The sequence below is a fragment of the Monodelphis domestica genome, chromosome 6 (genome assembly GCF_027887165.1).
Source record: "Monodelphis domestica isolate mMonDom1 chromosome 6, mMonDom1.pri, whole genome shotgun sequence".
Lineage (NCBI taxonomy): Eukaryota > Metazoa > Chordata > Mammalia > Didelphimorphia > Didelphidae > Monodelphis > Monodelphis domestica.
Window position 1 is genome coordinate 142,297,429 of NC_077232.1, and position 276,812 is coordinate 142,574,240.

A 276,812-nucleotide genomic window follows, 5' to 3' on the forward strand; every position below is an offset into this window, starting at 1 on the left:
TTGCAGTAACGGTGCAGGCTCTCAGAATAAGTACTGTATCATAAATACAACTGAAACTGTTTTTAAAAGAACTTTCACTATTGATTCAGTCTTTGATAGAACACTGACACCTCTTAACCTTTAGGGACCCTAGCAAATATTGCTATGAGATTCCAGATGCCTGAGGACACACACACACACACACACACACACACACACACACACACACACTGCTTCCTGTTTGTTTGGCACACTGGGGAAAAACACAAAAACAAGCATATGAGGGAAATTTCTCCTCACAAACACAAACAATGTAAAGGCATCTTTCTTAAGAAAGAGACTGACTCACTCACATTCAAACGAAATCTCAATTAGACCTCCAAGGACCAGATCTTCTTGTACTTCCCTGGGTGATACATTTTCTCATGTAAAAGTTAATGGAAGTTCAGAACCAAATCATTCACATATATTATCTGATAGGAATTTCTTCCAATTGCTCATCAAATATTAGAATTACTTCACTGGAGCACTAGAACCAGAGTTACATACAGCTTCAGTTATCAAAGCACTACATGCCAGCATCTATTTCCACACAGTACCCACTTTCCCCATATTTCAAGAAGTCAAGGCTCCTCCTAGAGGGAAATCCAATTCTCTGGGAATGCACACACACTCACACACACTGTTTTATAAACTATAGGGATCCACACTCTAATACATGCACAAACGTCCAGGGAATCAACACTTAAGCATTCCTAGAAATTCTTATAGTGACTAACATCCTCTCAGTATCCACACAGTCAGATTTCACTATCTAATCATAGGCTCTTTGTCACTACAGATTCATCCTATTATTCAGTTTCTCCACTAATATTCAATTCTTGTTCTCTGCACCATGTCATTAACTAGTCCATCCTCTGATGATTAACTCAGGAATCAGTTTTTCATCCATTATTTTCCCATTGATTACTAGATTCAGTAGGACATCTTGATCATTCCTTTTATAGCCCAGGATGTAGTGGACATTTATCAGCAGCTGTAAGTAGTTCGAGCCTTCTATTCCAGCACAGCTATTTCCCCTTTAGAATCTATCAAACTGAGTTTTCCTCTAGCTTTGCAGATGATTCAGGCCAACAAAAGTGTGGCACTTAAAACTACTTGTTCCAATAACAATACTTTCCTATATCTCTTCACCATCACCTCACAAAGTAAACTAAAATGCCATTCATGCAGAGTTGATGCTATCTGTTATCCCAGTGCTGAATTTTCCAGCTTTTTGTCAGGCCATAACCACTGGCCATGGTTCTAGATGCAGTGTTTGAAGGGGGGGGGAGTTCCATGTTCATTTCTCATCCATAAGATAAAATTCTTTACCAAATATATTCATTCAAAAGACATTTTTGAGTGCCTACTATATAAAAGGCTACAGTCAAGAGGGTAAATGTATACAAGAGATGAATCCTTTTTTTCCAAGATCATATAAGTGAATGGAAGAGAAAAGACAAGCAAATATGAAAAGATAAAATGTATGGCAAGACAATGGAGTCACCAATTCTGTCTGAGATTGCTGGAATTCTTTATGGGATATATTGGGTTTGAGCTGCATGGTGAAGGAAGAGCAAAATGTCAATGAACAGAAGTGTGGGTGTACATAGATTATTAGAGTTGGGTGGGAGCTAAAAGAGCTAGTCCAATTCCTACCAATTTTGGAAACAGGTTCAAGGAGATGAAGGCATATGTCTTTGCATAGAAAACCATAAACACAAAGGCATAGAACCATGAAAAAATAGCATATAAGGAGAAAGTAAGTAGACCATTTGACTGGATCAGAGAGTTTGTGTAGGATATTATTGAAGCCTGAAAGAATATGTTGGAATCATATTATAGAAAATGAAATCCAAGCTAATATGTTTGGATGTGTAGACATTAGGAACTATTTAAAAAGTTTTATCAGTCTACTGACATGATAAAAATGGTAGTACAGGGTAGAAATTTGCCTTTGGATTTCAGAGGGAAGTACTAGAAGCAGGGATAAGTTAGTCTAGCCATGGTATTATTATGATTTGAACTGGTGAAGTAGCAGTGGGAATTGAAAAAGAACATTGACACAGAAGGCAGAAGATGATTCAGTGGAAATTCAACTAAAGCTGGTTATAAGACCAAACCCTCTGTCAATTGCCTGTGTGACTTGTCACATAACCTCTCTGGGTCTCATTCTTTTAATCTGTAAAATAATAGTTTGGATTAGATGACTTCTTAAATCTTCACCAGTTTTTGTTCTATTCCAAGATAGGAAAAACTTTGGAGATTTCTTTGTACCCAATGGTAGAAAAAGATTAGTCTTGGCAGAACATTTCAACTCTGCCTAAGATTAGTACCTGGCACCACTAAATGAGAAGTAAATGAAATTGCAGGTTGGAAAACCAACTAGAAATTGTTGAAAATCAAAACCTGTAAAGTCATTTAATTGAATCTCCTTATTGTAAAAGTGAGAAAACCGAGGCTTTGACATGCTGGGGAATTTTTCTAAGGTTTATTGTTATTTTTAAACCCTTGCCTTCTGTCTTAGTATCAATTCTAAGACATAAAAGTGCAAAGGGCTAAGCAATTGAGATTAAATAACTTGCCCAGGGTCACACAGATAGATGTGTCTGAAACAAGATTTGAACACAGGTCATCCTGACTCCAGATCTAGTACCCTATACACTATGCTGCCTAGCCGCCATTCTAGAGTCTGTTGTTGTTGTGTCATTTTTCATTTCTGTTCACATCTTCCATTCTGTATTGAGAATGATTGTTAGGAAGCTCTAAGAGCTGGAATTAATTCTGAGGGAGTCAGGAACATGTTGCTGCTTGTTAACTTCATAATAAAAAGATACCTTTAACAATAAAACAAATAGAACTTAAAACATAAAAATTATATACATACCCGTGTCACACAGGAAGACTAATATAATAGTATTGTCCTAGTGTGAATACTTCATTTTTGTGGAATCTTATCTTTTCATCTTTAGCCCTTCCAGAGCTTTTTTTTTTTACTCATGAAGTCTCCCCCACCCAGTAAACTAATATCTGTAAAATAGCTAAAATCTCCCAAATATAGCATTTTAGTGGTATATTAAAGTCTAAATGGTATAATAGTAAAAAATTAAATAATGAATTATCTTTTGTGCCAGTGACATTTTCTCTTGATTGGTGTTATCTCAAGTCGTTAAAGAATCAATCTATCATGTAATCTACAATACTACATTTGTCATTTATAGATACTTGCCACTAATGGAATTGTGTCTAATGTGAGAAATGTCTGAAAAGGAGACTGTGAAATGAAGAGCTAAAATAATAACATTTTTCAATGAAATTAATAAGCAAAACAAAAACAAAACCCTAGAACTCTCCTTAAAGTTCCATTACAGTATTAATACAATAATGGACATCTTGCTGGATTTTTGTTTAAAAACTCATGAAACATACCTTGTAGATAAAATTGGCATGGACACAGATGAGTTTTACAAAAAAAAAATTAGGGGCTAAAATTTTTAAAAAACAGTTATAAACTATTTGATATTTTTTAAATAAGAAGAAACGCAAGGGAAGAGAATAAAATACATTTTTTATTTTTTTCTGCACAGTAAATAGCATAATTTCTGCTGTTAGAATAGTTTTTATAAAATTTTGGAAAGGAGATCTAAAGGAAAGAGGTAACCATGAAAGAGAAAAATCTCCGAAGAAAATTGAAAAAATGATATTTTTTTCATGTTTGGCTGGAGCCCTTAATAGCTACTGTTAAAATGTTTTTTAAAATTATCTTTGGCTAAAGGTCTTTTCAAGCCTTAAACAGAAAAGAGTAGGTAAAAGGATCTCTCAATTAGGTCATAAAGATCAAAATAGAAAAGCACAAGGAGGTGAAAAATGGGTAATACTTCAGAGATAGTTCTGTAATCAGACTAGAAGTATATCACAGTGGTTTTATCTGTGATATATAAAATAACTAGGTTTAATTTTACAACAGTTAATAGAGAAAATCTAAAAATTGCACAATGTCAATGAAACTTAAAAAAATAGACATTTATTCCTATTGTGTCAAATTTGATGCACACTTTAAAAAACCCAGCTATGCACAATAGAAGTTCCTAATTTCATGCATAATTCTCTGTTTTTCTATCCTTCTTTGCATATTGAAATGTTCCTATCTGGAGCCTGGAGTTAGGAATCAGGAAGATTCCTTTTCTAGACTTCAAATCCAGTTTGAGACACTTACTTGCTGGATAACCTTGAATAAGTCATTTAACCCTATTTGCCTCCGTTTTCTTATTTATAAAATGAGCTGGAGAAAGAAATGATAAGCCACTCTTGAATCCTTGCCAAGAAAACCCTAAATGGGATCACAAAGAGTTATATACAACAGAAAAACAACTGAATAACAACAAAAAATAAAAGGTATACAAATACCCATTTTATACAAGAAGATTGATGTACCACTGTAGTACTGACCCAGTTATATATATATAGTTATAATATCCCCCATAAACATTTCATGTATGAATCCAGATTCATAGGGAAGAATGTTGAATTTATGGGGAAGAATGTACTTGTTGAATAACTCCAAGTTATACTTGTAAGCTTAGTACATCCCCTTTCTCAACAAAGCAGCTGAGAGTTCTTTGTGGAGCGGGGGTTGGAATGGAATGATACCAATTCTAGAATTACTCTCAGTCTTACCTAATTTAACCTTGATTCAAGGTTCCTAAATAGCTGTTATGCATTCAGCATGGCATAGTAGAAAGAATACTGGAATTCTGGGATAGGATCTGGATTCTAATCCCAAGTCTCCTACTTACTTTCCATATAAGAACTTCACATCCCTGAGCATCTATAAGGTGAGGGGTAAAGACTAGATGTTCTCTGAGGCCCCATCAGATTCTTGATCTATTGTTCTATCCAGACACACAAAAAATGAAGACAAGTCTTTGATTTGAAACTCAGTAGAGAGTGACCACAAAGAACAATTCTTAAATAGTTAAAGTATTCTGGAAAAATATAATGAAATCATATTTTAATCAAATGCCTGGCCTTCACAAATATAATTATTTTATTTATAAATAAAACAAATTGCCTCAATAACTGCTAATCAATTTAATATATTTGAACTTCCCTTACACAAATCAATCTAGAAAAACTAAATTTTATTAATTAAAAAGTCATGTCTCTTCTTTCCCCTAGAGCACCCCAGTCTTGTCTTTCATTTCCTTCCTATGAGTGTTTCCTCCCTGGATGGTATTTGTAAGCATGTGCAATTCTACTTCCAATAGTAATACTCTATAGAGCCAGAGAAGAATCAGAAGCACACAAAAGTTCAGGATGGGAAGGATAATTCTCTTTAATTACAACTCGAAATAATTCCATTTTAATTTCCACTCTGTAGGGGCTGTAAAGATCATGGAATTTTTTTAAAGCACATCTATGTTGTTTTTTCACTCCTCTTTCTCCTAAAGAATACTTGGCTGTTTTGTAAGTCTAAAAATTCCTAATAACATAAAAAGCCCTGATAAAATAATATACTGGATGTCCTCAAGACCCAAGTACAGTTATAGTCATTGAAAGAGGGCCTGGTTTACTAAACAATTTATGTTGACATGTGGCTTGAGCAGCATCATGGATCAGGAATGGACTTTGAGTCAGCCCGATCTGGGCTCAGACACTTTTTGGTGGTGGGTCCGTAGGGTAGTTCCGACTTAGTCTCAGTTTCCTAATCTTTAAAACAGGGAAACAAGGGCTGTCCTCCACAAGTAGAATGGGGGTGATGCATCAGTTGAAGGGAGTAGACATCTCTGGAATCCTGCCTCCCTACCTGTTTCCAAGGGAGACTTCAGTTCCTGTCAAGAGAGGGAGCAGGAATTTGGATCCAGAAGCTTGGCCACTCTGCTCCTCTTGGAGAGAGAGGGTGCTGGGTTAAAGTTATATCTATTTGCTCCTTTACATGTTATTTAAGGAGGAGAGGTGGTTGCAGGTTCAAACTTAACTTCTACATGCTGTTTCATTGTTGAGGGAAATAAGACTCCAAACTTTATAATCAAGTCTTACTCTTCTTACCAAATACCAACTCTACAATGAATACACATAGCAAGTGTCAGAGGAATCCATTTATCCAAGTCAAGAGCAAAAATGGAAATTGGAGAAAGCATACACAAGAGAATATATTCTAGACAATTCAGTGAAGGAACTCTTCCATTGGGAAAGAGGTACATTATCCAAGCGAGAGTATCCCAGATCTCATCCAAGGGGAAGTTCTCCACAATCTCACTTATAGCAAACTGGGAAGAGGGACATGATGGAAATTGCCAGTTACTCTCATATCAGCTTCATCCCAGAGTCTCTTCCTTTGACAATCCTAAATGGCATTGGCATCATAAATCTCTTTCAAAGCTGGAAGCCAGAAATTCCCCCAAATGACTATAGCACCCAAAGTCCCTGAAATCTCAAAGAATGTCTGAAGAGCTATAGAACTCAGAGTTCTCCTTTTTTGCCACACCCGAGCTTTTCCTCACTCTTTCTGCATGTAACAGACACAGATCTCTACCAAAAGAAGAGTCATATGCCAGTAGACTTTGGGACTCATGTATCAATGGAAATAATGATACCTGTAACTCCTACCTGAGAGGGTTGTTGTGGGGAACAGATGGGATAATGTGTTTAAAGTACTTAGCAAAATTTAACGAGAAACATAAAATCAGTTAATTTTATTACTCCTTTATTGAGAGGTCTTTGTCACAGATGGCAGCCTTACAATTGATCATTAACATATAAAAACTGTTAAAATATAGCGACCTGAAGAATGGCAAATCTGGACTGAATCCGATTATGTAGTGGGGATGGGTTTGTGGTGTCAGGAGAAATCAAGTAGATCTCCAGCTTGTCCGGTGGACCTACTCTTGGATAGGAGTCATGCATAAGAGTAAAGGATGGGGTGACCCAGTGGACTGAAGGGCAGGCCTAGTGATGGGAGATCCTAGGTTCAAATCTGAGGTCCAGCACTTCTAATCTATGTAACTCTGAGCAAGTTAAACTTCCATTACCTAGCCCTTATAGCGATTCTGCCTTGGAACCAATACATAGTGTTGATTCTAAGATGGAAGTTAAGAGTTTATAAACAAAAAAAAAAGAGTAAAGGATGGGCAGACAAAGGTGGGCTATGGTTTTGTATTACTGGAGAGGATTCCCAAATGAATAAGATTAAAGATACATTTGGGTTTCCAAAGAGTAGGACACAACTGAAAAAATGATTGAATTAAATTGATCTACATATGTATAAGTACACATATACATGAGCCAAAGAGATTTTGTGTGTGTACCTATAGGCATATATGTTTATGTTTGTCTGTCTGTCTGTCCGTCTCAAAGATTATAAACTACTGAGAGCTTCAATTACCCTTGAATATTATTTGGAATCTATTTACTGTGAGACTCATAAAGAAGACCATCATTTTATATTTGTGATATCCCATGGGGATGGTGTTATCTTTGATTAAATTTTACCCCATTTTCTACTCTGGAAAGCAGATTTTCACTGATAAAGCCAGTGAATTTTAAGTTTTAAGAAGTGTAATGGCATGCAAAAACAAAAAACAAAAAAAAACTTAGAAATGTCATGACCTTTTCCAAAACAGAAAAAACAACTTCATGTAATAAAACTACAAACCTCAGGGTTTCTATCACTTAACAAAACCTCTTCTTGTTCGGCGCAACATAACATTTACATGGAAATTAATGAGGCTATAAAGAAAGCAATGCCTAAAGCATAGTATGAAAAATATTCTGGAAAAGCCCAGGTAGAAAGCAACTTAGTCTACAGTTAGTGGAGAACAAAACACATGCCAAGACATAATTTAATTTTGAAAGACACTCTCTGTTAAGAACTTGAAAAGGCCAAGGGGAAAGCTTTTGTAGTCTCTCTGTTATCTGACTGACAGCAAGCACTTGAAAGATAAAGTTTGAAAAGAGAAAGTTATATAAGGATGGTTTTTTTCTATCCTTTAACAAACATAAAGACCTTTACCATTCTCAGGAAAGTTAAAACAGATTTTTGTGGAAATTAAATGAATCATCCCCTTATGAAGATAATTGAATTATACAACCACAAATGCTCTATATCCTTTATGGACTTTTCCTAATTATGGCCTAATGTTCCCATATTGGATACAGTGTGGTTTGGAGCTACCATAGTCAACTTCTTGGCTTTGTTAAAGTTCTTTTATTTGGAAATCTGATCTTTATTACTGTACATGGAAATTTCTTAGGACTAATATAAGAATCTAAACATTTGAGATGTTTAGTCTGATTTCCCCATTGTTTAAACTATTTGCTGTGAATAACACTTATGCTATATGTAAGGATATACATACACTAATGTGTATAAAATTTATGTATTTTATTTTTCTATAATAAATATTTACAGATTACTGCTACTTCATGAGAGTTCTATTGCAATAAAATAAATAGGTCAGTACAATTAATAATACAATGATTTTATCTGAATGTCATCTGAGTGTGCCTGAAACCTTTTCCATCGGTAGCATCCCTCATCTCTTAAAAAAAATACCAGAAATCTATTTTCTCTTTTCTTACCTCTTCTACCTCCTATTTTCTTGTAACAAATATCCTGCATTGCGTTCCCCTCTACAAACACCTTCAAATAGGTCTAGGAAATGCACTAGACCAAAGCATAATGGGAAAATTCAGAAGAAGTCAGAGTAAATAATTTGTCTAGCCCAATTTAGTATAGGGAGATAGACAGGGAGGTCTGAGCACATAGGATTGGTGGGTCCAAGAGCACACTGAACAGAGTATGTAAGAGCACAAGAGGAGGACCCCAAAGAGAACCATGTTCCACAGACTCATAATGGGGCACAAAAATGGGGACAAATGCCAATTGGCAACTTCATTGTCTATTTCTTAGTTTTAGGTCACAGATTCATGGAGGCATACAGGGAGGTCCTGAGCACTGTGCTGAAAAACTGCAAAGTTCAGAAGCAGGCTGCAGCAGGGTGTCTCAGAACCCAAAATTCAGAGCACAGTCTCACTCCCAGCATTTAGCTTGCAGAGGAATGACTAAGGCAGACATTCCAAACCAAAGTGAAACCTAAAATTCTTCAAGTCTGAGCTTCCTAGCTGGTAGAAAAGGATGGAGTCTAAAAGAAGTTTACTCTTACACAGGCCCAAACCCAGGTCAGGAACTTACAGAACTTAGTCTAGGGAGACTTTCCCTTGGATTATACTTTGGGAGTAATGAAAGCTTGCAGGTGTCCAATCTGTCTAGGAGATACTAGAATAATATAACATTCAATATTCTAGAACCAGTTCAGACCTTCTTTCCCTCCAAAAGTATGACAGAGCTCAGCCCTAAATGAGTGAGAAAGTAGTATGGAAGAATGAACAAGCAAACAAAAGAACTTCTCAATAATCAGCTATTTTTGTGGCAGGGATGCTCAAAACACAAATGCTAAAGAAGAATTACTTCAAAACCTCTACAAGAAATCTCTCAGAAAAAAAACATAGCTTGGGCACAAACTCAGAATTCTTAGAAGTGACGAAACAATATTTGTTAATAGAGTAAAAATATTTTTATAACTGGAATGAGAATGTTTGAAAGAAAAATTGGAGAAGAAATGAAAGTTATTAAAGAAAGAATTAAGAAACAAAATAATAGTTTGACATAAGAGGTTGGGGAAGAGAGAGAAATTGGGAAAACATGCAAAAAGATAGGAATAGCTGGGACTGATGACCTGTCATTCAAACGAGAGTATACTGATTTGGAATGTGACCGGGAGAAGCAGTTGGAGGCAGACCAACTGAAGTCTGAACCTTTTGTCTTGAAATAGGGAAGAAGTCTGTTCTCTCTTGATTTTGGAGTCTGAAGCCTGAAGGTGGTCTTTGGCTTTGAATACAGAAGAAAGAAGGACAAAGTCCAGTTCTTTCTGATTTGCTCTGTTGTGATAGTGACTGAACTTCCAGACATATCATTCCATTTCTCCAAATTGAAATATTCCATCATCCTCCAATCTAAGACTCATTGTAGTATCAGGGAAATCCTCAACCCTCTTACCTTCATTTCTTATCCTTCCCTGTCTTCCCCCCCAAAATCCCTTATTTAAGATAGAGAAGAGAAAGAGTATTTCATTTGAGGCATCATAAACTCACCCCTGAGTTTATTTAGAGAAACCAGAAGGAGAATCAACAGGAAGGGGGGAGGCAAGAAAGGAGGTGAAAGGAGGAAGAGGGAAGAATGGAGAAAGGAAGATTAACAGCCTGATCTCTAATTATCAATTACCATTCAAAATAGTCCCTTATTACAAGGTACAATACCTTCCTCAAGCAACAAACTCCTTGAAAATAGCATGGATCAAATAGAAGCCAATGACTTTCCTGAGGCATCAAAAATATTAAAACAAAGCCAAATGGCTAAAAAATAGAAGAAATAATAATAATAAATAAGATAATAATAATAAGAAGAAAAAATAAGAACAAAAATAACTGACTTGGAAAACAGATCAAGGAGAAAGTAATTGAACTATAGGAATGCCACTGCAAAAAAAAAGAGCCTATACATCATATTTCAAGAAATCATAAAAGAAAAAATTGCCCAGATCTCTTAGAAGTAGTGGGCAAAGTACAAGAGAAAGAATCCACCCAATACCTCCTAAAGGAAATCCCAAAATGAAAATTCTCAGGAGAAAGAACCCACTTATACAAAAATATTTATAACAGTTCTTTTAGTGGTGACAAAGGAATGGAAATTGAGAGGATGTCCATCAATTGGAAATGGCTCAACAAACTGTGGTACTGTAGCAAGGGAAGGTAAAAGTAGCAAGAGTATTATTGACAGGCCTGGATTCCAGGAGCTACTGGGTCAGGATTCTAAGCTGTTGAAAAGAGCAGGTTTCCAACTGTCAGTTTGGAGCTGAAAGTGAAGCCTAAAGGGTGAAGATATGATCTCTACTGGACTCTCCTGGACAGCTTGCAAGCAGCCTCTTTGAATACCATCAAACAAGGGTGAGAGGAAATTCTCCATACCCTCTGGTGGACAGAGTAGAAACACGGTGGAACCTCTCTTTCCTGGGACATCTGAGGACTGGATCTGAGGACTATACCTGTCCCACCAAAGACTCTCTATGTGTGAGAAACCTGGTTCCCTGTTGTACTTACCCTTAGGAAACTTGGGTTATGTTTAGGATAGTTAGATAGTGGGTTTGATACCAGGAATAAGTCAGATGCAACACCTTCCCCTTATCCTCCCTTACTTTTCCCTTCTTTGTTAATAAATTCATTTTTATATGTGATTCTTCCCTTGTGTATAACCTTCCTTTCCCCTTTCCTTAAAATTCACAATAATAGTTGGCTGAACTCAGGTAGGTTTAGGACTTAGAAATAAAGATTTTATATAGAAAAAATAATAAGAGAGGCAAGAGTCAGTTACAGACTGGAAGATTCCATCTAACACTTAGCAAGTAGAACATTCCACAGGGCGTGCCAGCAGAACTCTTGAGACTCTAACTGAGCTGGGAGAGACATTTAAAGTTTAAATAACTTTCTGTCACATGGTCTAAGTGGCCATATTGGATTTTTTGTATATAAATATATAAATATTGTATATAAATAAGGTTATCACAGTGGAGTATAACAACACACATTCAATTGTACTGTTAGCAATGAATGAAAGTATGTCTGGGGACATGTTAATGGATGTTTTGGTTGTATTGTGGGAGTGTGTTCTGCATATACCATATATTATATTCATTCTTTTCCCCAATGTATATTATATGGTTCTGGACTATAAGTGGATGAAACCGTGTATGTCAATTACTGTGCAGACTGTCTTGTCCTATATACCCCATACTATGATTTGTCTGTATGTTGTGTATAAGTATAGAGTGGTATTATTTGTTATGGGAAACTGGTTTAAAGCTACAATGGTTTGGTTAACTAGGGATTCTGAGCTTAAACAAATGGTTACACTCATGAAGCAACAACTGGACCAGATGGAATTGTATATGAAAGACAAAAGATATATAAATACTGAATATGGTTGTGGGGCAAAAGAATACAATGGTACAACTGGAAATCTAAATAGATTACAGAAGGAAGAGGCTGAAGGGATGGTTACTTTATTCCCATTAAGAGATCTCCCAGTAGTTTCAAGGGATGAGATATTCCATGTAAAAACCCATAAGAGGTTTATACCTGAGGACTTAGAATCTATAAAAAAGAAAACATCTGTCTTTGTAGATGAACCTAATAGGGTAATTAAAGAAATGAGGAGAGCTATCAATCTATTTGACCCTGATTATAATGATTTGCTCTGTTAATGAAAAAGCTTTTAACAAAAAGGTAAAGAAATAAGTTTATAGAGGAAACTAGGCAGGATCCTTTATTAACACCATGGCTGGAAAATTATAATGACACTGACATAAACAGCAAAGTCCAGTATGACAGGAAGCTAGGAAGGCAATTCTAGAGGTTATGAGTAGACATACTAAGAAACCAAATGCATGATCCAAATTTGAAGGGATAAAAAACAAAGAGCCATTGAAACACCAACATCATTCCTTGACGAAATCACTGAAGCTGCTGAGACATACCTGAATATCAATGTTCTTGAAGAGGGGACAATAGCACACAAAAAAGGATTTTTGTGAAAAATGCTATACCTAAGATAAAATTATTCTTCAAAAACAACTATCCTGATTGGAAGGAGATGGAACTGGAAGATATTAGAGGAAAGGCTACATACTTAAGCACAGATAATGAGGGTAAATATGAGGAAAGAGACACAATTATAGAAGATCTTAAAATTAAAGGAAGCACAAGGAAAAGCTAGAGAAAGTGAGATTAAAGAGGTTAAGGCAGTTAAAGCATTAAGATCTATGAAACCTACTAACAATTATTATAAGCCTAGGAATAGGAGGAGATCAGGTCCCCAATGTTGTTTCCTCTGCAATAAAACTGATCATTTTGTAAAGGGATGTTGATACAGAGGTCAGATTATAGCATATAAGTGCTGAATTGTTATCCATGTAATAACCAGGATGCCAGAAAACTTATGATTAATCATGCTACCCATCTCCTGTGAGAGAGAGGTGAAGGTTTAGAGTGAAATAATTTTCCATGGTCAACATGGAAATTTGTTTTCAATGACTAGATATATTTGCAATGGGTTTTGTTTTTCTAGTTTTCTCAATTGGGGAGGTGTAAGAGTGGGGCAGTGAGAAAGCAGATCTTGACTAATCAAAACAAATTATTTTTTAAAGAAATACAAAATTTTTTAAAATGTATGTTTTATTGTGCATCCAAAATCCATCACCTCTCTGTAAGGGCAGGCTACCTAAAGCCACATTGAAAAAAACTTCAAATCACAATTAATTAGATAAAAACAAACTAAATCAATTCTTTAAGATTCCATCTCACACTTATAAGAGTAGCAAAGATGATAAAAAAAGGAAAGTGATAAAAGTGGAAGGGACTATATGAAGGTACATTGATGTCCTTTTGGTGGATCTGTGAATGAGTAAAACATTTTGGAAAGTCATTCAGAATTATATATGACAATTTAGCATGTGCCCTTTGACCTAGATCTCCCATTGTTAGGTTTATACTCCCCTCAAAGATCAAAGAAATAGGGCCTTTATATAGAAAAATATTTATAACAGCACATTTAGTGGTTGCAAAAAAACCCTCAAAACTTGGAAACATAGATTATCCATCAGTTGAACATTTTCTTTTTTTTAATAATATTTTATTTGATCATTTCCAAGCATTATTCATTAAAGACAAAGATCATTTTCTTTTCCTCCTCCCCACCCCCCATAGCTAACGTGTGATTCCACTGGGTGTCACATGTGTTCTTGATTCGAACCCATTGTCATGTTGTTAGTATTTGCATTAGAGTGTTCATTTAGAGTCTCTCCTCTGTCATGTCCCCTCAACCGCTGTGGTCAGGCCATTGCTTTTCCTCGGTGTTTCTGCTCCCACAGTTTGTCCTTTGATTATGAATAGTGTTTTTTCTCCTAGATCCCTGCAGATTGTTCAGGGACATTACACCGCTACTAATGGAGAAGTCCATTACGAGTTGAACATTTTCTGATGAAGTCATGGAAAAAGAGGAAATAGTTGATGATTTCTGATCAGGCAGTTTGTGAGGGGAGACATTAAAGAGATGAACTTGGATTCTGAAAGACCTGATTTGGGATCCTTCCTCAGACCTTAATGAGTTGTGTGATCTAAGGCAAATCAATCTATAAAATGGAAATAACAATACCTCTATCTCAGGGTTGTTGTGAGGATCAAATGAGATATTTGTAAAGTGCTCTAGTGTTTTCATAAATAGTAGCTATTTCAAAGGACATACGAAGACATAAAAACTGATGCAAAGAGAAGTAAACGGGACCAGGACAATAAATTTGTAGTATAACATTAACATTCTAAAAATGAACAGTTTTGAAGACTTTTATAAACTGATGAACAATGAAATGAGCAAAAACAAGAGCATAAATTATACAATAACAAGACTGTAAAAACAAATGACTTTGAAGGAAGGAAATAGACATTTATTAAGTGAAGTGCCTAATCTATACTCTAGCCACTGTGCTAAGTGCTTTATATTAATTATTAAATTGATATTATTTAGAATTGTGATCAATAAAATGACCATTCAAGATTTTGGATCACTTTTCTACCTTGTTATGAGGTTTTTGTTTTGGGGTTTAGTTTTTTTGTATACATAGAAAGGACTTCTCACTTTGAATATTGGTCAGGAGAGTATCAGCAACTACCTTGAAAGAGAAGAGGATGCTCCCATCTCCTTTCTTATTGATTTTACCACAATTCCTCTGTTCCTACATTACATGCAAATAAGACTTACTTAAAACCTACAAGAACATGGAGTGGATAATGCTACTCTGCTTCTTAGAGACTGATTGAGAGTTTCAATTTGTGATGATTTCTCATTTTGTGAGGATATGATTTCGTAAGTGTCGATTTAATTCTCTAAGCCTGAGCTGTGGCTAGAGTGCTATTTTTTTAGTTGTTAATTTTGAGATTTTGAGCATCATTTGACTCACTTTTAGTTTTAGACACTAAAAAGAACACACTCTCATCATTCTGAATTGCTGAACATTACTATGAACATCTAGATTCAGGAACTGTCCCAATTGCAAGATGGTTGGATTGGAAGCACTTGTGATAAATGTAAATGGCTTTGGACAGTTCTCTCCACCCAACTGTCTCTTCTTAAGTGAAGGACCCTTGAACATCATGAAAATGCCAGTAATCTATATGCTTATGGATGACATTAAGGACAGTAATATCGATGGAATGTACTTGTCGGTAGATTTTAAAATCATTCTAGGACATATGTAATTTATGAGTGAATCATGAAGTACCAAAGTTCCTAATAGTACATTTTCTCAAGAAACTTTTGATTTATTTTAATATTTAAAGTTTTCTTAGTTTTAACAGATCTGCTTCAATTTTTTGACAAAGGATGAGCATATTGAGCTACTAGTTATAATTGATTACACTTTTTATAACTTTACCCATAGAAAATAAGAATTTCATTAGAAGTTTTCTCACACAATCTGAGACTATGCCCAAACTTCATTTTATGTTTTCCGAGGTTTCTCCTGGGCATAGACTATGCAAAATAGATTTACAAAGCAAGCAAAGGTAGAGCCAACAGTCTGTCATAAATGAATCAACAGTTGGGGTTGCTTATTTCCAGGTTACCTTGTATTTAGCTCATTTATCCATAGTTGTTGTCATGCTGTTTCTCCCATTAGACTGTAAATTTCTTGAGGTCAGGGACTGGGTTTTGCCCTTCTTTGTACCCCTATAGCTTTGCAGAGTGCATACAATATGTGCTTAATAAATATTTATTTACTTACAAGAAGAAAGATAATAAGGAAGTTCAACAACTAAATACAATTTTAGAAAAGCTAGACCTTTGATAAATACTGAATGGAGATAGAAAACAATATACACATTTATGAGCTAAGCATTACACCTGTACAAAAATTGATCATGTATTAAGTCATAAAAATCTCACAAAAATGAAGAAAAGCTAAAATATTAAACATTTTGCTGAACAATGTAAAATATATTCAATAAAGTCAACAGGAGAAAGGATTAAAAGTTATTTGGGGAATAAATCATTGAACTCTAAAGAATTAGTGAATGATAAAAAAAGTCAGAAAAACTGCATAACTTAGTGTTGCCAATAAAATAGGCTTTAAGGGAAAATTGATAACTTTAAAAATTTTCATCAACAAAAGATAGATCAATGAATTTGGCATCTGACTTTAAAATACAAATGCGTGCGTGCACACACACACACACACACACACACACACACACACACACACACAATGCCTAATACCAAATATAAATTCTAAAAGCTGAAGAAGAGATAAACAAAACTGAAATTAAAGAAAAACAGTTTGATAAGTAAAATGAGTAGTTGCTTTAAAAAACTAACAAAATATATAAATGGTTTAACTTATTTAAAAATTAAAATGAAAGCCAAACATTCAAAAATGAAAAAGCAGAATTTGTAACAAAGATAAAACAAAAAATTATAAGAACTCATTTTAATCAATTAAATTTCAACAAAACAGATACTTTAGATAAAATAAAGGAATACTTACAAAAATACAAAATGGTCAAATGAACAAAATAATAAGAATAAATAGAGAATTAAAACAATATAATCTCAGAAAAAAATAAGTTTCCCAAAGGAAAAATGATTGAATGAGATGAATTTACAAATGATTTCTAATATTCAAAAAACAATGAATTCTATTACATAAACTTTTTGCAAAAATAAGAAAAAAATAGATCCTACTGAACTCATTCTATGATACAAATTTAATGCCTTAACCAGGGAGAGAAAAATCAGAGAAACAGAAATATATACAATTTTAAACCTTTTTCTGTCATGACCCATATGGCAGTCTGAAAAATCCAATGGACCCCATCTCAAAATAATATTTTTAAGTGCATAAAATAAAATACATAGGATTCCAAAGAAAACCAAATACATTGAAATAAAGACAATATTTTTTTCTCCATTCAGGTTCAAGGACCCCCTGAAATCTCTCCATAGACATCAGAATAAAAACTCTTATTCTAGGCCAATATTCTTTATGAAGAGTAAACACAAAGAAATTAAGTGAAATGTTCTCATAGAGACTACTATAACATATTTAAAAGATTATACAATATGATGATGTCAGATATATAGTAAGAATCCAGGGTTTGTTCAATATTAGAATAATTTTAAACAAAATAGATCATATTAATAATAAATTAGAATCACACTCATCAATTTATCTTGAAAAACTATTTAATGAAGTACTGTACCCATTTTTGTTTTAAAACTTTTTTTTTTAATGTAGGAATAAATGGACTGGGAGCAATAGAGAATTGGTTGAGAGTCAGGTCCAGAAATGGGAGATCCTGGGTTCAAACCTGGCCTCAGACACTTCCTAGCTATGTGACCTTGGGTAAGTCACCCAATGCCCATTGCCCTGCCCTTACCACTGTTCTACCTTGAAACCAATATCCAGTATTGATTCTAAGATGGAAGGTAAGGGCTTTTTTTTTTTTTAATATATTTTATTTGATAATTTCCAAGCATTATTCGTTAAAGACATAGATCATTTTCTTTTCCTCCCCCCCACCCCCCATAGCCGACGTGTAAATCCACTGGGCATTAGATGTTTTCTTGATTTGAACCCATTGCTTTGTTGATAATATTTGCATTAGAGTGTTCATTTAGAGTCTCTCCTCTGTCATGTCCCCTCAACTGCTGTATTCAGGCAGTTGCTTTTCCTCGGTGTTTCCACTCCCATAGTTTATCCTTTGCTTATGAATAGTGTTTTTTTTCTCCTAGATCCCTGCAAGTTGTTCAGGGACATTACACCGCCACTAATGGAGAAGTCCATTACGTTCGATTATACCACAGTGTATTAGTCTCTGTGTACAATGTTCTCCTGGTTCTGCTCCTCTCGCTCAGCATCACTTCCTGGAGGTTGTTCCAGTCTCCATGGAACTCCTCCACTTTATTATTCCTTTTAGCACAATAGTATTCCATCACCAACATATACCACAATTTGCTCAGCCATTCCCCAATTGATGGGCATCCCCTCGTTTTCCAGTTTTTGGCCACCACAAAGAGCGCAGCTATGAATATTTTTGTACAAGTCTTTTTGTCCATTATCTCTTTGGGGTACAGACCCAGCAGTGCTATGGCTGGGTCAAAGGGTAGATATTCTTTTGTCGCCCTTTCGGCACAGTTCCAAATTGCCCGCCAGAATGGTTGGATCAGTTCACAACTCCACCAGCAATGAATTAATGTCTCTACTTTGCCACATCCCCTCCAGCATTCATTACTTTCCTTTGATGTTATGTTAGCCAGTCTGCTAGGTGTGAGGTGATACCTCAGAGTTGTTTTGATTTGCATCTCTCTGATTATAAGAGATGTAGAGCACTTCTTCATGTGCTTGTTAATAGTTTTGATTTCTTTATCTGAGAACTGCCTATCCATGTCCCTTGCCCATTTATCAATTGGAGAATGGCTTGATTTTTTGTACAATTGATTTAGCTCTTTATAAATATGAGTAATTAAACCTTTGTCAGAGGTTTCTATGAAGATTTTTTCCCAATTTGTTGTTTCCCTTCTGATTTTAGTTACATTGGTTTTGTTTGTACAGAAGCTTTTTAGTTTGATGTAGTCAAAATTATTTATTTTACATTTTGTGATTCTTTCTATGTCTTGCTTGGTTTTAAAGCCTTTCCCCTCCCAAAGGTCTGACATGTATACCATTCTGTGTTTACCCAATTTACTTATGGTTTCCTTCCTTATGTTTAAGTCACTCACCCATTTTGAATTTATCTTGGTGTAGGGTGTGAGGTGTTGATCTATTCCTAGTCTCTCCCACACTGTCTTCCAATTTTCCCAGCAGTTTTTGTCGAATAGTGGATTTTTGTCCCAAAAGCTGGGATCTTTGGGTTTATCGTATACTGTCTTGCTGAGGTCGCTTTCCCCCAGTCTATTCCACTGATCTTCCTTTCTGTTTCTTAGCCAGTACTAAATTGTTTTGATGACTGCTGCTTTGTAATATAGTTTAAGGTCAGGGACTGCAAGGCCTCCATCATATGTGTTTTTTTTTTTCATTATTTCCCTGGATATTCTTGATCTTTTGTTCTTCCAAATGAACTTTGTTATGGTTTTTTCTAAATCAGTGAAGAAGTATTTTGGTAGTTCAATGGGTATGGCACTAAATAGATAAATAAGTTTGGGTAGGATGGTCATTTTTATTATATTGGCTCGTCCTATCCATGAGCAGTTAATGTTTTTCCATTTGCTCAAGTCTAGTTTTAGTTGTGTGGCGAGTGTTTTGTAGTTGTGTTCATATAGTTCCTGTGTTTGTCTTGGGAGGTAGATTCCTAGGTATTTTATTTTGTCTAAGGTGATTTTGAATGGGATTTCTCTTTCTAGTTCTTGCTGCTGAGCTGTGTTGGAGATATATAGAAAAGCTGATGATTTATGTGGGTTTATTTTGTATCCTGCAACTTTGCTAAAGTTGTTGATTATTTCAATTAGCTTTTTGGTTGAATCTCTAGGATTCTTTAAGTAGACCATCATGTCATCTGCAAAGAGTGATAACTTGGTCTCCTCCTTGCCTATTTTGATGCCTTCAATTCCTTTATCTTCTCTAATTGCTACTGCTAGTGTTTCTAGTACAATGTCAAATAGTAGAGGTGATAATGGGCATCCTTGTTTCACTCCTGATCTTATTGGGAATGCATCTAGTTTATCCCCATTGCAGATGATATTAGCTGATGGTTTTAGATATATACTGTTTATTATTTTTAGGAATGACCCTTCTATTCCTATGCTTTCTAGTGTTTTTAATAGGAATAGGTGTTGTATTTTATCAAATGCTTTTTCTGCATCTATTGAGATAATCATGTGGTTCTTGCTAGTTTGCTTGTTGATGTGGTCAATTATGTGGATGGTTTTCCTAATGTTGAACCAGCCCTGCATCCCTGGTATGAATCCTACTTGATCATGGTGAATGATCCTTCTGATCACTTGCTGGAGTCTTTTTGCTAGTATCCTATTTAAGATTTTTGCATCTATATTCATTAGGGAGATTGGCCTATAGTTTTCTTTCTCTGTTTTTGACCTGCCTGGTTTTGGAATCAGTACCATGTTTGTGTCGTAAAAGGAGTTTGATAGAACTCCCTCTTTGCTTATTATGTCAAATAGTTTGTATAGTATTGGGATTAACTGTTCTCTGAATGTTTGATAGAATTCACTGGTGAATCCATCAGGCCCTGGGGATTTTTTCTTAGGAAGTTCTTTGATGGCTTGTTGGATTTCAATTTCTGATATGGGATTATTTAAGAATTCTATTTCCTCTTCTGTTAGTCTAGGCAGTTTGTATTTTTGTATATATTCATCCATTTCTCCTAAATTGGTGTATTTATTGCCATATAATTGGGCAAAGTAATTTCTAATGATTGCCTTAATTTCATCTTCATCGGAGGTGCTGTCCTCCTTTTCATCTTTAATGCTGTTAATTTGCTTTTCTTCCTTCCTTTTTTAAATTAGATTGACCAGTACTTTGTCTATTTTGTTTGTTTTTTCAAAGTACCAGCTTCTTGTCTTATTTATTAAATCAATAGTTCTATCACTTTCGATTTTATTAATTTCTTCCTTAATTTTTAGGATTTCTAGTTTGGTTTTCTGCTGGGGGGTTTTAATTTGATCGCTTTTGAGTTTTTTCATTTGCATTTCCAATTGATTGATCTCTGCTCTCCCTTGTTTGTTAATATAAGCATTCAGGGATATGAATTTACCTCTGATTACCGCTTTGGCTGCATCCCAAAAGGTTTGAAAGGATATTTCGCCATTGTCATTTTCCTCGATGAAATTATTAATTGTTTCTATGATTTCTTCTTTAACTAAACGGTTTTGGAATATCATATTGTTTAATTTCCAATTGGTTTTAGATTTGGTTTTCCATGTACCATTACTAATCATTATTTTTATTGCCTTGTGATCTGAGAAGGCTGCATTCATTATTTCTGCTTTTCTGCATTTGTGTGCTATGTTTCTGTGACCTAATGTATGGTCAATTTTTGTGAATGTGCCATGTGGTGCTGAGAAGAAGGTGTATTCCTTTTTGTCCCTATTTATTTTTCTCCATATGTCTATTAATTCTAATTTTTCTAAGATTTCATTCACTTCTTTTACCTCTTTATTATTTATTTTTTGATTTGATTTATCTAAATTTGATAATGGTTGGTTTAAGTCTCCCACTAGTATGGTTTTATTGTCTATTTCTTCCTTCAATTCTCCTAGTTTCTCCATTAGAAATTTGGGTGCTATATTATTTGGTGCATACATGTTGATTAATGATATTTCCTCATTGTCTAGAGTCCCTTTTAACAAAATATAATTACCTTCCCTATCCCTTTTGATCAGGTCTATTTTTGCATTGGCTTTATCAGATATCATGATTACCACTCCTGCCTTCTTTCTATCAGTTGAGGCCCAGAAGGTCTTACTCCATCCTTTAATTCTGACCTTGTGGGTGTCAACCCGCCTCATGTGTGTTTCTTGAAGACAACATATGGTAGGGTTTTGGATTCTAATCCATTCTGCTATTCGTCTATGTTTTATGGGTGAGTTCATCCCATTCACCTTCAAAGTTATGATTGGCATTTGTGGACTCCCTGGCATTTTGATAGCCTTCCCTAATTCTAACCTTTTCTTCTTCAGCTCTACCTTTTAGTCCAGTGATTTACTTTGAATCAGTCCCCCTTGTCCCCTCCCTTGATGTTTCCCTTTTTAGTCCCTCCCTTTTTATTCCCTCCCCCTCCCCCCTCTCTTTCCCTCCCTTTTGTTCTCCCTCCCCCCCTCCCCCCCTTGGTTTTCTCTTCTCCCTACCCTTGTTGGGTAAGATAGAATTCAAGATCCCAATGGATCTGGATGTTTTCCCCTCTCAGAGTTGATTTCCCTGAGATTGAGGTTTAAGTAACCCCCCCCCCCGTCTCTTCCTCTCCTTCTTATAGGAGTTTTCTTCCCCTCCCCTTCCCATGTGAATCTTTGTGTGATTATTCTATTTGGTCTTTCTTTACCCCCTATTTATACATTACATTTTCCCCACATATTAGTATACATAGATTGATATAAATGTAGTCCTTATAGAAGAGAGTTTGAGTAAAAGAAGAAGATAACATTTTTCCCCTTTCCTTAATATTTACCTTTTCAGGTATTCCTTGCTCTTTGATTTTCGGTATCAAACTTTCCACAGAGCTCTGGTCTTTTCTTTGCAAAAAGTTGGAAGTCTTCTATTTTGTTGAATGCCCATACTTTCCCTTGGAAGTATATAGTCAGTTTTGCTGGGTAGCTGATTCTTGGTTGGAGACCCAGCTCTCTTGCCTTTCTGAAGATCATATTCCATGCCTTATGATCATTCAGAGTAGAACTTGCAAGCTCTTGTGTGACCCTGATTGGCATTCCTTTATATCTAAATTGTCTTTTTCTGGCTTCCTGTAGGATTTTTTCTTTTGTTTGATAGCTTTGGAATTTGGCAATTACATTCCTGGGAGTTGTCTTTTGGGGGTTTAGTGTAGAAGGTGTTCTGTGAGCTCTGTCAGTGGCTGTATTGCCCCCTTGTTCTAGAATCTCTGGGCAATTTTCTTTGATTATATCTTGTATCACCATGTCCAGTTTGGTGTTTATTTCTGGCTTTTCTGGGAGTCCAATTATTCTTAAATTTTCTCTTCTCCCTCTATTTTCCAGATCTATCACCTTGTCGGTGAGATATTTTATGTTCTCTTCTAATTTCTTGGTGTTTTGGCTTTGCTTTATTAGTTCTTGCTCTTTTACACGATCGTTGTCTTCCAGCTGCCTGATTCTGGCCTTTAAAGCCTGGTTTTCCTTTTCAGTTTCATCACACCAGTTTTGTAGATGCGTGAATTTCTTTTGCATTATTTCCAACTTTTCCTCCCAGAAGGCTTCCATCTTTTTGGTCATTTCTGATTCAAATTCTTCATGGGTTTGTGGTGAGTTTCCATTTCCTTTGGAAGATTTTGGAGCATTTTCTTGTATATCTTCTATCTCCTCTGTATTTTGTATTTTGACTCCATAGAATGTGTCCAAAGTCGCCCCTTTCTTCTTATTTTTCTTGGTATTTTGGGGCTTCTGTGCTTCTGTGGAGTTTGCCATCTCTGAATGTGGAGGATTAGCTTTTCTTATCTCTGTCTGGTGTTCAGAGGCTTTAGTCCTGGGCAGATTGTCGGTTCTATGAGGTTTCCCTAGGTTAAATTGAGTATGCCTCACTGGAACTGGAGTGGAAGGGTCGGACCAGGAGCCCACACTCTCCCCCAGCTCTCTGGGTCGGGTTGCTTTCCGGAAGTTGCCTTCAGAATAGCTGGCCGTGAGGCTGTTTCGTCAGCCTGCAGGGGGATGGGCTGCAGCTTCCCCAAGCTCCGAGGGCAGGGACTTTCACTGAGACTTGGATAGCAGGATCCAGCCCGTGAGGCTGTCTTGCCCTCCCTGAGGGTTGCTGTTGTTTCAGACAAGCCTGCTCTCTGCGGGGGAGCTCCGAGGGCAGTGACTTTCACTGGGACTCCGATAGAAGGCCCTGAGGGTTGTTGTTGTTTCAGATGACCCTGCTCTCTGAGCGGGGTGGGGCTGCGGCTTCCCGGAGCCTTGGACTCTGCGCTCCTACCCCTTAGGTCCGAGTGATCTCGGGTTCTGGCTTTTGAAGGGGGCCGTACCTTCTGATCCAGGTCCAGGTCCAGGAGGAGGGTTCCCAGGGTCTGTGCTGTTGATCGATTTGAATTTCGGCGCCTTAGGAGCTTATAGTTTGAGATCGGTTGGGAAGGGTTTTCCGGAGATCTGAACTTTAGCTTTCTCTAAGCCGCCATCTTGACTGGAAGTCTATCAGGACTTTTTATACAACAAGATGGAAAATAAGAAGATGCCTACCAACTGGAGAATAGCTCAAAAAGATATAGTGTATGAATGTAATGGAATATTATTATTGTACCATAAGCAATTATAAAAAAATTAATTCAGATCTCCACAGGGAGCAATGTGTGACTTAATGTAAGGTGAAGTGAGCCAAATGAATAAAATGATTTTTAAACTGTCGACATGGTAAAGTAAAATAACCTTGAGAGATTTAAGAACCCTCATCAATGTAATTTTCAATGATGACTCCAGAGGATTGAAGATGAAGCAAGCTATTCACCTCTTGAAAGAGAAATGGCATAGCTAAATAGTTCAGTGGCTAGAGAGCCAGTCCTAGAGATAGGAGGTACTAGGTTCAAATTTGATCTCAGACACTTCCTAGCTGTGTCTCTTGTCAAATCATTTAACTCCCATTGCCTAGCCCTCACCACTCCTGCCTTGAAACCAATACACAGTATTGATTCTAAGATGGAAGGCAAAAAATTATTTAAACTAAAAAACAAATTATAGATCTGAGATGAAGGAAATATACATTTTAGATTTGGCTTGTGGCTTACAGGTGCCATTGATTGAACTGTGAAAGTGATCCAACAATTCTGGACATCCATTTGTCATCACATAAGAAAAGTGACTAAACTGCCCATATTTTTATCTCAGTGATCCCACTGATGGAGACATACTCCAAAAAAGTCAAAAGATAAACAAAAATCCAATATTTACCATTCTTTATGGTAGCAAGAACTAGAAAAAATTGGGTCCCATATAGTGGGCACTAGATAAAAAAATAAACCATGGTAGAAGAATGCAATGGAATGATTATTCTATAGAATGGGATGACAAATAAGAGGGGTTTAAGAGAAATGTAGATTTATGTGAACTGATGCATAACAGAAACAAAAGCAAGAAGCCAAAATATACAATAACTACAACAATGTAAATGGAAAGATCACAAAAGTAAATTGAAATATGAGCATAATGGAAAAACCAGTAAAGATCCCAAGAGGACATCATGAAACCCATGTCCTTTTTTACAGCAGATAGTTAGACCATCTTGGACATACTATGGTGCCACAAGTGTGCTTTATATCAGATGCTTCTTTGTTTTTCTTTATTATAAGGGAGACTTTAATCATGAAGAGGGCTGATTAGAAAATGAACAAGATATACTCAAAACACAGAAATAAAATACAATTTCAAAAGATTTGGGTATTTAGTGGCTTGCAAGTTCAATAGAGGTCAATGATGAAACATAGCCTAAAATATCTACGTTAATAGAAACATAATTTAATGAGATCTAGAAAGAGGGAGAGGAAAGTCACAATGTACTCTGCTATGATCATACCACACCTGGAGTATTAGATGAAGCTTTAGGTACCATATTTTAGTAAAGATTGGAAAAATTGTATAGGGTCAAAACCTATTCTAACTGCATGGGGAAGGGACTCACAATCATGACATAATAGTTTAAAGAACTGGGGCTATTTGTCCTGGAGGAGATAAGATAACCAGGGACATGATAATCATCCTTATCTAAAGTGCTATAGCATTTGGAAGCAAGACCAGACTTACTTATCTTGGATCCAGAGGACAGAACTAACAGTACTGGGTAAAAACTATAGAGTAAATTGTGGTTCTATATAAAGAAAACTTCCTGACAATTAGAGCTGGCCAGATGCAGAGGTATTACAAATAGATAATTGTTCTGGATCATATCTTAGAAAAGACTTTGATCATAGGAATGGAAGCCCAGAGAGCTGGGGAATTGCTTCTACATGGCTATCTCAAGATTTAGAAATTCCACAGGACAAAATATGACCTAAAATTATTTCTAATATTGCATGGGTAGAGGTTGAATGCTTTCTTTCTTGTGATACTGTGAAGGTTCATGCATTTTAGGCATATTTAATTCGTGTATTAAATGTAGAATTATGCTAAGGGATCTATCAAGCCTTTGGCTGGGGCTACAGCTGCAAATTTTATGTTTTCCTTAGATGATACTTAACCTTCTTAGTGCTGTTGCTTAAAATAAACAGCCAAGATATTGGCCAGTTGGGGAATGGGAAATATAATTATAGAAATTTAATTTTCATATTGTACTAATATTTGGATTACTTTATAAAGTCTTCTGTTTAGAGGGCCTGAATACAACAATATATTCTACATGTTTTCTGAAAGAGAGCTGTAGTTTTGTTAAAAATTAGGGTAGAAGTATGGCATGGAACTTAGACTGGAACTACACATTATTTTACATGGCTATTTTGAAAAATCTGTTTTTCTGTCAATATAGACATTTCTGCTAACAAGAGTAGAACTTAAGCTTCTTGAAGGCAGACCTCATGCCCAGGAAGTAGTACTCTGCCTTGCACTCAGTAAGTGGTTAATAAATGCTTATTGAATCCAATTAAATGGAGTCCTTTATTTTTATTTTTTAAATTTAATTTTATTAAGAAAAATTTTCCATGGTTACATGATTCATGTTCTTTTCCTCCCCTCCTCTACCCCACTGCACATAGCTAATGTGCAATTCCACTGGGTTTTACATGTGTCATTGATCAAGACCTATTTCCATATTATTGATATTTGCACTAGGGTGAGTGTTTAGAGTCTACATCCCCAACCATATCCCCATTGACCCATGTAATCAAGCAATTGTTTTTCTTCTGTGTTTTCTCTGGATCTGGAAAGCATTCTTTCTCATAAGTCTCTCAGAAATGTTTTGGATCAATGTATTGCTGCTAGTAGAGAAGTCCATTACATTCGATTGTGCCACAGTGTATCCATTTCTGTGTACAATGTTCTCCTGGTTCTGCTCCTTTCACTCTGCATCAATTCCTGGAGATCATCCCAGTTCATGCGGAAGTCCTCCAGTTCATTCTTCCTTTGAGTACAATAGTATTCCATCACCAACAGATACCACAATTTGTTCAGCCATTCCCCAATCAAAGGGCATCCCCTTACTTTCCAATTCTTTGTCACCACAAAGAGCACAGCTATAAATATTTTTGAACAAGTCTTTTTCCCTATGATCTCTTTGGGGTATTAACCCAGCAGTGGTATGACTGGATCAAAGGACAGCCAGTCTTTTAAAGCCCTTTGGGCACAGTTCCAAATTGCCTTCCAGAATGGTTGGATCAATTCAGAACTCCACCAGCAATGTATTAATATCCCTATTTTGCCTTATCCCCTCCAACATTTATTACTTTCCTTTGCTGACATGTTAGCCAATCTGCTGGTGTGGGATTGTACCTCAGAGTTGTTTTGATTTGCATTTCTATCATTATAAGAGATTTAGAATACTTTTTCATGTGCTTATTGACAGTTTTGATTTCTGCATCTGAAAATTGCCTATTCATGTCCTTTGCCCACTTATCAACTGGGGAATGGCTTGCTTTTTTGTACAATTGATTTAGTTCCTTACATATTTGAGTAATTAGACCTTTGTCAGAGGTTTTTGTTATCAAGATTTTTTCCCAATTTGTTGCTTCCCTGTTAATTTTGGTTGCATTGGTTTTGTTTGTGCAAAACCTTTTTAATTTAATGCAATCAAAATTATTTATTTTACATTTTGTAATGTTTTTCTAGCTCTTTCTTGGTCTTAAAAACTTTCCTTTCCCAAAGATCTGACAGGAAAACTATTCTGTGTTCACCTAATTTACTTATAGTTTCCTTCTTTATATTCAAATCATTCACCCATTCTGAGTTTATCTTGGTGTAGAGTGTGAGATATTGATCTAAACCTAATCTCCCCCATTTTGTTTTCCAATTTTCCCAGAAGTTTTTGTCAAATAGTGGATTTTTGTCCCCAAAACTGGGATCTTTGGGTTTATCATACATTGTCTTGCTAAGGTCATTTATCCCACTGATCCTCCCTTCTGTCTCTTAGCCAGAACCATATTGCTTTGATGACCACAGCTTTATAGTACAGTTTAAGATCTGGTGATGCTAGGCCCCCCTCCTTCAATTCATTATTTCCCTTAATGTTCTTGATCTTTTGTTCTTCCAAGTGAACTTTGTTATAGTTTTTTTTTTCTAATTCAGTAAAAATATTTCTTGGTAGTTTGATAGGTATAGCACTGAAGAAGTAAATTAGTTTGGGTAGAATTATCATTTTTATTATGTTAGCTCATCCTACCCATGAGCAATTAAAGTTTTTCCAATTGTTTATATCTAGTTTTATTTGTGTGAAAAGTGTTTTGAAGTTGTGTTCATATAATTCCTGTGTTTGTCTTGGCAAATAGATTCCTAAGTACAATGTTGGAAATATGTAAAAATGATGAGGATTTATGTGCATTTATTTTGTATCCTGCAACTTTGCTAAAGTTATTGAGACCATCATATCATCTGCAAAGAGTGATAACATGGTCTCTAAATGGATTCCTTTAGACTACCCTCAAAATACCAACACCTGTGGACCAGCTTTCTGTTGATGAAGTCTTCTTAGCACTTGTCCTCAGATTCAGACACACTGTATAGTTGGCAAATGCAACTTGAACTGCTTAGTAAATCCTAACTGAATTTGCATTCCTGTTGGCACTGCCTATGAGAATCTATATCAGGTTCCACTAAGTTAGAAGCATTGAGAATGATGGGTAATACTTTTTTAAAAATTATTTTCAGTTAACAATCATTTATTTCCTCCTACACACTTTTTCTCCACCCCACTGAAAAAGAAAAACAAAACTCTTGTGATAAATGATAACAGTTGAGAAAAATACATTTCTGCATTTATCCATATCTAACATCCCCTCTTTCTCTTACCATGCAAAACATAATTGGGTGGAAACTGGTAAGTAGCTATCAGCTAGAACTATTTGACACAATTTAAGTTCAATTAGTACGAGTATTATACTTGAATTATATCGGAAGCTATATCTCCAGGCCATGTTGGGAACAGACTATCTGTCTAGAAATTTCAGAAGAGCAAACTTCACACAAACCCAAAGAATACAAATGGTAAATGGAGAGTATGGTCTTTTGTCTTAGGTCTCAGACTACTGAATATACAAAGGCTCAAAAGACTATGTTATTACATGACCTAGATTATAATGCTGTAAATGAAAAGGACAACTATCCCAAAACAATCAAAAGAAGAGTATGAGAAGACATCTTCCTCTCTCCCCTACACTCCTCTACTCTGGGGAGATAGGGAGTATAAAGGTATGTACAGGTGGAACATTACATATATTGTCAGATTTTTTTTTCAATGTATTGACTGGTTTTGCTGATTTTTCCCCCTTCTCTCTCTTTTTTGCTTTAAGAATATTATTACAAAGCATGGAGTTTTGTGAGTGGGAGGTGCAGGGATATGGGGAAAATTTAGGTAATCTGAAAACAAAAGATATCAATAAAAATTGATTAAAAATAGAGCCTAGAAGTTATGATTCTGGTGCATATGTCCAAAAGGAAAAAGAGGCATTAAAAGGCTGAATAGAAATCCTGAGGCAACTGTGTTCATTGTCTAATGATCTCTTGTGTGGTTTCATAAGTGAATTTTCCAGACTGAAAAACAAACAAGAAAATAGAATGGAGATGGCTAGAGTCCATGTTGCGGGCTCCTGGGGTTCAAGCAACACCTGAGGCAAAGGCCAAGTGCTCTTCTTAATCAATCATTTTTCAGTTTTATGCAGCAGCCCCTTAAAAAAGAGAGTGAGAAAAAAGTAACCAGGCAGTAAGCCAAATGTACATTTTACAAATTTTCTCTGAGCTGCTGAGGGGCCAGCACTTATTTGGATGTATTAGACTTGTTACATTTATTACAAAATAAGTCTTGATAGATGCATACAGAAGAATACTCAGGAAGAAGTGATCAGAGTTGAGGAAGGCATCTTATACCATCTAAGCCTTGAGCAAAGTCTTAGATTAAAGAGAAACTTGGCAGCACTGTGAAACAGGAATTGTCTCTTTTGTTAAAACAAAAAAATTTAAGGGAGACAAGGGTAGCTTTTAGCTCAGTCTTTACATTGAGGATCACTGGTTTTAAGCTAGGTTATATCTTCTTGAACCAGAAAGTGATCAGTGCACAACAGATGAAGGGATTGTTTTGTTTTAGGAACAGGGTAGGTGAATTCTTACAATCTAATTGTCGTAATGAAGGTAGGTCCCAGGACTAGTATTAACCACTGATATTACATATTACTTTCTAGCACAAAGGAGTCTTCATACACCAATTGCTGTGTTCTCCAATCTCTTGGCCCCTAGTGATTTTTTAAAGCTTTTTAAAGTTCTCTCTTAAATATTCGAATTTCTATTTAAGAAGACATTGCACAAAGTGATCAGAAATATACATTGAAAAGAATCAAGACTTGTAGAGCCTAGAGAAGACATAGGTATAAAACATATAATAAATTTGTAATTAGAACTGTAACAGAACTGGGGTCACTGAGGCTTTGCTTCAGATCACCAAAATTTTGAGAGTTCCGATACCACTTACATTCCTTATGAAGCATTAAAACAAGTGAGCTTAGTTTAGCAACTAGCTAGCAAGAATAATTAGACAGTTCACTTCTTCCCCAGGTAAGTTCCTTCATGAAACTCACCGATTTATACCCTCCCCAAAACCCAACCCAACTCGGCTGTAAACTGATGGTTTATAATAAAACATAGAGGAGAATCCTCCCTGAAGAGAAACTTCAGAAGGCTCTTAATCTATATTGAAAAAAGAAGTAGCCCAGAAAGGTCATCATAAATATACTAGGACAGATGAAAGGTTAAAATTTTGCCCCATCTACTTTTTAAAAGGAAGAAAGGTTGATTATAAATTCAATCTAAAAACAGTATTGACATTGACAAACTGAAACCTTCCTAGAAGAGGATAACCAGACTCATGAAGTAACTGGAAGACAATACTGTGGATTCGTGAAATGAAAGAGTGTTTAGCCTACAGAATTAGCGTAAACATGGCAGCTTCCTTCAAGTTTCAAAAGAAAAGTACTGATAATCTGTGTTTCCAGAGGATATATGACAAAGCATACTTCCTACCTCTTCTCAGAGAAATGATGGACACAAAGTATATTTTTGGACACGGCCATCATAATGTTCATTTTGCTTGTCTATGCTTATTTATTCAAGGTTTACTTTTTGCCCCTTTTTTACTCTTGGCTCTTTGGGGAGGAGAGGAACAAATTATGCCAAAGAAGACAGTAATTGGAATATTTTTAATGCACAGCAGAGGAGTGAATATAAGGAAGTTCAGAAGAGAGAACAGACAAATGGGACAGTTTTTGAAAGTAATATGTAGAATTTATTTTATACTTAAAAAAAAGCAAAGGATGTGAAATGGTGATTCTCACTTTCATATCATATTTTCTTGTGGTCTGCTGTGTATATAGGTAAACTACCCAAATATCTTAGCTTCACAAGGTAAAATAGAAATTGAATGAATCCACTGATAGCCTCCTGAAAGAGATCCAAAACTAAAACTCCCAGGAATATTATAGCCAAATTTTAGAGCTCCCAGGCCAAAAAGAAAATATTGCAAGCAAGTCAGAAAGAAATGATTCAAATGTTGTGGAGTCACAGTCAGGATCACACAAAATTTAGCATTATCCACATTAAAAGATCAGAGCGCTTGTCATTTGACATTCCAGGGAGCAAAGGAGTTAACATTGGAACTAAGAACAATCTACCCAACAACATTGAGCATAATCCTTTGGGGGACAAATGGATACTTAATGAAATAGATGACTTTCAAGAATTCCTGTTGAAAAAAACCAGAGCTGAATAGAAAGTTCGATATGCAAACAGAAGGCTCAAGAAAACCATAAAAAGAAAACAATGAAAGAGTAATCATAAAGGACTCAATAAAGTCACACTTTCTTCATTCCTATATAGGAAGATGAAATATATAAGTTTGGCAGTAATCATGTTCCATTTCATGAACTTTTCATTATTAGGGCAGTTAGTAGGAGTTTGCATAGACAGAGGTTGTGAGCTGATATTGGAATGATCTTCAAAAAAAGAATGAAGGGATAAGGAAGAAGTATGTACTGGGAGGAGGGAGAAGGGAGAGATAGAATGGGATAAATTTTCTCATATAAAGGAGGTATGTAAGGAAGAACTTTTATAGTGGAGGGGAAAATGGTGGGGAGTTGAACTGCAATCTCACTGGAATTGATTCAAAGAAGTAAGACCATAAATGCACACTCAGTTGGGATAGAGAAATCTTTTTTAACCCATCAGGAAGCAGGAGGGGAAGGAAATAACTTATTTTCCAATATCATCCTTATAATGAAAAAAGATTATTGATTAGAGAAAGACAAATTTAAACAACTCTGAGGTGCAATGTCACACCTATCAGAAATGACAAATGCTGGAGGAGATCAGGGAAAATAGGTACATCAATGAATTGTTGGTGAAGAGTGAATTGGTCCACCCATTCTAGGTAGCAATCTGGAACTATACCCAAAGGACTATAAAACCCATAAAAATACTTTTTGGTCCATCAATTTCACTATTAGGTCTATACCCCAAAGAGATCAAAGAAAAAGGAAAAGGATCTATAAGTACAAAAATATTCTAGCAGCTGTTTTGTGGTGTCAAAGAATTGGAAATTGAAAGGATATTCATCAATTGGGGAATGGCTGAACAGGTTGTGTTATTACTTGTGAAAAATGATGGGAAGACCTATATCGATTAATGGAAAGGGAAGTGAGAAGAACTGAGAGGTCATTGTGCACAATAACAGTAATGCAGTAATGGTGATCAATTGTAAAAGACATGGCTATTCAGATCAGTACAATACTCTGATCAATTCAATTCCAAAGGATTCATGATGAAAAAATGCTATTCATCATCAGAGAGGGAAGTGATAAACTCTAAGTGCAAATTGAGGCTAAGTACAGATTGAGGTTTAATTTTCTCACTTTATTTTGTTGTTTTTGATGATATATGATTAATGTGGAAATAAATTTTGTATGATTTCACATGTATAATTGATATATTGTTTTTCTTTTCATTGGTTGGGAGGGAGAGAGAATTTAGAACTCAAAATTTAAAAATAAAGTAAATAAAGAATACATTAAAAAAATAAAAGCTAGAAGACCACTTGTGATAAAAGTTGTAGAGAACATTCTAATTCCACTATAGGTTAGACTGGATGGTCACTGAGGTCCCTTCTATTTCTGAAATTCTCTTATTGTTTTCTTAGATGGGCAAAAAAAGACTCTGAGAAGTTCTAGGTTTTTTTCAATCATTAATGAGTCTTGGATTAGTAATTGTATAAGCCTGAATCATAACCCTTTAATCATCTGCTAATGAGAAACATGAGATTCCAAAATTGAATCACAAATTGAATTACAACTATCTTACTTGTAATTAAATACAAATATTTGTATTAATATATTTTCCACTAATGCCATCCTCCAGGACCTCATCATGGTATAGAGATATTTCTGGCTTCTTGAAGGGCAGGGCAGTTCAAGGTACAAGGATTTCATATAAGGGACCATTAAGTAAAAGCCTGTGTGTTATCTGAGGACCAACCTAGTGAATTTAGTCCAGGGTGGCCACAACAGGAGGAATTTTTCTAGGTGATTTTTTAAAAGACAGAGAGAGGGCTTGGGATTGGCTAGATTGGAGAAGGGAATGTGTGCTTTGAGGAAATAATATATCTTTGAGATATTGAATGAATTAGAAACATCTGATATCATGATGCCATACTATAATGTGAGTGTGTGAAAGCTTTAGTACTTCTATTAGAAAATGGGCTAATTGTACATTTATATGACTCACATGAACTTCCATTCCCTTCTTAGGAGTTAGTATTTCCTAGTCATCTTCTTTGGGATATTCAAAATCGGCCAAGTCACACCTTTAGAAGGAAGAGGACACTTATTTTGGAGCATCTCTTGGAACTTCCAAGAATCCCATAGTGGGAGACAGCATACTTCCTATAGTGAAGGTGCCATATTTTATATTGTATCATATATTTTGACTCAAACTTGTGATTTCATTGGTATAGGAATGCTAGGTGAGAAAAAAAAATCTATTTGATGCAGATCAGGACTTACAATACAACCTATAGCCATAAAGAGTTGCTAGCAGCACAGAAAGTTAGAGTCACAGAGCTTGGATATGATAGAACCAGGCACTTGAATACAGGTTTGATTCTGCATCCAGCTCTCTATCAGCTATGCTACATTACCTCCCAGGAAAGCAGTAACCTAATTATAATCAAATAGGTAAGCATAAATGTGGGAAAAAACATATAAATCAAAGACAACAGTGAAGGGTATGCATGACTTTCATATTAATCATTAAAATTGAAAAATATTTGAGTTCTCAGATGCTTTCTTTTTGTTGATTTCACTCACTCTCTATATTACCTCCTCTAATCTCTGATAAATTTGTTTCATTGATCATTCCTTTTTTTCATACTTCTTTGTCCTCTTCCTCTGTTTGTTCTTTCCTTGAGCCTATAAACATGCTTGAGTTTCCTTTAATCCTCCAATCCCCGAAGCTTCTTTGTCTTATTGCTCTCTTCCCTTTCACTTCCAAATAATGGATACTATTATTAACAGATGAGAAAACTGAGGCTAAGAAAGGTTATGTGACTTCCCCAGTGTCACATAGATGATGAGTGAGGTAGGATTTGAACTCAGCCCTTCATGACTCCAAGTTCAAGGATCTATTCATTTTGTCACCTTACTGCCTCTGAAGGGGCAAGCTTTTTCTGGAGTGGTTATTGCAGCAATATAGAACATGGCCTGCCTATCTGTCCTTTGTCATTTTTTACTATACTTAAACAGTAATTTCCCACCTTGGGGTTGAGGGTCATTGATGGTCCTGGGTGTCTACCCCAGGCATGGGAAGCCTTCTTGTAGAATGGTCCAGTGAGAACCATTTGTTCCAATGCCATGAAGGTGGCTAAAGCAGGCACTATAGAGAGCTTAGAACTTGGTCAGATATCAATGATGCCAAGTTCATACATTGCATCGCAGGCCACCACCAGCCATCTTGATTTTTGTCTTGCAATTAGATTTCAATAACTCTGGGACAGTGAGGCTGATGACTTTGCACAACTCTGCCTCACTTAAATCCAACTCATGTGCAACTCAAGGCATCATATCATTGGTCCTCTTCAGAAATGAAGAACAAACTACAACTATGTACTAAGCAGTATTCTAAGCACTGGGGGAACGAGTGACAATATATTAATGTATCATTTGTTTCAGTGAAGTTTCCAGGTTTTCTAGGTGGATTCCATGATATAGAGGTGTGTAATATCCCCCTAATTCCAATGTACAGGGGCTCTTTGTGGAATGTGAGAGTCTGACATGGGGTTTATGTTCACTAATAGAATTTTCTCAGGGAAATGGTCTAAGCACCAAAATTAGACACTGTCCAACTTTCAAATAGAACCAACTGGTTATTTGCATTTAGTTCTTCTTATCAAAAGAGGTGTGTTTTTTTTTTTTTAAATCTGCTCAGGAAATATGAAGCTTCTCAATTCCTAGGACCAATCCATTACTAATAGAAACTGAAATTCCACTGGCTTCTTATCAAAATTTCTTTAAATAATGCTTTCACTAACCAGATTCTTATCATGACTGGCATTCTAAGAACTGTATCCCAGAGAAAGAATGTTGTTATAATTGAAAAACTTGGAGGGCAATTTGGAATTTTGTGCAAAGCGCTTTGAAAGAATGCTTGCCCTTTGATCCAGCCACACCACTGCTAGGTTTGTACTCCAAAGAGATAATAAGGGAAAAGACCTGTACAAGAATATTCATAGCTGCGCTCTTTGTAGTGGCCAAAAATTGGAAAATGAGGGGATGCCCTTCAATTGGGGAATGGCTGAACAAACTGTGGTATCTGTTGGTGATGGAATACTATTGTGCTCAAAGGAATAATAAAGTGGAGGAATTCCATGGGAACTGGAACAACCTCCAGGAATTGATGCAGAGTGAAAGGAGCAGAACCAGGAGAACATTGTACACAGAGACTGACACACTGTAGTACAATCGAATGTAATGGACTTCTCTACTAGCAGCAATGCAATGATCCTGGATACTATCCACATCTAGAGAAAGAACCATGGGAATAGACATGCAGAAGAAAAACATGATTGATTACATGGTTCGATGGGGATGTGATTGGGGTTTTGATGTTAAATGATCACTCTATTGCAAATATGAATAATATGGAAATAGGTTTTGAACAATGATACATGTATAACCCAGTGGAATTTCTTGTCAGCTCTGGAAGAGAGGAGGAAAAGAACATGCAACCATGTAAAATATTCTAAATTGAAAAAGAAAAACATATTCTTCAGGCACAATTAAATGAATAAACACCTCTAAAATGTTTTGTGTCAAGGATTAATATTCTAAAAACTTGGGAAGGCAGCTGTCACATAAATCAAGAAGATACAAGAAGCCAACTTCTGTATCTGTCATAACTTCAACATTTATCATCTTGTAGTATTATTTTCCAAACCAATTAAATGGGCCAACTCTAGGAAGACATGACAATTACTAGGCATCCTAGAATGGCTAATGCTTTAAAAAAAAACCAAAAACATTAGCAGAGTCATTACCTTTAGGCTTATTTGTTATTCATCATGGAAATAAATGAAAACCTACTAAGAATGAGTAAGCCTGAGGGATGAAGCATCCTGTATGCTTGGCATTTGTGCCCTTTAATTCTCATGGCTCAGTTTGTCAGTCCATGTAAAACCACAAGAGTTAATCCTTCTTAAATAGCAATGGTGTCATTTCTGGGGAAAATTAGACACAGGCTAACCTATAGTTTGTGTGACTTGTTTTTTGCTTCTGTTGAGGCCTAAAATTGTAATTAAATTTTAGTCACCTAAATTCACAAAAAGCTAATCTAGGCTTTTTATAAATTCAGCTTAATAAGACTTAAGAAAAGAAAATGTGTTTCATTGTTGAAGTGCCAACTTCAACAAAAGTCATCTATACACTAAGACTTTCTCCTTTGATTGGGAGAAAGATTCTAGTACTTAGAAAACAAAAAGTATGTGTTTCTGGCCCAAAAACATAATGTCAAGGAGGGGGAGTTATGGCTGTTAGTAATAAGATTTCTTTCTCCCCAAAACTTTTTTTTTGACAAATCCCATAACCAAAGATATTTGGCAACATGGAATTGCTGTTTAGAAAATATCCTAAGTGGGTGGAGTTCTACTTTTATGTGTATTTCTTCCAAGATAAGGTCTGTGGATTTTTGCCCATGCTATAAAATTTAGGAGGTTGGCATTTATTTAAGCAATCTGCCACCATTATTCTTTTTTCATTTTTAGATGTGGCACTGTGATTGCACTGCTCTAGCACTGGTGACCCCTTGCTGTGGTTTTCAATCCTTTGAGAATATCCATTTTTAGTTTGGGTCTCCAAGATACAAATTGGTGACTCATGAGGGCAGCTACCCTCCGTATTTCTGTACGAGTTTTGTCTTGGCTCTATTTATCACTTAAAAAAAAAACCTTACCTTCCATCTTAGATTCAATACTAAGTATTGACTTATTTCAAGGCATGTGGAGTCAAGGTGTTTGCCAAGGGTAACATAGGGAGAAAATATCTAAGGTCACATTTGAACCCAGGACCTCCTATCTCTACACCTGGATCTCAATCCACTGAGCCACTTGGTTGCCCCATCTTTATTGCTTTCAAATGCTATTCTCTGACTTCTAAGGAATTAGATCCTGGCTGGATCTCTTCCTGTGGATCTGTGTCAGGCAACTTCTAAGCTCCCTTCATCAGCAACATGATACTTGCCCCTGGCTCTTGGATGTTCCTACTATCCCAGTAGCCACCTGTAGTATTTAACTACAGATGGCTTTTTGTGGAGGAGAGTTTTGTCTTGAACTAATAGCAAGAGCTTCATGACTTATAGTAAAATATTATCAGAGACTTTATCGGTTCTAGAAACACATAATCTCTCCTTAGCTAATAGCTATAAACTTCCAGTAGGTACTCATTTGTTGAAGAGCAACTCAGCTTGCTGGAGGTCAATTATTTGTGAGACCCTGTTCTGCCAGGGGAAAGTACAAAAGAGGAAATGAAAAGCAAGTAAGAGTTTGAATAAGGGACATAACTTCTGCCAGCAGCATCCTTTTCCACTCATCCTAGGTATAAAAACCACCCAGAGGTAAAATCCAGCCCCAGACACTGCCTAGCTGTGTGACCCTGGGTAAATCATTAACCCTCTATTCACCTTAGTTCCTCAACTGTAAAATAGGAATAATAATGGCACCTACATCTCAGGATTGTTGTGAAAATCAAATGAGATGACATCTGTAAAAGGCACTTAGCACAATTCTTGGCATATAGTAGGTGCTTATTTCCTTCCTTTAATGAGAGGTCAAAGAATTTATTCTTCAATTAACAAAGGACAAGAATAACTCTATCTCATATGTATGTGTATGTGTGTATATATACATGCCTGAGAATTCTCACTATGAATGACTTTTAAATTTTTATCAATTTTTTTATAAAATCAAGAAACTCATCATAGGTACACTCACTTAGAAATATTTATTTTAAGAATGATAGCCATCAACAAAGCAACCAAAGAAATGTATAATACAAAGATAAAATTCTTAACCAAGCTGTAGTCTTTATCAAGGCAAAACCAAAAGAAAAAACAATCTAAAAAGTTAATTTGATGCTTCTGAATTCTGCATACAATGCTCTCTTGGCTGTTTTTTCCCCCTTCTTTATCATCTGAGGCTGCCACAAGGTTTTAAAGTATGTGACACAAACTACAGCATTAATATTAGACCATACTCTAGCAATATTTTTTTGAATAAATATATGAACCAAGTGTTTGCATCTATTTATAGGAAGACTTTGAACTTAGCCTGACTTCATCATTGAAATTGATTGCATTTTCACATATGTGCATGAATTTTATTTTTTTCAATGGAGAGAGAAGATGTCTGTGATAGTTTTAGGTCAGCACAGAAATGGCATCATTTTTTTCCCTGATGCACTAAACAGGTATGAATTGCTCTCTTGCATGCAATCATTTAGGAGTGTGTTCTGTCTCCTCAAGAATCAATGGCATTTTCTCTCTCCCCTTATTAAAATCTAGTCTTCTCACCATCTCTGCCAATGTTCTTTAAAAACAAATTTAGAGTGAGGTTCTCCTGGTAATTCTCTTTAGCTGCTGATTAACAACCCTGGCTTTGTAGTTATCCCAAGCTTGCTTTTTGATGAGATGTTCCATAATTGCATCCTGGGTGGGATAAATGTTCACCAGTCCTAGTGCCATTTGTTGGGACCTGATAGGTGCTTCCATTAGAAAGATTTTTGTGGGAATGAAAATGCATTCAGCTCCTTCACTAACCTAGAGAGAAAAAGCATAGAGAAATGTTGTTACCTTGGTGCAGAGCAAGGCGGCAAAGTGCTACAAGGACCCAGGCTGGTCTGAAAGGGTTGTGCTAGGGTACGAGAGAACTTCCCAGAAGAACTGGCTGGTCTAAATTTGCCAGGGTGACAATGTTTTATTTTAGGCCTAAGAACACTTTCTTTCTTAGTTAAAAAAATTCTATGTCCTCTACCCCAAAATTCTCAAAGGCGTTGTCTTTACATTTAGGAGAGGAAGAGCCATGATGCTTCAGGGAATACATAGCACAGAACATTCTACACATCCTCTACATGGAAAATGACTGATGAAAGAAAGGGGTGTTTGGTAACAGAAATAATTTAATGCCAGAAGTAATGCCAAAGCAAACTAAAAAGTAAAAAGAAAACATTTTCAATGTCTCCTTTCTGAACAGGCAATATTGGGGGAGGGATTCCCATTGCAATATCCAGTTGGGTCCAGGGCTCTCAAACATATCCTAGGGTTCATACAAGAGCTGCATCAGAGATGTAGTCTAAGCTATATTTGCAAATACCACAGATTGGTTGACTTCTAACCAAAACAATAAAAGATCCTTAAAAAGAGGGAATGTACATACATCCTGATTCCTGACTGTTTTCCCAAGAGTTCTCATACCCAGAGGGACACACAGAAATGCCCATCAGTGAAGTTTCCCAGGAATCCTGACAATTCTCAACCACAGGGGCTCACTCAGCTGGGTGTGATTCACACACTACATGCAACCAGAACAGCCATAACAACACACAACAGGGGCCGGTCTATTGCTACTCACCATCAACTGTTTTTCTTCTTCCTTAAATCCTTTAGTCCATACCAGTCCCTAAACACTCATAAGAAAGGGCTTAGGGACTGCCATGCCTGTAATTTCATGGAAGAAGGAACTCCCAGGGTGAGGAAACTTTCTGCACCAATGCAGGTCAGTACCTTCTTTGCAACTCTGTAGTTTTAAAAAAGACTAGGGCATTGAGAAGGTAAGTGACTTGCCTAGGGTCACACAACTAATATGTGTCAGAATTTGGGGTTGAGCACCAATTTCTGGTTTCCTTACCACTACAAAATGCTAACCTCTCTAGGATGATAAAATTAAGGCAGAGCTAGCTTGGCACTGTCCTATCATGCGGTGTTGACTCACCATGTTGCCTTGAACTTGGTCATTATCCCAGTCATATAGTCCTAACACATAGATGAATTTAGCATAATTGGGGTTTTAAATGTAAGGTTCTTTTGAAGGATATTATATAAATGTTTATAAATATATGAACACATACCCACACATGAATTCATATGGAGAGAGAGAGAGAGAGAGAGAGAGAGAGAGAGAGAGAGAGAGAGAGAGAGAGAGAGAGAGAGAGAGAGAGTAAAACATTTAAAAGATTATTTCAGAAGAAAAGTTTTTCTTACCAGGCTGAAATTTATGTCACTTGGTGTGTCCATTTTTTCTACCACACCCTAAAATTATAAATACTTTTTAAAGGAACCAGAGTCATCAAAAAAGTAATCTATCTCTTCTATCAATTCAGTTTAGTAATACTTTAAAAATTTAAGAAAATTCAGACCAGATAAATATGTTTCATTCTTAAGGTTCTAATCCCGCAAAGGTTAAATGTGCTCTCTTTAAAAAAAAAATTCTCTTCTCCTTTGGTTTCCATGGCACTAAATGTTCCTGGTTTCCCTTTCCTATTTTAATAGTCTATGCATATAATTAAACGTTGTTGAATGATTTAATGTTTTCCCTTGCTCTAGCACCTATGGTAAATCCCTATCGGCCACTAACTGGTGTCTAAAAATTCTCTGATTTTTACCTTCCTTTTCTGATGGTTCCTCTTCCTGACTCTTTAACAATGGTCTTGCTCTTTTTTGCTCTAACATTGTAGAAGTCCACAACCCAAATCTCTTACAGCTAGATAAACTGATCACCTGAAACCATATTACTAGTATAACCCTTGAGAATTTAAAAAGCCATAGGAATGAATAATTGAAGTTAAAATGGCACATTAGAATGGTACCACATCCAAGACTGATAATTATCCAGGCTATTACAATATCATTAATTCAATAAATATTATGGAAAACCCATTAAAAGCTCTTTGAAACTGCTATAGAAATTTGATTTGTTCATATAATGACATGTATGGTATTGTTAAAATGCCATGTTTTCATAGAGGTGAGACACGAGTTAAACTTTAATACCCTGACAGCAGTCAAGGACTACACACAATTGTAATCCCTACAAATAGAGGAGACTGGTGGATCCCTTCAGTTCAGAGGTTCAATCTCAGTAGGTCTAAAATGAATTGGATGTCTCTACTAAATGCAACACCAACCTATATTGGTGTTGCACCTCCCCCCATGGCTAGGATTTAAATGAGGTACGTATGGCAAGGATTGGCATTTCTACACGGGGAGATATGGTATTAAACAAGACATGTTTGAGGCCACTATACAGAGTTAATTTTTTTCCAAAATTTTTATCAATAAATTCAATGGCAATCCAACTTAATAAGCATTTGGTAGGTACATACTATATGCAATTACATATACAGTCTACTAATTAGAGTCCCCTTTTTTGTTTTTCAGCCTAAAGTCACTTTGAAACGTCCTGGCAAGGCATACAAGCAACTATCATAGAAGAAACGTTGGGGACATGGTCATCAGACAAATGACCCATTCTACAGGGTCATATCTTGCCTCCTAATTTTGTACCTAATTCCTGGGCTAAATAACCAATCCAGCTGGCAGTATTCCCACTCATGGCTGATTCTGGGCTCTCAAAAAATATCTTAGGTTCTCTTTCATTTGATGTTTTTTTTTAAGACATTAAATGAAAGTTTCCCAGGGATATTTTAGAGGTGATTAATTCATTTTGCAGTCATGAATTAGATTAGATTATCTCAGAGTCCCCTTCCAATTCTGAAAGTGAATGATTTTTTAATAATAATGGAGTCAGATTGAGGACTAGTAAGATAATAATTATGACTCTGATAACACATCACCACATAACTATTTTTCCCAATGCTCATCACCACATGAACATTCTTCCCCATGTCCATCTCCTAACATATTTCATGAGGGTGTAATGCAATGGCCTCTTCCAATTGTCATAATCTCTAATCTTAGTCTTCTGGTAATAAACCACAATTCAAGAAAGAACTAAGTTTTCTAGCTTCTTCATTTGGAATTTATTATGTGAAATATTTGATAAAAGTTATTGAAACATATTTTCCAACATAGACCCTTGTTTAAAAGAATACATTGGTAAATTCTTTCAAATTCTTATCAATAAATATATTTACTGGAACCTATTATGCAAAAATTATTGTGTTAGACTGAGATTTTGAGGCCATTTTATCCAATCCTCACATTTTACAAATTAGAAAACTGAAGTTCAGGGAGATTGAGACTTATCCAAGGCTATACAGTCTTTGTTCTTGAGAAATTACAATCTAGTTGGGAGACAAGATTCTGTGTGTATGTGTGTGTGTGTGTGTGTGTGTGTGTGTGTGTGTATCTGTGTGAAGTGAGACAACATCCAGATCAGTGTATAAGGAGAAAGAACATTTGAGACTGGTGTAGTTAGGGTAAGTATTATAGAGGAAGGGGATCATACCTCTCTAATGAAAGAGACCTCAAAGGTAATCAAGTCCAACCCCTTTATTTTACATATGAGGAAACTGAGGTCAGAAGAGCTTATGGGTCATAAAACCCTATCAATGTTGGGATTTTAATCCAAGTCTAGAATCTAGAATCTAGAACCACTGCTCTTTTTCTCATTGAAGTCTGGTTAGGATTTATATAGGACAGCAGTGTTTCCGGTCAGGAAAAGGGGTACAATAAAATGTACAGAGCCATTAAAAAACAAGGTGTGCTTGGGTGAAAATAAGTCAACCATTTTACATAAATGGAGGATTAATATGGGGAAGCAGAGGGAAATAAAGCTAAGAAGCATCCTTTGGGGAATAGGGGAATGGGGAGGATTGAAAGCCAGGAGAAGCAATTTGGACTTTTTTTTTCCTGATGGGATCCCTCATCAATAACAGGATACAGACAGTGTAATAGCAATATTTGTTATTCAGGCAGCATTTCAGTGATGGATAAGATGAGGCAAGGAGGGTGGGAAAGATTGAAAGTTAGGAAACAGTTGCAGTAGTCTGGGTATAAAATGTTGAAGTGAGTGATCAGTGCAATTAAAAAGAAACAGAGTAGAAATATCTAACTATCTCAAATCCTGTCAATCAACTTAAAATTATTGCTTTCTTTAAAAATATCACTGTTTAAATATTTAACCTTATTTATTTTGATACAGACTCTGGTTTGATTTAAGGTAGGCTGTGTTTGACAATCCCACCTAACAATAAATATTTCATAATAACCTGGTTTCAAATGATGAAGCTCCAGGTGTCAATTTTCTTTAAATAAAATACAAATGAACACTTCCACAGTATAATTATGAAACAAATAAACTTACAAAAATTCTTCCTTGTTCCAAAGAACTTAACTCAATACCATAATGTGCTGATGTTGCCTACCAAGAAGAAATAGAAATGTTAATGATTTTTAGAGGATTCAAACCTGAATTAAAGAGGTATGCTGTCTTCAAAGACACCTTTTAACAAAAGAAAAAGCATGAGGAAGTAAAAATAAACTTATTAAACTAACATATATCACAGTCTAGCACCCCTTTGAGCTATACTCAACCAACTCATATTTTGATCCTGGGGTTGACTATCCCAGGTCCAAGGTATTTGATGGTTCTACATTCCTGAAAGCGTGTCATGAGCCTTCTCCAATTTGTTTACCTTTAATAGTCAGACAATTAACACAATTAGTTTAAAGCAAAAACATCTATTGAAATGACATAACATGACTAACTGTAAAAACAACAACAACAACGTGCTCATTGATCTGGGATATATCCTTCCATGCATATGCAGAGTACCAATACCAGTCTCAAACTGGTAACTTGGTAAGATTCTTCTGGCCAGCCTAAGTCTTTGCCTAGAAATTTCTGTTCTACCTATCTGCCAATAAAGGTCTTGACTTTGTCTCTCTGGCTCCTAGAAAGCAAGTAGGGAACAAAGCAAGTAAGTATACTTAGAACCTAACCTACATGGCAAATGGAAGGTTCTAGGTAAGGCAAAACTCAGCCTTCAAGAAACTTATCCCAGAGATAGCTTGTGATGGCACTTTATCATTTCATTTGACACATGTTTCCTGACATCTTTGGTTCAGTCCTCCATACATCAGGCTAGTGGCATGCATGAACATTTCTTTAAAGTTTATGGAAATAGGGGGCAGCTGGGTAGATCAGTGGATTGAGAGCCAGGCCTAGAGACGGGAGGTCCTAGGTTCAAATCTGGCTTCAGACACTTCCCAGCTGTGTGACCCTGGGCAAGTCACTTGACCCCCATTGCCTAGCCCTTACCACTCTTCTGCCTTGGAGCCAATACACAGTATTGACTCCAAGAAAGAAGGTAAGGGTTTAAAAAAAAAGTTTATGGAAATAAAGCAGGTAGGTAGGTTAAAAAAAACTAAGGAATTTCTTCATGGGAGGAATTCTGTTCATTCTGTGATGCTAAATCTCACAATTTGATTGTGTTCTTTGCTTTTCAGTGGCTTTAAAGAAGTGTTCATGAACATGCACACATACAAACACTCACTCAATTTGCAAAATAACTAAAAAAAATTTTTTTTATATATACTTATTCAATAGATAGTAGCAAGAAATTGGAGCGTTAGGTGGCACAATGGATAAGGCTCAGAGCCTAAAGTCAAGATGACATGAGTTCAAATCCAGACTCAGACACTCACTAGTTCTATGACCCTGGGTAAGTCACTTCACCTTGTTTGCTTTAGTTTCTCATCTGCAAAATGAGCTGGAGAAGGAAATAGCAAACCACTCTAATATCTTTGCCAAGAAAACCCCAAAAGTGATCAAAAAGTGTCAGAATGACTGCAGCAACTGAACAACAACATTTGGGGAGCAAGTAGCAATTAGTTAATAATTGCAAGCTATTAGATGAAATTCACAGGGCTGCTTCCAAAATAACCAGCTGTTTGACTGAATTCAACCACTCAACATGTTTCACACCAAACCAGTCAGGAGACATTCTTTGTGAAATGCTGTTATTAGATGTGATTATTATCAGCATTTGTCATGGACATTGTCATGGAAAACTTTCATTTATTTCTGTGGGGAAAACTGTATTTATAGTCTTCTAAATTGCACTTGATTTAATATGTACTTATCATGGCAACAGCGGGAAGGCGTTTTATAAGAGAGTGTTGTATCTCCAGGCCACCAGCTGCCTGTCAAGCCAAGTCAATAAGCAAATAAAACCATTCCAGGTACCATGTGAAGGAGATACTCAGCTTTAAAAGGACTAGGGCTTGTTAATTCAGTGCTCATTATTTGGAAAAATTCTCTTAACCTGAATGCATAATGGGGGAGGGGGAAGAACAGGAGTGTATATACCCAGGTAAATCTTTTTTCCTCCAGTGGCAGGTAGTTGGGTTTTTTTTTTTGTTTTTTTTTTGCTAAAGGTCCCTCTATTGTATCAAAGCATAAGCTGATCAAAGAAGAAAGGAATAGCTAAACTGCTTTGAGCTTTAGCTTTTGCATCTGTAAAATAGAAAACATCAAATTGATTTCCCTTTTTAGTTTACAGTGGATTCTGGAAGAGAAAAAATATGTGAAAGCTTCTCCTTTACTAGGTTAGACCAATTTGATTTAAATGGCATGTATCAATTTTTATAAAAAAATTTTTCTAATGAGTGATTGTTCAGATAAACCTGCATTCTGAAAGCAAGAAAATGTAAACATAATGAGAAGGTTTTCCCCTTGCAAAAAGTCCATGTGTACTATCTAAGGAACCACTTGGTTAAGTATGGAGGGAATCATCTCTGCTAAATTGGATACTAAGTAATAAATTCTTTCTTTGGCTATCTATGAAATAAAGAAAAATAAATGAAATAAAGTGTCCATTAGACCTCTGTAGTCCCCTCAGTGACAGTGGTGCAAGGTAGGCAAAGGCGGCAGGAATTCCCAAGTTTTTCCTTATTGAAAAATGTCTATTTTCATATGTTGGCAAATATTAGACCCCCAAATTGTGACAAAATTAGAGCAATCTCCATGGTGTTTCTCTGAAAAGGTGTTGTAATTTCAGAAAGATTTTTGTTCTGAAGTTATCCCTTTTCCTTAACTTAATGTAGACTTGGCTATGACTGTTGTTTTTTTTTTGTTTTGTTTTTTTTAATATAACTTTGGTGTCTACATTATCATAATCCGGTGGAAGGAGGGATTTACAATTGTAGCATCAAGCAAGAAAGCATATTCCATGTGGTCTCTGTGGCGCAATCGGTTAACAGCTGTTAACCAAAAGACTGGTGGTTCAAGCCCACCCACGGATTAAAATCAGGTGGCAGCTGGGTGGGTCCTAGGTTCAAATCTGGCCTGAGACACTTCCCAGCTGTGTGACCCTGGGCAAGTCACTTAACCCTCATTGCCTAGCCCTTACCACTCTTCCTCCTTAGAGCCAATATACAGTATTGACTCCAAGACGGAAGGTAAGGGTTTAAAAAAAAGAAAGAAAGAAAGCATATTCCATTCAAATTCTTTTTCCATAGTCAGCATCTAATCTGTTTTTAATTATAATTAAGCCTCTACTGCTAATTGACAAAGTATATTACAGCAATGGGCCTGCAATATTGCCTGGTAGTAAATGGCTCCTTTATCCTACTAAGAAGTTCAATATGATGTTTGTTTTCTTCTATTGGAGCTGGCAGGAGGTTGTTAGGCCATAGAGCGGGGAAGCCAATGACTTTTAAGGATGGTCCGTCCTGTTGTTGAGAAGGATTCTGAGAACTATGACTTTGGAAATCAGATAAAAGGGAAAAAAATAATGTTTCCTACTTCAGAGACATGCCAGTTCAGCTATTAAAAGGAAAGTGTCACAAAGACCTGGTTTTGGACAAGATAAAACAAAAGATAATCTATCAGAACTCTGGATGGTTCCACGGGGGCAGAATCCAAGGTTCTGGTGGAATCTGAATGAGTAAGATGAGAATTCTGGAGAAGAGATGGCATAATTGAGAAATGATTTCCAGTAGCACAAAGGAGATCATTGAGAAAATGAAAAATTAAACAAAAGGAGATGTGCCAGCCATTTGGAAAAATAAGGAACATTAAGTAGAAGAGACTGAGTTAAGAATTCTTAAACCTGGGAAATATTCAAAGTAGGGTGGAAAGCTGGACCCAGTCTATAATCCCTACCTACTTACATGAGGAGATGGGAGAAAGGGGGGTGGCAAAGCAGGGGGATGACTGTTCCAAGTAGTTCAGACCAATGGAGAACCAAAGAGATGGAAGATTAGAAGGTCATCATAGGGGGAAAAAAATACCCTCCCATATATCAGTACCATAAGGCCCAACCCCAGTTATGCTGTCCTAGTTAAAACTCTGATAGACATATAACATAGACATACACATAGACATGTACAGGGACCCACAAAATATCTGGAAGAAAGCCTTCAGTATCTCAGATGGATTCTTTTTGGAGAATCTATGGGAGATTATTTATATATATAGAATTACACAAGATGAGATGGCACTTCTGGGTTGAAATCAGCACCTATAAAGGAAATATTTCTTTCCATAAGTTCACAAATCTATCAAAAATTTTTTTAAATACCATAATTCATTGAATGAAAAACACAGGATGGATTCTTAGCTTTAGATCCAAAATGACAATAGTTCATTAAGCGAAAGAGGCAGAGAAAAGAATGTCCTATAAGGAGATACTCTAAAAAATCTGACCTATAACAACTGATATTTTAAGTTAACAAATGATATATATAACTATGAAAAATATTTGTAATGCCATTTATTGATATAGTTCCAAGTTATTTGGTTTGTTAAAAATGAATTTGATTAAGCTAAGGGAATACAGATATACATCTTTTTTAAATTCTCTTTTAAGTCATATCCAAAAGTACAAGAACTATTCACCAAGAACTACCAAATATGGATGCATATATGTAATGTGGTGTCTAATTCCAAATATTAGGCTTGGAATCAGAGGTCCTGAATAGGAGGTCTCCTGGTTTTACCACTGTGTGAAAGGCAAGTCACAACCTCTTTGGATCTCAGTTTCTTCAACTTTAAGTTGATAGATTTGGCTTAGACTAAATGATTTCTTTTTTTTTTTAATTTGAACATTTTTATTTATTTAATTAATTTAGAATATTCTTCCATAGTTACATGATTCATGTTCTTTCCCTCCCCTCCTCCCACCCCCTCCTGTAGCCAACATGCAATTCCACTGGGTTTTACATGTGTCATTGATCAAGACCTATTTCCATATTATTGATATTTGCACTTGGGTGATCATTTAGAGTCTATATCCCCAATCATATCCCCATTGACCCATGTGATCAAGCAGTTGTTTTTCTTCTGTGTTTCTATTTCCACAGTTCTTTCTCTGGATGTGGATAGCATTCTTTCTCATAAGTCCCTCAGCAGGACCAAATGATTTCTAAAGGCCCCTTTGAGGTCAAAATCTATGTGCTATGATCCCATGATCCAGACACAGTTTCATGAATACCATCTGATGATAAAATACAATAGGTGTAGCTACACATTCATTTATAGTACAGCTGAAAATATAAATAAAGTGTTGAAGATATGTCATATGTGGTAGCAGATATGGAATGGGAGAAAGGAGGGTTTCAGAGGGATAGCTAGTATCTTCTAGAAATAATTTTCTTTTGGAAATAATGCAAATTTTTAAAATAATTCAAAAGAATTTAAATTTTAAAGTAATTTTGAAACCATAAATATGAATATCACTATAATTCTTAAATGGGTGAATAACTACTTAGAGAATAGGCTAGCTCCTTGGCAGAACTCCTTGATATAAATCAGAAATTAATGAACTATTAATATCACTTTAAACTTGGAAAAAATACTTTATGGTTTTCAAAATGCTTCAATGTGTTAGCTCATTATCACATTTTATAGATTAAACAAATCCTAAAGCTCAAAAATTTAAGTGACTTGTCTATTGGCACATGAATGAGTTTTAAGTAATAAACTAATAAAATAGATTCAGGTTTTTTGATACCCAAGTTAAATGATGGAGAAACTAAGTAATATTCAATACATGTTGACTGAAAATAAATTGAAGGTATTAAAATAGGCAAGGAGGAGACCAAGCTATCATTCCTTGCAGATGATATGATAGTCTACTTAAAGAATCCCAGAGAATCAACTAAAAAGCTAGTCAAAATAATCAACAACTTTAGCAAAGTTGCAGGATACAAAATAAACCCACATAAGTCATCAGCATTTCTATATATCTCCAACACATCTCAGCAGCAAGAATTAGTAAGAGAAATTCCACTTGAAATCACCCTAGACAATATAAAATACTTAGGAATCTATCTGCCTAGACAAACACAGGAACTATATGAACACAACTACAAAACACTCTCCACACAATTAAAACTAGATCTAAAAAATTGGAAAAACATTGATTGCTCATGGGTAGGATGAACTAACATAATAAAAAGGACAATCCTACCCAAATTAATTTACATATTTAGTGCTAGACCCATTCAACTAACAAAAAACGTTTTTACTGAATTAGAAAAAATCATTACAAAGTTCATTTGGAAGAACAAAAGATCAAGGATATCAAGGGAAAGAATGAAAAAAAAATGCCAAGGAAGATGGCCTTGCAGTCCCAGATATGAAACTATACTATAAAGCAGTAGTCATCAAAATAATATGCTACTGGCTAAGAAACAGAAAGGAGGATCAGTGAAATAGATTTGTGGTAAGTGACCTCAGCAATACAGTCTATGATAAGCCCAAAGATCCCAGCTTTGGGGACCAAAATCCACTATTTGATAAAAATTGCTGGGAAAATTGGAAGACAGTATGGGAGAGATTAGGTTTGGATCAACATCTCAAACTCTACACCAAGATAAACTCAGAATGGGTGAATGACTTAAATATAAAGAAGGAAACTATAAGTAAATTAAGTGAACACAGAATAGTATACATGTCAGATCTTTGGGAAAGGAAAGATTTTAAATCCAAGTAAGAGTTCGAAAAAAATCGCAAAATGTAAAATAAATAATTTTGATTACATCAAATTAAAAAGTTTTTATATAAACAAAACTAATGCAACCAAAATTAGAAGGGAGGAAACAAATTAGGAAACAATCTTCATAACAAAAACCTCTGACAAAGGTCTAATTACTCAAATTTATAAAGAGCTAAATCAATTGTACAAAAAATCAAACCATTCTCCAATTGATAAATGGGTAAGGGACATGAATAGCCAGTTGTCAGCCAAAGAAATCAAAACTATTAATAAGCACATGAAAAAGTGTTCTAAATCTCTTATAATCAGAGAGATGCAAATCAAAACAAATCTGAGATATCACATCACACCCAGCAGATTGACTAACATGACAGCAACAGAAAGTAATGAATGTTGGAGGGGATGTGGCAAAGTGGGGATATTAATGCATTGCTGGTGGAGTTGTGAATTGATCTAACCATTTTGGAGGGCAATTTGGAACTATGTCCAAAGGGTGATAAAAGCCTGTCTGCCCTTTGATCAAGCTATAGCACTGCTGGGTTTGTACCCTAAAGAGATAATAAGGAAGAAGACACGTACAAGAATATTTATAGCTGTGATCTTTGTGGTGGCAAAAGATTGGAAAATGAAGGGATACCCTTTAATTGGGGAATGACTGAACAAATTGTGGTATATGTTGGTGATGGAATACTATTGTGCTCAAAGGAATAACAGACTGGAAGAATTCCATGTGAACGGAATTGATGAAGAGTGAGAGGAGCAGAATCAGGAGAACATTGTACACACTGTGGTACAATCAAATGTAACGGACTTCTCCTTTTGTGGCAATGCAGTGATCCTGAACAACCCAGAGGGATCCATGAAAAAGAACACTATCCACATTCAGAGGAAAAACTGTGGGAGTAGAAACACAGAAAAACAACTGCTCGATTACATGGGTTGAGGGGCATATGATTGGGGATGTAGACTCTAAATGAACATCCTAGTGCAAACATCAACAACATGGAAATGGGTCCTGATCAAGGACACGTGTAATACCCAGTGGAATAGCATGTTGGCTACGAGAAGGGTGGGGAGAGGGAAGGGAGGGAAAGAATATTATTCTTGCAAACAAGGAATAATGTTCTAAATTGATCATATAAAATTTTTAAATTATTTATTTATTTATTTTAAAATATTTTCCATGGTTACATGATTCTTGTTTTCTCCCTCCCCTAATTTTGACTTCTATAAAATTTTATCTAGAACTGAAAACAAATCTCTTTGCCTTAGTTTCCTTAACTGCAATATAAGGGGATTGGACTGGCTGTTCTTAAATGTGATTTGATTTTATTAGGAACTTAACAAGCATGAAATAAAATAAGCATTTTCATATAAAAAGAACATATAAAGAAGATTATACATAAAATGGCATTGAATTTTGTGAACTATATGCTTTCAAGGGGAACTGGTGATGTACAGTTTATATTTAAGTGCATAATAAATTTGACATGTAGCTTTTAAAATAAAATAAAATAAAATAAAATAAAATAAAACATTACCTTCCAATATATGAATCAAAATTGTGTGTTTTTCCCAAGGCAGAAGATCAGTAAGATCTAAGCAAAGGGGGTTAAGCCATATAGCTAGGAAGTCATAGAGGCCAAATTTAAACCTAGGACCTCCCATCTCTAGACCTGGTACTCAATCCAACATGTCACCCAGTTGCTCGTACACATTCTTGATGATTGAATTATGATTTAGAAATACCCTTAAAACTTTGCCCTCAAGTTGCTATATTTTTCTCAACACATTTTAACCTTTGTTTTGTAGGTCCTCCCTTGATATGAAGGGTCCATTGATATTTTCTGTTTCATTCTCCTCTCCTAGATTATCTGAGAAGTTCTTATTTATACCACCTATGTCATCACCAGTTCCCCTTGAAAGCACATAGTTCACAAAATTCAATGAAGGAATAGATACATTTGGAGGTCAAACATCTATGATTGATATCAAAACTCTTCAAAATAAATAAATAAAACTAGCAATATCTATCATTGTGCAACTCTTTCCAAAAGTCTCTACCATCTCTGTTACCTCCAGTATTTCTTCAGGTAAGCTTTTTAGTTCCTCAGCTAAGTTTCTTCACTTTGGCTCCACTCTTTCTAGTATATATGAACAAATATTACTCTTCCTGTCCATACCCTTTACTATATTTCTCTATCTATAGTTCATTCCTCCTTTAATTCCCCAAAGCCTAAAGCAGATATTACCAGTTGTTGCTTCCCATTGCAGTTCTCTTTGCTGCCCTAAATGGTGCAGACCTGTACTTGCAGCCCCTGCTTTTACTATATGTAATTGGTTCCTGCTCTCCATTCTCATTCCCAACATGGTCCTCTCTCCATATTGTGAATGGCATTTTGATCTCCTTTTATCTGTCTATTGCTCCTAGAAGATAGTGCCAGTCAGATGTCCTCTGCTGATGCTCTACATGCAGTTCTAGACTATGTGCGACCAACCCTACACTTCTTAACTTTCAGATCTTTTCCTAGAGAACCAGTCCATCATAGTCTATAGAGAAAGAGCATCCATTGCAGAATCCCTGTTTTGAGAGAAATTTGCAGTTCAAGACAGAGCTTCAAGCCTTCTGAGACCTTCCCTTGTACTGCTTTCCTTCTACCTTGGTTCCATAGATGTGCCTACTCAAGCTCACTTGCCCTGCAGTCTAGAGGAAGTTGGGTGGTACAATGCTTAGAGTCCTGAGTCTGGAGTCAGGAAGACCTGAATTCAAATGTGGCCTTTGATGCTTGTACAAACTGTGTGATACTGGGCAAATCAATTCTATCTTCTTCAGTTTCTTCAGCAGTAAAATGAAGATAATATTAGCATTCTACTTCATAGGTTAGAGTGCTTAGCACAGTGCTTGGCACATCATGGGCATTTAATTAATGCTTGTTTTCTTCCTTCCTCTCTTTGTTTTCCTTCCTCCTTTTTCTTTCAGTTCTTCTTTCTTTCCTTCCCCTTTCTTCTCCTTCCTTCTTTCATCCCTTCCTTCCTTCTTTCATTTCTCCCTCTCTCCTTCCCTCCCTCCCTCCCTCCCTCCCTTCCTTCCTTCCTTCACTTTTTCTTTCCATTTAAGATTTCTTCCAAAAAAAATGACTAATATGGGAAAATGTTTTACATGATTGCACAAGTAAAATCATTATCAGATTGCTTACCATCTTAGGGAGAGGGGTGGAGTGGGAGAGAGTAAGGAGGAAAAGTGGAAAGGAGGGGGAGAATTTGAAACCCAATTTTTTTCAAAATGAATGATTTTATATTTAGTAAAGAATTCCTGTTTGATCCTGAGTAACCTGCTTGACCCAACATATATTGAAGGCAGCCAAGAGGGAGCCAGAAAAATTTTTCCATCGTCTATGTCAAATTCAGACAATTGATAGGACGAATGCTACATAGAAAGTGCTTTAAGATTGAGCCTACTCTCTCCAAGGATCAAGGTGGTAGAGGGGAAAGTACATTCCTAGGTAGGGGGGAGATGTTTATACTTCTGCTTTTTCTATGTTTTCTCAGTAAATGTAAAAACTAATTGATGTTAATTGGTTAAATAAAACTGGCAACTGATATTGGGCAGAACACATTGGAATTGGGGTTCAATTAATAGCCTTATCAGGGTTCCCCAAGTGGGAGATGGAGCCTATTTCTGGGGGATTTGATTCATCAGTAGGCATATGAATTGGGATGAGATGCCCAGAGCTTAGTATGGGCTACACATAACATAATATTATTAAATATTGTCTTTTATTTTGTCATTTCTTGTGTCTTTAAATTTTTTATTGTAAGTCTATATAGACTTTTCCTAATAAAGCTGCAAGTGCTTCAAGTTCAAAACCCTTGCCTTCTATTATCATTACTTTTATGTTTTCTTACTGTGCACAGTAATGATCATGATAATACTACTAATAATAGCAAACTTATTGGCTTTAAGGTTCACAAAGCTTTATGAATATTATCTCATTTTATTCTCACAATTTCCCTGAGAGGTAAATGCTATTATTATTCCCATTTTACAGATGAGAAATTGAAGAAAAGACACTTAAGTGACTTACCCAAAGTTACACAACTAGTAAGAGATTAGATTTGAACTCAGGTCCTTTTGATTCCAAGAATCTATCTACTGCTCTACCTAGTTGCCTTGTAAAAATGTGGTCTGCACATTTTTAATTGTCACTATGAGTTAATCTTGACACAAAATACAGACCACTATGACTGCTGGGAGTGTTTTCAAGAATTAATTTTAAAAAACTTGGGCCATACTTAGCTAAAACTTTATTTTAAATTAACAGAATGTTAGAGAAGGAAGTGAATGTTGAGATCTTCTGGAACAACTGCCTAGAGGTAAAAGGACTTGTCCAAAATTACAGTGCTAATGAGAAGCACAGGTGGGTCTTAAAACCATGTCCCTTGACTCCAAGGCTAATGCTCCTTCTCATGCATCATAGGTAAGTCACTAAAATGTTTCTATTACAACCACTCCAATACAAAGCACCTAAATCATATTTTGAAATGACAGTCCTCCTTTAGTTTTGTTTGCTACAGTTTGTGTTATCACAAGTTATCATGGGGAGAGACAGATATACCAAGTATTCAGGCAGAGATTAATGTGGTATGCTTAAATACTTTGACCATATAATGGAAAGACACGAGTCTTTGGAAAAGACCCTGACACGGGAAGATTGAAAGCAAAAGAAGAAGAGAATGGTAGAGGATAAGATGGATAGAGTATCATGGAAACAACAAACATGAGCTTGGACAGACTTAGAGAGAGAGTGGAAGATAGACGGGTCTGGCATGCTATGGTCCATGGGGCCACAAAGAATCAGACATGACTGAATGACTGAACAACAAATGTTTTCAGGAATTACTGAAGCAAAAGTTTCAATTAAGTCACTGAGAAAAATAACACAGAGGAGTGGATAGACCAGTCCAGGTCATGAAAGTCATGGTTTGCTGGGCCAACTTCAAATGGCATTTGGTGAAAATCTAACCATTTCCTAGAAAACCATTCTCATAGTTTTTCTTTCCTAAAAAACGACCAATATCATCATGTAGAAAACTTTGTTCTCTTTTGTATCAGGCTCCTGAAACTACTTCTAACCCTGAGTAATTTATAAGATGTTGCAAATGGCTTTTAAGTAAATTAAAGAGAGATATGGGAAAAACAAACTATTAAAACCACAAGTTCATCTCTTTTATGAAAGCATCTATTTCCTTGATTTACTTTACCACTTTAATTTAATTAATAAGTATTTAATGGCAGTTGATTAAGTGACATATTAATGAGTTTAGGAAATTATTTCTATTTTGATTCATATTAAGATGATCCATAAATAGAATGTGCTTGTAGAACATATTGGTGGAATTGTATGGCATATCTAATCTAATGAAAGGGAAATTGCCTCATTTCTCTGGTAGACTAAATCTAAGGAAAAGGTCAGGACCTCATAAAGAAGATGGATTGGGATGATTTTTTTATAACTATAGCATTATGTCAATAGAAAGGGCTAGGCAAAAGGACATTTAATTCATAACCCTATTTTAATATACAGTTTTTTCATATAGGCATATTTTCATATACTTCAAACTGGTATTAAGTCCCTCATTAGAGCAATTCTCTACAGATAGGTATCTTTTTTTTTTAAGCTCTCCACTGAGGGGTTCTTCCATTTCCCTTGATAATCTGGTTCCTTGTCCAATAATCCTTCCAGTCAGAAAGTCCTTTGTATTTGAAAGTAAGTGTTAATAAGTACCAAAGAATAAAACCAATTAAAGGCTCTGTTGTGGTCAGTAGATATGGACAAGAACCAGCTTAGATACAAGCAGCATCTCCTTAGAGAATCCACTGGTCCCTCTATTGTCATTGAAACTTAGATAGTAATCTCTAGTTCAGTTGTTTTTCAGTTTTATCTGACTTCATGACACCATTTGGAGTTTCTTGACAGATACACTGTAGTGGTTTGACATTTCCTTCTGCAGCTCATTTTACAGATGAGAAAACTGAAACAAACAGAGCTAAGCATCTTACCCAGCATCACGTAGCTACTAGGTCTCTGAAGCCAGATTTGAACTCAGGAAGAGTCTTCTTGCCCCCTGGCCCAGCATTTTATCACTGAGCTACTTAGCTGCCCCATCACTGTACATGTTCTTTGTCAAGTCAAGAGAAGTGTCCTTTATACTGTAGATGTTTCTGAAACAATGGCTAAACTTCTAAACATAAAGGCAGTTTTTTAAAACGATCTAAGCTTTCCAGTACTCTGAAGTGGTTACAGATAGGATCTCAGGATTAAAAAGCTAGATTTTAGAGATTATCTAGACTAACCTCTTCTTTTTATAGATTAGGGAACTGAGGTCCAAAGACATGCTCAAGGTCATACGGCTATGTGGGATTTGGATTTGCATCCCTTTTCTCTATTATATATCACATTTTGTCGGTATAGAGACAAGTTTTTGAATAGCCCGTTACAACTACATACAAAAAATATATTCAGGAATATCTGTTAAAGCCTTGTTTATCTCACTCAGGTTGTTATTCCAGTTCATACCATAGGAAATAGCATCTTCATTATCCCAGCAGGTTTCTATAGCAGAAAATTCAGTAAAATACTGATCCTTAAAGTTGAGAAGAATATTCTATTTTAAGAAAGAGAGAATCTTGGGTTTTCTTCACTGTTGCTAAGAAAGGAAACCCCTCCCAACAATTAAGACATGATTTAAAATAATTTTAACCCTCACCCAGATTTAAGTTCTGATCTTACACAGGCTTGTGATCTTACCAGGGCTGCCAGAGAGGTTGATGATGATGATGATGTCGGAGTAGCCAAAAGATGTTTCTTGGAAGAACTTCTAGATGCTTAAAAGAGGGAAGACATTTTGTTGTTTAGGGTGCCATTTTAGAGATACTGGATCATTTTTCTTAATGCCAACATCCCCAATAAACAAAAGCTTTAAAAGTACTTGGGAAAGTCACTTGGGAGAAGGTAAGGTTGCCATCTGAGAAATTCTAGAAAGAGAAGAGACCTTTGGATAGAGCCAAGGAAGTGCAAAATGACTGAGGATCCAACAACTGTCAGTCTGACTCAGAGGGGATCCAACCTGAGGCTAATAAGGTGAGAGTGAAATAATACAGCAAGGCTTTATCTAAAGGAATAGAGGGGTGATGGGAGGCCCATGGCAATAGAAGTAGGAGTAGAATGAGTCGGGGGGAGGAAGGGAGGAGCCCCAAACCAATGGATGGCTATGGGTCTCCACCAGAGTGGAAAAGGGAGTGACCTCTTATGGTGGTTGTCTGGGATGAGGTAACCTGGATAGCCTCTATTGGTCAAAGTGGCTATTTGGGTGAAGTTCATTGGATAGTCCTGAGGGTGCTAGCTGTGCCCAGTGATGTTGTACAGACTGAGGGACAGGATTTTGGTATTCAGTCAGGTATTGCTGAGGCAGTTCCTGTGCCAGACTTGGGCAGGTGTTGGGGAAAGGGAAGCTTTGGTCCCATGATCTATCATTTCCATCTTTAGATTTATATAAAAAGAAAAATGAGATGGAGAGGACTTTGGGGGATATTTTGGGGAGGGGGAAACAAGTCCAAGGGGGAATATGCTTGGAATGTCTGAGACTTTTAATTGCTAGAATCTCAATGGTTCTCTAAGTTTAGGGCAGTTAAGGATTAAGTAAGATTTTGGTGTTCTGCCAGGCAATCTTGAAGCAATTTCTGTCCCAGGCTTAAGCAGGTGCTGGAGGAACAGGGGCTTTGGACCCATGATCTATCAACAATGGATACATTGGAGATGTGGCAATTAGGTAAGAGGAGAACCAGCAGTGAGCAATATAACAGAAGAATGGAGTATCCAGGATAGAGGGGTGATCAGCAGTAGTAGAGAAGTTGAAGAAAATGACAACTGAGAAAAAGATATCAGGTTTGGCAATTCACTGATCATTGGTAACATTGAGAAAGCTGTTTCAATTAATTGCATAGAGGCATCAGAAGCCAAATTTGAAAGGGTTAGGGAAGTGGGCAGGGAAGTAGAAGCAACAATTTTGTTTTAAGAGTTTGGCAGGGAATGGAGAAGAGATGTGGGATGATTATTTGAGAGGAGGGTAAATTCAAGGGAATTTTTAAAAAAAAACTGGATGAACCTAGATATATTTGCAGATAAAAAGAGTCAATAGATAGACACTGATTATAGGAAAGAAAGAGTAGGTGGGAAAACTGAGTAGAAATGGTTGGTGACACAACCTCCTAAAGGAGCTTAGAGATCATTCCAATTAAGTCTAGATTTCTGTTTTGGAAAGAGTATAGTGGAGATACCTGGGGTCATTCTGTCCAAAGTCCTTTGTTCAAAAAAATCATCTTCTATCTGGGCAAGTACCAAGCACCGACCCTGAAAAAGGATTCAGAATTACATGGATGGGTACCCAGTGACATTCAGTGTCTATAGGGTTTGAATTATACCCATTTAGGTATTGACTTGTCTGGTTCAATTGATTCAAAATGTTAAAAAAAAAAGCCTTAAAATTATTCTTAATCTAGTAATCTTAATCTACTACTAAACTACTAGTGGACCATAAAGTTCACCTTGATTCAGTTATTTTGGGGGTTTTGTAGCTCACCACAGAAATAGGATTAAGATCGAAACTGTTGTTAGTGGTTGCTTTTTACCTGAATTTTAATTGGAAAGTATCACTCTAATTCTTTGCTTACCGATCTGATGACAATGAGCTCATCGGAGTATAAATTTTCACAGACAAGAGTCCCAGCCCTTAAACAGAATGGAAAAATAGTATTAAAAATACCCATTTAAGGTAGTTTTCACATGAAGAAATCAAAACTATCAATAAACACATGAAAAAGTGTTCTAAATACCTCCTGTTTAAAGAAATGTAAATCTAAACAATTCTGAGGTACCACCTCACACCTAGCAGACTAGCAAAGGAAAGTGATAAATGTTGTGGGTTGTGGGTTGTGGCCAAATTGGGATATTAATACACTGCAGGTGGAGTTGTGAATTGGTCCAACCATTCTGGAGGGCAACTTGTAACTATTCCCCAAAGGGCTTTAAAAGAATACCTGACCTTTGATCCAACAATACCACTGCTGGGTTTGTACCCAAAGAGATAATAAGGAAAAAGACTTGTACAAGAATATTCATAGTTGCACTCTTTGTGGTGGCAAAAATTGGAAAATGAGGGGATGCCTTTCAATTGGGGAATGGCTGAACAAATCATGGTATCTGATGGTGATGTTATACTACTGTGATGAAAGGAATAATGAACTGGAGGATTTCTATGTGAACTAGAAAGACCTCTAGGAATTGATACAGAGTGAAAGGGGCAGAACCAGGAGAACAATGTACACAGAGACTGATACATTATGGCACAATCAAATGTAATGGACTTTTCAAGTAGCAGCTATGCCATGATCCAGGACAATCCAGCAGAACTTATGAGAAAGAACATTATCCATATCCACAGAAAAAACTGTGGGAGTAGAAAAGCAGAAGAAAAACAACTGCTTGATCATGTGGTTTGATGGAGATGTGATTGGAGTTTTTATATTAAAATTTCACTTTATTGCAAATATGAATCACATGGAAATAGGTTTTGAATAATGATTCATTTATAACCCAGTGAACTTGATTGTCAACTCTGGGAAGGAGGAGGAAAGAGGGGAGGGAAAGAACATGAATCATATAACCATGGGAAAATATTCTAAATATATTTTTTAAAGTCACATAAAGTAGAAAAAAATTTTAATACCCATTCACTCATTTCTTCTGTTCATTCAACAAACATGGGGCATGTCTAGTTTTGAACTAGGCATTATGGGGGAATACAAAATTAGAAAGAAAGCAATATCTGTATTCAAGAAGTTTATCAGAAGTGCAGCATAGCCATCAAACAACTAACTAGGTAAAAGTAGGATAAGATATTTGAAATGCATCATAGTGTAAAGGGAAGTTTTTAAAGAACTGGATGGACCTAGATATGCTTGCAGACAAAAAGAGTCAATAGATAGAGACTGATGATAGGAAAGAAAGAAGGGGTGGCAGTATAATGAAAACAAGATGATAGTGGGTAAAACTGATGGCATTGGATGTCTAAATATGGGCAGAATCACAGTTGAGCACTGCTGAACAACTGAAATTCCCTAGGCAGGCCCAGCTAGCATGGACATATGGTTCTGAAATGTCACCTTTCGCCTAAATAGGCCCTTTTTATTAAGAGTGATTCCCAATGGAACAGTGGACAAAAAAATTCTTCCTTAAGATGAAATAATAGCCATAAGAAAAGGTGTAAAAGCGCCTAGTCATTAGGAAAATGCAATCAGTTAATCAACAAATGTTTATTAAATTCCTACAATGTGTCAGGCACTGTCCAAGGCACTTGGGATACAAATACAAAAAAAATATCCTATTTGCAAGGAGTATAAATTGTAATTGGGAAGATTAAACATAAATAAATGCATACAGAATAAAAAAGAAAGAGAAATATAACTAGAAACACATATGTTAAATATGAAGTAATTTAGAAAGAGAGAACACTAGCAGCAGTGGGGATTGTGAAAAGAGATGATACTTAAGAAGAGAGGGATTCTATGATGGAGAAGCATTTCAGGCATAAAGGAAGGGATGTGCAAAGGAGATAGATAAGAACTTTACCATCATGTCTAAGGACAAGTCAAAGAGTTGAGATAATGTTCTTAAAGACTTTAAAAGCTATAAACAGAGAAGTTAATATTTTATTCTAGAGAAAAATAGAGAAACATTAAAGTCAATTAAGTGGGAGAGTTCCATGATCAGATCTGTGCTTCAGAAAAACATTTTGGCAGTAGTATGGAGATTGAACCGGAGCAGTGAGACACTTGAGGAAGACCAGTGAGAAGTCTGAACTAAGGTGGTGGCTGTGTGAACAGAGAGAAAAGACTGGATGTGAATGAAGTTGTAGAAATAGAAATGGCAATTTTTGGCTATAAGAATGAGAAGCTAAGTATAATATCTGAGGATATGAACTTGGCAGATTGGAAGAATGATAGTGCTTTTGACAGAAACCAGGAACTTTGGAAGAGGGATTTGCAAGGTGAATTTGAGAGAGAAAATTATGAATTTGGGTTCAGACAGAGTTTCCTGTGTCTCTGGAACATCTAACTTTTAATAGCCAATAGTCAATTGCTGTTGCATGATTGCAGTTCAAGGGAAAGGATGAGATATATCAATTTATGAGTTATCTGCAAAACAATGATAATTAAACTCATGGGAGCTCGTGAGGTTAACAAGAAAAAGATTGCAGAAGGAGAACAGAAGAGAGCCCAGGACAGAGCCTTGGGAACATCCATATTTAGGGGGTATGGTGTGGATATTGTGTCAACAAAGGAGACCAAGAAGAACTTGTGATACAGGTAGGAGGGGAGCCAGGAGAAAGTAGAGTCATTAAAAAACTACAGAGATTATTTAGGAGAAGATGATAGTCAAAAATGTCAAATGCAACAGATAGATCAAGAAAAATTAGAACTGGAAAAAAAATACCAGATTTTGTAAGTAAGAGATTAAGAGATTGTTGTGAACTCTGAAGAGAGAAGTTTCAGTTAGGTGATGAGGCCAGAAGCCGGATGAAAGGAGCTGAGGAGTAATGGAAAGTGAAAGCAGCAAATGTAAATAGCTTTTTCTAGAAGATTGATAGAGAAAGGGAGAAAAATATAGGAAAATAACTTGAAGGGAGGGTCTAGTGATGATTTTTGGAGAATGGTGAGATGAGTATGTTTGAAAGCAGAAAGGAAAACTTGAAGTTTGAGAGAGGCTACAATGTTCTCACAATATGAGAAATGGAAAAATGGTTCATGTCAAGAAAAGTCTAATTTACGTTCACTAGAATGGAAAAAAATCAAAAGATAAAATCATTATGGAGTTATAGGGAAACAGATATCAATGGAAGTGCAGACTACTAGAAATACATGATGGCAATAAAGCAATGTGTCATCAGTCACAAAACATCACCATTTATTGGACCAAGGGATTCCATTGCTGGAATGATATTATCAAACATCATAAAAATAAACCAGAGTTCTAGCTGCATAAAAACATTCACAGGTCTTCTATTTGAAAAGAAAAAAATGAAAAATTTTTAAATATTCACATTAAGAGAATGGATAAAAATAAATATAAATGGAATATTATGGTATCACACCACAAAGACCACAAGGATATTTGTAACAGTGTTGGATTTGAGGAGAAAATATTCTGTTTGAATCACTTGTGGAACATCTACCTAGACATATCCAACAGGTTAAATGAGTAACTGAAATTCACAGAATTAAATAATAAATACATTAGGCACAATATAAAGTTCTCTATCCTGTAAAAGTTTCCTATTTTTATAATTAGATTGTAACCTTGTTGCAAGAAGGTGGGTCTCATGTTTCCTATTTCTTTTTTATTATAGACTCCACAACACAAATTACAGTAATTTGCCCCAATACGATGCTCAGGAAACGCTGAGAAATGACAAAACTTCTACAACTAATTCTATCAGGAAATATATAAACACCAATGTTCATTTGATTTCCTTTACACATTAAGAAAAACTTTTCAGCACCCACTAACTGAAATTGTTCTAAAATGAGAAAAAGAAAAAGACTCAGGAAATTCATTTCTCAGAGCTTCTTAAGAACAAAAAACTAACTCATGCCTGGGTACTTGTTTCTTCGACTCTAAATTAATGACTGGATGAATTCTGAAAACACAACAACAAAAAGCCAGTCGATTTAAATAATATATGTCACAAGAAAATAAAACAATTCAGAAATGATACGTCAGAGGCCATCTGATCCACTGGACCTCAGGTACTGTCACCATCCAGGAACCCACTACCTGCTGAGGTTTCCTTTTCCCCAACTCTATTAGGGAGTTTTTCCTTATCTTGAACCTAAATCTGTTTTTTGCCACTTTTACCCTCTGCTTCTACTTCTGCCTTCAGGGGGAAGTAGAACTTGTCTATTCTATTTCCCATATGCCAGCACTTCAAATATTTTTGGATAGCTATTGGGACCCTCTAAGTCAAATGAAGATGACAGTATAATTTGAAGAGATTTCCATAAAGAACTATAAACTATACTAGTTTGGTCAAAACATTAGGACTCCTCCTCCATGATTGTTTTAAGCGATATACACAAATGAGATGACTGGACAGTTTTTGAACTTCTAAGGTGCCACAGTAATAATCACACATTTATAGGGTGTGATGTTATGTTGATATTTTGTCATGGGGCCATAATGACTGTGTTGTTCCCACTAATTGCCCTTACAACATTTGGGAAATGGTTATAATTTCCTTTCCTCTTTTGCTACTGTTCTATATACAACAGGAAAGAACACACACATTATAAAAAGAGCAAGTAAAACCTTAAGAAAAGCTGTCACTGCTCATTTTTACCACAAAGTAGAAGAAATGGTTTATCATTTAGTGTGGGAGTGTGAGTGTGAGTGTGAGCTCTATGAGGTCCTCCAGGGTAGATTTTGTCTTTGTATCCCTAATGATAAATACATGGCATGTCCTTAATAAATTCTTGTTGGCTTGACTTGCTTTGACCCTGGAGGGGAAACCTTGGATGTTGTGGTTTTCTTTTCTTGTCTTAGCTTAAAAACAATCTAAACTTAAAAGCTCATAGCAGAGCCACAAAGATGACACCCCAAGTGTAAAGGAACTTCACAGGGGGAAAAAATGACAACTGAGGAATATTGGAAATAAAGTTTCCCCCTCCCTCCAGGCCACTAAAATTACTAGGGCAAGGGAGCACTTGCGGAGGGGGCAGGTAGGAGTGGAGTGGTTGAATTATCCATTCTTTGCACCATGGAGATGGTTTGGAGCCAGATCTTTAATCCCTAGGAGCCAGAGAAGGAGCATTTCTTTCTATGGGGCTGAGATAAATTATAGTTTATTTATAGGACTATATTGATAGGCTCTGCAAAAGTGGTTGGAATTAAAGTTTTACTGATCTATCTACAATTCCCTTAGGGGAAGGAAATGTTTCATTCTTCATACTTGTATCCCTACTGCTTAGAACAGTGTCTAGAACACAGTTGGCATCTAATAAATTATTATTGGTTGATTGATTGATTGATATGCTAGACCACATATCACATCAAACCCATCTTAACCATAATAACTTACACTTCTCCCAACAGGGGGAGATTTAATCACCACTAACTTCTCTTACCACCCCAAACTGTTTTTCTATAAGGGAGAAAAGTTCTTAGTGGTAGATAGCAAATTCCAGAATGAACAGGTAGGACATTTAAAATTGGTCTCAATTCTGGGATAAAGTAACTTGGGTTGCCCTATTTTATTTTGAAGTAAAGAAAAATGAGTGACTTGTACCAGTCTTAGTATATGAAGAGCTTCTGGAAATAGTTTTTACCTATAGTTGACTTTCAAATGCATTGAAGAAAGGAAAATGAATGAGAGAAATCACAAAATAGTAGATTTAGTATTAGAAAAGGCTTAAAAGCCATCTACTCTACCTCCTTCCAAATGATTTTGAAATGAGAAAACTGAGGCACAGAGAAGTTAAGCCACTTGTCCAATGTTACACAACTAGTGTCTGAAGTGAGATGGAACCCAAGTTCTTTTGACTCAAAGATTTAAATAGCCAGTAGTGAGAGCTGGACAGAATCTATCTATGGATTTTTTTTAATGAGTTTGATTTGCCTCTTTCTGAGATGATTTGGGCATCTAATTTAGGGGTTAAATAACAAAGACATGGTAACTTGATAAGATTGTGCTCAAACTCATTCTTATCTTTACAGCTAAGAGGGATCATTAACAGAATCCAATAAGAAATCTTATAAACTGCAGAACTTTACAACTAACAACCTGTAGTATCTGAGCAAGGAATAATGGACAAGAAAATCAATCTTCTCTTCTGTCCAGGAAGAAAATATTGGCAGCTGCCTATTGAGAAAAGAGAATACAAATGTTAGAGTTTAGGAAGATGAACCAGTTTACCAGTGGATAGCTTAAAGCTATATATACCACTTACCATTTTATGATTTAAAAAATCCAACTTGATGACTTTTCAACCTGATAGACTTTGATAAATATCTCATGAATTCTGCTTTAATGATGCATTGCTATATAGTAAAATATGGCTGATAATGATCCCTTGAACTTTATTTGAGAAATGAGCTCATAGTCTTTATTTCAACACAGGCCAGTATCATGTAAGTAAGAACTTTGGAGTCTTAATCAATAAGTTCTTTGTCAATCAATTGTTTGTGATTGTTATTAAAACATAGAGGATCTAATTCCCAACATTACTCTAGGACTTATTTCCAGTTGATGATAACTATGTTTTTCTTTCCTTTCCATTAACTTCTTGGCCATTCTACACAATACATTTTTTAAAGATTACATTAAAAATTAACAGTACTTGTTTTAAGATTTTGTGAAATTTTGGTATCATATGATTAGAGTTGAAAATTGTCTAGTTCAACTTTTCATTAACCAGATGAAAAAATCAAGGCCTAGAGAAGACTGGACCTTCTCAAGGTTCCATGTGTTCCATTGAAACCCAAGTCATAATAAAGTCATAGATTTACAACTTGAAAGAATCTTAGACAGCATCTAGTATGAGCTCCAAAGAGGTTAAATATTTGCCCAGCATCATATAGTTAGTAAACGGCAGAGCTGAAATTGAAAATCAGATCCTCTGACTCCAAATCCAATGCTCTTTCCATGATACCATCTGTCTTAGGGACAGAAAATTCTATTCATTGATTCATTTAATGAATATTTACTGAACACTTATCATGTGCATGGCACTGTGCTACATACTGTAAGGTACTCAATTATCCCAAGAGGCTTTTCCTCTTTCCTCAGGGAATTTGTAATCTAGCGTAAAGGGAGAAGGAATAAAAGAATTACACAAGAAAGTACATCAAAATGAAGAACATAGGTGAATTGATCCAACCATTCTGGATGGTAATTTGGAACTATGTCCAAAGGGCTTTAAAAGACTGCCTGACATTTGATCCAGTCATACCATTGCTGGGTTTATACCCCAAAGAGATCATAAGGAAAAAGACTCATGCAAAAATGTTTAGAGCTGTGCTCTTTGTGGTGGCAAAAATTTGGAAAATGAGGGGATGCCCGTCAATTGGGGAATGGCTGAACAAATTTTCTTTTGGTGATAGAATACTATTGTGCTAAAAGGAATAATGAACTGGAGGAATTCCACGTGAACTGGAATGACCTCCAGGACTTGATGCAGAGTGAAAGGAGCAGAACCAGGAGAACATTATACACAGAGACTGATACACTGTGGCACAATTGATTGTAATGGACTTCTCTATTAGCAGCAATGCAATGATCCAAAACATTTCTGAGGGACTTATGAGAAAGAACACTATCTACATTTAGAGGAAGAACTGTGGAAGTAGAAACACAGAAGAAAAACAACTGCTTAATCACATGGGTTGATGGGGACATGATTGGGGATGTAGACTCTAAATGATCACTCTAGTGCAAATATCAATAATATGGAAATAGGTCTTGATCAATGACACATGTAAAACTCAGTGGAATTGTGCATCAGCTATTGGGGGGGGCAGGGGGAGAAGAAAAAGTATGTAAAAAATGAAGAACATAACTGTTTTTAATATTCTCTTAGTCAGATAGTCAGATTTGGAGTCTTCTCTTCAGTTCTGGACACAAAATTTTTGGAATGGCATTGACAAACTTCAATCTCTTCTGATAAACTGACCAGAATAGTGAGGGGGACTTGAAGCCATGCTATATGAATAGTTACTGAAAATAGAGAGGTTTAACTTGGAGTAGAGGAGACAAGTGAAAGGGTGGCTACTTTGTGTCCAAGATGTTTGAATGGAGGTCATATGGAAAATGGATTAGATATATTTATTCTGCTTGGACCCAACATGGAAAACTAATTGGTGAAAGTTACAGGGTTGTGGATGTTAAGGCAGTGAAAGGAAGAATTTTTTAACAGAGAGAGATATCCAAAAATTGCCAAAGAATTGCTAGTGTCATAGGATTTGGGGCCATTCAGAGAGCCAGTGGAGAACTGTTCTGAAGAAATGTTTTAAATTAACACATATTCTTCCCAAACTGACTTCTACGCAGCCCAGAATTCAATCAAGGGAACATAACCATACAGCTTCACTGTGCCTGTAATTAGGAAAAACCTCATCAACAAAAAGTAATCTCACAATATTTCCACTACCCATTCCGGTCTATGCACTAGGGTGTACACTTTAATAATACAGCACATTTGTTAATACTTTACCTAAAAAAACTTTCACTATTGCTGTAATAAGCTTCAGATTTTCAGAGCTTAAGCAAAACCTGCTCTAGGCTAAAGCCTTGCAAACTGAATTCAGAATCAATTCTTCAGAGTAGGGAAAAAACCCACCATGCATTGGAATGAATTAATAATTCAAAAAGTGGTTTTTACTAAAAGGCTGTTTTCAGTACAATGGTAATTTAGGGAGCCAAATACAGTGATACATGGTAGTGGTTTGACAAACTGGTTTTTAGGTAGAAATAAATAGGAATGTCTTTCCAAATCAGTGCAATGGGTAATTGTGTCCTTATGGCCTCTTTGACAAATAATATGATGAATGATAATAATTTGAAAGGTTAGGCATAGATGGATCGCCATCTGCATTGCTAGATGAATCTCCACATTATTGAGATGACAGATCCATTGGCATATGGAAATACATTTGTGAACATTAGTTGCCATTCATACTATATATATATATATGTCTTGTATATACGTGGTTGTTTGAAGATTATCTTCCAAATGAAAATGTGACCTTTCTGAGGGCAAGGACTATAGTTTTGGGGGACAGAGGGAGGCTGTTTTTTTTTTCATTTGTTTTGTCAGCCTTTCCCTGGATCCCTAAGCTTGGCATGCTGTGTGGAATATATTTGGCACTTAATAAATATTTATCAATAATGATGCTTGATGAACCCTTCACAAAATATTTTCGCATGGATTTGCTCCTTAAAACTGGTTTAATGAGGTTTTAGTAACTAACTCAAGGTCACAAAGTAAGTGACAGAATTAGTTCCAGGCTTTCTGTCTCCTTCTCCAATAGTTTAACTATATTGGAGTTTAAAAAGGAGCATAGTTCTGCCAAGGCAACAAATCTGAATGAATTCGTGCAAAGTCCTAAATTATGCCATGCTATTAAAAATGTTGATGTATTTAGAGGAACTTAAACTGTAATTTACTTAATGTTTGTGCCTGATCTCAATGATGAAAAGCAAATGGGCTCATAGCACTGGGGTAAATTATATACAGCAAAGCTTCAGATTGCATGTGGTAAGAGAGCACAGACTGTCAGGAAGACCAGGCTATTAATAGTGAAAAAGAGACAATATTTTTACTATAATACATTGGCTTTTGATCTGAAAATTATTTTGAATTTTATTAACATTTTGTTATAAAATTTATTTTATAATAAAATGAATTAATAATAAAATAAAATTATTATAAAATTTGTGTTTTATTATAAAAATAACTGAGGAAAATAGATATCCTGGAAAAAGGCCTAGTGTTAACTTTGAAAAATTCATTCATGTTCTAGTGCAAAGCACTATTTTCTTATAACTGTTTTAAAATTTTACTTTTCCCCCTCAATTACATAAAAAAAAACAACTCACAATTTTTGTTTCTTTTTTTTTAAGTTTGAGACATATTCTTTCCCTACCTCTCTTTCCTTCTCCCTCCCCAAGATGGCAAGCAATCTTACATATTTTTTTAAGTTTGTTAGCTGCAGGTAATCCTTCAAATGTTTGTTACAGTGTATTTAAGAGAGTGCATCATTCAATATGGAAGGAAACAAATTCCTTAAATTCTATTTAAAAACTCTATATTATGACCAAAGTTTAATAAGGTATTTTTGGAGCACCACCTTGTGGACATTTTTTATAGTAACTGTTTAGAACCAGATTAAATTGTGAGACATTTGACCCCATCATTCTTCCTAAAATGCCCTTTCCCCCCCCCCCCATATGCCCTCTATTCCCTCTCTCCTTTACTTTTAAGCTTCTCTTTCCATTTCCCTTTCCAGTTTTCCAAGTGTCTCTCCGTTCTTCCAGCTTCTATACCAAGCCCTGCCAGAATCATTACCAACCCCTCTGCCACTACCATCATTTTATTTATTTTTTTATTTTTTAAACCCTTACCTTCCATCTTGGAGTCAATACTGTGTAAAGGCTTCAAGGCAGAAGAGTGGTAAGGGCTAGGCAATGGGGGTCAAGTGACTTACCCAGGGTCACACAGCTGGGAAGTGTCCAAAGTCAGATTTGAACCTAGGAACTCCCGTCTCTAGGCCTGGCTCTCAATCCACTGAGCTACCCAGCTCCCCCCCCCCATTACCATCATTTTAACATCAAGTAAGTCACATAGCCTCTCTGAGCCTTAGTTGCCTCTTCTGTAAAAAGAATGTGATTGGCAGCTAGTAAGCTAGGAAGTCAGAAAAGCAAGCATAGTAAGTGCAATGAGGAAGAGGCTGAGCTGAGATTCAAACCTGTGTCCCCTGACTCCAGAGTGGATGTTCTTTCTACTCTGCCCTTTTATCTTAAGGACAGAATTCCATTTCTTGATTCCTTCAATAATTATTTACTGACCTGCTTGTGCTCTAAAGTCTTCTTCTTTAGCTCTGGATCAATGCCCTGAGGATAATCCCCAAAGCATTAAAATACTCAGGAAAGGATATGAGAGGTCTATGTTTGTTAGCTCACAATTTTAAATCAAAGGGAGGAACCAAGTGAATGTTACAGAAGTGAGGAAATAAGAAGGGGATAGCCTTTGAATTGCAGTGAAACACCCTCACTTCAGAACCTATCCATAGCCTGGCAGCAGAATCATTCCGTGCTGTCCAAGGCTATTTACTCCATATAAATATGGAGAGAAAATGTCATTTTCCTGTCATGTTCTCATTTGCCAAATTATATTCGTTCTTTGGAGGCATGAGCACAAACTGTGAATGGAATATTCTGGACACTCACTTGCCTCAGTTTTCTCATTTGTAAAATGGGGATTCCAAAAGCACCTACTTCCCAGGTTGTTGTAAAGATCAAATGAGACTATAACTGTAAAGCATTAAGTAGTGTCTGGTATCTAGTAAGTGCTACATAAATGTTAGCAATTACTATTATTCATCATAAAGCACCCAACTCATAATAAGCACTTTATAAATGTTCACTCTTATTATCATTATTACCTGGAAAAGATTAATCACAGTGATTGGCTCATAGTAAGCATTATATAAATGTTAGCTATGGTGGCAATAGTAATAGTAGTAGTAATACTAATGTTCTGATGCTGAATTCATGGCATTGACAGATTGAAAGCAGTTTTTTTTGTTTGTTTATGTTCATTTTTCTTTAAAAAAAACCTTACCTTTTGTTTTATTTTTTTTCTTACCTTTTGTTTTAGAACCAACACCAAGTATCAGTTCCAAGGCAAAAGAGCTAAGCAATGGATGTTAAGTGACTTGCCCAGAGTCACAAAACTAGGAAGTATCTAAGGCCAAATTTGAACCCAAGACTTCCTGTCTCTAGCTGTGGCTCTCTATCCAGTGAGCCACCTATGTGCTCCCCAATTTGTTTTTCACAGACCTAATCCTAATAAGAGCACATGGTGTTCCTTCAGCCTAAGGGAATCTGTGAAAAATACATTTTTCTCTCTTTTCCACAAAAATAAAATTAAGTCATCAAAAGAACTAAAATTCACCATTGATTCTGATGTGAGATTATTAATCTTAATCCAACTGTTTCAAATCCAGGACATACCCTTCTGAAACTAAACTAGATTGGATACCATCCTAGTCCTTCTGTGTTCTGATAATAAATACATGGAAGGTTCTTTTCACAGAATTGTACAATCTTAGATTTGAAAGGGATCTCCAAAACAATCTAGTCCAATCCACTTCTGGACTGAAATCATCTCCAAAGGATTCTTAAACAAGTAGTCATTCAGTCATTATGTAGAAACCTCTAGTGCCAGGAAACTCAACAGCTATGAAAATAGTCCATTCCATGGGTGTTCAGCACTAATTGTCAAAGTTTTTTTCTTACAGCCAGCTGAAATCTTCCTCTCTGAAGCTTGTCCTCATATATCTTGGCTCTGGAGCCAAGTAAAATTACTTTAAGACATCTTTCCTATGACATCCTTTCAAAATGCTTAAAGAGAGCTATGGCATACTCCTTAGTAGTCATTTTATATTGTTTTAGCATGGTCTCATAGATAGCTCTTCCTATATCTTTAAAAATCTTTTCCTCCTCAAAAATTTTGGAACACTTTTTCTAGAGCTCTCCTTTGTCCTCTCACAACACCATGGATTTATGTCCATATTATGCATTAGTTATAAGCTTCCTAAGGGAAGGCTAGCACATGGCAAACAGTAGATGCTTAACAAATGTTTGCTACATTTTCATTTCAAATTTTCTTTTTGTAAGAAAAGTTAAATTGCCAATGGTATATTTAAACATTTTGTATTTTACCACCAGAGGACACTGCTGACCAAATGCTTGGACTTAGCAGAGAGAATCAAGTACCATCAGTTACATCTTCATCCCCACTGGTCATGGGCTCTGTCCTATCTCTGAGCTCTCTGTGATTCTCAGAGAGCTGGGTACCTCTCTCTTTTGGTCCTGACCCTTTTATGGGTAGCTATACTATTGTCATTATTCTGTCAGGGGTTTGGGGTATGGATTTATCTAATCAGATTTGGGGGTTTTCCTCTTAATTAGAGGGAGGGAGCCAAGAGGCTGTTAACAAAAGTGATGACAAAAAAGAAAAGGGAAGAACACTGAGACTTTTTTAATGAACAGAGAAGAAGGAAGTTCAGAAGGAGTACATATAAGCAGGATAGTTTTGAAAGTAATGTGGAGACCATATACTTTTTAAAAGAATCTTTACCTCCTGTTTTAGAATCAGTATTAAGGATTGGTTTTGTTATTTATTGTAAAGCATTTATCACAATGCCTGGCTGTAGTAAGCATTATATAAATGTTAGTTATTACATAGTAGTAGTGGTGGTTATGGTAGTATTAAACAGTAGTAGTAGTAGTAGTGCCATGATGCTGAATTCATGACAATGATAGATTTTAAAGGAGGCAATTAAGGTTAAATGACTGGAAGTATCTGAGGTCAGATTTTAATCCAGGTCTTCCTGATGCTAGCTCTGACTATTCATGGACCCACCTAGTTGCCCCTATTAAAATTTTTTTAAAGTGAGAAGTATGAAATAGAGATTCACATTTTCACAAAGAATCTCCTTTTTGGGTTCTGCTATGTGTGTAGAAATTCTCCTTTTTGATATTTAAGTACAGAAACTTTAAACATATTTTAATATATTATATTATATTTATATATAATGTATTATATAAATACTATTGCTTATGTTGTTTATATAATATCTAATAATTTAAGTTTAAATTTAAAACATTTTTAAATAAGGGGAATTTTTCCCAGTCCTTGATTATCCCTAGTAGTTGTTTCTTTCACTTCAGTATCTTTAGCAGCTTTGCCCCATTTTGTATATTTGGGTGGGGAGGAGACCAAGGATGAATTCTGTTGCCTATCTATTTTTCCATCATACAAAATTACTATTCATTCTCAATTAAGTATGTTTCTATTTGGTTTGGGCTCCTACTTAACCTTGAAGGAGTATCTAAATCATATTTACAGAATTATGATAACTGAAAACACTCAGTGACCCCAAGGCAGCTAACAGCCTGAGAGCTAAGAGGAATACCAGCTTGTCTATATAAAACAAGTTGGAACTTTTAGAAACTGATTTTGGAATCTTGAAATAGTCGATTTATAGCCATAGGCAATGATATGGCTCACCAGCAGGTGCAAGCTGACAGTTTTCTTTAGCATTTTGTCTAGCTATTGGATTTTGTTCATAATGCTATGTTTCGATTTAGAACAAATTATAATGTGTGGAGTTTTAAGACTCTAAGATATTTATAAATGGGATGCTATTTTAATGGCCCTAGGAGTTCCATTATGGAAAATCATTCTGCATTTTCATAACTCTTCAGTATTTTATCATAGGTTCCTATTACTAGACCTTGATCCTCTTATTTCTGCCCTTAGACAATACTTTCATCCTCTCATTTTTGACTTTCAGCAGGATTTTTTTCCAAACCCGAATATCCTCTAGGTGTCACACTTTCAATTTGTGAAAGCTTAGCACCTTTTGTTTGAGTATTTACAGGATTTACTAAAGGACAGAGCCCTGAATCTGAAGTCCAGAAAGCTTGAGTTCAAATCTGGACTCAGAAACTAGCAAGGTGACCCTGGGCAAGTCATTTAAACTCTGCTTCAGTTCCTTCATCTATAAAATGTGATAAAAATTCCTACTTTCCAACATTGCTGTGAAGATAAAATGAGGTCATTTTTATAAAGCTCTTTGCAAGCCTAATAATGCTACACAAACCTATTTTTATTAGTATAGCTTATTGATATATTATTAGCACATATTAGAACTTTCAAATCTGAGTGGAAAGAGTGATGGATTTGGAATCTGAGGATCAGAGTTTGAATACTAGTTCTGATGCTTACTGCCTGTTTGACTTGAGATATTTGCTAAAACACTTAGTACAAAAAGTGAATAATATGGAAATAGATATGTGATAACATTTGTATAACCCAGTGGAAGGGCTTATTGGCTCTGGAAGTGGGGGAAGAAGGGAGGGAAAGAAAATGAATCATGTAAACATGGAAAAATATTTTTAAAAATAAAAACACAGCACATACTAAGAGCAATACAATGAACCAGGACAATTCTGTGGGGCTTTGGAGAAAAAATGTTATCCACATCCAGAGAAAGAGCTGTGGGAGTAGAAATGCAGAAGAAAATATTTGATTTATCACTTGGTTATTTGGGTGTAGGATGTGGAGTTTTGGTTTTACAAGATTATTCTATTAAAAAATGAATAATGTGGAAATGGGATTTTAGTGAAAATACATGTAAAACCTAGTAGAATTGCTTAACTCCAGAAGCAGGAAGGGGAAGAGGGGAAGGAGATAACAAGAATCATGTAACCTTGGGAAACTTATGTATACATTTGTTACTAGAATAAAATAAAGAAAATTAAAAAAAAAACACTAAGCATAGAACCTGACACATAATAGGGGCTTTATAAATGCTTATTTCCTTGACCTCCACCAATAAGTTTAAGTCTCTATAAAATGAACTTTTAAGACATGCCAATTTATTTTTTTAAACCATTATGTTCTGTCTCAGCATCAATTTTTTTAACCCTATCAATCTGTTTTAGAATCAATACTAAGTATTGGGAGAAAGTGGATAGAGGTAGGCAATGGGAGTAGGATCACATAGCCAGACTTGAACCCAGGATCTCCTTTGTCTAGATCTGGCTCCCTATCCACTGAGCCACTGAGCCACTGAGCACCCCCCTCTCCCAATTTTAATTCTAAGACAGAAGAGCAGCAAAGGCTAGGCAATGGGGTTAAGTGACATGCCAGTTTCTTAAGGTAGGCTATCAAAATGGTATAAGTATATAAAACCCATCTACATTTCAGCTCTGTGTCCCAAATGTTGATTTTAACCATTTCCCCTTTAATCAACTTCTCTGCTCCAGTCTTTGTCCAGGGCTTCATTCCAACATGGCTTCTCAAAAGCTAAGCTGGCATTCTACCAGTTCTGACAGGTTCTACCCATCTTGAAGGGTTTTCCATTAAGCATAGGTCACAGGATAATAGACTTTGATTTGGAAAGTCTTTGAGGTCATCTGTGCCCAGGTCCTCTGACTCCAAATCCATTAATCTTTCCACTGTATGATGCTGCCTAGGATCAATCTGAGTTTGAGATACTCGTCACAAGAACAATGAACACTGAGTGGTGAGTTTCTTCCACTTCTGAAGTTTATGAAGATAATCTGCAATGGCAGAGAGGGGTTGCAATCTGCAATGGGAAAGGGATGTTCATGCCATCAAAATAACACATATCCTTGAAGTTTTGAAGTACTACCCTTAGACAGTACCTTAAAAAGCTGACTATTTCTTGAAATTGTTCTTGGACTATATCTGAGAGAATATAGTCAAAATCCTGAAAGACAGAACAGAAAACAACAAAGTCAATATTATAAACATAAATGGTCTGGAAAGCAATCATTCACCAAATTTATGTAGTACAAGTAGGAAAAAATAATGATGTCTCTTGAGGAGAGACAGTCTAGTAAAATACTTCAGTGGGTTAACAAATGTTCTACATTTATTTAAGAAGAAGAATAACTCGCTTAGAGTCTTATCCTGATGCCTTAAGAAAGTGACCCTGAGTTTGCCAGGAGAGTTCAAGCTTTGCCAGACCCTACTCCCCAACAGGGATTCAAGTAAAGCCTTCATGATGGTCAGTGTGTCTGTCTTCCAAAGAAAAGTCCAGCTAAGTTTAGATAAACTCATCATCAGGCTAGACTCATGATAGTGAAGATCTTGGCCACAAAAAGTCTCTAAAACCATCCAGTGAGTTCCAGGGGAGGTTTGGGCTGCTTTACTGTATCCAAGAACCCATAGGTCTTTGTAGAAAGAATCATCAGATCATAGAATTTAGAACTAAAAGGGGCCTTAAATCTCATGCAGTTTAGTGGTTTGCAGCCCTCTTGTTGGTGCATGACACTGGTCCAAAGGATTATTGGTTCCAAGACAGAAGAGTTTTAAGAGTTAAGCAATGGTGCTAACTTGTCCAGGGTCAATCAATTAGGAAATGTCTGATTTGAACCCAGGACTTCCCATCTCCAAGCCTGGTTCACAGTCCACTGAGCCACCTAACTGCCCCCATGATAAAATTATTTAATGGCTCCTTACGTAGTAAATAATATTATGAGTAACATATTAATGGTTTTCACAAAACTTTTTTGTTGCCACTGAAATTAGTTCACCGACCAAAAACAAAAAACAAACAAAAAAAAAACCCTCCAAACCACTCCTCTAGTCCAAGTGCCTCGTTTCACAGATGAAGAAATTGATCTTTATAGTGGCTAAGTGACTTTTCCAAGGTGACACAAGTAGTAACTGACTGACCCAGGATTCAAACCCAGGCTTTCTGTGCTCCTTCCACTCTGCCAAGTGACATTTATATGCCATTTTATAGTTTATAAGACACTTTTTCTGCATTATCTTATCTCAATAGGATTTAATAAAAATCTGAGGTGAGGAGCAAAGGTCCAAGCACATTTGATTTATTAGTAAAGTATGAATTTACCAATAAATAGAATCTCAGCTTCCCCAGCAAAGCCAAGACCCAGAATGAGTGGTACAGCTCTCTAATAGTTGGGGGGAAGACGGAAAATAGGAAGGCTAGCATCATAGAAAACATCATGGAAGCATAATGGAAGAAAATATGACTGGATAGAAATTAGGAATGAGGGCTAACAGCAAACTGGATTACATTGGCCAGAAACCTATCAGATTCAGCTCATGATGAAAAATGCTGTCTACCTCATGAGAAAGTACTGATGAACTCCAAATTGAACAATGAAGTGTAGTTTTCTTCCTTTCTTTACTTTTCTTGCTTTGGAGGTGGGTACTATAAGGCTTAGGAAATTGATATCATATTGCTTATGTTCTCAGTGGGTGGCAGAGCAACAGGAAAGAGGGACAGAATTTGGAGATAAAGATTTTAAATGTTAAAAATAAATAAATCACATGTATTTTTAAAAACAACTCAAAATCCTTGGAGGGATGGGGAAGAAAACTATTAAATTCAAGGGTCATTAAAGTGTGCATATTCTAACTCAGTGATACCATTATTAGGCTTATACCTCAAAGAGATCAAATAGAGAGAACAAGTTTATTTCTCTCCTCTCATCCCCCCCACACTGTATACATATTTATCACACATATGTATATACTTGTTAAATGTGTTTTATATAACATATATATATAATATTTATAGCAGCTCTTTTGTAGTGATAAAGACCTGGCAACTAAGGACGTGGCCATCACTTGGGGAATGGCTGAAAAATTGTAACATGTGAATGTAATGCTATATTATTGTGCCTTAAGAATAATGGAGACAGTTTCAGAGAAACTTGGAAAGGGGTGCATAAACTGATGTAACTATGATGAAGAATGCTACTCACCTCACAACAGAGAGAGGATCACCAGTGTGGAAGTTTGTTTTGTTTTACTAGGCAACCCTTTGTTACAAGAGTTTTTCTTTTCTTTCTTTTCCACAGGTTAACAGGGGCCAAAGAAGGATGGCAGATAAAAGAAATAAATGATAGGCAAATTTTTTAAAGAGGAAATAATTAAAAAAAATTAAAATGTTCAAGGAACCAAAATCATCTTAATATCTATTTTAAGTTTTCATTCAATTTATTTTTCATTATAATATTCATCTGTTGTGGGTTCAATCCCTATTGAACAAAATATAGAACAAATTAATTTGTTTTTTTCATCTTTCATCAAGTTTCAAAGCACTAAGGAAGATAAAAAGTGTTTTATTGATTATATTGTGAGTCTGAAAAGCTTTTAGATGCATCCTCAAGTCAATGAAAGTTCTATGAGTACAGATTGTCAAAAGAAATAAAATGAAAGAGATGAAAAAATGACCCAATGAGAAAAGCCGCTGTTTCCTCTCTGCAAGAAAATTAAATAAATGCATGCTGCTAGAGCTCTGGAAAATAAACTTTTGCATTCAAACCATTATTAAATTAACACATTTAAAATTTTTATTTTAATCTAAATTATTTCAAAATTGTTATCGGTTCATTTTAAATTCACACTATTTATGTAAAAATAAGATAAATCTTAATTGATCTTAAGATGGCACTAGATTTGGAGTAGTTAAAAAATCAGTAATATGTCACAAACTTTTTTCTTCCTTAATCCTCTTAGAATCTATCTCTCCTTATACTTTAGCCATTTTGAGTCATAATCATATAAGGATAATGGGCAAATTAAGAAAAATGTATTTTATGTGCTTGTTCACAACTGAATTTTTGTAAAGGGAATTTGAGAGGGTATCTTAAAGAAGCCTCACTTATGAGTCTTTGCTCAGTTTCTCATTCTTAGACTAATACCTAATACACATAGAGCTTTAAACCTTCAAAACTTGGGCCTCCCAACAATATACGAAATGCTGTAAGTGTTATTAGAAAATTTTGCTTGCCTATACTTTGGCCAATAGTACAAGTTCCCTCTTTCAAGTTAGAACATTTTTTTAAAATTTGCTTTAAGGGATGAAAAATTCTCCAGAAAATTTTTCTCCAGAGTTCTATTTCAATGTCTAGGTATACCCCCACAAAATAGGACTCTAACTCACAGCCTTTTTACCAAGAAGAAGTCATAAACAAATCTCACCATAGCATCCCTAACCTCTCTGCAAGGCCTGAAAGCCAGCCCAATTCCATCTGGGCTGGCTTCGGCTACTCCTCCACACCCTCTCATAAACCCTCCTGGGTTCCTCTTGCTCTGGAGTGCTAGAAGGCTCAAATGAGGTACTGCAGGTAAAGCACCTTGAAAACCTTAAAAGCTTATATAAATGCCCGCTTTTGTTGCTGCAGCTGCTGCTAGCCCAAATCACTAGTCCTGCAATCTGGTGATGATTTCTGTCCCTCAGCTTTCCCCCTACACTCCTGCTGAGCTCAAGCAATGCTTATAAAGCAATGAGGAGGAAGAGAATGTTAGCAAATGTTTAACAACCAGCAATGGGGGGAATGCCTGCACACACGTTTTAAAATTTAATCTGCTTTCTTAAGTCGAGATAGTCAACAACAATGCAATAAAGACCTAATTTTCTAGATTTCTGAAGTCTAAGTGTTCATAAAACATCATAAATGGAAAGAATAAACACAAAACAATTGAAAGTGAATATTACGTAATTACAAAGGCCAGGCATAGCTCCAAAGAAAAGACTGAGAAGAGACCCTCTTGGTCTCTTGGAATGGTACATCTCATATATTTTCAGATGTTTTCAATGTATTGATCAGTTTGGCTGATTTTTTCTTTGAAAACTATTATTCCTTATATGGGATGGCTATCTGGAAAGGGAGAGAGAATACTGGGAGAAATTTTATTGACATAAAAACAAAAATATCAATAGAAATTATTTTTAGCATTCGTTTTTATTTTATTCTTCCCCAATTACACGTAAAAAGCTTTCAACATGTTTCAAAGAATATTGAGTCTCAAATTCTCTCCCTTTCCCTCTCCACCTCAGCTCCCTACTTGCTTTGAGATGGTAAGCAATCTCATGTAAAATTTACATGTGTAATCATGTAAAACAAAAAAGTTTTAAGTGTATTGTTATTCGTTGTAATTTGATTTCTTTTGAGGAAATTAGAACAGCAAGTGGTAGTAGGGATTTCGTGAACCACGCTGACACCATCTTGTGATTCAATTCTAGAGCTAGCTTAGTTCCCTTTCTATTCAATTATGGGTCTAATCCAATTTCTGTCCTGTGAGAACATTTTATTCAATTGTGGAAATTGGGAAGCACTTTATTGCATTGTCTAAACCTAGCCCAGCTTGGCTAAGAAACTAGACTACCTCTACCTGCTGCTTAGACCTTTATCTAAGGAACTGTGTCATGCTGATCCGATCCAAAGAATGATACAAGGAGTTTTTCACAATTATACATCTCAAGCAACCCAACTAGTTATGGTTTTCATGTGCTTCTGATTGAATAGAACTTAGGGGGAGTGGGGTATCTTTTTATTCTGATTTCAAGGAACTGCACCTGTTTGCTCTCCCCCTCCCAATTTGGAAAATCCCTAATCTTCCCTCCAATCTGAAATCAGATTACTTAATTTTGTATACTGGTTAATTGCTTTGTTTTAATTAATTATTTTTATTTGATTGTTTTTACTGCATAAAAATCTGTCTTCTCCTATAGTTGGGGTCCAGCCCCAGGCTGAGGAGATCTGGTCCCAATTTCTTATACAATTGGCATGAATTGCTTAATAAATACATATGCTTTCATCTTTCACCTGCCATGTCTTGCATTAGACTACAACTTTGTTTACACCTCACTAATAGCATATCCTCAATTTTTCCCAGCAGAGAGCTGTGCAAAAAAGAAAACCCATAGAGATATAATTGTGTGAAACACGGAAGAATTTTCAAAATCATTTAAAAGTTTGTTTTTAGCAGATACACATTAGGGGCAGCCCTTCAATTCAACAAATGTTAAGTACCTACTATATGCAAGGCTAAAGGCAATGTGGTATAATTAATACAAAGCTGATTTTGGAATCAGGAAGACCTGTGTTTAAGTCCTGCCTCTCTAACAAATAGTAACTTTGTGGGCAGCTAGGTGGCTGAGGGGATACAGATCTTGGTTTCAAATCTGGCCTCAAATACTTACTAGCTAAATGACTCTGGGCGAGTCACTTAACCCCTTTGTCTAGCCTTTGCCCTTATGACAGTTATTACTAAGACAGAAAGTAAGGGTTTTTAAAAAAAGAAAATAGAAAAACAAATAGTAACTTAACTTCTTGGGGTGCCAGGTAATTCTCAAAGACTACATGTTAGAGACAAGTTGCTGATCTGCATTTCTGAAAGAGTTCCCATGCCAGGAATTCCCTATATAGATGAAATCATAGGCTCATATAAAAAACAAAACAAAATAAACCAAAACTCACCCTCCTTAAAATCATGATGGTGTTGGTAGGCACGTATGATGGAATTAAAAGTGCTAAATAAATATGTTAACTGACCAACTGACAAGGATAGATGTAGTCCAGGAGCAGTTCTTAAGGAGTTTACAATTTGTTATAGTAGCTATGATACAAGAGAGGGAGATAAGTGAAGAAATGTTTGGGGATATTGGAGTGGTAGGGGATCACTTTCAATTGCAGAAGTAGGGAGTGTTCTTAGGGAAGGATTCATGGAAGAAATCCTCGAAGAATGGGAGTGATTTCCAAAAATTATTAGTGCTGAGATTGAGAATAGGGTCCATTTGGGGCACAAGAGAGGGGATGACACATGGACACAGAAGGAGGCAGAATGTGAACAGAGGACAAAGAGTGATCCAGCTTAGTTGGAGCAGAGTATATGGATGTAGTATGTGTTATGACCAGGAACAAAGTCAACAAAAAGTAAATTAGGACAAAACGCAGGATACTTTTCCAGTAATAAACATTTGTTAAACAGGCATTTATTTGCCAGGCACTATGCTAAGCCCCCCCAAAGAGGCAAAAGACAGTGCCTACCTTCAAGGAATTTAAAATCTAATGGGGAAGACAAGATGCAAACAAATATTTGCAAAGTAAGGATAAATAGGAAAAGTTATACCTAAAACTTAATATTGGGCCATTGAGGTAGAGGGAAGAAAGTGAAAGAAACAAGGATCTTGTGACATCCTAGTGAGAAAATTGTTCTTCTAATGCAGATCAACTCTTCTGCAATTTATTGTCTAAGAGTTGGTCCTGAGGCACTAAGGCTAAGTAACTTATCTAGGGTCACACAGTCACTGGATCACAGAACCACAGATAATAGATTTAGTACTTGAGGGAACCTTATAAGCCACCTAGTCAAAACACCTTTTAAAAAAAAAACCAAAACTCTTATCTTCTGTCTTAGAACTAGGCAATCAGGGTTAAGTGACTTGCTCAGGTCTTGCAACTAGGAAGTACATGAGGTCAGCTTTCAAATCAAGTCCTCTGCTGTCTCTAGACCTGATGCACTATTCACTGTGCTACCTAACTGCTCCTGCCAACCACCTATTTTTGCAAATGAGGAAACTGAGGTTTAGAAAAGCTAAATGACTTGCCCAATATCAGATGGATAGTAAGTAGAGAAAGAAAGGAGTAGAACTTGAACAAAGATCTCTTATAATATACATAATCCTTTTTCTGTAATTTCTTATTGTCTTTTTAATCTAAGGTAGCTCTTATTCCTCCTTAGATATAAGATGAGCCCAGTTTTAGTCATTGAAGCATTTTGAAATGCTAAGTAAAAACAATTCGGGGGTGGGGGAAGAATATCTAGCTCACATTGCAAAATTTGACTTGGGAACAAGACTTTAAGCATATTACTGTATTAGAACATTGGGCAAGATGCTACAGAGGCTGAAGGATGAAGTCAAAAGCTAACTCAGATCTGAGGACATAGTCTGATAATATACCTAACATCTGAGGGGAAGCTCTTCTTTCATTTCTCCCTAACCTTTGCTTAGTAGGAAATATAGCAATCTTTTAAGGGTTTGGCTACATGTGATTTAACTCTATAGAAGAGTAGCTTGTACAATGGTTGGTCTGTGAGGGACTAAACTATTTTCAGCAAAATAAGGTTCTAAGATAACCCCAAGGAACTCCTGATTAAAAAAAAAAAGCCAAAGAAGAAACTGTTGAAGTCTGATTGCAGATCAAAGCACATTGACCCTCCTGAGTTTTATTCTTGGTTTTATCTTTATTTTATTTTAATAACAAATTTCCACATAAGTTTTCTAAAGCTATAGGATTCATATTGTCTCCCAATATTTTTCCCTCCCCACTCCTGGAATTGACAAGCATGTCAATCTAATTTATATATGTGTTATCACACAAAACAAATTTCCATATTATTCATTTTTCAGTGAATAATCTTGTAACACCAAAACCCCAAATCTATACCCAAATAAACAAGTGATAAATCCTATGCTTTCATTTGCATTCTGACTCCAACAGTTCTTTCTCTAAAGGTGGAGAGCATTCTGTTTCAGAAATTCCTCGAATTGCCCTGGATCACTGTGTTGCTGTTAGTAGCAAAGTCTATCACATTTGGTCATTCCACAGTATTGCTATTACTGTCTGCTTCTGCTTATTTCACTCTGAATCAGTTCACATAGGCCTTTCTAAAACCCTCCTATTCATCCTTCCTTATGGCACCATCATATACCACAATTTGTTTAGCCATTCCCCAATCGAGGGACAATTCCTAATTTTCTAATTCTTTGCCACCACAAAAAGAGCAGCGTACAAACAGGTCCTTTCCCATTTTAAAAAAGTCTCTTTGAGGGCATGCATTCTTCTATAGCCCTTTGGGCATAATTACAAGTTGCCCTCCAGAAAAGTTGCTTTCATGAGTTTTTAATGGCATGTGATATGTGTCTTCAGTCGCAACATAGGGAATAGGCCTGAAAACACTGGTATAACTATTTACCACTTTAGGAAGGGAGGGGGAAAATTTGAATCTCCAAATGTCAGAAAACAATTGTCAAATTTTGTCAGTAAAAAAAACAAAATTTAATTTTTAAAAAGTGATCAGTGGTAAAGAGGTGAACTGAGTAATGTTAGAAGACTTCAAGGGAAAGAAGTCTTGGAAAAAAATGAAAATCAATTAATAAATATTTCTTAATTATTAAGTGCCTACTGTGTGCCAGGCACTATGCTAGTAGGCAGTAGGAGCAGAACAAAGCAAAAATGTAAGTCTCTGCCATAATGGGGCTTACATTTATTAGTAATTACTACTAAGAAGGAAAAGGAAACTGGGCTGACATATATCCTCCAAGTCAACCCACAGTCTGCCCTTCATCCAAAAGGAATTGTTTTTGGGGCGAGGTTCTAAGAGCTGGAGTAGCTGTTAAGCGATAGCCCAAGCATTGTAGGAGAAAGCAAGATGGAGAGACAATTGGAAGAATGGGCACATTATAAGAGTGTGACTCTGGGAAGAAATGGGCACTTGTAGAAAGATACTCCTAGGGGCACCTAGGTTGCACATTGGATAGAGCACCAGGTCTGGAGTCAGGAAGACCTGGGTTCACATCTGACCTCACACACTTCCTAACTGTGTGATCCTCAACCCCAATTGCCTAACCCTTGCCACTCTTCTGCCTTAGAATTGATACTAAAACAGAAGGTAAGGGTTAATTTAAAAGGGGGGGGGTGCTACTTCTATGTTAAGGGAATGCTTTATGATATAAATCATTTGCCTAAAGTGTTATGAGTGCTTTGCCTAGAGAATGACCCTATCTGAATAGATAACTTTAAGTACTAACTGTCTGTAATTGGCTTAGTTATTTTCAAGGCTCTCTAAGGCTTCAAATGTAGACAGTGATTATCAGCTACACTTTTAAGCTCTTTAGGGTCAAAGACCAGTCAAGATGGCAGAGTAAAAGCTCTCTCCCCTAACTGTTCTACAAACACCCAGAAAATTCATTAAGCCAAGTTCCAATTTTTTTTTTAAATCCATGAAAAAAATCACAGTGAATCATTTTATTTTCCAGTTTAGGTTAGCATAATGAGACAAAAAGAGAGGTTGGAAGACCACTGGAGATGACTGTTAGCCAGCAGTAACTCATGGCACTTTGTAGCTTGGGGACTTGACCTGGACAATGTACAAGACAAGAAGTTCTGACACAAAAGGACTTGATTTGCTCAAGGGAACCGGAATGGATGCAGCTAAGATTAGAGGGGAAATAATTAACTGAGGAAAATCTTTTCAGGAAATTTCTCTGACAAATTTCTGATCTGTATAAAGAAGTGATTCAAATTTATAAGACTAACAGCCATGCCTAAATGATAAGTAGTCAAAGGAAGGGAACAGGCAATTTTCAAAGCAAAAAGTTCAAGCTATCAATAGCTATGTGAAAAATGCTATGATTCACTAATATTAGAGAGAGAAATGAAAATGAAAACAATTCTGAGGTTCCACCTCTTATCTCTCAAACTGGCAAAGTTAACAAAAAAAATGAAAATGGCAGATGTTAAGGGGATGCTAGAAAACAGGCACATGGCTGCATCATTGGAAGAACTGTGAATTAGTTTAAATATTTTAGAAAGCGTTTTGGAACTATGCTTTAAAAATCTACTAAATTGTGCATGTCCTTTGACCCAGCAAAACCACTATTAAATGGTCTATACTCCAAAGAGTTCAAGGAAAGAAGAAAAGGACCCATGTGTGCAAAAATATTAATTGGAGCTCTTTTTGAAATGACAAGAAACTGGAAGCTAAGAAGGTGCCCTTCAGTTGAAGAATGACTAAACAAATTATTCTCATATGAATGTAATGGAATATCCTTGTGCCATAAGAAATAATGAGAAGTGGGGCAACTAGGTGGCTCAGTGAGCAGATAGAGAGCCAGGACATGAGATCCTGGGTTCATATCTAACCCCAGACATTTCCTAGCAGTGTGACCCTGGGCAAGTCACTTAACCCCTGTTGAAAGGAGTTGTCAACTTTGAATCCCTTGCTCTCAGAATAGGGCCCTGCATGTAAATATCGGATGAAATCAAAGTTCAGACATGTGTGTTCTGTTAGTATTTAATCAGATTCTGCTTCTATTAAGGGATTATTTGTCCAAGAATGACTGTGCAAAGAACCATTGAGGAACTTGCTTCTAAAACAAGTCCATGCACACTCTGTTATAAGGGTTGGGGTTGGAAGGGGGAAGATAACTAAAGATTTGGTAATATCCACAGTATGACTTCTAGCAGCCCTGAAACATACTTTTAGCAAGACTAAGTCTTTAATTGAAAGAATGTGCCACAGTAGCTATTACAGAGAGCATAAATAATGAAAGCCAGTGCCTGGAAAATAGCAAGCTGACTCGGCCTCTTGTAACATCATTCATTAAATTCATCTGCAAAAGCTAGAAGTTATTAAAAATGTATGGAAAATTCCTTTTTAAGTATTAACACACTGCTACTTTAAATGTTCATTCTGCCTGAGGTGATGGTGGGCTGAGATTCTTCCCTGTAGGTACCTTTTGCCCTCATGCCCTCAGCATGCTGCCTGGGCCTCGGGAGACTAAACAAATTGCTATCTTAAAAATTCATTATACAAGTTGTTCCTTTTCCAAGATATAAAATGCACTCACCATAATATGTGCTTTTCTGAATCCCCAAAGACTTTCATCTTAAAGACCCAGTGTACTTAAATGTCGTCATCTCTTGTTCATTATTGATAGGGTAGATACAGTTTAAAAAAAAAAAAACAACTTGTAACACCCAAAAGCTCAAAAATGGAGGGTGGAAGTAGGAGCAAGTATGTTGATTTCTCTAAAATAGGTATGTGTAGTATAGAGTCCATATATGTCAATGTTCTTGGTTATCTTCTTCAAAATTAATGACATTCAAGATTTTTTCCCCATGCCGTTGGTATCTTCCACTTCTTCAGATAACTTGCATCAGTCCCCTGAAGCCCTCACTATGTGACTGACAGAATACCAGGACTTCTATGCTTCAATTGGTAAAGAAAAAATATTTATGAGAATCATCAAGTCAAGACCATCTTTAATGAAGGTACTGGTAGGAATAAGCAGGCTTTTATAAGGGATATTTGACAATGGACCATACCTTCACAATTTTACAGTTTGCTGAATGATGTGGAGAATATGGGATTCCATTGTGCTTGATTTTTTTTGATAGGGTAGTTTTATTATAAGAACCGTGCATTTTATTTCTATCTTATAGAGTAATGATTGAAGCCTGATTTGTCAGTGGACAGTAGGGATAGTTGATCTGCAAAGGAACAGTGGTATCAGAAAGGGCATCTGAAAAAGTCTTGTGTCTCCTACACAGTAGCTAGAAAATATTCTTCTGTCCGATCACCAAAAGTGATAAAATCTGAACATAATAGTCTTGTTTGGGAAATGGTCTTTTTAAAAAGGGTTTGGAGGTGCAAATTGTCCAAGTCATAAAAGAGCATTCCAGTTAACAGAGTTAAACAAATATATCAAATGATTTCATAAAAGCTGCTAATCAGGCTCAATGACACATTGTTCAACAATTTTGGTAAGTTGGGGTTCTCCATTGCCTTGTCATTTATTTGTTTATTTATATCTTGTTCTGTGGAATGGGTTCTTTCAGAAATGTAGATTTCCAGCCTCCGTGAATGTTTCTGTATCTCTTTAACTTCCCCACAACTTTCAGTTACCACTTCCAGGTCTTCTAAAATATTGGGTTTCTTTGAGTCCTGGATAGTTCGAATGAGATTGTAAAACACTAGCTCGGTCTCTTCCATGATCTGAGACTGCCCGTGAGCCACATGACTGCTCAGTGCCCAGTAAAGCAGTCCTGACACTTGCTCCCTGCTCCAGCTCTGCCATCCCTGGCATCGGTCCCACCCAAGCCACCGTCTTCCCACCACCCCCAATGAGGGATTTCAATTGTGCTTGTTTGATGATTAAATAGAACAGAATGCTGCCATATCAAAGTGTAAAATCATTCAAGGTTCCTTGGAAGAACTAACAATGGAAATAATATTCTCTTCAATGACCCTGTGACAATAAACATAAAACACCTTTAGAGAGATTTTCCCTCTTGGGATGGAGAAAATCTAGTTGAGAGCCTAGGTTTGAGAAGGATTCTCCATGGCTGGCATAGCCCTAAAATGCTCTACTTTGATGTTAATGTTCTGGGTGGGATGCAATTTTACATGTGAAGCATGGAACAATGGATCTTTTTGATCAACCTTTATAGATGTTGGAGTTGTCATTATTACTGTTGTTGGACCAATCCATCTTGGTTCTATAGGAGATTCTCTATTGAAAATCTTGACATATACTTTGTCTCCTGGTTTTATCTTATGCAGTGAAAAATCTAATGGTATTCTTTGCACAAATAATACCAGTCTTCTCAGTTTTTCCAATCTATCTTGTATTTGTTTTAAATGTTCATGAAGTACACATTCCCCTTTTGACAGAAATCATGGCTTTACTGTCCTAACATGCCAAAGTGGTTGAACATATAGCATTTCAAATGGTGACATATGCAAGTCAGTTCTCAGTCTAGTTCTTTTGTTAAACAAAGCAAGAGGCATAACATCTGTCCATTTTAAATGTGTTTCTGAACAGAGTTTACCTATCTGTGTCTTCAATTCTTTGTTCACACATTCTACTCGGCCTGAACTTTGAGGTTGATAAACTGAGTGATAATTATATTTGACCCCCCAAGTTCTTGTAGATTTCTTGAAGAACTTGAGAAGTGAAATGAGACCCCCTGTCCGAGTCTATGGTATTGGGAATGCCATGTCTAGGTGTTATCTCCTTTAATAGACATCTCACTACTGTTGCGATGTCATTTTTCTTGGCTGGACATGCTTCAACCCATCTTGTCAGTCTATCCACAATCACCAACGCATATTTGTATCCCTTGTCTTTGAGCATGTTAATATAATTCATTTGAATACATTGAAAAGGCATGTAGCTCAGTGGTCTGCCTCCCAATGCTAAGTTCTTAAAATGTCCTTGATTATACTTTCTACATATTTCACATGCCTGACAAGTTCTAATGGCATTTGTTGTTATTCCTGGTGCCATCCAAAACCTCTGTATAGTATCAAGAATCCCTTGTACCCCATAATATTCTTTTGCATAAATTATGGTGCATAAATGTTGATATAGTTTTTTAGGGAGAATCGGTTTGCAGCCTTGAGCAATACAGATGCCTTTGATTAATTTAGCACCTAGCTGCTCCTTCCATGACTGTAGCTCTTCTCTGTTGTAAGCTTTGGTGAGATTGTGCTTTTCAATCAGAGAGAAATTCAGCACATGGTGGGGTCCAAACCTTGCAGCATATTTTGAGGTTACTTCTGCTCTGTCATTCCCTACGGACATTCTGTCCTTTCCATGAGTATGTGCCTTGCAGTGGGTTATGGCCACCTCTTTTGGAAGGTCTACAGGTTTTATAAAATGGTATATTGATTTGCCAAATGCAATTGGTTTCCTAGCTGAAGTTTTATACCCTCTGTTTTTCCATATGTATGCAGACAAATGCAAAGTGAAGAAAGCATAATGCGAGTCCATGTAAATGTTAACCCTTTTTCCTTTAGCTAACTCCAGGGTGATGAGCAAAGCCTTCAGTTTGGCTCCTTGGGCACTAACATGACTTGGCAATGATGCATGCCAAAGCATTCTGTCATTGTCAATTACTACTGCCCCTGTGACTCTCCATCCTCCATGAATATATGAGGAACCATCTGTGTATAACTCTATTTCTGAATTGATAAGAGGTGTGTCTTTAAGTTGTTCATTGGGTTTGTGCATCATTTCTACTACTTGGTTGCAATCATGCAATTGTTGTCCACCTAGTGGCAAATCTGGAATCAGAGTCACTGGGTTCAATGGAGCACATCTATGAATAGTGATGTTGCCATTGCTTAACAAAATGATTTCATGTTGGAATATTCTTGCATCAATGAATGAATGCATATTCTGAGACCATAGCAGTTTTTCTATTTTGTGTGCAGAATACACATGCAACTTACATCCCAGTACTATATCATATGATTTCTTGACCATAAGAGCTTTTACCACCATGCTCCTAAGGCAATGCACCATTCCCTATGTGACAGAGTTGAGGATAGAACTATAAAATGCCATGGCCCTTAAATTCAGCACAAAATATTGTGCTAGCATTCCAAAAGCAATGCCTTTAGTTTCATGGACATATAAGTGGAACTCCTACTTATAACCTGGTATTCCCAAAGCTGGAGCTGATAGGATGGCTCCTTTCAATTGTGAAAAAGCATTCAGGTGTTCTTTGTTCAATTGCAATGGTTCTTTCGTTTCTTTCTTTGTCAAATCAGTTAAACATTTGGAAATATGGGGATATCCTAATATGTATTGTCTTGAGAAACCAGCAACCTCTAGAAATGCCCTAAGTTCTTTATTGATCCTAGGGATGCCTAGCTTCTGTATGTCTGCTATCCTTTCATCAGAGATTTTCCTGATGCCCCCCTCCAGGACAAATCCAAGATATTCAACTGTCAGGAGAACCCATTGGATTTCCTTTTTTTGAAACTTTATGTCCTCTCTAATGAAGTTCTATTAACAACTTCTTTGAAACTTCCAAACATGATTTTGGGTCAGGTGATGCTAGCAGCAAGTCATCCACATAATGTATTAATCTTCTATGTTTGAAAGTTATGCTGGTTAAATCTCTTTGTAGAAGTTGACAAAATATTAAAGTTGACTCACAACATCCTTGCACTAATCTAGTATAGCACAGCTGATTTTGTCCCCATTGGAAAGCAAAAATATTTTGAGAGTTAGGGTGCAATGGTATGGTAAAGTATGCATTGCTCAAGTTCAACACTGTGTGTGTGCCTCGGAAGGTATTTGTGTTATTATATCATTTGGAGAAGGTATGACAGGTGGGTTTTTCTTATGAAGTTATTTACTGCCCTAAGATCCATCACAAATCTCCAACATGGTTTTTCATCTTCATTAAGCTTGTTCTTTTTAATAGCTAGAATTGGGCTACTGAATTCAGATACTGTAGGTATTAATATGCCTTGTTCTAGCAAGTTGTTTATGATTAGTGTTATTTCTTCTTTTGCTTCTTTACATAATTTATACTATGGTATCTTAGGCAGTATTGCATCCCTGACTTCAATTCTGACTCGTGTCACAGACTTAATCCTACCCACGTCATTTTGATGTTTTGCAAACACCCCTTCTGGAATATCTTTAGGTATTTCATACATGGATGTTAAAGTTTGGATTTTCTCAGGTTCTTCTTCTAATTGTTCCAAGTATAACAATGGGTAGTGTTTTAATGAATATTTGGGAAAATGCAAGTATATTTTCCCAAATCTTTCACATTGCAAAGTTACTCAGATCTTACACAAAAAATCTTGTCCTAAAAGGTTATCTGGACATGAGGGAATCAATAGGAAAGTATGATCTATGATAAGAGGACCCAAATTGACCATTGTGCTTTTGAGCTCAGGGACCTGTTGTATTTATCCCATAGCTCCAGCTACAGAGACCATACCCCCTATGTTGGTATCCCCTGGACATGTCTTTAGGACAGATTTTGAATCACCAGTATCTATAAGAGCTTTGTAGTTTTTCTTTCCCACTTTAATCCATACATATGGTTCTGGCTTTTGTGTAGATATGGAATCTATTGTTAGTGAATCACTCTGCACTGTTCTGCTATCTTCTGCCAGTTGTATGGTTGAACTAGTGAAATCTTCTTGACTTAAATTATTTCCTATGTGATATTCATCTAAATTTGATTGTATTATATCTTTTACTTCATTGGAAAATGAATTTAAATCATAGCTATGGTTAATATGATATATTCCTTCATGATCAGACTGTCCCCAACCATTTAGAATTTTAGTTTCATGGCTGTCATTTGAATCCTTGGCTGTTCTATCAGTTACTAAGTTTTGCATTCTATTCATCTTTTCAAATTTAACTGCTACTCTACTTATATTACTTTGAATATGATTATTATTTTCAAATGTAACTTCATTTTCATTAAAATTTGTAATTTCTAAATTAGTCACGGTAGGATAAAAACTTACAGCTTCTGGATTCCAACTAGATGTTTTTTTTTCCCTAAGGAAATCTGTGCCATATAGCTACTTGAAGAGTTAACATTACAGTGCATAGGAATTATACATTTGGGCAGGCATAGATGAGCTGTAATCTTTTCTTGAGAGAATTCTAGGATTAATGTAATCTTAGATCCATCTAAATATGTGAATGGAGAAGCACAATGATGTGATGGATAGATAGTAGCCTTGGAGTCAGGAGTACCATTTTTCAGTCTTGCCTAAGGCACTACCTGTAAGACTCTCATCAAGTATGCCTCAGTTTTCTCAAATGTAAAATGAGAAGATTGTCACTGACCTCTGAAGGCCCTTCCCTCAGAGGTCAGTGATAAATAAATTATCTTAGGATCTGCTATACTATGACAATGGTTAGAATAATGAAAATTGGAACAAAATCAGTGCCAAGGCTCTGAACTTCTAGAAAGGAAATGGTTTGTGTGCTTCTTTGCAAAGGATTAATGAACCCTCTAACTCAGGGGGTGATGATATATTGATGAGTCCCTGATAGAGCCCTCCTCAAGAATTCTATATTAGTTAATGAAAAAAATAAATGAAATTCTAGGCATAGGCTATTGATTGACCCAAAATTCCAAAGTATGGGAAATATTTGTGACTAGGATTAATGTGAGGTGAAGGAAGAACAGCTGTCTGAACTCTATGGATGGGTATCAAGGACTCCTCTTCCTCCCAAAAAAAAAAACTCATCCCAAATGACTGGAGCTATCTGAAATCCCTTTGACAGGAAACAAAGTGGTTTATACTACAGTTAAAAATAAACTTAAGAGGCAGTTAGGGGATTCAGTGGATAAAGAGCCAAGCTTGGAGGTAGAAGGTTCTGGGTTCAAATTTGACTTCAGATACATCCTAGCTGTGTGACCTTGGGAAAGTAACAACTCAAATTACCTAACCTTTACCACTTTTCTGCCTTGGAAGCAATACTTAGTATTGGTTCTAAGATGGAAGATGAGGGTTTTTGTTTGTTTGTTTTTAATTTAAATGGGGGCAGCTAGGTGGCTCAGTGGATTGAAAGCCAGGCCTAGAAATGGGAGGTCCTAGGTTAAAATTTGGCTTCATACATTTGCTGTGACTAACCCTGAGCAAGTCACTTAATCCCATTGCCTAACCCTTACCACTCTTCTGCCTTAGAACCAAACACAATATTGATTCTAAGATAGAAGATAAAGATTTTTAAAAAATTAATGCAAATATCCCCAGGGAAAGATAAGAGTATTGACTGAAATTTACTCTAAGGTATAAATGTCCAATATTATATCTGGTCTTAATAGCAAGTTTTTATTGGTGGAGGGGGAAAATGAGAGAACAGTATGACACCAGTGGGTGACAAGAACCAAATGGCTTACAAAGGGGGGCTTGAATACAATGCTTTTCTACTTCAAATGTTGCCCAGGTCATGATGGTGCTTCACTTTACTCTTCAGGGTGGATTATTGGGGTGGGGGAGTGGCAACATGTAGTACTGGCACAGAAAGCAAAGGGGGGTGGTGATGGTGCTGGGAGTTTCAAGGTGCAACAAGGGCCTGATCAGTAGTCTTGATAAATGGAATCCATCCTTCTCCCACACTACCATTACAAATCCAGAATGAAAGGAGAATTACAGGGCATAAGAGGAAGGAACAAAGGCAATGAGATATAAAGGTTCACAGAATTCAGAATCTGGTCCATTTGTAACTTGTAAAAAGTGTGCCCTCTTCAAACTTGGGTTGGTCAGTTCACATACAAAAGGTCCAAGAAGTTTGGCTGAGGATTGGCAGAGGCAATGGATTTTTCCTTGAATGAGAACAGTTTCTGTAGGAGTTTACATGCAAAGGAATCAAGCTGTAGGGTCAAAATGATAGAATAAAATAAAGAGGGTCGGAAAGAGAAACATCATCCCTTCCTAACTCATCAGCAATAGTATCTTAAAGCAGAAGCCCAGGGTCAACATCCAGGGGGGCAGAATCCAATTGCAAAGTCAATCAAGAAGAGTAGAAATGGTAAGTCAGAAAATGGTACCTATAAATTAGACACTTAACTGACTTCCTGATTTTCTCCAGAATGGGGGGAAAAGATAAGTTAAAGGAAGATATAGAACTAATAATTAAAATAGAAATGACTGGCAAACTTTCATATCTATGCTAAATTTGCATGAGAACTAGAAAATAACCACTTTCTTGAATGTAGTGGATAGGCAAAGAAAGAACAGGCTGATTTTAAAGTGAAGGAGACATGTACTGCACTTTAATATTGTGATCATCGTACTTTGAGGGTTCAGCATTGGTAGACTCAATAATTAATCTTTACATTTGGGCTATAAGTCTTGAAGATCATGTTGCCAAAAGAGTGTGGTGCCTTTTTCCGCATGTCTGTTGTGCCTAGAAGTCTCTGACCCTCCTGGAAGCTCTATCACTAACTGGTTATATGGTCATGGGCAAGTCCTTTAATCTTTGTAGGCTTTGTTGTTTTTTTTTGTCCTTCAGATGAAAGTATTAGAATAATTTCTATTTACAAACAAAAGGGGCCATAGGACTCATCTAGTATAACTGCCTTAGTTTATATATGAGGAATCTGAGGACCAAAGAAAAGAAGTAGTTTGACCAAAATCACATGAACAATAAGTAGCACAACTGGAAATAGAACCCAGGATTTCTGATTCCTGTGTTCAAGTATCCTTTTCACTGTACCACAGTTGGGCTAGATCAAAATTCTTAATCTGATTTTTGTGACATGAATCCCTTTTGTAGGCTGGTGATGTCTATGAACTTCTTCTAAGAATAATGTTTTTGAATGCATAAAATAAAGTACATAGGATTACCAAGGAAACTAATTTTATTGAAATCCAATTATAAAAATGTTTTTAAAAAAAATAAGATCCCAGACTCCAGATTAAGAATCCCTACACTAGATAATCTCTAAGACCCTTCCTAGCTCTAACATTGCATGGATGTATAAATTCCATTACACTGATAATTCTCAATTTTGTTTACCCCATTCTGGTTCTATATGAGTATTCTCTTATAACAGTGAACAATATGGAAATATGTTTCACATGATAATACATGTATAACCCAGATCAAATTGCTTACCATCTCTGGAGGGGAAAGAAGGAGGGAATCAATTTGGATCTCATAATTTCAAAAAAACATGTGGAAAATTTTTACTATGTGTGATTGGGAGAATAAAATATCTTTTAAAAATCAATTTTGCGGCGGACTTCCGGGTAATCATGGCTGCAATCTAGACGCCACACGCTTCCTCTCCCCAGCACCGAACGAAATAGACTACATCAAAGGAGCATAAAATCACCTTTGGAGGAACAAAAGGACTCCCCAGTACCCCACAGAGGCAAAGGTATGTGGGGCTTGAACATTTCCACACTAAAATAAGAAGGAAAAGCTTGCACAGAAAAGTGAACTGAGCGGCCCTTCCCCCACCCCACCTCCCCCACCAAACCAGAGTGAGCTACCTGAGCGCTCACCGGGACAGCGAGTGAGTGGGGAGCGTCTCTGTCTGGGGGGGGGGGCACTCCAGGGTCCTTGGGATCTGGGGACTGCCAGGAAAAAACGTCTCAGGGCGCTTTCACTGGAGAATCCAGCGGAGCTGTACTTGGGGCGGACTGCGCTGAACACTGGGGCGGGCTGCGCTGAACACTGGGGCGGGCTGCGCTGAACACCAGGGCGGACTACGCACTGATTATCTGGGCGGAGCTGAACACCTGGGCAGTGTGGCTGTGATCAGGGACCCAGCGCTCTAACAAACCTTGGAGGCTGGGAAGAACTAGTCTGAAGCAACCTAAATTCACAGAAAAACCACCCATATAACCCAGATCCCAGACCAAAAAGGAAAGGGGAATAAAACCACGAAAGGGATGGCTCACATGGCCCAAAATCAAGCCTCCAGGAAGAAAGGGAAAAAAGTGACTATTGAAAACTTTTATGGTGGAAGTACCCAAGGAAAAGAGGAGAATGAGGAAGAAATCCAAAAAAATTCAGAACACGCCTCCCAAAATGGAAACTATCAACAAGCTCTGGAAGATCTCAAACTGGAACTTATCCAAAAGATGGAAACCTGGAAAGAAAAATGGGAGAAAGAGATCAGCTGTCTGACAGATAAGAATGCTCAATTGGAAAAAGAACTCGAAGCATCCAATAGAAGGGCAGACAAGGCTGAAAAGCAAAACCAGTCCCTAATGACCAGAATTAAGCACCTCGAAGAAAGTGAGATGATAAAACAGCAAGAATCAATAAAGCAAACCCAAAAAATTAATGAATTAGAAGAAAACATAAAATATCTCACTGAGAAGGTCACAGACCTGGAAAACAGGGGGAGACGAGAAAATCTCCGAATTATCGGTCTCCCAGAAAAACCAGAGGTAAACAACAAATTGGATATTATTCTACAGGAGATTATAAAAGAAAATTGCCCTCACGTTCTGGAGCAAGGGGGCAAAATAGAAATAGAAAGGATTCATAGAACACCTTCTATACTAAATCCCCAAAAGACAACGCCTAGGAATGTAATTGCCAAATTCAAGAGCTTCCAAGTAAAGGAGAAAATCCTACAAGAAGCCAAGAAGAAGAGCTTCAGATATAAGGGGGCTCCCATAAGGATCACACACGACTTAGCGGCTAACACACTAAGAGACCGCAAAGCATGGAACATGACATTTAGAAAGGCAAGAGAGCTGGGTCTCCAACCAAGAATCAACTACCCAGCAAAACTGACTATATACTTCCAGGGGAAAGTATGGGCATTCAACAAAATAGAAGATTTCCAAGCATTTGCTAAGAAAAGACCAGAGCTCTGTGGAAAGTTCGATATCCAAGCACAGAAAGCAAGAGAAACATGAAAAGGTAAATATGAAAGAAAGGGAAAAGGAGATAAATCTTATCTTTTTCTTTAAGTCAAACTCTCTTCTATAAGGACTACATTTACATCAAATTATATATATTAATATGTGGGGGAAATGTTTTGTGTAACTCTCATAAATTGTATCATCATAAGAGTAGTTAGAAGAAACATGCATAGGGAAAGATTGGGGCATTAAGAAGATTTGGGGAAAGTTGGGGCAAAGAAAGGAAAAGGGAGGGGGGAATCGCGATAATACTAAGATTAACTTCAAGAAATAGGGGGGGAATAAATTAAATAAACTTTCCCATATAAAGATACACATGGGAAGGGGAGGGGAAGAACTCTCATATGAGAAGGAGAGGAAGAGAGCGTGAAGTGGAATTACTTAAACCTTACTCTCAGTGAAATCAAATCTGAGAGGGAAGAACTTCTAGATCCAGTGGGATCCTGAATTCTATCTTATCCATTAGGGCAAGAAAGAAAGGAAACCCAAGGAGGGGGTGGGGGGAGGGAGTACAAAAAGGGAGGGAAGGAGAGGGGGGAGGGGAAGGGAGCATAAAAAGGGAGGGGTTAGAAAGGGAAGCATCTCAAGGGAGGGGACTAGGGGGACTGACCTAAAGTAAATCACTGGTTCAAAAGGAGAAAGCTAAAGAAGAAAGGTCAGAACTAGGGGAAGATATCAAAATGCCAGCGAATCCACAAATAACAATCATAACTTTGAATGTGAATGGGATGAACTCACCCATAAAACATAGACAAATAGCAGATTGGATTAGAACCCAAAACCCTACCATATGTTGTCTTCAAGAAACACATATGAGACAGGTTGACACTCACAAGGTTAGAATTAAAGGTTGGAGTAAGACCTTTTGGGCCTCAACCGATAGAAAGAAGGCAGGAGTTGCAATCATGATATCTGACAAAGCCAAAGTACAAATAGACCTGATCAAAAGGGACAGGGAAGGTAAATATATTCTGCTAAAAGGAAGTATAGACAATGAGGAAATATCACTAATCAACATGTATGCACCAAATGGTATAGCATCCAAATTTTTAATAGAGAAACTAGGAGAATTGAAGGAGGAAATAGACAGTAAAACCATATTAGTGGGAGACTTGAACCAACCACTATCAAATTTAGATAAATCAAACCAAAAAATAAACAAGAAAGAGGTAAAAGAGGTGAATGAAATCTTAGAAAAATTAGAGTTAATAGACATATGGAGAAAAATAAATAGGGACAAAAAAGAATATACCTTCTTTTCAGCACCACATGGCACATTCACAAAAATAGATCATACACTAGGTCATAGAAACATGGCACTCAAATGCAGAAAAGCAGAAATATTAACTGCAGCCTTTTCAGACCACAAGGCAATTAAAATATTGATCGGCAAGGGTACATGGAGACCCAAATCAAAAATTAATTGGAAATTAAATAACATGATACTCCAAAATCGGATAGTTAGAGAAGAAATCATAGAAACAATTAACAATTTTGTTGAAGAAAATGACAACGGCGAAACATCCTTTCAAACCTTATGGGATGCAGCCAAGGCAGTACTTAGAGGAAAATTCATATCCCTGAGTGCATATATTAACAAATTAGGGAGGACAGAGACCAAGGAATTGGAAATGCAAATCAAAAAACTTGAGAATGAACAAATTAAAAACCCCCAGAAGAAACCATACTAGAGATCCTAAAAATTAAGGGAGAAATTAATAAAATAGAAAGTGACAGAACTATTGAGCTAATAAACAAGACTAGAAGTTGGTACTTTGAAAAAACAGACAAAATAGACAAAGTACTGGTTAATTTAATTAAAAAAAGGAAAGAAGAAAGGCAAATTAACAGCATCAAGGATGAGAAGGGGGATCTCACCTCCAATGAAGAGGAAATTAAGGCAATCATTAAAAACTACTTTGCCCAACTATATGGCAATAAATATACCAACCTAGGTGATATGGATGAATATTTACAAAAATATAAATTGCCTAGACTAACAGAAGAAGAAATAGTTTTCTTAAATAATCCCATATCAGAAAAAGAAATCCAACAGGCCATCAAAGAACTTCCTAAGAAAAAATCCCCAGGGCCTGATGGATTCACCAGCGAATTCTATCAAACATTCAGAGAACAGTTAATCCCAATACTATACAAACTATTTGACATAATAAGCAAAGAGGGAGTTCTACCAAACTCCTTTTATGACACAAGCATGGTACTGATTCCAAAACCAGGCAGGCCAAAAACAGAGAAAGAAAATTATAGACCAATCTCCCTAATGAATATAGATGCAAAAATCTTAAATAGGATACTAGCAAAAAGACTCCAGCAAGTGATTAGAAGGGTCATCCACCATGATCAAGTAGGATTTATACCAGGGATGCAGGGCTGGTTCAACATTAGGAAAACTATCCACATAATTGACCACATCAACAAGCAAACCAACAAGAACCACATGATTATCTCAATAGATGCAGAAAAAGCCTTTGATAAAATACAACACCCATTCCTACTAAAAACACTAGAAAGCATAGGAATAGAAGGGTCATTCCTAAAAATAATAAACAGTATATATCTAAAACCATCAGCTAATATCATCTGCAATGGGGATAAACTAAATCCATTCCCATTAAGATCAGGAGTGAAACAAGGATGCCCATTATCACCTCTATTATTTGACATTGTATTAGAAACACTAGCAGTAGCAATTAGAGAAGAAAAAGAAATTGAAGGCATCAAAATAGGCAAGGAGGAGACCAAATTATCGCTCTTTGCAGATGACATGATGATCTACTTAAAGAATCCTAGAGATTCAACCAAAAAGCTAATCGAAATAATCAATAACTTTAGTAAAGTTGCAGGATACAAAATAAACCCACATAAGTCATCAGCCTTTCTATATAATTTCAACACAGCTCAGCAGCAAGAACTAGAAAGAGAAATCCCATTCAAAATTACCCTAGACAAAATAAAATACTTAGGAATCTATCTCCCGAGACAAACACAGGATCTATATGAACACAACTACAAAACACTTTCCACACAACTAAAACTAGACTTGAACAATTGGAAGAACATTAACTGCTCATGGGTAGGACGAGCCAATATAATAAAAATGACCATCCTACCCAAACTCATCTATTTATTGCCATACCCATGGAACTTCCAAAATTTTTTTTTACTGATTTAGAAAAAACCATAACAAAGTTCATTTGGAAGAACAAAAGATCAAGGATATCCAGGGAAATAATGAAAAAAAATACAAAGGAAGGGGGTCTTGCAGTCCCAGATCTCAGACTATATTACAAAGCAGCGGTCATCAAAACAATTTGGTACTGGCTAAGAGACAGAAAGGAGGATCAGTGGAATAGACTGGGGGCAAGCAACCTCAGCAAGACAGTATATGACAAACCCAAAGATCCCAGCTTTTGGGACAAAAATCCACTATTTCATAAAAACTGCTGGGAAAATTGGAGGACAGTGTGGGAAAGATTAGGCTTAGATCAACACCTCACACCCAACACCAAGATAAATTCAAAATGGGTGAATGACTTGAACATAAAGAAGGAAACTATAAGAAAATTAGGCGAACACAGAATAGTATACATGTCAGACCTTTGGGAAGGGAAAGACTTCAAAACCAAGCAAGAATTAGAAAGAGTTACAAAATGCAAAATAAATAATCTGGATTACATCAAATTGAAAAGTTTTTGTACAAACAAAACCAATGTAACTAAAATCAGAAGAGTAGCAACAAATTGGGAAACAATCTTCATAAAAACCTCTGACAAAGGTTTAATTACTCAAATTTATAAAGAACTAAATCAATTGTACAAAAAATCAAGCCATTCTCCAATTGACAAATGGGCAAGGGACATGAACAGGCAGTTCTCAGCCAAAGAAATCAAAACTATTAATAAGCACATGAAAAAGTGCTCTACATCTCTTATAATCAGAGAGATGCAAATCAAAACAACTCTGAGGTATCAGCTCACACCTAGCAGATTGGCTAACATGACAGCTATGCAAAGTAATGAATGCTGGAGGGGATGTGGCAAAGTGGGGACATTAATTCATTGCTGGTGGAGTTGTGAATTGATCCAACCATTCTGGAGGGCAATTTGGAACTATGTCCAAAGGGCGATAAAAGACTGTCTGCCCTTTGATCCAGCCATAGCACTGCTGGGCTTGTACCCCAAAGAGATAATGGACAAAAAGACTTGTACAAGAATATTCATAGCTGCGCTCTTTGTGGTGTCCAAAAATTGGAAAATGAGGGGATGCCCATCAATTGGGGAATGGCTGAACAAATTGTGGTATATGTTGGTGATGGAATACTATTGTGCTCAAAGGAATAATAAAGTGGAGGAATTCCATGGAGACTGGAACAACCTCCACAAAGTGATGCAGAGCGAAAGGAGCAGAACCAGGAAAACATTATACACAGAGACTGATACATTGTGGTACAATCGAAGGTGATGGACTTCTCCATTAGTATCAATGCAATTTCCCTGAACAATCTGCAGGGATCTAAAAAAAAAATACTACCCACAAGCAGAGGATAAACTGTGGGAGTAAAAACACAGACGAAAAACAACTGCTTGACTACAGGGTTGGAGGAGATAAGACTGAGGAGAGACTCTAAATGAACATTATAATGCAAATTCCAACAACAGGGAAATGGGTTCAAGTCAAGAACACATGTGATAACCAGTGGAATCATGCGTCAGCTATGGGAGAGGGAAAGGCGGGGGGGGGGGGGGGAGGGGAGGAAAAGAAAACGATCTTTGTTTCCAATGAACAATGTATGAAAACGACCAAATAAAATAATGTTTAAATAAAAAAATAATAATAAAAAATAATAAAAATAAAAATCAATTTTGCTTACCTTATAATTTCCCTAAGGGATCCCTTGAATCAAAGCCAACCATGTACAAATCTGTATAAATCTGGCAATCCCTTGTGCTAAAGTCTCCCAGAATTCCCATGCCTTTGAGACACATTTCTTCTGTTTCAACCAGAAGGAAAAAAATAGCAGATTACAATGGAAGGGTGGATAGCTATGGTAAAGGAGAAGGCAGAAAGAGGAAGGAGGCACAGAGAGAAGATGTTAATGTACATGCCACAGTGAGCTATACACTCATCTCTTCAGCCATACTTGTAAATCCATATGATTATTATGGTTTGACAGCAATTTACCTGAGTGTCAAAGAAAATTAAGCCACATGCCAAATTGTACTTCAGATGTTTAATGGAGAATTCAACTATGCCCTTGTCATTGTCACTGTACCTACTTTTCTTTTTATCCCTTATCTTATATCTTAGAGTCAATGCTAGGTCTTGGTTCCAAAGCAGAAGAGCAATAAGGGCTAGGCAATTGGGGTTAAGTGACTAGGCAGTGTCTGAGGCTATATTTGAACCCAGGACCTTCCATATCTAGACCTGGCTTTCTATCAGCTGAGCCTTCTAGCTGACACTGTACCTACTTTCAATTAACCAACCAACAAGCATTGATTAAATGCCAGTGCTGTACCAGACACCATGCTAGGTGATAGTGATACAAGAATAAAGAATCAAAAACAGCCCCATGAAAGCACTTAAATCAAGTCTCTAGATTGACCTAAGTTTGAAGATGCAGGTGGGAGTAAGAAAAAGATTCTTGACAGAGCAGTGCTAAATGACAGTAATATTTGTTCTGCATTAGAAGAGGTAATGGCTAAAATCAAGATAGATAAAGTATCAGGCATAGGGCATGGCACAATCACGGGAATGTTACAGATTTTGTTCCTTAACACACTGGGTTCAGATTTGCCTCAGACACTTCCTAACTCCACAATTGCCTACCCCTTACCACTCTTTTGCCTGGAGATGATACTCTACATTCATTCTAAGACAGAAGATAAGGGTTTAAAGAAACAACAACAAAGTGCTAGAATGGCACTGGTCAGGAGACGTTTCAAAAGAGGAATCCTAGGAAAGCACAAAGAACAAGATACTAGTATCAAAACCTGCAAGCTTGAGGGGAAACTTGGCAGACTGAAACTAGTAAACAACTTGTTGCATGTGGAAAACAGAGTCTATCTTAAAAGCTCATTGACACCTCTTGAGGTCTGCCTAGGTGTCAAGGCTTGTCAAGGTGGTCTACAATAACAATAAATCCAAGAGGATGAAATAGGCAAACTGACCACATGCATGTAGGCTTCAGGAGTCTGGGTCAAAGGAGGGGTGGGAAATGATTAGCATGATTAGCATGACCAAGGAGGGAAAGATAAAGAGAGTTAAGTGAGGGGCATACACAGAGCAAACTGTTTCTTTGGGGATGTTGATGCTGTCTCTTGCTCATCCTATGTTTATGCAATTAAGCAAAAAGTGAAGAGATGTGTTCCCCATCAAACAAATATTCATTAAGCATCTGTCGTGCTAGGAATCGCAGGGGAGAGATACTGGAAGATGAGAAGATTTGAGTTTGATTCCTTCAATAGCTCAGCCTGTTCTTTATACTCCTATGAACCTCAGTTTCTCATCTGGCAAAACACAGATGATAAAAATTTAATTAACTCTGAGAGGTTTTGTGAGGATCAAATGAAGTGGTGTATAAAAAGTGCTATATATATAATCAAATTTTCACCATCTTTATTAATTATAACAATAAGTCTACATTAAGCATTTGTCATAATATTTATATTATATGTATTTATAATTGATTTATTTATAATTTATATACTTGTTTCATATTTATTTATAATTATGTGAGGTAGTCTGATCTCATAGAACTTATAATGTAGTTGAAAAAGTAAGATACAAAAGTCCAATAGTAAAGGAAAACTATATATTTGATGCCATAATGCAGTCTCTGATTGATTGGCAAACAGTGGTATTGATCACTTCAGAAGAAGGTATGTATCATAGAAGAGCACCTATTTATGTAGGCTGAGCTAACCCTTTTGGAGGGCAGGGAGGGCATTTTGCTTCCTTGCTGCCTTAAGTATAAAAGGCCAAGCCCAGGGTCTATTGATTGACTCTTCTGCCCTCCTAGGAGTTTTCCTGACTTGGCTGCATTAGAGTGATACAGAAGGAGCTGAGAATTGTTGTTATAATAACACTAATATAATAGCTAACAATTATATAGCACTTACCATGTGTCAGGTTATATGCTAAGCACTTTACAATTGCTATTTCATTTGATCTTCACAATAATCTTAAGAGGTAGATGTTATTATTATCCTCATTTTACATTTGAGCAAACTAAGGCAAATAGGCTTAAATGATGTCTCCAGGGTCACACAGCGAGTGAGCAGCTGAGTCTAGATTTGAACTCAAGTCTCCCTGAGTCCAAGAACAGCACTATCCACTGTGCCATCGAGCAATTTAAATTTTCTATCCTTATAAAATGTTCTTTTCATTCCCAATTAGCAAAGTGGTTTTTAAAAATTCAATTATATTCCACACACATTTTTGCCATTTAAAATCTTGAAAGTTAGTGGTTGGATTAATTCTAATGGTGGATTGACTCAAAGCAGTGAAATACCTATAGAATTAATGGACTTAGCTGGGCTATGAAGGATGCATATGATTTATCCTCACAGAAAGGAGGATTATGCTATGACATTCTCTAATTTGCCTCATTTTGCTTCACTGTGACAGCAAAGTTTTCAAAGCACCCTCTACCAGAACTGAGAAGCTAGACTGGACCTCAGTTACAAAGCTGGCTCTATGTCTAGATGATGGTATGATCTCATTGGAAAAGAAAGGCTCTAGTGTATGAAGAGAGGCAGGTAGCTTGACTCAAATCAATTTGGAGTGACATATAGCACTATTTGGTATTTTTCAGGCAAAAGGCTAAAAATACCTTACATACTTATCATATTATTATAATTAATGAGATAGTCTATGGAAGAAATAACAATGCCATTTGCTATAATGCTCCAATTTCATTCATAAATGTAATAAAATATTTGAGTAAAAGAAACTGACATTTATAAACAGAATGAAATATTATTAACATTAAGAATACCATAAAGAATTTCCAGATGCAAAAATATGGGCCAATTTATCTTCTGTTTTGTTTGGGAAATATATCGAATGTGCCTGTAAATTGCTGCTAAAACCCACTAGAGTGTTTCAATGACAGAAGCAAGTCGTCACATTCTTTAGAGAGCTATATTTACAATACCTATAATTTATATACTTCCATTAGAATGCAATTATCTTGCTTGGGGAAAAATAAAGGTCACAAGGTTAATGGAGCTCACCTTCCCTTTTTTATACCATAAATAATAAATCAAATATAATATTTAAAAAGAAAACCACATCCTGCATATGATTGTATTCATAAGACTTTTTTTCATAGGGTATATGATTGTATGGTGCTTACAATGCCCATGATTATTTCAGTCAATCAGAGAGCTGTTTCAGTTTTTTTTTAAGTGGCAACATTAGTCTATTAAAGCTGACATACATTAATGCTAAAACATTCAAGAAATTTCCCATGACATTTTTCAAGCCAAATTATCCAATAATCTTTTTCTGAAGAGGGGAAGAAAACCAAAGAATGATTTATCTTAGGAAGTAAACATAATTCTCATGAACTTTATCTGATAAGTACTGACAAAGATATCCCCCCCCCCAAACTGCTTAATGATCTATACATATATAGTATACATTAGATAGATGATAGAAGAAAAGGAAGGGAGGAAGGAAAGAGGGTCAGAGGGAGGATGAAGAGGAGGGAAGGAAGGAAGGAAGGAAGGAAGGAAGGAAGGAAGGAAGGAAGGAAGGAAGGAAGAAGGAAGGAAGGAAGGAAGGAAGGAAGGAAGGAAGGAAGGAAGGAAGGAAGGAAGGAAGGAAGGAAGGAAGGAAGGAAGGAAGGAAGGAAGGAAGGAAGGAAGGAAGGAGAGAGGGAGGGAGGAAGGGAAGGGAGGGAGGGAGGGAAGGAAGGAAGGAGGGAGGGAAGGAAGGAAGGAAGGAGGGAGGGAAGGAAGGAAGGAAGGAGGGAAGGAAGGAAGGAGGGAAGGAAGGAAGGAAGGAAGGAAGGAAGGAAGGAAGGAAGGAAGGAAGGAAGGAAGGAAGGAAGGAAGGAAGGAAGGAAGGAAGGAAGGAAGAAGGAAGGAAAGACAATGGATAAATGGATAATTACAACTCCATTCCTTTACTTACAGTCTGAACAAAATGTCTTTTTTTCCTCCCTGGCCACTTTCTAACCTACAGTTGTGACCACATTGACAATAATAAGTACCTCTAGATAAGGTTCCATTGCCATTAATATCTCTCCCCCCCCCAAATATATATATATATATATACACATACAGTCTTCCTGCCAGCTCAAGCACTGGATAGGACTGCCAGCTCAAAAGAGACTAAGTGATGTTTTCACTTCAGTTGTCCCAAGGGATCAACTAAGCAATAGCTCTAGTACCTGGCACATCACGATTTATAAATCTCAAGTAGGAATACATGGCCTAAATAGCTTGAGAAAGCCATTTATCTTGAGTTAATGAAAAAAGCCAACTTAGATCAGTTACTGGTCTATCAACCTTAATCTAAGGCTCATTGCCTCATGAGATTTAGCTGTAAAATATTTTTAAAATAAAAAAGGAAATTATAGTATCCTCTTTGAAACTGCTACAAGAATTCCTGTGCATTTATAATCTTGTCCTTTAATGGTTCAGAAAATAAATGGTTTCATCAGTATGAGTACTTCCACCCCCAATGCTGATTTTAATCCCTCCACACTTTAGATGGGGGTTCTTAACCAGGGGTCTACTAACTAGTTTTTTATAAAATATAGTGTGATTATGGTAGTTTAATATCATTGGCTTCTTTTGTAATCCTATTTATTTTAGTTTATGCATTTAAAAGTATTCTTCTAAGAAGGGTTCCATAAACTCCTCCAGAGTACCAAAGGAGTCCATGATAAAACAAAGTTAAGGACTCCTTTCTAAATAGATACCTTTATAAGAAACTATAACCAAAAGTAGTCATTTCAGGGATAGCAAAGTGGCTCAGTGGATTGAGATCAAGGCCCAAAGATGGAATGTCCTGGGTTCAAATCTAGCCTCCAACACTTCCATAGCTGTGTGACCTTGTCACTTATCCCCCATTACCTAGCGCGCCTCCTACTTTTATACCTTAGAACCAATACATAGTACTGATACTAAGATAGGAGATAAAGGGTTTAAAAAAAAAGAAAAAGAAGTCATTTCCTAATAGCCAGCCTCATGATGATGAGTCCCTCAGAATTTTGTTGCAAAGATTACAAACACAGACCATAAAAAAGATGGCAAATATGTTGTGGGCCAGTTCTCTGAGGCATTCCAATCTGACAAGATGTGCCAGAGCTCATCCTCCACTGACACAGTCATCAGGATTGCATAGTGATGTTCAGACCGCAACAAGGCAACAGATTAGGACTTTGGTGGAGGCATTTGAAATCACATCTTAAAAATAACAAAAAAACTTTCCCTCAAGCTAAGTGTGCCAATGAGGTAAGATGCTTTGTGATTGCCAAATGGAACAGAATCAGATTTTCTTCCTTAACATGAACACTTACAATATAATGAGAGTAGTGTAAAGAAAGGGGAATTTTTTTTATCAGCTTATATACATATATATACATACATATATGTATATCTATTTCTTTATTTATTAAACATTTTATTATATTATAGCCCTGTGACTTCACAATTTCTATTCTTGAACCTCAATTGCCTCAGGGATAAATAAGGAAGTTCTTTTACATCTTCAAAATCTGATCTAGCTTTAAATTCTGTGATTCTATCTACATGCATGTCTTAACTTAAACTTATAGGGTAACAAAAATCTACTAAACCTCTATAAGTATCAAATATAGGTAGCATAATATAAATCATCATAATATATAATATAGAAATACATATATAATATATAATTATAATATAGAATGTCGTATAGTAGTATATGTTATATAATATATAAATATTTGTAGTTTTGTGCCAGTTTAATTTTTTGAAATTACAATAACAAAATGTTTATTTACAAAAGTCCTATTCCAATGCCTCATCCCACTGCGGACTTGACTCTGAGTTTTTGAAGGACATTAGAGTATAAAATATAACAATTTCCATCAAACTTTAAATGTGACAAATTCTGCCTCTTATCCAAGAGTCAACTTTGATTGATGTGAAAAATGATCCTCAATAGAAGCCGGGCCATTATTTGAACTATTGTGACCTAAGAAATGGACAAAACCACAAAATGATTCTAAGTCCTATGTAGACCCTTTTCTATTAACCCAATGACCATGGTGGAAAGGCTGATAAAGGGGCAGAGAGTGCCAGATGTGCACTCCTCCAATTGTCCATGATCATTAACTTGAATTTTAATGATCTTTTAATATGTTACCTTCATCCAACCTCAGTGGTGACATACTATTAAAGGAACTGAAGAACATAAATATGACATTCTTGCTATAAATGAAACCAAACCCAAAGACAGAATTTACACTTAAGTCAGGGGCAAAACAGCAGGACACAGGTTCCCCTTGAAAAAGGGAATAAAAGAATTGAATTTAGTTTCTTCATATACTTAATGGTGGTAAGAAACATTTGGGGTACACTTTTTCTTTGAGACTTGCAATATTCATGGTGAGCATAATCAAACCACAAAAACATGCAGCTTTGATGCCAAAATCCTTTAAGGGGATGAAGAATAGAGAACTTCTATGAAGAATGACAAGAACACTCAAATGAAGTACATATATATGTCAATAATTTGGTCCCTTCACTGTGAAAGTGGGCACAAGGGAAACTGGTGAAAGCTACATTAGAAAATGTGGTTTAGAATCAAGAAAGGAAAGAATCCAATTAGAAAACTCAAATATGAACAGCACACTTCAAGAAAAGAATCAGAAAACATCAGAAATATTCACAGTGAACAGTGAAGTATACTAGAAAAGAGAAAAAACATTATAGTTTATCTCTTCTAACAGACGAAAAACAACTGTAAGCATAAAAGTCTTTTCAGAATCAGTTTTCTGTGCAAAGAATTTCCTAAATAGAGTCAAGGTTAAATATCAAATTAGAAAAAGCTAATCAATAACTGACATATGCTATGTTACTTTAAATTTTCCAAAGTTTTTACCTATATTATTTCATTTAAGCCTCATGAAATCTTATGAACTAAGTACAGCAGGCATTAAATTATTATTCATATTTTATATATGAAGAAACTGAGGCAAAGAGAGGTCATGTGACTTGCCTCCAACTTCATAGCCATAAAATATCAAAGAAAGGGTTGGAACCCATATTTTCTTGACTGGTCAGGAATTTTTAATAGGCAAATAGACAAAAGTGAAACTCTAAGAACTCAGAATTCTATTTTCTGAATCAGCTTAGATTTAAAAAGAGACATAGCAATGAAAGTATATTTTAAACAAAGGTTTAGAATACTATCCCAGTTTCAAAATATCATGGAGAATGACAGAAAATTGCAAGTAGTATTTTCTTTCCAAATAGTAAAAAAAGTTTGAGAAGATGAATCTAGGGAATGACAGAGAGAGAGAGAGAGAGAGAGAGAGAGAGAGAGAGAGAGAGAGAGAGAGAGAGAGAGAGAGAGAGAGAGAGAGAGAGATGAAGAAAGAGAAGGAAAGATAATCAATGCAATAATCTATGTAAAGTACTTGGAAAATCTTAAAGCACTGGATAAATGTCTGCTATTATCTTTATAGAATCATAATTGATTCTATATCATAATTGATTCATAATTGATCTTATAAAGATAATACCTAGAAAATAAGGAAGGCCAGTTATGTGCCGGGAATAAGGGAAGTACTTGAATAACTTTAGGATACTGGTGTCCTTGAGATATGAAAAGAAGCAGAAAAGGGCATCCAGAGCTTTGGAGAAATACTCAAAGATAGATTTGTAGAAAGATAAAGATCAAAATTATGCAGGATTGGAAGAAAAAGGAAAATTATGATCTGATCTAGGGACATAAGTGAGATTATACATTCATCTAAATAGCTAATAAAAGGTTGGTGAGCAAACTAAGGAGACAAATTATTGATGATGTTGGATACTTGATAAAAAGAAGTAATTGGTGAGTTGCAAAATGTGTGGGTGAAGAGTATGAAGATTCTTTGATAGAATAAGGCTAAATATGATCTGAATTTTGATATTATGCTTATTTTCCTGGTGTAAACAAAGATTGGAATATGTCACTCAATTACAAAATAAGTAGAAGTTTCTTTTTTCTCTTCCCCCTTTTTAAAAACTTTTTTTAAAACCCTTACCTTCTGTCTTGGAATCAATACTATGTATTGGTTCCAAGGCAGAAGAGTGGTAAGGGCTAGACAATGGGGGTTAAGTGACTTACCCAGGGTCACACAGCTGGGAAATGTCTGAGAACAGATTTGAACCTAGGAGCTCCCGTCTCTAGGCCTGGCTCTCAATCCACTGAGCTACCCAGCTGCCCCCCTTTTTTAAAAATTTTAAATAATTCATTTCCCACTAATTTCATATAAAAAATAATTTTTAACATTCATTTTAAAAATTTTGAGTTCCAAATTCTCTCCCTCCGTCCCATCCTTCCACTCTTCTCCCATCCTTGAGATGGTAGGCAATCTGATATATATTTTACATGTGCAATCATGTAAAACAGTTTCCCATATTAACCATTTTTGTAGAAAAGATCTCAAACCAAAAAAAAAGAACAAAGAATGTGAAATATAGTATATTTTGGGCTGCATTCAGACTCTATCAGTTCTTTACTGCAGGACAGATGGCATTGTTCATCATGATTCTTTGGGATTGTCTTGGATTACTGAATTGTTGAGAATTACTAGGTCTCTCACAGTTGTAATTCCATAACAATCACATACCACCACTTGTTCAGCCATTCCCCAATTGATAGAAAACTCCTAAATTTCCAATTATTTGGTAATACAAGAACTGCAATAAATATGTTTGTACAAATAGGTCCTTCTCCCCTTTATCTCATTGAGATATAGACCTAGTAGTATTGTTGGTTCAAAGGATACACAATTTTAGAACCCTTTGGGTATAAGTTCCATATTGTTCTCCAGAATGGTTGGGTTAGATCACAATTCTACCAATAGTGATTTAGTTTTTCAATTTGCCTGCATCTCCTCCAACATTTATCATTTTCCTTTTCTGCATTTTAGGTGGTACCTCACATCTGTTTGAATTTTTATTTGTCTAATCAAGAGTGATTTGAAACATTTTTTCTATCACTACAGATGGCTTTGATTTCTTCATCTGAAAACTGCCTGTTCATATCCTTTGACCATTTAACAATTGGAGATGGCATATTTTTATACGTTTTACTTAGTCCTTTATATTTGAAAAATGAGACCTTTATCAGAGACATTTTTATAAAAAAAAATTCCCCTCAGATTTATGCTTCCCTTCTAATCTTGGTTGCATTAGTTTCATTTGTACAAAACTTTTAAAATTTAATATGATCTAAATTATCCATTTTACATCCTACACTGCCCTCTATCCTTTGTTCGGTCCTAAATTCTTCCTTTATAACCTTTTATGTTTAAATCCTATACCTATATTGACCTCATCTTGATATTTTATATTAGTCTATCCCCAGTCTCTGTCCTATGATTTTCTAATTTTCCCACAGTTTTTGTCAAAGAGTGAGCTCTTGCCCCCAAAGCTTGGATCTTTTGATTTATCGAACACTAAATTACTATGATCTTCTAGAATATCATATTCTTCTGGAATATCATATTCCATGCCCTCTCATCCTTTAATGTAGAATCTGCTAAGTCCTGTGTAATCATTACCATGACATCCTGGAATTTGGCTATAATATTCCTGGGAGTTTTCATTTGATGATCTATTTTGGAAGGCAGGTCCTGTCAATTTATATTTTATCCTCTTGTTCAAGAATATCAGGGCAGTTTTCTTTGATAATTTCTTGTAATATGATATCTAGACTTTTTAAAAATCATGGCTCTCAGGTAGTCCAATAGTTCTTAAGTCATGTCTCTTGGATCTATTTTCAGGTCAGCTGTTTTCCCAATAAGACACTTCATATTTTCTTCTATTTTTTCATTCTTTTTATTTTTATTGTTTCTTGATCTCATGAAGTTATTAGTGCCCATTTGCCCAAATCTAATTTTTTAAGAGTTTTCTTCATTGGATTTTTGTTCCTCTTTTACTCTTTGGCCACTTCTACTTTTTAAGATTTTTTTCACTATGTTTTGTGCCTCCTTTTCTAAGTCGTTGACTTTTTTGCATTGCTTTCATTTCTTTTCCTCATTGTTCTGTTCCTCTTTTATTTAATTTTTGAAGTTCTTTATGAACTCTTCAAGCATCTGAGGCAAATTTCTATTTTTCTTCAAACTTTTGTGTGTAGCTACTTTGATTTCGTTGCCCCCTCTGAGCTTGTGTCTTGTTCTTCCTTATCTCAATAATAGTTTTCTATGATTAGGTGGGGAGATTTTAATGCTTGCTCATTTCCCCAGTCTTTTTCTTGACTTTTAATTTGCTCTTATATAAGTGGGCTCTCTTCTCAGGGTAGAAACTTCAGTTTTTTCTTTGCTGCTCTAGTTCTGTGTGTCTTCAGGTTTCAGTTCTTCCAAGGTGGTATATTGCCTATAGGTTAAGAGTTCTGGAAGTCAACTCTCTCTGCTGATTGTCTCCTCCAGGGCCTGCTTATGGCTTTCATGGCCCAGGACACTATGAGCTGTTTTGTGCTGGTATTAGGGCCTCATCATAAGCTTGTGCAGTGGTTCCAGGGCTCCCCTTTGACTTCCACCTGCCTGGCACACTGCAGACTGTCTTGTGCTGATACCCAGACATTTAAGGGGTGGGCATGGGGATCCTCTGTTGTTGACTTAGGCAGGGCTCAGGGTCTTGTTGTTGACTTGGGCCTAAGTTCAGAACCTTAAGAAGTTGGGGTTTGGGGGGTGGGGGTTTCTATCAGCTTGCACTGGTGATCTTTTGTAGCAAGATTACAGCTTCTCTGTGGACTGTGTTCCCCTCTCATCTCAGTAAAATAGACCCTTTCTGCTTACTTTCCAAGTTGTCTTCTGCAGGAAAATTGTCTTACTCTGTCCCCTTGCTGTTTCTGCCATTACAATATTTGTTTTGATGCTTATGTTAAGGTTGGTAGGAGACGATTCTAAAAGAAGTTCAAACTTTCCATGCCTCTATTCTGCCACTTGGCTGCACTTCCCCCTCACATTTTTTATATTAATCCCCTTTATAAAATTAACCTTTTGTTCTTCCAGAAAAAAATTTGTTATTTTTTCTAATTCTATAAAATTATTTGGGGCATTTTGATGGGTATGGCACTGAATAAGTAGATAAGTTCAGGTAAAATTGTCATTTTTATTATTTTTCATGGACTAACAATGAGGAAGTAATATTTTTCCTACTGTTTAGATCTGACTTCATTTTTGTGAAAAGGGTTTTACAATTGAGTTCTTATAGTTCCTGGATTTGTCTTTTGAAGTAGACTCCCAAGTATTTTATGTTATCTACCATTAATTTAAAAGAAATTTCTTTTTGTCTCTTGCGGCTGGGCTTTGTTGGTAATATATAGAAATGGTAATGATTTAAGAGGAGGTTTATTTTATATCCTGCAGTTTTGCTGAAGTTACTTATTTCAACTAAATTTTTAGGTGATTCTCTGGGATTCTCTAAGGAAATTGATATGCTGGCACACAGTTTGCTATATATAGCCTAAGACACATCAATTCTAATGCTGCTGGAATGGAGAGTTTGAAGTATGTCTTGGCAGGCATAGAAGGTGGCATTGTAGTAAACAGATTGATGTCCTGGTGCATTCCAGCTGACGATTTATGGGAACTCACGGGCACATCTTGCCATAATGATGGCCTGGAGGGACCAAACTGACTATTATTCTGAGATAGGTAATTAGAATGAGCATAAAGGACTGAACTCTCCTGAATTTGGGGACAAGACTTTTCTGAGACCATACTAATCTCTGCTCTTAAAGGGAAAAGGGCTTTCATCTGATTGACCACAGGCTTGGCTATTAAGTCTATTGGGTTACCCCAGAGTATCCTCAGTACTTGTTATGAGTCCTGGCAATTTCTTCTCAAGGACCTACCTATCAGAGCCTCTGCCTCCTCAGTAGCCACAACTCCTGAAGACTTTGGGAAAGAGTCTGAGGTATCAAATGACTGAACAACAGAAACTAATATGGTTTTATTAATGAAAACAACATTAAAACAATGACCTGCTCTCTGGTTTATGCTTCACCCTGAAGACCACATTACCAATTAAAAGTTGGTGCCAAAGGAGGATCACTGTGGTATCCAGTTTTATTTTTCTAGCCTCTCTCTATATATATATGTATTTTTCTAGTCAATATATTTTTTCCTAGTAGGAAAAAAAAATATATATATATACCAGAAAAGAACTTACCTGAAAACTTGTCAAAATTTGCACCAGCACAGCAGCATAACTGTAGAGCTAGCAACCAGTTTGAAATGAGAGAAAGGGTGGGCCTCGAGTTCCAATGATGATTTTCCTTCTGATTTAGTTTAAAATATTTTATTCTTTTACAACTCATCCACAATTGTTTTTAGCTAGGAGTAGATAAAAACTAGTAGCTGGCTCATTAAAAGGCTCTGACCATGAACTATGTATTGTATATTTAAATTTTGGTTTAGTTCAAATGAATTTGATTCAACAAACTAATTATTTATTCTATGCAATATGCTGTGCTAACACTGAGAATGTAAAATGAAAACAGTTCCTGGCCTCTCAGGTAGCTTACACTCTATTGGGGAGAGATAAGAGGGTAAAATTTACACAGATTCAATTTAACTCAACATTTATTAATAGGCATTTTCTATAGATGCAAGGTCCTACAATAGAAGTTTGAGAAAGCCAAAAATTGAACTGTAGCAGCCTCAAGGAGTTTACATCAGCTAGAGGATACAATCTGTATCATTTGACAGGTCATTTATTCCTGAAAGACAGTAGTGCTGTGTCTGAGAACAATTTAAAAGTATGACAAGGATTTTGAAATAGATGATGAGGGAACTGCTCAGGCTTACCATGAGTGAAGGGATTAAGGAGATGTGATGCCAAGTTTGAGAAATTTATAATGTGAATATACCAATATAGCACATAGATCCTTTTGTCTCATATTCTTTAGTTCCTCAGGCAACTAAAACTATTTCAAAATAATTTTCACAAAACTTTATTTTGTTTTTCATATTAGAATTTGAACAGATGTTTTGTTTTTAAATGACTATTTCTATCCAATTAGTAGTGCATGGTAAATATGAGGACAAGCTATGGTTTTAGAGTTTGAGGAGAAGGGTTATCCTTAAGGTCACGAGGTTCCTTCCACTCCACAGGATCCAAGTAATAATAGTGATCTAAAGCAACGAAGAACCTCATCTACTATCTCTACATTCCCAGAGAATCTCTGGGTCCCACAAATTGGCAAGAACTCATCAAAATTGGTCATTCAAAGCAGCCAGAATAAATGGCTTGTTTTTCACTCTTGGTTGACTCCTTATTAATATTTTAAGAATGGCAAGGGGACCTGAATAGAATCCTGCATGTTTGATAGACAAGCAGCTTGATAGCAGTTGAGAGACATCAAAGGATTGTAGGTAGAGAACTGTGAGCTGAGGAGAATTCTGGCCAGCCCCAGGACTTCCAGCTCTAGAAGGGAAGCTGAGAGGACTTGTCCTGAGTGGCTGAGGGGATCTGGAAGTCACAAGAGGGAGAAGAGCCAGATTTTCCTGCCTATCTTTGAACCTGTTTCCATCAAGGAATTTTCTACTACCTTTCCTCCATATGCCTACAAGAACCCTTGACGCAGAAGGAGTTTGGTTTGGACTCTCTCATCTGAGCCAATCTTCCTATTTTTTTCTGGGTCTCCCTTAGCCTTCTTTGGATTTGGCTTGTATTTAGAGATTAGAGATATTGGATTATAAATAAAGAAGACTGACAGCTGGAAAGGAGGCAGAGTCCTTTGGGACTCATACTCTAACCTCTGAATCCGGCTGTTGGGGGATTTAGCTTGTCAGGGCATCCTTTCCCCTTTTCTGTCAATACCTTCCTTTCCCTTTTCCAAAATAAATCTTAGTTTAAGTCAGATCTGGGTTTGGCCAATCTTCATTATAGAAAGGGGTTGAGGGATAAGGGACAGAATCCAAAGGGTAAATCCTGTCCCATCTGTGACAAACTAGACCTGGTCTGCCATCACCCTCCATAGAAGAGGGCTTGACTACAAACCCTTTGCTCTGAAACTGCTGTCTGGGATACAAGATCTTTCCCCGCAGTTGTGCTCACATTAGGACTCCAGGGATATAGTTTGTAAAAACATCCTGTGGAAAGAGAGAGAGAAAGTTTCTTTCTGTCTCTCCAAGGTTACCTCAAGCTCTGATGTCAGCTACCCCAAGGGAGGGAGAGATCTTTCCATCTTTCCCTCCATCCTTCAATTTACACCTCAGCATCCATTTTCCCTTACCACATTTCCCCTCAATAGTTTCACTGGAGCTTACATCTTTCTAATGAGACAAACCTTTCAACCCCCTCTCCATTTAAAGAGAAGGAAAAACCCCTTCCTTCTTTTGTTCAATATATTATCTGACCCCATCCTCAAGATCCCAGATTAGTGAGTATTGACCCTCTTGGGTTTTCTCCCTAAATTCCACTATGATAATCAAGAAATTCTGTTCTTTAATCCCAAAGCACCTCCCCTGCCCTAATAATCTGAAACACATAGCTTGACATTAATTATTTGGCATTTTAGTTAGGGTTCATTCTCCATTTTCTTATAAATCTCTAATTTGAAGAGTAAACGGATAAGTATTCTTTTTAACATATTTATGAATATCATCACATTTTCCCAGTGTCCTTACCTTTTTACTTATTACCAGAAGTTCCGCATTTGATTTGCATACAATTGTTGCAAATCGTCTGGTATAAGGCAAGAGACAAGTTTCCTAAAAATAAAAAGGAAATATATCTCTTTTAGATCCAAATTTTCATGCTCTTTACTTTAATAATGGAAGCTTTAGAACTTGATTTTTTCATCTACAAAATAAGAGGATGAGAATAGGTGATCTCTAGGGTCTAGAGCTAAAAAATTCTATGGTTCTATTGAACTAGAATTTCACTTTCAATTACTTACATCTGTGAAACTAATTTAAATTAATTTTAAGGAATTTTGAATTTAAGAAATTGATAAAGCAAGAGATAAATGTCACTGATCAAGTTCCCTTTACAAAATAACCAAATGTCCCAATAATTATTAATTTGTCTTCTAAAAAAAAAAAAAGAGGTCTTAGCTTTTAGGAAGCTTTAGATTAGACTTTCAGAATTTTATCTCAGTGATGAGAGTACAATCCCTAACAGTACAAATTACAACCTGCCATGTTTTTTCAGCTTGCTTCTTGTTCATGATTTCCTATAAATCTTCTAGGTATTTAAATATCCTGTGGATTTAAAATCAGTGAAGCTAGAGACATAACTATCAATTCTGGAGCCCAGGGAAAGCAACATAAAATAGCCTAGGGCAAACATCACATATCACTCCATGGAGGAAGCAATTTTTAGAGGCAAATTGACCTGGGACCTCACAACACAAGGTCTAATGTAAAGAAAAACAGCAGGGCATTGACTGCATAGGGAGGATGGAGAGGTCCCGCGACACTGCACCCATGGGTGTGGGTAAGGATACCAATAAGACACTACAAGGTAGTCTACCACTGGAGAAGGAAAGAAAAGTAGGAGTGAGGCACAGTCTGAGGAAGAGTTTAGCTGGAGTGTAGTAGTGAGGGCGAGGAAATATGTTGTCTGTTAACTAATTATTTTTTCTGATTAGGTGTTCAGTTTAATTATTTCTGTCTGTTGAAGGACTCCCTGTGGTGTCAGTACCCTCTAAATTTTAGTTCTCTAGAGCAAGCTCCATTTACCTTATTCTTTTGACAGCATGTATTCTCACCCCTTTTCCAATTATATATTTCCTGAATGACATATATGATTTCTTACATGCTCAACAGCTAAATATCTGTCACAATGGATAGAGAGCTGGACTTGGAGTCAGGGAGATCAGAGTTCAAATATTACCTCAGACATTTACTAGCTGTATGACCCTGGAATGTTATTTAATAGCTGTGTGACTCATTTTCCTCTTTTTTTTAATTCAGAGGTTAGAATAGATAGCCTCTCAGAACCCTTTTAGAGTTGTTTTTCAACAGAGAGAGAAAAAGGAAGGAATGAAAGAAGGAAGGAAGAAGGAGGGAAGGAAGATGGAAGGAAGGAAAGAACGAAGGAAGAAAGGACTAAAAAAAGACAGACACATTGATGTAATGTTGGTGAAACTAGAAATTAATTCAACCATTGTGGAATTTTAAATTTTGCACAAAATGTTTCTAAAGAGGGCATTCCTTTGATACAGCTATATTGCTAGGTATATGCCATAAAAAAGGAGAAAAAGGAGGAAAAAGTCCTATACATACAAAAATTATTTAGGCCAAACCTTTTTATAGTGGTGAATAAAACTAAACTGGATACTAAGGGGATACCTATTAATTGGGGTATGATTGAAAAAAGCTGTGATATAAGAATGTTAAGAAATGTTATTATGCTATAAGAATTGAGGGGGAAAAGAATTTCAAAGACACAAAGATTTGTGTGGTGCAAGTAGAACCAGAACAATTTCTACTATAACATCAGCATATTAAAGTGAATAGTCTTGAAGAACATAAGAATTCTAACCAATTAAATGATCAAAAAAGAGTCCAGAGGACTGATAGACAATAATAAATAAATAAACAAACAAATAAGTAAGAATAAATGAAAATTTACCCATCTCATATCAAATAATAGACTAACATGTAGGCTAAGAAATTCATTTGTAGACATGACCAATATAATATGACCAAATGTTTGGCTGTATTTATAAAACAGGATTATATATATATATATATATGCATATGTATATATATATATACATATATATATATTTTCCCCCAGGGAGTGGGGGAGGTAGGAGAGAAAAAAGGAACAACTGATCATTAAAAATAAATAAATCAAAGAAATCATGAAAAAAGATCATGCATTTTGTTCTGATATCCCCACCCCTTAAAATTAACTATAGTTATAGAGTACTAGAACCTTAGAACAATTTTCATTGTCAGCTACTCCAAATTACTCATTTTTACAGATAAGGAAACAAAGGTCCAGTGAGATCATTTGGCTTTCCCAAGGTCCTTCAGCTAATTAGTGGCAGAATCAGAATTAGAATATACACATTTGTGCAATTCCAATTCAGTTTTTCCACTATATTGTGCTATCTCTTATCATGTCAGGGAAATAGCTATGTGCAAGCAATAGGGGCAGCTATGTGGCTCAGTGAATTGAGAACCAGGCCTGGAGAGTGCAGGTCCTGGGTCCAAATCTAACCTCAGATACTTTTAGCTGTGTATCCTTGGGCAAATCACTCGATCCCATTTGCCTAATTCTTACCTTGGAACAAATACTTGATATTGACTCTAAGACAGAAGGTAAGAGTTTAAGAAAAAGAATATTAAAAATAAACAAATGATAAATTTGAAAAAATTTTTAAAGAAAAAGCATCTCAACTTCTGAAAATTTCCAGTATTTTAGAAGACTATGCCACAAGTTTCCCTAGTAATCATTTCAGTATAAGCACAAAAGCATTCTTAAAGTTAATTAAGTTAAAATTTTCTTAGTAATTATTTACCCCTACAAAATCTCCTTCTTCAAATTCATTTAAAATTTCTGAGTCAGGATTTTCAACATTTAAAGTTGATACAGCTGCTAATTTTCCAGAAAGTACCAAGTAACATTCCATTGGCCAGTGTCCTTTCTTTATAATTACACATCCAGCTTCATACCTGTCCCCCAGAAAAGAAGAAAAACATCAAAGAGAATCCCATAATAAAATAACAAATTTCAAGGCACAGTGAAAAAAGCTATTGTTATTCATTTCAAATAGCATTTATTAAACCCCTTCTATGTTTGCAGCATTTTGCTAGGTGTTGGGGATACAGAGACAAAAAGAAAACTATTCCCTTACCTTGCAGAGCTTACATGGAGAACAGTAGTTATCACCATCTTACCCAAGAGAATATTTTGGGGGGGACATATCTATTGGGAAGGGACTCTGCAGGATCATCAAACAGTACCGGAGGTGACAGGTATGCCTTTCACAAGCGTAGAGCTTATAAATCACATATAACATCATCTCAGAACAGACACAGGAATAGAAAAATATTGAAACTAAGCCACAAGCACACTATTGACCACACATGGCAGATGGCGTTAGAAACTATTTGTAAGCCATAGGCTTATAGGCTTATGGATCTAGTACCAAACAGTACCATGGACATCAAGTCCATCTTATCTATAAAATGAGGAACTCAGGCCCAAAGCGATTTGCTCAGAGTCAATCAGGTAGCAGATGGCAGAATTGTTCCCACAGAAGATAATGAAAATACAACTGTCAAATCAAAATTTTTCTTATTTTATTTTGGCAAAGAGAATGACTCTACCTTGATGAGTTCCTTGAGGGGTTTTGTTGTCAGTTGTGAGTTGTGATTAATGAGAATTCTCTTGGGTCACCACTCTTAGTGATTATCTTGCCTATCACATTTAGGGAAATAATGCTGCAGATAACTCCCCTGGCATGCCTTGATAGAGTGCTTGATTGGTCATGTGGGTCCTAGCAAAAGATGCCTCTTTGGCTACCATTATAACATGGTTGGTGATGGGGAACCTGAAAGAGACATTTTAAATGGAAACTGTAGCTGCTGAGTAGTTCCTTTGCCTTCCATTACAAGTAGGAGTTGGGAGAATGACTCCAGAGCCTGCACTATACAAATACAAATACTAGTCAGTCCAGGAATGCCTTATCCTAAGTAATATAACTACAAATTAATTAGCATTTATCAAGAGCCTACTATGTGCTAGACACCAGCAATAAAATGTCAAAATATTAAATGGCTCCTGCCCTCAAGAAGTTTACCCAGATACTGTGATTCTCTTTGTCAGTGAAAGATAAGAGAAACCTTTACAATGTTCCTTTCATAATCTTCTGTGGGAATGGACCACAAAGACCACAAGATCAAAATGTGATGATTCTAGATTTTTCATCATCTATATTAATAGGCAGCAATTTCTAAGATAACCACAGGAACACTTAGGCTTAAATATCATTTAACTCATTTTTAGGGAAACAAATTGATTAATTATTTCTTCTAATTCAGAATAATTCTTCAAGATATGGCTGATTCTCAACCTGTCTGCCTTGTAATAGGAAAATGGTAAATGCTGACCCTAAATATAAGAATAAAGCATAGGCCTATGTGGCAAAATGAAGAGATGCTATGGAAGGAGGGGAGTGAGAATGGTTGTGTTGTTGATTGATAAGAGCAACAGAAAAGAATGATCAGAACTTCAATGACAGAATTTTATTACTGCAAACTACTTTATTTCAATAATCACTGTAATATCAAGTAATGAGATTCAAAAGATACAAAAATACTAAGGAACACAAAGGAAACAACAGCATTATGTTGTAAACCTTCCCCACCTCAAGATATAAATATACAGCATTAGCTAATAATCTTTTAACCAACAAGAATGTGCCTTTTGGGGAATAGGTGTTTCCATTTCAGCAGTTTCCATGAGTAGAGAAGAATTATGTTGTTTCCTTCACTCTGCTTTGGTCACTTTACTATCTATGTGATCTTGGACAAGTTACTGCCTCTTTCTGGTTTTCAGTTTCCTCATCTGTATGGCAATAGGACTTAACTATAAGGCCCTATTTCTTCTGGCTCAAAATCTTATGAGCCTATAAACCATTTTGTGGCTTTAATGAATCATTAGGAAGGTTAGCCAAAGATCAACATCAGATAGTTCTAGAGGGTACATCTAATGGTTTTGTTGTCATCAAGTAAAGCCGAGATGAATGCTTGTAGAATTGATCAATATGGCAATCATATGGGTCATCTGCATTAAGGACCTTATTTAGACCCCATTCCATGACTTAATCATAATGTCAAGACCACAGCTTTTGGCTTCCTAGCACCTCACCCAGAATGATTCATGATAAAAAAAAAAAGGAGCCAAGACTAGGTGTAGGCAAAACAGCATGTACAACACTTTCTAGATTTCCTTATAAATCTTCCAAAATTTTTGGATAAAGAGATTTGAGACAAGTCTTGAGAAATGTCTTCTTAACTCATTCTGCAAAATAGATTCCTATTGTTGACGATAGAGAGTGGCAGAGTAGAGAAAGCACTGAGCTTGGAGGCAGGAAGACCTGAGTTTTAAATCTGGCCTCTGATGCTTGCTAGCTGTGTGACCCTGGACAAGTAACTTAACCTCTGTTTGCCTCAATTTCCTCAACTATAAAATGAGGATAATAACAGCACCTACCTCCCAAGGTGGTTGTTAGGATCAAATGAGGCAATATTTGTAAAGTACTTGGCAGAGTGCCCCACAACTGGGGCCCCTTTCTTTTCTCTTCCCTTCCCCAATCCCTTAATTATTGTCCCACAGCTACACAATCAACAGATGATGCCTTCCTAGAACAGTACCTGCATGCTATTCTTTTCTCACACCTTCATAACCCCAAAGCCTCCAGCTCTTCTCCATTGCTGATAACTACTTGTAAGCTTATAGTTTCTTGGAGAACCCACAGAGAAATCTACTGGCAAGCCTCTGTAGCTGAGCTCTGCAAATTATATAAGTGCCTTGGATGTGTTTTCCTAGTAATATAAAGCAGTTCCTTCCTGAGAAGTTTGTCTGTTGCTTTGTAGTAATGTGCTGCAAAAGATTTCCTATCATTCAAAGCTTAGCTATTCTAGAAATATCAGCTAGATAACCACTACAGTCTTTATGACAACAAATATGGTGATGGCCCTTGTGGGAAAATATCTTAGCTGACTGTATTGAATACTGATCCTTCCCAGAGGAACAGAACAATTTCCAACTTGCACCTGCAACTATTTATTGGGATTGTTACAGTTATTCTGGCATCCCAAAGCTTCTTGTGATTTATTTCTCTGAATATATTAAAGCTCTGGGTCTTTATGTCATGTAAGTAATCAAGATCATCTAATACTAGACAGCATGGAGTGCTCTGACAATTTATGGGCTTCATTTTGATGGCTACAGAATGACACATTCTCTCAAGATGGCCCTTTTTGTATAATCTGCTCTTTGACAATCTCCTACCAGCAACTAGAGCAGTGATGTGCCTGTAAGCTTGTATGTGTGGTTTAATATGCATGTGTTATAAACTGTGCACTTTCAGAGACCTCTTGACCCTATTGGCAAGAACTCTTGGTATTATGGAAAATCCTGCCAGCCTATGGGTCATTACCAGCCTTTTTTAGCAGATCGGACTTACAAGAGTCTGTGCTCCAGTGCTATGGGCTTTCAAGAACTCAGAATCACTTGCACACTGTTGTAGACCCACTCTACTGAAGGCATTGGAAAGCAACTGGAATGAAGGCCTATAGGATAAGCCAGAAGTCTTCATTGTATTCTGACCCAAAGACTAAAAGACATTCTCCTTCTATTCTCTTTCTAAAGGAAGCAGAGAGCTGAAATCCTCTTTGAAGTAAGCAAATATGCAGAGATGAAAATAAAAGAATTGAGAATGAATGGCATGGCTAGATGAAGAATGAGAGATGAGATGTACTTAGCTTTGCCCCTAACTAGGGATGAAATTCTGTGAAAAGATCATAGTTGAACAATGTGGCAGCACCTAATCCAATGTACAATAGTGATGGCCATCACTAATGCCAACAATGAAGCTGGGGAAACTCCTGTTTCATCATCTCTTACCTTACTTTGACTTTTGCACTGAAAAATACTGTATTCCTAATTTCTTTGAGTGTGTTTGCCTTCTATATTTGTTGTTCTTTTTTCTCTTTCTTTTTTTAAGGTTTATAATTATTTTTAATTTTATTTTTATTGTCATGCAAAAAACACTTCCCTATTGATCATTGTTGTAAGAGCAAAATCATACATAATCCAAACCCTTAAATAAAATCATAAATGTACTGATGTGAAAGATGCCTCCAACCATTCTTTCTCTGGAGGTGGAGAGCATTCTCTGCCATGTGTCTTTCAGAATTGTCCCAGATCATTGCATTGCTGAGAGTAGCCAAATTATCACAGATAATAATCATCCAATATTGCTATTGTTGTGTACAGTGTTCTCCCAGGTTCTGCTTATTTCACTCTGCATCAGTTCCTGCAGATCTTTCCAGCCTTTTCTGAAATCATCTTATTTATCATTTCTTATAGCACAAAAGCATTCCATCAAAGCCACAGAAAATGAAAAAGATTATTTTTCTCCTCACTTAAAATGAAGGTGTTGAAGGGAAAGACATGGCCAGAGGCAAAAGCTGGAAAACTAGTGGCTCTGCCACATGAAGGTGGGGGTCAGAGAGAGGTTCTTCAGCCTAAAATCTTATTTCTAACAACTGTTTCATCATGGTAAATCACTGGAGAAAAATCTGATGGAAGTAACACTGAGTAGTGTTAGATTATGCCAACAGAACACAAGCTCTAGCAGACTCTCTGAAGGTAGATTATTATAAATGTAAAGTTGTTTCAGTCCAGAGGCAATACATGTCATCTATGAAGTCCCTGAAACTGCAAAACTGAGACAGAATGAAGCTTTGTAATATACACAGCAGTGCCCTCAGCTGGGTATTGATTTCACTGCATTTAAAATTGCTACAACAATGAATAGTGAAAAGTAAACTTTAATTTGGGGGTGCTTTCCCCACCATTTTTGCCAGATGGATGATGCTGACTTTGGGGAAGATTGCTCTTTATTCTTTTCTATTATCTTTCATGTGACTGGCCCTGAAATCTTAGCTTGATGGAAGTTTTTTTTTAATTATTTCTTGTTTTTAATTTAAGAATAGATGTTCTGATCTTGAAATTCTAGTTAGTTTATTCATCCATGTTATTGTTTGGACATTTCTTTGGTGTTAGTAGGATTATGTGTATGTGCTTCATTTTTTAAAAAAACATATTCATGATGATGTTATTGCTTACTCTTTTTTTTAGTCATATCTGACTCTTCATGACCTTTTGGGGGTTTCTTTGACAATGACAGTAAAGTGGTTTATTGTTTCTTTCTCTAGTACAATTTTATAGGTGAGGGAACAAAGGCAAGCAGGACTAAGTGATTTGCCCAGGGTCACACAACTACTAAGTATCTGAGGCTGGGTTTGAACTCAGTTCTTCCTGACTCTAGGTCCAGTGCTTTGTCCTAACCACTGCAATATCTAGCTGTCCTTTTGATGGTAAAGATATTCCTAGAAAGCCAGACAGTTACCACTCAGCACTTCTCTGTTTGGTGGATGAACAAGGATTTTTAGTTAATACTTTGGCTCCCTCTTTGCCATTTTCCCATTCCTTCTAAGCAACCACAGCAGGAAAGTTTGGGCTATTGCTCCCAACTTGGTTCTCCAATTGCTGAGAAAGAATGTGATCAAAGAGGTCTTCTTTGATATTCTGGGCAATATTCGGGATACCAGTGAACTGATACTTGAATTTATGATCTTTCTGAGACTTTATCCTTCTTTTCTCCACCCACCCCCAAATCTCAGCAATATATGCTATTAGCATGAGGGAAACTACATTGGAAAATAGGATTTGGAATCAGGAAGGGGAAGAAGTCAATTAGAAAACTCAAATCTGAACAGTATATCAGGAAAAGAATCAGAAAATCCTGGGCACAGTGAACCCTGAAGGACACTAGAAAAGAGAACAGCATTATGTGTGCGAGCCATGGCCAAATGTCTATTTCACGCAATAAGACAGGAAATTCCACAGCCTACTCTGAGCCTCAGCAAACTGCCCATCAGCAAGAGTGAGACAGAATCCTTTACTGCTGCCATTCCCTTCTCTCTCCTCTTTTTCATCCCCCCCCCTGCCCCATGGGGGAAAGGGAATCACAAGAAGGTTCAGTCCTTACTTATAATGGATGTGTTGGTAATAATGCCCAATCTACAACATAATCACTTTCTTCCAGTGGAGCTCTACCTGGCCTGGTCACTTTGATTCCTATAAAAATAGCCTACTCTCATTCAACCACATCAAACCCTATGATTTCTCCTTACTTACAATGAGTAGAAATTTTCATGCATTATCTTTCTTGATGGCTCTGACATGCAAATACATCATTCTTTACTGTCATTCTGATTGATGAAATGATATACAGAACCACTGCAGTACCAAGGACTTTGGTGGTGAGAGCTTTCATTTTTTCCTGAGTTTGCTTCCTTGTATGGTAGAGGTGTTACAGTATTTCCTTGGGCTATCCAAGGTCCTGGTTCAGCTCCTAATGTTTGGCTGATGGTTGGTGGCAGTGCTGCCAGGTCTGGGGGGCGGGGGGGGGGGGTGGGGACAAAACAATTTATCAAATTCCTTAGTCTTCAGAAAGGTAGGGATAGTGAGAGATCTTCTCATGAGATACCTTTTAGGTCCCACAAACAACCAGTAGCCTAATAGCTAGAGACCACTCTATTGTTTGCTTCAAGATAGAAGCAGATTCTGTGTAAGAATTTAACAAATATTAAGTGCTTGCTATGTTTGAAGCACTATATTAGTACTTCTCAGTGTAAAAGAGAAAAACAGAATAGTTCTTGGTCTGAAAGAATTTACATTTTCCTGGGGCAATACAACATATATAAAATAAAGAAAAGTAACTTAAAAGGGGGAAAGCACTAATAACTAATAACAGATTAATAAGGGGGAGGATTGAGAAGGCACAGAGAAGGAAGTGTCTGACTGGCAGAAAACTTTCTGCTAGGCTAAAAATCTACCATTCGAAGCTCTAGTCTATCCAGAGCCTGGTGAAGGCTATCTTCACCAGCTTGTTGGTGTCTTGAGGGGGGAGTTAAGCCATCCATGCTAGGGGTATGTTAGAGCTGGTGCATACAGTTCTCAAGATCTGATTGTTAGACTTTCAGTGTTGTGTATTTATAGGTTGGAAATTAGTAAATACTTATAAACTAAGTTTCATTTATTGACCAGTTTTTAAGAGCATCCTAACCAGCAAGATTTAATTTTCTTATTGCATAAAATTATCCTGGAATTCATCTCAAACATCAGCTCACTGAAAAATCCAAAGCATGTAATAGATCCCTGAATGGCATCCACTAGCACACATATACATAGCAGAGAAGATAGATGGTAAGTGCTCTGATAGAAAAGTCTAATGTTCAAGTCACAAAGATTTATATCATCACAGAAAGGTCAGGAGTAATCTGTTATACTATGTTCTCTCTTCTGCAGTGCTAATCATGAATCAGGGCCAGTCTTTCTCAGCCAGCTCATCATGTTGACTGCCAGATGGCCATTATGCTCTCCACACATCCCTAAGTTCATCACTTACTCCATAGCCTACTTCTCCTGCTGGCACAATATCTCCAAGGCAACCCATTTCTTGGGAAGCATTAAAATTTGAAAATACTATCTATGAACTGAATGCTTGAAATATTTATGTACAATAATTATATATTATTCTGGAGTTACAACTTCAGAATGATTTTTCAATAGCCTAGTGAGTAACTGAAGAAACACACATATTAAATATTCTATTTCCTATGCCTAGATTTTGAATTTTAGAATTCTGGAATTTTTCAAGTACATTTTGTGGGGAATAATGTTGGGATCCAGACCCATGATATCATTGATGTAGAAAACTCCCAGTATGGAAACTCCTTCCATTATCTTGTAATATTTGATTTGATTGGGATTTGCCTTTATCCATGAACCTATTAGGGGTCCTAGGCTGAATCTAAATAAAGATTTTACTGACTTCAGGGGAGGCCCTCTATCTACCCTGCTACATTACTTCTCTTTTAATACACATGAAAACTTTATTCAGTTTGATGGGAACTTCCTTATACTTGAAAATTTTATTCTTGCCTTGACTATTGATTCTACTATTCTGGCATGAAAACAAGAGAACTTATTGTCTCTTTTTGAAAGAACAAAAAAGCTACAATTTGTTTATAGTTAGGGATGAAAATGTATAAAAGTGTACATGTATGATATGTTTGTAATTTATATTTATTAATCTTATATATGTATGAATGTATATTCTACATAATGATCTCTAAAAAACATGGACTATGAGGCCACTATAGGATAACAGAAAGATCCAGGACTACCCAAGTTTGGGTACCATTCTTGATTCATATGGGAACTTCTGATATCATTGAAATCATAGATCTAATTTTAAAAACAAGGAGGAATGTAGTAGGTTGAAAGAATACTGGATCAAATCAAGAACTTGGTTTAACTAGGAGCTCTGACAGTTAATAATACCGGTGTAGCTGTGAGGCTTTCTGGTTGGTGGACATATTTTCAATTTATATTGTTTTCCCAGGAGGGGGTCAATTTTATAACAAATACTTATATTGATCTTTATTAAATTAAATCAAATTTTCATAAAGTTTTAATTTCTAAAGATTGATGTTTTCTCATTGTGATAATTTGCTGAGTTTTAGGAAATCCCTTGCAAACCTCAAAGAGTCATAGAAATGTGAATTATTTATTACAACACATCCCATGTTCAAGCAGTAAAGTTATTTGACCTTTTAAAAGTGGAAATTCATCTTTATATTATGAATTTTTATAATAAAGGGTTTGTGGCCAAAATTTAACATAAAATGACAAACAAATAAAGCATTTCTGTATTTTGACAATGTCATACTTCTACTGGTTCTATATTTTGTCTAAAAGGATCTCTAAGATGATTTCAGCTCTCATTACTTTTTGAGCTGAGGTGAAATAAAGTCCATTCCAGTGGTCTAGAGCGAGTTCAGAGCATATACTTAGACAAACAAAAGTCCAATTCTTCTACCCAATATTCTATTCTATTTGTAATATGCCTTTTATCTTTGCCACATGCAAAATTATCTACTTTTACTAAACCATATCCAACATCTGCCACTATCTTTCATAGAGAACAAACTGCCAAAGCTCAAATGGAAAAACCTTGTGTGTTACTTACTCTTGATAGATTATAATTTGACAAAGTTGGAGCTGAGCTTCATTTGGCAAATGCCGAAATGATCCATTCTTCTTTAAAAATATTTGAATCTTTTAAAAAAAAAGGAAAAAAGATAATTTAAACATAGACTATTAACAATCAGTTTTAACCTCTGCCCTACAACTTTAGCATAGATACCTAGAAAATCTAAATTCAGCATTTGTTGAGCCCTCTTGTCTTTTGGTGGATATTTTAAAAGTATAGCCTGATATTTGGGTTGATATTATAACTTACATTATTACGTAGTGTTTCCCAATTAATACATGCAATAATGCACATCCTTATTGAATATTAGCAACACTCTTATGAGAACTTAATATAAGTATTCATAATCCCATTTTAACAGATAAGAAAAAATGAGAATCTTGCTTCTTCTTTCACTGAAAAACATTGAGGCTAGTATTTAAGAGCTCTCTCTTCCCTTCCTCATCATTTCACATCACACAGATGCTTTCTGCCACTTTCTCTTCTTCCACATGAAAAGATGGGTGCTTCTCCTTGCCAAGACTAATCCCTTCAGGCACATTATCCCATTTTATCCTGTCTGCTCCAGCAGACTTCCCCCTCTATCTCTGTCACATATTTAATATTTTACTATCTGTTGGTTGATACCCTACTGCCTACATGTCTCCCGCATCTTCAAAAGTCTTAATTCATCTCTCCCTATTAGCTGTCAACTTCTATCATCCCCTTGTTTATTCTTTTTTTTTTAAACCCTTACCTTCCATCTTGGAGTCAATACTGTGTATTGGCTCCAAGGCAGAAGAGTGGTAAGGGCTAGGCAATGGGGGTCAAGTGACTTGCCCAGGGTCACACAGCTGGGAAGTGTCTGAGGCCAGATTTGAACCTAGGACCTCCCACCCCTTGTTTATTCTAATGCTTTTTTCTAAATTCTGTCTGTCTGTCTGTCTGTCTCTCTCTCTCTCTCTCTCTCTCTCTCTCTCTCTCTCTCTCTCTCTCTCTCTCCTAGCTCTCGATTCCTTCTCAGCATCTTTGGCTGGATCTTCATCCAGTTCATGCTCATTAACTGTGGTTGTCATCTAAGGTTCTGTCCTGGGCTCTCTATTCTTCTTTTATACTACTTCATTTGGTGAACTCATCAGCTGTCATGGATTCAAATATCATTTCTATGCAGATATTTTATCAGTATATTTAAAAAAATTTTTTTTACTTTAAAATGCCCCCAAATCAATAGTCTTTTTTACTTTATAGCTCATTACAAAATAACATAAATTGATGCTTTTTATAGGACTAAAACACATAAGATGTATAAAGCCACTTTATCTAAGTATATTGAAGTTTTAAAAAGGGCAGAAAAGATATACTTAGACTCTTTGAGAGAAAAAAATTCCATACCCTAAAATAGAGTTTTGATATTGTTTCAGTGATAAGCGACTTAATTTTTTTGAAAATATTTATACTTAAATAAATTGATTTTCACTTAAGCATCTTTAAAAAAACTCAAACAAAATAAACATATTAGGTTGTGTTTTATCATAGATACAATGTAGAGTTGGTTTATATTTATTTTTAAAAAGCAAAAGTATGGCATGGTAATATTGGAATAATCTTTTAAAATTTTTTTCTTACCTGTCTGAGACATTCCTCATTTCTTTGATAGGGGCAAACAGACAATAAATTCTTAAGTAATTCAGACTCGTTGGTCTGAAACACAAAGAAAATATAAGTTATTTGTTTGCATGGGCTTGTCTAATTCATCCTTATGAATACTAGCTTGCTCTGAAACTGAAACAAATTACAATCAGGAGTAAAGCAGATGTTCTGATAACATGTTGCTTTACAAAGCAACTTAAGATAACTTTTTCCTTAAATGAAATGTTGTCTTGATAGATACTGGGATAGATTTGCTACATTATAATGAATTAAATAAATCATCATCTGAACTGGTTTAAAGTGGTTTGATGTTCTAATTCAGACAGTTTCCAGATGAGCTAAAAACTTCACTACTGTCCAATTCAGCTCTATGGTCTACATCAGAGATGTGAAACACACAAGCCAGGAGGCAGAACAGTGAAAGACAAATATATTCTTCTTTCAAATATTAGAGAAGAAAGATTGAAATTTATATTAGTGGCCCCATTTGTAGAAGAGGAATGCTGTCCATGACACTCCTAAATGTGAGCCAGATAAGAATATAATTGAGAAGTTGTTAACAATATAAATAAATATATAATTACATGTAGATAATATTAGTATATATTGTAAGTCAATACGTGGCCCAAATGAATCTTTGCATATAATTTAGTGTCCTAGTTTGTAGAGTTAAACAATGGTCTGCCTAATGGCCTAGTAAGGCCCACAAACAAATTATGGTAACGAGTATAAAATGAAAATGAAGTGATACCACATCAAAAAAAATAGCAATGGAAAGGGTTACATCTGATGTTAACACATTCACTAAAAATACAAAAAACAAAAGCTAATATTAAGCCATTATTATCTAAGTTGTTTTACTCTATTATATATTTGATATAATTATGTTTAAGTGATCCACAATAAATTGACTATACTAAATCAACCTGATTCAGATTTTTAAAAAATCCCTCCACCCAAGATAAGCACTAATTATGATGTAAGCATAAAAAAAATACAAACCAGGTTCTTTTTAGAATCACCAAAGAAGCTATGTAACATTTCATTTTTAATTCTACAATGCATCTTCAAATGGAAGACCACCCACTCCATTGCTGGGCTTTTCTCAATGTATCTAAAGAAGAAAAGTAAAATAAGTAAATATAGGGGCAACAGAAAATACTAAAATGGCACCATTTTTAGACCATCTACAAATATTGGTTATGCTTTAAAATTCTTTATTGACACTTTTGCTTTTACATCATTTAATTTTCTCAATATATACCTCCTTGCACCATGCAAGATTTTTATATAACTGACTTGATATAGTATTTAAGGAATTGATCTATATCAATTATTGTAAATGAAGCCAGAAGTCAGAAAGAAGATGTAGCTAATTAGAAGATTGGTTCACATTTTCTCCTCAGGGAGATGAATAAAGGAATTCATTTCATTGTGCAATAAAAATCATTTTTTCATGGGAAATTGCTCAGCTCACCTTCTAGTACTTATAATAAATATAGACAAGGGGACCATCATGAAGATAGAAGCAATTTATGTACCAATATCCATTGCAAATGATGAAGTGGGAAAATTATATTAAGAATTTGACAAGATTTACAGTTGAGGAACCTGAGGCTCAGAGAACTTAAATGAGCTGTAAAGATTATGTAGTTAGTAAGCAGCAGGATTTGAACCAAAGTCTACTAACTCCTAATCTTTTTTAAAAGATTTCTTTTTTTAGTGTTATTGATGCTTCTCTCCCCACCCCACCCCCCACACCAGTTACTTTCCATTATGCTTCCCCTGCCCCACAGAATCTGGTGACAAAGGAAATCATTTTTACAAAATAAGCTCATAAAATGATCATATATGAAAATATACAAGTGCTGTATTCAGAGTTTATCACCTCTCTTTGAAGGAAGTGGCTCATCATCAATCCTCAACTCAGTGCCATTTTGACTAAGTCACCCTTTACCACTGATGCTATTTTCCAGTACAATTAATATCACAGAAACCATGTTAACATAACCAAGTTGATCATGGCAAAGCAAAGCAATTAGTTTGACCCTCCTAGCAATCAATTTGGATTGCTACACCATGAATTGGCAATTCAATGAGTCTAATTCATCAGCTCTGCCACACAGATTTGGCCATGGCCAGAAATTCAGTGTTTCTTGCAAATACACTCCAACCTGCTCATGGATTGCATTTATAAGATTATGTGTAGAAGATTAATAGACAAGAAACTCAAAATATCCATAGAAAAAGAAACTTAGTAAGGTGTGATGCACCCATGACTAAAAATTCATAAAATACTCTCACATAAAACTGCAACCCTATATAGTCTAGAAGCTGTCACACCAAACAACAAAAGTAATAAATGAATATAATTGTGCATCGTACTTTAACCAAATAAAGGTGATTGACTAATCTTATGGCATCAAAACTTATAATAGGTTGCACATATTATATATATACAAAATATTTTTCTCATATTCTTGGAAATCAGACCAAGTAATAAAAAGATGATAATTCTTCTATTAGTAATAGTTACATAATTCTTTATTTGGGTACAACCTCCAAAAAAGAAGCCTGGTTTATCTCAATGGAATGAAGATTATATGTGAACACTTCAAGCAGAACTTTAATAGATGAATAACCCATCTTTTCTCCTTTTCTCTCTCTCTGTCTCTATCTCTCCTTCCCTTCTTCTCTCTCTTTTCTCCCCCCTCTCAGACTCACACACACACACACACACACACACACATACACACACAGAGTCAAAGGGATAGTGTTTAATTAATTATACAGTGTAGCACCCAACTAAAAGCTTCCATCACAAGTTTGATAGTATTTGCTTAATGATAGCAGAAGGATTTATTGATTCATTGTGCAATATTTAATAGCATATAAAAGAAAGGCAGTAATATCTTATCTGCAAATTTATATAAGTAGCATGAAAAGGAAGTCTTCCTCTCAAGAAAGTAATAATTATTTATATTTTCTTCATTTGTGGGATATTAAAAACTAGCCATCTTAATCACTTTCTCTTCAGAAGTCTAAATTCCTAAGAGAGTCTGTTCTTAAAGGAGACAAGAGGATAATATAGCTTATGCTTTCTTTAGTAACTTATGCTTTCTGAAATCAAGAGTATAATTATCTACAAAAGAACAAAAATATCTGCCTACATTCAAACTTGGTATCACCCACTAGCATTATGTCAATTCTAAAGAGCAATATTAAAATAAGAGCTATATAACTGCTCAAACCCTTCTACACAATGAACTCACTACGACTAGAACATTAATGATATTAATGGGGGGAGGGGAGTCCCAACCACAAGAAAACATTTCTAGAAGCATTATTCATAATGAAATAAAATTTTTATTTATTGGATATGAAATATCCAATGGATCCATCAATTGGGAAAAGGCCAAATAATTTGTGGCATAGAAACACAATGTGAGAGAATTGTGCCATGAAAAATTACAAACACAAAGAACACTAAGGATTATGGAAAATTTAATGAAGTGATGCAAAGTGAAGAAATCCAAATCAGAACAATATACATACAATATGACTACAACTGCTGAAATAATAACAATGTTCGTGATAACAGGACCCAGAAAGATACAAAGAAGTTCAGACAGATATGAAAGTAAACAGGACATTTGTTATTCTCTTGTTAAAGTTAATATACATATCTCTTTAAACTGTAAATAATGAAAAGTTTGCCATTTTATGTCTCTTTTATTTTTATTTCTTTTAATAATATTGTGGATTCTAGGCCAAATAAATGTAATGTTAAAAGTCCTCACCTTTTTTATTTTCAAATCAGTCATAACAATTAAAAAATATTTGCTGAAAACCTACTATGTGTAAAGGTGGCCACTTCAGATTGATTGGAATAATAATAGAATTAATAACAGCCCCTATTTATGTAATGTCTTAAAATTTAGAAAGAGCTTTCCTCACAACATGCCTTTGAGGTAGGTAGTAGATTATTAGCCTCATTTTACAGAATCAAGATAGATTAATGGCTCAACTGTCTCGGAGTCTTTCAATAATATCTATCAGAATTTTCTCTTTATTCCAATTCTGCACAGGTATTATTTGAAATCTTTCTAAACTCCATATTCAACTTGTTTACATAATCATAGCCTTATTCAAACATATAACAACAAACTAATTTTATTCTCCCTGAGGAAGCCTTATACAGATACAGTTACCCAAGAAATTTAAATAAAAGGTAAAAAAGGTTTGTCTAAATTTTCCATCCGAGATTCCTGAGTGATGATATAGTTTCTGCTTTCCTTTGACTGTTTAGTCCCAAGCTATTCTGTTTAGCACTAATGCTTCATTTTCCCTCACAGGTCATTCTCTTTTATAAACACAATTTGGTTGTGTTCTGGTGACTTTTGATGACTATATACTGAAGTTTTTCTTTCAAGTTTTACTCTAAGTCTTCCTTGTGGTGTGTTGAAGTGACCCTGGCTTCTCCCCAGGCTATCAAAGCATGGCACAAATTTGATAGGTTCTATCAAGCTAGATAAGTTGTAAGCATTGTGTTGGAAACAATCTATAATTGTTCCTGTCTTATCTACTGAAAGACTCATCACCAGAAAGTTAAGGGTATATGATGAATTCTTCCTTTTTGGAGAGGCATGTGTTAAAGTGCTCCTAAGTATATTTAAACTTTCTAAACACCAAAGATAGGAAGCCAGAGGGTTGGAGAGAGAACAATAGCTTTGGAGTGGAGAAGACATGGGTTCAAGTTGGTTGGCTGCCTCTTCTTTCCCTTTCGTTTTCTTTCTGTTCACTTCTGTGATGTTATGAAAAAAAAGTACTGGACTTGAAGTCAAATGAAATCTAGGAATGAAGTCTTCATTTGGCTCTTAGGAACTATGTAGCATGGGACAAGTCACTTTATCTTCTTAGTCTCATTTTCTCATCTGTAAAATAAGATTAATGAAGTGCCTATCTCAAGGGGTTGTAAAAGATGTTATAAAATATATGCCAAATCCTTTGTAAAACTTTAAAGTGCCATAGAAATTTTGGTTTACATTATTATTCTTATGAGGCAGCTAAATGGTACAATGATCTTCCTGAGTTCAAATTTGGTTTCATACTTTTCTAGTTATATGACCCTGGGCAAGTCACTTTACCAATCTCTGGGCCAATTTTCTCAACTATAAAATGGTTATCAGTTTTTTTTTTTTAAGTACTTTGCAAACCTTAAAGTGCTACACAAATGCTAGCTATTGTGATCCTTTATAAATCATATAAATTTTGCTCAGTAAGCAGGAAAACTAAATTCAGTTTAAAAAGCAGTTGTGGCCTAGTCTGGAAAAAGAGGTAGCCTTAGAGAGAAAAATACCTAGGGACAAGTCCTTTTTCTAATACCATATATTCTGTGTGAAAAGGGCTAATTACTGAACCTCTGAGACAACCCTTCCTGTGGTGCAGGTGCTCCAAGGGAGCTTTCTTACTGATAAAATTCCAAGTCTGGACAAAATAATGATAATTTTGATTTCTCTGTGGTCTTCACTTGGTTTTTCTTTCCCCTGTGAATCAGTGACCTTGGATATTTTTCTCCCTTGTCCCCTGCTCTGTGACCACTATGGAGTAAGAGTTTCCAAAGTACAAAAAAAAGTCAGCCCAGTTGTGAGCAGTTTTGTTTTGTTTTGTTTTGTTTTGTTTTGTTTTAAAGGGAAGTGAAAAGAGAGAGGGCTTTTTCTCCAGGTATTTGATTGCCCAGTTTAAATGTCCTGCTTGACATTTGGTAAGAGTGTGAAGCATCAGTGGCCAATGGCAGCGATGAGTTGGCTAGAGGTTCTGCTTCCTTTCTGAAGGGCGCTACTACTTTGGGGCTGGGGGCGTGGGCGGGGTGGGGATGGTGGTTTCTGGAACCCAGCTGGTTATCTGCAAGCCAATCACTAGCTTTTCCTACCCAAGGGTCCCTGTAGCTTTCCTAGCCCGATCTGTAGACAAATGAATTGTGGAAGAACAGTTCTGGGAACAGTGGCACGCAAGGCGCAACATAGGCATACGCCTATGCCCACCCCTATAGCTCAGTCCAAAAGAGTGGAGAGGCTGAGAGGCGCATTATTGTCTCCTGTCCCTCCGTAGCTCCTGGGCGCTGAAGTTGGGTAGTACAGGAGTGTGGAGCTGTTGTTACCTTTTCATGATCAGGGTCAGACCGCAGATGTGCGCGAGGATCCTGGCCTTCTTACGGAAGCGGCCCCCAGTCCCTTGGGCCTGGACTAGAGTCCCAGGGGAGGAGGACCAGGGAAAGAGAGCACCAAGCTCTTGATCTGAAGAAAGCAGTCTGAGGAGCCAGAGGTCAGACGCCCTCTGGGACCACGAAGGCGCCAGAGCTGGGAAGAGAGACATTGTCAAGCTCCCGCCAGGGACCCAGAGAGCATCAGAGCCCTGGCAACGACGGCCCTTGAGAACGTCAGGAGCTGACCGAGCGTGCGTTCTGGGCTAACCGCTGCTCCTCACTCGGGTCGGACGGGCTCAAGAAGGCTTGACCCTAAGTAGTCACGCTAGGAAACCCCAGGTCGGAGGAGAACAATAAAGCGGAGTTCAGCACCATAAGCCAAAGGCTGATGAAAGAGTGCGCAGGGGGCTCTGCATTGTCCCCTAGAGAGCTCTGAGCGATTTAGACACCTGCTTTGTGCCCAGAAGAAGCCGGGTGGTATGTTGAGGTAAAGCTCGTCAAACAGATGCCACTAGTTTGGCTGGGAAGTCTGGAGGTGAGGCTTATAGATTACCTAATCGTCAACAAATAATATCTGGAAAAGTGAGAATGCACTGAAGCAAACGGAGGAGAAACTTGATCAAGAGAGCATGTTAGGAACTAAAGCTGTGGAAGGCTTTGAACAGAACTTGGAATCCTAGGCATGAGAAGTCTCTTGTTTCTCAAACTCGGTTTCCTTGGTTGAATCGCCTTTCATATCCAGCCTTTACCTGTCTTTCGTAGGGCTCCATCCTGGACCCTATTCTCTAATACACTTTCATTTGGTGACCTTGAAAGTCCCCACTGGTTCAGTTACCATCTCTATTCGAAAGACTAGAAGATCTGCTATATTAATCTCCTACTCTAGTCTTTCTCCTGAGCTCCTGTCACTTGGACACAGACATCTCAAACTTAGCAAGAATGTTGAGAGCAACTTATCTTCCCTCTTGCTTCCCCCCCCCAAATCCACCGATCCCCTGAATGAGAAGACATATGTAGACTAGAAGACCTACCAGTTACCTCAGCTCACCTTCTTAGAATCAATCTGCATTTCTTGTTCACCTTCACTTCCTCTATGTGTACATGTGTGTATACAATCACTTGTAAAGTAATTTCTTTTCTACCCCCATATTTGTCCCATTCTCTCAATTCACATGGTCACTACTGTAGTAGAAACTTCTCACCTCTCTACTGAACTTAGAAGAGCCTCCTAAAATGTCTCTGTCTCTGATGGCCTCTCCAAACACATGCCAAAAGGATTTTCCTTTAAAGTATGGTAGCGATATGAGAGAGAGAAGTTTTTGCAGGACCTGTGGACCAAGATGCAGGACTGGAGATCTAGCTCTAAAATGCAAAACCCAGGATTCCTCAGTTTATTTCTTTATTACAAAGGCAAGGGTCTAACCATTTCACTCACCTCCTCAATAAATTCCAAGGCTTCCCTATTACTTCTAGAATCAAATACAAACTCCTCTGGCCAGCATCTAAAACCTTTCATAACCTCACTCCAACTTTTCTTTCCTGCCTTATGTAAATTTAGTCCCCTTTAATGTAATCTACAGTTTAGTCAAACTGTTTTGTTTTCTGTTCTTTACAGGGGTTACTCCATATCACTACCCTCTATACCCATTCTGAGTCTTCCACACAACTTGTCTCCCTACTTCCTTAACTGTACCCCCTCCACACTTTTGCTTCTTGGAACCTTAAGTTTCCTTCCAAACTTACTAAGTGCCACTATCTACATAGAGCCCAACTTCTTCAAGCTGATAGTGCCCTTTCCCTGAAAATCACTTCTAGGTATTCTTTTTAGATAAACCCATGTATGTAGGGAGTGGGGGCAGCAATTAGCCAATGTTACAACGGTTCATTGTGGAGGTCAATAATCACTCTGCCTGTGTATATACAGAACAGGTATAAGCCTTAAAGCCAATAGCAAAAGCCTTCCTTTTGACTGACTAAAATAATAAACAGTGGGAAATGAAGAAATGTAATGACTTTTGGAAACTTCTATCTGATACATGAATGGGTACAGTCTCCTCTAAACTCACATCGCAGTTGGGAAAGGGATCAAATCCCCAGAAAACTCTCACTTCAGGTTAAAAAAAAGAGTGAGGAAACTATTTTCTTTTTAAAGAGCTAGAACATTTTTACTCAATCTCCCAGATCTTCATAAGTAAAGCTTTTTTTGGTTACTTGACACCACTAAGACATGCAGGGAAAGAGACGGCTCTGAAGAGAGTAACTGCCCCCTGCTGAAGCTCCATCCTCTGCATCTTTCCTGACACTACTCTTCTCCATTTAGAAAGTGGTTTTTTTTTTAATCTTTTAGCTTAAGATGGAGTACTTGGGTGGGAGTAGCTGGGCGGCTAAATGGATAGAGAGTCAGGCCTAGAGATGGGAGGCTCTAGGTTCAAATCTGGCCTCAGATACTTCCTAGTTGTGTGACCCTGGGCAAGTCACTTAATCCCCATTGCCTAGCTCTTCTGCCTTGGAACTAATACATAGAATTGATTCTAAGATGGAAGGTAAGGATTTTAATAAAATTTAAGAAAAAATATGGAGTGCTGCAGATCAGTAATCACATCTTTAGTTGTTGTTTTTTTTTATTAGGCCCACAGACAGCCCCTCATGCCCAAGATTTGCTTAGAGAGTTGTAAAGAAAGACATTGCTGACCTACTTTCTTGGTTTGAAAATGCTAACCATAATTCCAGTCTGGGTCAGGATGATGGAATTGAATGTACCTCCTCCCTGTCCCAGATTACAGGATGTAAAGGGACACACCCCACTCCCATGACCAGTCAGTTCAGATCTGCTGCTGTGTCTTTTTGAGGTTATACACAACCGAATTTTCATTTATCTTTTCAGTTCCCCTCAGCTAATCCTCAGGTCATGAAAATTGCTTTGAATTTTGCTAAGCCTCAAAAAGGCATTATAAACACTGGAGGGTGGAGGACAATTTGGAACTATACCCAAAGGACTATAAAGCTGGGCATTCCCTTTGATCCTATAATACTACTGGGCTCAGTATCCCAAAAAGAAAATAAAAAAGGGAAAAAGACATACTTGTACAAAAATATTTATAGTTGCTCTTTTTGTATTGGCATAGAATTGGAAATTGAGGGAATCAATTAGAGAATGGATGAACAAATTGTGTACATGTTGGTGATGGAATACTATTGTGTTATAAGAAATGATCATCAAGATGAGTTCAGAGAAAGTTAGAAATATCTGCAGGAACTGATACAGAGCAAAATAATCGGAACCAGGAGAACATTGTGCATGTGCAATGATCAACTGTGAAATTTGGTTACTTTCAGCATTGTAATGATCTAGGACAATCCTGAAAGATTTATTACAGGGAATGCTCTATTCATGTCCAGAGAGGAACTGTTGGAGTTATCTTTCACATCAGTATATTTATGGTTTTATTTGGGAGTTTTGGTTACGTATGAATTTGCTCTTACAACAGTAACCAATATGGAAGTGTATTTCGCATGATCATAAAAATAAAAATTTTAAAATAAAATAAATAAACACTGGAGGGGGAGTGATAAGGACACCAGGAAGGAACTAACATAATAATATAACTAATATTATAGATATATTATAGATATCATAATAACTAATATCTTATAGTACCAAGCACTCTACAAATATTATTTTATACTCATAACAACTCTGGGTAGGGAGGTGCCATAACTATTATACCCATTTAACAGCTAATAAATATATGAGATGGAATCTGAACTGAGATTTTCTTGATTACAGTTCTAGAACTCTAACCAATGGGCAACAGATCTGCCTAAAAACTGCTTTTATAGATTAGTCTCACAGCATTGTCCTCAATGCATTTTAAGTAAGATTAGTTTATTTCAATTTTTTCTTTTGAAAAAGCAGACATGTTCTTGCTATTCTGCTAAGACATTACTATATTATATAGAAAATGTGTAGTACACACACACACACACACACATATTTTATGTTCTCGAAGTGCTTTACATTTTATAATTTGTTGACACAAGAATAAATTACCACCACCACTCAAGTACACAGATGATTTCTTTCTGAGAAGAATTAACCTGGATAGGTTACTGAACCTAGAGTAAAGATCCCTAGGTTCAGATCTTGATGCTGACACTCACTTGTTGTTTGACAATGGGTAAGTCACTTAAGCTCTATAAGGCTCAGTTTCCTCATCTGTAAAATGGACATAATGTACCTATATTATCTACATCACAGGATTGTTGTGAAGCTCAAATGAAATTTATATGTAAAATGCTTTGTATTTTTTTTAAATATATTTTATTTGATCATTTCCAAGCATTATTCGTTAAAGACATAGATCATTTTCTTTTCCTCCCTCCCCCACCCCCCATAGCCGACGCGTAAGTCCACTGGGCATTAGATGTTTTCTTGATTTGAACCCATTGCTTTGTTGATAGTATTTGCATTAGAGTGTTCATTTAGAGTCTATCCTCTGTCATGTCCCCTCAACCTCTGTATTCAGGCAGTTGCTTTTTCTCGGTGTTTCCACTCCCATAGTTTGTCCTTTGCTTATGAATGGTGTTTTTTTCTCCTGGATCCCTGCAAGTTGTTCAGGGACATTACACCGCCACTAATGGAGAAGTCCATTACGTTCGATTATACCACAGTGTATTAGTCTCTGTGTACAATGTTCTCCTGGTTCTGCTCCTCTCGCTCTGCATCACTTCCTGGAGGTTGTTCCAGTCTCCATGGAACTTCTCCACTTTATTATTCCTTTTAGCACAATAGTACTCCATCACCAACATATACCACAGTTTGTTCAGCCATTCCCCAATTGATGGGCATCCCCTCATTTTCCAGTTTTGGGCCACCACAAAGAGCGCAGCTATGAATATTTTTGTACAAGTCTTTGTGTCCATTATCTCTTTGGGGTACAGACCCAGCAGTACTATGGCTGGGTCAAAGGGTAGATATTCTTTTAGCACCCTTTGGGCATAGTTCCAAATTGCCCTCCAGAATGGTTGGATCAGTTCACAGCTCCACCAGCAATGAATTAATGTCCCTATTTTGCCACACCCCCTCCAGCATTCATTACTTTCCTTTGCTGTTATGTTAGCCAATCTGCTAGGTGTGAGGTGATACCTCAGAGTTGTTTTGATTTGCATCTCTCTGATTATAAGAGATGTAGAACACTTCTTCATGTGCTTGTTAATAGTTTTGATTTCTTTATCTGAGAACTGCCTATCCATTTCCCTTGCCCATTTATCAATTGGAGAATGGCTTGATTTTTTGTACAATTGATTTAGCTCATTATAAATATGAGTAATTAAACCTTTGTCAGAGGTTTCTATGAAGATTTTTTCCCAATTTGTTGTTTCCCTTCTGATTTTAGTTATATTGGTTTTGTTTGTACAAAAGCTTTTTAGTTTGATGTAGTCAAAATTATTTATTTTACATTTTGTGATTCTTTCTATATCTTGCTTGGTTTTAAAGCCTTTCCCCTCCCAAAGGTCTGACATGTATACTATTCTGTGTTTACCCAATTTACTTATGGTTTCCTTCTTTATGTTTAAGTCACTCACCCATTTTGAATTTATCTTGGTGTAGGGTGTGAGGTGTTGATCTATTCCTAGTCTCTCCCACACTGTCTTCCAATTTTCCCAGCAGTTTTTATCGAATAGTGGATTTTTGTCCCAAAAGCTGGGATCTTTGGGTTTATCGTATACTGTCTTGCTGAGGTCGCTTTCCCCCAGTCTATTCCACTGATCTTCCTTTCTGTTTCTTAGCCAGTACCAAATTGTTTTGATGACTGCTGCTTTGTAATATAGTTTTAGGTCAGGGACTGCAAGGCCCCCATCATATGTGTTTTTTTTCATTATTTCCCTGGATATCCTTGATCTTTTGTTCTTCCAAATGAACTTTGTTATGGTTTTTTCTAAATCAGTGAAGAAGTATTTTGGTAGTTCAATGGGTATGGCACTAAATAGATAAATAAGTTTGGGTAGGATGGTCATTTTTATTATATTGGCTCGTCCTATCCATGAGCAGTTAATGTTTTTCCATTTGTTCAAGTCTAGTTTTAGTTGTGTGGCGAGTGTTTTGTAGTTGTGTTCATATAGTTCCTGTGTTTGTCTTGGGAGGTAGATTCCTAGGTATTTTATTTTGTCTAAGGTGATTTTGAATGGGATTTCTCTTTCTAGTTCTTGCTGCTGAGCTGTGTTGGAGATATATAGAAAAGCTGATGATTTATGTGGGTTTATTTTGTATCCTGCAACTTTGCTAAAGTTGTTGATTATTTCAATTAGCTTTTTGGTTGAATCTCTAGGATTCTTTAAGTAGACCATCATGTCATCCGCAAAGAGTGATAACTTGGTCTCCTCCTTGCCTATTTTGATGCCTTCAATTCCTTTATCTTCTCTAATTGCTACTGCTAGTGTTTCTAGTACAATGTCAAATAGTAGAGGTGATAATGGGCATCCTTGTTTCACTCCTGATCTTATTGGGAATGCATCTAGTTTATCCCCATTGCAGATGATATTAGCTGTTGGTTTTAGATATATACTGTTTATCATTTTTAGGAATGACCCTTCTATTCCTATGCTTTCTAGTGTTTTTAATAGGAATGGGTGTTGTATTTTATCAAAGGCTTTTTCTGCATCTATTGAAATAATCATGTGATTCTTGCTAGTTTGCTTGTTGATGTGGTCAATTATGTGGATGGTTTTCCTAATGTTGAACCAGCCCTGCATCCCTGGTATGAATCCTACTTGATCATGGTGAATGATCCTTCTGATCACTTGCTGGAGTCTTTTTGCTAGTATCCTATTTAAGATTTTTGCATCTATATTCATTAGGGAAATTGGCCTATAGTTTTCTTTCTCTGTTTTTGACCTGCCTGGTTTTGGAATCAGTACCATGTTTGTGTCGTAAAAGGAGTTTGGTAGAACTCCCTCTTTGCTTATTATGTCAAATAGTTTGTATAGTATTGGGATTAACTGTTCTCTGAATGTTTGATAGAATTCACAGGTGAATCCATCAGGCCCTGGGGACTTTTTCTTAGGAAGTTCTTTGATGGCTTGTTGGATTTCAATTTCTGATATGGGATTATTTAGGAATTCTATTTCCTCTTCTGTTAGTCTAGGCAGTTTGTATTTTTGTATATATTCATCCATTTCTCCTAAATTGGTGTATTTATTGCCATATAATTGGGCAAAGTAATTTCTAATGATTGCCTTAATTTCCTCCTCATTGGAGGTGCTGTCCCCCTTTTCATCTTTAATGCTGTGAATTTGCTTTTCTTCCTTCCTTTTCTTAACTAGATTGACCAGTACCTTGTCTATTTTGTTTGTTTTTTCAAAGTACCAGCTTCTTGTCTCATTTATTAAATCAATAGTTCTATCACTTTCGATTTTATTAATTTCTCCCTTAATTTTTAGGATTTCTAATTTGGTTTTCTGCTGGGGGTTTTTAATTTGATCGCTTTCCAGTTTTTTCATTTGCATTTCCAATTGATTGATCTCTGCTCTCCCTTGTTTGTTAATATAAGCATTCAGGGATATGAATTTACCTCTGATTACCGCTTTGGCTGCATCCCAAAAGGTTTGAAAGGATGTTTCGCCATTGTCATTTTCCTCGATGAAATTATTAATTGTTTCTATGATTTCTTCTTTAACTAAACGGTTTTGGAGTATCATATTGTTTAATTTCCAATTGGTTTTAGATTTGGTTTTCCATGTACCATTACTAATCATTATTTTTATTGCCTTGTGATCTGAGAAGGCTGCATTCATTATTTCTGCTTTTCTGCATTTGTGTGCTATGTTTCTGTGACCTAATGTATGGTCAATTTTTGTGAATGTGCCATGTGGTGCTGAGAAGAAGGTGTATTCCTTTTTATCCCTATTTATTTTTCTCCATATGTCTATTAATTCTAATTTTTCTAAGATTTCATTCACTTCTTTTACCTCTTTCTTATTTATTTTTTGATTTGATTTATCTAAATTTGATAATGGTTGGTTTAAGTCTCCCACTAGTATGGTTTTATTGTCTATTTCTTCCTTCAATTCTCCTAGTTTCTCCATTAGAAATTTGGGTGCTATATTATTTGGTGCATACATATTGATTAATGATATTTCCTCATTGTCTATAGTCCCTTTTAACAAAATATAATTACCTTCCCTATCCCTTTTGATCAGGTCTATTTTTGCATTGGCTTTATCAGATATCATGATTACCACTCCTGCCTTCTTTCTATCAGTTGAAGCCCAGAAGGTCTTACTCCATCCTTTAATTCTGACCTTGTGGGTGTCAACCCGCCTCATGTGTGTTTCTTGAAGACAACATATGGTAGGGTTTTGGATTCTAATCCATTCTGCTATTCGTCTACGTTTTATGGGTGAGTTCATCCCATTCACGTTCAAAGTTATGATTGTCATTTGTGGACTCCCTGGCATTTTGATTGCCTTCCCTAATTCTAACCTTTTCTTCTTCGGCTCTACCTTTTAGTCCAGTGATTTACTTTGAATCAGTCCCCCTTGTCCCCTCCCTTGATGTTTCCCTTTTTAGTCCCTCCCTTTTGTTCCCTCCCCCTCCCCCCCTCTCTTTCCCTCCCTTTTTGTTCTCCCTCTCCCCCTCCCCCCCTTGGTTTTCCCTTCTCCTTACCCTTGTTGGGTAAGATAGAATTCAAGATCCCAATGGATCTGGATGTTTTTCCCTCTCAGAGTTGATTTCCCTGAGATTGAGGTTTAAGTAAACCCCCCCCCCTCTCTTCCTCTCCTTCTTATAGGAGTTTTCTTCCCCTCCCCTTCCCCTGTGAATCTTTGTGTGAGAACCATTATTCTATTTGGTCTTTCTTTACCCCCTATTTATACATTACATTTTCCCCACATATTAGTATACATAGGTTGATATAAATGTAGTCCTTATAGAAGAGAGTTTGAGTAAAAGAAGATAACATTTTTCCCCTTTCCTTAATATTTACCTTTTCAGGTATTCCTTGCTCTTTGATTTTCGGTATCAAACTTTCCACAGAGCTCTGGTCTTTTCTTTGCAAAAAGTTGGAAGTCTTCTATTTTGTTGAATGCCCATACTTTCCCTTGGAAGTATATAGTCAGTTTTGCTAGGTAGCTGATTCTTGGTTGGAGACCCAGCTCTCTTGCCTTTCTGAAGATCATGTTCCATGCCTTACGATCATTCAGAGTAGAACTTGCAAGGTCTTGGGTGACCCTGATTGGCATTCCTTTATATCTAAATTGTCTTTTTCTGGCTTCCTGTAGGATTTTTTCTTTTGTTTGATAGCTTTGGAATTTGGCAATTACATTCCTGGGAGTTGGCTTTTGGGGGTTTAGTGTAGAAGGTGTTCTGTGAGCTCTGTCAGTGGCTGTATTGCCCCCTTGTTCTAGAATCTCTGGGCAATTTTCTTTGATTATATCTTGTATCACCATGTCCAGTTTGGTGTTTATTTCTGGCTTTTCTGGGAGTCCAATTATTCTTAAATTATCCCTTCTCCCCCTATTTTCCAGATCTATCACCTTGTCGGTGAGATATTTTATGTTCTCTTCTAATTTCTTGGTATTTTGGCTTTGCTTTATTAATTCTTGCTCTTTTACACGATCGTTGTCTTCCAGCTGCCTGATTCTGGCCTTTAAAGCCTGGTTTTCTTTTACAGTTTGGTCAAGCTGGTTTTGTAGATGCGTGAATTTCTTTTGCATTATTTCCAACTTTTCCTCCCAGAAGGCTTCCATCTTTTTGGTCATTTCTGATTCAAATTCTTCATAGGTTTGTGGAGAGTTTCCATTTCCTTTGGAAGGTTTTGGAGCATTTTCTTTTATATTATCTTCTGTCTGCTCTGTATTTTGTATTTTGGCTCCATAGAATGTGTCCAAAGTCGCCCCTTTCTTCTTATTTTTCTTGGTATTTTGGGGCTTCTGTGCTTCTGTGGAGTTTGCTGCCATCTCTGAATGTGGAGGATTAGCTTTTCTTATCTCTGTCTGGTGATCAGAGGCTTTAGTCCGGGGCAGATTGTCCCTTCTATGAGCTTTCCCTGGGTTAAACTGAATATGCCTCACTGGAACTGGAATGGAAGGGTCGGACCACGAGGCCACACTCTCCCCCCGGCTCGCTTTCCGGAAGTTGCCTTCAGAATCGCTGGCCGTGAGGCTGTTTCGTCGGCCTGCGGGGGGATGGGCTGCAGCTAGCCCAAGCTCCGAGGGCAAGGACTTTCACTGAGACTTGGATAGCAGGATCCAGCCCGTGAGGCTGTCTTGCCCGCCCTGAGGGTTGCTGTTGTTTAGACCAGCTCTCTGCAGCGGAAGCCCCAGGCAGTAACTTTCACCGGGACTGTAGAAGGCCCTGAGGGTTCTGCTCTCTGAGCCCGGCCGGGCTGCGGCTTCCGGGAGCCTTGGACTCTGCGCTCCTACCCCTGAGGTCCGAGGGATCTCGGGTTCTGGCTTTTAAGGGGAGCCGTACCTTTTGAACCGGGTCCAGGTCCAGGAGGAGGGTTCCCAGGGTCTGTGCTGTTGATCGTTTTGAATTTCGGCGCCTTAGGAGCTTATCGTTTGAGATGGTCGGGAAGGGTTTTCAGGAGATCTGAGCTTTAGCTTTCTCTAAGCCGCCATCTTAACCAGAAGTCCTTGTAAAATGCTTTGTAAACTAAATAGCTATACAAATGTCAGTTATTATAAACATTTTTAAAATATACAGTATTTTTAAATGCTTAAAATTGCATGTGGTTTTTATGAATAATTTCTAGCATTCTAAAAAATGAATTTAGGTGCGTTCTTTTGTAGTTTGTTTTTCTTTTGGAACTCAAGGTAAGTAAAATATATCTCTAGATTCACAGATTCAGGGCATATTAGAACTGGACAGGACCTTAAAGCCCAACATCCTCATTTTACATCTGAGGAAATTTACTCTACTGTCATTTCCCAAAAGCATTTGCTAAGAAATAATTTCATTTGGTGTAATATTAAATTTTAAGACACTCAAAATGCTTTCAAATGCTTTCAGGCAAGATATGAAAGCTTTCAAAATTGTAACTGCCTTTAGCTTTATGGCTGCTTTCAAAGAAGGTAATGATGAAAACAACTTTTCTTTGAAATGCAAGGATGCAAAGTTACCTCAATATTTAGGTGAAAATTCACCTTTTTTATAAATGGTAGGAATATTCAATAACATTTTCTTAATAAATATTGAAATGTGACCAAATATCCTGAAATAAACTTTTTTGCCATGCTGTAATATTATAATACTTAATATTGTATGTATATGTATATACACAAAGATAGATAGATAGATAGATAGATAGATAGATAGATAGATAGATAGATAGATAGATAGATAGATAGATGGATAGATGGATGGATGGATGGATGGATAGATGGATGGATGGATGGATGGATGGATGGATGGATGGATGGGTAGGTAAGTAGGTAGGTAGGTAGATTTCTATTGTCCTGCTGTTTTGTGGATAGTTTCAAAATAGTTACTAAATAGTACTAGTCTACAAAGGGAAAGTTATTCATGATTTTAGGGATAGAAAATTAAAAAATAAGAGAGGACACAAGTATCTTTTCTAGGAAGGAGGAAAAACAAAAAGGTCAGTTAGAGAAAGAAAAGGGATGTGGTAATGGACTCTCTCCTGTGTCTTCAACTTTCTCTCTCTAGATGATCTCATCAGCTTTCATGATTTTAATTATCATCCCTAAGCATATGCCTTATAGATCTATATAGTTAGTTCCTTATCGTCAGTTTAGCTACCTATTGGATATTTTAGATTAGGTTATCTCATATTTCAAACGACATGCACAGTATAGAACTCAATCCACCACCACCACCCCAAAAAACCCTTACCCCTCTTTTAAACTTCTTACTTTTATCAAAGTTGCCACTATTCTTCCAATCTGACAATATGCTCTATAATGAACTTAGTGAGAAATAAAGTAAACTTTAGAGAAAGGACATTGATTCCCTGGTTTTGAGGTACCTTGGGCACATATATCCACTACACATGTGCCTCACTAACATTGCACCTTAAATTCATTTCCACTCATAAAGGGAAAGTATGCTTCAGTTTTAGGAAGAAAATGCTTTATAAATACTCTCAAGATTTGAGCAAGATGTCTTTGCTAAAGAACTGAGTCTGCTGGCCAATTGGTAAGTCCCCTCAATGGGGACTCATAAGCAACTGTTTCAGAGGATAGCCACCCATCAGATTACTCCTAGAACCCTGAAATTAATAGCAGTCACCCAATTTACCAGTACAAGAACAAGAACAAGCAATCCCAGTGGTAACATTACATTTATTATGAAAGAGAGTTCTGTAGAGGAAGGCATGGTATTGGGAAGTGAATGTTTACAAAGACAATAGGCATCAATAAAACTTTCAAAAATCAAAGCATACTTTGGTGACTAGAAAATTAAAACCTTTAGAATTTAAGTTATGTGTCTGATGTCTAACTGGAATGTGGTAGAGAGATAATAGATCATTAAAACCATGATTCTTAAGTTCACTGTTAGTTAAACAAAGTCACAGCATTCTCCTTCATCAAGAATTTTGACAGGGGACATCAAAATTTATCAACCACTCCTCTTTGCTCCAATTTTTAATGAAAAAAAAAAACAACTACACCTAGGTGCCAGGCAGCTGAAAGGTACAATAGATACAGAGTACCAGGCCTGGATCCAGGAAGACATAGGTTTAGATGTGACCATGGAAGATATCTAGGTGGCTTAGTGGATTGAGAGCCAGGTCTGAAGATGTCCTGGAGGTCCTGGGTTCAGATATGATCTCTGATACTTCCTAACCCTTTTTGCCTACCCCTTACTACTCTTCTGTCTTAGAATGGAACTTAGTATCCTTTCTAAGATGGAAAGTAAAGATTTAAAACCCATAAATCTGAACTAGGACACTTACTAACTGTGTGGCCCTGGACAAGTCTCAAGGGATAACAGTAGCAATGATCACACAGGGTTGTTATGAGGATTAAATAAGATAATATTTTAAAAGAGAATGCAACATAGTAGGCACTATATAAATATTTGCTATTATTATAAGCTACAGGGAGAAGGAAGAGGACCAGGGAGTCAAGGGGGAAAATTAAATTATATAGAAGTACTTAGTCTTTTTTTACTTACCTTTCCTACAACACATGATAAAATGTTGAATTGAGAACTTGCCTCATATGTCCTCAAGTTTTGCTGTATATTTATCCATTCGTGTCTGGATTTTGAATCAGAGAACCTGCATTCAAATCTCTTCTCTTCCATGAACTATTTGTGGGACCTTTGGCTTTTTAATGATTTGGACGAAATAGGTTATAAGTCTACTCCAGTTCCTATTAGGAATCTTACATTCTCTGGATGAATCATTTGCTCTGACAAGTATCTGCTGCCCTTTTGAATTAGGTGATCATGGTGGGTTCATGGGCTATCTGGATGCCAATCCAATGGTGATATGAAGACATTTCTGCTGGTTTGGCACTTGTTCTTCAAAAAATAAAAATTGTTATATTGTCCTAAGATGATGAATGACCTGTCTGGGTTACAGTCTTTATCTATAGGGTGATGGAATGGGACTAGACAATCTCTGAGGTTCCTTTCAGCTGTCTGTCTATGATACAATGATGCCAAATCACACACAAACACACACAAACACAAATACACAACACATCCACAAAACATACACACACACAGCCCTCTTTGCTGAGTTAATAAAATTGCTGCAGATGTTATTTTTGTTTCTGTTTTTTTTTTTTTTAGGAAGAAACACTGGGCTGGCAAAAGAAAAAGAGTTTGGAGCTCACTCTGATGCTTACTAGCTATGTGATCCTGGGTAAGCATAGTCTCCAGAACTTATTAAGCACTGAATGCTTAATGACTTGACTTAATCTTTCTGAGTCTCAGTTTCTGATCTATGAAATGGAGATAATTTACATTACCTACTTTAGAGAGTACATGGGAAAGAGTTTATAACCTGCAGAGTGCTATGTAAATGTACACTCTGATCATTATTTTTAAATCTTTGTCTTCTGTCCTAGAATCAATACTGTGTATTGGTTCTAAGGCAGAAGAGTGGTAAGGGCTAGGCAATGGGAGTTAAGTGACTTATCCAGGACCACACAGCTAGGAAGTATCTGAGTTCACATTTGAACCCAGGACTTTCTGTCTCTAGGCCTGGCTCTCAAACCACTGAGCTACCTAGCTGCCTCATCATTACTTCTAATAATAATTTCTGTTTCAGACAAAATCATGGGATACATACTTTTGTTATTTTTGCTTCTTGTTTTTCTAATTTAAGAATTTCCAGTTTAAAGGATTTTTGAGTCACTCCCATAGCATTGCTCCCCAAATTAATCTGTGAAACTGCTATTGGAAATTATTTTTAAAAATCTTTCCCTTTTTGCCTTTCTGAATAAATCAAATCTACTGAATTTATTATAGATTTTGTTGTCTAAAAAAATTTTAGCATGTCCATTTTCCATGGAAATGTAAGCATTTACCTCCAGTTCACATACTCTAACACAATATTCTTTTTCATTTTATTGCCTATGGTTCAGAATACATGAGGAGCTGTTCTAGTCAGTACAAAATAATCGGCAGTGCTCCAGAACACAGAATAAGACATTTGTTGATAAAATCAATTTAATGATACTCCATTAGTTATCAGTTAAACATAAATACTAATGGTATCTCTTTTTTTAAAAGTGGGGAGGGATTGTCCTAAGTGTCCTCTTAACATTGATGAATTGCCTTTTCCAGAATGTGACCACTATTTGTAAAACTTAGGATTCTAAACAAAATAAATCCTACAACTAAGATGACATTCATTTTGCACTTATATACTCTCTTATATTATTATTTAACATCTTATGTACTCACATTTATATTTATTGCAATCTATTTAGCTAGCTATATCTCTAGCTGGCTAGCTATATCTATGATGAGAAAACTGAGGCAAAGTTAAGTGACTTGCCCAGATTCAAACTCAAGAAGAAAAATCTTCTTAACTCTAGGCCTGGTACTCTAAGAAAAGTGGTATAAGACTCATAGATTTAGAACTAGCAATGGCCCTAGATTAAAACTGGTGTGGAGGATAGTAGAACTGATTAAGTGACCAAAAGATCCAACAATTGTCATCTCTTATGTGGCTTCCCAGGATTTCAGGAATGATATTATTTTTCTCAGTTCTAACTCTAATTCCTTAAAAGCAGTGTAACAGTGGATAAGTGATAGTTTTGGTGTCAGGTGGACCTATTTTGTCTCCTCTTTCTCAAAATTACTAGCTGTATGACCAAAGTAAAAAGCTTAAATTCTCTGGGTCTCAATTTCTTTATCTGTGAAATGGAGATCATAGATTTAGGCCTAGAAGGGCATGAGAAATCACCTGTTTTCAACATCTTCATTAAATAAATGAGGAAACTTAAAACTAAAGATGTAAATGTTAGAGTTGGAACCTAAGGCTAGGTCTCCTGACTCTAAAGCCTATATAGCCTTTTGACAGCACCACACCTGCCTATAATAATATCTGAGGTATCCACCTGAAAATGCCTCTCAGGCTCAAATAAACTATGCGGTGTACTGCAAATCTTAAATTACTAAATAAATAGCAACTCTGATTATTTTTCTCTCAAGTTCCTACATAGAACTTTGGCTCAATTAAAGCCAACTCCTTAAATTATATTTTTTAATTGCTTTAAAATGTGTTGACAATATTCCCTTCCTCTGAAAAAAGTGTCATGCTACATATTCATTTTCAAATTCAGTAATAGCTTATTTTGTTTGATCATTTATAGTCAGAATTCAACAAATGACTGCTGGTAGAATAAGTAAATGCATACATGAATGAATCTCATTATAACCCTTGGATAATTAGAAGTTCTGACCTAAACCCAGTTTGGAATTTAAGGGGTGGTTTCCCCAAGTTATATTTTCATCATGACAAAAACCACTTGAATTTTTAAAAACATGATTGTCTCCGAGGTGGGACCATCAGCATCAAAAGGTAGAAAGTTAGGGAATTCCTTGAACCTTGTACAAAATTATTTAGTTATTAGAATGCCTTTGCTATTTGGTTGTTTCAGTTTCACAATCCCATTTGAGATTTTTCTTGGCAGAGATACTGGAGTCATTTGTCATGTCCTTTTCCAGCTAATTTTATAGACAATGAGACTGAAGCAAACACAGTGAAGTGACTTGTCCAGGATCACACAACTATGTATGAAATGACTAAACAACAACAAAAACTTTAAAAGTACATCAAGTACCATAACATTCCAGATCCGTTATGTCCCCTCTCCATCAAAAGGAGGAATTTTATTTCTTGTTTTCTGGGAACAAGAATGGTCATTATAATTTCTTGTTCCAAATCTGTAACATCATCTTAGAGAGGTGTGTAGAACACTAAGAATTCACTTGGCCAAGATCATACAATTAGTATGTGTCAGAAACGGGATTTGAACCCAAGTCCAGTTCTTTATCTTCCATTGCTTCTCAAATTTTGACTCTTTTTAACATAAAAGAAGCCTCTTTAGGAAGTTAAATTATGTACTCTAGGAAACCAGATAATTAATTGCTAATATATTTTTTCAATAAAATTATAAAGTTGACTGCTCCAACTTTTTTCTTGTTACCAAAAAAGGAAAGATATTATAGATAAGAAGTATGTAATGTTGTGGAGGAGAGTTGGGAAAAAAGTCTGCAGCAAATGCTGGAGAAGCAAGGACTATAGAACTGTCAATCACGATGGACATTCTATTTGGAATGAAGACTGGGGAAGGACAGTTGAAGAAGAAGAGTCAAATTGAAAAACTGGGTCTCTTGCCCTTGGGACAGAAAGGAGGAAGGACAGAAAAATCCTGCTCTCTGGTTTCTCCCTATAATACTCCAGTGACTGAATCTTCAAACCTGTTGACCATTTTCCCAAATCTGAACTCTATTCCACCATCCTCCAACTTAGGAATTGTTTTAGTATTAGGGAAATCCCAAACCCTCTCTCCCTTCAACTTCTTTACCTTTCCCCTTCCCCTAAATAAACCCCTAACCTAAACTTAGAAAAGAGAGAGAGTGATTTGTCTGATATACCAAGATACTCACTCTGAGCCGATTTCAGTGATACCAACAGAAGATTCAACTAAAGGGGGGGAAGGGAGGAGAAGGACAGGGAGGGGGAAAGGGGAAGAAAGAGGGAGGAGGGAGGAGATTGGCAGATTTGATCTTGAAATCATCATCTTCCTTTTAAAATAATCCCCTAATATAAGCATCATTCTAGCTTCTTTCTTGATGTAGTTTTTTAGTGTCTCCTTTACCCATTTCTCAGTGTGCAAGTTTTACTTTTCTTCAAAAAGGTCTTTAAGCATGTATTTATTTATTTATTTTTAATCAATTCTGTCTCTATAAATCCATTGTTTTAAAAATGACATTAGAATATTCCGGGCAGGAGATGTAATATTCCCCATATGGCTGAGTCAGAGAAAGAGTTTCTTAATGAGGGCTCTGGCACTGGATATGAACCACTGAAACCTCCTCATCATGACACTATCTGCAGTATTGGTGATAGCCCAAAGGCTGAGACAGCAGGCCTCTTAGCAAGTTCTCAACAGGGACTCTCTGGTTGGCAGTGAAAAGGCGGGGCCCATAATGAAGAAGTCACACTTCATTTCCTTTTGGCATCTGCATATTCTAACACCTCTGAACCCTGGGACAGAAGCCCAAAAGGTACAAGCAGAAGAGGAATAAGCAAACCTGTGCCAGATGAAAACAATATAAGGAAAGACCCACAAGTAAATTCACTTGGCACTTGGAATGAGTACAGAAAATAAAAATAACACCACTAAAGTCGAATCACCAAAGAAACAAGTATGGTACTAAATGGGAACAGATACTGCCTGAGATAAGTAAATAAGGAGTTATGGAAGCCAATCAGAGAACTTTGTGTAACAAATGATTAAGTGAGTTTTGCTAACAAAACCAGCCCTGCTCTTCACAATAAAGTTAAGGATTATGACATCACACTAGAACTGTCCAACCTGGCACATAATCAAGAAAAAAAAAGTGTCAAGTTTGGCAGAACACAGTACTGTATTACCACTATTAACAGGGTGGATTCACTCTAGTAACACATTTCATCACAGGAGGCAGAAATAAAGATAGAGGCTACAGAGGAATACATTCTAAGTACACTTTCCTTTCTGCTTGCTCAGCTCAGAATGGACTGCACACCAAGAAGGTATAGGAGCATTCTTTCCTTAGGTATTTTTATGGAATAGAGCTTCCCTCCAGAAAAGAAAGCTGTGCCTTTCAGCTTTGCCAGACCAAAGTAGATTGAAGTTCTCTTGCATCATGTAAGATATTCTTGGTCTTATTTCTTTGAGGATATATTTCCCTGCACCCCTCCCTGCTGTGTGGTGGAGGGCCCACACAGCTACAATTTAAGAAAGGGTACACAGGCAGCAGGATTGCATAGCTCTAGATTTCATGGAGTCTATAAACTTGGATGGGGGGAGCAGGGGAAGACATCTTTATTTTCCCTAACCTCTCAGTGAAACTGAGCATTGTTATGGAATACTATTGTGATGTAAGGAATGATGAACTGGAGGATTTCTATATGAACTGGAAAAACATGCATGAACTGATGTGAGGCAAAATGAGCAGAACCAGGAGAAAATGTACACAGAAAGTGAAACACTGTCAAATGATCAAATGTAATCGACTTTCCTACTAATAGAATGCAATGATCCAGGACAACCCAGAGAGACTTATGAGAAAGATTGTTATCCACATCCAGAAAAAGAACTGTGGGAGTAGAAAGGCAGAAGAAAAACATATGATTTATCACTTGTTTATACGGATATAGGACATGGGGTTTTGGTTTTTAAAAGATTATTACAAAAATGAATAATATGAAAATAGTTACTGAATGATAATACATGTATAACCCAGTGGAATTGCTTGTTGGCTCTAGGAGCTGGGAGTAGAAAGGGGAGGGAAAGAACATGAATCATGTAACTATGGAAAAATACTTTGAAATAAATTTTTTAAAAAGAAAAAAAAAGAAACTAAGCATTCTCTTCAATTATTTAAAAGCATTACTTCTACTCCATAGGCTTCACCATGCATCCCATTTAAGGATATATTTCTTGGGTAATCATTTTTATGTCACTTCTTGTCCCCAAATCATTGGTACTATGTTTCAATCCACTCATACTCACCATGTTTCTCTCCATTTTACTTTAGGTGATGCTCAGTTTTGAGTCTTTAGAGATTGTGAGTACTATGAGTATGACAACTAGAAGCTCCCATTTAATGGTTTATGAATTCCTTAATGTAAGGGGTTTGAGTTTAAAATTGCCTTAAGTTGAAAATACTCACCCAATTATTTTACAAATATGCGTTTTCCCTAAAAATAAAAACACTGTGATTTAGTTTATATGTGATTATTGTGTGTTAAACACCTTCTAAGTTATAACTTATTTCATTAAAATGACATTTATATTCAACAAAATTTGTAAAATAAGATGAAACCTTGTGGATAATAAGCATATAAGAGGTTATTGAGTTATTTCCTTTAATTCTTACAGAATGTCCCATGTAAGTGGCTAGCAACTATTTTCAATTAGAGTTTTATAATTTTATATTTAGAGTTTTCATAATTATATATTTTTATATAATTTAAAATAGAATAAAATTATATATTTTATAATTATGTAATGCTAATGTTAATTTGGTGCTTTAGGGAGGCAAAAGTAATCGTAATTATTGAAAGCATTTGATGAATAAATCTCAAAGAATATTATGAATAGTATTTAAATTGCCCAGGGAATTCAAAACATATTTTGTTATTGCCACAAGGGGTTCTTGGAACAAAAAACAGGAAGAACCACTGTTTCAGTGCTTATAGAAACTGGATTCAGAGTCAGGTAGACTTGAGTTTGAATCCCATATCAAACACTTAGTAGCTATATGACTCTGAATAAGTTATCTAATGCCCCTAGACCTCAGTCATCTAGTCTGTAAAATGAGAGGGTGGTCTCAATGACCTCTCAAGTTCCTTCCAGATTTAAATTTATGATGCTATGCTTAATCCATCTGCTTATAAACTGAAGAAAGATCTTGACTACTACGTAATATTGTTTTTTTTTGTCTGGCAAATTTTAGCTATTTGGCCATGGACAAATTATTTAATCTCTTGTTGACTCAGACAACTCTGTAATAATATGAGTTATAGACAAGTTTGTAATTGGCAACAGAGGCAGCGGTTTCTGTCTAGGCCAAAATAAAACAAATCTGCTATGGTGTTCATTTTCCTCATCAAATCAGATCCTTTTTCATATTTATCCACTATGATTTATTTTTCAAAAATCTCCCCTGAGGCCAATTTATTCACCACAGCTCCTCTATCCTTCTATTTTTTAAAACCCTTTCCTTTTGTCTTCGAATCAATACTGTGTATTGGCTCCAAGGCAGAAGAGTGGTAAGGGCTAGTCAATGGGGGTTAAGTGACTGGCCCAGGGTCACACAGCTAGGAAATGTCTGAGGCCAGATTTGAACCTAGGATCTCCCATCTTTAGGCCTGACTCTCAATCCACTGAGCTACCCAGCTGCCCCCTATCCTTCTTTAATTTTAAATAAGAAAAAAACTCATATTTCAAAATTTTTGAAATACTTAATTTTTTATTGTAAAACAAAACAAATAAACTTGTGAAGAAAGTGGTCAAAAGGGGGTAGTCTGGACTTTTACCCTCATATAAAATTGAAAATAGATATAAAGCCTTCCTTTTTGTACAATTTTTGTTATTCATGTTAATGTAATATATGATGGATCTGCCTCATAATGCTATTCTCAGATTCTTATCCATTGTGATCACCTATAATATTAGGATCTCCAGTGTTTGAATAATGAAATGCTCTTGCTGCCCCTTTCTACCTAACAGTTAATTTTTCTACAGTGAACATTAGAATAAATGGGGAAGAGGAGGAATGAACAACATGATCCCCAATGTGTAACAAGTTCATTAAGTGAGTCTGATTAGGATGGTTAAAAAGAAAGAAATATCTAGGAAAATATTCCAAGAGACAGATTGATAAAGTGGTAAGGATATTTGATTTGGAGTCAACAATATGATAGTTTAAATCTTGGCTCTATTACTTTAAGATATCTATGTTATTGCTATTTGGAATTTGCAGTCATGTCCCACTCTTTATGACTCCATTTGGTTTTCCTTGGCAAAGATACTAGAATAGTTTGCCATTTCCTTCTCTGGCTCATTTTGCAGTTGAGGAAAATGAGCCAAATAGGGTAAAGTGACTTGCCCAGGGTCACACAGCTAGTAAGTATCTACAGTCAGATTTGAACTCATGAAGATGAGTCTTCCTGATTTCAAGCTTTGTGCTCTATCTACTATGCCATCTAGCTACTCTAAGACCTCTATTGCTTTAAATAATTCAGCGTTAGTTTCCTCATTTGAAAAACAAAAGTGTTAAGTCTATGATTCTATGATTTGGTGATATGTAAAGTCCTTTTTGATTCTAAATTATGACCTGAAAAGTTTTGCTTTTTTAATAAGATAAATACTATGAAATTTTTGTTAGATATACCAAGACTAAATATTTTCATTAACACAAAATATCTTCACTATATCTTTCTTGATATCCTATAATTATTACTGGATATATTACTTCAAAAGATGAATCATCCTATAGTGTCATTTTCTAGATCTTTATCATAGAATCTCATATTTCACTTCTAAGATGTATTTCTATACCAACAATAAAAGCCTCATTTAAATATAATTGTAAAACTGGTTGATTTTACTTAACTGAATTTATTTTTCTTTGATACAAGGGAAAACTCATAGGTTAGGGAAAGAGGAGCAAGATGTATCCAGAAATTAGCATGTTAAAAAAAAGCCATCAACAAAATTTAATTGGCAAGGCTAATTCTAAAACATCCATAGTGTGAGATCTTAATTCAGAAATAAGAATCTTAGGAAATGAAACTGGGAAAATTCTTGATTTAGGGGGAAATAGTTCTGTGAAGAATCTTCAATGTCTATGCAAAGTAAAATATTAGTTTTTAAAATCTCTTCAAATGAAGTCACTAGTCTAGCAAACATTTTACTTGATTAGACAAAAATTGTTTTCTACACACTTTAAATGCATTCAATATTTGTTATCTATTGAGGTCTTATATAAGGCACTGGGGAAGAGAGGAAGAAAAATTAGTCACAAGAAGTTTAGAACTGAGTGGGGGAAGATCGTAGCTAGCTAGTATAAATAGCAAAATACAGATAGATGGTTAATATAAACAGCCATAATATAGAATAGAACCAGATGGATGCATCACTGGAGTATGAACAAAATAGTATGGGAATCAGAAAGAAAAAAGATTGGAGAAGAGATAGCATTTCTGTTTGATTTTGAAGAATGTTGAGGTCACATGAACATAATCTATGTCAAGTAAAAACTTTTGCTTTGCTTAACTAGAGTCTATTATATTCTTAAAGATGGCAATCCTTTTAGGAAAGACTACTCTTCGATAATATTCTCATTTTAAAGTAAAGTAGACTTATAACAAAATCAGTAGCTCAAAAAAAGATATTTGCTAGCATTTTAGTGTAGCATATTCCCTAAGGGTAGACCTCTATTCTGATATAAGGGTTTGCCCAGCTTGGAAATCCTGACAACGGCAAAGACCTGATCACAATTGAAGTTATTCTGGAGAATCAGGACTAAAGAGTTAAACTGCTCCCCATCAGGATGTCCCAGTGGGCATAAAACATTATGTACAAATTCTTTGCTCATCTTCAAACCAAAACATGGTACCTAATTTCTTGGCTATCCATCCTTAACTTCCAACAGCATTTTCTTATTTGCCTCTTGGGTTCTGCTGACCATGAATTGACAAGCTACTCGTTGACATGGTCCTGTCCCTAAACAAAGCCTTCTGCCTCTTATCTGCCATCACCATTGCCATTTGCATGAAGATTTGATGCTATATGACTTTTTAATTGATTCTTATGTTCTATACAACCCACTTTTGCCTCTTAATACTTGACAAAGCTAGACTTCACCATTACAAACTTTCCTTTCCTGGTTAGATTGAAATATTGGCAGAAGGCTCCAAGTTGCAACCCTCCCCCCCCCCCATTCTTACCTAACCCTCATGAAGAACAACAAAGATATTAAGAAGGAACTGAAAATGGGTAACAAAGCAGTGGGGGGTTTTCTTACATTCCTAATTGCAAATGAAAGCATGAAAAAAATATAATCAGGAGGTTAGAATTCTAAGAGGTCATTGGCTCAATATTTTTGCCTCTAGGCTTGACTATAATCATATTGGTTAGGGCCTCTCTATTCTTTCCTCAGTATCTTTTTAAGATTTTGGAATGGAGCACTGGGGTGATACACTGTATGAAGTTCTGCACCTGGATTTAGCAGTCTGAGTTCAAAACCTTACTCATTTAATAACTGTATGACTCTGGGCAAGTCACTTATCCCTCATCTGCCCAAGTTTTTCTATTTGTAAAATGAGAATAATAATAATAATAATGCCTACTTCCCAGGGTCATTGTGAGGATCAAATGAGATATTTATAAAGTGCTTAGCTTAGTGCCCAATATATAGTAGACACTTAATACTTGTTTCCTTCTATCTCACTGCCATGTCTATAGAGTCCAAAATGGGCCTAGAAGAACTGATTGCTAAATTAGCTATCATTAGTCCACTTTATCTTGATGTGCCATAGCTATTAAATGACTATATTGACTATCATCAGCTAATGATGAACATGTGTGCCTAGCATGACTTTAGGAATTCATAGACAGTTACTGTGTATTGGTTCCAAGACAGAAGATCGGTAAGGACTAGGCAATAGGGGTTAAGTGACTTGCCCAGGATCACACAGCTAGGAAGTGTCTGAGACCAGATTTGAACCTGACACCTCCTGTCTCTAGGCCTGGTTCTCAAGCCACTGAGCCACTTAGCTGCCCCATCCAACTCCATTTTACAGATGAGGGAATTCAAGTTGGGAGAAAGAAAGTAGCTTGCACATAGTCACACAGACAGCAGCAGAGGAAGAATTTGAACTGAGTCCTCTGACTCCATATCCAGGGCTCTTTTTTATAATATCTCTACTTTTGCTAAGAGATCATCCTTTGTTTTCTGGTAGTGGCATAGATAGGAAGACTGAACACTGAAGTTAGGAAATACTTTCTGGTATCTAGCCTAGGATTTTTCTGCTAAATCATAGATGTGTTGTGAACCAGATTGAAGGAGGGAGACTTTCATACAGATGAAATCAGACACCTGTCATGTGCTCATTTATTTAACCAAAATCCTTCTTAATACATTTTAAGCACTGAGAATACCCATTCTGTCCTCTGTGGAAATAAGTAATCATTGCTCGCAACCACCACCTGTCCAGTATCCTTTCACCCACTTAAGAACTGCATTGGATTTTCAAACAGTGCCATGAGGACTGATATTGAAGTCCCTTTTTAATTTCAGAAGTGATTCTGAACCAGGAATTGGCTGGACCTCTTCTCTGAGGCAATCTATGCATGGACCTGTGGGGAAAAGAAAGTGTTTGACAGCACTCCAGGAGAGGGAAAGGAACGAGAAAGGCATCCTTGTGGGGAGTGTTGGGAGCAAGCAATGCTGCTTTTTCTCTTGCCAGTGATAGCAAAGTTCTTAATGGAAGATGATTCCAATCAATACAGTCAGACAGCTGATTTGTGTAATGGAATCAAACTGAAGCAGTGGTCTTCCTCTGAATATTGATATGAAAAAGGAGGGGGAGCCTCAGGACTGGAATAACCAAGGAGCGCCACACGCATACCTGCAGATGCTTACCAATATATTCCCCCTTCAACAAACCGCAGATGAGCAGCCAAGAGAAGCCTGCTGGATGCTGAAGTGCGATGGTAGGGCCACCACCTTTGCGGCTGATGCTGCAGTGAGGGGCCCAAGAATCTGGAAATTGCTCTGAATCCTAGACCCTGGCTCTGGCTGAAACACTAGGACAAGCTAGGATCCGTGGACATTTGAGGGGCAAAAGGTAGGCGATACTGTCCAACCAGCTGCAGTCCAGAACAAGGGATCCAGCAAGGCAGAAAGAGAGAAAATAGCTTGAGCCAAGACATCAATCTTAGTGGAACTGAAGGAAATGTCATCTTTGGTCAAAGAGGACTTGGAGAAGAAACTATTTAAACCACTCTCACAACATCTCTATGAATTTATTGAAATTGAGTTCCCAGCCCAGGACAGGTATTACCTCTGTGTATCAGGTAACTTGCTGATTGTTTTCTTTGTGTTAATGAAACCCCATCCCAACAACCTTCAATGAGGTAGTGGGTGTCAGAGGGAAATGTATTAGTGCTTGACAGAGTTAACTATGCTTGTGTTTGCTGATGTACAAAGTTCAACCGTGCTAATGCTGATAACTAAGGCTCTACTGAAAGGCAGAATCCAAAAAAACTCAGTGTAACCTTGTGCCGTGGGGGGAAAAATCCTTAATTGTTCAAAAATGGATCTGAAAATGGCCAGGTCTACTGAGTGTCCAAGAGGCTCTCTTGTGCAATCTGTTTGCTGGTCATTGTATTGGCAAAAGATTTTTCTTTCTCTTTAATAAGCAAAGAATTCCCCTAAAGGGTGAAATAATGGGAGGGCCTGAGATATTCTGTTCATTTCACTACCTGTTTGGGCAAATGAGTGTTCCTTTTCCATGAGGAACAAGAAATAGGGCCTGAATTTTCAGGTGTGAGCTGATTTTGTAATATTTTTTTCAAGGGATGGGGACTGAAGAATTCCCAGGAGTGGAAACTTTCTGCCAGTGTAACACTTTAACTTCTATACAACTTAGAGCATTAGAGAGTTGCCTTGAAGAGCTAGAAGATAGGTAATTTGCCCAGGGTCACAGAGTCAGTATGAGTCAGAAAGAGAATTTGACCCCAGATCTGCATGACCTCAAATCCGCCTCTTTCTTTATCCACTATGACATGGTACCTTTCATTTTTTTAAAACAGCACTATTTTTTAAAACTACTCTCAGGGTAGCAAGGTGGCACAATGGAGAGAGCTCCAGGTCTGGAACTGGGAGTTCAAATCTGGCCTCAAATACTTCCTAGTTGGGTGACCCCTGGGCAAGTCACTTAACCCCTTTGCCAAGTCCTTGTCCTGTCTTAGAGTTGTTACTAAAACAGAAAATAAGGTTTAAAAAATCTTATTTCTAAAGATGGTACTAAGGACTCTTTATTATTTTTATATCAAACAATAAAAAAGTAATTACCAGCCAGTTTTTGAGATTTGAGTGCAAATTGTGTGCACCTAATAAATTAATCAGTTGCACTGGACCTTAGTTCAACTGTCATATACAAACCACTACATTCAAAATCTTAGGATAGATACTTAGCCCTCCATTATTGAAACTGAGTCATAATAGCAATAGTATCCATTTCTATGGAGCTTTATACAAAGTGTTTTAAATGGTTCATTGTATCCAGGGCCTGTGAGATAGGAAGTGCAAGTATTATTAATCCCCATTTTATGGATGATTAAAAAGAAAGAGGTAAACAGAGGTGATTATATACAACAGTAATGACCCACCATTGTATAGCACTGCACACTAATATGCTCTCATAATGTAAGGGAAGAATCATAAGAACTTATATAACCAATTAACCAAACATAGAATTAATGTTCTTTTATTTCCTAGAATGAGATTTCCTTCTCTTAGGTCATATGACAGGCAATGCGGGATAGTGGAGAGAGAATTGTCCTAGAGTCCAGGAAAAAGATGAGTTCAGATCCAACCTCTGACACTAGCTAGGGGACCCAGGACAAGTCACTTAATTGCTATTCAGTGCTCTGTCAATTGCTGAGGAGGTACTGACCTATGTTGTTAGGGGGCATTTTCCCATCTGGGAATTCTCTATACTGACCAAATTGCAGGTCTAGTCCTTGTTCCCTTCTTGGATAATAGAACATTTAAAGATGATTCTCAAATTCTTTTTTCATCCTAGGACTCCCTTATTGTATCCAGTAATTCAAAAGGACTCCTTGTCTTCCTTCTTACACCCTAACCTCATTTAAAATAGAAGAAAAGGTTTTGTTTTCCTTGTTTCTAAGTCATCAAGGTATTGAATTCAATTCAACAAACCCTTAGAATTAATACCATGTACTGGCTGATTAGTCGGGGTTAAGTGACTTGTTCAGGGCCACATAGCTAGGAAATATCTGAGGCCATATTTGAACCCTCTGGTCTCCAGGTCTGGCTCTGAATCTCACTAAGCCCTGTCCCCACCCTTTTTTAATCAATATTTAATTGAATTGGTTTTCTAGAGCTCCCATAGTATGTTCACAACTATACTAGGTACTATGGGAAGAGATTAAAAAGGAGCAGAACATAGGCTCTGCACTCAAGGAATTCACAAACCAGTTAGAGAGACAAAACTAATACACATGGATCAATTCTATAAAAACTCACAACAGCATATAAATCCATGGAAGCCTTTCTAGATCTTCCTTGATGCTACTAGTATCTTTCCTTTATTGATTATCTTCTGTTTATCTTGTATATAGCTTGTTTATACTGTCTTTTACATGTTATCTCTCCCATTAGACCGTGAGCCCAGGAACTATTTTTGCATCTTTTAAAATATATCTATAGTGCTTGTTACCTATTAGATGCTTAATAAATTCACATTGATGTGACTTGATCCTTACCCTCACTCTTAGGTAGTGCATATAATATTTTTCCCATTTTACAGATGAGGGTATGAAAATAACTTGTCAAAGGCACAAAGTTAATAAATACTACATTGGTTGCCATGAAATAATATCATATTCCACCCCACCATCAAACAAATTGTAGTGAAGGGGGAGAAGACACTAGGAAATATTTGCTAAGTGATATGGTACAGGCTATTGTAGGAGAGAAATCAGAATGAGCTGGTGTTGGGCTCTCTTCAGAAACAGTCTAGCTCTCACCTTGGTACATCTCTCTAAGAAATGAGTTGAAGACATAGAGGAACAGAAAACCAAATGATAATACATAGGGATGGAATAGAGAGATGAAGATGATTTCCAATGGGAAAGAGGTATCTAGAAGAAGAGAAAAGTTATCCTAATTTTAGATAAAGAATGGATGCAAGCCAATAGCTAGTATATTTCTAAGGAAGGATTTGAACTCCCATCTTCCTGACTCCAGGTGCAGGACTGCACCACCACCAACTGACTATCAGCTTGTTAAACTTGTTGAAACTCTTTTGGCCTCTGTTTTCCTCATCTAGAAAATGAAATTGTTTCTTTCCAATTTTAATAGTCTATAACATAGCATCACTTCAACTAAAGTTCAATAGTCCAGTTATTAGAATTAAAGTAAATATGTTGGTATGATTGAAGTAAGTATATTCAGTGTGATTCATATTATGGATGAAGTCTGTGATTTCTTTGGCATAGGGAACTCCTAGTGAAGAAACCCTCTATCAGAGCAGTTAGGTATCTGATCTGCCTCTGAAAGGCCTGGTGACCAGGAAAAGACACTAAGTTATCCACAGTCAAACAGCCAATGTATGTCTGAGCAATGACCTGACATCCATCTTCCTAACTCTGAAGGCACCTTTGTACCAAGCCAGTTGGCATTTAGCATACTATACCGAGGACATTTCCTTCACTATTCATAAGAAGTGAAAGACAGTCTTTTGCATTTTGAGGGTGGTTAACTTCAAATAGAATGTCATTATGTTTCTGTGGAAACAATAAACCACACGATACTCCCTCTATCGTCCAAACAGCTCCCAATCTCAGCACCTCTAAAACTCTTATGACTTTCAAAATCCACAAGAATAAATTGATTCATTAGTTTGTTTCAGTTTCAGGGATCTCAAAAGGAATGTAGATTTTCCCCTTAGTAAACTGCTATCTCTTCCTTCTCTGAAATCTGCTTACTTTTTGTAACTTGTACGTTCTTAAAAACAATTGATTCTAGAAGAACTTTAGTCAATTGTTTCTGTGACGCATTGAAAAGCACATATATTTGAAATATATGTATATTCATATATGTAGACTTACTTATATATATGATGTTAGTCAACAATACATGGTATGTCCCCAGCCAGTAGGTCAGAATCTAATTTAATTACAGACAGTGAAACTTTATCTGATATATGTCTAAATCACATATCCCCTGACATTGCCCACACTTCCTGTACTTCTTCCACTTATGTCTCATCCTTCCCCTCTACAATTTATTGGCATTCCCAGAAGAAAAGAAATACAAGCAGCAACTTCTTTCTAACCACAAGAAGGCTATACACTGTCAGCTTGTGGTTCCTTCTCAGAATTCGCTCTCAGCATCCCTGAGTTTTGTTGTTCAGTTGTGTCCAACTCTTCGTGACTCCATTTTGGCATATTCTTGGCAAAGATACTGGAATGGTTTGCCACTTCCAACTCTAGCTCATTTTATATATGAGGAAACTGAGGTAAACAAAGTTAAGTGATTTGCCCAGGATCACACAGCTAGTCTGAGGTCAAATCCTTCCTTAGAAATTTACTAGCTATTGGCTTGCATCCATTCTTTATCTAAACTTAGGATAACTTTCCTCTTCTTCTAGACACCTCTTTCCCATTGGAAATCATCTTCATCTCTCTATCCCATCCCTATGAACTCAAGAAGACGTCTTCCTGACTCCAGGCCCAGCATTCTGTCTTCTGTACTACCAAGTTGTTACATTCCTAATAATATCTTTCACTAAGTCTTTTGCTATCATTAACAATGAAAAGTTTCCTCCTTATGGAAAGGCCAGGTACCTCAAATCTTGTGAGTGCAGAGCACTATACTAAAGATAATGGCCAAGGCAGTGATCTGAAGCACCCAAAAGTTAAATATAATCTCCAAAGACATGAAATGGAGTCACATTTGTTTCAATTCAGCATTCAAAATAGAGCATGGCCTAATAATCTTGAAACTAGAAAAGAGACTTGGGTTCAAGTCCCACTGATTTTTATGACTTTCAGCAAGGCATTTAAATATCTCAGTACTCTAGGTAACCCTCTAAGAATATATAAATGGCAGAGAAGGTATCAATCTGCACTGAAAAAAAAACAACTCTGGTATGAGTTCCCTATGCCAATGAAATCACAGGTCTATTCTCTATCCCAGCTATGTGTAAGATGCCATAATAGATGCTATGTTGCAGATACAAAGACAAAAAATGAAAATAATTCTGGTCTTCATGGAGTTTATTTTTTTCCTGTTAAATTTTTTTAACACACACACAAAAATAATGTTTTATAAAATATGGTCCAAATGGAGATAGGAAATAAAGACTAAGGATTATAATAGTAACATATAGCATAGTATAGCATAACATAGAATAGCTCGGCACAGTACATTATAGCATAGTCTAGAATAATAGCTTATTAGACTGGATGGGACTTTAGAGACTTTATTATAATCTAACACCCTTCCCCCCTTTTTTTATAGACAAGGAAGCCAAGGTCTGGAAAAGTAAGGGATTTTTTTGGAAATTTTTTTGTACAATATGTTGGAGCAACTTTTAAAATAATTTTAAATAAGTTACTTTATTTCAAAGATAACATTTTAAAAATATTTCCAAAGATCCTAAATTGAATATTAGTGACACGAGGGTACTAAGATTCTGAAGACAAGACAGGCCAGTTCTGAGCATATTTACTATTCTTTCCTTTCCGTGTGACAACTAAAGAACACAGATAACAAACAAAATTGCCATGAACTAGAATGACAAGTGATTTTGTAAAATCATTTCCAATAGTGTGGTCTCTGTACATCCAGAAATAATGAATAAAAGGAAACCACTAAATGCATTTGAAAAGAGTCTAGGGGGCAGCTAGGTGGCTCAGTGAATTGAGAGTCAGGCCTGGAGATAGGAGGTGCTAGGTTCAAATCCATTCTCAGACACTTCCTAGTTGTGTAACCCTGGGCAAGTTACTTGACCCCCATCGCCTAGCCCCTTACCCACTCATCTGCCTTGGATGGTGAGAGTTTTTAAAAAAGAGTCTATTTAAATTTGGAAAAACTGTTGTCAAGATTGTGAATTTAGTTTATTGTTGGTTAAAAAGGAGCAGCCCAAGGCCAATTTTTAAGTCAGGATTAGTTTTTTTTAACCCTTACTTTCTGTTTAGTAATCATTCTGTGCCAGAAAAGCAAGGGTAGGCAAACAGGGTTCAATGACTTGCCTAAGATCACAAAGCTAGGAAGCATCTGAGGCTAGATTTGAATCCCAAACCTCCTACCTCCAGGTCTGGCAATCAGGATTAGTCTTGAAAACCCATAGAAGTCCAATAGTCCAAAAGAAAGTACATAAGAACAGTGTGTCTTGAGACAAAAGTATTCATTCTCCTTTTATTAAGATTAAAGTTATCAGAAGATTAAAGATGAAATTAATAAAATGCCATTAACTACAGAAGGCAGATATCTTGAGCTATGGTATAATACTTTCTGCTCATCAAGAGCTTTAATTTTCATAAAATATTTTAAAAATTAAAAATATAAAACATTTAATATTTAACAAGATTTTGCACATCACAAGGCATTCTCCTTCAAAAGATATTTACTTGGACTCACTCACTCACACATGTACATTCACTAGACCAAATTGTATTTGTTGGATATTGTTAAAAGTCTCTGTGGGAGTGTTCAAATAAAATGTTTTCTACTTCTAGATCCGGGTCAAAACAGGGTCTCAGTTTGAAATGGTGGGTAGCCCATACTAGAGTTTCTCCACAGCATAGTGGATAGTCTGAAAACAAAAAAGATGAGCTTAGCTCCTATGTCTGACCTATCCTGGCCACATGATCCTACACAAGCTGTTTCATCTCTCAATGCTCTAGCTAACACTCTAATAATATAAGTTTCAAAAAAAAGTGATTGGCTGCATTAGTAGGAGTTCCCTCTACCAATCAAATCACAGATTCAATCCATAGCCTTAAAAAACACACTTGCTTTTGACATATAAATTATAGGCATTGTTAACATTGCTTTTGGCTAAGGATCCATTTTAATACACTGTTTTCTCCTAATTTTTATAATTTAAGAATTGTTGAATTCCTTGTCATGATTATCAACAAATTAATTAGAAATGAGCTAGCTTCTCCCAGAGACAGGACACTTACTCCCTTGAATATATGTGATATATCTGATGAACTGCTAGTGATGATAAACTACCAATCCTAAATTAAACTAACATTGTTAGTTGTCCAAATACTAAAGAATCTCTTCAATTCTAAGCAAGGTTCATATGAAAGATTCTTGTCCAATATCACATTAACTGTTAAATGTTAAGATTCAGACATCCATTTTGATAGGGGCATTTCCATATAGCTTGCCACAAATTGACATAGCTTCCCATCCAAATAGTTAACCCCCATTTGTTCAATTGGCTTAACTCCTTTCAATTCCATATGCTGAATGATAGGCATTTCAAGAGGCATTTCTAAAACAGAAATTGTATTGCACTTAAAAATTGAGATTAATGATAAGCATAAAGTGAAGCCTATAAAGCAAAAAAAAAATACCCACGTAAAACATTGCATCTAGATTAGCTTCTTTTTAATTAAGAATACTTTCTAACTGATAACAAGATTTTAGATTGTTTTCATTATGGATCAGTTACTGCTATATTTACAAAAATTGTATCATGGGGCAGCTGGGTGACTCAATGGACAGAGAACCAGGTCTGGACATGAGAGATTCAGGGTTCAAATGTGGCATCAGACACTTCCTAGTTGTGTGACCCTGGGCAAGTCACTTAACCCCAATTGCCTAGCCCTTGCTGTACTTTTGCATTGGAACTGTTACTTAATATCAATTTTAAGACAAAAGGTAAGGATTAAAAAAAAAAAATCACATGTAAGGCTAAATCTCATAAATACTTTCCCATTAGTCACAATGAGGATAAAGTTGCTCAAAAGCATTTTAAAATGTACATAATTCAAAGCAAAAGCGCAACTTAACTGGGTAATACTGTATGTGCAAAGAATAAGATGTTATAACTATCTAGAAACTTCTTTTTCTATTCAGATTTGTATAGTGGTTTAAGGTTTGCAAAGTGTTATTTGTTGTCTTAGCAATTTCACTGTTTTAGCAATTTCACTGTAAAGAACAAAACCAAAATGAGGTTTAAAGTAGATTTTTTTAAATAAAAAAGTAGAAAACTTTAAAAAAATCTTAACCTTTCTATTCGTCAGTTTAATCAATATATGACACAGTAAGTTGGAGTATACATCCTGTTATCTCCAAGTCTGCATAGATGTGGAAGCTGTTCAAGTAGCAAGATTGCAATGTGATAAGTTTTAACAATATAGCATAAGACATTTAAGACAATGTTTTATTCCTCCTAATGTCTACTTAAAATTTTTTTAAATGAAGCTGGTATTTGAAAGCTAGTGAGAGTGATGGCCCTATAATGCTTGCTTCTAAGGAAATAGATCTAGATAAAAGAAATATTTTCCCATTGCTGCTTAAAAACAATAACAACAATATAGAGATGTCAGATTTGGTCATTGTACTGACTTATTTGGGACATTTAGAAACACCCTCATTGGTTCTAATAACACACCCATCAAATTGGCAAAGATGATGAAAGAAGAAATTGACAAATTTTGAAGGGATTATGGAAAAAAACAAGGACTTATGGTGAACCTGTGAGATGGTCTTGCCATTGTGGAAAGCTATTTGGAACTATTCCTCAAAAAGTGATGAAACCACCCACATCTTTTGGTTCTTCAATAAAATTACTGAGCTTATGCCTTAAGAAGATCAAAGGATGAGGAAAAGGACCCAACTTTTTCTTAGTAGCAAAAATCTAAAAACTAAGGGCATACCAACCAATTAGAGAAAGTCTAAACACATATGATAGATACATAAATGAAATGTAATATTATTGTACCAGAAAAATTATAAAACTAACATATAAGCTAGAACAAACTATACAAAATAAAATGAAGTGAAATGAGCAGAATTAGAAAAATTTGTGGAAGAGTAACATAAAGAAAAAACAACAGCTTTGAGAGTCTTGAGAAATCTGATAAATGGAAATAATGAAACATAATTCCAGAGGACTATAGATGATGCTCATTATCTACCTTTTGACAAATTATGGGTTCAAATTGCAAAATGAGACATATGTATTTGGACATTGACAATGAAAGAATTTGCTTTGCTTGACTGTGAATATTTTTTATGAGTGTTTTTTTTAGTTCTTCTCTTCCTTTTACCCTCCCTCCCTTCCTTTCTTCCTTCCTTAATGTTATTCTTCCTTAATTCTTATTAATTTTTTTAATTCTAATTTTAAAAAATAAATATACTCTTCAAGATTTTGATATACATAAAGGATATAACAATTTAAACACCTGGCATTTAAAAATAGAAAATGGCATGTTTATGTGGTCAAATAAAATTTGGTATTTCTTTAATAAAAGAAATCTTAAGTATTCTAAGGCAGTTCTTTCATTTTCCATTTTATTCTTCAGACCTCTTAGAAAACATCATGCTCAGAAAACTAGACTGCTAGTAACTAAAGCAGGGTTCTTAAATGAAATAATTACAGCTGACATTTATCTACTGTTTTGAGGTTTACAAAGCGTTCCATATATACATTACCTAATTTGGTACTGTAGATATTATTATCCACATTTTATAGATGAGGAAACTAAGGCTTCATGATTAAATGACACTCATAGTCAACTAGCACCTAGTAAATATTGGAGGCAGAGTTTAAACCTGGGTCTCTTCTGACTCCATCCACTGCACTGTGCAGCATCTGTAGGTACTTAATAAATGTTTGTTTATTTAAATTTGGTCTTATGTTAGTGCTTAACAGTACTACTGATGTCAAAATAACAAGAAACTAAGTGTTAAGAGTTAAACACTTTGGGACAATTCTGAGGCACAGGGAGAGCTTTAATTTGGCAAAATAGCCTCTTCAGAGCCTATGAGACTCCAAGAATTCTCATAAGCCAAGAACCAAAGAGTCCACTTTGGCTGGAGTTGACTCAGTCTGTAATCTCCATGCATGAATTCTGCTGCCAACAAAATTAAATTGCAATATGTGTATTAATGCAAGAGCAATATGGAAATTTATCACATTGTCTTAAAACAGAAATGTGTTTCTAAAACACATCACATCATAGATTTGGTTTTAGTAGCATCATAAGTGGAATTGCATAATAACTAGCAGTGAGTAAAAGGATATTCTCCCAGGGAATTATAGGATCAAGCTAATCTAGATGTAATGTTTCACTTGGCTATTTTTTGGGGGGGATTATAGCCTTCACTTTATGTTTATCATTTATCTTAATTTTTAGGTGTAATACAATTTCTACTTTAGAAATGTCTCTTGAAATGCCTATCACTTAGCATATGCAATTGAAAGGAGTTAGGCCAACTGAACAAATAGGGATTAGCCAGTGAAGAATCCAAAGCCCTATAGCTGACCCTGTTATCTCTCTCACTTTTTGGAGTTCCTTCTGGAACATTAATTCCATACTATTACCTTCACTTCCTCTCCATTTCTCTTATAATCTCATTTTTGCCCTTAACACTGCACCAAAATGGCTTTCAAAAAAGTAACCAGTGATTTCCTCCTGGGAAAATCCAAAGTCTTTTTCTTCACTTTCACCCCCCTCGAGTAACATAAGTCATTTCATACAGCTTATTTATTGAAACTCTCTCCTCTCTTAATTTCCATGGCATTGAGTTCTCCTAATGCTTTGGTTATTCCTTTTTGTGCTTTTTACTTTTATGTCATCCTCTGCCTTGCATCTAACTATGAGCACATTCCAACTCTGTCCTTTAGTCTATGTTCTCCTTTTAACCAATAGGAGTCTTGGACTAAGGGAGATCAAAGGCCTTTCCATAGAGCCTGGGAGTATAACCTTAGTAACCTTAAGCTAGTCACAACTGTAGTGGACCCCCAATACAGCAGGATTTGAGTAGCAGTGTGAATCATGCTAAAGTGGAAAGTGAGTTGAGTTAATAAAGCCAATATAAGAGAGAAAACTGGAATTATTGACCGTTTAACACAGATTAGAAAGACATAGCAAATCAAAATGTAGTTGAACAAAAATAATTAGCATTTGATGACTCTAAACAAAAGACTTTTTGAACATCTACTACACATTCCATGCATCTCTAATAACCCTCTCACTCTCTGATCCTTCAAGGATGTTTCATGACATATAGCCAGGATATTAGAAGCCTAAGAATATTAAAAATTCAGCTCATTGCCTTTCTCCTCAAACCATCTCTCATTTTCAAGTTGCCCAGACTAGAAAACTTAAAATCAGACTTACTACCTTACCTTACTCTTTTAATATTTAATTGTCACTAATTCCTTTTCAATTAAAAAGTTTTTCCTATTTTCCTTTGAATTTCCACTGCCCTTACAGGTATTCACCATTTCCTGCCTAGATCACTCCCCAAAGTCTCCTAATTGGAGACTCCTTTTTCCTTTCCAATTTATCCTGTATACCATTTTCAAACTATTTACTCTAAAACAAGCCTTTCATTCCACTATTCAATAAATCATAAAGTTTCCCATTGCTTACCACTTCTCCAAGATTGAAATGACAGCATTTTGTATACTTTTGAGATTTTAATGCTCTACAATGGCTGAAGAACTCATGATCCAAGGGTTAGCCTGCTGATTAATCTCTAAGAATTCAAGTAATCTGACAACAGACATAATCCATTACTTGACTCATTCTCAATGTTTTTCTAGTTTGGTAGAATTTCTTAGACTTTACACTTCATTAATAAGATCTTTGAAATCTCAGGATCACTTCAGCAGAATGAGTCAGATTAGAACCTTGGAGCAGATTGAAATGAAGAATTTCATCATGTCATTCAAGAACCCAAACTTTTACTGCTTATCTCATTAAATCTAAAATACAGTTTCCAAGTTCCTCCATATTCTTTCTTCTCACCCTACCCTAAGTAAACTGTTTACTCTAGGCAAGTTAGTTTTTTCAGTGTAAAATATATATGGTATGTGGCTCAGTTCCCCCAACACAGAATGTCTAACTTCATCTTTACTTATTAAACAAAAAAATCATTCTCCTCTTCTCAGAGATTTTCCCCAGCTACCTTAAAGTCCAATGATGTCTCTCCTCTCTGAACTCTGCTGCACTTAACCTATAAAATTCCATTTACTTCCTTGATTTAAATCCTATCTTGTACTGTTTTCTCTTTGTTTCCCCTAATAGCACTCAAATATGTTAGAAGGCATATAATGGGTGACCAATAAATATATATTGATTTATTAATAATACTAATATTCAGGGATTCTGGGCTCTGACCTTAGCACTATTTAAAACTAATATATGATGCTAAGTGGTTTCTTTTTTAATTTCTGGGAATATCATCTTACATTTTATTTCGAGGACATGCTCAAATGTTTCAGCTGGAACTAAATAATATCCATTTTGTAATACTTAACGGATTTTTTTAAAGTGTTTATATAACTGAACCCATTATGCCCCAGTCATTTGAAGGTTATGTGTATAACTCAGCTTTGGTGTATAATCAGATCACTAAAGAATAGAGACACTCATGTGGAAGATAACAGGCATCTGCTTCTGGGAAATGTTCATTCATTTAACTTCTTAGTGCCATGAGACAAATCTCTGAAACTGTTAAATTGCATGTATTGGTAGAAAACATAAAACTTTTCTTACCAGTTCCTCAATATCCCAATGAAACCATAGATTTGACTTTAAAAACATTGTAAGTTTGATGCAATTAAGTATGTTACAAAGTTCATTGAAATAAGAGTCCAATTAAAATGCTGGTACTCAAAATTGTTGTTATTATACTTGGACAAGTCACTCCCCCTCTTTGGGTCTGAGTTTCCTTCTCTGAAAATGAAGACTGTGTACTAGATGATTTCTAAGGTCCTCTCTAGGTTGATTATTTTTTAGTTTCCCCACTTTTAATGAATAAAATACTTTGAGGTCATAAGATGAAAAGGAAATCCATAAGTACTATATATTGAATTATTTCATTGTCACGTGACAGCCTATGAAAACTATAAGTAGTTTTTGTCTTGCAGTGACTAAAAGAGAAGAAGTAAAAATAATTATCGTGAAACACTACAGAATAGGTCTAGATGAAAAATATGAAGTAACCAAAAAGTGGTCTTTGAATGATCTGGAGATGATTGATGGAAAAGAAGCTGATACTGTAAGTGCTATTTTATAATACAAATATTGAAATAGTCTGCTAAGCCTTCTGTATTCTCACATATTTTTGATACCCAATAGTTGTTAAGATATTTTATTTTGTGAGTGACCTTTTGGTAAAAAGAATTTATCAATATTTTTGTTCCATTTCATGAATATATTAAGCCTTTTCTATTAAGCATAATATTTAGTCTAGGATGTCCCAGTTAATCCCCCTATCAATCTCAAAATCTTATCCAGATGACCTTTAAATTAGCTGGATTTACTACTCCCTTCTCTGATCTCTTAGGGCTTCCTGCTCCCATTCCCATCCTAATATGAATTCTCATTACTTCAATTCCCCCTCCAGCAGAGATCACAACTAAATTAATTGAATCATAGAATCTTAGATTTGGAAGGAATCTTAGAGGCCAAATAATTTAACTTCCCATTCAATACAGGGATCCTATCTGTTCCTTTTTTTTTTTTTTTTGGATCTGAAACAGACTTTATTTCATTCCCTGGAAAATGTTTTTTTTTTTTCCATTTGAATAAGTTATTATTTAGTCAATTTAGAACATTATTCCTTGGTTACAATAACCACATTATTTCCCTCCCTCCCCTCCACCCACTCTTCCTGCAGCCAATGTGCAATTTCATTGGGTATTACTTATGTCCTTGATCAGAACCTATTTCCATGTTTTTGTTTCCACTAGGATGTTCATTTAGAGTCTACAACCCCAACCATATCCCTTCGACCCATGTATTCAAGCAGTTGTTTTTCTTCGATGTTTTTACTCCCACAGTGTTTCCTCTAGATGTGGATAGTGGTTTTTCTCCTAGGTTCCTCCGAGTTGTTCAGGGTCATTTCATTGCCATTAATGGAGAAGTCCATTACATTCGATTGTACCACATTGTATCAGTCTCTATGTACAGTGTTTTCCTGGTTCTGCTCCTCTCACTCTGCATCAGTTCCTGGAGGTTGTTCCAGTTCCCATGGAATTCCTCCAGTTCATTATTCCTTTGAGCACAATAGTATTCCATCACCAACATATACCACAATTTGTTCGGCCATTTCCCAATCGAAGGGCATCCCCTCATTTTCCAATTTTTTGCCAGCACAAAGAATGCAGCTATGAATATTTTTGTACATGTCTTTTTCCTTATTATATCTTTGGGGTACATATCTGTTCCATTTTTAGATTATCATATAACCTGTTTGAATATTTCCAATCACTTTTTTAGAAAGAAAAAAAAACACAACTGGTTGTCATTAAGTTCTTCCTCATTCTGAATTTAAAGATGCTCCCTTATACCTTCCAGATATCAGTACTTCCCTTTTGAACTACACAGAATAGATCTAACATCTCTTGGAAATGATAAACTTTCATATATTAGTAGATAACTATCATGTTTCCTTTAAGTCACTTCTTTTACAAGACATCTGTCTCCAGTTTCTTCAATAAGTATCATAAGATATGGTTTGATTTGTTTAAACACGTAAGTGGCCCTTCTCAAACTTGCCTGCTCATCAGTATAGATTGTAGTGCCAAATATATAATGCTTGTATCAGAGGCACCTTCCCAACAAAAAGGGCCTGGGTCTAAACTTTGAAGATTTCTCTCTTCTCTAGCTTGGCTGCTCTAATAAAAAGGGAATCTTAGAATGTTATTATCCAACAATTTCCAGAAGTTGTCCGTCAGCTTATTCATTATACCTGGCTATCTATCTGTTTCAACATAAGGCTGCCAGGGATCATCAGTCAATGGTACTCCTCCAAAGGGAATCTATTAACTCTCTATTTAAGGACCTGGGTTCAGGCATCAGAAAAAATAAATTTTATTTACACTATTAAGAACACAGAATGGCCCCAGAATCAGTTGAGAATTTCTTTTCTCTTTCCAATAAGGACCAATACAGAACTTTATGTTTTGATCCCAAAGATATCATGAAATAAGTGATCATATGCTTTACCAAAATTAAGATATATTTATAGCATTCTTTTACTCTACCAATCTAATAATTCTATTTTTAAAGGAAGAAGAAATTTAAATAATTTGGCATTACCAGACCTGCAATGAATCCATTCTTACTAAGCAACAATATTTTTTCTAAATGCTCAGAAATCATATATTTAGTAATCTATTGTCTAGTTTGCAAGAGATTTATGCCAAGGCTACTGTTCTATAGTTTTCAGGATCTACTCTTCTCTTTTAAAAATTGAGACAAATTTCTCCAACAATAATGTACTATTACATTACCCTTTCTCCAGAATTTCTGAGAGATTATTGACAATTGTTGTATAATCATTTCCTCATCTTTCAATATTCCAAGATACAAACAAATGGTTTTGGGCTACATATTTGAAATCATTGAAAGCAGCAACTTCTTCATTTATCAAGAGTTTTAGCTCTCTTTATCAGATTAAAGATCATTATCCTTATTAAAAATATATAGAAGCAAAAAGTTCAAAATTTCTCCTCTTTCAATTATCTGTTAACATCATTGCTACTAATCTATCAGATAATCCCATCCTTCTTCATCTTTTTTTTCCCAAATGTATGGTTTTTGAAAAATTCTCTTTAATGTTCTTGGGATGATTCACAAACCTCAAACCATTCTGGGTCTTAGATATCCTGACACTACTCTTAGAGGTTTGTGCTATTCTTTACATTTAATCTATATTGAATATCCATCTTTCTGACTCTTAAATATCACATGTCACAATCATGAAATATCTTCATATAGTATGTCAAATGTAAAAATATGAGATCATCAATGAGCTCCCTATTCAACCATAATATTTTCTTTAGGAAGGTCACTTTTATTCTATTTTCAAATTTTCATTTTTATAATCTCTCTTTTTTCCACAAACTACACCCCACTTTAGAGTTTCCAGTCAAAAGTTTATATCAATATTTTCTCTGAAAAATTTTTAGATATATTTTTCTTAAGTATAGAATTGGGAGGCTGTGCCTAGCATTGCCATTCTCAATATATGACCTTTACTTATGATGTAAAATCTAAAGCTCTAGGAATTGTGTCTTCTCACAGCTCTTGTAACTGAATTCTCAGAAATCAGCATATTTATTGTTTTAAACAAGTCATGTAGTTCTAAATGCAAGAGTTTAGAACCAGAAAGAAGACAACTTTGAAATGGAAAAGAATTGAAACTATATTTATGGAAAGGCAACCACAGTGTCTGGGATTTAGAAGGCTACTTGTCACAATCATGAAATATTTTTGTATATTAGAAAGAGCATTGGTCTGAAAGTTAGGAGATCATAGTTCTATTCCTGAAATAGTCACGAACTAGCTGTATTGCATTAATCTGTCTATTTTGCTTCCCTGGGTGTCTGCTAGCTCTTCTCTTTTATGAGAAAATCTGACTAAATAATCTCTATATTCCTTTTTGCCATTAAACCTCTATGAAATTAAAATGTTTAAGATTCAACAAATGGATAAAAAGACCATATGATGTATTATTTAAAAACATCACAGAACTATGAGTAATATTTTCTTTATGTTATTAGGGGATATCCATATAAACAGGAAAAATATCGATGGCTTGGTAAAAGGAAGCATTTCTTTGTAATTAAATTCACTGTGCCTTTTAAACTGAAATTATAACTGCCTAAGAAAAGGAAATATTTTAGCTTTCCTCTACATATCTGTTGTTTTAAGCATTATGGTAGTAAAAGATAGAACAAAGCATTAAGTGATAAAAACAATACTAGCAAAGATACAGCAATCTTCACTTATTTGTCTCCTGATCCAATCATTAGATAGAAAAGATTTCTTTTTTCTATGTGATAAGAAAAAGAAGTTACAAATGTACATCTTCACTTATCCTTTGCTCAACTAACTATATTATGCCTAAATTTAAAACTGGATAAATTGCTAAGATCATATTGGTGCTCTTGTATTCCCATGGATCCATGAACTTGCTGATATCCCCTTCAATAATGCAAAGTAAAACTAATCTATCCTTGCCCAACACTTGTCCATGCCCTCCCCTAAAATTATAACAAGGGGCCCACCAGCAGCCCTTCTCACATTTTCTTGTCTTTGTGTGGACACCAAAGGATGATACAATTTGTCCATTGGTTGTCCTTTGCTCATACTTCATGACTGCTACATATATATTCCTCATCATATATTTCTCTGATTCTATCATTTACAATACACTTGAGCTCGAGATTTGTTCCTTCCACTGATTGAATTTAAACTTTGGGGATTTTTTTGGAAGAGGTTGTGGTAAGGACATTATTATACTTTCTCTTAGGATTATTATAATATAAAATAATAGACCATGGGGTCTGGGCCAGCCCTTACTTTTTTAGCCCTTACTTTCTCGTCTTAGAATCAATATTAAGTATCAGTTCCAAGATAGAAGAGCCGTAAGATTTAGGCAATTAAGGTTAAATGATATGCCAAGGGTCACAGAGGTAGGAAGTATCTGAGGTAAGATTAACCTGGAATGTCCTGGCTCTATTCACTAAACCAACTAGCTGCCCACAAGCATATATTTCTTTTTTTTATTTTATTTAATTAGTCAATTTAGAACATTATTCCTTGGTTATAAAAATCATATTCTTTCCCTCCTTACCTCCCCCTACCCTTCCCGTAGCCAATGCACAATTCCACTAGGTATTATATGTGTCCTTGATCAAAGCCTATTTCCATGTTGTTGATGTTTGCACTAGGATGATCATTTGGAGTCTACATCCCCAATCATATCCCCCTCGACCCATGTAATCAAGTAGTTGTTTTTCTTCTGTGTTTTGGCTCCCACAGTTTTTCCTCTGAATGTGGATAGTGTTCTTTCTCGTAAATCCCCTGGAATTGTTCAGGATTACTGTATTGCCACTAATGGAGAAGTCCATTACATTCGATTGTACCACATTGTATCAGTCTCTATACAATGTTCTCCTGGTTCTGCTCCTCTCACTCTGCATCACTTCCTGGAGGTCATTCCAGTTCACATGGAATTCCTCCAGTTCATTATTCCTTTGAGCACAATAGTATTCCATCACCAACATATACCACAATTTGTTCAGTCATTCCCCAATTGAAGGGCATCCCCTCATTTTCCAATTTTTTTTGCCAGCACAAAGAATGCAGCTATGAATATTGTTGTACAAGTCTTTTTTTTTTATTATTATATCTTTGGGATACAAGCCAAGCAGTGCTGTGGCTGGATCAAAGGGCAGACAGTTTTTTAGTGCCCTTTGGGCATTATTCCAAATTGCCATCCAGAATGGTTGGATCGATTCACAACTCCACCAGTAATGTATTAATATCCCAACTTTGCCACATCCCCTCCAACATTCATTACTTTCCTTTATTGTCATGTTAGCCAATCTTCTAGGTGTGAGGTAATACCTCAGAGTTGGTTTGATTTGCATCTCTCTGATTATAAGAGATTTAGAACACTTCTCATGTGTTTATTAATAGTTTTTACTTCTTTTTCTGAAAATTGCCTATTCATGTCCCTTGCTCATTTATCAATTGGGGAATGGCTTGAATTTCTGTACAATTGATTTAGCTCTTTATAAATTTGAGTAATTAGACCTTTGTCAGAGGTTTTTGTTCAGAAGATTTCCCCCAATTTGTTGCTTCCCTTCTAATTTTGGTTGCATTTGGTTTTGTTTGTACAAAACTTTTTAATTTAATGTAATAAAAATTATTTCTTTTACATTTTGTGATTTTTTTCTAACTCTTGCTTGTTTTGAAATCTTTCCTTTCCCAAAGATCTGACATGTATACTATTCTGTGTTCACCTAATTTACTTATAGTTTCCTTCTTTAATTCAAGTCATTCACCCATTCTGAGTTTATCTTGGTGTAGGGTGTGAGATGTTGATCCAAACCCAATCTCTCCCATACTCTCTTCCAATTTTCCTAGCAGTTTTTTTAATCAAATAGTGGATTTTTGTCTCAAAATCTGGGATCTTTGGGCTTATCATAGACTTTCTTGCTGAGGTCTAGTCTATTACCCCAAGTCTATTCCACTGATCCTCCTTTCTGTCTCTTAGCCAGTACCAAATTGTTTTGATGACCACTGCTTTATAGTATAGTTTGAGATCTTGTACTGGAAGGCTACCTTCCTTCGCATTTTTTTTTTCATTATTTCCCTGGATATCCTTGATCTTTTATTCTTCCAAATGAACTTTGTTATGTTTTTTTTCTAATTCAGTAAAAAAGTTTTTTGGTAGTTCGATGGGTATGGCACTAAATAAGTAAATCAGTTTGGGTTAGGATAGTCATTTTTATTATGTTAGCTCATCCTACCTATGAGCAATCGATGTTTTTCCAATTGTTTAGATCTAGTTTTATTTGCATGAAGAGTGTTTTGTACCTGTGTTCATATAGTTCCTGTATTTGTCTTGGGAGATAGATTCCCAAGTATTTTATATTGTCTAGGGTGATTTTAAATGGAATTTCTCCTTCTAATTCTTGCTGCTGAGATGTGTTGGAAATATCTAGAAATGCTGATGGCTTATGTGGGTTTATTTTGTATCCTGCAACTTTGCTAAAGTTGATTATTTTGACTAGTTTTTTAGTTGATTCCTTTGGATTCTTTAAGTAGACCATCATATCATCTGCAAAGAGTGATAGCTTGGTCTCTTCATTGCCTGTTTTAATACCTTCAATTTCTTTTTCTTCTCTAATTGCTGCTGCTAGTGTTTCTAGTACAATGTTAATAATAGAGGTGTTAATGGGCCTCCTTGTTTCACTCCTGAACTTATTGGGAAGACTTCTAGTTTAACCCGATTTCAGATGATGTTTGCTGATGGTTTTAGATATATACTGTTTATTATTTTTGGGAAAGGCCCTCTTATTGCTGTGCATTCTAGTGTTTTCAATAGGAATGGGTGTTGTATTTTGTCAAAGGCTTTTTCTGCATCTATTGAGGTAATTGTGTGATTTTTGTTGGTTTGCTTGTTAATATAGTCAATTATGTGGATGATTTTCCCAATATTGAACCATCCTTGCATTCCTGGTATAAATCCCACCTGGTCATAATGAATAACCCTCGTAATCACTTGCTGGAGTCTTTTTGCTAGTATTCTATTTAAGATTTTTGCATCTATGTTCATTAAGGAGACTGGTCTATAGTTTCCTTTCTCTGTTTTTGACCTGCCTGGCTTTGGAATCAGTGCCATATTCATGTCATAAAAGGAATTTGGTAGAACTCCTTCTTTACTTATTCTGTCAAATAGTTTGTATGATTTTGGGACTAGTTGTTCTTTGTTTGGAAAATTCATTTGTGAATCCATCTGGTCCTGTGGATTTTTTCTTAGGGAGTTCTTTGATGACTTGTTCAATTTCTTTTTTTGATATGGGGTTATTTAGTTATTCTATTTCTTCTTCTATTAATCTAGAAAATTTATATTTTTGTAAATATTCATCCATATCACCTAGACTGCCATATTTATTGCCATATAATTGGACATAATCATTTTTAATTTAATTTCCTCTTCATTAGAGGTAAGGTCTCCCTTTTCATCTTTGATACTGTTAATTTTGTTGTCTTCTTTCCTTTTTTAAATTAGATTGACCAGTACTTTGTCTATTTTATTTGTTTTTTCAAAGTACCAGCTTCTAGTCTTATTTATTAAATAAATAATTCTTTGACTTTCAATTTTATTAATCTCTCCTTTAATTTTTAGAATCTCTCATTTAGTTTTCATTTGAGGATTTTTAATTTATTCACTTTCTAGTTTTTTAATTTGCATGCCCAATTCATAGACCTCTGCCCTCCCTAATTTGTTAATATATGAACTCAAGAATATAAATTTCCCCCTAAGTACTGCTTTAGCTACATCCCATAGATTTTGCAAGAATGTCTCATCATTGCCATTTTCTTCAATGAAATTATTAATTGTTTCTATTATTTGTTCTTTACCACAAGCATATATTTCTTAATCAAATATATTTTATATGTTTCTTAAAATAATTCAGAATATTCCTAAAAGAACAAAGAAAAGAGATCTTTAAGAAGTACATTGGATTCAGTCAAAGAAGCTTTATGTTAACTTGGAAAAAAGCATTGTATTATAACCACAAATCCAATTAGAGATAATGTAATTCATTCATTACTATTTGGATAATTAAGAATTAAATTTATAAAATGAAACATAATTTAGGAATAAGTAGATGGACTGTTATATCTGAATAAAGTGTTCATAAGTTGAATTCACAACTATCTGGCTGTTTAGATATAGCTGAGACATGAAAAAGTGGTGCTGCCAAATTCAGAAGGGAACTTAGTTATGGAAACACAAATTCATTGGAGAATAAATTATTTTTAACAAGCATAAAAGAGACTTGTCTTCTCAACCAAGCATTTATACATAAGATTGTCAATATCAAATTAATAGTATTATTGATTAGATCAAACAATAATGTCAAAAGATGAATTAACTGGCTTTCCTTTTATGCCAGGATTAGTCTTGTATCTTTCCAAAATCTGTATAATGGTAGCATGTTGTATGGAAAGGGTAGAAAGTTTAATGTTCCATTTCTGAGCTTAGGATGGGGCAAGTATTGTACCATTCAGCAGAAAAAGAAAATACCCTCCTTTTGACCTTCCTTGGATTCTATAAGGAGGTTTATATTACTATATACTCCTTTCTATTTTCAAATAAATCCACATACACTGAGAAGGAAGGACAACTGAGTTTAGTAATTCCTTTGTCCCAGGTGATGTTTTTATTAGTACTGATAGGGGGAAAACATTTGCACTACCAGAATGATTTACTTTACAGTCAATTGGAGAGGGGGAGGGGGAATGTTGTATTCATGTAGGAATGTCGATTTTGAACTGAATGTGTTTAGAAGGCTTTTAAAAATATATCCTTAATGTTGATATTTTAAATCAATATAATAATAAATAATTATTTATTTATAATAAATAATAATAATAAGCATGGGAGACCAGCAATGGGGATTAGTGAAACAGTGGTATCTGTCTCTGAGATTATGACAAAAATAATAATTCCTCCTCCCTTTTTTCTTTTAGGATAACCCATTTTTTGATCTGCATTTCAAGAAAGTTTACAGATTGGAAGCTTATAGTTGTGCTTCTAAATATGCCTTTGCCCGAACTGTAAACAAGCTGAATCATGCTTATCTTAAAAAGGAATTACAAATTGTGAACTTTGATCCTACCTACATAAATGATGATTCAATTTGGTCTTCCAACAACAAGGACTGTTTAGTACTTATGAGAATATGCTTCTATGCTTTCAATCTCTTGTGTCTCTCTCTGTGTCCTCTGCCACTTTGACACCAAATGTTGCTTTCATTCACCAGCTTCCTATTTTTAAAAATCACCATGTTAAACATTGATACTCAAATTTGCTCACCCCCTTTATTAGTAACTGTATTTCTATGGGAAAATAGCAAATCAATTAAATGAAGTAAAATCTGTTTACTTTTTGCTACTCAGTAGTCTATGTTTCTCTGTCTGCCTATTTGCTCCTTAGTAACTTTTAAAGGAGTCAACTAATAATGATGAATAAGATTATTTACTAAATCTAGAATGAATCCTCTAATTACTAAACAGTATTGAGGATATTGAGATATGACCTCATTTCAGTCTGTAGTTTGGTGTGCTGATAAAAGGAACCTGTTAGATGTTTTTAAATGAGTAGATATTATGTAATCTTAAAACTATTTCGATGAAATTTACATAGAGGTTGCAAATATATACAATCAATAGGGGGTGCTATGAAACAAAGCTTGGCTATATGAGAGCTTTCACTTTCACTATAGTAATGTAGAAGTGAAGAGACTTTCCAGAACATGTTTTCTCCTCCCATTAGAGACATAACTTTCCCTTGGTCTACATCTCTACCCTAGTCCCTCATGTTAGAGTCTGAGGCTTCTCCAGTGTACCTCATTCTATGCCATACTCGAATCTGATTCAGGAAGGGCATATGTAGCCCAAGGGAATGATCCTGATTCATTGGATCATGCCTCTCTACTTAAGAGTTTATTAAAATTTATTAATCAAAATCAGAATCACAAATTTCTATGACAGCCCATCAATTCTAGCTAGCTCAACCAGCATTTTAACTCTCAGAAATGATATGGATCCCAGGGCAAGGCTGCCATTCCACTCCTATACAGCAATATTCCATGAAAGTAACACATTATCTAACCTCCCTTTGCAGTTTGCAAGTAACTGAGTTCTCAGAAACTATACCAATGGAGCTTATGCCCTGAAAAGTTCTACTAAATTTTAAAACAAGTTTCAAGTTTGATCTTAATTGATAGGGTGTGCCTGCTGCCTAAGGACCAGCTTAGCTAAGGAAGGTACTAAGAAGTTCATCAATAGTACACTGATGACTAGATAATAAGGCATCCTTTGATGGCTATGACAATTTATAGCACATCATTCCTGAGACAAGGTCCCAGGGACATATATGATCTATTGAGTACTATGAATACAGTAAATATAACTGGAGAAAACAGAGGGAAGAGGAATAGACACATTCATCAGGTGAGAGAATAATCAGAAGGGCATTATATATCTTCTAGTATCTCCATTGCATTGTTTCTATAAGTTTATGCAATTTATCAATGGCAACTTTTGATTATGAATATTATTAATTAGAATATTGGCTTAATGAAGGCAATAACTGCTTTTCACTTTGTTGTGTCCCAGAGTTTGCCCATGATAGTTTTTTTAATCAAGGCCTATTTTCAATAAGAAGAAAATCCCCACATACACCAAAATATTTAAAGCAGCACTTTTTGTGACAAACAAACAATTGGAAACTAGCAGATGGGTTATATATTGCACCTGGTTTTTTAAAAAAAATTTTCAATGTATCTACTAATTGTGCTGATTTTTTTCCTCTTAAAAAATACTATTAGTTATATAGGATAGCTTTGTGGGAGGAGGAAGAAGGACACTGGGAATAAATATGATATAAGAAATAAAAGAAATCAATAAAAGCTTGCTGTATTATAAAATTTTTCATAATAATATCTTATAAATAAAATATTGTCAAAAACAAAACTATTGACAATTGTCATAGTTTAAAGATTGATACTTAAGCAGCCAATCATCAGACCCTTGTAAGAGCATTAGTTTGAGAACCATTATTGCAGATGGGTCTTGGTTCAGAACCATGAACTGTCTAGTCTACTCAGAAATAATCGGTGATTTTTAAAAATCATGTTACTATTATGATATTGCTATCTTCCATATCCTTTTACTACTCCCAGACAGGCCTATAAAGATAAATCATTACATATAAGGCTCATGAAATCACAGCATTTCACAGTGGGTACCTTAAGGATAATCTAGGTTAAATTGTATCTAAGCAGGAATCCTTTCTACAAGTACAGTCCACCAATGCTCATCTAGCCTCTACTGGAATACTCCTAGTGATGGGAAAGCTAATCTAGCTTCTGGATTCCTCTAATAAATAAGTCTGATTTTTTGTAAATTATTTTTACCTTGCTGTTTAAAATGCTTTATAGATGTCATCTAAAAAAAGTATTCACAAAATCACTTAGATGGCAGTATTTGTTGTCTACATTTTATGGATAGACAAGCTGACCCTCAATGGGAATAAGTTCTTATATGATAATTACAGTACAGCAAAGATGATTATGTAGTGATAGAGAGGCAGGCTGGTAAAGTGGATAGAAAACCTGTCTCAGAGTCAAGAAACACTGTTCAAATCCCTGACTGTGACACATAAAGGTAAACCAACCCTAAGCAAGGCATTTTAAGTTGTTAGTGACCTAGGCAACTCTCTAATGTTCAACATTGAAGAAAAGGTGTTGATTTGCATTGAGAAAAGGTATTTACTCAATTGGAATTTCCAACTTTGTTTTTGCTTTTCTTTGTATTCCCAGCTTTCTTTATAGTCCCTAGATACATAGTAAATTTTTAATAAATGTTTGTTTACTGAATGAATAAAATCAGAGGTCTGGCTTATTCCATGTAGTAATATTCACATTTGTAATAAATTACTATAAGATGCCTAAGAAAAGTTTTGCCCCCCCCCACCTTCTAATATTTACAAATAAAAAATTCTGGCAATAGTCCTGATTGTCTTACTGTTTCAAGGAAGTTATGTGCTGTTGCTGGTGTTCTCAGTTCTCTGACATCTGTGAAAATCTTCCTTCTTCAAACAGATACATAGATAAATTTAAAATAAGAGGAAATTCAAAAATTTTAGTGTAGTTTTTAAGTTTTCATTTTAAAAATGCTAACAATGTGAAGTGTAAAGAAGAAATGATGAAGGCAACTAATGTAGGGTTCCATACATAAACAAATCATGAAAATATTAAAGATGTATTCAAAAGCTGACTCTAATGAGCAAAGTGTTCATGGACCAGACTTATGGAAATATTTCTAATATTGCACATGATTGATTTCTGAATCCTTAAATTGAATTGGGGCTCAAATTTTGTCTCAGTCTGGAAGGTTTGCAGACAAGTTCTAAGGTGCTTTGTAATGTCAAAGACTTACATTTGCATTCCTAAAATAAGCCTGGGGCCAGCATCAGATACCTGGCAATCTGTAATGTTTTCAGTTCTTTTGGCTTTGTCATTAACATGTTAAAACTTCTGATGTACTGACTGTTTGATTGATACCCCACAACGCCCATTCCTACTTTCCTCAATAAAAACAGCTCAGCTCAGTCACTCTCAAGATCCTCTGTCCACCTGAGAGGCTGACATACTGACCTTATTTCACCACACTATGTCTTGTCTCTGTATTTCTTATTTCTCTGATTCTTATATATCTCATCTATTCTAGATAAGCTTAACCCTTTGCTTTCCAACATCCAACCTCACTTCACAAGTGATTCAAACCCAAACAAGAATTTTATGTATGAGCTGGACCCTACAACTAAGATTTCAAAGATTAAAGTTGGATGAAACAATACCCAGGAAAAAGGATAAATATGTATTATTTCTTTACATGACTTAAGGGCCCTCAGATACCTTTTCCAACCAACAATCAAAAGAAGCTTAAATAAGGGCTCCAAGGAGAGAGAGCATGAATGAATTTGTAGAGTTGGACTTCTATCTCTGTAGAGAAAGAAATCAAATAAACTCCTTTTCTTTATTCGGAATGGCTATTCCATAAGCCCATAGGGCTTGGCATAATATCTGTATCTACTCATACAAATATATTTGTTAGTCCTGAGGCCACTAAGCAAGTCAAGCAAACCTCCATGCTGGCAGCATGCTCTTAGAAGAAGCAGGTCACCAGAAAGGTGAAAAAATGCTGATATAACTATGGATTATATACCTGTATTCTAAATAATAGGACCTACTCCCTCAGCAGTTTGCCAGGACCCTCACACCTTTGTCCAGTTGTGTGAATTTGTGTATAATGATTATGGGTGGTTTGGAGAGGAATAACTTGCTTTCAAGAAATAGTGGAAAAGGACATTGTTGATATCAAGAATACTGTATTTAAACCTCGAGGCATTTCAGAGAGGGGCTTTCTACTCTAGTGAATATTATTAAAAGCAAAATTAATTCATCCTAAGTACAAAAATACAATTGAGGGGACTGGAGCAGATGTTTAATAGCCACTCTAGCTCTGTGGCATAATTTACACACATTTGTCTTCTTATTTTCCAGAGGGATTGAGGAAATCTTTCCACAATATTTCTGCCTATTCTTGCTTCTCTTAAACCTCCCGTCCTCCTTCATCATTAACAAACAAAATATTGAGCAACTAGCTTACTATATAATAAAGAATAAGGGATCTGGAGTAAGATTATAATTTCACATTTTTAACTAGATAACAAAGATGTCTTGTCAAGGAGGTGACAAACACCTACAGAGATGGCTTCCAGCTGCGCTGGGTTTCCATTCTCTTGTCCGGGAAGTGCCAGAATTCCACGAAAAACAGATCAAGCCTGGGTACTCCAGTCGACCCTCTCCCCTTCCTCCTTCCTCCGCCTCCCGCCTCTTTGTTCCAATTGAGTTTCTCTGTCTCTCAAGTTCTGTGTCCGGATCTGTGTCTGTTTCCCCCTCTTCCCTCTTTTTGACATGCGCAAGCACACACACACACACACACACACACACACTCTCTCTCTCTCTCTCTCTCTCTCTCTCTCTCTATGGTACCTCTTTCCGGTTCGGCTCCCGGTCACGTGACCGGATGTAGGAAATGGGCGGGGTCGGGGCTTTGCCAGAGGTGCATTGAGACTGAAAGAGTGAGAGCTTGCTGCCTGTAACCGACGCGGCCTCCGCCCCAGTCGGGTCCCCTCACGAAGGAGTCTGGCCGGCCCGCGCGCCTCGGGTAAGGGAGAGGCTGCGGCTGCAGCGTGTGCACGGTGGCTCCGGGGAAGGCTGCGGTCGCCCCTCGAGGGCGCTCCTCTCCCTTGGAGACGCGGCCGTCAGCACCCCTGCGTCGCCCCTGCCCTGTCACCCGTGTCAACGCCGAGGGGAGCTCTCGGGCGGCGCCTTACCTTCTCCTGTCCACACCCCCTCTTCCCCCTACCTACTCCCCCCTTCCCCCCAGCAGCTCCTGCGCTGGTTGGGCCTGGCACCAGGGCTTTGCATTCTCCTGCTCCTCAGACCAAGGAGAATAATAATTTTTGTTGTTCTGTCACCTCTGAATCTTCAGGACCCCATTTAGAGTTTTCTTGGCAAAAGGTACTAGAGTGCTTTGCCATTTCTTTCTCCAACTCATTTTTGTAGATGAGGAAGCTGAGGCCAACAGGGTTAAGTGACTTGTTCTGGGTCACATAGCTCATAAGTGTGTGAGTTCAGATTCGATCTCGGGAAGAAGAGTCTTTCTGACTCCAGGCCCGGCACTCTATGCACTGCATCACCTAGCTGCCCTAATAATAATAATTAACATTTGTGTAGGGCTTACTTTGGGGCAGGCACCATGTTAAGTATTTTACAGTTTCCTAATTTGATACAGCAGTCAGAAGGTAGGAGCTATTATCCCCATTTTCCAGATGAGAAAACTGAGGCAGAAAGGTGCAGTAATTTGCACAGTTAGTATCTGGGTTTGGATTTGAACTCAGGTCTTCCTGTTCCAGAACTGTATCCACTGTCACACACCCCTTTTTCATACCTCCTGAGTCTTCTTTTTTCATTGAACCAGAGAATTCTTTATCTGGGAACAGTGGGTACCCTTCAGTGGAATCTGTGAATCAATTTCATAGAGACTTTATTCTTGCATTGGGTGTGGAGATGAAGGTGGGAAGGAAACCTGCTGTATTTTCACTAACAATAAAAAAATAGCACTTCCCTCAATTATGAATTTTTAAAATAAATTTCTGGGATGGGATACGTGAGATTCACCAGATTGCCAAAAATATCCTTAACCAAAAAGGGGTTAAGAATATCCTTATGGGGGACAGCTGGGTGGCTCAGTGGATTGAGAGCCAGACCTAGAGATGGGAAGTCCTAGGTTCAAGTCTGGCCTCAGACACTTCCCAGCTGTGTGACCCTGGGAAAGTCACTTGACCCCCATTGCCTAGCCCTTACCACTCTTCTGCCTTGGAGCCAATACACAGTATTGACTCCAAGACAGAAGGTAAGGGTTTAAAAAGAAAAAAAAAGAATATCCTAATGAATGCACCTTGCACATTATGTCCTGTCAGGATTCATTTCTCTCCTCTCCAAGTAGTACTTTCAGCAAATAAGGAATAGTACAGGCTTCCCCCAAACTTTCCCTGGTATGGTGGCATATTGGCCAGGACACTGGCTAAGAGTCAAGAACCTTATTCTAACCCTGGTACTGCTATAGCACAGCAGGTAAAATTGATCTTGGATAGGTCAGTTTGCCTCTCAGAGACCCCAGTTTCCTTATGTATGAGATGAAGAAGTTAGACTCTCTGTGGCATTAGCTAGAAACTTCTGTAATATTGCCAGGGTTGAAGTATTCCCAAGACCACCTGGGTATTTTACCTATGGGGTAATTTTTACTTTTACTTTTTTTTTTATAGCTGGATAAAGGGGAATAGGGAAAATTTTTGTTTCTTGTTTCATTTGCACATCCTCTATTACATTTTCTCATTTGTTCCATTACTGATTAGAACCACTAATTATTAGAGGTTGAAGGCGCCTTAGAGTTCATCTAGTACAAAACATTTATTTTACAAAAACGAAAACTAAAGCCCAGAGAGTTTATAACTTGCCTGAAATTTTACAGTGAAGTAGTGGGCAGTTAAAGATAGAGATTGCCTGATATTATTTCTACTAATATACTGAATAATGTCTTCTATATGACTAACATTGTATTGGGCTAGTTGTAGGTATCTTTATGACTATGGGCAAGTCACTTCATTTTTCTGAGCCTATTTCCTCATCTATAAAGGAAAAAGTCAACCTGAACTATCTCTAAAATTCCTCACTTAAAGTCTAAGGACCTAAATACTAGACGGTTTCTACATTCAAGATTCATAGGATGTAGTTGAGGAGTTAAGACAAATAACAAAATAAATAGAGAAAAAGACAGGATTTTTAGTTTCATTACTGGCAGACATTATTTCTTCTAGTACAAAGTACAACTTCAGAGTGGATGGTGTTTGAGGTACTATAGATGTAAACTGTGTGTGGTGGCCAACCTGAATCTCCCTACATAGTTAAGCCAGTCTTCAAATGAAAGACATAGAAGCGTAAGTATAGCCAGGCCTACACTTGATGCCTTTCCAGATCAGTAGGATCTGCCATTGTTTTGCATTCCACCAGCATAGCTTTGGAGTGCCTAGACGAGTCACCTCGATGCCATGATAAAATAGCAAATTAAGATTTTAGTGAGAAGAGCAATATGATTAATAGTAAATTGTATAGTACATTAAATACTAGAGGGCCCTAAGGGAAAAATCTACCTGGATTCAGTAGAATTAGCTGTGTGATGTTAGACAGGTCAGAAAGCATCTCTAGACCTCAGTTTCCTTATCTGTAAAATGCGTCAGATAGGACGACCTCTAAGGTCATCTAATTTTAAAGGTCATCTGGCTCAAAATCTTTGATTTATGATGCATTTGGACTTGATTCCAAGGAAGAGGTATGACTAATTGTATTTTGAAGAATGATTCGAATTTGAATAAATGATGAGAATAGGGAATGAATAAATAAGTACTATGTGAAAAGCACCATGCTATTTTTTTTAAGTATTAGGGCAGTAGAATCTTTTAGAGATGGAGTGCCTGGCCCCACCCTCCAGACCAAGTGCTGTACCTGGCCCCACCCAGAGACCCTGTGACATGCTCTTTCTGCCAAGTGTTAGGGTTACACTGCTTGTCCCTTTATCCCCACAGGGGAGGGAGAAAGTGCTCCCATTGGACTGCTGAGTGAAGGAGTGGTTGAAATGAGGAATTTCCTCAGTGAGTGGAGAGATGGGGAGGGGAGGGGCCTGAGTGTTCTGTTCCCCTCCAGCTCTGCTGCCTGTGAACCACCCACCTTACCCCCTATGTACTCCCATTGGGCTGCTGGGCGGAGGGGTGGAAGATGTGAAAAAATGTCATCATGCGTGATGGAGAGGGGGAAGGGAGTAACTCTACCCAAGTATCTCTACCTTTCTAGAAACGAATTCTGGGCATTTGGGGGTGGGGAGGCAGCTACATGCCCACAGAGAACACTGCAAGCCATCTTTGGTACCTGTGCCATAGGTTCACCATCACTGTACTAGGGGATACAAATAGAAAAGTAAAATAGGTGCCCCTTTCAGATCACATTCTAATGGTAGAGACTTGTCAAAGATTTAACTGTCAGATGAATAGATCCAATGGACCTTAGGATGAAATTGTCAACACATATAATAATGCCTGTTCTTTAATGTTATTTCCATTGATAAAATCATATCAGTTTCTGATGTTGAGCCATTTGACAATGCCAAGGACTTTGATGGCAAGATCTTTTTTTTCTGGGTCTTTAAAAATATATGGCTCTAGTAACTTCAGGAGCAGTTATCAAACTATATTCACAAGGGTTGCTTCCCAGGGTGATGGTTGTAGTCACTAGGCTGGTATCATTGCTGTTCCCAAAGTTTTTTTGTTCTTGGTCCTGGGCTGTTTCCATCAAGGAATGAAAGGAGATGAGGTCAATTGTGATCAAGTTGGGAATGACTGCTTAACTTGCTTGAGGTATGCCTCTTATCTCTCCTTCAGGATGTCTACTATTGTGTGGCATTCTTGCTGTGTGAGTGACAATTGGTGGGAATGACCCTTCTCTACAAGGGTAACTTCGCTTGGGTAATGCAATCATCATCAGCTCTGAGAGTTGGGCTAGAAACAAAACTGGTGACCTGGAGAACTGTTTCTACCCTCAGGACTCCTGTGCTCATCTTTGGTCAGCTGTAGGGGCTGGTGGTTATAAAGAATGTGGTTCCCTTCTCCACAATGTTTTGCTGTGAACAAATATGCAGAAGTGGGAATAAAGATGAGGTTGTTGAAGTTTGACTAGAGTAGAGTCACCATCATGAAATAGAGATATATAAATTTAAATACATAAGGCATGTCATAATCTGGGTGGTTTTAAATGTCTGGATAAGAGTTTGGATCTGCTCCTGTAATGAGTGGGAAACCATTAAAAGTTGAGCAAGAGTGATATTTATAAAAGTTGTATCTTAGGAAAGCATAATATTGCAATAAGAATGGAAAGGACAGATCAAAATTTGGTTAATAACTGTAATTCACTTTGCCTGGGGATTAGGATATGGGAAGGGAAAACAGTATGAAATTAGACTGGAAGATTAGATCAGAGGTAGGGATTTTGTTGTGTTGTTTGCTTTTTGAAGGCTTGGATGCAGTGTTAAGTTTGTTTTTATTCTATAGGCAATAAATCGGAAATCACTAAAAGACTTTGAGCAAGGGTGTGACATGATCAAATTTGTGTATTAAGACTACTTTGGAAATTGTATGAAAGATTGTTAGTTGGCTGAGTATGGAAGGTTTAATTCAAGATTTTAAAGATAGTGGTACCATCCACAGAAACAGGGACTTCTTTGATCTTTGAAAGACCTCTCCAACTCTAGCCAGCTTTAAGGCTTTGGAGTCCCCAATTAAGTGACAATGTCTCAGTGTCTAGTAATGCTTATGATTGTGACTGCTCAGTGAGATGTTGGGTAATATCAGCTCCCAGGATTGGTCAGAAGATCTTCGGTTAGTAGAAAAGCCAGTATATTCTGCCTTTATTTCTGCCCAGTGAAATATTAGAAAAGAGAAGAAATAACACCGGCAGTTTTTAAGAACAGCAGTGCCATTATCTTGTAATTAGCCAATTGAAGTCAATGGGAATTATTAAGGGTAAGGTTCTTTGAACCTTATTTTGAAAAACAGTGATCTAAACTTATTTCATATCGTTTAAGGATTTTAGCACCTTAGTCATCTGCTTACATAGCTAGAAAAAAAACATTTTAAAAACATTATATAAAATGGTAATCTTGAAAAACAATAATTTTGAGTAAAGATAGTATTTTAGAGTAGCAGTTAATATTATGAACTATTATAAAATGCTTTCTGTTTTTATCTTTAAGTGCTATTTTGATCTTGAAGTGCTATTTATGACATCTTCTCATGATATAAAAGCATTTTTCTAAAATTTTCCATTGGTCATTCATAATATTTTTTCCTTAATAGGAAAACTAAATGATAATTTGAGGGCTTGTTTAAAACTTTTCATTGGTACGCTGTGCAGTATTCATAATTTGAATTTTTCAGCTAAGAAAAAATGACTGCAATCAAGCATGCTTTACAAAGAGATATTTTCACGCCAAATGATGAACGTTTACTGAGTATTGTGAATGTCTGCAAAGCAGGGAAAAAGAAGAAAAACTGTTTTTTGTGTGCCACAGGTGGGTTTTCAATTTACAGAAAATACTCTTTTAATATATTTCTTTTCTGTAAGGGTCATTTATTCTTTGTATTAAACATGATTTTCATTGTAACTTTTAAAATTGAAGCTACAGCCAATTAATTTCCCATTACTTGTCATTAAAGAAAAATGTTCTTTTCATAGGTTTAATTCAAAGGAAATTCTTGTTTACAAAGTAAAAAAATTCAGAAAGTACTGTGTTACTCTTCTATTTAAAAATGTATACCACCTCTCTGACATATAGACACTACTTGGATCATACATATATTATTAGAAAGATATCGGGTCAAAAATATTTCTAATTAAAGTACTTATTTTTTTACTCAACAGTGACAACAGAACGGCCAGTACAGGTGAATGTGGTAAAAGTGAAGAAATCAGATAAGGGAGACTTCTACAAAAGACAAATTGCATGGGCCCTTCGAGATCTTGCGGTGGTAGATGCCAAAGATGCTATTAAAGTATGTCTTTATTCTTAATAGTTTGACCTGGGGTTGCTTATAAAATGCCATCCACTTTATAAGAAAATTTCATGTATTCATTGCCCATGGGAATTAAGAATGATTATTTTGAAAAACATTTATTCTCTGCTTTTTGCCCCTATTACTAGTAGTAATAAATATTAATTGCTGTTTGACTTATGCTTTAAATGGTCTTTTTAAATCCTTTTAAAAAATAATTTGCTTTAATTTATTTTTTTATTTAATTTATTTAATTTAATTAATTTTCACAAAATTTTTTGTGAAATTATTTGCTAATCTGATTTTTGTTGGTAAATCTTTTTTGTTTGATATTTTTCTTGCCTTCCTCTTATCCTTGTTTCTTCTTTTCATCTACCAGGTATGCTATATTATTCTTTATTTTCAGAAATGCCCTTTTCTCATTTTCTCAAGCTACTCTGGCTATCACTTTGATATCCAGCAAAATTCATGTAAATTAAAGCACATGAAACCTTTGTATCCCCACAATTTAACACAGTTCCAGGCACATAATAACACTTAATAAATGCTTGTTGACTAAATATATTTTTGTTAATCATTTAGTGTTTAAAGTTTTAAGTTGTCCAGGTATGTTGTGCTAATATAACAATGTAGCATTTCTGATAAGTGTTATCCAGACATTGTTTATATGAGAGAATGTTACATTGTTAATGTGATGTTATAATGTGTTTTTTTTTTCCTCAGTGGTTTTGGTAAAATATGGCACAACAACTATGTAGCACATATTTGTAATCAGTCTCATGTGTGATGTACCAAGATGCCTAAATGACAGTGCAGTTATTTGAATTCAGTTTAATTCAACAAATATTTATTAAGTGCCTACTGTGCAACTCATCATCATGTATTGGGGGAGAGAAATATATCAACTAAAATATAGTTCTTGTCTACGTGTCATTTATAATCTAATCTGCTATATAGATTGATTTACTTTAAATCACTACATCAGTTTTTTTCTCAAGGAAAGGAAGATTAATCTTTTTTTATATCATTGCCTTTAAAAGTATTAAGTGATGGATTCAGGTTTTTAAAAAACAAAACAATTTAAAAATTAAAATATCATTATAGTGGCATTTGACTTGGATACTTAGATTCAAGACAAAAAGTACAATTATTTAGCCTTCTATAATACATATGTTCCCTATATCAAGAAGATCTAACAAAGGAAGAAAGCATGGCATAGATCGAGGGCTAGCCAATCTGCTAGGAATCCACATGCTAGCTCTGAAATAAACTAGCTTTTGACTTGTAGATAATTTACTTAAAATCTTTCCCACATCCTAGGCAACTCATTGAGACCAAGTTACAGACAATTTGAGAGTTGGTATCATTGGAGAAAGTTTTCATACTAAGAATTCCTTATGGGTATAGAATTTTTTTTAATTGTGTGCCTCTTAATATAAATCACATATACATTTATGGGATGAAATCAAATTTAGGTGAATTTGCTTGCTTCAAATATAAAAAAATTGCAATTTACAAAACCTTAAATATAATGCCATTAAAATGGACCTTTCTTATATTGGCAAATGCCTCTGAGGAACTGAGTCCTGAGAAAAAGTTGCAAGATGACAATTAAGGTATAAGAAGAGAATGAAACACATGAGTTTCAGAAGCACATGTTTCCCAATTAATAATGCAGTTGCGTGAATTCTTTACTCAAGAAAATTCCTTTCATCTACTTGCTTCCCAGGAAAGCAAAGATCTTTTCAGGAAAGTTTAGGGAGAGAATAGAGTTTGGGGAGGGAGGCTGGGGTTCAATTAGTGTCATTTTTTTTTAATCTCAGAAGAATCACAGGCAAGTGCCAGAAGTAGAATTTAGTTTTTATAGATTTCTATTTGAGGTCTTTTCAGAAACACATAGCCCAACTTTATTAAAAAGACATATTGATCACTAAGCTATCTAATTGTATATTTTGTAACCTCATTGACTTGGACAAATCTTTCATGTTGCTGAATGCCTATGCAAATGCTTCCTCACAGCTGACATCTCATTGCTACCATACTTAAGGGATTTTTTTTCCTTTTTTTATAGGTACCTTGTATGTACCAAATGTATATATGTAAAATATAAAATTTTTGTGTACACCGTAAAATTTTGTGTACACCGTAACATTAGCCTTTTGGTTACAATACTTGCACATTGATCTGTGCGAGTATTGTAGCTAGAACACTCAAGGTTATTTTTTTAATGGCATTATGGGAAATAGTCCCAGTAAAGCTATCATATCCCTTAAAGTTTCAGTTGCCAAATGTTCTTACATTTTGTTAGCCTTAATGCAAGTATCTTTTCATGGGTAAATATAGATTTTTAATTTTTGTAATTATTAAGCTTTCCTCTCTTTACTAGTGGATATTATATGAATCTTATTACAAAAACAGATCCTATACCTGATATATCATAATTATAAATAATAGTGATATAATTGATGGTCTTGAAAGGGAATATTCAATAATTTGCTTTTTTTAAGCCCTTACTTTCTATCCTAGGATCAATAATAAGTATTGGTTCCAAGGCATAGGGGTAAGTATAAGGCATTTGGGATTGTCACTTGCCCAGGGCCACACAACTAGGAAGTATCCAAGGCCAGGTTTGAACTCAGGACTTCCTGTAACCTAGGTCTGACTTTCTATCCACTGTTACCTAGCTGCCCCTACATTCAATCCTTTGTATCCAACATGAGTTTCTTCTATATTTGCTACTTTTCTACTGTCCAGGAACTTAAATAAAATGTTTTTTTTTAATCTTTGAACTTTTAAAAATGTGGAGCATTATATGTGTTCATATATTTTTGTTTTAGCTAGTTCTCAAAAAACACTTATTGGTAGAAGAAATATAAAGACAGAGATTATTGGCTAGCTGTTCTAGTTGATCCTCATGGGATATCTTTACTTTAATGGAGCCACTGCAACTTAAGGTTTAGTATAAGCATACTGGCCTCTAAGGTCCTTCCCAGGTCCAAATCCATGATCCTATGAATGCCCAGATCCAGACAAATAAACACATATGTGTATTTTTATACTTATATCCAGAAACAAGTATTATTTCCATTATCCCTCAAAAGAAACTAGCACTTTTGTGATCTACGCAAGTTTTTATGTACCCAGAAAAGCAGTAATTTTACACTTTGGGGTAAAGAGATGGCCTGGACTGAGATTGAAAAAAGTGGTTTTTCTTTTCCCAATGTCTACCTTTTATATTTGTGGGTTTAAGGTACATAAAAGGTAAACTATTTGGAGTACGATGAGTTATTCCATAGTTAACCCACAACTTTGCACTAAAAATTGAACCTCCCCTTTCTCATATGGTGTAAGCAACAATTTTTTTAATGGTAGTTTTAATTGAGTATCTTCTCTGAGCTATTAATATCAACAAATTACTTCAGTTTTAAAATACAATGAATAAGAGAACCTCCTGCTTAAAGTATGTTTTACTTTGTGTTAGAAAATATCCCCTCATTTTTTATATATCAGTAATGAAAAAAAATGATCCCAAATGCTTTTTTTGTATTTGTATTTATTTTCAGGAGAATCCTGAATTTGATTTACATTTTGAAAAAATCTACAAATGGGTTGCCAGCAGCACGGCAGAAAAGAATACATTTATTTCCTGTATTTGGAAATTGAATCAGAGATATCTTCGAAAGAAAATTGATTTTGTCAATGTTAGTTCACAACTTTTAGAAGGTAAAACCCCATGAAAATTTATGCATATAATCAAATGTATCATAAATATGTATTTTGCTATAATTATTTAAGTTGATGAGGATAATGATTTAATTTAGGTAATTACTATTCAATATGTGCTTCAAGGATAATATTTCATATAGATAAAGTATTCAGATTGTTTAATCAAGAAAGACAAAAGTCTGAATGTAAAATGCAAAGAAATGCTATTTTAGAGATGAACAAAGAGTTAAAGTTGGTAATGTTCTAGGCCAGTGATGGCGAACCTTTGAGAGATGGAATGCTGGACCCCCCACCCCCAGACACTGAGTGCCACTCTCTGCCTCCCCACCTCACCCCCACACTCCTCTTACCCCAGACAGGGGAGGAAGGAAGCGCTCTCATTGGGCTGCTGGGCAAAGGGGCAGGTGATGAGAGGTACATGTGGAGAGCGGAAGAGAGTGGTTCCAGTGCTATGTTCCCCTCAAGCAATGTGCCATGCTGTGAGCTTTGCTCCCCTCAAACCTACCTCCTCTCCAACCCCACTACAGGAATTACCTTTACCACAGACTCAAAAGGCTGCCATCTGTGCCATCCCCTCATGCAGCATGTGAGCTCCATCCCACCTTGCCCCAGAAAGGGGAGGGAGGAAGCATTCCCATTGGGCTGCTGGCAGAGGAATGGGGGAAGTGAGGAATGACTTCAGGCACATGGAGAGGGGGAGGGGAACAGCTCCGCCCCAAGTCTCTCTGGCTTTTTAGTAAGGAATTCTGGTGGGTGACTGCAGGGGTGCCCACAGAGAGGGCTTGGTGTACCCTTTTTGACATGGGTGCCATAGGTTCACCATCACAGTTGTAGGCAAAGAAAAAGGAAATTGCTTTTTCTCCAACAGATTGCATTAAATGTGGAAATCAATAACCTCAGATTGCATTTATACTCACTGAACTATGTCCCTTTCTTTTGAATTCTACTTTTCCATCATTCCTTCTCTGTAATCTCTATGAATTTTCCTTTACATGTAGTACACTAAGCCTTATCCTCCATTTTTCATTGCTTTTAGTTGGTGGCGTTGAAACTAGTTATGGATTTATGGCACATGATAACTTTTTTTTTTTTGTAGAAAGTTTAGGGTTCCAAACATAGGAGTGGAAAAAAATCAATTGGAGTCATCTTTCCTAGGACTCCAGTATGGGCCCAAAAGTTAGTCTTTAATATTGTATACCTAAAATTGACTTTCTTCCAACTCTCATTTTACAGATGAGGAAACAGGCCCACCAAAGGTTATATAATCTTCCTGTTGCCACACTGAATTAGTGTTGGATTAAAATTTCTCTTTATTTCTTATAATTTTGAGTTCAGAGCTCATCCCACTGTCCATATATCTCTTCATTGAAGAAACTGGTAATTCTTTTAGGATGTGGTTTACTGGTTGTCAAAAAAGTGTTTTGAATCATGGCATGAAATCTCTTTAAAGGTTGTTTTTTTTATGGTTTTTTCCCCTACATTGAACATTAAGTGGAGCTCCCTGAATTATAGGAATACAAAAGGTATCTCTTAATGCGATATTTAAAGAAACCTAAAATTAACATTTCACTTTTCACTGTGGGCTTAATATTTTATTATAGTATGTGTTTCGTTGACCCTTACATTCCATAGGTATATAGATGGTGTGCTTCATATAACAGTGATTCTCAGATGTTCTCAATTCTTATAAGTTGTGCCTTTGTGCCTTACCCATTCCTACCACAGTACTGGAAGAGTACTATTGATTGTGACCAAACATTGTAACGGTTCTGTTTCTTTTTAAAATCATAACTTAATAATACAGGAAACAAAAGTGAAGCATCACAAATATTAACACTACAAGAATCGAGTCTAAAGAATATCTAAAGGACTGTGGGAACATATTTTGAGAACTACTCATTCATCAGCCTTAAATAGAAACTTCTGTTTTAGTTGTATTCAGAGTGTAGCTTTCAATTCTCTAAATGTCTACATATTTAATATGTTTGAGTATAAATCTTACCATTCTAAAATCATGTTTTCTTTAATAACTGAGTGGCTAATACGCACAGTTCTAACTTCACATAAATTTGTATTATGCAAATTCAATTTTTGCATCAATCAATGTAAATGCAAATTTATATAATTATAAAAGAAATCCACATTCCAAAAATATCTATATTAATTTTATTGTACAGTATTGTGTACAGTACAGTACTCTCTCTGTTCCTGTCTCTTGGCTCAGCACTCTGTGACTTCTACTGCCACCCCAACCCCCCAAAAAAACCTTGAAGTGAAAGCAGAATCACTGTGTTAGGAGACCACTACTGCCATTGTACCTAGGGCTTGCCTTAAGACCTCTGGTGCTGAGAGAAGACTTTTACCCTGCCTTTGCCTGCCCGAGTATTTCCTGCCCCTATTTGTCTTGTCTTCTGTCCATCAGCACTTAAGTAGTAGGTGTCTGTTCCTGGCCTCTGGTGTTGTGCCTCCTCTCCTGTCTGTGAATGTGTCTAGCTCCCACATGTCTCCCCCACCATGTATTCCTCCTTTTGGTTCTGGCCAGACTTTATGTGGCTGACCCAGCCCTGCATGTTCCTCCTTTGGCCCTCACTTCTCTTTTCTCAGCCTCCATGTATCCTTGAACCATGTGTTAGACCCCTTCCTCTATGGTATGTATGGCCCCCTTCCATTCCCTCTTCCCTGTGCCAACTCCATTTCCACTGACAAATTTTAATTATGTAAAAATCACTTATGTAGAGATCTGCTGAACTGTCTACTTAAATAAAGCTTTGGTTTTGGTTAAGTCTTTCTGAAGAAAATATTCCACTCTGGGTAACAGTAACCAGATGATCTTTATAATTGTTTTTTTTTATTGATACTTTGTTTTTTGTATCATGGGAATTTACCAAACTCTACTCCTTCCATGGAACCCTCTGTTTTAACAAAGAAAAAGAGTTCAGCAAAATGGACCAACATATTATTAAACAGTGTATGTTACCCCCATAGTCTCCTATCTTTCTAATGAGAGGAAGGGTAAGTATTTCCTCATCTATTCTCTGGGTCCAAGATTGATCATTGCAGTTAATATATTAGCCTGCCTTTTAAAAATGTCACATTTTTTCCATAATCATTTTAGAGTTAACTTGTCTTTAAGATAGCTGAGTCTTGATACATTAATATATCAATACTAAGTAAAATTACATAAATTGCTTTTCTTTGGGGAAATTATACAAAAAGTTCGTGCAGGAGAATTGTGACTTCCTGGGAATTTAAGATTTCAAAGTAGGAATTTATTAAGAGAGGAAGTCATTTAAATTTTCTTATTGTTCTTTAAACTACACATTTATTCTTTATTCAGTTAATTCAAAGCTTTTTATTTGAATCTTTAAAACCTAGCTTCATCTAATACTGTTTGTGCTCATTTAATTGCTTCAACTTTAATCTTTCTAATAAAACTAGAATCTTTTGTGACTAACCATTGTTAAATAATTGCTATGTAAAGCATTTGTTCTTTGTGTGAAAATAATTGGGCAAGACTCCAAAATAATATAAATGATCTGTTTTCCAGATTTTTCCTTCTAAGAATAAGGAATATGATATTTTGCATAAATCTATTAAAAAGCAACAGCAGAGAACTAAAAGTAATATATGTGTATAGTCAATGACTGAAAATAATTTTATGCTTTTCTTTAGGATTTAGATTCTTTCCAAAAATAATTTGAGTTGGCCAGAAAACTAAGAAAAAAATTTGACCTTTCCATTCCTTTAGAAGCCTTCTCTTATAATTGAATATTATATTATTTTTGAAACATATTACCATGAAGTTCAAATGAGTTACAGCGCAGTATTTTTTTAAATACACATTAAACCTGTATACTATGCCACCCAGCTAATATTCTTTGCTTACTTTCCCTCTGCTTCTTTCATACCTTTTTATTCTCCAGAACTGCCTAAAGTTACAGAAGGTGCGTAACACCTTTTCTTATTCTTCTGTATAATTTAAACTATTTACCATTTTATGTTATGTGATATCATTTGCATATTTTACAAAGTTGTGTGTAGGGACAAGGTCATTGCTATAAAATCCATAGTGCAACATAATTAATGGCAATATTTTCATTATTGGCCTCTAAAGGATTATTTCTTATGAGAAAAAACTGCTATAACAGTTAACTTCATCAGCTTTAAAGATTTGCTAAAAAGCCTGTTTGTATAAAGTACTGATAGAATGATTTAAGCAATTCCTGCTCCAGGTGTTTATCAATCATGTGTGACAGCTTAATCTCCCATTACAAAATTAAAGTTTTATATAGTTTTATATGTGATCTCAGTAAAATAGTTCCCTGTTCAAAATGTATCAAATCATATATACCTTAGTATTTTCTTTAATGATTTATGGCAGAATCATTAGTCTTTATGTAGAATTCTCTTAATTTGTCCTCAGTTTGAACACTTAAATCTTGTTTTGTTTTACATCTAGTTTTATTTAGTCTGCTTTGGTGCTCAATAATAAACTCATACTATGTATCAAAGGTCATATTTACCCAGTCATAGTTCTTATATAAATTAGTCATTTATAGCTGGTAATATTAGAGTGACTCAGAACTTTTTAATTAAGTGAAATGCTACAAATAAAATATGTAGAAATTAAACACTCTGGTTTTTAACCTTTAAAAATTTTCCATCATGTGTTTTCCTACTATTCTCTTAAGTAGTCTGCTTCTAAAGTTAAGTGGAAATAATGATTTCTAAATATCTAGGTTCTCTCAAATATTTAAACTAATATCTTTATTAAGAAAGTATTCCAAACTTTTATATAATAAAAAAATCAATGATACCTACTGACATTTTTAGAATTTCTCAAATTCACAATATTTTTACTTTTCTTATTTAGATAGTAATTATGGAAGGAATTCCATAGAAATTCTTAAAGTATATGTAAAATGCTATTTATATGTATAAAAAGAAAGTTCATTTACCATGTTCAAAACCCAGGATATACTCTTAAGATTACTATACACTATAGTATATCTCTGTTTGAATTTAAAATTATTTTTAAAATAAGCTAAGGTACTTTTCATATATTCAGAATTTGGAATCAATGCTTTTAGCTAAGGAGTAATAACTATGTGAGATAAGAAAATGGGGTTCATTTCCTACATAGTATAAAAGATTTCAGCTAGGGCTTTTAATGTCATGACTAAAACATGTTATAATATTTATAAATTAGTGACTTTGGTTTTATGTTTTTGTGTTAGGTTTTTAAATGTTTTTATCTTTTTTATATAGTGCTTCATCTCCATAAGATATAAAATATTTTACAAAAATAAAGTGGTTTTTGTTTGCTTTTAATGGACTCTGAATTATTCTTTTGTTTTTTCACTATTAAATATGTTCAAAGTTTACAGTTGATCCTATCTAGCCTTAAGTATTAGCTATTATTACTTCATAGTTTTTGGCTTCTGTAATTTTAATTTTTCCTTTGCTACTCTTTAAGAATCTGTTCCAAGTGGAGAGAATCAGAGTGTGACAGGAGGAGATGAAGAAGCTGTAGATGAATACCAAGAGTTAAATGCAAGAGAAGAGCAGGATATTGAGATAATGATGGAAGGCTGTGAATATGCAATCTCTAATGCTGAAGCTTTTGCAGAAAAGTTATCCAGAGAGCTGCAGGTGCTAGATGGGGTAAGAATTTCTTGTAAAATATGAATGATGAATATGAAATAGATTAAGAAGCCTGGTTATGTACATATATCATTGTCATTGAGCTCTTAAGCCTTTAGAGTATAATTATTACTTTTATCTGTAAGTGCATTATCTCTTTCATGAACTTACCCAGCTATTTCAGAATGATTAAACAAAATATTTCCTTGGGGCCATTTGTCTATTATTATAATTGTTAAAAGACAAAACCTTTGCAGGGAGCAAGGCCAATGAGAGGTACTTACCTGTGTTTCTGTTCTATGAAGAGACACTCAGGATGGCTTGGAAGGAGAAGGTGAAGGAAATAAGGCAGAAATCATCAAAGAAATCAAAGATCCCAGGGTTTTAATCAGAGACATCAGAACAAGTCTGTGTAGAGGAATATGTCTTTGGTTGAAGAAAATAAATGGGAATAATATGATGAATTATCTTTGGTAAGAAGGGTTTCTATGAAAAGATCAAAGTTTAGAGGTTGGAACCAAGATGGTGGAAAAAGTACACAGACCTACCAGATCTCTACGAAATTGCTCTCAAAACAAATTCTGAAATGTCAGAACACATAAAAAGGATGAAGTGAGACAATTTTTCAGGCCAATATAATTTACAAGGTCAGGAAAAGGATCTGTTGGACTATGGTGGGTGCACCAGGGCAGGCCCCACCTCCAGAAGTCAGCACAGGCTTTGGGGGTGGCTGAACCAACATCAAAGGCTTCCAGATCTCTCAGACACAAACGGTACTTAATATTCCCTCTATTCACATATAAACACACACACACACTTAACACAGATAGGTTTATATGTTGTCATATCCTCCTTGTTAAGCAAAGGTCTCTCAGTAGCTATTCACAGAGACTTTCGAAAGTTTTTTATTGAGGTAGTAATTTTTGAATTACAGAAAAGCCTAGGTCATCATTTGTAACCAATTTTTTCAACAATATTATCTAGTCAAACATGACATTAACTTAAGTTCCAGCTGTGAAGAAAAAAGAATGTAGTGAACCCAGACAGTATTCATCAGAAGTAAAGGAGAAAAGTAGCTCAGTAATGAACATTTCTACATTCTAGCCTTATACAGAGAACTCTGCTAGATTCTGTCAGAGGATGGAAGATATGAAAAGGTTGGTCCCCAAACTGATAGATTTTTCATTCTATTAGAGGAGATAAAAAAGATATGACATGATATAAAAATAATTATTGTGCAAAACAATGTTTCACTAAGCACAAAGTTATAAAAAAGTTATTTTGTTTTGTCTACTCCTTTAAAACCATCTTAGCAAAATTCTCTCTTTTCATCTTGGTTCATATATTTAAGTGTAGAGCGGAGGTGTCCAATATGATAACCATATCACTTCCCACTGAACCAAATTAAAATGTAATTGGACAATGTTTAACAAAATAAATAAGTGGATAATATTAATTTGTGTATTCCCAAGTCACTATACTGCTACTTCTTTTAGAGCTTGATGCTCCTGCTTTGGAGGGCCCCTCAGATGTGCTCCTTTACTTTACAGGCAAACATCCAATCAATCATGGCCTCAGAGAAACAGGTGAACATCCTGATGAAGCTGCTGGATGAGGCTCTTAAGGAGGTGGATCAGATTGAACTGAAGCTGAGCAGTTATGAGGAAATGCTACAAAGCGTCAAAGAACAGATGGATCAGATCTCAGAAAGCAACCACTTAATTCATCTTAGCAACACCAATAATGTAAAACTCCTCTCAGAGATAGAATTCCTGGTGGTGAGTAGGCTAATCATATAATTTAGACCCTACAACTGCAACAGTTGAGAACCATTGATAAACATTTTCCCAGTTCTGCTATAAGAGAGAATTTTAGATCAGTCACAGTTGGATTGAATAATATTTGAAATCTAGAATTATCAGTATGTTGCCTAAAGTTATTGTATAAAACCTTTCTATTTTATATGTATTCCAGAACCACATGGATTTGGCAAAAGGTCACATAAAGGCTCTTCAGGAAGGAGATCTTGCCTCTTCTAGAGGCATTGAGGCCTGCACCAATGCAGCTGATGCCCTTCTACAGTGTATGAATGTAGCTCTTCGTCCAGGTAGCATACTTTTAAAATCAAATGGTACAGATATTACATCAATTAGCTCTGTGTGTGTGTGTATCTTAATCAATGTATATCTTAACCAATTGACTTGATAGGAAATGAAATGATAAATCTGTTCTGTGCCAGTGATAAGCACCCCATAGGTTTCACTGTTCTTTTCACACATGTTTCTCTCTTTAAGGGATCTTTTTTTCACACCAGTCCCTAATCTATTTTACACTATTATGGTTAGCCCTGTTGCTAGAGTCTAGCACAGTGCTTTTCATTATCAATTTAATCTGATTGATTAATTGGAAGGGATAAAACATGAAGATCTCTTTGTTTCCAGTCTAAATAAGTCCCCCTAATATTTACTTTTTTAGGTTTTTCAGGACTCCTTATTGACACTGACTTAACAAATGAGTAGATAAACTAAATTTTTGATCCTTCTCAAATATTAAAACTGTATTACCACCTTAAATTTTGTCATCTTGAATATTAAGCCTCACCTTAAGTGACTTTTTCATGATATTTTTGCTTTCTTTTCAGGACATGAAATGCTGCATGCAGTCAAACAGCAGCAACAACGTTTTGGTGATTTGCGAGAACAGTTTGCCCGGAGACTTGCTAGCCATCTTAACAATGTTTTTGTTCAACAGGTAATTTTACTTTCCTAGTGAAGCTGATATTTTTCTATACTTATTACTATTTTGCTTTAAACCTTGAGTTTCTGAAAAGATTATCATGCATTTAAGTTATCATCTGTGTACCCCTTTAAAACCACCTTGGCAATTCATCCCAAAGTGCAAAGAATTCTGTTGCCTGGAAAGATAGTTCTCTCTTTTTCTTGGCCTCAGTTTTTTCACCTGTAAAATTGGTTGGAGTAGATAATCTCTATGGTCTCTTCCAATTGTAGCTTCCTTGGTTTTTTCAAATCCAACAAAGAATAAATAAGTGTATTTAGTCCAAGAGAGGCAACATGGCATAGTAGATAGAAAACTGGCTTTGGAGCCAGAGTGATCTGATTGCTGTGACTTCCAACAGCTATTTGCTTTATGATATTGGACAAGTCAAGTAGTTTCCCTATACCCTAGCAGCTCTAAGGCTTGAAGTTGCAGACATGGTGCTAATCTGCATTAGTAGAAGGTCCTCACCCAGAACCTTCTACAACAATAAAATCACAGATTCAGTAAAAAAAAAAAATTATTCCCAAGTTGATTTACACACTAATTCATCATTGAAGCCTTCTGTGATATGATGTGAACGATTTCAAATGGTGCTCTGAAATTTTCAGAGAAAGGTGCCACATACATATTACCATATAGATAGTATGTATTTGACAGAGGATCCATGCCCATCATTGTAAGCATCCCTTTCACACATGCAAATCAGAAATGTTCCAAACCAGAGCAGCTAGGTAGCTCAGTGAATGGAGCGCTGGGCCTAGAGACAACAGGTCCTGGATTCAAATCTGTCCTTAGACACTTCTTTATATGATCCTGGGCAAGTCACTTAATCCCAATTGTCTAACTCTTACCATTCTTCTCTCTTAAAACTGATATGAAGACAGAAAGTAAGGGTTTTAAAAAGAAAAGTCTAACAATCATTTTATTTGACCTTGTTTATGTTTTTTCTATAAATCCCACATCAAGGATCTATGCAACAAACTAGAAATGATCCTTTTTAAAAACAATATCCTGGTAATAATGCATACCACTAAAAGTAATAATCTATTTTCTCTTATTCTTGATACCAGCCCATTTGTATTGCAGTCATACATATACTGAGTAATATTGACCACAGGAACTTATAATAAATACACAAAATATATCTCTTCACTTATACATCTTTCTTTTCTCCATGATTCTAATTAACATTTTTAAATAAATAAAATTGTTCACTTTTTTAGATGGAAAGAAAGCTATAATTGATTGTATTAACCAAAAAGTTTTTATGTGTCACAGACCTTTTTGGCAATCTGCTGAAACCTGTGGAGCCTTTCTTAGAATAATCTTTTTAAATGCATATAATAAAATACATGAAATTTATTATAAGGAAGAAGCCAATTATATTGAAATTCAGTTATCAAAATGTTTTTCTTAAAAATTTACTGGCTCCTAGATTAAGAACCCCTATACTTAAAGGAAGAGGCTGTGAATAAAATTGTACTTAATTTCTGATATGAAAAGTTCATTGTGCCATTTTGCAACTTTGAGAAATATTTTTAAGATGATTTATTTTACCTTTTTTAAGGAATTTGTTCTGATTATCTTTCAGGATATTCTATTTTGGATGGCAGATTCTTTATTTTTTCAATGTTTCAGCTTTCTAAAATACTTATGATCCTATTTCTTATCTCTACTTAGTTTACTCAGGCCCTTCTTCAGCTCTATAACAGGTCCAACTTTCTTTCAGTTCCTGTGAGTACATGGGGTTTGGCTCAAGCTTCTCTAATTTATTTTGATATTTTTATTTGTCAAGCTTGCTAAATCTAACTGATAGCTGCAGACTTGGCTTTGTAAATTTGTAACTTGACAGTACTCATATAAGCTGCCAAATAACTGCATTTAAAGCTGCCATTGTATGCCTTAGAAGATGGTATTCTTTGGACCTGGCATGCGTGATAGAAAGAAAGGTAGGTCTGAATACTGAGAAATGCACCTATCTTTTATTTGTTTTTAATTAGTCATTTAAGTGAATTTATTCCTATATATCTAAGTCAGATAATTATTTTGGGAAAGCAGCAGATTTAGGAGTCACAAAAAGTATTAATCTACATTTTTATTTTGATTTGATTCTTTAGAACCCAAGAAGGATATTATTGGCTATGCAACTATCTGCATAAATGGATGCAACTGTAGTCAGTATAGTCCTTTACATATTATAAGCCTATATGAAGATTTCTTTTGTTTGTAGCTATAAATGCCTTGGATTCTTCCTCTGACATTTTTGCTAAAAATAACCCTTCTTATTGCTGATAGGCTAATATATATTGTTGCATGTAATAATAGACATAACTGTAAAAGTGAGTGCTGTAACAAGTACTTTTAGGAAATTTATCACAGTCAAGTAAAATATTTCATTTATGGAAAAAATGGTAGAAACCTAACTACTGTTTACTTCCATTTTATATCACAGTGAAAATGTGAGAATAACTATTGTGTACTTGCTTCTTGATGTATCCCACTGTTAATTTAGCACATTCTGTACTCTGATCACTAGCCATCTTCCTCATTCTCCTCCTACTTGTACCTGGACTCTAATAAAAGAGTTTTTTACCTCATCTTGCTCAGAACCAGGTTTTCACATTACTTTCTGGCCATTTCCAGGCCTTGCTGAGTAATACCCATTGTTCCTCACCTTCAAACATAATTCTAGTTCTCCTTAATGTGTTGTCTCCCTCCATTGAAAATGTGAGCTCCTTAAGGGTAAGAGGTTTCTTGCTTTCTTTTGTTGGTATTACTATCATTAGCATGATGCCCACACATAGTGATACATAATAAATGATTTTTCATTTGTTTGTTCCTTACTCCATAGTAGCCTTATATCACTATATTGCTTCTTAGTGCACAACAGTGGAGAGCAGTATATAATTAAGAAGATAGATCTGTGAGAATTAACTTATTCACATAAAATTAATTGATTCATTCTAGCTTTAGTCTAAATGCCTCTACCCTTTTCCATACAATATTGCTTTATTTTTCACTTACTCAAAGTTATACAAAAATATTATATACTCTTGGGAAAGCTTTTAACTATGAATGGGAGGCCACAAATTCTTCCATTAAGGGTTAAGCCAAGTGCCAAAGGTTATATTTAACAAATTCATACCGGGAGAATTGTAGTAGCCAAATTTTTAAAATAATATTATGGGGATTTTTTATTAATTTCAACTTATTTTATCTGAAATTATACAACTCTGGAAAGAGTTGGGTTTTTTTTTAAGTTCTTAAGTAACATTGGTTTATCAAGTACTCCCATTCTAATGGATAAATGATTACAACTGAAGGAAGATGGAATCCTTATAGAAACTGTTAAAAACATATCATGATGTAGGGTATTTCACTAGTGATCTAAAATTTTAAATTGTCTCAGTCAACATGATGGTTGTCACCCTTTGTGCTAAGTAAAACTGGCTAATTGGAGTCTTTCAAATTTTGAAATACTGTGTAAAGTTGGCCAAACTTTGAAAAAAAAATTGTCCTTAGTGCTTTAAGTTCTTCCATCTTCTCTCTATGCTCTATATAGATCATTAGAGCATGGGAGAAGCATTTGGGAACTAATACATCACCGATAACTGATTTATACATTGGTTTAATCCATTATTATGATTTGAACATAAAATATTATCTATCATTATGTTTGAGAAGTTGACTTTTGTGATAGTTTGTAAGAATCTCTTTCATTTTCACCTAATCCTGCTTCTTTTTCATTTAAAAAAAAAAACTTGAGAGAAAAGATAGAGTGACTATAGATTCTATGAAGGATACATAAAAATTAAATGGATTTGTGTTGAAAAATACTATGGGTGTGAATGGTACATAATTATACAATTTGTTTTTCTCTAATATTCACTTAACATTAATTTCTCACTACAACTATTGCCTACCAGCAATAATTTCTATTTTTATTAGGGTTTTATGCTCTCAACAAGATTTCTAGTTCTGAGCCTCTGACTTCTTCAACTAATTATAATTCTGATATTCAAAAACATTCCTAGTAGGGGGGACAGCTGGATAGCTCAGTGGATTGAGAGCCAGCCCTAGAGATGGGAGGTCCTAGGTTCAAATCTGGCTTCAGACACTTCCCAGCTGTGTGACCCTGGGCAAGTCACTTGACCCCCATTGCCTAGCCCTTACCACTCTTCTGCCTTGGAGCCAATACACAGTACTGACTCCAAGACAGAAGGTAAGGGTTTAAAAAAAAAATAGGTACTGAACTGTGGACATTCCTAGTAGGAATAATTTAAGTTAGAAACCATTTCCATAAAGAAAAGTATGTGTGCCATTTTTTAATATTCCTTTGTCATTTGAAAGTTTTAGGGTTTTTTTGTTAGAATAGCTTTTCCTTTATTACTGTTTATTTTGCTTAATTTCTGCAGGGAAGTCACTAGCAACATAACAGCAATGATTATGCTGTTAGCTAATGTTATGATCATACTGCAAAAGTTAAGAGAAAAGAGACTGAAAACCACTGAATTATCACTTAATACAAAGAAGAGATAAGCAGAAAAAGAAAATTACATTTTGATACACTCAGAAACATGAAAATTTTTCTTTTGACATCAATTTACATAAATTGCAAAGGATCATACTATTTTGTTATATGATAAAAATGAAATCTATAGAAAACCACCTATTTTCAGTACCCAACTGTCAAAATAATGTCAGCATGATGACTTCCTAAAGTAAATTTTGTAGAATTAATTTTGCATCATTTAAGTATTAGACACAAATTGTTTATTTGTACTTAATATTTTGATCATAGTTTAGTCACACATTACCTGTCACCTGAGCTATTGCCTCCTAATGAGCTTGCCTGCTATTCACTTAACCCCTTTCCAATCCTTCCTTCTATTGTCAAAATAATATTCCTAAAAGACAGGACTAATTGTACCATTTCTCTGCTCAAAACTCATCAGTAACTCCATATTGCTTCTAAGATAACATACAAACTCCTCAGTTTAGGATTTAAAGCCATTCACCTGCCTTCAACCTACTTTTCCAGACTTATTTTATATTGCTCCTATTTATATACTCTAAAGTCAAATAAGGCCAGGAGGAATCTTAGAAGTAACCTAATCCATCCTCATTATTTTAGAGATGAAGAAACAGGAGAAAATGACAGGCAGAGTTTGAGTTCTGTAGATTCCAAGTTCAGTGGTCTTTTCACTGAACTATGTTGCCTTGACTTTCCAGCCAACTCACCAACTTACTGGCCCAACTCAGCTTTCTCATCTCCTGCTTCTGTGCCTATCTGTAGACTGTTGCTCTTGCCTAGAATGCACTCCCGTTTAGACTCCTTATGTTATGTAATGCCTCCTATAGAAAGCCTTTCCTGATCTCCAATACTTCCCTATCCTCAGATTTACCCATTAGAATGTGAGCATTTTAAGTGCAAAGTACTCTTTTGTCTCTGTGTCCCCCCCCACACACACACACACATTTAGCAAAGTGCCTTGCCCATATCTGTATTCTATTGGTCATAGTTCACTTAATAAGTGTTTTGTTGTTGTTGTTGTTGTTGTTGTTTTTAAGAAACTATTCTGTGCCAGGCATTTGATACAAGTTTTGTCTAAGATTACTTGATATTTTTTGTTCAAACTTTTATCTAAATGTCCTTTTTTTGGATGATGAAACAGAAATAAAGATGTATATCAAAGAATAGAAGCAAAGAAGCATTTAGCCAAAAATACTGTGACAATTCTACTTAAGCATAATCTCTTTTAAGCCAGTAAGTCTGCTGCATGTAGTAAATGCAAAATCAGAATTATTTTATTTGGGGGGGGGGGGTTGTTATTATATTTTACTTTAGTTTAATTTGTAAATAATGTAGAAAGATATTATTGAATTTAAATGACTAATTTATCTTTTTACATATCCTTTAAAAAGTATCTTAACTTAGAACTTTTAGATGTTTCCATTTTTATCTAAAATGTAGACAAAACTCATAGGAAATAGAACTTAAATATTCAGTGGCATTCTTTAAATATTAAGTTATGTCCAAGCCTGTTTTTAGCAAATTTCTTCATAAATGTTTTCTTAACAATTTAGAAAATTAAATATTATTTGTTAATATGTACTATGAAAATTTGTTTTTTGTGACAACAGATATCTTGTGTGTGATAGTTAACAGAGATCAACTTGTCCGTGTGTTAACTGATTTTCATGTGACTTGGTGTAGCTCAAGCTTTTGTAATTGTCCAAGTTGACAGTACATTTTTAACATGAGGATAATCTTATTTCATAAATACAAATCAGATAGTATACCAACAAAACAGACAGGTAGCTCAAGAAGTCTTACGAGTTTCTTTGTTTACTATGACTGTCTACTTAACTAGCCTTCACCCTAACACCAGATTTATGCTATTAAATTTTTCCATGTTAGCCATAAATGGCATTAAAGACAAAGGAAGAGTAAACCAGCCAACTACCTTATATAAGACTTTAGCTTTGATTCCCAAAAAGTGAAAGAAATTGACAGCACCTAAAAGTTAGATATTTCAGAAGAAAACCTGGAAGAATTTTATTTTATTACAGAATTTTTGTAGCTAGTTAAAATGTTTGTTTTAAAATATTAAGAGTTAGGGGAGGGAGGTATTGTTTTTTATTTTTTATAAGAGAAGAAGCACGAGTCAAGAACTCTTGACTCCATGTCTCCTTGTGCATCATTTTTTCATCTTTCAAATGAAGGATTTGGACTAGAGGAACAGTTTTCTATTTCTAAAGCCCTGTGATTCTTTGAAATCTAGATTTTTTTTCTATATTCAGAGTACACTGGAGACGGTAGAGGAAGGAAGGTCATAAATGTGAACACACTGTTTTGTAAATCAGCTCCCTATTTGGTATATTTATTAATGTTATGTGTATGTGTGTACACATATACATATTTATCTTTTAAAAGTTGGTCTAGGAAATTATAAAATTAAGTGTGAGAAATGTGCTTCATTAAATCTACTAATCATTTAATTGTCTAATGGTTATAATAAAAATAATAATTTAGTGCAAATGTTTCATCAGGATGTCATTCTTGCCTGTAAATTATTATTTTTTAGAAGCAGTCTTAATCGACAGTGTATAACCTATGTGGTTTTTTTAAAATGAATGAAAGAAAAGTACTGACTTTTCAGTCTTTTGTTTTTGCCTGGCAGAATTCTATCATCATTTCAGGTATTTAGTAGTAGCCCTGGTATTTCTTTATGTATATGTAAATAATTCAATTTTTTTTTCTTTAGGGACATGACCAGAGTTCCACTCTTGCACAACACTCCATTGAATTGACATTGCCCAATCACCATCCCTTTCACAGAGACTTGCTTCGATATGCCAAATTGATGGAATGGCTAAAGAATACAGATTATGGAAAATATGAGGGACTAACAAAGGTATGGCTTTAATATGCAGATGAAGTATTTCACCAAATTACAAAATATTATCTACTAGAACTAAAAGGATATGTATTCCTAAATGAATAGTTCAATATTATGCAGTAAAAGTTACAAAAATCATAATACACTTTAACCATTTCATTATTAGAAAGATACACTGATACCACTATAAAAACAAACCAAAAATGATTTTCATAGCCGCATTATTTCTAATTTTAAAAATAGATTTGTCCATTAGGAGTCTTGATTAAATAAATTGTGGTACATTAATTTGAAGGAATGCTATTAAGATCAGCAAGTGTGAGAAATATAAAGAAATATTGAGAGACTCTTGTGACATAATACAAAGCAGTACCAAAAGAATAATGCACATTAATTGCAACTTTGTAAAAGGAACAATGAAAGGGAATGAATGGGGAAAAAATCCTAAACAAGGCTTAGAGAAACTTTAAACTTTAAAGAGTTATTATCACATTTTCTAAATGCAAATTATCTTTCACTGAAGGAAAAAATTGTTATATCATCCCTTTTCAAGCAACTATCTATATAGGAAACATTCTTGTAGAATTTTAGCACATGCATGGAGAAGTTTGTGAAGAAGTTCACTTAAATTCACCAGCATTAAGTGGTGACTGTGTTCAGACATTTCTGTTGGATACTTGGGGAGACCTGTCAATGAGAATCCTCTTTATACTAATTTACTGCTCTGTGGCCTGGTAGTAATAAATCTTAGAGATTTCTGGCATGAAGGTCAGAATGTGACTGGCTCATATATGGTCATACAGCTAATAAGTGTTAGAGGCAGGTTTTGAACCAACGTCTAACTGACAAGTCCAACCCTTTATCCATTGTAATACACTGGAGATCTTAAGAGTTGAGAAACAAAATAAAATAAGACATGGTTCCAAGACCTTCGTGTGACTGGCAATCAGTGACATATAAGACATCCACAAAGATTAATAATGAATAATTATGGAGAATGATGAGTAGGTGAATAAGTGGTCCAAATTAAGTAATACGTGAGTTCCTGGGAGTGAAGATTAGGCCAGAGGGACCAAGGAGGGCTTCATAGAAGTGGTGTCAGAACTAGGGTAGAAACTAAACAGGTAAAGGGAAGCACATTCTAAGAATAGAGAATGATATCTAAAAACATAAAGACATGAATTAATAGTAGCAGTATGTGAAAGGAAATCTATATGTTCTGGAGTTCATTATTCTGCATGGATGTTAGCCCTACTTTGCGTTTTATCTTTAATCACATTGTATCATAGGGTCATAAATCCAGAACTGGAAGGGAGCTCAGATGTTATGTATTCCTGTCCTTCAATTTTGCAGTTGAAAAAACTATGGCCTAGGAAGGTTAAGGGATTTGCCCTCAGTTTTACCTGAAGTAAACATCAGAGGCAGAATTTGATTCCAGATCCTTGGACTGCAGAACCAGTGTTCCACTGGGTAACTCACTGCCTTCCAAGGAATAAAATTCCTTCTGTTTCCAAAAAAGAGATGAAGGAAAACAGGAGTCACTATCATAATGCAACCTAACTAGCTCTAGCAAAATTGTAATATCAGAAACAACTATTTTGTTATCTTTCATATCTTGACTTTTGCATATGTTTGCTATGATTGAATTAGATTTATTTTCACCACAATTAGCTATTTAAATTTGTGGAGCTCTACTGAATCTCTTAACACTACTGGATTCTGGCTTGGAATACCTGATAATTGAAGTAAAATATTTTAATTACCATAATTTTTTGCTTTTTCAATTTTATGAAGACTAATATTTTAAATAATTAAATGTAAATGGTAAGTTTTGTTGTAACACATGATTTATTATATGTAGTGCAATATTTATTAATGTAATATAATATTAAGTAAAGGGGCAAGTATTTAGCCAATTTTGGCTAATTTTATGCTCAGAATATGTTTCTAACAGTATTAATATTCTTTACAATAAAATTTATGTAGTCCAAGGAATGTAATTTGATCTTGTGGTTTGAGCTCTTGATGAGCTAAATATTTCAGAGTATAAATCTAACTTAGGTCACTAAGTTGTTGCCAAGTAATAGGAAAAAATAAGGGACCAGTGTTCCTTCTAAAGATATGATAATGACTATTTAGCTCTATTTGGCTACTATCATGATTGCATATGCATCCTTATCTGAGTCAGGCCCTGATTTTTATTGCTTAGAATTAGAACTTGTGGAACTTCATAATGAGCACTAATATATTTTGAATGGATCAATTCTTTCCCAAGGCCACAACTCCTATTAAGATTTTGTGGTTCTAAGTATATGTCACATTGAAAAATCCCGTTTTTGCCTAGTTGGTCAATTATCATCATATTCTAATTTTTTTAGCTTGATTGTTAGCATGAAATTACATTATTTCAAAGAGGCTTCCTCCAGCCTTAATTCATATATCTAACTTGTTTCACTATTATTTTTTTTAAGATGTCAAATAGTCATGTTCCTTGTATATGCTTCTTGAGCATTTGGTTTACTAGGAAGAGTATTAGTCAGTGGACCTAAGGTGGAGTCCTGGTTTTAACACTTACTAGCCATGTGACCTGAGGCAAGTTATTTAATCATTATGTACCTCAGTTTTCTCATCTGTAAGGAAGAGAATTGGGGTTAATAAAATACTTGTGATATCTATGTCATAATGTTATGAAGAAAATGCCTTGTAAATTTTAAAGCAATATATGCATGTGAACTACCATTATTATTCATTTAATAAGTAATAATATTAGTTCAATTTAAGTTGATTTCTTGACCACTTCAGACAATGTGCAAATGGCCATCTTTAGAACTAGGGCAAAAATATATTTTAAAAATTAATGAACTTAGCAGCTAGGCTAATTGTGCCAATGAATACTTAAGTTGCTAAAGTGAGTCAGCAATTATGCCCAGTACTAGGTAGTAATAGGTCTAAGTCCCTTAAAAACAAAGTTATAATTAAGCACCTGACAAATACTCATATTTATCATCTCTTAAAACTCATGAAGTTGTTTTATAAACCTGAAGAAATGCTAATTGCTCTGATTACTAAAGTAGTTAAGTCCCAGTGGGACGATGAGACCTCCCAATGAAATAGGAACTAGTATTATATATTTTGGTGTGATATGATGTAGGTATACTTTTAGTATATACAAAGATCATGTAGAAAGATTGTCCATTTCACTCATTTCTTTCAGAAACTGAGAATTCTATAGGAATCATATAATGATTATTGATATGAAGTGTACATTGAGGAAAGCAGCATGCTCCTTGAGGTTGCATTAACATTTTAATCACATTTTTGAGTCATATATTTACTGTAGGAATACATCTTTGAAATTATGATGAAAAAAAAAACTATGCAGATATTTGCTTCATCTTTATTTTATCAAAGGTGTATAATTAAGAAAGAAATTAAGAATGAGGGAAAGAAAGAGAAAAGGAAGAAGATCTGCTCCGGCCTGGTCTGAGCCAGGGGGAGTTCAGAGGCTTCAGCCAAGAGGCCTTCCAAGAAGATTAAATCTAGCTTGGCCTCTAGCCACAAGGCCTCCCCTAAGATGAAGGGCCTCCTTGGAGGCTAGTGCCTCCAGAAAGAGCCAAGGAAAAGGGATGTCAGCCTTATCACTCACATGTGGTTATCTCAGGGAAGCAGTCTGAGGTCCCACGCACCAGCTCCTCCAAGTCAAGTACCACAGCCAAAGTCCCTCTCACAGGAAGTGACACGAAATATAAAGGCAGTTCTTTACTTCACTTCCTGTGTCTCACATGTACTAATGGTGGCTTAAACTTGGCTTTGGGCAACCCAGGGAATCAGTCAGTTGTTTCTGATTTGTCATGTGCTAGCACATGTGGGTCATAAACCTTCCCCCACACTTAATTCCTGGTTGCTAGAATTCTAAAGACTAAGCAGTGTGGAGCAAATCTAAAATTCACAAGATAAAATTAGTTGAGGTTAACAAAAAATCCCCATAATAATATTTTTAAATTCTGGCCACTACAACTCTAAATGATCACCCTAGTGCAAACATCAACACCATGGAAATAGGTCTTGATCAAGGACACATGTAAAGCCCAGTGGAATTGCACGTCGGCTATGGGAAGAGGTGGTGGGAGGGGAAGGAGGGAAAGAATATGATTCTTGTATCCAAGACCAAGGAAAAATGTTCTAAATTGACTAATTAAATAAAATTTAAAAAAAAATCTGGCCACTACAATTTTCCCAATATGAATGTTAAATATAACCTTTGGCACTTGGTTTAACCCTTAATGGTAGCCTCCTACTCATAGTTAAAGGATTGCCTTGAGAGTATATATTTTTGGTAACTTTGAGTAAGTGAAAAATAAAGCAATATTGTATAGAAAAGGGTAGAGAGGCATTTAAACTAAAGCTAGAATGAATCAATTTTATATGAACAAGTTAAGTCTCATTTAGTGATGATTTCCATTAAGAGATAGTTCATTAGTATTAGATTTAAAATAACTTATTTTATAACATTTTATAAGTCCCAAACTAATTTGGAATAGAAATCATTAAAACAAAACTTCACAATGAAAGCCACTGGTAGTAAGGGACTCAGAAAGGAAACAAGTGTGTCAATCAGAACCTGAGTTACCACTTCAACTGAGGACAAGTGTTTGTGAAAAGTAAACCACAGGGGCAGCCAAGTGACTCAGGAGAGTAAGGCATAGAGATGGTAGGTCCTAGGTTCAAATTTGGTCTTAGATACTTCCTAGCTTTTTTACCATAGGCAAGTCACTTAATTCTCATTGCCTAGCCCATATCACTCTTCTGCCTAAGGGTTTTAAAAAAAAAGAAAAGGAAAGGAAACCACAGTGAAAATGGTCAGGAATGGAGGATAAGAACTTTTGCTTTGGATTGTGCCTTGGATGCTGTTTTCTGCAAACCTAGATGGGATGGCAGATAAGATGGGATCTCAGAAGTCCTGTAAAGCAGCTCTCACCATGAGACAGAAGAGGTAACTCTTCTCTTAGATTGCTCATAAGCTTAAAAATTTTCCTGTGGAGCATACTTTGGGAAATACTAGTTTGTGGAAGCATCAGATAAAACTTCAGACAATTATATCTTCAAATCAAAGTTGTTGGTATATTTTGATACCTTTTTTTACTAGTTTTTCTGATTTGTATTGTTGAATTTGTTTATGTTATGTTAAAATAATGCGTCCTCTTTTCATTTAAGAATTACATGGATTATTTATCAAGGCTGTATGAAAGAGAAATAAAAGATTTCTTTGAAGTTGCAAAGATCAAGATGACAGGCACCACTAAAGAAAGCAAGAAGTTTGGTAAGCAAAGAGGCCCCAGTTCAGTGGTCTTTTTCAATTTTATACTTTTGATTGGGACAATAATTACTGAATTTTTTTAAGGAACCTGAAGTAAGCAGGGTTCAAATAGTAGGTAGGAATGAAAAAGTAGGTTACTAAATTGTTATATATATTATAAAAAATAAGTGTCAGTTATTGGTATTAATTGTACAGAAATTATATTATGAATGCTAGAATATGTTCAAATATGTAAGTTGAAATTAGATATCCTGAAAAAAATATTGAGAAATCAGGAGTCTCGATATCAGTCCATGAATTCCTCACTGCCTTTCTTTGCATCACTTCTACAAAGTTCCTTAACCTATTGCTATTATTGGGAAATATAGAAAATTTCTTCTGCCTACCTATTTTCCTGGTGTTCTAAGAATGAATTAAAATTTCTAAAGGGATATTTTTCAAGGAACTAAAAAGACATGGCAAGATATATCTCTTATGACAGTATAGCTTCTCTCTTTCCTTCTTTTGGGGATGTAAAAATCCCTGTTAGTATGTATAGTTTCAAAATGTGTTTAAATGGAAACTGTAGTTACAAAATTATTTGAAAAGTTAGCTAGATAAAGTATCAGGTTGTGAAGAAAGTTATTTATCTGCTAAGGCCACATTCTGCTCTTGCATGTACCCATTCCTGGATCTCCCCTTGGAAGAAGTTATGTGCCTATTGAAATCAAGATTTAGCCTTAAATGGCTATGAATGTTCTCATTGTGTCTGCATAACTCCCCTTTAGATTAATGAGTTTAACATTTGTTTGTTGAAAGAAGCCTGGGTCCTAAGCAGCTTTGATAATTAGGAACCCTTTTTTTATATTGAAAAAACCCCAACAATATGAAAATGACACTATTTTATAATAAGCAATTTTAAAGTGTTAGAAAAATCTACCTTTTAAAAAAAAAAACAAAGTTGTCTTGCCATTTATGATTCAAAGGAAAAAAATGCAGTGTGAATTGAACATATAGTTCTAAGAATTGGATATACTGGTTCAAACATGTGATTTTGTTTGCCACAGAATATCCCATTCATTCTAGCATATTTATCATGTAAATTTATGGTGCTCTAATAAGAATACAATATGAGTGTGTGTTTTCTTTAGGACAGCTTGGGGACAATTGGCTTTGGAAAACACAAATGCTAACTCATCCTAAAGGTTAACTGTTTCAAAATAGCAATGTGTTTATTTCCCAGTTAATGTTCTCACCATTGACTTGTGATGCTTTTTTCTGAGTGAAGAAGTTATGATTTGAACAGTTATTTGTCTGGTTGTTGTCATCAAGTATATTTGTCACCCTTTGTTAGTGAATAATTTTATTTGGGAGAAAAGAACTCTGATGCATAAAAAAAATGATATAATAGAAAATATATCTTTCAAGCAATCCTTATGGGTTAATCCCAGTGGTATAATTTATTTTCTTTTGGATTGCTAAATATAAGATTTATGTCAAAGTCAAGGAAAAAATAAAAGTGAAATACTATGAGCTTCTTGGAATAAAAATTGTTTAATTCAGGGGTTGTAGTAATATTTTTAAATTGTTAAGCTTAAAACAAAGTAGATAGAAACTTTTTAAAATACCTAATTTTTACTTTCCAAAACTTTTCCTAAGGATATTCTTAAATGGGTTTGTTAAAAAGATAAAAGAATATTAACATAATATAATTTCCAGTATATTCATACATTTAAAAGAGCATCAAATTATATCTTTCCCTTATTTCTGTTAAATAATATGATGAAGGCATAGTCAGTTATTAAAAGAAAAAGATTCTCTACATAAAATATGGATTATAAAAAGCAGTTTGGTTCACTTTAATTTTTTAGCATTTTAAACCTAATTTTCAAGTTCCATCCAAATGATTTACTAAGTTCTAGCTAAAATTGAACTTAAACATTAAAGATAGAAATGTATGTTATAGCTAGAAGCAAAATAATTACTGAATTAATTTGGATTTGATAATAAGTATAATTATTGCCTTTTATATATTTTAAACGATCTCTGCCATTTTATTCATGTTTCAAATGCAAAATTAAACTTGCTTAGGACATTTTCATGTTACTACATACTGATTGAAAAAAGGAGTAGCCATATATTCTGAAAGAGTTAGTCAGGAATTTCTGCTTTTCATGTCAAGAAATCTATTTTTAGTCACTTGGTGTAAATATTTATAGTCTACTTAGTTTAATTTCAAAAGAAATGAAAGATAATTAGAACACAGAACTATAGTTCATCCATATATGATATTTACATATGCTATTTCCTAATATTGTCCTTTTTTGAACAGCAACTCTATTTTGAAATCCTCAGAATTGTTTTTCAAAAGTGATACTTCATTCTTTTTATTTGTATTTCAAAACTCTAATTTAGGAGCAAAGAATCAAAAATGACAAAAAGTTACGTATTGTTTTTCTCTTTAAATCTTAATAGGGGTTTTTATTTCATTTAATTATATAAGGCACCAAATAATGAGCTACTTTTTTAAACCTTACATTTCTTCTTCATACTGAGAGCTCCTATTGATTTTAAAAGGTATTTCTACAAAAGGGAAAAAAATTCTAAAAGTTCTCTGAGAGGACAAAAGAGTCAAAAACATCTCAAATTCTAGCCAAAGATTCTTGCAGAGGGATTAAAAAGATGATTTAATTGAATTGAAACCCTTTCATTATGATATACATTAAGCTTATTGGTAAAATCTATAGATTACAAAAAAATTTGTGAGCCCCAAGATTTTTCTGATTTTTGATTACTATGTCATCCATCCGTAATGGTTATATAGTGCTTTAACTCTTAGAAGAGAGAACTGCCTGGAATTTTCTGCTTTAATCAAGAACTACAAAATACAGCACAGTAACACTACTCCAGTGTTCCAGAAAGTACTCTACAGTCAAGTAGTTGGCTTACAACAGCATTTCCCATGTAGGTGCGCATTAACCCAATATTTATTCTTATCTTCTCTCATAATTTTTATAAAGTTATAGTTTTATTTAGGTTATATCCAAATTAGATAGGTTTTTCTTTTCTGTTTCATTTTGTGGTTCTTTTCCTTGCTTTCTTACTTGACCATTCTTATATTAAATTATTTTCTCAGGTCAAAATGTTTCACAAGATCATCTCTAATTAAATAAAAAGAAAAAAAATCTTAAAATGCCAAATAATCCAAAGAAACTCACTATAATACCTTTACTCATAAACAATCAAAGAGCAGCTTCTGTTTAGGACTAAGGGATGTTAGACTAGAAATAAATTTTCCCTGATAATTTTATAAAACTTTCATTAAGTTTCATGAAACTGAGTACTAAGAGATTCAGTTTGAAGCCCTCTTCATGTGGTTATATTTTTGGCAAAACAGAAAACCATTTAGCATAGTGGAAACCAAGTTTCAGGAGCCATCATTAACAATGAATATTGAATTCTGTTTCACGAAGTACTTGTAAGTTGAGCTTTTCTGTCAAATAGAGATTATATCTCTATCTGTAGTATAATGAACTACTTTTTATCATCGATTTCCACTGCACTAAATGATTTAAATGAACATCTGTTCATAATTGATGTTTGTCCAAATATCTAAATTTAAGTCCACTATCTTGATAAATATTTCCTGTTAAATATGTATATTTACATTTCACCATAAAATAGTTTTTAAATTTTAAACAAATATTTGTATCCTGCATTTGAATAAAAATATTTAAAAGAATGGGTTATATTTGTAGAACTTTCTCACATATAATTTCTAGAACAATAGCTGACAACTAAACCTGTGTTTGCAACTGTAGTTATCTGATTCTCATAGTTCTTTGCATGTGTCTTTCAAACTAGAGCTTAACTTCCTCTTGTGCATGTTTTGTGTGAAATGCAGTTTATTAACTTGTCTTTGTCTTTGATGCTTGCAACCTAATCCATCCCAGCTACACTGCCTCGAAAAGAGAGTGCTGTCAAACAAGAAACAGAGAGTGAGTATGATTAGTGCATCAGCAGGTATTCTCATTGCATGTTTGTTTATGTGTAGAAATTAGTTATATGTCATGAAAATGTTAATACCAGCACTATGGATTATTCTAAGTTGTAAGGTATATGTTAAAGAAATCTAAAATCAGAGAAGTGATGAGGCCAAGAATATACAATGTAGTTAAGCTTATTTGTCAGGTAATAATGTCAGATATATGCAAAAAGACTAACTGATATTTCTGTTTGCAGGTTTGACTAAATAGAACTTAATTTAAGTTTCAGGTTGGGGCCAAATATTTCATAATAGAGATAAGATTTTCATTTAATTTCCTCCTCTGTTTCTCTTATTTTCTCCCGACCCAAACCAATTAAATGAAATGTATCCCAGAAGAATGATTTATCTGTGGCCTATTTTCCACACACATACATATGAAAACATCACTTTCTCCTTTCAGAGTTTTGCTTAATTGAATTTTTATTGGTAGAAGAGGGAGTTATCATCTGGCCACCTTATTACCATTCTCCTCTTGGATATTTACGGTATATCTTCATTATGGTTATGCTTAACAGCCAAAAACTGGGGTCTTCCATTGTATAGTTAATAACATTTATAAATATTATATTTTATTTTAAAAATAAAATTTTTAAGTATGTTCTCAGACTTTGAAGAATTTCATTTAATCATTGTCCTTACTTCATGTTAAAAGCAGAATTCTATTTTTAAAATAAGGCATATGGATATAATATGGAAGGGAGTGACAGTAGGATTTCTTGTATTCTCCAAAAGTAATAAAGATTGTATCAGCTACAGAGACTAGTAAATACTGTTCATTCTCAGCTTTGTACTTGAAAGCCTTGTAAAGCCTTGAGCTTGTACTTTAAAGCCTTGAGCTGTTTACTGCCAGGTTTATCTGCTTGAAAGTAGCACACTCCTCAGTTTCTTACATGACTGGAAATAAGAATTAGAAGCAAGTATTTTGCAATACAACAACAACAAAATAACTTGCCATGGCCCTTGCTTCATAAAAAAGGAAAGAGACTATGCATCACTAGGCATGGCAGGTAATCTTTGAAGAACCAGGACCCCAGAGTAGTAGTGTTGGTTTTTACTTTTTTTTTTCAATCTAGGCCATTCCCTTTCATAGTTTCATTATTTCTTATTTCATAGGTCTTCATGGAAGTTCTGGGAAATTGACTGGATCTACATCTAGCTTAAATAAACTTAGTGTTCAGAGTTCTGGGAGTCGTAGATCTCAGTCATCTTCTTTGTTGGATATGGGAAACATGTCTGCCTCAGATCTTGATGTAGCTGACAGAACCAAGTTTGATAAGGTAAAAGAAATGTTGTTTTTTTTTTAAATAAATTTCACATGAAATACTGTCCTTTGGTATAAGTTTACCTCTAAATTCAGGCACAATATATTATTTTTTATGGGTACATTATGTTAAAAGCTGAATGTAAACACATGGTGAGTGTATACATGTGTATGTGTGTCAAGAGAGAGGGGGGGTGGGGGGGAGAGAGGGAGGGAGGGAGAGAGAGAGAGGAAGAGAGAGAGATGGTGTGAAAGGAAGAGAGAAAAGAGGCAGAGAAGGAGGACATGAGAGAAGCAGCATACTGCACCCAGCTTAGCATATTGGGAGTTGGCCTCAAATTTGAGAGGCTCTGGGATCCAGCCCCACCTTCGGAATCTTGGGCAAATAACCTAATCTCTCATTTTTACAGGCAATTAGACGATTGTGTGCAAAAATCATCTTTCTGACCTGATAGAAGGAGTTTCCTTAGTAGAAATTATTTCACCATTGAAATTATAGATCTAGCTCAAAATACCTGTATTACATACATGTAGAACATGTATACATACACAGAGTATTTATATCTTGTAATCTAAAAAACTAGTTTTCCTTTTTTGATGATGGGGGGTGGCTATCACATTCAAGAATATAGACAATCCTACCGGTTAATTTACTGTTTAAAAGTTTGGGTTTTTATGTTCTTGAAGTTGGCATGGTGCTTTCATTGATTATTTTGTTTTTCTTTAGATTTTTGAACAGGTTCTAAGTGAATTAGAACCCCTGTGTCTAGCAGAACAAGACTTCATAAGTAAATTTTTCAAATTGCAGCAACATCAAAACATTCCTGGAACTATGGTATGACTCATATTTACTTTGGTTATATTAAATATTTGATATGAGTACAACTGCCCAACCAATGTGAAATATGATTTCAAATATGTATAATTTTGTCCAATTTATGTGATTTTACATCACAATGAAAATGAATAAATAGGAATTGCAGGACTTGAGTCCATTTTTTCTGAAATGTGTCACAGCCCAAATTTTCATATTAGTAAGAAAATGTTTTCAATTTACTTTACAGATGAATATTATAAAATATCCATTTAAATTCAGCTGGTCTTAAAATAAAAATTATTTGCAAGATATATTAATGGATGGTATAAGGTACATTGCTCGGACAGAATGAAAAATCAGGGGACTAAATTCAAGTTCTGGCTTTGTGGCTATCAAGCACTCGTACTAGCTTTTTTTTAAATTTAATTTAATTTATTTAATTTAATAACCCAACATTCTCATCTGCCAATTGTGGATGATAGTAATAACCTCACTCACCTAGCATGGTAGTTGTAAAGATGGTACAGGAGGCAATAAAGATATCCAGATGAGTCATGGTGAAACAAAGTGAAACAAGAACACAGCTCCCAATCTTTGAGTTACCAGAAACACAAATTCCCTCATACCTTTGTCACCCTGCTTGGGTATTGTGTCTCCTTGAACAAAAGTTTTTCTACTACTATTACTTAAATGAAAAAGATTAATTATAGTTTACACTACAGTGCTTTTAGAGTTCAAAAGTAATTTTCATATTTTACTTCATAACCTAGTGAAATAGACAATATAAGTATTTTAACCCCATTTTACAGATGGGAAAATAAAACAGAATTCAATGACTTGCTGTTAGGTAGACTTCGTCCTCGGTCTTTTGATACCAGACCCTAATACTCTTTTTCCTATATACTGATATCTTTCTGTGATAATACAAAATTTTTAAATTTTTAATAAAAATTCTTTTTTGGATTTTAAATAGTATTAAATTCTTAATACTAAGGTAGGACAATAAAAAAGAAAACTAGTTATTATCTTACATAGTCCACATTTCTGCTGATTTTTCATGGTAGTTAGTTATTTTTTCCTTAAATTATTCTTAGTTAAAATCTGAATATAGATTTTTAGAAAAATTCTAAGTACTAGGCAGCATCTTGAAACATAAAATGTAAATTATGAATATGCAGTTTGTTAATAGTACTTTTTTAATGACCTATTGTTTTGTCTAATTTTCATTTAATTTTTTCCATATTGTTCATTTTTATAAGTGAGTAATCTTGTAAAACCCCAAAACATAAACCTAAATAAACAATTGAAAAATTGTATGCTTTCATCTGCATTCTGACTCCACCAGTTCTTTCTCTGGAGGAAGTTAGCATTCTTTGTCCCTCAGAATTATCCTGGATCATTGTATTGCTGAGATAAGCTGAATCTATCACAGCTGATGATTCCATAATATTGCTGTTACTTTGTACAGCATTTTCCTGCTTCTACTTATTTCACTCTGCATCAGGTACTAATGTTTTAAAGACATTTTCAAAACGAACAGGTTTCTTGACATATTAGATACATCTGTGAACAGATTATTTGATTTATAAATTAGATTAAATGGACATTATCTTCATTGTCTAATGATCTATGTACAATAACTAAATTTTTGTAGACTGAAACAGAAGATGTGGATGGAGGAATGTTATCACGGCAGCATAACTCTGGTGTACTACAGTCTATATCATCTGAGTATGTGTAAATTTTATTTTTTATTTTAGAGAACAAAATTGTAGTTTACCATGAAGTAAAAGATTTTATTTTATTCCCATAATGAAAAGAAATAAGAATTAACATTGTGCTCATAATCATCAGATATCATTATTTACGTTTGGGCTTATAGTTAGAATGATAGTCTCAAATACTTTATTATGATTATTATTGAATTGAAAGTCTCCAGACATAGCATAGCAGCTGCTTCTGAGTCTCTTGAATTCTTTACTTGTTGTAAATAGAGATAGGGAGTGATCCTGTGAATTCTCTGGTGTGCAGGGTCAGTAAATTGACAAGTAGGACAAATTCAGCCCAAATGAGCCAAAAATGGTTTTTACATTTCATATACAAAGAAACTTAATTTAAATTTTGAATTTTGTTTAAATTTTAAGGATTTCATTAAATTTGGACCTACTATAAAACTTTTTGCTTCATAAACACAGAGATGTCATTGACTCTGACATGATTTGCTATGCTATGAGTAAAATAATCTTTGGAAAGCAGTCAGTTTCTCAGCATGTATTTGTTTAGCAGCTTTCAGAGCCTGGGTGTGTAAATGGTATAAACTTCTTTCAAATTAGGGATTAGCTAGGGTTGACAGTCAGGCCTAGACACAAGAGATCCTGGGTTTAAATCTTCCCTCAAACACTTTCTAGCTGTGTGACCTGGGCAAGTCATTTAACCTCTGTGACTTAGCCCTTACCATTTTTCTGCCTAGGAACCAATACACAGTATTAATTCTAATATGGAAAGTAAGGATTTAGGAGGGAAAAAAAAACAAAAATTATTTCAAGTGATTGAGCTTTATCAATAAAATATTTGTAAACTGGAAAAAAATTGATATTTGTTATTCAAATTTGGGAATTAAGTAAGTTTGAAATAATTTTCACCATTTAATCTGACAACAGTTTAGTAGAATTAGGAAGGAATTATTATGGAATTTATGCTAATTTTCTGTGCTTTGTATGTTCTCTAACAGGAAAGATATGATCCGCCAAATGATGATTAAAATATTTCGCTGCATTGAGCCAGAACTGAACAATCTAATTGCATTAGGAGATAAAATTGACAGCTTTAACTCCCTCTACATGTTAGTCAAAATGAGTCATCATGTATGGACTGCACAAAATGTCGATCCTGCTTCCTTTCTCAGTACCACTTTAGGAAATGTTTTGGTGACTGTAAAAAGGAACTTTGACAAATGCATTGTGAGTTTTTTATTCCTTAAATTTAAGTAACCATAAATAATCAAATTAATTCAGATACTACCAACCTTTTTGAAAGAAGGAACTGCTTCTTTTTTCTCCAAATTCTTTAAATCAGTAGTAGGGACATGCAGTGAACTTGGATGGGCAACGTCCTTGCCATCCCCTAATTTGAATTCCAAAAAATAGCATGAGATGGGTTCATAGTAGTTGGAGCTATCAAATTTAGAAAATAATATATAGTTAGAAAGTATATTCACTGAAATATTCATATTTCATTATTATGTTCACAGAAATTATATTCATGGAGTAGTTAAGTAGAATGAGTATTTTTTTTAATTGATTACATAGGGAATCAATTTTATAGTGCTAGGTTTATGTGAATTTGGCTAGGATAGCCCTCAGATAATAATCCTTCAATTAGGGGGCAACTGGCTGGCTCAGTGGATTGAGAGCCAGGTTTAGAGACAGGAACTCCTGGGTTCAAAGCAGATCTCAGACACTTCCTAGGGGTGTGATCCTGGACAAGACCCTTACCCCTCAGTGCCTAACCCTTACCACACTTCTGCCTTGGAACCAATACACAATATTGATTTTAAAATGGAAGGTGAGGGTTTTAAAAATAATAATAATTCCTGTACACCCAAATTTCTGGATTGATAGGACCTACTAAACCTTACATTTCTGGTCTTGCCTTAAAGACCAATATACCTGTGAAATGTCTCTAAAAGGGTGTTATTTATTGTTTAGAAATCCTTAGGTAAAATTAACCCCAAAAGTCAGTGTCAAGGTTATTATGGGAATTTTTTTTCTGGTCTTTAGATATATTTTTCCTCAAAAATATTTGGTATTTTATGTAATCAGTAATTTGGATAGCAGTATTATGATTTTTTAAAAAAGGATAAGTGAAATAGATATTTAATATCTTGATTAACCTTTGTAATAGAAGCCTGGACAATCATGAAGTTGGTTGAAATTTCATGCCCTTTTTTGTAAATTTCATTTAAACTAACAATTTCAGTTTTAGCCTACTCCCCACTGAATTATTTTTTATTTTTTTATTTTATTTTATTTTTTATAATTTTTAATATTTTAGAAATATAAAAATTATAAAAAAATAAAAATGTAATTTTATAATTTTTATAATATATTTATTATATTTATTTTATTTTAACTGTCCAGAAGCAGTAACAATATATGGAAATCCAGAAGGCAAAGAGAAAACAGAAGTAAGAAAGGACCTAGCGCCACAAACTAGATAATCATCTCAAATATTAAAAATCAGGTTTATAAAATTACAGTGTTTAATGAGCTTCCAAAATGTGACAACTAATTAATTGTATTTACCAACAAAATATAATTTTAGAATGCAATATCTCTTTTTGAGACCCTCATTAAAATTCATTATTTTTGTTTATTTCTCTTATATTACTCTAATGGATCTATGTTAGGAATTTACAAATTACCTTTAACCACATAGAGAAAGGAAGGCAATAGACATTTATGTATAGCACCTACTACATGCCAAGCACAGTGCTACAATACTTTATAAATATTATCTCATTAGATCCTCACAACCACCAGTGGATATAGGTGCTATTATTATTTTCATTTTAGAGATGAGGAAACAGAGGCAAACAGAAGTCAAATGATTTGCCTAGGGTCACATAGCTATTAAGTTTCTGAGGCTGGATTTGAACTTGGGTCTTCCTGATTCTGGATTTAGCACTCTATCTACTGCACCACCTAGTTGCCTTTCTTGGGGATGTTAGGGTGGGGATAAATTACATTAACATAGAATATATTTTCAAAATATAGGATTTAGAGCTATATAGGATTCAAATCTGGTTGAACTCCCTCATTTTCCAGATGAGAAAAAGGTTTCCCAGAAGTTGAGAAACTTGCCCAACAATAATGCTAGTAGTCAATAAGCAATAAAGCCAGTATTTAAATCCAGGCTTTCTGTCTCCAAAAGTGCTTTTCCCCCTACGACGGGTGCCTCCCTTTGTTGAGTATCTGAATTTATCAGATCTGCATTTGAGAAATATTCTGCTCTACCTGCCCTCCTAGGATTTTTTTTTCTGTAGCTTATACTGTCTGACTCTTGCTGTTTCTCAAATCCTTTTAAAACATGTAATAAGATTCCAAGAAGTGATTGATTTCTTTCTTTTGTGTGCTCTCTTAACTCTTCAGTATTCCTTACTTTCTCTTCCATTCCTCTCTTCTGCCCCCCAAAACCAAAAGAAATGCCTTTTGATTGTCAGCGTCTGAGGAATAGTAAAGGTAGCATTTCATTTTGTTTAGCAATTAATATTGCAGGGTAAATTAGAAGTTTCCTATGTGTTTTATCACTTGTGAATAACTCACTTTTTTCAAAATTATTGCTAACAGAAATGGAATTAATTCCAAGAGGATGCAGTAATAAATAACCTCTCCAATTATATTATGTTCTAAGCTTACCTCTATTTGCCTGGGATGAGTGGTCTTAAATTCAGTTTAAAAACATTAAATCCCTGCTATGTGTAAACCTCTTTGCTCAGAATATCTAGACAGAAGAAAAGCAGTCTCTACTCCAGGGTCTGCCTGTTTGTTTGTTTTTTTGGGGGGGGAGGGGGGGTTGGGGGTAAGTTCATAATTAACATAAAGACCATAGAAAACTATGATGGGGCCAGAGAGAAATAAGGTTCCAGGAAAAGGGGTTTAAGCCAATAACAACAATATCAAAAAGATGAAAATGGACAAGGGGCAGAATTAAGTTTAGAGCAAGAACCCTAATAGAACTGGACCCAAGTTTAAGGCCTAGGCATAGAGTTCATGAGGCTACAGTTGTGGAATCTACAGTTGTAGAATTGTAGACAACTAGTACAGTTATCAGACAGCTGCAGATAGAGCAGTTAGAAGTCTAATTCAGAAATTATTCTTGGAACCCAGCCAAAGAATTCCCCATATCCTCAGGAATCAAGGTTGGTGACATTTGGTATGGTGATATAAAAATTAGAAGTTAGGACTGAGGGGCAACTAGAAGGTAGAGTGGATATAAAGTACCAGGCCTGGAGTCAGGAGGACCTGCGTTCAAATCTAAGCCTGAGACATTTCCTAACTGTATCAAGCCTCTTAACCCCATTTGCCTACCCCTTACTCTTCTATTTTAGAGCTGTTACTAAGACAGGAAATAAGGGTTTTTAAAAAAAGGAATAGTTAGATCTAAACAACCTGCATTCTTTGTCCCTGTGCCCTACAGTATGAGGAATCTGGAGATACATTGATATTTTACTACATATTTCCCAGATTGTGTGGAAACCATTTTGTAAAACAAAGTATGACTTTAAAAAAAATCAGCTAATATAAACTATCAGAAGTACCCACATATACAGTAGTTAAGTAAATTTTACTCTTGGAATTGCCAAAAATTATGATTTGGATGACTCGCTGTGAAGAAAGATTGTGAAATAAGTATATAGAATTGGAATTTTGTTCCCAAGGTTGAAATTGAAAGAGGAGATACCCTTTAATCGTGGTGGGGACTGAAGTCATCAACCAAAAGCAGACACATGAGAACTTTTTGTTGTGGAGGTTCTAAGAGATTTTGTTACAAATGCAGTGTGTGTGTGTGTGTGTGTGTGTGTGTGTGTGTGTGTGTATTGGGTAGATAGAATTCAATTAATGTTAGTGAGTATATTTAAACTCTAACCTTTCAACTTTGTATCTAAAATCTCCAGAGAGAATCTACATAATTGTTTGATTTCAAGGAATTTTTATTTCAGATAAAGTCAAATATTTGTTATGTGTGTCTATATAAAAGAGGAACATCATAACAAAAATAATATAAAATAGTAAACAATTCTCACAGTGCCCTTTTCACTAGTACTTTACTCCCTAGGTCCCCAAAACAAATTTCATTGATTTGCATTTTTAAAGCAGCTTATTTTAGAAGGCTTTATGAAGTCTTTTGTTGTTTTTGCTGTAATTGTTCATATCCATTTAATTAGAACCAAAAATATATTACCATCTTTACATATACTACAGTTAGTTGTTTATCAGTCATTATGTTTCTTATTGTTAGGGTATTACATTGCCTTACTTTCTGCCTATCTTTAGAGTAACCAGATAAGGCAGATGGAAGAAGTAAAGATCTCTAAGAAAAGCAAAGTGGGGATTCTTCCATTTGTTGCTGAATTTGAAGAATTTGCAGGACTTGCTGAATCAATCTTCAAAAATGCAGAGCGTCGTGGAGATCTAGATAAAGCTTACATAAAACTTATAAGAGGAGTCTTTGTTAATGGTAAGTTTTAGTGGTTTTAGTAGGAATTTTTCAGTCACTTTACCATCTTTTTTGGCTAATTTTGCAATAATTTGAAGATAAGCTTTGATTTGTATTTTGAATCCTGTTTTTTCAGTGAATTATCTAATGAAAATGCTTCCAAATTCCAAAAAAAGCAGGAGTTGTGTCTGTATGTACATGTACATATGTAAAATCTATGCAGTTATCCAGAAGCATTTTTAAGAACCTATATTTGGGGCAGCTAGGTGTCTCAATGCATAGAAAGCCAGTCCTGGAAATGGGGAAGTCTTGGGTTTAAATATGACCTCAGACACTTCCATGCAGTATGACCTGGGGCAAGTTAACTAACCCTAATTGCCTGGCCCTTCCTGCTCTTCTGCCTTGGAACCAATACTTAGTTTTGACTTTAAGTTGGAAGGTAAGGATAAAAAAGAAAGAAAGAACCTATATTCATTCGTTCAGGATTCAACAATTTTTTCTTTTTTTACATATATTTTTTCAATACAATTATTAATATTTTTCTGAAATTTCATTATCCATGTTCTCTCCCTCTTTCCCACTCACCTCCCCTTCCCCAGGATGGCAGATAATATGATACATGTTATACATGTTTTATCATACATATTCCATGTTTCTCATGTTATGAAAGAAGACATATCACACTAGAGAAAAATTTATGGAGGAAATAAAATATAGAATGGTATGCTTCAATCTGCATTCAGACACTATTAGTTCTTTATATGGCAAGGGATGGTCTTTTTCATCCTGAATCCCTTGCAGTTGTCTTGGAGTCTTGTATTACTGATTCACAGTTCATTCACAATTGATCATTATAAATTATTGCTGTTACTGTGTATACAATCCTTCTGGTTCTACTCACTTTTCATCATTCCATATAAGTCTTCTCAGGTTTTTTTTCTGATTGTCTTGTTCCTCATTATTTATGGCACTGTAGTATAATAATCATATACTGCAACTTGTTCAGCCATTTCTTAAGTGATGGACAACCCTTCAGTTTCCAATTCTTTGCCACCATCCAAAATTTCCATAAACATTTTTTGTACAAGTAAGTCTTTTTCCTTTATATTTAATCTCTTTGGGACATAGACCTAATAGTGGTATTGCTGAGTCAAAGGGTATATACACAGTTTGATGGCCTTTAGGGCATGGTACCAAATTGCCAGAATGATTTTATCAGTTCACAGCTCCACCAACAGTGTATTAATGGGCCAATTTTACCACATTCTTTCCAACTTTTATCATTTTCCTTTTTTGTCATAGTAACCAGTCTCATAGATAATGAGGTGGTAAAACTTATTCTAATTGACATTCCCCCAATTAATTGTGGTTTAGATCATTTTTCATCTGACTAAATATGGTTTTAATTTCTTCATCTGAGAATGATTCAACAAACATTTATTGAATACCCACTGTTAGTATTGTAAGCAAAATGGGTTAGCGTAATGAATAGCTACAAAAGAGGGTTTTGTTCTTCAGGAGATATCCCTAGGTTGCTTTAGCTGTCTGTAGGCTTCTGTGAACAACTGAACTGAATTGTGGTGGATTGCACCAGCAATTCTTCCAGGCCTTTTAAAGGAGCTCACATAATAGAAAAGGGGATTATATGTCTGAAGTTTACATTAAAATTTTCAAACACAATCTTATTGCAACTAGCAATACTATTAAGTGGGTCTGACCCAGTTTAAAATGTAATTGGGAAATATTAAAGAAATTAAAATAAAATTAATTTAATTTAAAAACCATAGAAGATAGATAATGTTAATATGTAGTTTTCTAAGTCAGAATGTGGCCTGCCTTGATCCTCTAACAGTTTAGTGGAGCTTGCATGTAGACGTGAGTTAAATTTTTATACAGTGAGTTACTAGTTTTTAGTTGAAGGATTCTTTTTTGTTTGCCTGTTTTATTGCTTTAGAAAATTTAAAAGGATAAGAAAATAGAACTCTTTAGGTTCCAGAAATTTTAAGGAACAACAAAAGAAACCTGATTCTAGTATAGAGCAATAAGTACAAAGAAATTTGGATTCTTTAATAATGAAAATGACTGAATTTCCTACTTCTAGTACTTATATTTTATTTCTTATCTGCATTACCAGAAGACCATGGTCATTTAATAGCATTTTCTTTGAAGAGAAGGTCCTCTTAACTTGATATAAAAGATAGAATCAATATAATAATGATGCATTTAAGTAATATTTCATCAAGAGGATTTGAAGGTAGAGACAATAAGGACTATGTAGGATAATCTAAAAATATATAAACTACGTATACCTTTCTACCAAGCCATCCTGATGATTTTTTAAATAATAATTTTCCCAGCAGAGATATTACTAGGATGGAGCAAGTGAAATAATGTCCACAATATATCAAAATTTAGAGAGCAATAAATTTGTTTTCTTTCATCAGATAGAAACAACTGAGCTCAGCTACAAGTTAGCAAGAAAAATCAGTCAAAAATAGGAAATTACAGGTATTTCTGAACCACCCTCATAAAATCACTTTAAAAATAGCCTGCCCATGCCTTGCTCTCTAAACAACATAGGGCCTTTGTGGAATAGTATTTCTGGATCAATGTCTTCCTGAAATGGTGGTGTTCTGAGATCTCTGCTCCAAAAGAAATGTGTGTCCTGGAATGCTCTTCCCTAGGAATTTGTCCTGCAAAGTTAGTTGAAGAAACCATTAGTCACATTCTTTGGTTCTTGCCCCCAGGCAACAGAATTGTTAGTTAGGTCTTCTCCCCCCCCCCCCCCCCCACTTTCTTAGGATAAAGTTTTATCTTAATAGAAAATGTTATTTCATCCCCTTCCCATGTCTTGAGTTTAGCATCTTTTTTTAAAACCTCAATTTTTGCTATCTAACAAATCCCCTGATGTACAAATGCAGTTTGAAGGACCGTTGCTTTAAAAATGCAGCAGCTCTAAAAAGTAATTACTTTAAGAGAAAGAACCTGTAAGAGCTCCTAAATTTTCTAGGTTAATTGGTATCATAAAGGAGTGGTTATTGATTTAAACACAGATTGTACGTGGGAAGAATTAAGGCAGTTTCAGGAAAGGAAAAGGGCAAAGCTAAAGGTAATGAGGCCACTGAAAAATGTCACTAATTCTCTCCAGACCTCACCTTTATTTCCCCAATACCTAAAGAATATAGCAATTTTATGGAATTTTATAAATCTAAGGCTTGGATAGAAAGAAAGTGGTGATTTCTGGAAGAGTGACTTAGAGAAGAAGTTGTTATTAACATAACATTTGGAACACTGCTTTTTTAAAAGTTTGGCCAAGCTCTGACAAGGTTTAATTACTCAAATTTACAAAGAACTAAATCAATTGTACAAAAAATCAAGCCATTCTCCAATTGACAAATGGGCAAAGGACATGAACAGGCAGTTCTCAGCCAAAGAAATCAAAACTATTAATAAGCACATGAAAAAGTGCTCTACATCTCTTATAATCAGAGAGATGCAAATCAAAACAACTCTGAGGTATCACCTCACACCTAGCAGATTGGCTAACATGACAGCTGTGGAAAGTAATGAATGCTAGAGGGGATGTGGCAAAGTGGGGACACTAATTCATTGCTGGTGGAGTTGTGAATTGATCCAGCCATTCTGGAGGGCAATTTGGAACTATGCCCAAAGGGTGATAAAAGACTGTCTGCCCTTTGATCCAGCTATAGCACTGCTGGGTTTGTACCCCAAAGAGATAATAAGGAAAAAGACTTGTACAAGAATATTCATAGCTGCGCTCTTTGTGGTGGCCAAAAATTGGAAAACAAGGGGTTGCCCATCAATTGGGGAATGGCTGAACAAACTGTGGTATATGTTGGTGATGGAATTATGCTAAAAGGAATAATAAAGTAGAGGAATTCCATGGAGACTGGAACAACCTCCAGGAAGTGATGCAGAGCAAAAGGAGCAGAACCAGGAAAACATTGTACACAGAGACTGATACATTGTGGTACAATCGAAGGTGATGGACTTCTCCATTAGTGTCAATGTAATGTCCCTGAACAATCTGCAGGGATCTAAAAAATACTATCCACAAGCAGAGGATAAACTGTGGGAGTAAAAACATCAATGAAAAGCAACTGCTTGACTACAGGGGTTGAGGGAATATGACTGAGGAGAGACTCTAAATGAACACTCTAATGCAAATACCAACAACAGGGAAATGGGTTTGAGTCAAGAACACATGTGATAACCAGTGGAATCGTGCGTCGGCTATGGGAGAGGGAAAGGTGGTGGGAGGGGGGGGAGGGGAGGAAAAGAAAATGATCTTTGTTTCCAGTGAATAATGTTTGGAAATGACCAAATAAAATAATGTTTAAAATTAAAAAAAAAAAAGAAATTGAGGGCAAGAAACCACCCCTGAAAAAAGAGGATGTGGAAATTTTCTGGCCATTAATTTCTGGACAAGAAATACAAACACAATGAAACTATATTTTTGACTCAAAGAGAATCAGAAACATGTGCACCATTAATGTAAAGAAGAATAAAATAGTGATTTCAAGGGGAAAAAAAAGTTTGGCCAAGAGGTGAATAGCTTAAAATCTAGATCCCACAGGATAACTTGTGTCATTTCCATTCTTTCTTTAAAATAACTATATAAGTTCAAAACTACCCATTAGGCATTTGAGATGTTACAATGAAACATAAGGAAGACTTAGCATTGTACCTGGCACATAGTAGGTACTTAATGATTTTTTAAAAAATATGAATCAGTGAGTATAAAGTTTGGTTATTGTTCATTCGATAAACATTTATTAAACAATTACTGTATACCTAGCAGTGAATACAAATACAAGACAAAAAACTTTCAGGGAGCTTCCATTCCCACAGTGGGGTATAACATTTAGAGAAAAGCTAAAAGCAGTGTAATTTGAAGAGAGAAAAAACAGGAAGATCTCAAAGGGCCACCAAGGACTTTCAGAAGGAGATCATTACTAAATTGAACCTTGAAGAAAGATAAGTCTTCTCCAAGATAGAAGTGAAGAAAATATAGTCCAGATTCTAGAAGCAGCCTGAACAAAAGCACACAGGCACAAGAGAGCTGAAAAAACTCAAGGAGGCTGATTCTGTGGAGAAGAAGTGAATGTATATCATTGGGTACTGATATAAAAGTAAAAGAGTAGATCAGTGGTAAAGTCAGGGTAAAGAAAAATTAGGAATAATGGAGATCCATAACCCAGTGTTTGATAAACTTGAAAATATGAACTCCCTATTTTGATGAGAATTTCTGGGAAAATTGGAAAGCAGTCTTCCACAAATTAGGTTTAAACCCTTCTCTTCCACCATATACCACAAAACTAAAAATGTATAACATTCAGACATGTAATCTGAATATTAAAGAATGATATTTAGTGCAAAAACTATTTCTAAATTTCATGTGTACATAAATCATGCGTGTGTATATATTAGACAAGAACCAATCAGGAACCTTTCAGATCTATGACTTGGGAAGTGACATTTCAACCAAACCAGAGATATAGAGACAATTACAAAAGATAAGGTAAATGAATTTGATTACATGAAATTGAAAAACTTTTGTATGAACACAATGCCACTAGGATAAAAAAGGAAATAGTTTCCCTGGGCAGGGGGGGTAACTTTATAGTAGATATTTCTTGATATTCAAGATATATAGGCTACTAACAGAAATATATGGTTATTTCAGTAGTTGGGCTAGAAAGATAAGAGGGAGGGGGAAATGCTTGTTAATTCTTTTAGAAACATGAAATAAAAACTGCTTCTCTGCCCTTTTTTGCTTTTGAATTTTAATTTTCAAAATTAAATTTGCAATTAAATGTTAAAAGGAAGGAGAAATTTCCATAAAAGATGATAATATGTAACTATGAGTCTATTCTATAAAGCTTGCTTTCTTAAGGTTTTCTAATTCTGCATGTTACTTTCAGAGTTGTTTTGCTTACCTTCTCAACTTGACCCAAAAGATACAAGAAGGCATATCGTCCCTGATGTCTGATATTTGGTTTAGTTCTACTGAATTGGTTGACTTCCCCCCTTATCTTTGTCATAAGAGATTATTCTCTGCAAGAGACACAGGAGAACACCATAGAAAATATAAATGATACCATAACCAAAATACATTAATATAATTTTTGAAATTTGAAATCTGGAAAATATATGGAAATGGTAGAAGAGCACCTTGAAAATGTAGATGAGGGCAGCTTGTGATTGTTAATCTCTTCATGAGAATGATTTAGCTTAAAATAACCCCTTTTAGTATTATGTGTGCTTAAACCAGGAAAAATTCCTCATATCTTACTTTACTTAGACTTAACTTCAACATGATCTTCTCTACATCTTTTATTGAAGGTAAAATGACCAATTTGAGTGTCATCTCCTCTTATACAAGTGCCAATAGGTAGCAGGAAAAAAATACTCCATATAACTGAATCCTCAATTTATAAATAATAAAAATTTGGCATTACTAGAAGACACTGTGGCTAGAATTCACAAGAGTTGGACTTGCCTGTGTTTCCATATTTTTTTTGTCTGATGTCTTTTTACCTACCCAAATGATCCTTTGAGAATTGAGAAAGGATCATTTGATTTTCTTTTAACTCTTTTTATTCTTTAGTGGAGAAAGTAGCAAATGAAAGCCAGAAGACTCCCAGGGATGTGGTGATGATGGAGAACTTCCACCATATTTTTGCAACTCTTTCTCGCTTGAAAATCTCATGTCTTGAAGCTGAAAAGAAAGAAGCTAAACAGAAGTACACAGATCATCTTCAGTCTTATGTTATCTATTCCTTAGGACAACCTCTTGAAAAACTAAATGTAAGTACTTTTTTCGTTTTTTTTTTCAGAGCCAGAACACAAATATTATGTATGTGTATGTTATAAACAAGTTTTTTTAATGCTGTACTATTTTGAAAGAAATGGCATTCGATACCTTTCCTTTATAATTTTAGATAACTAAAAGTTCAAAGGCTCTCCATATCATTCTTTTTTTCCCCTTCCTTTACTTAAATGAATATAGTCAGTAGCTTATATAATCAAGATAGCTGACCATGTCAAAGAAGAAAATGTTAGTTTTAAAGAAACTGCAAAACAATAGAGGGACAAAAATAGCCTCTCTTCAATCAAAGCCCAGTTTAATTAATTATTGAATCACAATATTTTTTTTCTTCTTGAAAAACTATTTGACCAGAGAACATTACAAATCATTAAAATTTTTATCTGTTGTTGATACTTAATATAAGATACAAGAAAAACAGTTCATGTAAGTGTAAATCTTAATTTTCTGATTGAATTTCATTTTAGCATTTTTTTGAGGGTGTTGAAGCTCGAGTAGCACAAGGGATAAGAGAGGAAGAAGTAAGTTACCAACTTGCATTTAATAAACAAGAACTTCGTAAAGTTATCAAAGAATATCCTGGAAAGGAAGTGAAGAAAGGACTAGATAATCTCTACAAGAAAGTTGATAAGCACCTTTGCGAAGAAGAGAATTTGCTTCAGGTATGGATATTTGTTCCTTTTATTAAATATTTCAAAACTTATAAAAATCTTTTTCACCTTCAGCTTATAGAAGGAAAAGATGAGGAATGTTATTTAATGTTCCTAAATTTGAAGACCAGGTTAGTGGATGGGTGAATTAAAGTCAGATATTTCTGAATCAGTGTTTTTCAGTAATCTTTAGAAAATAATACGCCCAAAGGTTTTACATTGCTATCTCTGTTTTGGCATAAGCACTATTCCATTTGGATTCTTTAACTTCTATAGCATGAGTATGACATATAAACACTTTTTATTTGGAATGTTTAAAGATTTTATTCACACAGAGAAAAGATTTACAATGGTTAAATTTGGACTGAAAATATATCTCTTCAGTCTCTTGAAGATTTTCTTATTCATCTGAGCTTTTCTAAATTTTTAATTATTTATGATGATATAGTGGGAGTATACTACTTTTACATCATGACAATAACAATTGCTCTAAACTGTATTTAATATAAAATTGTTATGAAACTACTTTCTTGATTTTGTTTTGGAAATGTAAAAAAAGAAAAAATACCAGAGGCATGAAAAATATAACTTCTTATTACCAAAATAAGGCAACTAAGAAAGCATCAATAACTACCAGCCTATACATATGCCTTAGTATCTAAAATGTATGAAACTAATCTATATATACATCAAAGGTATCCTCAGTGAGGGTACTAAGAAAAATCAAGCAGACAAATAATATTCCACAAAAGAACATATTTTTAGCTAGTACAGAGTTGTCTTTGCACTGTGATTTTATGCCCTCTGAATCATTTGTGAGTCACCATTATATATGGCTATATGGACATTAATCATTATGTGCCGGGCACTATGCTAAGCACTTTATAATTATTATCTCACAACAAGCCTGAGAGGTAGATTATTATAATACCATTTTATAGACGAGGAAATTACACTAGAGACAAATTAATAGAAATGGAATTAATTTTTCCCATATTTAATTATATTTGGCCATATAATATTTTCATTTAATTGCTGTCACAATTTGATGTTTTCTTTCCCTCTTTTATAATAGGTGGTATGGCACTCTATGCAAGATGAATTTATACGTCAGTACAAGCACTTTGAAGGCTTAATAGCTCGATGCTATCCTGGATCTGGTGTTACAATGGAATTCACTATTCAGGACATCCTGGACTATTGTTCTAGCATTGCACAATCACACTAAACACAAAAGAAAAGCTAACAGAGTATTATAAAAATGCTAGGCGATATCCAGATATACCAAACTACATGCTTTAAAAACCTGGATTTGTAATTTTATATATTAATAAATGTTGGCAGATTTCAAGTCAGTGTATAGTAACCAACTACAAATATTAAATGCAGTGTTACAGACTGTAAGTAGCAGCAGCATTGTTCACTTACTAGGATTGTACTAATTTAAAGTAATAATTTTCTGTTAAGTAAATGTCCACCTCAGTCTTCTATCATTCTAAAGGAGATTTACCTTTGTTGGATCCCTTTCTTGCTAATGAGCATTGTAACCTGGAGTATGTGAAGTGCATTGGAAGAACAGTGGATACTCCAACTTTAACTCATTCTCTTTCTTGAGGATCATGTAACCTTTAAAATACTGTACAGGGGGGCCGCTGGGTAGCTCAGTGGATTGAGAGCCAGGCCTAGAGATTGGAGGTCCTGGGTTCAAATCTGGCCTCAGCCACTTCCCAGCTGTGTGACCCTGGGCAAGTCATTTGACCTCCATTGCCTAGCCCTTACCACTCTTCTGCCTTGGAGCCAATACACAGTATTGACTCCAAGACGGAAGGTAAGGGTTTATTTTAAAAAAATAAAATACTGTACAGAACTGTTTTATTTTACTGTGTGTATGTGAAGAGTTAAGGGAGTTCATCTGAATATTTGTAAGCTTGTGTTTTGAGGATTATGTCATATTAAGAATATACTGATGGTGAAATAAAGAGATTTCCTTTAAAAGTCAACTTTGTACTTATTTTGATAGTATTTGTTTTATTTTTAGTCCCATTCAACGTTAAGCACAAGAGGTAGCTAAGTCACCCAGTAGGGTAGAGTGCCAGGCCTGGAGTCAGGACCTGGGTTCAAATCTGTTCTCAGATTCTTCTTACCAGTGTGACCCTGGAAAAGCCACCTAGCCTTTATCAGTCTTCTGCCGTGGAACAAATACCTAGTATCAATTCTAAGACAGGAGATAAGGTTTTTGTTTGTTCTTTAAAATTTAGCTTTAATAAAAATGTGATTTGTTAAATGTTTCCCACCAGCTTCAAATAGTAAAGCCATCCCTCCCCAGTCCTCTCACCTATGGTACCCTAGTAAATGTTCATCAACCAGCTTTCCAAAATAAATGTATACAGAACACACTTTTAAGTTTAAGTAGCATTATTATCAATTTCTGTGTCACTTTATTAAATATAGACAATAAATAAAACAATAAATCAGGCCCTTATGCTTGCCTATTTCCAAGGTGTAAATGCTTATGTTGAAAATTTAACAACTCCTCTTGAGAGTCAATTGGAGCTGGTTCTGTCATACTCCAACTTCCACCCACTCCCTCCACATTCACCCTTTAAAGAAAGAATATCAGTATTACTATGGCACATATTTGTTGAGCATTGCTGAGCTCTGCCAGTCTCTTATTTACCCTCTAATCTCACCCATCTCATACTTTTTCAAAAGAAATTGGGTGCAAGGAATGATAGGTTAGAACTGCATAATAGGAGATATTTGTGGAAATTACAAATGTAGTACTTAGGATGAATGAATGATGGTGCACTTGTCTAAGGAAAAAAGAAAGAAGTGAGAGAACAAGAGAGTGGGTTTTGTTTCCTTGATACCATTCATGGTACTAAGAGACAAGACACAATAATGACAGATAACTTACACCAACTGCCTGCCATCTACTGGAAGTCAATCTAATCAAAGCAGAGCCTCTGAGAAATTCTTGACTCTTGCTCAGTTGACTATAAAACTAAAAGGAATGACAATCACCACTCTGGCCAACAAGAAAAAACTAGAAATGATGGAACATTGGCAGAAAGTGGCCATGTCATCTTTAAAAGTGGAAGAACAAAAGAAGATGTAAAGCCACAAACCCTTTTTTTAATGTTTGATGGATTGACATTGGGAAGACAAATTAAACTTGTTCTCCATAACTCTAGAGGGAAGGAAAAAGAGCAATAGACAAAAGATTTCAGCTCAAAATAAGGGAGTACATTTAAAATGAATTTAAATTGAAGATCTTTCCATCTACTTTCAATATGGCATTGACAATGTCTATCTTGATATCCTTTGGTTATGTGAGATATAAATTAAATGATAATATACTTTGATATATTCAGAACCAGTTAAATAATCTGGCCCAAAGAATAATTAATAGATCCATGTTAGCCGAGAGAAATGTCTCTAGTGGAGTACCTTCAAAACTATGCATTTGGCTTGCTCTTTGAGGCATTTTTATTAATGGATGAAGATATAAATTAGGAGGAAGAGTTAATATATTGGTTGAAGGACAGAATTAGGATTTCTTCCTTGCCCTCCAAAAAACTTTGATAAACAAGGAAAAGGGCCAAATCTAATAAGAAGAAATGTAATAGGGATAAGAAATCAAATACATAGACACAGGATAGGAGAAATATAGCTGGATATTATATGAAAAGGGCCAGTAGTCAGGAAGAATCTCCTAGTAAATAGAGCTGGCCTCAGAACCATGGAAACCTGGTTTCAAATCCCACTTCCAATGCATACTCGACTTTTGTCATCCTGGAAGTGTCAATTAACTTCTTAGAGCCCCAGCTAATTCTTAATTATAAAGGTTGCAAAGCACTTGCTGATTTGCCATTGGTAAAGAGAGTTTCTTTGCCTGGTAGCACCCTATATCAGTAAAATCACAGGCCTGCAACCAAACTACAAAAAAAAAAAGAGGGGACCTCAGATTCCTCTATTTGTTCTGAGGCTTAACCTGAGTCAAAAGTGCAACACCAAAGAAAATAACATCAATAGCACTATATCCTAAATGATAACTGAGAGTACCACTTTTAGTCACTTCATATCTGGTACCACAAAGCTTCCTCTTCTCTAGGCTAATTATCTCCTAGTTCCTTCAACTGATTCTGAGGATGAGCAATGCCCCTCACAATGGATTGGGGAGACATGGGCTCACAATCAGATTTAATGTCAGCAACAGAATTTTGTAACTCCAAATCAAATGGATATCTGGAATGGGCTTCAAACACAACCTGGATAAAGGCAACTAAAAGAATGAACATATGATATAGTTCCTAATTTTGCATCAATTATGGTCACAGTTCTATGGATAAACTCACAACTTGTCTGTCTTTTCTAAAATATAATACTTAACACTGAGTACAGTACTCCAGATACAATTTAACTAGAGTATATAGGGTCCACACTTCTGCTTTTATTATAAGAACATAAGCTTCTTGCAAATAGCAATTGTTTCATTTTTATACTTGTATTCCCAGGCATTGACAGTCTCAGTGATTTTTGGTGTATAGTAAATGGCACATAGAAAGTGCATCATAAGTGCTTATCATAAGGTATCCATTAGCAATGAAACAAATGATATTTTCTGTTCTACATTCTGGCTAGCCCTGGCTTCCTTGGTCTCTCCATTCATTTGTCACTTTTTTTAAAACTTACAAATACTTTTTTCTTCTCTCCTTACATGATGAAGTTTTTTCATCCTATGTTGGGGAAGTTTTTAGGGTTGGTTCCCTGACTTTACAGTCCTACTTCATCATCTTTTAAGAAGGGGGTGGGGGGGAAGAGACATTGCAGATGGAGGTTAGGATTTGAAATCAGAGGACCTATATTTAAATGGTGCCTCAGACACATCTGTGTGACCCTCCACAAGTGACTATCTAAGACTTCAGATTTCTTCTCTTTGAAATGAAGGAACTAAACTCAATGACCTAGAACAGTGATGGCTAACCTTTTAGAGGGGCAGGTGATATCCTCAGGTATGTGTGGAGAGGGGGAGGGGAACAGCCTGGCCCCAATGCCTCTGACTTTCTAGTAATGAACTCTTGCAAACTCTGTGTTGGGGCGATGGTGGGCATACCCACAGAGAGGGCTTGTGAAAGGGAATTTAAACTTTTTATTTTAACTTAATCAAGAACTTAATAGTCCCCCACCTTTCATCCTTACTTAGTCATTAACACTTAGTTAGTCCTAAAAGACCACAAGCACTGCCCACCCCTAGGCAAATTGGGTGACTATGATTGGTTCCTGAGATGTGATAGACCCGCCTACAGTGAAAGGAACTAGAAACCAGAGAGGCAGGAAGTGATATGGAGAAAACTGCTTATAAAAGCCAGCTGAGGGGATTCTGATTCATTCTTCTGGGCTGGTAATTTGGGTTAAAGACAGACTTCCACCTGGAGATTAGAACCTGGAGGCTGAGATTCTCCTGTTCTTTTGGTTGGAGATCGGGACCTGAAGGAGCCTTAGTCAGAGCTGAGCTGGATTTCTTCAGATTGGCAAATATAGGGTATTTAACCAGGCAATATTTTCTACCTCCTTCCTACATTTCCTCCTTTACTATCTCTACATTGTTGTAATAAAGCTATCAAAGCTACTAGCAGCTTTTTGACTTGGATTAATTTTTATAAATGGTGACCACAACAATTTTAAAAATTCTTATATTTGTCAAACCCATTTTAATTATTACAAGCTCTTAGTGCCCCTCCACCAACCTAAAGTTCTCTATTCTAGCTCTAAATCTATGATGCTATTAGTCCTGATAGCAGGACATTTCCACTCTTAGAGTCTCTCATGAGAACTAACATCATTCATGGCACTCCTGTTGATAGTCAGAGTTCTTTCCCTTTGAGATCCCAGGGTCATTTTGAGATGCTAGGATGAGGCATCAGACTAGAACTTCAATAGCTATGTTAATGAATACAGGTGAAAAAAAACTCAGGGAAATATTAGCAAGTAGAATATAATAACACATTAAAAATATTTCATAACCCCCCAAGGAAGGCCTTTCCTAGGAAACTAGTATAATTACAGGGGGTGAAGAGGACTGGCCAAGGAGAGCCCAGTGCTTAGAGCATGAGCCCTGTTATTAACCCATGTAAGCCTGCTTCCAGAAATGTTTGTTGTAGCAGTCAGGGTATTTCCCTCCTTCATTTAAAGTGAATCTTTTCTTCCAGTTTATTGTGTAATGACAAAAAGGTTTCTAGCTGGCTGCCAAAAATGAACCAAGTAGATTTACAAAAGGCTCCAGGTAGAAGAGAGCTCTTTTCCCTGAAGGATTTCAAGTGAAGGGGTTGTAGACCTGAGGATGATGGGCCTCTTGATCCCTCCCTCTCACCCAGTTACCATGAAGTTAGAATGGATGGTACTGCTGATCTTCTCAGTAGGATTTATTCATTCATGATCTTGGATGAGTATCAGAAACATATGAAATAAGTAACTATCTTTGGGAGTTTTGAAAGCTTAAAAGAACCAACAGACGTGCAGCAGCTGGCATTCATACAAGAGAGTGCCAGTAGCAAGAGCAGTTGAATCTGGCAAAGAGTTAGCCTTAAAGAACACCCTCCCCTACTTAATCCAGCTGTGAATCTGCCAATACCTATAAAATCATATTATTTAATTTCCAATTAATTTTTATTTGCCTCTCCATATACCCTTGCTAACTATAATTTTTATTGCATTGTGATCAGGAAAAGTTGCATTTATTATTTGTTTTTCTGCATTTGTTTGCAATGTTTTTATACCCTAGTACTGTGAAGATTCAATTTAATACTCCCCTAATTATAACAATGAAAATACTTAACTCTCCCCTGGTTGTGAAGATTGAATTATAACCCCTATCTATTTCTAGAATGTGGTACTTAAAAGTTAAGTATGAAGATCTATTCATTTTTAGATTTAATCACCAAAGGTGAAAAATTGAATGGGGAAGGTCTGTGATCCATGTGTATGATAGTAGATGATAAATCAGAATCAAGTGACTGCCTTCTGGGCAGTCCTAAAACAAAGTGTTAACTGTGATTGGTAGATGTAAAATTAGGGGAAGACACAAGAAGTGATGCAAAAGGAGTGTCTTGAAAATGAGCTGTTATTTCCTGTGAGTTCAGTTCTTCATTTTGGAAGTGGAGACTGGATTGAACTCTTCCTGCTTTCGAGTTGAGCCTAGTGAAGAGGGGCAGAAGAATCTGCTGACTAGACTGACATGTGGTGAGTGAAAAGCTGGCTTTTCACTGTTGGATTTTTCTGAAAACAAACAAACAACTATCCTCCAGAGAAACTTACTCTTGAGAGACACTTCCTGGTTCCTCAACTTTGCCAAGGCCAGTTGAAACTAATTCTCCCTGCTCCAGGGACCAGGAGTAAATTACTTAGTGCTCAGGCTAGATATCTTACCTTATCTCTCTGATTTCTTGCTTCACTCTTTCTACATTTTGTAAATAAATTGTAAATGAAATCTCTTTGGAATTAATTAAATTCCTTGCAACTACACTCTTAAATAATCAAGTCCAATCTTTAAAAATTAACCACATTTCCCCATTACAGTACATGGTCAATCTTTGTGAATGTACCATATGCTGCTGAAAAGAAGGTACATTCCTTTTTATCCCTATTTAATTTTCTCCATGTATCTATTATCTAATTTTTTCCAAGATTTCATTCACATCTCTTCTTTCTTATTTACTTTTTGGTTTGATTTATCTAGATCTGATAGAGGAAGGTTCTGGTCTCTCACTAGTATAGTTTTATTATCTATTTCCTCCTTAAGTTCCAATAGTTTCTCCTTTAAAAATCTGGATGCTATCCCATTTAGTGCACAGAATTTTCTCCAAAGGGCTAGAGAGGCTTTGTATTTGTTGTATGTGTCTGTTATGTTATGTTATTTTATGCTATGTTATCTTATGTTATGTTATGTTATCTTGATTTTGGGAGATGCCAGCAAAGGATAATGATTTATTTTCCTCATTTTACTGATGGGAAAATGAGAAACTCAAAGAGTTTGTGAGAGAGTGACCAATTTCCATTTTGGGGGAAAGTTTGGATGTATTTGCTTGTTTATCACTCTCTGCTGCTGCTTCTGTATTTTGCTTTTATTTTTCTCCATAGAAATTATCCATGGCCAAGAGCTTTTTGTTTTTGTTTTTTGCTGTTGCTTATTCCTTTTGCCACTAGTGGATTGGGGTTCCTTTGTGTTGGTGGTCATTGCTTTCTTAGCTTCTATCTCACAGGCCTTTGCCTTGGTAGTATTTTCCCTTCCCAGTCAGAAGACTGAATGAGGGCATGTAGATTTGTATGTTCTTTGTGTAGTGTACTTTAAAGCATTTTGCCCCAAGGCTATCTTTCCAGCCCCTGCTGCCTAGGCTGTGGCCAAATCTTGTTCCTGTCCAAGCTCTGAGCCCTGCTGCCCCGACTCTGTGCTCTTCATACTGGAGTCTTAAGTTTCACTGCTAAGGCCTTGCACTGCCCTCAGGGGTAAGTCTATGGTGCTCTTTGCCAGCCCCCAGAGAATTTAGAGATTTCCCTGGCCTTCGCTCTGACTCTGGTGTGGTAGGTGGTATGGGGAAAGGGTGATCAGCTTGCTTGTTGATTAGTGCAGTTGTGCCCCCTAATGGTGTGGAAATCCCCAAACACTGCCTACCATTAAGGTTGCATCCAGTGGAAAAGCCTCTTTACTCATCCAGTTTTGAATTCTGACCTTTTGAGATTCTTTGTAATGATTGATTAGAAGGAGATTCAGAAGACTCCTGCTACTATACTGCCATCTTGGCTCCTCCACCAGGCACTGGAGATAGAAAGACAAAAATAATGGGAGGTCATAGGTTCAAATCTGGCCACAGACACTTCCTAATTATGTGACCCTGGGCAAGTCACTTAACACCCATTGCCTAGCCCTTACCACTCCTCTACCTTGGAACCAATATACAGTATTGATTCTATGGGGGAATGGAAGGGAAGGGAAGGGAAAGGAAGGGAAGGGAAGGGAAGGGAAGGGAAGGGAAGGGAAGGGAAGGGAAGGGAAAGGAAAGGAAGGGAAGGGAAGGGAAGGGAAGGGAAGGGAAGGGAAGGGAAGGGAAGGGAAGGGAAGGGAAGGGAAGGGAAGGGAAGGGAAGGGAAGGGAAGGGAAGGGAAGGGAAGGGAAGGGAAGGGAAAGGAAGGGAAGGGAAGGGAAAGGAAGGGAAGGAAAGGGAAGGGAAGGGAAGGGAAGGGAGAAGGGGGGAGGAGGAAGGAGGAAGGAAGGAAAATGAAACAGTTTCTACTTTCAAGGAGCTTACATTCTACTGGATACCAATAAATACCAAATCAGAGGTGTTACTAAGTTAATTTCTCTGAAATACTTTAACATCAAAAGTTGATTCGATTCTTTTTTAATTTTAAAGCTTGAAAGCTTACAAACTTTGTTAGGAATGTATGCTGGTTTGTATCAAATGTTATATAACTGCTTCAAAATCATTTTAGAACTGTCTCCTAAGTGCTACAATATTGACTACTCACTGATGACTACCAAGTAGATGCACTATAATGTAAAAAATAGACTCGAATATAGGACTACAATCCCCACAAGCCTTTGCTCCACTTCTCCAAAATGCTTTGTAATCTCAGGGGAATTCTGAGGTGGGCCAAGATCAAGGAAGGATTTAAGCTGGTGGCAAAGGTTTTGGGGGCTCTCTTTTGGACTTCCGTTTTGGAGCAGATGAGTCTCTTGCGTGATGTGAGGTTATTTTGTCTAGGCCTCTGGCCTAGGCACATGTTTCTTACTTGTATTTTCTTTAATCTTTAACCTTTAATAAACCTCTAAAAAATATAATACTCCTTGCAGAGAGAAACTAATTTCTACCTGCCTAAGTCTCCCCATATTCCTAAATTTTAATCTTTACAGATGGTGACCACTAGATTGGATGAGAACTTCTCAAATTTTTTAGCCTAGATAATGATTTTTTTAAAGCCAAATTTCTCCAAGATGCTCTTTAGAAAACTATCTTGATCAGCTCCTGCCTGCAGCCCTCTCCTGCTCCTGCTTCTGCAGCCTCTCACCTGGTGCCCAAGCTCCTGGCCCTGCTTGTCTTTTTTTTTTTACCCTCCCAAAGCTGTTGATCAGCTCCTGCCTGCCTGCCGCCACCATCCACTTCAGACAGCCGCTTCTCTCAGCCCCACCCAGGCTGCCTGCTCCGCTAGGCCCTGCTTGTCTGGGCTCTGGCTCTGGCCCCGGCCCAGCGGACTTTCTCTCGCTCACCTGGCCCACCTGATTCAACCAAGATTGTAATCACCCGATGGCCTGCCTGCCCAACAAACCCAGATCCTTTGTGGGTAACAAAATGGGGGTGGGGGTGGGGGGTGTATTGGCTCCATGTGGGTAGCCTGGGCTCCACGTGGACTGGGGCAGGAGGAGGGATCATATCAGGGGAGAGAGAAAAGGGAGAGAAGAAACAGATTTTTCAAACAGAAACTTAATAGCAATGGGCTGTTTGAAAGGATACCTTTTGACTGTTCTGGTAATTTCATTGATTTCACCTTCATGCCAGAAGAAAGATTCAGCCCAAAGATTCAACTTTGGGGAGTCAAATGGGTGGCTCGGGGAACTGATAGCCAGACATAAAGACATGTGGTCCTGGGTTAAAATCTGGTGTCAGATACTTCTCAGCTATGGGGCCCTGAGCAGACCCCTTAACCCCCATTGCCTAGCCCTTACTACTCTGCCTTCGGACAATAGACATTTAAATGGATAAGAACCCAAGGAACTTTAAAGACTAAAGGCTATATTCTAAGGCATTTCAGACTCCAGTGGTTTATGAAAATCTCTGTATTCTATTGCATTTTTTGTTATGGTTTAACTTTGTGATTTTAAGTTCATATATTACTGGATTCAATATTATTCTGCTTGAACTGAAGGTTGATTGAATTTATTTTGAATGTACTGAGTTTTGAAATTCTGTTGTTTTTCCCCTATAACTGTGCTGACCAAATATTATTGTGAATAAGCCCATATATGAAAAAACAGCTTTTTTCTATTTTGCTGAGGATAGATGGACTTCAGAACTGATTATAATTATATTAACAACCTTGGAAAATTTAATGTGCTAAATACCTCAAATGATTTGATTTTAAGGGTTTTTTAAATATGATTTTTGGAATTTTTTTAACAATTTGGTTATTTTTGCCTGCCCCTACCAGGAGGTAAGGCCCATTACAGTAGCTGAAGTGAAATACATTTTATAAACCCCAACCTTCTCGCATCTCTAAATATGTGAATGGAAGTTGGGCAGTTAATCTCAGGGCATTTATATCCGTAAAAGCCTCCAAAAAAGGAGCACCCCTTTATTTATGCTCTTCAGCTCACTATTTAACTTCCACCAGAATGATATATAGATTTCTTGATTATGTTCTTAGCCCAAGATGAGTTTTACTTTGTTTAAAAATATGTTTATTACCAAGGTTGAAAGATTACTATGTTTGTAAAAATTGTGACAAATATCCATCAATTTATAGGTTTTTAAATGTCATATAACTTATGTGAAATATGAAAGTGTGTTTGTTTGCTATTGTAATTAATTGGGCTATTGAGAATTTTGAGGATATTGATATCTACATATTTGTACTACTGTATTTTTAAAAATGAAAAAATTGTTAACCTTGTTCAATTCATTTGCCTTCTACTCACAGTGATCATGGCCAGATATTAAGAGGAAATGGATCTCATTTTTGGTGAGAAAGCCTTGCATTTTGTATTTTCTTAGCTGACACAGAGTGTCAATAATTATAAGCTATATTTTTGAATTTTAAAGCTCTTTTATTAATATATATTTTCTTGCATGTGCAATATACTTTTTCAGTTTTTTTTATTATTTTTTCTCTCCTTTTTATATTTCAAGCACATGTCACCAGCATTAAGATTTTCTTTAACTTTTTGACTTTTCAGTGCTACAAGTTTGAAATACATTTGCTAATGCCTGCCCTAAAAAGCTTGTGACTGTAAAAACGATGCCACTAATTATTTAAATATATTATGGGACTTTGCTTAATGATTCTGATTCCAGGACAAGATATACACACAAGAGCCATTGCACAGTGCCAAAGAAAAGCCAATCTAGGATGGATTGATGCACTTCTAGGCCAATACAAAGGTCTTGAAGCTAGTGTGAAGACTCGAGGTTACTATGTTTAACATGTGTTAAGACATAGGCTTTCCTTGTGTCCACACTCACTCTGAAGATACTCACAGATGAGTATCCCTGAAAACTTGGCTCCTATAATCTGGTCCCTTTCTTTTCTGCCTCTCATAGTGTGGTAACTTTCTGTAATCCTGGCTACTGACTGGGTAAATGCATCATTGCTTAGATCATTTTGATTGGGCCCTGATTCAAGGACCTGTTATAGATTATTTTTCTTTTACTTGGAATTTTTACACATAAGACTTTGATAGTCTATATTTTCATCCAGAAATTTTTTCTTTTTTATTTGGATTTTTCTGATATCTTTTTAATTTCTCTTGACAATTGATTCATATACCTCATACCTCAGCCATGCATCCCTAAGTGATCCTGTATTTGTCAATCACCCTCTTAACGGGGGGGGGGGGGAATGTAAAAAAATATCATTATTTAAATTGCAAAGTTTAAATTCCTTTTGAGAAGAATTTTAGGTAAAGAAGATGCTACCTCTCTGAATCCAGAAGCGAACTGTTGGAGAAGCCACCATGAAGAAGCCTCCAGACCACAAGTTGCACAAAATTGAACTTTGGGTGTGGTTGATTGAACATTTATATGTATCTGTACTTTCATGCCAAAGGGGACTGCCCCCTAACTGGCTTTTTGTCAATGTGTTCAGCAATTATTGGGTTGGTTTGTTTTTTTCTCTTATCATCAAATTATTGTAATCTTTAAATTGATTATGTTTTTGTGATCCTTTGGAAAAAAAATTATTTTTTTTTGCAAACGATCAAATGGAGAGATGTAAAAAATAGACTCGAATACAGGACTACAATCCCCACAAGCCTTTGCTCCACTTCCCCAAAATGCTTTGTAATCTCATGGGAATTCTGAGGTGGGCCGAGATTGAGGAAGGATTTAAGCTGGTGGCAAAGGTTTTTGGGGCTCTCTTTTGGACTTCCGTTTTGGAGCAGATGCGTCTCTTGCGTGATGTGAGGTTATTTTGTCTAGGCCTCTGGCCTAAGCACATGTTTCTTACTTGTATTTTCTTTAATCTTTAACCAAAAAAATATAATACTCCTTGCAGAGAGAAACTAATTTCTACCTGCCTCAGTCTCCCCATATTCCTAAATTTTAATCTTTACAATAATCAATGTTTGTTGGTTACAAACTCTCAATAATGGACAGCAAGAAGCCAGGGAGGCTTGTGAGGGAGTAGGACCTTCAGATCCAAAAAATTACTCAAGGACCAAAGAGCTTTTTTTTTTTTAATGTAACAAATACTAGACACAGTATGCTGTTATGAAACACTTAAAGTTTTTTCAACTACATAAAGGGATACTACACTGTTTTTAAATATATTAAATATATTATTAATAAAGCCTTGAAAGTGCACAGAATTTTCTGCCAAGGGCTATAGAGCCTTTATATTTGTTTTATGTGTCTAATCTATTATATTATCATGATTTTGGAAGGTGCCCGCAAAGGATAAGGATTTATTTTCCTCATTTTACTGATGGAAAAATGAGAAACTAAGAATTTAGACTACACTTGTCTTACAAATATGAGCCTCACCCAAAGCCATGAAGTTGGAGCCAGAATAAGTAGGAACCATCTCAGACTCTCCAGGGTTTGACTGAGATAATATGCATAGCCTTACAATGACAATACAATTTTAAGTCCTTTCTGGCTAATCTTTCCTTCTCAAATAAGGATCATGCCTTCTAATCTCTACACAGCCCCAAAATTTCAGAGGACATGCAATTTTCTAGCTCATAGGTTAGTTTATTTCATTCAGAACCAATAGATACCCTATTTCCTTTGAAAAGTAAAATCATGTTTACCAGACATATTGATAAAAACATGGTATAGGGACAGCTAGGTGGCTCAGTAGATAAACAGCCAGGCAGGAAATAGGAAGACTTAGTTTCAAATCAGAACTCAGATACTTCCTAGCTGTGTGACACTAGGCAAGTCACTTAACCCTAACTGCCTAGCGCTTGCTGCTCTTTTGCCATGGAGCTGATTCTTAGTATCAATTCTAAAACAGAAGGTAAGAGAAGAAAGAAAGAAAGAAAGAAAGAAAGAAAGAAAGAAAGAAAGAAAGAAAGAAAGAAAGAAAGAAAGAAAGAAAGAAAGAAAGAAAGAAAGAAAGAAAGAAAGAGAGAGAGAGAGAGAGAGAGAGAGAAAGAGAGAAAGAGAGAAAGAGAGAGAAAGAGAGAAAGAGAGAAAGAGAGAAAGAAAGAGAAAGAAAGAAAGAAGAAAGAAAGAAAGAAAGAAAGAAAGAAAGAAAAGAAAGAAAGAAAGAAAGAAAGAAAGAAAGAAAGAAAGAAAGAAAGAAAGAAAGAAAGGAGGGAGGGAGGGAAGAAAGGAAGGAAGGAGGAAGGAAGAAGGAAGGAAGGAAGGAAGGAAGGAAGGAAGGAAGGAAGGAAGGAAGGAAGGAAGGAAGGAAGGAAGGAAGGAAGGAAGGAAGGAAGGAAGGAAGGAAGGAAGGAAGAGAAAGAAAGAAAAGGTACAGTTAACACTTGGCTATCTGGAACCCCTCATCCTTCTTGACGACTGAGGATTTTTTTTTGTTTGTTTTATTTTGTTTTTAGATGTCTGAGTTTCCTAAATAGGTGAGGGTTTACTCCTGTAACATCTAAACTTTAAAAATTTAATCACTTTTAGATGAAAATCTTTCTCAAATATATCATATACTTTCCCATTTTTCATTTGCTTTTTATCACTGCCTTTTTTTCACACCTCCATTTCTAATATATCACTTTCTTCCTCCTATCCAGTGAATATCCTTTGTAACAAAGATTTGTAAGATACATAAAAAAAAGGAAAAAAGACAATTAAAAAAAACTAGTGGGGGCAGCTGGTAGTTCAGTGTGTTGAGAGCCAGCTCTAGAGATGGGAGGTCCTAGGTTCAAATCTGGCCTCAGACACTTCCCAGTTGTGTGACCCTGGGCAAGTTACTTAACCCCCATTGCCTAGCCCTTATCACTCTTCTGTCTTAGAGCCAATACAAATTATTGACTCCAAGACAGAAGGTAAGGGTTTACAAAAACAAAACAAAACTAGTACATCAACAGGTCTGACAATATATGCAATATTTCATATCCATAAATATTTCCGCTTCTGCACTGAATTCCTTGTCTTCTTACCAAAGTTTACTGAGATCATGGATTTTTAAAATAACTCAAAGTCATTATTATGAAAATCATTTTAAAAAATTCTTTATACAGTTCACTTCCCAATAACCATCCCTCCAAAGAAACCTCCATCAGAGAGAAATACTGTAAGGCAAAACAAATAGACAAATCGACTATAGCTAATGTTGTATATGGCTCATTCAGCATCCATTCTCTTCCACCTCTCTACCCAAAGAAGAGAGATATGTTTTGTCACTAGTTCTCTGGCACCAATATTGTTCATTGTATCAATCTGAATTTTGAAGATTTGTGGTGTTTTTCTTTCCATGATTAAATATTTAGAATATACTTTTTTCTTGGTCTTGCTCACTTCATCTGCCTCAGTTCATACAAGTCTCATGTTGCTCTTAATTCTTCATCTTTGTTATTTCTTATGGCCTAGTAATATTCTATCAAATGAATATGCTATACTTTTATCTATCAACAGTTATTGGGGGTGGCTTTGGAGGGCTTGTGCTATAATTTCATTGGCATAGACAACTCCCTGTGAAGAAACTCCTTTCCAACATGGGGCATACAGGCTGCTACTCTGTTGTAAAATGGAGACTTGAACCTGGGACTCCATTTCCCAGGAGTCTTTGCTAGCTCCCAGAATGCCCTCTAATCTCACTGAGATTTCCACCTGGGTGAGGTCAAAATTTTCTATTTAACCTGGCTGTAAAGGCTACTGGCTCTCTTTTCCTACTTCCACTTCAGAGCACACGTGGCTTTCACCTAGCAGGCAAGATGTGAGTGGTCCTGAATAGGCTCTCTGGGCCTAGCACGTGCCTTTCTTACTTGTATTTTCCTAAATTCCTTATCTTAAATAAGACCTCTAAAAATACAATACTCCTTGCAGAGAGAAACTAGTTTCACCTGGTGCCTCAGTTTCCCCCAAAATTTTAACTCTTACATTGTGTAACTTAGAGTCAGTTGCCTGGATCACTGGTAGATTAAGGGACTTGGAGGATCTCATCTTTTTTGTATCACAGGCACGATGGACCCATGTCTTCTTGAATTTAAAGCTGACTCTATCCTTTGCACCACACTACCTTTCTATTCATTATTGAACTGTACTAAAATATAATGATGCTGGGGATTGAGAGTGGATTAAGAGCCAGACCTAGAGATGGAAGTCCTGGGTACAAATCTAGCCTCAGGTACTTTCTTGCTGTGTGACCCTGGGCAAATCACTTAACCCTCATTGCCTAGCCCTTACTGTTCTTCTGCCTTGAAGCCAATATACAATAGTGATTCTAGGATGGAAGACATAATAAATATATTCTATGTCCACACTTTACAAGTTGATCTGCTCTCATCAGTTCTGGAGGTTTCTTGGAGGAGAGAGAGGAGAAAAAAACACATTTTCAGAAAGAAGTCTGCTTATACTCTTCTTCCACTTTTCTCCATAGTGTTTTACAAATAAAAATGCACCTTAAGCCTGTGTTAGCCTTGGCTGCCATGTCTCCATATATGGGCTATCTGATGGCTCCAGCAACTTCTAGACTCTTTTATGCTCTTTGATGACTTTTATTTGGGTTAGGTTTCCATCAGAAAGCATGGTAATCAGATTCAAAATCTTTACTTCAAATCACTTCCCATTTTTCAAAGTCAGTAGAGCAGTTAGGTGGTACAGTAGAAAGCACAAAACTTGGAGTCAGGAAGATCTGAGTTCAAATTTAGCCTGAGACACAACCTGTGGAAGCCTGGACAAGTTACTTAATCCCTATTTGCCCAGTTCTTCCTCCATAAAATAGGGACACACTTGAGGAGGAAATAGCAAACCACTCAAGTATCTTTGCCAAGAAAACCCCATGACTAAAGTCTATGGGGTCACGTCAAGTCAGATACAACTGAATGACTGCCCAGCAATGTTATTTCATAAAGCCATCTACCATCCCCCGTGTTGTAAACACTAGATGCCCAGAATCACAAAGGAGTCAAAAATAAGTGAACCACAATGACTTCCGAAGGCCATAGCTGGTGAAGAAATTCACCATTTAATAAATGTCAGCTATGAGTCACACTGCAAACATCAATGAATACCCCTCCGAAAGCCTATACCCTCGCTGGTACCAGCACTCAGGGAGCTGCTCTGTGCCCATTCTTCCCAGTGCCCAGTGAGGACATTTCTGCAAGCCCCACCCCTACGTCCAGCCCAAAGCTAACACTCTCTCCTTCAGGTAGTCCAGGGGCTCTCAAACAGTTTGAATTTGCCCTCTGGGCATTCAAACTGGGAAAAGGTTCGCCAACCCTGCTATAGAGCCTTGCTCACCAGGAGGAGAGGAACAAGTAGATGATGAGCTAGAACGATAGATCTGTGACTAGAGCCCTGGCTACCAGCATCACCCCCCACTCACACTCACCCAAGGGAACTCTACTCACTCCCCATACCCAACTACATTCTTATAGCATTATCCAGCTTTTTCTTCATGAAGATATTCAAAAGGTTCTCTTTGCTTTCCTGAGACTAAATTAAAACTATTCGTTGCCACTCTTCCTGCTCAGACAAAGCCTGTAATTCTAGGCTAGGATTACCTAGAACCTTATAAGCTGATTTGCCTCTCAGGGCAAATATGAAAGGTTAATATGTAAAAGCCTCAGATAAAAGGTTAATAATTGAGGTAGGGGCTGAGAAGCTGGCAGAGCAAATTGGCTCAAATAGTGTGACAAGGAAATCACTTTAAAAGACTGATATATATTAATTTAAGGTCGCCAAGGAATTCAGCTATGTAATTCCTAAATGAAAAACTCAAGTCAGCAGTCAATCTTTTATGGAGTTTAATTACAATAGGAGGAAGAAAGGAATTAGAGATAGAGAGAAAAAGGGAGAGAAGGGAATAGGGCTTCAATACCCCTTCTGTTTAGGCTGGGCCAAAAGGCCCAAGCCCTTAGATAGCTGGGGCAAAGAAAAGAGATCAGTCCCTATTACTCACGTGACCAAAAATGGAGAAACAGTCTCGGGGCCCCCACCTTCAGCTTCCTTCAGCGCAAGCTTCTCAGAGCACACCGCAACCACTCTGGCAAACTCCTCAACCACCTCGAGTCTCCAGACACCCCTATCCTTCAGGAAACCATCCAAGTTCCCTCCCCTCAGTCCTCACATCTACCAATCACCTGTCCATCAATTTCCCTGTGCCAATGGAGGCTCTAGCTTAACCCAGGACCGCCCAGAGGTCTGGCTTTGCACATGTCTGTTGTAGGTCATATTTTCAAATAATTAAATCTTTGATCCTTTGCTACAGCCCTTTCTAAATCCTGTTAACCTGAGTAGGGTAGAGATTGGAATAATTAAATTTTGATCTAGGCTGTAGCCCTTACTCAATCCTGTTAGGACTGAATAGGGTAGAGATTGATTCCAAGTATCTCCATTGTATCAATTCTAAAATCAATCATGACTCAAAGAAATTCCTGTTCTATGCTTAAGCATAGGTCAAAGTCCTTTCCATTGTTCAGCAAAAGGTTTCTGTCCTAAAGTAATCTTAAGAAGGGAGGAGGAGGAACCTCCCATGCCAATGGGGTTCACATTCCAATAGTCAAGACCCACTATCAATAGGAAATTTTTCAAGTATGAAATTTCCCAATGGTGAAATTTCCAACATTTATAAGAATAAGAAATTTTGAGGTTTACAATAGCCTTTCAACTTTCTTAGATGTATATTAACCATAATCTCTGTATTTAATTTGAAGTAGTGTGGACTCATATTTCTGTCCCTTGAGATTTAGAAGTAGTCAAATTTGGTTTAAAAAACAAAACATGGGGCAGCTGGGTAGCTCAGTGGATTGAGAACCAGGCCCAGAGATGGGAGGTCCTGGGTTCAAATGTGACTTCAGATACTTCCTAGCTGTGTGACCTTGGGCAAGTCACTGGACCCCTATTGCCTAGCCCTTACCACTCTTCCACCTTGGAACCAATATATAGCATTGATTCTAAGATGGAAAGTAAGGGTTTAAAAAAAAAACCCACTCCAATAAACCTTGGTATTATTGAGATCATTCTCAAACAGGACTCAAGCTAAGTTCTCAAAGTCCTGAGGAGGTAGAGGAAGAGAATAAATTATTTTTTTTTTACATTCAGAACTTCAGTAGGAATTGAACCCCACATTCAAATGTAGGAAGCAGTAGCCCAAAGTGAAAAGGCCATAATCTCATATATCCGGTGCTTTTCATTAGATCATTCACTTGTCCTTGTTTCTGTTGCATACAAGGTATATTCTTTTTCAGATATATGGACTGTGAGCCTTAATCTCAAGTGCCTTTTGGAACAGATGGTGGTGTTGTCCAGTTGTTTTGGTCATAACTGAATTTTCGTGTTTCCTTTGGCAGTTTCTTGGCAAAAATACTGGAGTGGTTTGCCATTTCCTACTCCACCTCATTTTACAGATAGGGAAACCAAAGTAAACAGGGTTAAATGACTTGCCCAGGGTCACACAGCTAATGTCTGAGGTTAGATTTGAACTCAGGAAGATGAGTTTTCCTGACTCTAGCCTAGGCATGGCACTTTATCCACTACCACCCAGTGAACCTTAAATATGGGTTTAGGATCTTCTCAAATCTTAAAGATATGGGCAAGCACCTTACTTACCTAACCTAGAGTCCAGACCAGATTTCAGATGTGCTGATTCCACTGTGACCAGTGATCTATTCATTAGACTAGTAAGTCTCTCTTCTATTTCAATCATACTGCCAGAATTATGTCCCTGGTTAGTATTTGGGAATCTTAAAACTACTCAGACTCTACTTTAAGAAGATTTGATTAAGCTATTCCCCATTTTTAACAATGGAGGTACTTGATCAGGAATGTATTGGGAACTTTTAAATTTACTCCACCATACTCAGTCAGTGCCTTAGGGGAAGATAAAGTTGCAAACTCCTGATTGAACAATGAAAAGTCCCTAACTCCATACTTATAGTGAAGCTAGAACCTTAAGCTAGGTGGTCTATTTTTAGACCTAATACAAAAGGGTGCTAAGTACCTATAAAGGTTAAATTAATCACTAAAAGGTCAAGCAACTTACAAAAGGCAAGCTTAACAAAAGAGGGTGAAGTTTTAGTCTACCCAGAGAAGGTGAGAACAAAAGAAGATGTGAACTAAGAATGAGCAGTACTGGGAAAAAGTGTCTACTGTGATTGGTAGACGTGAAAATTTAGGGGAGGTGACATAAGAGAAAATTTCTTTTAAAGGAGAGGGCAGTTCAGGTAATTGGGAGTTTGGGAGTTGGAGGTAGTTGGAGTTGGTTGGAGTTCGGAGTTGGAGTTGGAGTTTGGAGTTGAAGTGAGTACTGGAGCTTGCTTGGAGTTGATCTTGTGGTGAGTGATAAAGACTGACTTGCTCTCCCTTAGGCTTAGGCCTAGGCCAAAATGGCCTAGGCCCCTTACTACTGCTTGACTATTCTCTCTCTCTCTCTCTCTCTCTCTCTCTCTCTCTCTCTCTCTCTCTCTCTCTCTCTCTCTCTCTCCCCTTCCCTTAGTTCCTTCATTTATATTAATTAAAATCTCCATAAATCCAAGCTGACTTGGGTATTTTTTGAATATTTGGGAATTTCCCATGGCAACCACTTATGTTTAGATTTTAAGTCAAAACACTAAAAATTCTCTTTACCAATTTGGCCAAAACCTTTACAGAGTTTTGCATTTACAGTTTTTAATTTTAACATATTTTTATTTTGACTTTAAATATATTTTATAAATATATACACAAAATATAAACAAAAATATAAAATTTATAAATTTAAGTTCAAAACTAAGTTTAAATGAAAACAACTTTGATTTGTAAAAAAGCCTATTTAAAGGATGACTGATTAAACCATTTGTTTCTCAGTGGTTCCCATTTTTACTAGACCTCATCCTTCTGCAGATGGATGAGGTCATTTTTGTTGTACTACACAATTCATCAAAAATATGGAAAGCTTTGGACAATTACTGCCATGGTACCAGACATGCATATAAAAACATGACTGCCTTGATGAAATGTCTTGTCATCATTCCAGACTAGTCTGCTTTGCATTATATAGTATAAAGCAAATTAAGTACAGAAGAAAGAAAGAAAAGTATACCTTAAGGAGGTTAAAGAAAGAAAGGCTCCATGTGTACTAAAATCCATTTTGCAGCCCTTTTGTGGTAGCAAAAAACTGAAAATCAATTAGAGAAGAGCTAAACAAATTGTGGTATGTAGTGTAATGAAATGCCACTCAGTAAGAAATTATGAATATGAAAACATTGGATCAAGATGGAAAGACTTGGATAAGTTGATACAAAGCCAGGTAAACCAAACCAAGAGAACAAAATATATGAGCACAATATTCATGAAAACAACTCTAGAAGGCAGCTAAACTCAGATGAATTGTAAAGAGCAGTGTTCGTTTCAGAGAACAAATGATAAAACACATGTTCATCTTTTAGGTAAATATGTGAGAGAGTATGGAGGGCAGCTAGGTAGCACAGTGGAGAGAGCACCAGGCCTGGAGTCAAGAGGACCTGGGTTCAAATCTGGCCTCATACACTTCCTAGCTGTGGGACTCTGGGCAAATCCCTTTACTTCAGTCACCTACCCCTTGCCACTCATCTAAGCCTTGGAACCAATACTTAGTACTGATTCTAAGACATGAATATCTATCTATATCTATATGACTAGCTACACATTGCATATACTGTCCAAAGCAACTGTTATGCTTTATTTTTTTTTCATTGTTATGGGGTAGTTTGGGAGGGTTTTGGGGGCTTATCAGGAAATGTCTATGGTATAAGAACAAAAGACATCAATGGAATTTTTCTTTTAAAAAAGTAATGAGAAACTTTACAGACTTTCTCTTCTTCATTCAATTCTAACTGAATCTAAAGCTACCAAGACAAATCAAAAATAATTCAGCAAATTAGGTAAATACTCAAGTGGAACTGGGAGCTCATTTTGGAGGGAATTAAGTCTGATGATGCAGATCACTTCGCATCATTTCTAAATGACTCTTCTCCATATCATTCTATAAGTTCACCATGAGGAAGGAGTCCATCCAACATGGTGGAGGCCTTCTTCACTCTCCACTGATACTGTGAGACTATGTACTGTACATGATTTAGTAGATTTTCATCATGGACCTTTCAACCTTCATAGTGCCAGACTAAAAGCCCCAAGCATTTCCATCAGTTTCTAAATGGCACTACCATTCCCCTACCATTATATTAGATGTGCTTTTCTAGACACTCGAGTTCCATTATATCCCTCCTGAGATATGGTAATCATAACTGCTTGACCAAGGATAGAATTATATCTTATGGTCTAGATACAATAACCTTTCTGAAGAACCAGCTTTGTTAGTCTCTTAGTTTAATCTGGTTGGATTGTTAAATAAGCACAATAGCAAATTAGAGTTGTACCTGTACAGATTCTCCTCTTTTCAAAGTGGTCTCTTTATGTACTTGATCTCCCCAGGCTCCATAAAGCACTTCCAAATTGAGGGGGCAGGTAGGTAGTATAGCAGATAGAGCTTCAGGCCAGGAGTCGGGAACACTTGGGTTTAAATCTGGCTTCAGTCACTTCTTAGCAATGTGACTCTAACCAAGTCACTTAACCCCTAATTACCTGGTTTTTGCCCCTCTTCTGTCTTAATATTAGTGCTAAAACAGAAAGTAAAGGTTTGTGTTTTTTTAATACCAAATTGAGGATTTGTTGAAATGGATCAAGTGATAAATAGCACTCTTATTTACACATTGGTTCACAAGACTAAATTTTGCTTTTAACATATTGAGATGGAGTATATGTTTTAATGTTTAAAAAAGAAGTTATAATAAGAGTTCTCCAACACAAGATTGAACTTCTTTTTTTTTTTTAAACCCTTACCTTCTGTCTTGGAGTCAATACTGTGTATTGGCTCCAAGGCAGAAGAGTGGTAAGGGCTAGGCAATGGGGGTCAAGTGACTTGCCCAGGGTCACACAGCTAGGAAGTGTCTGAGGCCAGATTTGAACCTAGGACCTCCCTTCTCTAGGACTGGCTCTTAATCCACTGAGCTACCCAGCTGCCCCCACAATATTGAACTTCTAGGAAGAAAAGGATTAAATCATGAGCTGGATGACCATCTATCAGAGATGGTGTAGAAAGATTTTCTGCATTGAATAAGAAGTTAAACTAAATAACCTTGAAAGTTTCTTCTATTGCAAATAGTCTATGAAAGTCAACTCTTTATATTAATCATTAACTTTATCATCAGCTTATTCATTTGACCCAATGAACATAGAACACCCTCTCTTGGCAACCATTCAACCCCAAGTTATGTGTAGGGCATTTTATTTTTTTAACAGCATTAACTTGTAAGAAATTTCACTAAAGGAGTCCCATTTAATGAAAGGCTTCTGTCATCACTAAATGATCTTGTTAAAGAGAATGGTTGTCTAGCCTTTGTTTCCCTCCTTACCTTTAGCATCAGGAATTCATTACCTCATGAAATAACCTATTCAATTGCTGAATAGCTCTGATTTTTGCCAAATCCTATCTTTATATTGAGTATAAATGTGCCTCTTGTAAACCCTAAAATTTCACAGACTTATGAATGTTAAAAATTTTCCTCCACATTGAGGAATCCTCCAATTCCCTACTTGAAATAATTCCCTACCAGATAGTGAAAACTACTTGAATGTGAAAACTCCTTGTTACGGGAGTATCTCTACCCCATCCCTACTTGGGACTGCTTTAGGGGAGAAAACTCCTTGCTATGGGAGGACCTCTATTCCACCCATACTTAAGAATGCTTTAGGGCAGAAAACTCCTTGCTAAACAATGAAAGTACTTGAAGACCATACTTATAAAGGAAAGGAGTTCTTTGAGCCATGCCTGTTTTTGGAATTGATACAATGGGATGCTAGGTGCCTATAAAGGTGGGGCAACTTGTAAACTACTTAGACCTAAAAGGTGAAAACTTACTCAGAGGTTTTCTCTTAATGAAATTAGTTGACAGCAACATTTTTTCTGACTTACTAAAGAAATTAATCTACTCAGCTGTGAATTCAAAATGGGCTGTCTTTTGGAAAACATCTACAGTGATTGGTAGATGGAAGAACTTAGGAGAGGTGACATAGGAGATTTTGCCCTTAAAAATAACAGCTCAGAGAAGAGCTAGAAGTCATTCTGAAACATTCAGATTGAGGAAGGACTGATTCTGAAACATTCAGGTGGAGGAGGGAGCTGGTGAAAGCAGCTGAGATGATGCTGGCTTGGTGTCACTAGAATCCTTGCTTAGGCAGACCTTGTGGTGAGTGTTAAAGATTGACTGACTGATCTCTCTCTTAAGAGTCAGGTCTAGGCCATGTTGGCTTAAGGCCCTTCATACTTATTTTCTTTTTTCTCTCTTTCTCTCTTTTCTTTAATTCCACATTTGTATTAATTAAAATCTCTATAAACCCAGTTGACTTGGGTATTTGAATAATTGGGAATATTTCCCTGGCGACCACCTTATATTTGATTTAAAAATCAAGACACTGTAGTGAAACATATTTTCTGCAGTCAAATTTACTCACCCTCCCTTATATCTATCACAATTTATATCTTCCACCATTTTAACTCACTACAGTTTAAGACCTCAACCATTTTAAATCTTATACTCTCACATCTACCCATTTTTCTAGATTTGCATTCTGAGGCACAAAAACCTAATCTATATTCCACATGAGTACCCACTACATACTTAAAGATAGCTATGGTATTTCTCCTATGTTTCCTCTACTTGAGACAGTCTCAGGTTCCTTTAACCAATTCAATTCTGTTGTGTTCTTGACTATGATTAATTGCTGAGAATACAAAGCAAAAATAAAATATTTCCTGCCATCAAGTAGCTTCTGTTCTATTGGCTTAGGTTTTTAAATGACATGGTTTATTAATGTCCCTTTCCAACTGTGACAAGTTGGCGTCAGTTTGGTTTTATGAAGCCTGCAGTCTTGGGGATAATGCCTAGATAACAGCAGGAGGTAGGGAAGTGAGGGCAGGTTTGGTGGGAAGGACTGATGGACAACTGAAGAACAGTTGGATTTAATGAAATTTTCTAGGGTCAGAGTTCTTTAGAAGGTTCATCCAGGAAATAACCCTGTATTCTTAGTGGGGGCAACATCATTTGTATATATAGGATACCTAATGTCAATGTAAAAGGAAGGTTTTTGGAACTGTTATCTATCCTCTCAAATTCTGACAAGTTAACTCATTAACAATGAGTTAAATAGCATATGCTTGATAGCATACCGCCACACAAACAGGCATTTAATTATTTTTTGTTTTCGATGATGGTGATAAAGAAGATCCATTTATTTAACAAGCACCTAATGTGTGCAGAGCCCTGGTATAAATACAAAGTTTATATAAAACATGCTCTCTTGGCCCTGAGAATTTATAGTCTGGTAATGGTCAGCTTGGTAATACAGTGGATAAAGTGACAAGTCTGGAGTCAGAAAGACCCGAGTTCAAAATGTAACCTCAGACACTCCTCTGGCTGAATCTGGGCAATTTATTGAACTCTGTTGACCTCAGTTCTCTCATCTGTAAAATGAGCTGGATAAGGAAATGACAAATCACTCCAAGATCTTTGCCAAGAAAATCCCAAATGCGATCAATGAGTTAGATGGGCCTGAAACAAACAACAATAAAATGAACTTAAAGTCTGTGAGGACAACATCTCCCAAGAATTTGACTAGATTAATCTGAATTGCATAAAATAGTATTTTTGAGGAACCACACTATCCAAGGAAAAGTACATTATTTGAGACATTGGACGTATTTTTAAAAGGGGCAACTACTTTCTTTTGGTAGATTAGAGTGTGAGCTTCCCGAGGTCAGGAACTATCTTTTGCTTCTTTTTATATCCCCAGTGCTTAGTGTAGTGCCTGATATATAGTAGGTACTTGATAAGTGTTTAATGACTGATTTTAAATCTGACAATATTTTTAAAATAGGCTCATTGAATGTAGTGTTCCAGTGGACCACAGAGATCATCTAATGCAATCTTCTTGTCTTAAAGGGGAGAAAATTGAGATTCAGAGAGATTATGTGATATGCCAGATCACACAGATGTTTGGCTGCAGAGCTGACTCAAACCTATATCATCTCCACTCCTAATTCAATGTTCTTCTCTCCACCTCAATCTCTAGCTGGGACCTCAGACTCAAAGAGCCCAAACTAAACCTATCTTCTATCCTTTGCCCACTTTGAGTGCGGTCCTGTCTAAATGTAGGAGAATGCACTAAATGATCTCTTAATATTCCTTTGATTTTATTATTTTGAGCGAATGAAATTGATTTTGTGTTGTTGTTCGTATCTTCTCTACCATATTTTTTGTTTGTACCTTTCTATAACATCAGTTTGGAGACTAAGTGAAAGCAGAGCCAAAAGGATAAGATATACAATGACTATTATAGTGAAGATTTTAAAAGGAAAAAAAAAGGCAGCTGAATAATAAAGAGAAGGAATTCTGAATAACATGGAAAGATTATCATGAACCAATATAGAAAAGAAGCCAGAGAACAATATAAACAATGTCTACCTTAATGTAAGGGAAAATAAGTCTCAAAGATAACTGACTTTAGATTAATTATAATTACCAGTTTGAGTTCTGAAGAAGAGAAGTTGAAGCACATGCCTCCCATCTTGATCAGCATGTGGGAAACTCCAAGTGTAGATACTACATATGCTGTCAGATGTCAGATGGAGTTCTTTATTGATCAGTTAGCTGTTTTTCATTACAAGCAAAGATTCAACAAAGAGTGTGAGGTATGTCAAGAAATGACTATAATGTAAAAATAAAAGGCATTAATACAACTTAAAAAATAAAGTCTGTATAAAAATGAGCAAAATATTTGAGCTTTTGTAGTATTATTAAATTTCCCATTACTGATCTTGCCATACAAAGTAAATTCCTACAACTTAAAATCTATTAACATTATAAGTTTTTAAAATCTTTGCTTCAATGATTTTTATTTTGTCTATAATTTTCCAATGTCCCTGGCCAGATGTTATAAGAACAGCCTCTTATGACATCTAATCACTTACACAGCCTGAGCTTCTTAGTGGCTAAGTCAGTATGGCTCCAGACAGACTGGAACTGCTGTAACCATTATCCACCTCTGCCAGTAAAAGACAGGTTGCCAGCCAAACCACACACCTGTGGCAACAGATTGAGTCTCTGCCACCAAAGTAAAAGGACCTACAGATCTCAGTTAGCTAGCATCAGTATTGCCATTTCTGTTATACATATAAGACAGCCATTAAAAGGTGACATAAATACTAACTCAATATTCATCTAAGCCCCAATACTTCCTGGCTGTCTGACAATGGGCAAGTTGCTTTACCTCTTTGAGCCTTAGTCTCCTCACCTGTAAAATGGGAATAATAGTTGTACTCTTTATTTTATAGGATAAATACATATATGTATGCATATATAATATATATGTGTGTTTATATACATATAGCATGATGCCTGGAGCATAATAATTATATATTATGTACACATAGAATTATAAATTATTAGGCACTTATTATGCTCCAGGCACCATGCTAAGCACTGGGATGAAAATACAATTTTAAAAAAGTTCCTACCCTTAGGGAACTTATATTCTAATGAGCAAGACAATATATAAAATGATGGAGCTGGAAAGTAGGGGAAGGGGCAACTAGGCAGCACAGTTAAAAGAGCATTGGGCCTGGAGTTGGGAGGAAGTTTGGTTCATCTTTGAAGCTTTGAAGTAGCTAAGTAGTGGGAAGGAAGGAATGAACAAACAAACGAACAAAAGAACAAAGGAACGAAGGAACTTTGATATAATTCTAGAGAGAGGTGGAAAAGTCCAGAATTGGCAAGAGTGGAGAAGAGCGCAAAATGAACATGACCTGGGCACTTTAAGAAATGGTGGTCCAGGTCTGGGACCTCCCACCCCTACCCCAATCAGAGAAGATCACAGTTTAGAGGTATCTTTAGGGTGAAAAGATTACTGGTATAGAAATAGAAAAGTCCAGAGAGTCAGGAGGTAGAGTTAGGAGCAGGGTTTTGTGAGTCAATTGCTTTGTAAATCTTTAAAGTGCTGTCTAAACATGAACTGTTGGGATGATGGTTCTTACTGACAATAGGTTAACCTTCATAGACGAAGAGAATTCTACTGACTTAATACAGTAAGGTGTAAGTGTCTGAGCTGTTTTTCATGGTTTCCATGATCTAGGAGCTATATACGCTAGGCCACTCTACTAGGAAGACCAAGGCTCTTATTTGCAACATGACTAGCTTTAATGATACCTGTGACCATGGAAGAAAATAAAGCTGATTCCTCCATTCAGAGAGCAAGTTCATGAATCTGGCTTCTTTACTAACACATCTTAACCAACAGATAGAATTGAGAAAGTCAGTCTGTACGTAAAATAGTTGCTTAATTCAAAATACATGTACAAACTCAACACATGCAAATTAGATGTGCAATTGGCATGGAAAAAAATAAAGAAAATATATAAAATAAAAAATTTAAATTGTGTGCTATATCAATGCTATTTTCTCACACAGTATAAAGTCTCATAGCAGTTTATCCAATTACTCTCATTCTCACTCTGGGAAGCCTTGTTGTGAGTCTGACATTGTTTTGTATCAAACATTAGCTCTTGCATTAGTCTTTGTTCAGAGTTCTCACTTATAACAAGCTGTGTCCACATCAGAACAGTGGTTCTTTTTTGTTCCATTAATGTGTATATAATAATTAAAGTTATTAATAATGGTCTCAAAGTACAAGATAAGTGATGTTAGTAGCTCTGATATAACTAAGAAATGTCATCAAATGCCTAGGTAGGTTCTTTTTTTTTTTTTTTTAGTTTTTATTTTAAAATGAATTCCCATGTTTCCATGATTCTTTTTTCTTTCCCTCCTCTTTTCTCTCCCCCATCCCAGAGTCAACAAGCAATCCCACTGGGTTGTACAAATGTCATTTGATACCTATTTCCATATTATTCATTTTTGCTATAGAGATATCTTTTAAAGCCTAAACCAATGTCATATATTTTTCTTCTGCATTTCTACTCCCATAGTTCTTTCTCTCAATGTAGTTATTAGTATTCTTTCCCATAAGTCCTTCAGGAGTGTCCTGAAGTTGTTGCAGTGCTCCTAGGAGCAAAGTCTATTACATTGGATTGTTCCACAATGTTTTACTTTCTGTGTACAATGTTCTTCTGGTTCTGTTCATTTCACTCTGCATCACTTCATTGAGGTTCTCCCAGTTCATATAGAAATCCTAGGTAGGTTCTTTTATGTGTGATTCTCAACTTATAGTCTAGGAACATATTGGTCATATAAAATGAGGTTCTGTTGTATTCCATGTCATAACAGTCACTTAGACTTCTTTGGTCTTTTTTAGTTTACTGAACAGTCTCATAATCACGACCTAGTTAAATGTTCTCAACAATGCTGTGAATCAGAAAGGGCAGGTACTATCACTTCAAACTATAGAGCTATTGAGAAGCAAAGTCCAGACTAAGTCAGATCCTCTAGCCCATGAAATTTCCTATAGCATCATTAGTCTATTATGGCATATGGATTGTAGTGTGTTGTGTGTGATAGTAAATAAGTAAAACACTATTTTTAAGGTTTGCAAATCACTTTATCCACATTATCCCCTTTGAACATTGTAACACCATGAAACAGGTACTAAAGCTATTCCATTTTGTAGATGAGGGCACTGAGGTTCAGAAAAATTAAATTATGTGCCCATGGTCATACATCTAGAAAGTGCCAGAGGCAATGAAACTCTGAAATTACTCAGGCCTTATTTCAAGCACTTTATCAGTATACTTTATTATTATATTAATTTTTGTTAATGATTATTATATTATTAATATACCTAGCACATAGTATTTAATTGAATTTGCTAATTGATTGCTATGCTTGCTCTTTTTCTTACATCACCTTGTTGGTATTTGTCCTTTGTTCTTGAAGACCGATGGAGCTAGATGGTTAGTCAGTGAGTCAGGGGCTGTCTACCCAACTGGTGTGAAGCCTATTGGGTTACCATCACCCTGTTTTAGTACATCTGCTGACATGATTTTACTAGAGTATGGCTGCTGCACATGCTACAGCTTCTTGGAGCTGTAGGTGAGAGTTGGGTGAAGTCATACCAAAGGTGACTGAGCAGCCCTGAAAAGTGCTCAGCAACCCCTTATACCATAGGTGCTAGTCCTGTCCGAATACCCCATACAACATATATAAAAATATGTTAAAATATATATATGACACCTATAAACTTGTCAGAGAAAGAAATGGTTAAATAACAAAAACAAAGTATTATAGTTATAATAAAGTAAATGGCAGAGATGGAAAATAAGACAATCCCTAGACTCAGTACTTCACTGACTTCAAATCCCTATCATTGCTCTAAGGTAAAGTTATTGAAGAAAAGATGGAGTATTTTGTGCTGATTGCAGAATTGTTAGTTTCCGAAATTTGCCCAAAATTCATTTGTGTAAAGCCTTCCCACAGCAATACCCTGATTTTCCACAGTTCTCATTTGCTAAAATGTTGCCCTCAAGCTTTCTTTTACAACTTTCCCTAGCTACTCTCCAACCCCCTTCCCCTCCCCCCCTTCTTCTTCAAGCTGGCCTAGATTTATTTTGCCAATCAAGTAAGTACCTTGAGTGCAGAGATTGTTTCCTTTTTGCCTTTGCCTTTCCAGCACTTAGCATGGTGACTGGCAAGTAGTAGTCTCTAATAAAATACTTATTGATTGATTAATTGAAGCTGACTTCCATTTGGGACATATCAGTCAATTAGCATCTCTTAAGCATTTACTCTATGCCAGTCCATTGTGCTAGGTGCTGGCGATGCAAAGAAAGACAAAAAGCAACAATCCCTGCTCTCAAGATGCTCATTCTCTAAAGGAGGAGCCCACATACAAACTAAAGGCTGTTCATCCACTGTTAGTGTCACCCAACTCTCACTTATGGCTCTAAGAAACTATAGCATGCAGATGGGCTAAACCAAGCTAGGGGTAAAGGATGGGCCCCAAACTTGTCTTTGAGTCAGTAGCATATCTATTTTAAGCATGTGAAGACTTAATTTTCTTCCATTTTTTTTGGTCTAGTACTTTTGATATTCTGCCCTGCTAATGATCTCTTGCCCTATCTCACCTTCTCCATGAGACATCTCCAACCTTCCAAACCACACTCATGCTCTCCTCCTCTTGATTTTCAAAGGATAAGGGGACTTTTCTCTCTGTCAAGATTAATCCTATCTCTTGTGACCACTGAGAGCACTCTGCAAACCATCTTTGGCACATATGTGATGGGTTCACCATCACTAGTATTGTGGGTAATAGCAGTACAGTAGTAGAAAGCAGACTGGACTGCAGGAGTAGAAAGAATGCACATGATTATTTTTGGCAGCTAACTAAATGGGAGATAGCAGTGTGTTGAGGTTGTTTTTTTTTTTTTAAGATAGGGAATACTAAAACATACTTGGGTTAAGGGAAAGAAACAAGTAGAGGTAGAGAGATTAAAAGGGGTGGAGGGGCTTCCAGAAGAATGAGCAAGGAGCAAGTCCCAGAGAAAATGGGAGGGAATGAGATCAAGGAGATTATTAGCAGGGCAGAATATGAAAAGTACTAGAGGATAAAGCCTCAAGAATGAGATGAGGTGATTAATTGTGAATTGATTTGCTATTCTCAACAATAATAATTCTCAACAATCCTAAAGAACTCATTAAGAAAAATGCTATCCAGTTCTAGAGAAAGAACTGATGGATTCTAAATGCAGATAGAAGTATACTATATTTCACTATCTTCATTGGGGGGTGTTAAAATTGAGCCTTTTTTCACAAAATGACTAGTGTGGAAAATGTTTTATAAGATGACAAATGCAAAATTGATAAAAGCTTACTTTTATCAGAGTAGGGGAGGGAGAGGATGGAGGGAGAGAATTTCAAACTCAAAAAATTTTTTAAATAATATTTTTAAAAATTTACATGTAATTGGGGAAAAAACCCATTATTTAAAAAAAATAAAGGTGTTAATTTTTTTAAAGTGGCATCAGACATAGTGAAAAGGACTCTGGCTCTGGAAGCAGAGGGCCAGGGTTTAAATCCTGCCTCTGACACTATTTAAGTGTCCTGGAACAAGTCAAGGCCTGGATCTTAGTTTCTCCACCTGTAAAATAAGAAGGTTGGACTAGGTCTCCAAGGTCCCTTCTAGTTGTATATCCAATGTATTGAATCCAATGGATTCAATAGATGAAAGGAGTAGGTCCCTTAGGCAACCAGTTCTATAATGTCATTATATAATGCTTTCATAATTTACAAATCACTTCCTCATATTTGTCCTCAATGAATTCTAGCTTAATGGAGAGTAAATGCACCTGTACAGACTAGTGCACTCCCCATGGAGTCTTGAGCCTGTGCTCTGGACACTTGCAGGAAACACATACCCAGCTCTGTAGGTTTTAGAAAAATGCCTTGGCCTTCTGCCAACATGGGGGGTGGGGTGGGCAGAGAAGAAAGGGCTGCTACAATTAATGCTGTGTCAGAGATGAGCCACTCAACCAGGAAGAGCTACTTACTCAATAGAATCGAAAAGGAGTGATTCCATCCTCTGGTTCTCTCTTTTCCTTCTTCTCTGGAACATGAGGAAAGAAACTTTCATTCTGGGATTTCCTGTGAGGGGTAGGAAGAGGGCAGAGAGGGCTCCTGGATGCACAGGACAGCTGCCTCAAGGACTCTCCCAGGTGAGCTTGTGCTTGGATCTTTGCCTGCCTTTTGGGTGCTGTGGTTTGAGTTAGAGAGGAAGGAGCAGTCCATTTCCCCACACACTGCACCAGCAACAGTCCTGTGCTGTTACACTTATAACAGCCCTATGAGGTCTGCAGAGCTGGTGTCACTTTCTTTCTACCTTGAGTTCTCCACCAAATGCCAAGATTTGAAGGGGAAAACAATATATTCCGCTAAGATTTGGTTACATCCCGAGCAACTAGCTAAAAAGATAAGCTGTTTCATTGTCTCAGAATGTTTCTTTCTTTAAAAAAACCCTTACTTTCTAAGAATGAAACTAAGTATCTATTCTAAGTCAGAAAAGGCAAACGCCCAGCAAATGAGGTTGAATGACTTCCCAGGGTTACACAGTTAGGAAGTATCTGAGGTCATATCTGAACCCAGGTCCTCCTGAACCCAGGCTTGGTGCTCTATCCACTGTGTTACCTAGCTCTCCCTTTAGGATGTTTCTTTAGGAAACTCAGAAAATGGAGGGAAGAATCTAAGGTGAAAGCATTTACTTATTCAGAAAGTAATTGCCTCACTATTAATATGAATAGAAAGAGTAGAGATCATTGTGACTTATTATGACCTATTTTCAGGGCACCTTGGACCTAGAGGCAGCAAGGAACACAAAGGAGAGAACATGAAACATGAAGTTAGAGGATCTGAATTCAAATCCAGCTTCAGACACTTACTAGCTATATGATCCTGGGTAAGTCACTTACACCTGCTTCAATTTCTCTGTCTGTAAAATAGAGATGATTATAATACCCACTTCCAGGGCTGTTGTGAGGAACAAATAAGATAATATTTTCAGAGTGCTTTACAAACCTTAAAGGGCTATATAAATACTAACCATTAAAATTAATATATTTTCAGTAATAATCGAACCTGCTATGATATTCATACTCTTAATTTTTCTTTCTGCATTTCCAGTATATAGGATCATGCCCGGAGACTGAACCAGATAATTGCTTTGGGACTCAAAGTATCTAAAATGGAACTTTATCTTCTTCCATTCTATATGATAAATTAAACCAAACTTTTCCATTCTTGACTGACATTTATGTGAATTTGACTACTACTGTTTCTCCCTTTTCTAGTGTCCATTTCAATCAATTCAATTCAACAAGTGTGTCATGTCTAATTAACCACCAAATTCTGTTGATTCTCTTTTTACTATTTCTCACATTCATCTCTTCTCATTTCTTTTGCCTTCAGCCTTATCCAGGGTCTCATTGGTTCATATCACTTCTTGTAGTATGTGTGTTTGTGTGTGTCTGTTTAATTAATACTTTGTCCCCAGTTTCTTCTTCATTCTAATCCATCATACCATTCACTCGTTGATCACTTGCTCCTATTTGATTTTCATATATAATTTGAGGCATTGGATTAGTTGAATTCTATGGTCCTTTTCACCTCTGGATTCTATAATCCTGAAATTATATTTCATATCAAGCTTTGGCTCCCAAACCTTCCCTCATATAGTCTAAGCAACTTAACCTGGATTTCAAAGCCCTTCACAATCTAGCCCCAATCTGGCCTTTCTCCATTCACATAGATTAAAATCTATCTCTACTTTGAACCCAGATCTTCTGGCCTCCAAGTCTTGCAGGCTAACCTCTTTTCCAGGCTTCTTCTATGTACAACATTACATTATATAATGTATACTTAATCCAGAATGGTCTACTTGTTGTCCCTCAAACTCTCCACATAAATCTTGTTTATTCATGATGTATATTGTATAGCTAGAACTATTTTTGTCCTTCCTCTTCATTTATCCAAAATTAGTTTTATCACTTTAATTTCAGATCAAATCCTATTTCTTCTATGAAGGTTTATTTCTTTGTCCATTTGAGCCCATAGGGCCATGAAATATGAAACCTTAGGAGATATTCTAGTCTAATCCTCTCATTTTACAGGGATCTGTTTTTTTCTTTTCATCCCTAAAATATATTTCAACTTCTTTGATTGGCTCCCTTTACACTTGTATTGTTTTTTTCCTTTTCAAGTGTTTTATATCTTTTCTCTTCAACTCGATTACAACTTAACAAAAGACAGGAACTAATTATATACTTTGACAGTGGAAAGAAAGCCAGAAAGAGTCAGGAAAGACCTAGGTACAAATTCTGCCCCTTGACACTTACTAGCTGGGTGAGACTCTCTGAAGTCTCAGTTTCCACATCTGTAAGATGAAGGTGCTAGTAACACCTGTAACAAGACTGCCATGAGGATCAAGTAAGGCACTGTGCTAATTGTAGGAGATTCCTCTTTGTATTTAAAATGTTTTCATTATCATGCAAAACACACTTCTATATTGGTCATTGTTGTATGACCACACTCATATAATCCAAATCCTAAAATAAAACCATAAATACACTGATGTAAAAGATAGTATGCTTTGATCTGCATCCATATGACTCCCACGGTTTTTTCTCTGGAGGCAGATAGCATTCCAATGTAGGGGAATCTAATGTAAACAAAAAGAAAGACAGTCCCTGATCTCTAGGAGCTTCATTCGACAGGAGAAAGATTCCACACAAAAGGAAGTTGAAAAGTATGGGGATTGGGGTGGGAAGGAGGATGAAGGTGAAGTACAAAAGCCAGGAATATAGCAGGAAGGGGAATGCAGGCCAGCCTGTCCCCTTCTACAAAATGGTGTCCCCAAAAGGAATTTGAAAATGCAAGAAAGAAAGAAGTACATAGTTGGGCTGAAGATTCAGAGGAGGAATTGCAGAATGAGGAAAGAAGTTCCTATTATTTATTCATGGTGTTCTGTATGGCTGAAACTATTTTTGTCCTTCCTCTCCATTTAGGGCACCTCCACACTGGTCAGGTTAAAGATTCAGAGGAAGAATTGCAGGATGAGGAAAGAAGCCAGCTTTCTTCTAATCAGCCAGGAAAGACTTCATGGAGAAGGTAGAATTCCAGATGTATATAAATGACTGACTCACTTTTGCTTTTGTGTCCTTATCACCTAGAATAATGTTTCTCAAAGTGTGGTCAAGAGACCTAAGAGATTCTTTCAGGGGGTCCT

At 35.9% G+C, this 276,812-nt stretch overlaps 3 protein-coding genes across 14 annotated transcripts; 2 read left to right on the top strand and 1 right to left on the bottom strand.

Moving 5' to 3' along the window:
• Positions 1-38,492: 38,492 nt before the first annotated feature.
• LOC103097375 (uncharacterized) lies at positions 38,493-188,984 on the bottom strand. Of its 4 annotated transcripts, none has more exons than XM_007496430.3 (15): positions 188,828-188,984; positions 186,795-186,861; positions 131,309-131,420; positions 130,283-130,357; positions 128,654-128,742; positions 119,339-119,492; positions 116,490-116,573; positions 75,541-75,605; positions 65,365-65,442; positions 59,201-59,258; positions 58,808-58,880; positions 57,279-57,355; positions 43,830-43,886; positions 40,766-40,813; positions 38,493-39,325 (listed from the first exon to the last, which is right to left on the bottom strand). In XM_007496430.3, exons 3-15 carry the CDS (start codon positions 131,396-131,398, stop codon positions 39,110-39,112), a joined length of 1,164 nt encoding a protein of 387 aa, XP_007496492.1. In that variant the 5' UTR covers positions 131,399-131,420; positions 186,795-186,861; positions 188,828-188,984; the 3' UTR covers positions 38,493-39,109. The 4 variants fall into 4 exon arrangements, with proteins under 4 accessions (XP_007496492.1, XP_007496491.1, XP_056658620.1 ...); XM_007496429.3 differs by lacking the exon at positions 188,828-188,984 and adding an exon at positions 188,539-188,718; XM_056802642.1 differs by lacking the exons at positions 186,795-186,861; positions 188,828-188,984 and adding an exon at positions 183,884-184,023.
• On the top strand, positions 136,784-184,158 carry EXOC1L (exocyst complex component 1 like). Of its 3 annotated transcripts, none has more exons than XM_056802644.1 (4): positions 136,784-137,046; positions 150,274-150,346; positions 174,599-174,729; positions 183,735-184,158. In XM_056802644.1, exons 1-4 carry the CDS (start codon positions 137,017-137,019, stop codon positions 183,999-184,001), a joined length of 501 nt encoding a protein of 166 aa, XP_056658622.1. In that variant the 5' UTR covers positions 136,784-137,016; the 3' UTR covers positions 184,002-184,158. The 3 variants fall into 3 exon arrangements, with proteins under 3 accessions (XP_056658622.1, XP_056658623.1, XP_007496495.1); XM_056802645.1 differs by having other exon boundaries at positions 136,789-136,998; XM_007496433.3 differs by lacking the exons at positions 136,784-137,046; positions 150,274-150,346 and adding an exon at positions 161,660-161,795.
• Positions 188,866-242,687, top strand: EXOC1 (exocyst complex component 1). 7 transcript variants are annotated; one of them, XM_007496434.3, is made up of 21 exons: positions 188,866-189,002; positions 194,383-194,516; positions 194,867-194,997; positions 198,561-198,720; positions 202,647-202,667; positions 204,200-204,387; positions 205,917-206,144; positions 206,341-206,473; positions 207,008-207,117; positions 208,825-208,878; positions 214,413-214,562; positions 219,762-219,867; positions 223,797-223,841; positions 225,005-225,168; positions 225,880-225,987; positions 227,624-227,700; positions 228,701-228,929; positions 233,025-233,208; positions 239,819-240,018; positions 240,505-240,699; positions 241,763-242,687. In XM_007496434.3, the coding sequence occupies exons 2-21, from the start codon at positions 194,393-194,395 to the stop codon at positions 241,913-241,915; spliced, it is 2,760 nt and encodes a 919-aa protein (XP_007496496.1). In that variant the 5' UTR covers positions 188,866-189,002; positions 194,383-194,392; the 3' UTR covers positions 241,916-242,687. The 7 variants fall into 7 exon arrangements, with proteins under 7 accessions (XP_007496496.1, XP_001362977.1, XP_007496497.1 ...); XM_001362940.4 differs by lacking the exon at positions 208,825-208,878; XM_007496435.3 differs by lacking the exon at positions 202,647-202,667.
• The last annotated feature ends 34,125 nt before the right edge of the window (positions 242,688-276,812 follow it).

Coding starts and splice junctions, on each gene's coding strand:
- EXOC1L (XM_007496433.3), top strand. CDS start 161,675: ATGTCATCTTTGGTCAAAGAGGACTTGGAGAAGAAACTATTTAAACCA. Junction 161,796..174,598: donor GTATTACCTCTGTGTATCAG/GTAACTTGCTGA, acceptor TTTGTCTTGCAG/TGACTAAAAGAGAAGAAGTA. Junction 174,730..183,734: donor ATGGAAAAGAAGCTGATACT/GTAAGTGCTATT, acceptor TTTTTCTTTTAG/GATAACCCATTTTTTGATCT.
- LOC103097375 (XM_007496428.3), bottom strand. CDS start 136,681: ATGTCTCTCTTCCCAGCTCTGGCGCCTTCGTGGTCCCAGAGGGCGTCT. Junction 131,421..136,466: donor CTGACCCTGATCATGAAAAG/GTAACAACAGCT, acceptor TTTCTTCTTTAG/ATACATTGAGAAAAGCCCAG. Junction 59,259..65,364: donor TCCTTGCTCAGATACTACAG/GTTGTTAGTTGT, acceptor ATTCTGTTTAAG/GGCTGGGACTCTTGTCTGTG.
- EXOC1 (XM_007496434.3), top strand. CDS start 194,393: ATGACTGCAATCAAGCATGCTTTACAAAGAGATATTTTCACGCCAAAT. Junction 206,474..207,007: donor GAATGTAGCTCTTCGTCCAG/GTAGCATACTTT, acceptor CTTTCTTTTCAG/GACATGAAATGCTGCATGCA. Junction 219,868..223,796: donor TAAAGAAAGCAAGAAGTTTG/GTAAGCAAAGAG, acceptor AATCCATCCCAG/CTACACTGCCTCGAAAAGAG.